Source organism: Lonchura striata, chromosome 27 (assembly GCF_050655825.1).
Source record: "Lonchura striata isolate lonStrDom1 chromosome 27, ASM5065582v1, whole genome shotgun sequence".
In the NCBI taxonomy this organism is placed as follows: domain Eukaryota; kingdom Metazoa; phylum Chordata; class Aves; order Passeriformes; family Estrildidae; genus Lonchura; species Lonchura striata.
In genome coordinates, this window is record NC_140729.1 from 1,651,110 (window position 1) to 1,931,713 (window position 280,604).

At 54.5% G+C, this 280,604-nt stretch overlaps 7 protein-coding genes and 1 long non-coding RNA gene across 27 annotated transcripts in view; 4 read left to right on the forward strand and 4 right to left on the reverse strand.

The window, feature by feature from the left end:
- Nucleotides 1–1,716: 1,716 nt before the first annotated feature.
- NPEPPS (aminopeptidase puromycin sensitive) lies at nucleotides 1,717–49,895 on the reverse strand. Its single transcript, XM_085561773.1, has 23 exons — nucleotides 49,699–49,895; nucleotides 36,994–37,078; nucleotides 32,426–32,503; nucleotides 31,182–31,303; nucleotides 29,184–29,291; nucleotides 27,803–28,003; nucleotides 25,294–25,390; nucleotides 25,143–25,176; nucleotides 23,817–23,931; nucleotides 23,089–23,253; nucleotides 21,507–21,611; nucleotides 21,181–21,241; nucleotides 20,384–20,493; nucleotides 19,761–19,824; nucleotides 18,618–18,757; nucleotides 16,967–17,101; nucleotides 15,303–15,522; nucleotides 13,654–13,796; nucleotides 13,299–13,355; nucleotides 12,924–13,031; nucleotides 10,758–10,913; nucleotides 6,820–6,867; nucleotides 1,717–3,823 (listed from the first exon to the last, which is right to left on the reverse strand). Exons 1-23 carry the CDS (start codon nucleotides 49,819–49,821, stop codon nucleotides 3,677–3,679), a joined length of 2,622 nt encoding a protein of 873 aa, XP_085417899.1. The 5' UTR covers nucleotides 49,822–49,895; the 3' UTR covers nucleotides 1,717–3,676.
- A 5,795-nt stretch (nucleotides 49,896–55,690) lies between these two features.
- On the forward strand, nucleotides 55,691–66,777 carry MRPL45 (mitochondrial ribosomal protein L45). Its single transcript, XM_077788323.2, has 8 exons — nucleotides 55,691–55,745; nucleotides 55,869–56,061; nucleotides 57,745–57,862; nucleotides 59,069–59,167; nucleotides 60,568–60,616; nucleotides 62,072–62,221; nucleotides 65,415–65,588; nucleotides 66,425–66,777. The coding sequence occupies exons 1-8, from the start codon at nucleotides 55,710–55,712 to the stop codon at nucleotides 66,476–66,478; spliced, it is 873 nt and encodes a 290-aa protein (XP_077644449.1). The 5' UTR covers nucleotides 55,691–55,709; the 3' UTR covers nucleotides 66,479–66,777.
- Nucleotides 66,778–68,029: 1,252 nt separating this feature from the next.
- On the reverse strand, nucleotides 68,030–85,240 carry GPR179 (G protein-coupled receptor 179). Of its 2 annotated transcripts, none has more exons than XM_085561774.1 (11): nucleotides 83,308–85,240; nucleotides 82,524–82,632; nucleotides 80,367–80,469; nucleotides 79,591–79,787; nucleotides 79,417–79,485; nucleotides 79,032–79,120; nucleotides 77,629–77,867; nucleotides 76,402–76,540; nucleotides 75,053–75,158; nucleotides 74,454–74,600; nucleotides 68,030–74,164 (listed from the first exon to the last, which is right to left on the reverse strand). In XM_085561774.1, the coding sequence occupies exons 1-11, from the start codon at nucleotides 84,150–84,152 to the stop codon at nucleotides 69,200–69,202; spliced, it is 7,008 nt and encodes a 2,335-aa protein (XP_085417900.1). In that variant the 5' UTR covers nucleotides 84,153–85,240; the 3' UTR covers nucleotides 68,030–69,199. The 2 variants fall into 2 exon arrangements, with proteins under 2 accessions (XP_085417900.1, XP_077644514.2); XM_077788388.2 differs by having other exon boundaries at nucleotides 79,032–79,141.
- A 219-nt stretch (nucleotides 85,241–85,459) lies between these two features.
- On the forward strand, nucleotides 85,460–106,119 carry SOCS7 (suppressor of cytokine signaling 7). Of its 2 annotated transcripts, XM_031507054.3 has the most exons (10): nucleotides 85,460–86,283; nucleotides 89,348–89,412; nucleotides 91,786–91,890; nucleotides 93,385–93,480; nucleotides 95,467–95,579; nucleotides 96,723–96,891; nucleotides 98,860–98,988; nucleotides 100,070–100,205; nucleotides 102,291–102,433; nucleotides 103,544–106,119. In XM_031507054.3, exons 1-9 carry the CDS (start codon nucleotides 85,475–85,477, stop codon nucleotides 102,409–102,411), a joined length of 1,743 nt encoding a protein of 580 aa, XP_031362914.2. In that variant the 5' UTR covers nucleotides 85,460–85,474; the 3' UTR covers nucleotides 102,412–102,433; nucleotides 103,544–106,119. The 2 variants fall into 2 exon arrangements, with proteins under 2 accessions (XP_031362914.2, XP_085417901.1); XM_085561775.1 differs by lacking the exon at nucleotides 85,460–86,283 and having other exon boundaries at nucleotides 88,198–89,412.
- Nucleotides 106,120–109,570: 3,451 nt separating this feature from the next.
- ARHGAP23 (Rho GTPase activating protein 23) lies at nucleotides 109,571–161,069 on the forward strand. Of its 5 annotated transcripts, XM_085561797.1 has the most exons (25): nucleotides 112,156–112,303; nucleotides 137,152–137,331; nucleotides 142,533–142,557; nucleotides 144,721–144,810; nucleotides 146,171–146,249; nucleotides 146,531–146,585; nucleotides 148,260–149,673; nucleotides 150,719–150,874; nucleotides 150,974–151,085; nucleotides 151,166–151,223; nucleotides 152,021–152,158; nucleotides 152,254–152,553; nucleotides 154,776–154,837; nucleotides 155,143–155,270; nucleotides 155,411–155,529; nucleotides 155,610–155,765; nucleotides 157,011–157,089; nucleotides 157,371–157,444; nucleotides 157,897–157,986; nucleotides 158,090–158,215; nucleotides 158,317–158,358; nucleotides 158,474–158,567; nucleotides 158,935–158,959; nucleotides 159,861–159,892; nucleotides 160,009–160,114. In XM_085561797.1, the coding sequence occupies exons 1-23, from the start codon at nucleotides 112,262–112,264 to the stop codon at nucleotides 158,952–158,954; spliced, it is 3,639 nt and encodes a 1,212-aa protein (XP_085417923.1). In that variant the 5' UTR covers nucleotides 112,156–112,261; the 3' UTR covers nucleotides 158,955–158,959; nucleotides 159,861–159,892; nucleotides 160,009–160,114. The 5 variants fall into 5 exon arrangements, with proteins under 5 accessions (XP_085417922.1, XP_077644451.2, XP_085417923.1 ...); XM_085561796.1 differs by lacking the exons at nucleotides 112,156–112,303; nucleotides 158,935–158,959 and adding an exon at nucleotides 109,571–109,690 and having other exon boundaries at nucleotides 160,009–161,069; XM_077788325.2 differs by lacking the exon at nucleotides 158,935–158,959 and having other exon boundaries at nucleotides 112,152–112,303; nucleotides 160,009–161,069.
- LOC144247476 (uncharacterized) lies at nucleotides 160,524–168,636 on the reverse strand. Of its 2 annotated transcripts, XR_014950211.1 has the most exons (3): nucleotides 168,173–168,635; nucleotides 161,621–168,119; nucleotides 160,524–161,578 (listed from the first exon to the last, which is right to left on the reverse strand). It is a non-coding gene; the product is annotated as an uncharacterized LOC144247476 (long non-coding RNA). The 2 variants fall into 2 exon arrangements; XR_014950210.1 differs by lacking the exon at nucleotides 160,524–161,578 and having other exon boundaries at nucleotides 164,057–168,119; nucleotides 168,173–168,636.
- On the reverse strand, nucleotides 168,637–242,617 carry SRCIN1 (SRC kinase signaling inhibitor 1). 11 transcript variants are annotated; one of them, XM_085561787.1, is made up of 22 exons: nucleotides 242,407–242,617; nucleotides 228,969–229,252; nucleotides 214,753–214,776; nucleotides 205,553–205,745; nucleotides 204,043–204,241; nucleotides 201,043–201,136; nucleotides 198,092–198,900; nucleotides 196,686–196,778; nucleotides 196,523–196,566; nucleotides 194,937–195,115; nucleotides 192,601–192,776; nucleotides 190,949–191,079; nucleotides 189,168–189,315; nucleotides 187,299–187,602; nucleotides 185,474–185,723; nucleotides 185,197–185,351; nucleotides 183,770–183,922; nucleotides 180,814–180,936; nucleotides 177,414–178,520; nucleotides 175,399–175,536; nucleotides 168,746–169,275; nucleotides 168,637–168,704 (listed from the first exon to the last, which is right to left on the reverse strand). In XM_085561787.1, exons 1-21 carry the CDS (start codon nucleotides 242,522–242,524, stop codon nucleotides 168,943–168,945), a joined length of 5,055 nt encoding a protein of 1,684 aa, XP_085417913.1. In that variant the 5' UTR covers nucleotides 242,525–242,617; the 3' UTR covers nucleotides 168,637–168,704; nucleotides 168,746–168,942. The 11 variants fall into 11 exon arrangements, with proteins under 11 accessions (XP_085417913.1, XP_085417909.1, XP_085417917.1 ...); XM_085561783.1 differs by lacking the exons at nucleotides 228,969–229,252; nucleotides 242,407–242,617 and adding an exon at nucleotides 225,925–227,536; XM_085561791.1 differs by lacking the exons at nucleotides 228,969–229,252; nucleotides 242,407–242,617 and adding an exon at nucleotides 222,140–222,295.
- Nucleotides 242,618–279,223: 36,606 nt separating this feature from the next.
- The window catches only part of EPOP (elongin BC and polycomb repressive complex 2 associated protein), a 9,167-nt gene continuing 7,786 nt past the window's right edge, over nucleotides 279,224–280,604 (forward strand). For 2 of the 3 annotated variants that reach the window (XM_085561780.1, XM_085561781.1), the window contains exon 1: nucleotides 279,224–280,604. This exon is cut by the window's right edge and continues 1,055 nt beyond it. The gene's annotated coding sequence lies outside the window, so the exon portion shown is untranslated. The other variant, XM_085561782.1, reaches the window with a different exon arrangement.

Here is a 280,604-nt window from a genome sequence, read left to right on the forward strand (position 1 = left end):
ATTAATACGTATTTATTGATACATATTTATTAATACATATTTATTTATACTGCCTGTATTTATTTATACAGATAAAGATTTCTTAGGAAAGGCCAAATCCCAAAATTCATTTAATTGGGAATTTAATTCCTCTCAGAGCCTGCATGAAACTCCTCACCCCAAAAAAATCCTGTTTTTGTTCTGCCACTATTCCCAACATCGTTCAGTCTCCAGTGATAAAAATAAAGATTTCCAACGGGAAAACCAAATCCCAAAATTCATTTAATTGGGAATTTAATTCCTCCCAGAGTCTGCATGAGTTTCCAGGCTCAGCCTTTTCCCCACCCCAAAAAATTCCTGTTTTTGTCCTGCCCCTCTCACCAACAGCGATAAAAATCAAGATTTCCATGGAAAAGCCAAATCCCCAAATCCCTTCCACGGGGATTGAGCCTGGCTGTGTTTGCTGCTGTTGTTTTGTGCCTCTCCCAGCCCAATCCCATTTCCATTATTTCCATTATTTCCATTATTTTCATTTTGTCCCTGTGCAGGGAGCAGAAGGAAAAGCAGCTTAGCTGGTGCTGACACAGAAATTCCCAAACCAGCCTCGGGAATGCAACAGCTCACAGCCCCAAAATTCCCATTTTTGGGATGTTTTCCCAGGCCGGGAGTGCCCCCACGATGTTATTCCATCAAGTTTGTGCTGTTTAATGCAAATTGTTTTGATTCATAATTTGGTTTTTTTCTTCCTTTCGCTGCTAAATGCATTTCTGGAGTGCCTGAGGGTGGTTTTTATTCAGATTAAACAAGATCTGGTCTGGGTTTGTCAGCTAAAATTCCAACCCTGGTGGCACAGGAGGGGTCCTGTAAGTGACACTTTAAAACTGAGTTTTGGGTCCTTTCAGGCTAAAAATTAAACCAAATTTTGGGTCCTTTCAGGCTCCTAATTAAATTGAGCTTTGGGTCCTTTCAGGCTAAAAATTTAACTGAATTTTGGGTCCTTTCAGGCTCTAAGTTAAACTGAGTTTTATGTTCTTTCAGGCTCTAAATAAACCCAGTTTTGGGACCTTTCAGGCTAAAAATTAAAGTGAGTTTTGGGTCCTTTCAGGCTCTAAATTAAACCCAATTTTGGGTCCTTTCAGGCTCCAAATTAAATTGAGCTTTGGGTCCTTTCAGGCTAAAAATTAAACTGAATTTTGTGTCCTTTCAGGCTCTATATTAAATTGAGCTTTGGGTCCTTTCAGGCTAAAACTTAAACTCAGCTTTGGGTCCTTTCAGGCTCTAAATAAACGTAGTTTTGTGTCTTTTCAGGCTCCAAATTAAACCAATTTTGGGTCCTTTCAGGCTCTAAATAAATCCAGTTTTGGGTCCTTTCAGGCTCTAAATAAACCCAGTTTTGGGTCCTTTCAGGCTCCAAATTAAATTGAGTTTTGGGTCCTTTCAGGCTCCAAATTAAACCCAGTTTTGGGTCCTTTCAGGCTCCAAATTAAACAATTTTGGGTCCTTTCAGGCTCCAAATAAACCCAATTTTGGGTCCTTTCAGGCTCCAAATTAAACTGAGCTTTGGGTCCTTTCAGCCTTCAAACAGAACACAAGGTGAGGACTTGAATTTCACATTGACATTTTTATTAACGCCAACTGTTTTTAAATCTTTTTTTGTTGTTTATTTTGTACTATTTTTTGTTGGTTTTTTTGATTTTTTTGTGGGTTTTTTTTTTTCATAATTTTTTTTTTAAACAATAGCACAAAAATGTCTCGAGGGGGAAGCAGTCTGACAAGTGAAATCTGATGGCCTTCCGAAAAAAAAATTAACAGTTAAGCCACACCAAATACCAATTCCTGTTCGAGAAAATAAGGAAAAAAAAGAACAAAAAAAAAGGGAGGAAAAAACCAAAAAAAATAAAAATCTGGAACTCCAACCTTTGTGTGTTAGAGGGTGGTTGAGTGGGACCACGCTGCTTTGGGAGGGGATGATGGCACAGCTTCTTCATCATCATCATCATCATCATCACTGATTTAAGGCTTCTGAATCCGAATTTCCAGCGGAATTTTGGAGAGGAAGGAGCAGCTGGATCCTCTGGAGGAGGAGGAAGGGCAGCCAGGAGGAAATGGGAAAGAAAATCAGATTTTTCTGCACAATTTTTCTGTTTGGATGTGGCTGGCACAGGACAATCCCCACCTGTGCACCCCCAACAGCAGGAGCAGAACGGGGAGATTTGGGGCTTTTTTTGGGTTTTTTTGGGGGTTTTTAACACAAAAAGGGAAAAGGGAACCCTACTGTGCTTGGGGGTTCAGGGATCTCCCCAAAATTTTGCACGGATCCGGCCACACCTGCCTGGCCCCACTCTGCCTCAGACTCTCCCTGACCTAAAATCCCCCAATTTTCTCTTTTTTTTTTGGGGAGGGAGGGTGTAAAAACCAGAATTTGTCCATAAGAGTCAGGAAAAGGGAGAGGGGGGTGTTAAATATTTTAACCACTGACAAGGCTTGAGGAAGTTTCACAGTTTTGTTATGCTCTATTTTATTACTATCATATTTACAGATTTTTTCTCTCTCTTTTTTTTTTTTATTTTTGTATTTTTTTTTCTCTCTCTCTCTCTTTTTCTGCAGAATCGCTGATAGATTTTGTTGGTGGTGGTGGTGGTTTTTTTTTCCCAAATTCTTGGAGTGTGTGAGCAGGAACCGATTTAAATTCTACATTCACGGTCCAATCCCCACGGGCTTGAGGAGGAGGAAATAAACAAATTGAAAAATGAACTAAAAGGAAAAAAAGGAAATAGAGAAAAAAAAGAAAACAAGGAAACAAAAGAAAAAAAAGGAAAAAAGAGAAAAGGAAAAAAAAATAAAAAAAGAAAAAAAGGAAAACAAGAAAGGAAATAGAAATAAGGGGGAAAAAGAAAAAATAAAAATGAAAAAAGAAAAGAAAAAAAAATGAAAAAAAAAGGAAAAAAGAGGGAAGAAAAGAGAAAAGAAACGTAAATAAAAGAAAGGAAAAAAGATATAAAAAGAAACAAGGGAAAAAAGGAGAAAAAAAGGAGAAAATAGAATAAGGGGGAAAAAGAAGAAAAAAAAATAGAGAAAAAAAGGAAAAAAATGAAAAAAAATTTAAAATTAAAGGAAAAAAGGAAATAAAAATAAAAAAGGGGAAAAAGGAGAAAAAAGGAAAAAAGTGAAAAAAGGAAAAAAAGGAGAAAAAAGGGAAAATAAGAAAAAAAGGAAAAAAAAAGAAAAAAGGAAAAATAAAATAAAGGGGAAAAAAAGGAAAAAGAGGAGAAAAAAAGGGAAAACAAAAAAAAAAGGAAAAAATAAAAAAAGGAGAAAAAAAGGAAAAAAAGTGAAAAAAGGAAGAAAAGTGAAAAAAGGAAGAAAAGTGAAAGAAGGAGAAAAGGAAAAAGATGAGAAAAAAGGGAAAAAAGTGAAAAACAGGAAAAAAGGAAAATGACAAAAAAGGAAATAAAAAGAAAAAAAAGGAAAAAATAAAAGGAGAAAAAAGGAAAAAAAAGGAATAAAGGAGGATAAAAAGGAAAAAAAATTTAAAAAAAAATTAAAAATAAAATAAAAAAAATGAACAGAAAAGAGAAGAAGGGGAAAGAAACCAAAAGCAGAACTCCCAAATTCTCGGCAGGTGGGGCGGCGCCGGGGCTCCTCCGCGCCGGTGCCGGTGCCGGTGCCGGTGCCGGTGGCGGCGGCGGGGCCGGGCTCACACGGGCGCGGCGCGGCGCTGCTGCAGGAAGTGCTGCAGGCTGTCGGCGTCGCGGCGCAGCCAGGCCGCGTTCAGCAGGATGTTCTCGCAGCACTGCTGCACCGTGCGCTCCGCCGACGGCGCCGGGTGGCTCTCGAAGAACGCCTGGAGGGACAGCGACAGCGCGGTGGGGGACAGCGGCGGTTGGGGTGGGCTGCTTGGGTTGGGTTCGGTGGGTTGGGGTTGGGTTGGTTGGTTTGGGTTGGGTTGGTTGGTTTGGGCTGGGTTGGGTTGGGTTAGGTTGAGGTGGGTTGGTTAGGGTGGGGTTGGTTGGGTTGGGGCTGGGTTGGGGTTGGGTTGGGGTTGGGTTGGTTGGGTTGGGTTGGGTTCAGTGGGGTTGGATTGGGGTTGGGTTGGTTGGGTTGGGTTCGGTGGGGTTGGGTTGGGTTGGTTGGTTTGGGTTGGGGTTGGGCTGGGTTGGGGTGGGTTGGTTAGGGTGGGGTTGGGTTGGTTGGGGTTGGGTTGGGGTTGGGTTGGGTTCAGTGGGGTTGGGTTAAGTGGGGTTGGATTGGGGTTGGGTTGGGGTGGGTTGGTTGGGTTGGGTTAGGTTGGGGTTGGGTTGGTTGGATTGGGGTTGGATTGGGTTGGTTGGATTGGTTGGATTGGGATTGGATTGGGTGGGGTATTGGTTGGTTGGATTGGGGTTGGATTGGGTGGGATTGGGTTGGTTGGGTGGGGTTGGGTTGGTTGGATTGGGGTTGGGTTGGTTGGGTTGGGTTGGTTGGGTTGGGGTTGGGTTGGGTGGGGTTGGGTTGGTTGGGTTGGGGTTGGGTTGGGTTGGTTGGGTTGGTTGGGTTGGGGTTGGGTTGGGTGGGGTTGGGTTGGTTGGGTTGGGTTGGGGTTGGGTTGGTTGGGTTGGGGTTGGGTTGGGGTTGGGTTGGGTTGGTTGGGTTGGGGTTGGTTGGGTTGGGGTTGGGTTGGGTTGGTTGGTTTGGGTTGGGGTTGGGTTGGTTGGGTGGGTTGGGTTGGGAAATATCTGCAGGGATGGGGAAACATTTCCAGGGATGGGGAAAGACTTCCTCTGTCACTCTGATGTCCTGGGACAGGAACTGTCCCTGCTGTCACTGTTTATCCCAGGACAGGAACTGTCCCTGCTGTCACTGTTTATCCCAGGACAGATGTCCCTGCTGTCACTGTTTATCCCGGGTCAGGAACTGTCCCTGCTGTCACTGTTTATCCCAGGACAGGAACTGTCCCTGCTGTCACTGTTTATCCCAGGACAGGAACTGTCCCTGCTGTCACTGTTTATCCCAGGACAGGAGATGTCCCTGCTGTCACTGTTTATCCCAGGACAGGAACTGTCCCTGCTGTCACTGTTTATCCCAGGACAGGAACTGTCCCTGCTGTCACTGTTTATCCCAGGACAGGAACTGTCCCTGCTGTCACTGTTTATCCCAGGACAGGAACTGTCCCTGCTGTCACTGTTTATCCCAGGACAGGAGATGTCCCTGCTGTCACTGTTTATCCCAGGACAGGAACTGTCCCTGCTGTCACTGTTTATCCCAGGACAGGAACTGTCCCTGCTGTCACTGTTTATCCCAGGACAGGAACTGTCCCTGCTGTCACTGTTTATCCCGGGTCAGGAACTGTCCCTGCTGTCACTGTTTATCCCAGGACAGGAACTGTCCCTGCTGTCACTGTTTATCCCAGGACAGGAGATGTCCCTGCTGTCACTGTTTATCCCGGGTCAGGATCTGGCCCTGCTGTCACTGTTTATCCCAGGACAGGAACTGTCCCTGCTGTCACTGTTTATCCCGGGTCAGGAACTGTCCCTGCTGTCACTGTTTATCCCAGGACAGGAGATGTCCCTGCTGTCACTGTTTATCCCGGGTCAGGATCTGGCCCTGCTGTCACTGTTTATCCCGGGTCAGGAACTGTCCCTGCTGTCACTGTTTATCCCGGGTCAGGATCTGGCCCTGCTGTCACTGTTTATCCCGGGTCAGGATCTGGCCCTGCTGTCACTGTTTATCCCAGGACAGGAGATGTCCCTGCTGTCACTGTTTATCCCAGGACAGCTGTCCCTGCTGTCACTGTTTATCCCAGGACAGGAGATGTCCCTGCTGTCACTGTTTATCCCGGGTCAGGAACTGTCCCTGCTGTCACTGTTTATCCCAGGACAGGAACTGTCCCTGCTGTCACTGTTTATCCCAGGACAGGAACTGTCCCTGCTGTCACTGTTTATCCCAGGACAGCTGTCCCTGCTGTCACTGTTTATCCCGGGTCAGGAACTGTCCCTGCTGTCACTGTTTATCCCGGGTCAGGATCTGGCCCTGCCTCCCTCCAAGCCGCTTTTCCCAGGATTTTTCCCGGATCTGCCAAAATTTTGGGATAAACTCTCGGTGTCACTTTGCAACCCCGTGACCAATTCCCACCCAAAAATCAGGAATTCTCCTGGATTTAATTAAAGGTGATTTATCCAGCCAACTATTTTTCAAAAATAAAATCAAATAAAATCGATTCTAATGCAAAATTTCCCTCTAAAATCATTTTTGCTGGTAAATATTTACTAAGAAAAGGCATTAAATGATAAAAGGGCTCGGCTGATTTTTGGGATAATAATTCCCCCTGAGTGTTGTCCCAATTAGGGAAGTGCTAATTAAGCAATTAACAGCCCTGGTTTAAAGTTTATCCTTACAAGATGTTCTTGGAAAAATGGGGGAAAAGAATAAAAATGAAATCCAGAGCCAATCTCAGAGCTGTGTCTGTAATAAAAATTGGGAATATTCTGAATATTTTACATCCAAAGCCACCCTCAGAGCTGTGCCAAAGATAAAAATTGGGAATATTCTGAATATTTTAAATCCAAAGCCACCCTCAGAGCTGTGCCAAAGATAAAAATTGGGAATATTCTGAATATTTTAAAATTTGGGTTTCAGGGAAGGCCCAAAATTTGCTGGGTTTTATCACAGCTGAAATCAGTGAGGAATAAATCAGGGAAATCCCAGGTTTTGCCCAAAATTTTGATTAAATATTTCAATTCTATTTTATGCAGCCCAAAGAGGGGCAGCAAAACAAAATCCAGCAGGGTTGGACTCCTCCACCCAGAGCACCCCAAGTTTATCAGGGACTAATTAAGAAATTTGTTAATTAAAGACTCTTACCTTCACTTCTGCAGCCATTTTATCATTTGCAAATCCATCCACTGTGAGCTGCAAGGGAAAAAATAAACCCAAATTTAAATTATGAATGAATTATTAAATTAAAGTTAAATAAACAAACAAATAATTGTTTAGTAAATATATACTAAATTAATATTTTGTATATTTATTTTAAGAAATATATTTATTTATTAAATATATTGATAATACGATATATAAAAAGATGCTAATAAAAATATTAAATTTATTTATTAAATAGATAAATAAACATATTTAATATTTACACATTTTTATTACATATACTTATGTATTAAAATTATATATTTATTAAATATATTTATTAAATTCATAATATATATTAAATATACATTAAATGTAAATAATATAAAATATATATTTTTATTTATATTGATAAATAAAAACATTAAATAAATAAATGTTACTGATTTATTAAAAATATATAATATATAATATATTTATTAATTTTAAAAATTACTTTGTTAATTTTATTCTTTTAGTTCATTATTTTATTTAATTTTTTCATTATTTATTTTATTAATTAAGGAAAACTAATTTGTTTATTTGCTGTAGTATTAAATGTATATTAAATGTATTTATTATATATAAATAAAACATATTCATATTTTATACAACAATATGTCAGTGTATAGATATAAATATAGATATTAAATATAAATGCAATTAAATAGATTTATAAACTATATTATTTATTAGAAATAAATAAAAATTTAAATTATTACATTTATAATTCAATTTATAAAAGTAATTATGAATTTATTAAATTATTAAACAAAAATTATTACATTGAATTGAATTAAATTGAATTGAATTAAATTGAATTAAATTGAATTGAATTAAATTGAATTAAATTGAACTGAATTAAATTGAATTGAACTGAATTAAATGGAATTAAATTGAACATTTCCAGTCCCAGATGGGCTGAAGTTTCCCCCAGGGCTCCTGTACCTTTATCAATCTGGAGATTAAGAATCCACCTTGGTATTAATTATATAAAATTGAACTGAATTGAATTAAATTAAATTGAATTAAATTGAATTGAATTAAATTGAATTGAATCAAATTAAATTAAATCAAATTAAATTGAACATTTCCAGTCTCAGATGGGCAGGAAGTTTCCCCCAGGGCTCCTGTACCTTTATCAGTCTGGAGATTAAGAATCCACCTTGGTATTGATTATATTAAGTTAAATTGAATTAAATCGAATTAAATTGAATTAAATAAAATTAAATTGAATTAAATTGAAATCAATCGAATTCAATGGAATTCAATGGAACATTTCCTGTCCCAGATGGAGGCTCCTGTACCTTTTTCAATCTGGAGATCAGGAATTCATCCTGGTATCGATTATATTAAATTAAATTGAATTGAATTAAATGGAATTAAATTTAATTAAATTGAATTCAATGGAACATTTCCAGCTCCTGCACCTTTATCAACCTGGAAATCAGGAATCCACCCTGGTATCAATTATATTAAATAAAATTAAATTGAAATAAATGGAACTGCACACCTTTATTAATCTGGAGATCAGGAACCCCCCCCGATAGCAGTTGTATAAAATAGAATTAAATGGAATTAAATTGAATTACTCCATACCTTTATCAACCTGGAGATGAGGAAGCCGCCCTGGTAGTGGTTGTATAAAATTAAATTAAATTTAATTTAATTTAATTAATACCTTTATTAATCTGGAGATGAGGAAGCCGCCCTGGTAGCGGTTGTATAAAACTGAATTAAATTAAATTTAATTAAATTAATTGAACCAATACCTTTATCAACCTGGAGATGAGGAAGCCACCCTGGTAGCGGTTGTATTAAATGGAATTCAATGGAATTAAATGGAATTCAGTGGAGCCCCCATACCTTTATCAACCTGGAAATCAGGAATCCACCCTGGTATCGATTGTATTAAATGGAATTAATTTGAATTAAATGGAATTATTCCATACCTTTATCAACCTGGAGATGAGGAAGCCACCCTGGTAGCAGTTGTATAAAATTAAATTAAATCTAATTAAATTGAATTAATACCTTTATTAATCTGGAGATGAGGAAGCCGCCCTGGTAGCAATTGTATAAAATTGAATGGAATTCAGTGGAATTCAGTGGAATTAAATTTAATTACTCCATACCTTTATCAACCTGGAGATGAGGAAGCCGCTCTGGTGGCGGTAGTAAAAAATGGAATTAAATTAAATTAAATGGAATTAAATGGAATTCCATACCTTTATCAACCTGAAGACGAGGAAGCCGCCCTGGTGGCGGTTGTATAAAATTGAATTAAATTTAATTTATTGAACTAATACCTTTATTAATCTGGAGATGAGGAAGCCGCCCTGGTGGCGATGGTATAAAATTGAATTAAATTAAATTAAATTAAATTAATTGCAGTAATACCTTTATTAATCTGGAGATGAGGAAGCCGCCCTGGTAGCGATGGTATAAAATTGAATTAAATAAAATTAAATTAAATTAATTGCAGTAATACCTTTATTAATCTGGAGATGAGGAAGCCGCCCTGGTAGCGATGGTATAAAATTGAATTAAATTAAATTAATTGCACTAATACCTTTATTAATCTGGAGATGAGGAAGCCGCCCTGGTAGCGATGGTATAAAATTGAATTAAATTAAATTAATTGCAGTAATACCTTTATTAATCTGGAGATGAGGAAGCCGCCCTGGTAGCGATGGTATAAAATTGAATTAAATTAAATTAAATTAATTGCAGTAATACCTTTATTAATCTGGAGATGAGGAAGCCGCCCTGGTGGCGGTTGTATAAAATTGAATTAAATTGAATTAAATTTAATTAATTGAACTAATACCTTTATTAATCTGGAGATGAGGAAGCCGCCCTGGTGGTGATGGTATAAAATTGAATTAAATTGAATTAAATTAAATGAACGAATACTTTTATTAATCTGGAGATGAGGAAGCTGCCCTGGTGGTGATGGTATAAAATTGAATTAAATTAAATTAAATTAAATTAAATTAAATTAATTGCAGTAATACCTTTATTAATCTGGAGATGAGGAAGCCGCCCTGGTAGCGATGGTATAAAATTGAATTAAATAAAATTAAATTAAATTAATTGCAGTAATACCTTTATTAATCTGGAGATGAGGAAGCCGCCCTGGTGGCGGTGGTATAAAATTGAATTAAATTGAATTAAATTAAATTAAATGAACGAATACCTTTATTAATCTGGAGATGAGGAAGCCGCCCTGGTAGCGATGGTATAAAATTAAATTGAATTAAATTAAATTAATTGCAGTAATACCTTTATTAATCTGGAGATGAGGAAGCCGCCCTGGTAGCGATGGTATAAAATTGAATTAAATTAAATTAATTGCACTAATACCTTTATTAATCTGGAGATGAGGAAGCCGCCCTGGTGGCGGTGGTATAAAATTGAACTAAATTAAATTAAATTAAATTAAATTAATTGCAGTAATACCTTTATTAATCTGGAGATGAGGAAGCCACCCTGGTGGCGGTGGTATAAAATTGAATTAAATTAAATTAAATTAAATTAATTGCAGTAATACCTTTATTAATCTGGAGATGAGGAAGCCGCCCTGGTGGCGGTGGTATAAAATTGAATTAAATTGAATTAAATTAAATTAAATGAACGAATACCTTTATTAATCTGGAGATGAGGAAGCCGCCCTGGTAGCGATGGTATAAAATTAAATTGAATTAAATTAAATTAATTGCAGTAATACCTTTATTAATCTGGAGATGAGGAAGCCGCCCTGGTAGCGATGGTATAAAATTGAATTAAATTAAATTAATTGCACTAATACCTTTATTAATCTGGAGATGAGGAAGCCACCCTGGTAGCGATGATATAAAATTAAATTAAATTAAATTAAATTAAATTAATTGCAGTAATACCTTTATTAATCTGGAGATGAGGAAGCCGCCCTGGTAGCGGTTGTAGAGCTCCTCCCAGTTGTCCCGCAGGAATTTCCAGGCCGCTTTCCTGCCCTGCCTGCTGCCCCCAGCCACGCCCCCGATCACCGACACCGTGTCCTGGGGCCGCACCTCCTCCTGGAGAACCAAAAATTCCACTTTTCCCAACAATTCCACAGCCCTGCCATCAGGGGTTAGCTGTTCCTACACGCAATCCGTCAATTAAAGCTGATTTTTTTGTCCAGAAATTGAATGTATAACTCAAAGGTTGAAGGAGAAGCAAATCTCTCAGGTTTTTGTTACTCTGGAAGAAATTGCTTTAAATTTTTGTTGCTCTGGAACCAAGTCTCCCAGGGTTTTCTTAACTTGGAACCAGTTCACTCAGATTTTTCTGATTTTGGACCCAACTCAGCCAAATTCTTCTTAATTTGGACCCAATTCAGACAACTTTTTGTTAATTTGGACCCAATTCAGTCAAATTTTGGGCCCAACTCAGCCAAATTTTGGACTCGACTCGGCCAAATTTTGTACCCAACTCAGCCAAATTCTTCCTAATTTGGACCCAACTCAGCCAAATTTTGGACCCAACTCAGCCAAATCTTGGACCCAACTCAGCCAAATTCTTCCTAATTTGGACCAATCTCAGCCAAATTTTGGACCCAACTCAGTCAAATTTTGGACCCAAATCAGCCAAATTTTGGACCCAAATCAGCCAAATTTTGGACCCAAATCAGCCAAATTTTGGACCCAAATCAGCCAAATTCTTCCTAATTTGGACCCAACTCAGCCAAATTTTTCTTAATCTGGACCCAATTCAGCCAAATTTTGGACCCAACTCAGCCAAATTTTGGACTCGACTCGGCCAAATTTTGTACCCAACTCAGCCAAATTCTTCTTAATTTGGACCAAACTCAGCCAAATTTTGGACCCAACTCAGTCAAATTTTGGGCCCAACTCAGCCAAATTTTGGACTCGACTCGGCCAAATTTTGTACCCAACTCAGCCAAATTCTTCCTAATTTGGACCCAACTCAGCCAAATCTTGGACCCAACTCAGCCAAATTTTTCTTAATTTGGACCAAACTCAGCCAAATTTTGGACCCAACTCAGCCAAATTTTGGACCCAACTCAGCCAAATTCTTCCTAATTTGGACCCAACTCAGCCAAATCTTGGACCCAACTCAGCCAAATTTTTCTTAATTTGGACCCAATTCAGCCAAATTTTGGACCCAACTCAGCCAAATTTTGGACTCGACTCGGCCAAATTTTGTACCCAACTCAGCCAAATTCTTCTTCATTTTGGACCAAACTCAGCCAAATTTTGGACCCAACTCAGTCAAATTTTGGACCCAACTCAGCCAAATTCTTCTTCATTTTGGACCAAACTCAGCCAAATTTTGGACCCAACTCAGTCAAATTTTGGACCCAACTCAGCCAAATTCTTCCTAATTTGGACCCAACTCAGCAAAATCTTGGACCCAACTCAGCCAAATTTTTCTTAATTTGGACCCAATTCAGCCAAATTTTTCCTAATTTGGACCCAACTCAGCCAAATCTTGGACCCAACTCAGCCAAATTTTTCTTAATTTGGACCCAATTCAGCCAAATTTTGGACCCAACTCAGCCAAATTTTGGACTCGACTCGGCCAAATTTTGTACCCAACTCAGCCAAATTTTGGACCCAACTCAGTCAAATTTTGGACCCAACTCAGCCAAATTCTTCTTAATTTGGACCAAACTCAGCCAAATTTTGGGCCCAACTCAGCCAAATTTTGGACTTCCCCAGGGAATGTCCCAAAAGAAGGGAACTCACTGAAAGTGCAAAGGTGAGAAATTTTGGATCCAGGGAATGCAGAGGGAAATTCCCCAGGGAATATCCCAAAAGAAGGGAACTCACTCAAAGTGCAAAGGTGAGAAATTTTGGATCCAGGGAATACAGAGGGAAATTCCCCAGGGAATATCCCAAAAGAAGGGAACTCACTGAAAGTGCAAAGGTGAGAACTTTTGGATCCAGGGAATGCAGAGGGAAATTCCCCAGGGAATATCCCAAAAGAAGGGAACTCACTGAAAGTGCAAAGGTGAGAACTTTTGGATCCAGGGAATGCAGAGGGAAATTCCCCAGGGAATATCCCAAAAGAAGGGAACTCACTGAAAGTGCAAAGGTGAGAACTTTTTGGATCAGCTCTGGCTGGGAGATGGCTCCGAGGACGCGCTCGATCCGGTTCTTCTCCTCCTGCATGTCGGCCTGCTTGTGCAGCTGAAGGGGGTGAAAACACATCCAAATATTAATTAATCATTAATTCCACCCCTAATTAGCCCCTCTGTGGCCGCCAGAGCTGCTAATTACTCGTCAAATCTAATCAGGGATAAATCGGCCTGGCTGGTGGTGCTGTTAATTCCAAGGAATAAAGCGATTTTCACAAGGGGAAGATTCCCGAGGGAATTTCACAGCACCAAGGATTGTGGATAAATCCCAGGGATTTTTTTTAGGGGGAAATGTGGGATTTTGGAGTGAGCACCCAACCTTTAGCATGGTGTCCAGGGTGGAGCTGTCCCCGTGTTTCAGCACAGTCACGTAGACCTGGGAGCAAACCAGAAACAAACAAAAAACCATCAAACTTTCGGAAATTTTGATGGAATTGGGTTGGAATTCCAACATCTGGAAGCACCAACACTGCATTCCCTCCTGGGTTTTAACTCTGCATTGAAGAGATGCTTCAACTCTTCGATGTTTTCCTCCATTCCAGGGGAATTTTGGCAATTCCAGCAGGATGCCAAAAAAGAGGGATGCTCCCCTCTCATTCCCTACCCTTTGGAATGCACCTGCCCAGGGGGTGGGGACACATTTTGGGGATCCCAAAACCTCCCCAAGGACTTACAGGACTCCTCAGGTCAGCAGAGAGGATGTGCTTCCCTTCCACGTGCTCCTTGAACCGGCGCCGGGCCTCCTCCAGCGTCGCCTTGTGCCCGGCTTTGCCCAATTTTCCCAAAACCAGACCCCTCAAAAGGGCATCTAGGTGGCCTAGGAGAGGGAAAAAATGGAAAAATGGGATTATTTGGGAGCTTTGCCCAGTTTTCCCAAAACCAGACCCCTCAAAATGGCATCTAGGTGGCCTAGGAGAGGGAAAAAATGGAAAAATGGGATTATTTGGGAGCTTTGCCCAGTTTTCCCAAAACCAGACCCCTCAAAAGGGCATCTAGGTGGCTAGGAAAGGGAAAAAATTGAAAAATGGGATTATTTGGGAGCTTTTCCCAATTTTCCCAAAACCAGACCCCTCCGGAGAGTTGAGGAGTGAGAAAAAATCATTGATAATTTATTGTTCCTCAAGATTCCCAAATCCATAATTGGATTCCCCAGAAGTCTCCCTCACAATCCCCAATAATTTGTTGACACTCAAGATTCCCAAACCCCAAACTGAATTTTCCAGAAGAAATTTCTCCCCAAACCCCTGATGATTTTTACCCACCCAAAACTGAATTTCCCAGTAGATTTCCCCCAAACCCCTCTTTGACTTTTACCCATCCCAAGCTGAATTTCTCCCCAAACCCCTGATGATTTTTACTCAATTTCCCCCCAAACCCCTGATGATTTTTACTCAATTTCCCCCCAAACCCCTGACGATTTTTACTCAATTTCCCCCCAAACCCCTGTTGATTTTTACTCAATTTCCCCCCAAACCCCTGACGATTTTTACTCAATTTCCCCCCAAACCCCTGACGATTTTTACTCAATTTCCCCCCAAACCCCTGTTGATTTTTACCCACCCCAAACTGAATTTCCCCCCAAACCCCTGATGATTTTTACTCAATTTCCCCCCAAACCCCTGATGATTTTTACCCACCCCAAACTGAATTTTCCCCCAAACCCCTGATGATTTTTACTCAATTTCCCCCAAAACCCCTGATGATTTTTATTCAATTTCCCCCCAAACCCCTGATGATTTTTACTCAATTTCTCCCCAAACCCCTGATGATTTTTACTCAATTTTCCCCCCAAACCCCTGATGATTTTTATTCAATTTCCCCCCAAACCCCTGTTGATTTTTACTCAATTTCCCCGCAAACCCCTGATGATTTTTACCCACCCCAAACTGAATTTCCCCCCAAACCCCTGATGATTTTTACTCAATTTCCCCCCAAACCCCTGATGATTTTTACTCAATTTCCCCCCAAACCCCTGATGATTTTTACCCACCCCAAACTGAATTTTCCCCCAAACCCCTGATGATTTTTACTCAATTTCCCCCCAAACCCCTGATGATTTTTACCCACCCCAAACTGAATTTTCCCCCAAACCCCTGATGATTTTTACTCAATTTTCCCCCAAACCCCTGATGATTTTTATTCAATTTCCCCAAAAACCCCTGACAATTTTTACTCAATTTCCCCCCAAACCCCTGTTGATTTTTACTCAATTTCCCCGCAAACCCCTGATGATTTTTACCCACCCCAAACTGAATTTCCCCCCAAACCCCTGTTGATTTTTACCCACCCCAGCAGATTTCCAGCCCCAGCAGAACTTTCCTACCCTCTCCAGGTTTGGGGTCCCAGCCCAGCCTCTCCCCGATGGGGGAGAAGACGTCTCTGACGAACACCTGGATGTCCTCGTAGAAATCCGTGTGGGACAGGAGGGTGCCCAGGATGCCCAGGTTGCAGCTCAGGTCGCTCCACACCGTGTAGTTGGGCTCGTTCACAAAAGCTTCCATCACTTTCAGCACCTCCACGGTGCTGATGATTCCAGCTCGGGCCTGAGGAAAAGGAAAAAAAAAAAAAAAGAGATTAATCTCATTATTCAATAGCTCGGCATGTTATTTTATTGGTTATTAGGAAAATACAGGGATTGATCCCATTTTTAATAGCTCATCACTTTATTTTCTTTATCCCAGAGGATTTTCCCCCATTGCCAGATGATTTTCCCCTGTTCCCAGACCAATCCCAGATGATTTTCCCCATTCTCAGATGAATTTCCCCCATTCCCATTGGATTTCCCCCATTCCCAGATGACTTTACCCCACTTCTAGATGACTCTGCCCCATTCCCAGGTGAGTTTCCCCCATTCCAAGATGACTTTGCGCTGCTCCCAGATAATTTTCCCCCATTCCCATTGGATTTTCCCCCATTCCCATTGGATTTTTCCCCATTCCCATTGGATTTTTCCCCATTCCCAGATGATTTTTCCCCATTCCCAGATGACTTTCCCCCATTCTCATTGGATTTTCCCCATTCCCATTGGCTTTTCCCCCGTTCCCATTGGATTTCCCCCATTCCCAGGTGTCTTTCCCCCATTCCCATTGGATTTTCCCCATTCCCATTGGCTTTTCCCCCGTTCCCATTGGATTTCCCCCATTCCCAGGTGTCTTTCCCCCATTCCCATTGGATTTTCCCCCATTCCCATTGGATTTTCCCCCAATCCCAGATGGATTTCCCCCATTCCCATTGGATTTTCCCCCAATCCCAGATGGATTTCCCCCATTCCCATTGACTTTTCCCCCATTCCCATTGGATTTTCCCCATTCCCAGATGACTTTCCCCCATTCCCATTGGATTTTCCCCCCTTCTCATTGGCTTTTCCCCCATTCCCATTGGCTTTTCCCCCGTTCCCATTGGATTTCCCCCATTCCCAGGTGTCTTTCCCCCATTCCCATTGGATTTTCCCCCATTCCCATTGGATTTTCCCCCAATCCCAGATGGATTTCCCCCATTCCCATTGGATTTTCCCCCAATCCCAGATGGATTTCCCCCATTCCCATTGACTTTTCCCCCATTCCCATTGGATTTCCCCCATTCCCAGATGACTTTCCCCCATTCTCATTGGCTTTTCCCCTGTTCCCACTGGATTTCCCCCATTCCCATTGACTTTTCCCCCATTCCCATTGGATTTCCCCCATTCCCATTGGCTTTTCCCCCGTTCCCATTGACTTTTCCCCCATTCCCATTGGATTTTCCCCATTCCCAGATGACTTTCCCCCATTCCCATTGGATTTTCCCCCCTTCTCATTGGCTGTTCCCCCATTCCCATTGGCTTTTCCCCCGTTCCCACTGGATTTCCCCCATTCCCAGATGACTTTGCCCCATTTCTAGATGACTTTGCCCCGTTCCCATTGGCTTTTTCTCCGTTCCCATTGCCTCTTCCCCCATTCCCGCTGGAATTCCCCCGTTCCCAGTGGATTTTCCGCCGTTCCAGGGCCTCACCAGGGAGAAGAGGTCGTTCTGCAGCCCCAGCCTGTCCACGGGGGGCAGGGACAGGTCCTTGATGGCCGGGATGAGGCTCTCGAGCATGGCCGGGCTGTACTGGGTGCGGTAAAACCCCACCGTGCCCAGGTTCAGCTGCAAAAAATTCCACATTTTATCATTATTTCTGTCTAAAATACGGGCTGCGATTGCGTAGATGTCAATAGAATTCGGTTTATGTTTGTATATTTAAATAAAATGTTATTTATTGTTATATGTAATTAGAGAAAATGTGATTTATATTAATATATAGTTGTGTATATGTGTCCAAAATATGGCTTTCTACTTATATATATTTTTGTGTATATATGTCCAAAATATGGCTTTCTACTTATATATATTTATACAAAAAGGATATTTTTATTTATACTCACCTATCTAAACTTTATATTTATAGGCATTTATCTAAAATATCTTTGTATCTATAGATATTTATCTAAAATATCTCTATATTGTTACATATACAAAGAATCCAACATTTTATATGTATTAGTATCTAAAATATGGTCTGTGTGTATATGTAAATAAAACTTGGTTTATATTTGTATATTTAAATAAAATGTTATTTATTGTTATACGTAATTAGAGAAAATGTGATTTATATTAATATATAGTTGTGTATATGTGTCCAAAATATGGCTTTCTATTTATATATACTTAAACAAAAAGTATATTTTTATTTATAATTATCTATCTAGACTTTATATTTATTGGCATTTATCCAAAATATCTTTGGATTTAAAATGTTGTTTATTCTTAAACGTAATTGTAGAAAATGTGATTTATATAAATATATAGCTGCATATGTGTCTAAAATATGGCTTTGTGTTTATATATTGATATAAAATATATTTTTATTTATACTTATCTATCTAAACTTTCTATTTATTGGCATTTATCTAAAATATCTTTGTGTCTATATATATTTATCTAAAATATATCCTTATGTTGTTATATATTTAAAATATATATTTAAAATATATTTATATATATTTATTAATGCATATTTATCTAAAATAAATCTTCATATTTATCTAAAATATATCTTTCTATATATGTATTTTATATAGAAAAAGCATATGTAGGAAAACTATATATAGAAAAACAATATATTAAACTATGTATTAATATATTATAGAAATAGATACATAATTTTAAATTAATAATACTATTATATATTTGTATTAGAATTATATAATGTATAGATTTATAATATATTCATGTGGTTAAGAATTTAAATATAAATAAAGAGAATATATTTAATACACAGTATAAAGTATGTAATGATTGTAATAATTACAATTGTTATAATGGTAATGAGACAATAATAACAATAATTGCAATAATAATGATAACAATGACTAAAGAAGCCACATCTCAACTCAAATCCTGCCTTTAATTTCAGAATTTTTTCCAGGCTTTAATTCCCAAAAAATCCAATTGACACGGCAGGAAAATGGGAAAGAAAAGAGGAGGAATAGAAACCAAAACTCCAGAGCAGCACAGGGAAGAAAAGAAGTTTTTCCAGAGGTAAACCAAAATTCCGAGGGAAAGAGAAATAAAAAGAGGGAAGAGGAAAACGAAAGGAAAAATGGAATTTTTCGGGTTTCACCTTGACCCACTGCTCTGGTTTGGTGTCCTTCAACACCACGGTGAGCTCGGGTTTGTCCATCAAAATCTGCATTTTGGCACTGCCGGGGTCCTCGCTCGTGCAAATACTGATGGGCACCATCCACATGGGGAAATCCTCCCCTGGAAAAGAGGGAAAACCGGGAAAAATTGGGTGGAAAACACTGGAAAACAGCACAAAAAGGTCCCAGATCAGAGCTGAAAATTAAACTGCAAAATAAAGGTCCAAATCTAAAGGTCCGAATCTGAAACGTCAGTTTTTAGAGGTAAAAGTCGGAGGGAAAATCACTTTTAGGGTTAAAAATCTGAGGAAAAATGTCAATTTTCAAGTCAAAATCAGAGGGAAAATGTCCATTTTCAAGTCAAAAATATGAGGGAAAATGTCAGGTTTTGAGTCAAAATCTAAGGGAAAATGTCAGGTTTCGAGTCAAAATCTAAGGGAAAATGCCAGTTTTCAAGGTAAAAATCTGAGGGAAAATTACATTTTTAATCTGAAGGAAAATGTCTGTTTTAGAGGTAAAAAAAAATTGAGGGGAAAATGACAGTCTAAACCTGAAGTAAAATGTCAGTCTTATTGAAAATTGAAGGAAAAAATTGAAAATCTGAAGGAAAATGTCCATCTTAGAGGTAAAATATCTTTTAGAGTTAAAAATCTGAAGGGAAATGACAGTTTTAGAGTTAAAACCCCCAAGATCTTTAAATCAACTTTCAAGGCAAACATTTTAATTTAGATAAGCATGGGAAGTGAGTGGAATCAGCGCTGGAATCAGCAGTTTTGCAAACCTGGGGTGTTTTTATTCCATTTATTTCAGCACCACCACAAACCAGCTGTTCCCCAGCCTCTCAGAGGGCCCCAAAATTGACATTTTTGAAGGAATTTTGAGACAAGGAATGTTGTTTTCCACGCCAGGATATGGAAACTACAAATGGAAAAGACCCAAACTTGAATTTCCTCAGATTTTCCCACCTGGATGCAGGCAGAGCACGGGGCTGAGGATGTTTCAGCTCCCAAAACTGCTGCTTTTGGATGAAAAACAACAAAAAAACCCCAACAATATCCCTCTAAAATTGGGAAATTTTGGTGGTTTTGTGCCCACCCCTTTCCTGCTCCCAGTTCTCCTCTTACCAGTATATGGTCCACTGGCACAGAATTTCTTCTGGACCAACTTCAACACTTTGTCATCTTCTTGCTGAAGGAAAAAAAATTTAAAAATTAAAAAAAGCAAGAAAATGAGAAAAGGGGATGATTAGCATGTTTCATTTCAGTCCTTTCGTGTTTCATGGAATAATTGGGGTTTTTCCCCTCAGAAAAAGGCTCTGCCTCAGAGCACAAATCCATTTTTACCACCCCTGATCCAAGGCAGTGCCCAAAATCAGAGAATATTGTTCAATTTGATCCAAAATTAAGACATAATTCCATTTTTACCACCCCTGATCCAAGGGAATGTTAAAAATCAGGAAATATTGCTCAATCTTATCTGAAATTAAGGCACAATTCCATTTTTACCCCTGATCCAAGGGAATGATTGAAATTAGGGAATATTGTTCAATTTTGATCCAAAATTAGCCATAATTCCATTTTTACCACCCCTTATCCAAGGGAATGCCCCAAAATCAGGGAATATTGCTCAATTTTATCCAAAATTTAGGCACAATTCCATTTTTACCACCCCTGATCCAAGGCAGTGCCCAAAATCAGAGAATATTGCTCAATTTTGACCCAAAATTAAGGCCCAATTCCGTTTTTACCTGTTCAGCCTCCACATAAATGAGTGGAAATCCCATTTGTTTGGTCCACGTGTTCATCACAGCAGCAATGGGTTTGCCACTGGCTTTTTCCAGGCTTTCCCAGAGATCCTCTGCAGGAGAAAAGAATTTGAATCCAATTTTAATAGGGACAACATAAGGAAAGTTAGATTCTTACCCCACCTTTTACACTTTTGTGTTTTGTTGAAATTTAACAGATGACAGGCAGAAAAAAATGGAAATAATTTAAACCTCCTCAGGAAGGAGAGAGGGGAAAAGCAGTTCCTTTACTGCTAAAAAACCCCAATCAATACACATTGTGATACAAAAATTAACATTAAATATTCAAAGAGAACAACATTTCCCCTCAGGTTTTTTTTATGTATTATGTCAAAAAATCGCTGATCAAACACCACGGATTGGATTTGGCTGATTGAACTTTGATGTCCTCACTTCCAGATTTGTGCCTGAGACACAGAAATAGAGGTTTAAAAGCAAAAATATCAGACTTTGACCTGTTTAATCACAGGATCAATACTGCACAAGGCTCTTTTGGCAAACCAAAGAATATTTGTAAAATATTTTTTTCAGTGGTATCTCGGCCTTTAGAGATCACCTCAGCCACACACTCCAGGGACAGAAAATCCCCAGGACAAGAAATTGGGAACAAGCCAGGAATTTCCTGGAATTTCAATTCTTTCAGATGCAAAACCAGCAGGTTTGAGGCAAAAAATAACTTCAAAACCAGCATTTTTTGAGTCCAAAAATAACTTTTGTGCCCATGTCAGTGACCTGGTTACCTGTGGCAGCATTCCTCTGCTGGAACTTGGTCAGGTAGAGGTTCATTCCTTTCCGGAAATCCTGGGAAAACACAAGTGGAGATGTCACAAGGATTTCTTTATCCCCAAGGAATCAGGCAAGGAATCTTTAAAATCAGGAATTCCTTATTTACCATTATCTCATTTTTTCCATATAAGTTCAAACAGAAGTGGAGAAATTTTCAAAATAGAGGACAACTTGATTTAAAAAAAAAAAAGCCAGTAATTTTAGCTGTTAAAAAAAAAAAAAGCCCTGAAAATCTCTGCCCGAGTTATTTTAGCTGTAAAAAATACTAATTTTCCTTTACCTCGTCCCCAATGTAGTCGTGCAGCATCCGGATGACAGAGGCTCCCTTGCTGTAGGAAATGGCATCAAAAATTTCATCCACCTCGGAGGGATGGCCCACGCTGACCTGCGGGAAGCACCACAAGAAGGATTTAGGAAGCCAAAAAAATCACATTTTGCTGGTGGCAGCGGTTCAGAGGTGAAAAGGTGAGGGGAAATTAGTTTAGAGGTGAAAATGTGAGGGGAAAATTGGGTTTAGAGGTGAAAATGTGAAGGAAATTGTCAGCTTTAGAGCTGAAAATCTGAGGGAAAATGAGTTTAGAGGTGAAAATGTGAGGGGAAAATCAGTTTTAGAGGTGAAAATCTGAGGGGAAAATTTGGTTTAGAGGTGAAAATGTGAGGGGAAAATCAGTTTTAGAGGTGAAAATCTGAGGGGAAAATTTGGTTTAGAGGTGAAAATGTGAGGGGGAAATTGGTTTTAGAGGTGAAAATGTGAGGGGAAATTTGGTTTAGAGGTGAAAATGTGAGGGGAAAATCAGTTTTAGAGGTGAAAATCTGAGGGGAAAATTTGGTTTAGAGGTGAAAATGTGAGGGGAAGTTTTGGTTTTAGACGTGAAAATGTGAGGGAAAATTTGGTTTAGAGGTGAAAATGTGAGGGGGAAATTGGTTTAGATGTGAAAATGTGAGGGGAAAATTGGTTTTAGACGTGAAAATGTGAGGGGAAATTTTGGTTTAGAGGTGAAAATCAGCTTAGAGGTGAAAATATGAGGGGAAAATCTGAGGGAAATTGTCAGTTTTAGAGGAGAAAATTGGAGGGAAAATCAGTTTAGATGTGAAAATGTGAAGGGAAAGTCAGTTTTAGAGGTGAAAATCTGAGGGAAATTGTCAGATTCAGAATCGAAAATCTGAGGGGGAATCAGTGTTAGAATGAAAATGTGAGGGAAAATCAGTTTTAGAAGTGAAAAAGTGAGGGAAAATCAGTTTTAGAAGCGAAAATATGAGGGAAAATCAGTTTTAGTGGTGAAAATGTGAAGGATTTTCTTTCTCTCCTCTCCCACTGCTGCATTGTCTGAGAGTAATCTCTGTCCCCACACAACAGAAATTCCCCAGATATGGTTGGGCCAGGGCTGCTTTGGGAGTTAAACACGGTTTAAGTTCTGTTTTGGTGCTGGAAAAGATAAATTTGGGGATCTTCCTTCAATCTTTGGCTTCCCAAAAGCAGCAAAACTGTTGTTAAATTCAGATTGTTAAAATTGTTAAATCCAGGGATAGTGAGGTAGGCACGCTCAGGGAGTGAATCGCTCTGAAGTGCCCTGCTGGACAAGGTCATTTCCCAAAATCTATTTCATCCAAGATTTCATAAAACATTAGAATCCCCAGAAATTTGAATCCTGAGGAATTAGATCTCTAGGAATTAGATCTCTGGGAATTAGATCTCTGGGAATTAGATCCATAGGAATTCCAAAGTTGTTTTGGGGGTCACAGCCCCTCTGGGAGAGCAGCCCCAACTCCGGATTTCGCTTCTCCCAGCGACCACCACAAAATTCCCTTTTTAATTACAGGGAAAAAGGGGAAAAAAAACAATCTGGAAAATGAGGATTCACCTCGATGGGGTGGCTGTTGTCTAAGGCATCGAGCTCCTGGGCTCGGGTGTAGTCTGCAGACACAAACTGGGTCCAGATGTCGTACTCGGGGAAGCAGTGATCCACGCACAGGTACTCGATCCACGAGGCAAAGCCCTCGTTCAGCCACAGGTGAGTCCACCATTCCTGCAGGACACACAAAAAAACAGGGATAAAGGACAAAATCCCCTGGGAATATTCAATTAATTATTTTAACACAGTGCGCTGCTGTTTAAGGGCATCCAAACAACAGGTTTTGGGCAGGATGTAAAGAAAATTTGAATTTTCAAAAGGGATTTTGGAGGGTCTAGGTACCATAAACCACCATTTAAATAGTAAATTAATTATTTTATCACAGTGTGCTGCTGTACAGGGGCATGCAAACCCAGATTTTGGGCAGGATAGGAGGCAGATTGAAAGAAAAAATGGGATTTTGAAGGGTCAGCTACCATAATCCACCAATTAAATATTAAATTCATTATTTTATCACAGTGTGCTGCTGTTTAGGGGCATACAAACCCAGATTTTGGGCAAAATAGGAGGCAGATTGAAAAAGAAAATGAGATTTTGGATGGTTTAGGTACCATAAACCACCATTTAAATATTAAATTAATTATTTTATCACTATGTGCTGCTGCTTAGGGGCATGCAAACCCAGATTTTGGGCAGGATAGGAGGCAGATTGAAATAAAATTGGGATTTTGAGGTACCATGGTGACGAGGTTTCCGAACCACTGGTGAGCCAGTTCGTGTCCCACCACCAGAGCCACCCACTGGCGGGACGAGGAGCAGGAATTTTTGGGGTCAATCAGCAAAGCAGTCTCCCTGTGGTGGAGAGAAAACCAAAATTCAGCAAGGATGGGGACAACCCCAGGGGGATTAAAAAAAAAAACACAACCCAAAGGAGGTGAAATTACCTACGAGAGGAAAAAAAAAACAACAAAAAACCCAAAAAAACAACCCAAAATCTATTTCAGAGTAGCCTTGAAATTCTCAGGGTGAGTTCCGCAGCTGCTGGAATGCTTTGGAGCAGGAATTATTTTATGGTATGCAAGAAGTGGAAGAAAAAGAACCCAAGAAGAAGAAGGAAAAATTTGGTTTTTTTATTTATCAAAATGCTCCCCTTGGTCATTTTTTTGGAAGCTCAGCTTCCAAATCCTGCCCACCTCAGTGTTCCCAAAGGAATTCTGGCTTTTCCAAAAAGTGCCAGCAGCAATTTTTCCTCTGTGGCACCTCCCAGCCCTCTGGAATGCTGAAATTCCATGGAAAAACCTCCCCAAGGATGGTGCCTGCAGGTCCCCAAACGGGGCAGAGCAAACTCAGCACAAAAGAGCAAAAATTCACAGCTCCATCCCAAAAATTCTCCTCATCCAGGAGAAATATATTTCTATTTTTTTTTTTTCCCCACAAGGAATAAAATATCAAATTTCATCAGAATTGCAATGAGCAGGGAAACATTTAAAACCTAGACTCAAATTTGTTTTTGTTTTTGTTTTTTTTTTAAGGCTAAATTCAAAGCTGAGCAGAAGAAATCCCAAATTATTTCAGGATTTAAAGTCCAAAGCTTATAAGTTGTTCAAAATTCAGGGAAATCCTCCTGACCACCAGCACAGAAAATGAATTAATATCAAGCAAAATGCAAAAGTTTGATCAGAAAAAGGAAAAAAAAAATCAAACTGTAAAGGAAGGCAAGTTAATATTTTTGATTTTCCCATCTCCACACCTTTACTCTGTGGCTGCCAAATTTACCTACGAGGTAAAAGAAACTCTCCCAGCTGTGTCAGGAGATTTTTTGGGGGAAAAAAGGGGCCAAGAAGGTTTTTTCAATTTAAAACCCTCATCCAGTGGCTGATTTTTGCCTTCCTGAGGTGCAACACCACCACCAAAATCATCCAAAACCAAAGTAAAAATTGCAAAGATTGGCTCTGTCAGATTTGGGATGACACCCAGCAATTAGAGCTGCCTCGAATTAATCCAATTAACTCCAAGAATTAATGAACAAAGAGGGGGGAAAAGACAGTATTTTAACATCATACCTATAAGTAACAAGGCCCCAGTTCTCCATGGCACCTTTATAAAATAAATACAAAGGTTTATTGATATTGATCCACGCCTCTTCCTAAAGGTTTTTTTAAATAAAAAAATTCAAATAAAATACAATTTCAGCAATAAAGCGAGTTACTTTACCAGCAGCAAAGTCTGCAATAGCTATGAGATCAATTTTAGGAAGAGGGTAAGGAACATTGAAGTAGTCCTTATAAAAAGGCAGAGTTTTAGCAGCAACCTGTAAAAAACGAGAGGAGAAATATTCTGTTAACCTGGCACTGGGAAACACTTGGGAAATAGTCACTGAAATGAAGAAATTATGACTGGAACTAGAAAATTACGAGTGAAACTAAGAAATTGTGACTGCAATTAAGAAATTAGGATTGAAACTAAGGAATTATGACTGAAACTAAGAAATCGTGGCTGAAGTTAGGGAATTTATGACTGAAAATAGGAAATTACAATTGAAATAATAAATTTATGACTGAAACGAAGGAATTATGACTGGAACTAGAAAATTATGAGTGAAACTAAGAAATTGTTACTACAATTAAGAAACTAGGATTGAAACTAAGGAATTATGACTGAAATAAAGAAATCGTGGCTGAAATTAATGAATTTATGACTGAAAATAGGAAACTATAAATTTATAACTATAAATTTATGACTGAAACGAAGAAATTATGACTGGAATTAGAAAATTATGAGTAAAACTAAGAAATTGTGACTGCAATTAAGAAATTAGGATTGAAACTAAGGAATTATGACTGAAATGAAGAAATCGTGGCTGAAGTTAGGGAATTTATGATTGAAACTAAGAATTTTTGACTGAAACTAGGAAAAAAAAAACAAAACTCCCAGATTTCTGTGGTTGACCAGACCCCAAACCCTCAAACCTGGCTCAGATTTACCTCCAGAGCGAACTTGCCCTGCTCGGCCTTGCCCACGGGCGTGTAGACGCGCACCAGGACCAAGAGCGCGTCTACAACCCAACAAACACCAAGAAAAAACCCAACAAAAACCCAAAAAAACCAAGAAAAATGTCAAAAAACCCAAAACTCCCAGATTTCTGTGGCTGACCAGACCCCAAACCCTCAAACCTGGCTCAGATTTACCTCCAGGGCGAACTTGCCCTGCTCGGCCTTGCCCACGGGCGTGTAGATGCGCACCAGGACACCATGCACATCTACAACCCAACAAAAACCAAGAAAAATCCCAAAAAAAAACCCAAAAAACCCCAAAAGTCCCAGATTTCTGTGGCTGACCAGACCCCAAACCCCTCAAACCTGTCTCAGATTTACCTCCAGGTCGAACTTGCCCTGCGCAGCCTTGCCCACAGGTGTGTAGACACACACCACGACGTTGCGCGTGTCTACAACCCAACAAAAACCAAGAAAAATCCCAAAAAAAACCCCAAAAAACCCGAATCTCAGAGATTTCTGTGGCTGACCAGATCCCAAACCCTCAAACCTGACTCAGATTTACCTCCAGGGCGAACTTGCCCTTCTCGGCCTTGCCCACGAGCGTGTAGATGTGCACCAGGACACCATGCACATCAACAACCCAACAAAAACCAAGAAAAAACCCAACAAAAACCCAAAAAAAGCAAGAAAAATGTCAAAAAACCCAAAACTCCCAGATTTCTGTGGCTGACCAGACCCCAAACCCTCAAACCTGACTCAGATTTACCTCCAGGGCGAACTTGCCCTGCTCGGCCTTGCCCACGGGCGTGTAGATGTGCACCAGGACACCATGCACGTCTACAACCCAACAAAAACCAAGAAAAAACCCAACAAAAACCCAAAAAAAGCAAGAAAAATGTCAAAAACCCCAAAACTCCCAGATTTCTGTGGCTGACCAGACCCCAAACCCCTCAAACCTGGCTCAGATTTACCTCCAGAGCGAACTTGCCCTGCTCAGCCTTGCCCACGGGCGTGTAGACGCGCACCAGGACCAAGAGCGCGTCTACAACCCAACAAACACCAAGAAAAAACCCAACAAAAACCCAAAAAAACCAAGAAAAATGTCAAAAAACCCAAAACTCCCAGATTTCTGTGGCTGACCAGACCCCAAACCCTCAAACCTGGCTCAGATTTACCTCCAGGGCAAACTTGCCCTGCTCGGCCTTGCCCACGGGCGTGTAGACGCGCACCAGGACCAAGAGCGCGTCTACAACCCAACAAAAACCCAAAAAACCCCAAGAAAAATGTCAAAAACCCCAAATTCCCAGATTTCTGTGGCTGACCAGACCCCAAACCCCTCAAACCTGTCTCAAATTTACCTGCAGGGCGAACTTGCTCTGCTCAGCCTTGGCCACGGGCGTATAGACGCGCACCAGGACCAAGAGCGCATCTACAACCCAACAAAAACCAAGAAAAAACCAAAAAAAAACCCCAAAAAACCCCAAAACTCCCAGATTTCTGTGGCTGACCAGACCCCAAACCCTCAAACCTGGCTCAGATTTACCTCCAGGTCGAACTTGCCCTGAGCAGCCTTGCCCACAGGTGTGTAGACACACACCACGACGTTGCGCGTGTCTACAACCCAACAAAAACCAAGAAAAATCCCAAAAAAACCCCCAAAAAACCCGAATCTCAGAGATTTCTGTGGCTGACCAGACCCCAAACCCTCAAACCTGTCTCAAATTTACCTCCAGGGCGAACTTGCCCTGCTCGGCCTTGCCCACGGGCGTGTAGACGCGCACCAGGACGCCGTCCTGCGACCGCGCCTCCACGAAGTCGTACTCGCCCACCACGAAGGCCACCAGGTACGTGGACATCACCGGCGACCGCGCGAACTTCACCTCCACCAGGCTCTCGTCGTCGGGGTACGGCCGCCGCTCCACCACGTTCTGCCCAAAGAGGGTTTGGGGAGGGAAATTTGGGGGTTGACACGTAGAGCATTGAGGGTTTGGAGGCTCCAAAAATGGAATTTTTTATCTAAATGTTGGGGTTTTTATGGCACAAAGAGTTTCAGAAAGAGTGTCTTGGAAATAAGAGGAAAAAAATGCCAAAAATGGAATTTCTGAATGGAATTTCTAAATGGATTTCATTCCTGCTGCCTCACACGTGTGAGCTTCAATTCCAAACCAAAATTCTTCTTCAACTTCCAATCAGAACTCCAGAGGAACTTCAAATCTCAATTTGAAATCAAAACTTTCGATCAGAACTCCAGAGGAACTTCAAAACTCAATTTTTAATCAAAACTTTCAATCAGAACTCCAGAGGAACTTCAAATCTAAATTTTTAATCAAAACTTCCAATCAGAATTCCAGAGGAACTTCAAATCTCAATTTTTAATCAAAACTTCCAATCAAAATTCCAGAGGAACTTCAGAACTCATTTTTTAATCAAAATTTCCATTCAGAATTCCAGAGGAACTTCAAAACTCAATTTTTAATCACAACTTACAATCAGAATTCCAGAGGAACTTCAAAATTCAATTTTAAATCAAAATTTCCAATCAGAATTCCAGAAGAACTTCAAATCTCAATTTCAAATCCCAATGTTGTGGGATGTTTGGATTTGAGCAGCTCTTTCATTCAGGAGAAGAAAGGCCAGGTATAATTCGCAGAGAAAGAAGAAATAATTTGGTACCAGAAGCTCTGAAAATCCAGGTTTTTAGCACTAAAATCCCAAAAGGGAAACCCACAAAATCCACGGAAAATTTAAAAAAAAAAAAGAAAAGCAAAAAAAAAAAAAAATCAAGGAAAAACCCCCCAAGCAACAAGGGAAAAAAACCCCAAAAACAATGGGGAAAACCCTCAAAAAATTGAATTTCTTTATGACACAAAAACCTCAGGTCAGGGCCAGGCCAGGCTTTATTTATTTATAATATATTTATTTATAATTTATTTATTTATAGTTTATTTATAAGCACATGAAATTAATTTTATTTTTTTTAAAACGACCACGTTTGTCCTGACATCAAATTTTGTGTTTTCTCTCCTCATTTATAACAGATTTTATTCTCAGCTGTTGCAAAATTTTAATTATCAAAGGTATATTTAATGAAAATATTTCCAAACTTACCATATTTGACAAAGCTACTCTGTCTTTGGGAACCACCAAAGAAATATCAAATGTTGCTTTAATTGCAGGCTCATCCCAGCAAGGGAAAGCTCTGCGAGCATCAGTGGCCTGGAATAAAGAGAATTAAGCAAATAAATCACAGCAGATTGTGGTAAAAAAACCAACAGAAATTCAATTTATTTCCAGCAAAAAAAAAAAAGGGAGAATTGTGGTTTGGTCTCCTCACTGCACTCCTGACCTCTGAATTAGCTTTTTATTCTTCTTTCCCTCCTGATTTTCAATCAGAATTTGTTCAAATTTAGCAGAATCTGAATTAGCTTTTTCTTCTTTCACTCCTGATTTTCAATCAAAATTTGTCCAAATTTAGCAGAATCTGAATTAGCTTTTTCTTCTTCTTTCACTCCTGATTTTCAATCAAAATTTCTCCAAATTTAGCAGAATCTGAATTAGTTTTTTCTTCTTCTTTCACTCCTAAATTTGTCCAAATTTAGCAGAATCTGAATTCACTTTTTCTTCTTCTTTTTGTTATTGGCTGGAGAACATCTCCCCTGTGGCCGGTCTAAGGGAGTGACCTGGCTGAGGAACATCTCCCCTGTGACCAGTCATGGGGAGTGAGGTGGCTGGAGAACATCTCCCCAGTGGCCGATCTTGGGGACTGAGCTGGGTAAGGAACATCTCCCCAGTGACCGATCTTGGGGACTGAGCTGGGTAAGGAACATCTCCCCAGTGACTGATCTTGGGGACTGAGGTGGCTGGAGAACATCTCCCCAGTGACCGATCTTGGGGACTGAGGTGGCTGGAGAACATCTTCCCTGTGACTGGTTTAAGGGAGTGATCTGGCTGGAGAACATCGCCCTTGTGACTGGTTTAAGGGAGTGATCTGGCTGGAGAACATCGCCCTTGTGACCAGTCTAAGGGAATGACCTGGCTGGAGAACATCTCCCCTGTGACCAGTCTAAGGGAATGACCTGGGTGAAGAACATCTTCTCCTGTGGCCAGTTCCAATCCCTTTCCATTCCTTTGCCTTGGTTCTTGGTATTGACATTGGCTGGAGATCATCTTCCCTGTGACCGGTCTAAGTAAGTAAGGAAGTCATCTCGCTGAGGAACATCTCCCCTGTGACCGGTCTAGGGACTGAGCTGGGTGGGCAACATCTCCCCAGTGACCGATCTTGGGGACTGAGCTGGGTAAGGAACATCTCCCCAGTGACCGATCTTGGGGACTGAGCTGGGTAAGGAACATCTCCCCAGTGACCGATCTTGGGGACTGAGCTGGGTAAGGAACATCTCCCCAGTGACCGATCTTGGGGACTGAGCTGGCTGGAGAACATCTCCCCTGTGACCAGTCATGGGGACTGAGGTGGCTGGAGAACATCTCCCCTGTGACTGGTTTAAGGGAGTGATCTGGCTGGAGAACATCGCCCTTGTGACCAGTCTAAGGGAATGACCTGGCTGGAGAACATCTTCTCCTGTGGCCAGTTCCAATCCCTTTCCATTCCTTTGCCTTGGTTCGTGGTATTGGCTGGAGAACATCTCCCCTGTGACCAGTCATGGGGAGTGAGCTGGGTGAGGAACATCTCCCCTGTGACTGGTCATGGGGAGTGACCTGGCTGAGGAACATCTTCCCTGTGTCTGATCTTGGGGACTGAGCTGGCTGGAGAACATCTTCCTAGTGGCCAGTCTAAGGGAATGATCTGACTGAGGAACATCTCCCCAGTGTCTGGTCTCAGGGACTGAACTGGCTGGAGAACATCTCCCCTGTGACTCATCTCAGGGACCGAGCTGGCTGAGGAACATCTCCCCTGTGGCTGGTTCCAACCCCTCTCCACTCCTTTGCCTTGGTCCTTGGTGTTGGTATTGGCTGGAGAACATCTCCCCAGTGACCGATCTTGGGGACTGAGGTGGCTGGAGAACATCTCCCCAGTGACCGATCTTAATAAAAAATTCAAAAGAAAATTTAAAAAACGAAGCAGAAGAAACTAAACTAAGATCAGCTTACCTCGAACTGGGTGACGGCGGCGTAGCGCGTGTCCCCGCTGGCCGTGCTGTACTTGCTGCGGTAAAACCCTTTCATTTTGTCGTTCAGCTCCCCCACAAAGTCGATTTTCAGCGTCCCCGTCCCTGCAGGAAACACCGACACCGACCGGGCTGCAGCCACCGACCTGCTGGCCTTCATCACACCAAAAACCAACAGTTCTGGCACCTTCCCATTTCATCAAACCAAAAACCAACAATTCTGACAGCTTCCTGCTGCATCCCAAACCAAAAACCAACAGCTCTGGCACCTTCCTGCTTCATCAAACCAAAAACCAACGGTTCTGGCACCTTCCCATTTCATCCCAAACCAAAAACCAACAGTTCTGGCACCTTCCTGCTTCATCAAACCAAAAACCAACGGTTCTGGCACCTTCCCATTTCATCCCAAACCAAAAACCAACAGTTCTGACAGCTTCCCATTTCATCAAACCAAAAACCAACAGTTCTGGCACCTTCCCATTTCATCCCAAACCAAAAACCAACAGTTCTGGCACCTTCCCATTTCATCCCAAACCAAAAACCAACAGTTCTGACAGCTTCCATTTCATCCCAAACCAAAAACCAACATCTCCAGCACCTTCCCGCTGCATCCCAAACCAAACAAACTGTGGAGTTCCAGAACCATTTTCCAGAGCCAAAACCTGCAATTCCAGATGCTCCAGAGCAGAGAGGACACACTGCCAGAGCCAAAATCTGCCATTCCAGAGCCAAAATCTGCAATTCCAGAGGCTCCAAAAGGAAGGCCACACTGCCAGAGCCAAAATCTGAATTCCAGAGCCAAAATCTGCCATTCCAGAGCCAAAATCTGCCACTCCAGAGCCAAAATCTGCAATTCCAGACGCTCCAAAAGGAAGGCCACACTGCCAGAGCCAAAACCTGCAGTTCCAGAGCCAAAACCTGCCATTCCAGAGCCAAAATCTGCCATTCCAGAGCCAAAATCTGCCATTCCAGAGCCAAAACCTGCCATTCCAGAGCTAAAATCTGCCATTCCAGAGGCTCCAAAAGGAAGGACCCACTGCCAGAGTCAAAATCTGCAATTCCAGAGCCAAAATCTTCCACTCCAGAGCCAAAATCTGAATTCCAGAGCCAAAATCTGCCATTCCAGAGGCTCCAAAAGGAAGGCCACACTGCCAGGGGCACACTGGGGAATTCCAGGGCAGGAATTCCTGGCCAAGGGCACAGCCAGCAGGGAGGGGTGGCTCTTACCTTTCTGCAGGGTGCTGGGGAAGGACAAAGTGACTTTTTCATCTTCATTTTGATAGTTGAACCCTGTGGCATGAACTTCTGCAATGGGAAAAGCAGAACTGGGATCAGAACTGGGATCATGGAAAAGGGTTTGGGCTCAAAACTCTGCAAATTCACCCAAAGCTGCTGAGCTGGACAAATTGGAATTAATTCCGAGTGATTCTGTGTGAGGAAGTACAGGAGCAGGAATTGGTCTTCATGGTGGGAATTCCAGGAGTGAAAATTGGGCTGAAAAACCCCAAATCTGCAGGAAAAATGGGATTTGTGTGTCCTGGGAATGTCGTAGTGGGAATTCCACAGCAGGGAAAGCTTCCAGGAGTGAAAGTTGAGATGAAAAACCCCAAATCTGCAGGAAAAATGGGATTTGTGTGTCCTGGGAATGTTGTGGTGGGAATTCCAGGAGTGAAAGTTGGGCTGAAAAACCCCAAAGCTGCAGGAAAAATGGGATTTGTGAGTCCTGGGAATGTTGTGGTGGGAATTCCAGGAGTGAAAATTGGGCTGAAAAACTCTAAATCTCCAAGAAAAATGGTATTTGTGTGTCCTGGGGATATCATGGTGGGAATTCCAGGAGTGAAACTGTGCTGAAAAACCCCGAATCTCTAGGAAAAATGGTATTTGTGTGTCCTGGGAATGTTGTGGTGGGAATTCCAGGAGTGAAAATTGGGCTGAAAAACCCCAAACCTGCAGGAAAAATGGGATTTGTGAGCCCCAGGAATGGTGAAATACAGCCCCAAACTTCCCCCCTTGCTGCTTAAACATCCCCATCAGTGCAGCAGGATTCATATTAATTATCCCAAACAAGATGCTTAGGATTTATTTACCTAATTTATGGCTTTCTTTGAAAATCCCATTAATCTCCAGGGCAATGGGGGGGCTGTGCTTGGATTGAACCACAGAATAAATGTTGATTTTATTTCAGAAATGCCTTCAGAAGCGGGGCCCTGCTTTGGGGTTCCCGCCCTGCTCAGGGAGAAGATGCCAAAGGCACCCCAAAAATGAGGCAGTTGGGGATTAAATAGCACAGGAACTGTTTGTGGATGGAAAAATCCAAATTGTGAGGCCAGGCTGGGGATCTGAAACTGTCCTGGAGCTTTGGCACAGCCAGGAGGGAGCACCTGGTGCTGCTTCTCCCTTCCTAATTTATCAAATTCTCCAAGGGGATGTGGATCTGTTCTCCTAAAAAAAGAAAAAAAATCTGGAATAACCCCACAGAACCTCACTCTGCACGTTCTGCTCCCTCCAAACTCAACCACTGCTGCAACCTGTAAGAAATTAGCATTTAAGACCTTGAAATTAGCATTTAAGAACTTGAAATTAGCATTTAAGACCTTGAAATTACCATTTAAGACCTTGAAATTACCATTTAAGAACTTGAAATTTAAGAACTTGAAATCTTAGCAATTAAGAACTTGAAACATTGAAGAATTTTAAACTTTTAAGGATAAAGTTCTTAAATTAGCATTTAAGAACTTGAAATTTGGCATCTTCAGCTGCCAAAATCGGCAAGCCTGGACACAGCCAGGCAGGGAACAAAAAGCTGCCACTCAAGCAAAGCCTCGAATGACAAAAGCTGGGCTGAAATGACAATTTTAGTCACAAAAGGACTCGTTTTCCCTGCTCAGGTATCACTGGGAGTGTTTGGTTTCAGCCCCAGGATGCTCCACCCGGGACTAAGGTGTGAAAAAAACAGGAAATTTCACCTTCTGCCCTTTATTTCCATTTTCTCCAGGACAAACTCTGGAATTCCTGGGTGCTTTTCCATTTATTTCCATTTTCTCAGTCACCAACTCTGGAGTTCCTGGGTGCTTTTCCCCTTTATTTCCATTTTCTCAGTCACAAATTCTGGATTTCTTGGGTGCTTCTCCATTTATTTCCATTTTCTCCAGGACAAATTCTGGAATTTCTGGGTGCTTTTTCCCATTATTTCCACTTTCTCCAGGGCAAATTCTGGAATTCCTGGGTGCTTTTCCATTTATTTCCATTTTCTCAGTCACCAACTCTGGAATTCCTGGGTGCTTTTCCATTTATTTCCATTTTCTCAGTCACCAACTCTGGAATTCCTGGGTGCTTTTCCCCTTTATTTCCATTTTCTCAGTCATAAATTCTGGAATTCCTGGGTGCTTTTTCCCATTATTTCCACTTTCTCCAGGGCAAATTCTGGAATTCCTGGGTGCTTTTCCCCATTATTTTCTCAGTCACCAACTCTGGAGTTCCTGGGTGCTTTTCCCCTTTATTTCCATTTTCTCAGTCATAAATTCTGGAATTCCTGGGTGCTTTATCCCTTTATTTCCATTTTCTCCAGACCAAAGTCTGGAATTCCTGGGTGTTTTTTCCCTTTATTTCCATTTTCTCAGTCACAAATTCTGGAATTCCTGGGTGCTTTTCCATTTATTTCCATTTTCTCAGTCACCAACTCTGGAATTCCTGGGTGCTTTTCTATTTATTTCCATTTTCTCCATGACAAATTCTGGAACTCCTGGGTGCTTTTCCCCTTTATTTCCATTTTCTCAGTCATAAATTCTGGAATTCCTGGGTGCTTTTTCCCATTATTTCCACTTTCTCCAGGGCAAATTCTGGAATTCCTGGGTGTTTTTCCCCATTATTTTCTCAGTCACCAACTCTGGAGTTCCTGGGTGCTTTGCCATTTATTTCCATTTTCTCCGTCATAAATTCTGGAATTCCTGGGTGCTTTTTCCCATTATTTTCATTTTCTCCAGGGCAAATTCTGGAATTCCTGAGTGCTTTTTCGCATTATTTTCTCAGTCACCAACTCTGGAGTTCCTGGGTGTTTTTTCCCCTTTATTTCCATTTTCTCAGTCACAAATTCTGGAATTCCTGGGTGTTTTTTCCCCTTTATTTTCTCCAGGACAAATTCTGGAATTCCTGGGTGCTTTTTCCCTTTTGCTCCACCTTTATCCATCCTTTTCCTCCACATTTATCCAGCCGCTGCCCAAATAACAAAGTTTAAATCTACCCAAGGAACCCCTTCCTCCCATCCATCACCAAGATCATCCCAAATCCCCAAATACAGATTTACCAAAGTGTTTTGTGTTATTTTCCTTATGGAAAAGGGCATTTCCCTCGGGGAAAGGGGAGCCCTGCATCTTTTTTTGTTCTCTGCAAGGCTCTAGAAGCAGTTGGACGGAGCCCCAGGAAGGCTGTGCCCTCTGTGAGACCCTGGAGTTTGTTTTCCACACCTCCTCCTTTCACACTTCAGCTGCTAAAGCCCTTTTGGCGTTTGCTAATCCCCTCCAAATAGAATGGAGGAAGTCAACAACTGCAGCTGAGTGTTACAAATATCTCCAGAACTTCCATTCCTGCAGCAGCTTCCAGAGTTCCCCGAGCTGGATCCCAGGCTGGTCTCCCCTTTTTCCACGTTGTCCAACAGTCAGAAAATCCTGCTGAATGCCAATTAAGTGTTTTTTTGTGCTCTCCAAACCCTTTCCTGGCACTATTTCCTGCTGCAGGACGTTGTTGATGCATTCCCTGACAGGGATTTTGTCAATATTCCCAAATCCATAGGTACAGGTGATGTTCTTAGAAGTTTCCACAATATCCAGATATGAAGGAATTTTTTACCAGAACACAAATGAAGGAATTTTTTACCAGAACACAACTGAAGGAATTCTTTACCAGAATACAAATAAAAGAATTCTTTACCATAACACAAATGAAGTAATTCTTTACCATAACACAAAGGAAATAATTTTTTCCCAGAACACAAATGAAGGAATTTCTTTCCCAGAACACAAATTAATTCTTTCCCATAACACAAATGAAGGAATTCCTTCACTATAATGCAAATGAAGGAATTCTTTCCCATAACACAAATTAAGGAATTTTTTACCAGAACACAACTGAAGGAATTCCTTCACCAGAACACAAATGAGGGAATTTTTTTATCATAACAAAACAAGGAATTTTTTACCAGAACACAACTGAAGGAATTCCTTCACCAGAACACAAATGAAGGAATTTTTTTATCATAACAAAACAAGGAATTTTTTACCAGAACACAACTGAAGGAATTCTTCACCATAACACAACTGAGGGAATTTTTTACCATAACGCAAATTAAGGAATTCTTTACCATAACACAAATGAAGGAGTTCCCTCACCATAACAAAACCGAAAGAATTCCTTTCCCAGAACACAACTGAGGGAATCCTTCACCATAACACAAATTAAGGAATTCTTCACCATAACACAACTGAGGAAATTCTTTCCCATAACACAAATTAAGGAATTCTTCACCAAAACACAACTGAGGAAATTTTTTACCATAACACAAATTAAGGAATTCTTCACCATAACACAAATTAAGGAATCCTTCACCATAACACAACTGAGGAAATTCTTTCCCATAACACACCTGAGGGAATTCCTTCCCCATAACACAACTGGATCCAGATAAGGAATTCTGTGCTTCCAGGGGCGGGGCTGAGCTTATCAAACCATGACATCACTTTGTTATCAGAGCTGCTGGCAGCAGCTCCAGAGGCAGAAATGAAAGCCAGCAGGGCTCCTACCTTCGTCTCCTTCCGGGGCGTAGGACGCGGTGATGATGTCGATGTCGGCGCAGTTCATCACGATTTGGTTGGTTGCATTTTTCACCTGGAAGAGAAACTCCATCAGCATCAGGAAGAAATGGGAATTCTCACCTCTCAGCCATCTCCAAAGCAGCTCCAGCAGCAGCCGGTTGGAGGAGAGTTGGGTGTTTGGGTGGTGAAGGAGAAGGAGGCATTGCAGAGCGCTCAGCCGCTCGTCCCCATTGGGAATGATTTCATGCTGGGTAAAAAACAAGGCTGAAAACTTCATCCAAACCCAACCAAAACAGATCCTGAGCCCATCAGCCTCTTTTGGGGAGAGCAGAGCAAAAATCTCCTTTGGAGATATCACCAACACAACCTCTGTGCGTGCTCCAGGCTGTCAGAACTCCTCAGCCTAAAAACATCTGCCGGGAGATTCTCCTTCTCCTCAGCCTAAAAACATCCACCAGGAGATTCTCCTTCTCCTCAGCTTCCAAACATCTGCCAGGAGATTCTCCTTCTCCTCAGCTTCAAAACATCTGCCAGGAGATTCTCCTTCTCCTCAGTTTCCAAACATCTGCCAGGAGATTCTCCTTCTCCTCAGCCTAAAAACATCCACCAGGAGATTCTCCTTCTCCTCAGCCTAAAAACATCTGCCAGGAGATTCTCCTTCTCAGCTTCAAAACATCCACCAGGAGATTCTCCTTCTCCTCAGTTTCAAAACATCTGCCAGGAGATTCTCCTTCTCCTCAGCTTCAAAACATCTGCCAGGAGATTCTCCTTCTCCTCAGCTTCCAAACATCTGCCAGGAGATTCTCCTTCTCCTCAGCCTAAAAACATCCACCAGGAGATTCTCCTTCTCCTCAGCTTCAAAACATCCACCAGGAGATTCTCCTTCTCCTCAGCCTAAAAACATCTGCCAGGAGATTCTCCTTCTCAGCTTCAAAACATCCACCAGGAGATTCTCCTTCTCCTCAGCTTCAAAACATCTGCCAGGAGATTCTCCTTCTCCTCAGCTTCAAAACATCTGCCAGGAGATTCTCCTTCTCCTCAGCTTCCAAACATCCACCAGGAGATTCTCCTTCTCCTCAGCTTCAAAACATCCGCCAGGAGATTCTCCTTCTCCTCAGCTTCCAAACATCCACCAGGAGATTCTCCTTCTCCTCAGCTTCCAAACATCCACCAGGAGATTCTCCTTCTCCTCAGCTTCCAAACATCTGCCAGGAGATTCTCCTTCTCCTCGGCTTCCAAACATCTGCCAGGAGATTCTCCTTCTCCTCAGCCTAAAAACATCCACCAGGATATTCTCCTTCTCCTCAGCTTCCAAACATCCACCAGGAGATTCTCCTTCTCCTCAGCTTCAAAACATCTGCCAGGAGATTCTCCTTCTCAGCTTCAAAACATCCACCAGGAGATTCTCCTTCTCCTCAGTTTCAAAACATCTGCCAGGAGATTCTCCTTCTCCTCAGCTTCAAAACATCTGCCAGGAGATTCTCCTTCTCCTCAGCTTCCAAACATCTGCCAGGAGATTCTCCTTCTCCTCAGCCTAAAAACATCCACCAGGAGATTCTCCTTCTCCTCAGCCTAAAAACATCCACCAGGATATTCTCCTTCTCCTCAGCTTCAAAACATCCACCAGGAGATTCTCCTTCTCCTCAGCCTAAAAACATCTGCCAGGAGATTCTCCTTCTCAGCTTCAAAACATCCACCAGGAGATTCTCCTTCTCCTCAGCTTCAAAACATCTGCCAGGAGATTCTCCTTCTCCTCAGCTTCAAAACATCTGCCAGGAGATTCTCCTTCTCCTCAGCTTCAAAACATCCGCCAGGAGATTCTCCTTCTCCTCAGCTTCCAAACATCCACCAGGAGATTCTCCTTCTCCTCAGCTTCCAAACATCCACCAGGAGATTCTCCTTCTCCTCAGCTTCCAAACATCTGCCAGGAGATTCTCCTTCTCCTCGGCTTCCAAACATCTGCCAGGAGATTCTCCTTCTCCTCAGCCTAAAAACATCCACCAGGATATTCTCCTTCTCCTCAGCTTCCAAACATCCACCAGGAGATTCTCCTTCTCCTCAGCTTCAAAACATCTGCCAGGAGATTCTCCTTCTCAGCTTCAAAACATCCACCAGGAGATTCTCCTTCTCCTCAGCTTCAAAACATCTGCCAGGAGATTCTCCTTCTCCTCAGCTTCAAAACATCTGCCGGGAGATTCTCCTTCTCCTCGGCTTCCAAACATCTGCCAGGAGATTCTCCTTCTCCTCGGCTTCCAAACATCTGCCAGGAGATTCTCCTTCTCCTCAGTTTCAAAACATCTGCCAGGAGATTCTCCTTCTCCTCAGCTTCAAAACATCTGCCAGGAGATTCTCCTCCTCGGCTTCCAAACATCTGCCAGGAGATTCTCCTTCTCCCCAGCTTCCAAACATCTGCCAGGAGATTCTCCTTCTCCTCAGCTTCAAAACATCTGCCAGGAGATTCTCCTTCTCCTCAGTTTCAAAACATCTGCCAGGAGATTCTCCTTCTCCTCAGCTTCAAAACATCCACCAGGAGATTCTCCTTCTCCTCGGCTTCCAAACATCTGCCAGGAGATTCTCCTTCTCAGCTTCAAAACATCCACCAGGAGATTCTCCTTCTCCTCGGCTTCCCAACATCTGCCAGGAGATTCTCCTTCTCCTCAGCTTCAAAACATCCACCAGGAGATTCTCCTTCTCCTCGGCTTCCCAACATCTGCCAGGAGATTCTCCTTCTCCTCGGCTTCCAAACATCTGCCAGGAGATTCTCCTTCTCCTCAGCCTAAAAACATCCACCAGGAGATTCTCCTTCTCCTCAGCTTCAAAACATCTGCCAGGAGATTCTCCTTCTCCTCAGCTTCAAAACATCTGCCAGGAGATTCTCCTTCTCCTCGGCTTCCAAACATCTGCCAGGAGATTCTCCTTCTCCCCAGCTTCCAAACATCTGCCAGGAGATTCTCCTTCTCCTCAGCCTAAAAACATCCACCAGGAGATTCTCCTTCTCCTCAGCTTCAAAACATCTGCCAGGAGATTCTCCTTCTCCTCAGTTTCAAAACATCTGCCAGGAGATTCTCCTTCTCCTCAGCTTCCAAACATCTGCCAGGAGATTCTCCTTCTCCTCAGCTTCCAAACATCTGCCAGGAGATTCTCCTTGCCCTTTTCCTGGGAGCTTCCCTTCTGCCAGCTCTTGGCTCCACACATTTTGCTTTATTTACCAAGTGCCAGCTCCCAGCGTAGGAATAAACCGTGGGGCTGTGCCAGTTCTCTGTTTGAATGCGAGAGCCTGAATAACAGACAGAGGAATTCAAATTAAATAAAAATTAATTACAAAGGGGTAAAATATTTGGGAGTTAAACCAGAGAGTTATTCAGAAATTTATGGCTGGAACCACCAGAATGATCAGGCTGGAACAAGCTGGGAATCCTGCTTGTCCAGGATAGGATTTCTAGCAGGAAGCAGCAGCAGTTTCTTAAAGAAAGGAATAAAAATTTCTGGAACAACCAACCAGATTTAACACGGGCACGAAGAAACTGCTTCCTACCCCAGAATCAGGTCATTAGAGCCTAAGAAACTCCATCCTTTTTTTTTGTTTTCCCTCATGATTATAACCACAAAATGCCCTGTGAACACCTGGACCAGGTCTGAGGTGGGAACCAGGAACCCACTGGAGCTGCCTCCAGCTCTGGGATCTGGGCAAGGAGAGTCCAGGGATGGAGCAGCTCTGCTGGGGGAAAAACTGGGAAAAGTTGGGAAAAGCTGGGAAAAGTGGGATTGCTCAGCCTGCAGAAGAGCAGGCTGAGGGATGAGCTGGGTTTAGGCTCCCTGAAAGGAGCCAGGAAGGAAAATGGAATGAATTTCCAAGGGTCTGGAATGCCAGGAAAAGGAGGAATGGGTTTAAACTGCCAGAGGAAGGAGCTGGATGGGATATTGAGAAGGAATCCTGCCCTGGGATATTCAGAAGGAATCCTTCCCTGGGATATTAAGAAGGAATCTTTCCCTGGGATATTCAGAAGGAATCTTTCCCTGGGATATTCAGAAGGAATCTTTCCCTGGGATATTCAGAAGGAATCCTTCCCTGGGATATTCAGAAGGAATCTTTCCCTGGGATATTCAGAAGGAATCTTTCCCTGGGATATTCAGAAGGAATTCTTCCCTGGGATATTAAGAAGGAATCCTTCCCTGGGAGGTGGCACTTAATGGGATTTAAGGTCCTTTCCCACCCCAATTCCACAATTCCAAGCCCCTGTTCGTGCTCCCCTCGGAGGCAGCACAGAAATTCTTATTTTATTTTGTTTGTAAAGCCACAAGAAAAGGCTCAGGTGTTTTCCCTGTGCCACCAGGACGTGGGAGATGAGTAGAAACCAGGAATGTTCCTCAATCATCCTGGACAGGAAACCCAAATTTGAGTAATTTCATGGAGAAGGGAGGGTTAAGAATTGAAATTTGTGATTTAACAGGTGTAGGATGATCCATCCACGAGCCACCACACAGCCCAACCCAGTTTCTCCTGGACCTCTCCGACCTAGCAAATATCCCTGGCTTATCCCCAATTAGGGAATTGTTTAATTAATAAATATTAGCTAAAGAAATATATGATGTATTTACACTTTTTGAGCAGTGAATGTTGGTGCCTCCTCCCAGCTCCTGCTCCCCTGCAGCGCTGTCACACCGAGAGGTGCAGCACGGTTGTTTTCACCTCTTGGTGGAATTAAAATCAAATTAATTTTAATTAATAAACCCAACCTGACTGTGAAAACAACGTTTTGGCAAAGCACCGAGAGCGAGTCTAACGGCTGAGGTAAATTTGATTTTTCCAGGATAGACTTACAACCTGAAATCCACTTTTTTTTTGTTGTTTTTTTTTGGTTAAATTCTGAGTGCACAAAACTGAAAAATTCTCCCCACACCCAAAAAAACTCAACAGATTTTACCACAATACTGGAGCTTGGGTTTTTTTTCCAAGGTTTTTCTAAAACACAAAAAAATCAGGATGAGAAAAGCTTTTTATAAGGGTCTGGAGACATTTATTCAATCTAGAAATCCAAATCTCTCTGGATTTGGAGCTGTCCAAATTGCAGACAATGTGAATTTAACAATGGGCTTGATCTTTAAAAAATAACTTTTTTTCCAGGACAAAACTTTCAGTGGAGCACTGAGCCTGCAAAATAAAAAGTTTAGGTTGAAGTAGAGAAAATCCAGAGGCTCCTTAAACAAGAAATTATCTATTTTTAGATATTTTTTTCCTCGCTTCCTACCAATATCAACCAGTTTTATGAGAGGGCAGCATAGGAGAAAATATCTAAAATTGGGACAGGACGGTAAAAAGTTTATTTTTCTAACTATCCCAAAAAAAGGGTGAAATTCATTGTAAAGGCAGGAATTCTGGCTGGAAATTTCTCCCCCAAAAAAGGGTGAAATTCACTGTACAGGCAGGAATTCTGGCTGGAAATTTCTCCCCCAAAAAAGGGTGAAATTCACTGTACAGGCAGGAATTCTGGCTGGAAATTTCTCCCCCAAAATAAGGGTGAAATTCACTGTACAGGCAGGAATTCTGGCTGGAAATTTCTCCCAAAATAAGGGTGAAATTCACTGTACAGGCAGGAATTCTGCCTGTAGAGCTCAGCACCTTCTGGGACTCTGAGAATTGAATTCCGAGGGGAAAATGAATTTTTCCTGTTGCCAGTGGAGCCTCCTCCCTGCCCCACTGAGGTGCAGCCACACCTGTGAGAACAAAAACAAACCAGGAGCAGGTCAAAAATGAATTTATGGCTTTTATCCCTCCAAAATGCCACGTTCTGGGAGGAAAATATTCTGTCAATGCAGTGGTTTTTGTGTATTAAAGGGCAAAAAGTGGAAATTTCTGTGTAAGGTATAAGGAGTCAGCAAGGGGGTGTGTGGGGTTGTCACCCTGCTTTACCTTGCTCTGGGTTATAAGAAATAAATAAGAAATATAGAAGAAATAATATATGATAAATATGTAAGAGATAATGTATAAGAAATATAATAAATATATAAGATATAATATGTAAGAAATATATGAGATACTGTATAAGAAATATATAAGAAATACATAAGAAATAATATATAAGAAAGAATCTATAAGAAAGAATATATGATATGAGTTAATACATAAGAAATAATATATAAGAAATATATGGGATAATGTATAAGAAATATATAAGAAATACATAAGAAATAATATATAAGAAAGAATCTATAAAAATCTATAAGAGGAAATCTATAAGAAAGAAATCTGTAAGAAAGAAATCTATAAGAAATAGATGATAAATACATAAGAAATAAATAAGAAATCTACTTTTCAGCAACGAAAATGAATTAATTTAATTAATTCAATTAATTGAGAGAAGAGCAGTTCTGCACAGCTCAGAAATCAGGGGAGCAAAGAGAAATTTCTGGAGGGAAGGAACGGCTCAGGACTGGAAACTCCTGGTTTTTGATGAATTCAATTAAATTCTGAATTAATCAGAATTCAAACACTTATTTTGAGGCACCACAAGCAGGGAAAACTCATCCAGCAGGAGAAAACAGCTGAAATGCCCCTCAAAAATTCAATGTTTGGTGGAAGAAGAGTTAAAAATGTCAATTATTTAGCTCTGCCAAAAAAGACCTAAAAGTGCTTTTTTTTTTTTTTTTTGGTGGTCAAAGCAGGAAAGGATTTGATGTGAAATATTTTTGGAATTTTGAATTTTTTAGGATATTTGAACTCCAGCCTACCTGAAATACAGGATGAGGAGCATCCAAAGGGATCTCCTGGAGCCAAAATTAATTCCAGATAATTCCAATCTTGGCACGTGGTTCCAGAGCCCTTTTCTAAAAGCAGCACTACCAACAACTGCATGTGTTTTTAGCAATTTTCTCTCTAAAAATAGACACCTAAATTTACTCTGGATTTGTATTCCAGGGCGTGTCTTTTGTAAGAATTCAAACCTTCAATGAGGAGAGCAATAAAGAGATTTATTAACCTGTATCCCCAGCAAATTCCAGTGGCCAAGGAGTAAAATTAACAAGTCCAGGATTAATTGACCCACTGGAAAAATTCCCTTTGTTCCAAAGCACATCCAGCTCCGGAGGTGTGGGATTCTCAGGGATGAGTAAATCCCTTTTGTGAATTTTTAAATTTTGCTGCAAATCCATAATCTTAGGAATTATTGGGCTCAAGGAGTATTTTTGTGGGGAGGAAAGGTAAAAAAAAAAGAATTTTTGAGCTGATGACAGCAGGAGAGCCCTGAGGTGCTGCCAGGCCCTTGAACCCTCCACTCCAGGTTTAATTTCATGTGCTGGAAATGCAAATTCCAAGGTTGGACAGCAGAGGATTTATCCTGGATGAGTTCCCCTCGCTCCCCAGGAGCACAAATACTACACCCAGCGAGCTCCATTTGCCCAGGATTCCACAGCAGAGTGTCACAATTAATCTTTAACCAGCTCTATACATTCCTTAGGCCAGCAGATATTGCATAATTAACCTGGAAAAAGCAGCAGACAAGCAGTTAAACATTGCTAAATCTGCCAGAGATGCATTAAACCAGCTGCAGAAGGGATTTGAAAGAGCCCAGGTTGTAAATTTTTTTTCCCAAGATAAGTCGTTCTACAATCAAGGAACGCCTCGGTGGAGTTTCCAGGCAGGGGAGTGAATCAACTCCAAGGAAGGGAATTTATGGGCAGGGAAACACCAGGAAGTTGGGAGGCAGCCCTGCCCCTCACAGGTGATCAAAAAAATAAATTTCAATTAAAGAAATAATTCAATTTAAAAAAAAAATTCAATTTAAAAGCCTAAAAGCTGGAGGCAGCTTTGTTTCTGCTGCTGGACAACACCAGAGCCACACATCCCTTCTTTGTTCCAACCCTCCCAAGAGCCAAAAAAGTGAGGAAAAATAAAAAAAAAGAAAAGTTTGACCCAGCCACTGAGTAATGCGAGTGCCCTGTGCTGATAACCAAACCCTGAGAGCCAGGGCTGGCGTAATTAAAGCCCCAACTAACAGAGGAATAATAAAAATGAACCATTTCCACCCCACAATCTTAATTGTGCTGGTGGAGAGGCATCCCCACGCCCTCAACAAATCAAGTTTCAATGCTGGGAGATGACATAAGTGGCAGAACAATCACAGGAGTGTGAGCAGGAGACTCTGTTCCAGCTCTGCCTCTCCCACGGCCACACTTTGTCCCAGCTGGGACCAGGCTTCCTTGTGAAACAGTTCATTTAAGGATTTTTTTTTTTAATGTTTTGTTTTGTTTTTTTGGGGGGGGGTGGTTTGCAGCTGTGATAAATGAGAATTATGTACTGTCGGTTTATGTAATTGTTACACAACTGCACAGACTTCAAAAGTATTCATGTGGCCGCAAATTATATTCTTTAAAACAAAATCTGGAATAACCGGTCAAAATTTTAATAGTTGGGTTACCGGAGGCTTCAGAAGCACAGCTCCAAAAAGGAGCTGTGAAATTCAACTTGTCAAGATTTCAGGATCATTCCTTTATCCAAGGGGGAACAAACCACAAACAGGTCCCACTCCTTTTTCCAGGCTTTGAAATCTGCTGCCACCTCTTATCTTTTGCATCACCAGAGGTTTTATCCTCCGAAGATTATCTGGAGGTGCCATGCAAGTGGCAACATTTATTATTGTGGCACAAAGAGTTTCAAACTGGTTATTTATAGGTTCTAAAGCAAATACAAGTGTCCTGCCCCAAAGCTAAGGCTGGGGTAGTTTTTTGATTTTTTTTTTTAGGGTTTGAAAGCCCCAAATTGTCCACAGAGACAAATCCTATTACTGGAGTGAGTAAGAATAATCAAGTGTTTACTTGTAATACCTTGACTAAACACCACAGCCTGCACTAATTCCACTCTGCTCTTAAAGATGCCAAAAAAACAAAGCAAAGAAAGCACTTTGGAGGCCCTGGAAACTTTTTTTCTTGGTTTTTGGGGGGTTTTTATTTGTGATGTCGAAGCCTCAGGACTCACCCCGTGGGTCAGAAAGCATCACTGGTGTGGATTATTGTCATTATCCAGCTGGGATGCAGCAGAGGAGCTGGTAATTATTGTTGATTGGTATTAAAGAAACAACTGGATCTTCAAGAGGGTATTTTCCCCACCCAAAAATCAAAAATTCTGTGCTTTAACATAAACCCACTTTTGCCTCGATGAGTTTACAGAGATTCCAAAGCTCTCAGGTGGTGCTGGAAACAGAACATCTCTGCTGAGCTCAGATAGAAAAGGTCCTTAATTGAAGTAATTTGACCCCAAAAGCACCCAAATGTCTTTTTTTCTAGACCAGCTCAATAAAAATATACTGATAATTATTAATTTTTGTTCATCAAGCCTTGTACAGAAAGCATCCTGTGGGTGAGCTGGTTGGTCCTCTCCCCATCAAGGTGCAGAGCAGTTCCCTTGTAATTTTTTTTTTTGGCATTTCCCTGTGCTTTGGGCACTTGGCAGCCCCAGGAAACTTCTCCAGACTCCCAGCCCGGCTCAGGCAGGTGAACTCACCCCTGATCCACTTCCAGCAGCTGGGAGGGAGGTGGCTCCTGCTGGGTTCACGGTGTTAAAAGTTATCCAAAATAAAGATACATTCTTTAGATCTGTTTCAAAAACCTCGCCCTCTGGGGTTTGTTGGGTTGTTGTTTTTTTTTTTCCCCTCCTCTCCTGTGGGAACAGCAGAGCGGCTCTCCAGGATGTGAAAAGGGATTTTTTCACAACCTGGAATTTTCACCAGTGGGAATACCAGCAGCTCTCCAGGATGTGAAAAGGGATTTTTTCACAACCTGGAATTTTCACCTGTGGGAATAGCAGAGCAGCTCTCCAGGATGTGAAAAGGGATTTTTTCACAACCTGGAATATTCACCTGTGGGAATACCAGCAGCTCTCCAGGATGTGAAAAGGGATTTTTTCACAACCTGGAATTTTCACCTGTGGGAACAGCAGAGCAGCTCTCCAAGATGTGAAAATGGATTTTTTTACAGCCTGGAACCTGTGGAGTCACTCCTTTTCCCTCAGCACACACCCTCGGTGCTGGTGGGGAAGTGCAGGATTCCACATCTCCAGGTGGAATCCACCTATGGACACACAGCAGAATATTCCAAACAACCTCTCCAGAAATAAAAGCTGCAAACCAACCAGGAGGAACCTCCAGGCAATTCCTTCATCCCAGTGAAGTTCCCGAGGCTGCTGCTCATTGCTCTTCTCCTCAGCAGTGGCTTAAAAAGCCACTGCTCCCCTCCCCCCGAGTGTTATTTTTAACCTGGATGATTTCAGTGATCCCATTTACAGCCCCACAGCTGTAACAGGGCCGGGGTGTGAGGACAGGAATAGGTGGCTGGGATTAAAGAGGAAGAAAATGGGAATTTCTCAAAATACCCCAAAAGGCAGCAGCGGTCCCCGAGGTTTGAAACAAACCCCTGAGCCAGGATCAAATCCGCGAGGAGATTTAGGTTTTCAATATTTCTGTCACATGACACGAAGTTACTCATGTCTGGTTGGGCTCCTGCAGGTCCCCAAAGTCACAAGATTCCCCATCATCCCCAGCCCTGGGCTTTCCCCAGGGAAGAATTTGCCTTCTTCTCTACCTGTGCTTCACATCCTGCAGGTTTTATTGCCTCCTTGCATTTATTACCTATTCAAAACCAGGTTTAACCACCCCTTCAGCAAAGCAAGGCTTAGATCCGCTCACATCTTAAGACTTAAAACCTCCCTCAAATATTTTTTCTAAAGCTCTCTGTGCGACCATCTAATTTTCAGGGGAAAAAAAAAAGAAAAAAAAAATACAGTTATGCCATTTTAATTCTGTACCTCTGTTAAATTGCAATGGGAGAGAGAGAGAGAGAGAAAAAAAAAAAAAAAAAAAAAAAAGACGTGAAAGCAAATTCGGGAAATCTTGGCAGAGCAGCCAATGAGAATGACTGGGAGAGACTTGAAGGATTTCACAGAACTGGTTCCGGCTCTGAAGCACACGAGCACAGCGAGGAGGATTTTTCCCCTCGCCTCGCAGAAAAACGCGGCGTAAACCTTTTTTCCCCGGCTCTTATCCCCAGCCTCTCCATGACACCGAGGCCTACCCTCACCCGAGAGCCACACCGGGATGTGTGTGTGGGGGGGGGGTTGACTTCTCCTTTAATTTGGCTTTTCCAACATAATCCCCATCCATCCATCCATCCCCACGGAGCGCAGCACGGGGGGGTCCCCGAGGGGCTGGGGGGCACCGGGGATCGCGGGCGGGGCTGCGGGGCTCTCCCGCATCCCGGCCCGGGCCAGCCCGGCCCCGGGAGGAGCCGCCCGGGGCGACCCGCGGGGACCGCAGCGGGGCCGGGCTGGGCGGGGCCCCCTCCCCGAGCCCCGCCGGGCTTGGGGGGGTCCCGGAGGGGGTTTTTGTGGGGGGGGGTTCGGAGGAGGTTTGTGAATGGAAACACGGAGGAGACGCGCGGGGAGCCCTGAGGGGCCTCGCTGCACCTGCCCGGCCGGGCCCTGAGGGGGAATGGGGGGATCGGAGCCAGCGGGGGCCTCAGGGCTCGGCTGGGGAGGGGGCGAGGGGGCTCTGAGGGGACAGCGGGGCTCTGAGGGGACAGCGGGGGCTCTGAGGGGACAGCGGGGGCTCTGAGGGGACAGCGGGGGCTCTGAGGGGACAGCGGGGGCTCTGAGGGGACAGCGGGGGCTCTGAGGGGAGAGCGGGGACCCTGAGGGGAGAGCGGGGACCCTGAGGGGAGAGCGGGGGCTCTGAGGGGAGAGCGGGGTCCCTGAGGGGAGAGCGGGGGCTCTGAGGGGACAGCGGGGGCTCTGAGGGGACAGCGGGGGCTCTGAGGGGACAGCGGGGCTCTGAGGGGAGAGCGGGGGCTCTGAGGGGAGAGCGGGGGCTCTGAGGGGAGAGCGGGGGCTCTGAGGGGAGAGCGGGGTCCCTGAGGGGACAGCGGGGTCCCTGAGGGGAGAGCGGGGATCCTGAGGGGAGAGCGGGGGCTCTGAGGGGAGAGCGGGGACCCTGAGGGGAGAGCGGGGACCCTGAGGGGAGAGCGGGGGCTCTGAGGGGAGAGCGGGGGCTCTGAGGGGAGAGCAGGGTCACTGTGGGAAGAGCGGGGCTCTGAGGGGACAGCGGGGCTCTGAGGGGAGAGCGGGGGCTCTGAGGGGAGAGCGGGGGCTCTGAGGGGAGAGCGGGGGCTCTGAGGGGAGAGCGGGGTCCCTGAGGGGACAGCGGGGTCCCTGAGGGGAGAGCGGGGATCCTGAGGGGAGAGCGGGGGCTCTGAGGGGAGAGCGGGGACCCTGAGGGGAGAGCGGGGACCCTGAGGGGAGAGCGGGGGCTCTGAGGGGAGAGCGGGGGCTCTGAGGGGAGAGCAGGGTCACTGTGGGAAGAGCGGGGCTCTGAGGGGAGAGCGGGGACCCTGAGGGGAGAGCGGGGTCCCTGTGGGAAGAGCGGGGGCTCTGATGGGAGAGCGGGGATCCTGAGGGGAGAGCGGGGCTCTGAGGGGAGAGCGGGGTCCCTGTGGGGAGAACGGGGTCCCTGAGGGGAGAGCGGGGGGAAACACCCCCGGGGGCTGAGGAGGGCACTGAGGGGTCCCCCGGGGGCACTGAGGGGTCCCCTCAGGGGGGCGCGGGCTGGCGGGACCCCTCAGGGGCGGGGCGGGAGGAGGGGGATGAGGAAGAGGAGGAGGAGGAGGAGGAGGAAGAAGGGGGTGTGGGGGGGGTGTGGGGGAAGCCCCTACCTGCACGGCGGCCTCCAGCTTTCCCTCGAAGGTGAAGTCGATGAGGTCCGGCTTGAGGCAGAGCCCATAGTTGAGGGGGGACACGTCGGCGGGCAGCCGCTCGAACGGCCGCTTCTCCGGCATGGCGGGAGCGCGGGGGGTGCGGGGCTGCGCCCCCCCCGGCGGGGCGGCGGCGGCGGCGGAGGGGAGGGGGGGGCGGGGAGGGGGAGGGGGGGGCGCGGGAAGGGCGACGAGGCGGCTCCGCGCACGGACACACCGAGAGGGAGCAGCGGCGGGAGCGGAGGATGAGGAGGAGGAAGATGAGGAGGAGGAGGAGGAGGAGGAGGAGGGAGGGGCGGGGGCGCGCGCGCGCTCCCGGCTCGAGGCGGCCCCGGTGGGGGAGAGCGGAGAGGGAGGGAGGGAGGGGGGGAGGGAAGGAGGGAGGGAGAGAGGGAGGGAGGCACGCGGACGGCGCGTGCGCGTGCGCGCGGCGGCGCCACGCGGCCGCGCACGTAGCGCGCGCGGGGGGCGGGAAGGGTTTATTGGGCGGGGGGGGGGGGGAAAGGCGGCGGGAGGAGTTGCGTAAGCGCTGGCGGGGAGTGCGCCTGCGCAGAGCCACGCCCCGCTCGGACACGCCCCTTTCTCTAGGCCACGCCCCTTCCATGATGCTGCGGGACGGGGCAGCCCCGGTAAATGGGGATCCCGGTGATGGGGATCCCGGTGATGGGGATCCCGGTAAATGGGGATCCCGATGATGGGGATCCCGGTGATGGGGATCCCGGTGAGCCTCGGAAATGGGGATCCCGGTAAATGGGGATCCCGGTAAATGGGGCTCCCGATAATGGGGACCACTGTTAGCCCCAGTAAATGGGGATCCTGGTAAATGGGGATCCTGGTGATGGGGATCCCGGTAAATGGGGATCCCGGTGATGGGGATCCTGGTGATGGGGATCCCGGTAAATGGGGATCCCGGTGAGCCTCGGTAATGGGGATCCCGGTAAATGGGGATCCCGGTAATGGGGATCCCGGTAAATGGGGATCCCGGTAAATGGGGATCCCGGTGAGCCTCGGTAATGGGGATCCCGGTAATGGGGATCCTGGTGATGGGGATCCCGGTCAATGGGGATCCCGGTAAATGGGGACCCCAGTGATGGGGATTCCGGTGAGCCTCGGTAATGGGGACCCTGGTAATGGAGTTCCCGGTAATGGGGACCCCTGTGAGCCCCAGTAAATGGGGATCCTGGTAAATGGGGATCCCGGTGAGCCTCGATAATGGGGATCCTGATAATGGGGAATCCCGGCAATGGGGCTCCCGATAATGGGGACCCCTGTTAGGCCCAGTAAATGGGGATCCCGGTAAATGGGGATCCCGGTAATGGGGACCCCGGTGTGCCCTGGTAATGGGGATCCCAATGTGCCCCATAAAGGGGATCCCAGTGTGTCTGTAATGGGGATCCCGGTAATGGGGATCCCAGCGTGTCCGTTCCAAGTGGGCCTGGCACAGTGCACCCCATTAACCGAGGCTCCCAGTGCTCCCAGTTTGGACGGATGCTGGCACCCCATTAACTGGGGGCTCTCGGGTCACCTGGCCTGGGTGGGGATTGGCACAGTGCACCCAGGGGCTCCTGGTTTTGGGGTGACACTGGCACGGGCACCCCGTGAGTGGGGCCTCCCAGTCCTCCCAGTTCAGGGGGATGACAGCTCCCAAACCTCCCAGTGCACTCAGACTGGCGGGCAGAGCTGGAATGGTGCCCCCATATTGGGACAGCCAGGTTTCCCTCTTTGCTCTCTGTATTTCATAGTTTATTTCTCACTATTCCTTCCCCGACGAGATTTATTTTTGTTAAAATTGGCACTTTGCTGTTTAAAAAAGATAAGTTAGTGTTGAGCCGGGGAGAGAGCGAGCAGGGGGAGTGGAGAAAGTGAGCAAAAATTTGGGGAGTTGGATTCGAGGTAGGGAGCAGGGATTCGAGGAGGGAATGGGGATTTGGGAAGGAAAAGGGATTTGAGAAGTGAAAAGGGATTTGGGGACTCGAGTAGAGATTCAAGGCAGGGGGAACAGCGAGTTGAGGGAAGAAGGAGCAAGAGAGGGAGATGGGATTTGAGGAGGAGAATAGGATTCGAGGTAGAGAGAAGGGGTTCGAGGAAGGGAACAGGGATTTCAGGGAGGGAGCAGAGATTCCCTGAGACCTGGAGGAGCCGGCGGCACGAACTGGGGCAGGGAGAAAGTACAGCCAAGCTCTCAGCACATGGTTACAAAAACCCAGCGCTGCCGAGCGAGCCCGGGTTCAACCGGGGCTGCCGCGGGGCCGCATTGTGCTGAGGAGCCCCGGGGAAGGAAAGAGAGACAAGGGAACAGCTGGAAACAGCTGGAAACAGCTGGAGCCGAGCGGGGGGGTTCGGGCAGCTGCCGCCCTGCTCCATCCTGCCAGGATGCGGGACGCGGGGACACGGGCGGGCTGCGGGATGGGGGGACATCAGCGCTGGCAGCTGCTCCAGGGAACGTTGTAGGATTTTATGGAATGCTGGCGGGGTGCTTGGGCGGAAAGTCCCGTCTGCCCTGCAGCGAGGGAAGGGCTGGGGCCGCCCGGTTTGGCGAGGAGGCTCCGTGTGGGATTTGCAGGCGGGATGGATGGAATTGGACTCGGCGCGGCAGTGCCACGCTGGGGACACCCCGAGGCCACCGCGGCAGGAGAAGCCACAGCCGTGCTTGGGGGACTTTGCCAGGGCAACAATCCCGTCCCCTCCCGCCTTGCCTCGGTGCTGGCACCGCGGGTGACTGTCCCTGGCAGAGCCACGGGAAGGTCAGGGGCGGGATAAAACTATTCCTGGAGCAGAGCTGCTGGGCTCCGCGGGAGGGGATTGTCTCCTCTGAGCTTTAATTCCCATCCCGGATGGCCGCGGGGTCACTGGGTGCCCTCCTGGCCCTCCAAGGGGGGGTCTCGGTAGCCGCGGTGGCCACCGCGGGGGTTGTGCTTGGCAAAGGGCTCCGGGTGCTGCTCCGCACGGGAGATGCTGCGAGGTGACAGATGCTGCTGTCAGCAAGAATCCAGAAAAAAAAATATATATATATATTAAAAAAGGAAGGAAGAAAGAGAGAAAGAGCGAGGAGAAAGCCAAGGGGAAGCCGCCTCCTCCGCCGTGTCCCGACCAAACCGGGTTCTCCTGTAGTGCCAGACTGCTGCGGGCCCCGGGACAAACGGGTGGAAGCCAGGAGCTGTAATTAGCCCAGAGCCTCTGCAGCCACCAACCGCTGTCAGTGCTCCTTTCTAATTAGGAAAAACAAGGAAAAAAAAAAATAAAATTCCCAAAAGAGGCTTTTCTTTTTCTCTCTTTTGCCGGAGTTTTTGCCGGTGCTGCCGGGAGCAGCCGGAGGGCACCGGCTAATCCTGCCTCGCAGGTCTGGGCTGCCGGCTTAGGGGTGGAATCTCTGGTATTCGGGAGCACGGGGACAACAGCGCTCGTAGCTCTGGGGCCTCTTGCTCCGCGGGTCATTCTCGGGGGGTTGGGAGGCGTTTTTCCTTGGATTTTCCCCTCTCCGTGTGTGCGTGCGGCTCTGCCCGTCCCTCCCCGCTCACCGCCGGGCACCTGAGACGAGTTCAACAAGGATGGAGGCAACGCGGCCCAGCCCCTGCCTGGAGCTGGCGGGGACAATTTGGGGCGGGTGCCGAGCCCCGATCCCAGCCCTGATCCCACTCTCCCAAATCCCCACGTGGTGGTTTTGCAGGGAGAAGGGCACAGGTGGGCTGGGAACATCTCCACGGCCTCATCCCAAATTTCTTCAGCGATGCTCCCAGGTGGAACCCCCCCCCACGAACAAGGAGGTGGCTCCAGAGCGGTTCCAGAGCCCCCCAGCGCTGCCCACGGAGGTGAAACCGGTCGGGATTGCATCCCGGGAGAGCCGGCCGGGCTGGGAAAATCCAGCCCCACGAGTCCAGAGCCGTGGGAAAGCGCCGGGGCCGTGGGGCACCGGGGCCGGTGACTCAGCCCCGGCTGCTCCAGGATTGACTCCACAGCTCCAGGGCTTCATCCCGGTTTTCCAGCGGGCTCCACTTTTCCCACCGCGGGTGCTGCGGGCCTCTGCTATTTTTTTCCCCCCATCCCAGTGAGCATCACGCCGAATTTTGGGAGGTGCTGGCGGGCTGCAGATGCCATCCCCCCCCAGCCCAGCCCCGCACGGCCGCTCCCGGCTCGTCCCCGCTCAGATAAGAGCGAGCACGGGGCCGGGGATCAACGGTCTCGGGCACAGCGGAGCCGTCACTACACATTAACCAGCTGTCCGATGGAGCAACGCGTCCTCGGAGCCAAGATCAACAGTCCCCAAAGCAAACTGGGAGCGGGGCCAGGCGCAGCGAGCGCGGCCGGAGCCTCCCAGCGAGCCCCCTGTTCCCGAGGGGCTCCCCCCGGGCTTCGCACCCCCGGGCTGGGCTCGCCTTTGGCTCTGCGAGCCGGGCTGGAGCCTCGCCCTGCGGGCGTGGGCGGGTGATGAGCATCCCCAGGGTGTCCCGGCGGCTCCCAGGGATGGGGTTTCAAGGGAAGAGGGTTTGGGATGAGCTGCTGGGTGTTTTAGGGTGTCCCAAGGACACCCGGAGGGACCCTCGGTATCTCCCCCCACCTCTCGCCAGCAGGATGCCGCTTCCCGGTGTGCCAACCTGTCCTGGGGGCACCCGCAGGGACCCCTGCCCCCGACCCCCCTCCAAAACCAGCGCCGGGGGCTGCTGCGATGGGGAATGCCAAAAAGCATCGCACGAACCCCACGGAGCTGCTGGTGGGGTGTGCAGGAACCTGGGGGGGGGTTCTGCGGGTCCGGGGGGGGCTCTGGAAATTCGGGGAGGGGGTCCTGAGTGTCCGGGGGGTGGGGGGGGGGGGCTGTGCAGATCTGGGAGGGGCTCTGAGGGTCTGGGGGGACAAATCTGGGGGTCCGGGGGGTGTTCTGCAGATCGGGGGGGCTATGCAGATGTGAGGTTCTGGGGAGACACATCTGGGGGTCCGGGGGTCCGGCGGGGCTCTGAAGATCCGGGGTGGGGGCTTTGCGTATCCAGGAGGGGGCTATGCAGATCTGGAAAGGGCTCTGCGTGGCTGGAGGGGTCCTGGGGGTCTGGGGGGACAAATCTGGGGGTCCGAGGGGAAGGGGGGGGCTCTGCAGGTCCGGGGGGGATCGTCACTACAGATCCGGGAGGATCTCTGCTTCTGGGGGCTCTACATATCCAGGAGAGGGCTGTGCAGACCTGGGAGGGGCATTGCGTGGCTGGAGGGGTCCTGGGGGTCTGGGAGGACAAATTTGGGGGTCCGGGGGGGCTCTGAAGATCCGGGGGGGGGGTCGTCACTACAGATCCGGCGGGCATCTCTGCCTCTGCAGGTCCGGGATGGGGGCTCTACGTATCCAGGAGGGGGCTGTGCAGATCTGGGAGGGGCTCTGCGTGGCTGGAAGGGTCCTGGGGGTCTGGGAGGACAAATTTGGGGGTCCGGGGGGGCTCTGAAGATCCGGGGGGGGTCGTCACTACAGATCCGGCGGGCATCTCTGCCTCTGCAGGTCCGGGATGGGGGCTCTACGTATCCAGGAGGGGGCTGTGCAGATCTGGGAGGGGCTCTGCGTGGCTGGAAGGGTCCTGGGGGTCTGGGGGACAAATTTGGGGGTCCGGGGGGCTCTGAAGATCCGGGGGGGGGGGGTCACTGTAGATCCGAGGGGGGGTGGCTCCGACACCCGCACGGGGCAGGATGGAGGGTGGGGGTCCACCCTATGACCCGTGTGGGGGATGGAGGCGGTGACGCCCCCCACCCCCTCCCCAATTCCCGGGGGTCCTCCCCCCCCCCCCCCCCCGCATTGCACCACGCACGGAGTGTGGGGGGGGGCGTTGTGGGGGAGTGGGCGGAGCCTCCCGCGCTGGCCACGCCCCCCCTCCGCAGCCGATGGAATTTTCCACTCGCGGGCGCGGCGCGGGCTCGCGCTGGCCACGCCCCCCCTCCGCGCGCGCGCGCGCGCCGCGAGGCCCCGCCCACCCCCCCCCCACCCCCCCCGCGGCGGGGCAAAGATGGCGGCCGCCATGGCGGCGCGGCTCTGCCTGAAGGTGGGAGCGGCAGGAACGCCGTGAGGGGCGCCGGGGAGCGGCTGTGGATCAGCGGTGTGGGCGCTGAGGGGAAATGAAGGTGAAGCGGAGCTCACTCCGCGCTCTGCCGTTGTTTCTCCTCAGGGTGCCGAGTCGCTGCTGCGCGCCAAGGCCCTGCCCTGTGTGGCGGTGCCGGTGAGGGGCCGGAGGAAATGGCCGCGGGTGCCCGAGTGGGCTCGGGAGCTGAGCGCTGAGGAGAAGGAGCGGCGGCTGCGATCCGCGGCTCCCGTGTTCCCGGACGAGCGCATGGAGCGCACTTTCTTCCTGGCTTGCACGGGTACGGCAAAACGGGTGATGGATGGGAGAGACAGAATGAGAATCAGGATTCCTTCCCCAGCGGCTTCCCTGCCTCGTCTCCAAAGCTCTCGGTGCCTTTTCCTCGGATCGTGGAATTCCAGAGGGGTTTGGGATGGGAAAGCCCCTCCAGTGCTGCCCCTGCTCAATTCCAGGCGCTCCAAGCCCTGTCCAGGGACATTTCTGGGAAGTGGCACCATGGAATGGTTTGTGTGGCAAGGGACATTAAATCCATCCAGTGCCACCCCCTGCCAAGGGACATTAAATCCATCCAGTGCCAGCCCAATCCCAAGTGCTCCAAGCCCCGTCCAGGACAATTCCAGGGATGCTGGGGCAGCCACAGCCACACCTGTGCCAGGATCTGAGCACCCTCACAAGGAGGAATTTCTTCCCAAAATCCCCTCCCGAGTCCATTTCTCCACCTGTAAAGGTGGAGCAAGGCTGCAAGGATCTGGGAAGTGGCATCATGGAATGATTTGGGTGGCAAAATCCCATCCAGTGCCACGGGCAGAGGCAGCTTCCCCAATCCCAGCTGCTCCAAGCCCCATCCAGGACAATTCCAGGGATCCTGGGGCAGCCACAGCTGCTCTGGGCACCCTCGGAGGGAGGAATTTCTTCCCAACATTCCCTCCCGAGTCCATTTCTCCACCTGTAAAGGTGGAGCAAGGCTGCAAGGATCTGGGAAGTGGCATCATGGAATGATTTGGGTGGCAAAATCCCATCCAGTGCCACGGGCAGAGGCAGCTTCCCCAATCCCAGCTGCTCCAAGCCCCATCCAGGACAATTCCAGGGATCCTGGGGCAGCCACAGCTGCTCTGGGCACCCTCGGAGGGAGGAATTTCTTCCCAACATTCCCTCCCGAGTCCATTTCTCTACCTGTAAAGGTGAAGCAAGGCTGCAAGGATCTGGGAAGTGGCATCATGGAATGGTTTGGGTGGCAAAATCCCATCCAGTGCCACCCGTGCCATGGGCAGGAGCAGCTTCCCCAATCCCAGCTGCTCCGAGTCCTGTCCAGGGACAAATCCAGGGATCCAGGGGCAGCCACAGCTGCTCTGGACATCTCAGATTTCTTCCCAAAATCCCCTCCCGAGTCCATTTCTCCACGAGGAAAAATTGGAGGAATGCTACAAGGATCTGGAAAGTGGCATCGTGGAATGGTTTGTGTGGCAAAGGACCTTAAATCCCATCCAGTGCCACCCCTGCCATGGCTGGAGAGGAAGGAAAGGAGAATGGAAAGGCCATGCTCCCAAAAAAAGCCACATTCCACCCAAAAATCCCCTTTTCCATTCCGAGCCAGGGCTGGGGAACCCCACAGAACCCCAGATTTGGAGGGAAGGAGCTTTAAATTCCATCCAGGGACACTTCCCACTGTCCCAGGCTGCTCCAACCTGGCTGTGGACACTTCCAGGGATCCAGGGGCAGCCTCAGCTTCTCTGGGAATTCCATCCCAGCCCCTCAGGGAGGAATTCCTTCCCAAAATTCCCTCTAAACTTCATTTTGATGCCATTTTGATGCCTTCCCTGGGCTGTGAGGGAGCAGCACCTGTGGGCGAGCTTATCCCAGGAATTCTCTACTTGGAATTCCCAGGAATTCTCTCTCTGGAATTCCCCCCCTCTCCATTCCCTGCGTTCTGAGCCTCCTCCTGAGCTGCTTTTCCCACCCCCAGCTGAAATCATGGATCCCTACGTCCCCCCCGAGGGCGATGCCCGCCTGACCTCGCTGTCCAAGGACGGGGTGAAGCAGCAGATGCAGAAGCTGAGGCAAACAGCGGCCTCTCAGCTGGCGTACGTACCCCTCGTTAGCTAATTAGCTTAATTAACCGCCTGCAGCAGCTCTGCTCTGCCTGTCCTGGGGCTGTTCCTTAGGTATTTCTACCTCCAGGTCACCTGGGAACCCCAAATCCCCTCCAAGACCCTCCTGTGTCTCTCCAGGTCACCCCAAATTCCCTGCAGGATCCCCCTGTGTCCCTCCAGGTCACCCAGGATACCCCAAATCCCCTCCAGGACCCTCCTGTGTCTCTCCAAGCCACTCAGGTCACCCCAAATCCCTCCAGGATCCCCCTGTGTCCCTCCAGGTCACCCAGGATACCCCAAATTCCCTCCAGGACCCTCCTGTGTCTCTCCAGGTCACCCCAAATTCCCTGCAGGATCCCCCTGTGTCCCTCCAGGTCACCCAGGATACCCCAAATTCCCTCCAGGACCCTCCTGTGTCTCTCCAGGTCACCCCAAATTCCCTGCAGGATCCCCCTGTGTCCCTCCAGGTCACCCAGGATACTCCAAATTCCCTCCAGGACCCTCCTGTGTCTCTCCAGGTCACCCCAAATTCCCTGCAGGATCCCCCTGTGTCCCTCCAGGTCACCCAGGATACCCCAAATTCCCTCCAGGACCCTCCTGTGTCTCTCCAGGTCACCCCAAATCCCTTCAGGATCCCCCTGTCTCCCTCCAGGACACCTCCAGCCCACCCAGGACCCCCAAATCCCCTCAAAACTCCCCCAGATTCTCCCCCAGGACCCCCCTGTGTTCCCCCAGGTCACCTCCAGCCCACCCAGGACCCCCAAATCCCCTCAAAACTCCCCCAAATCCTCCCCGCTGTGTCCCCCCAGGTCACCCAGGACCCCAAATTTCCCCCCAGGACCCCCCTGTGTCCCCCCAGACCTCCCCCCAGGACCCCCCAAACCCCCTCTGTGAGGGGGCTGAGGGATTTCTGGATGATTTTTAGAATTTTAGGTTGTTTCCTCCCTTTTTTCCCCATTTTTGTTGTTGTTCCCCTTCCCCTGGAATTCCCACCTCTCTTGTTGGGAACGGCCACACTGTGCACTCCCAATTTTTTAGGATTTTTTGGATTTTGCTGTTTTATAACCACCTGAAGGTTTTGTCTCAGTGGGGGATCTCCAATTCTCAGCTGGTAAAAACTGGGATTGAATCCTATAGGATCCAAACCTCCAGGACAGCTCCGATTTTGTTCTTTCCTTCATTTTTTTTCTTTCCCAGCCTGCGGAAGATCAAGGATCACGACCCGGATTTCAGCACCAAAACCTTCCCTGAGAAAGCCCAGGAGATATTTATTGAGGCCCACAATTCCCTGGCAAAGTACGGCCCTTCCCCGACCCACGAGGAGCTGGAATTTGTGGGGGAAATGTGGAATTTTTGTGGGGGGAAAGGTGGAATTTATGGGGAAAGAGGGAATTTAAGTGAGGAAATTCTGTGGGGGGAAAAGGGGGAATTTGTATGGGGGAAAACGGGAATTTTGTGGGGGGAAAGGATGAATTTGTTGGGAAAAGGTGGAATTTGTGTGGGGGAAAAAGGGGAGAATTTATGGGGAAAGAGGGAATTTAAGCAAGGAATTTGTGTGGGGGGGAATTTGTGGGGGGGAAAAAGTGGAATTTGTGGGGAAAGAGGGAATTTAAGTGAGGAAATTCTGTGGGAGGAAAAGGGGAGTTTGTGGGGGAAATTGCAGGAATTTATGGGGAAAATAGCAGGAATTTGTGGGAGGAAAAGGGGAATTTGTGGGGGAAATGACAGGAATTTGTGGGGGAAATGGCGGGAATATGTGGGGGAAATTGCAGGAATTTGTGGGAGGAAAAGGGAATTTGTGGGGAAAATTGCAGGAATTTGTGGGAGGAAATGGCGGGAATTTGTGGGGGAAATGGCAGGAATTTGTGGGAGGAAAAGGGGAATTTGTGGGGCAAATGCAAGAATTTGTGGGAGGAAAAGGGAATTTGTGGGAGGAAATGGCGGGAATTTGTGGGGAAATGGCGGGAATTTGTGGGGGAAATGGCGGGAATTTGTGGGGGAAATTGCAGGAATTTGTGGGGGAAATGGCGGGAATTTGTGGGGGAAATTGCAGGAATTTGTGGGAGGAAAAGGGAATTTGTGGGGAAAATTGCAGGAATTTGTGGGAGGAAATGGTGGGAATTTGTGGAGGAAATGGTGGGAATTTGTGGGGGAAATGGCAGGAATTTGTGGGAGGAAATGGCAGGAATTTGTGGAGGAAATGGCGGGAATTTGTGGGGGAAATGGCAGGAATTTGTGGGAGGAAAAGGGGAATTTGTGGGGAAAATGCAAGAGTTTGTGGGAGGAAAAGGGAATTTGTGAGGAAATGGCGGGAATTTGTGGGAGGAAATGGCGGGAATTTGTGGGGAAATGGCAGGAATTTGTGGGAGGAAAAGGGGAATTTGTGGGGGAAAATTGCAAGAATTTGTGGTAGGAAAAGGGAATTTGTGGGGAAATGGCGGGAATTTGTGGGAGGAAATGGCGGGAATTTGTGGGGGAAATTGCAGGAATTTGTGGGGAAAATTGCAGGAATTTTTGGGGGAAATGGCAGCAATTTGTGGGGGAAATGCAAGAATTTGTGGGAGGAAAAGGGGAATTTGTGGGGGAGGAAAGGGGGAATTTGTGGGGAAAATTACAGGAATTTGTGGGGGAAAGCAGGAATTTTTTTGGGAACCTCTTTCCCTGTGCTGGGGTGACCGGGGGTGTTTTCTCTGCAGCTTTAACAAGCAGAAGCTTCACTCCCTGGTGACCGAGCGCTGCTACCCCGTAAGTGCCTGGAATTTTTGGGATTTCTCAGCTGGAAGGGACCCCCAGGGATCATCAACCCAACCACGGCATTTCAAACTTTATAAATTTCATCCTCTGCCTCGTTTTTTATGGAATTTTTCCTTTTTTTTTTAAATTTTTTTTAATTTTTTTTTTTTTTTAAGGTTTTCTAAACCTGGTGATATTTATTTTCTGGATTCAGCAAAGAGCTGGGAGGGAAAAACCCAAAAACTCATCAACAACCAATTAAAATGCTTGCGGTGTTCTCTAATTGTTCCCATTAACATCCAAATTGAGTTGGGTTAAAATCCCAGTTGCTGAAAATTTTGAATTTTCTGTGCTGAAGAGCGCAGACCCACAAGAAAAGACAATATTTGACCAAAGACCATAAAAAAACCTTCCAAAATTGATTAATAACACTAAGATTACAAATGTGTAGTTTGATTAGAAGTAATATCTCTAAGTAAAAAACTTAAAATTTTAAAATGTAACAATGTATATAAGGCAAAATAGAAGTTTTAAAACAGTAACTAATTGTTTTTCACAAGATTAGGTATTATTTTATAATTGAACAGAAAAATCCGTGTTATGGACTTTGAGTGGTTATTAAGTCAAAAATAAAAATAGAATTAATATAATTAAACATAATTTCTTAGTTAAATAATTTAACCTTCAAAGATTTTGTATAGAGAGAGTTGACTGTTTCGTAACTTATTAGTAAAATGCTGTAAAAATTACAATTTATAATATAAATATAACACAAAGATTATAATATCAATGAAAATAATAAACACCTAAATCTAAAGTCTATCTTATAAATATAAATATAACACAAAGATTATAATATCAATAAAAATAATAAACACCTAAATCTAAATGTAGTAAATGCGTAAATGTAAATAATCTATTATATAATAATATAATATAATATAATATAATATAATATAATATAATATAATATAATATACATATATATTATATTATATTATATTATATTATATTATATTATATTATATTATATTATATTTACATTACAATTACATTATATTACATTATATTACATTACATTACATTATATTATATTATATTATATTATATTATATTATATTATATTATATTATATTATATTATATTACATTACATTACTTTACATTATATTACATTATATTACATTATATTACATTACATTATTATTTATAATTAATAATAAATAATAATAAGAATATATAAGAATATATAATAATAAATAAATAATAATAAAACCTAAACATCTAAACCTAAATTCCATCTCAAATACCTTCAATCCCAACCTTAACAAGAAACAAACAAACAAAAAACCCCCAAAAAACCCCCAAAAAAACCACAAGAAGCGACTGAATCGGAGCTGATTTTCACCGCCAGGGGGTGAAACAGTGATTAATAATCAAATTAATTGCAAGCTGATTTCTCTGGCAGGACATGGTGCGGGGGAACAGGTACAGAACCATCCGGTGGAGGTTTGTGGAGTCCCTGGAGCCGCCCAGGGTGGTGCACGTGCGCTGCGAGGGCGTCCTGAACCGGGGCAACCTCTACGGGCAGGTGACGGTGAGGATGCACAGCCGCCAGGTGAGCCCTGCCCGCGGCCGCCTGCGGCGTGCAAATTCCCAATTTCCACAGGTTTTCATGGAAAGTCACGTTTAGGTCATCCACGAGCCTTCTCCAGCATGAAAAATCCCAATTTCCACAGTTTTTCATGGAAAGTCACGTTTACGTCATCCACGAGTCTTCTCGAGCATGAAAAAATCCCAATTTCCACAGGTTTTCTTGGAAAGTCACGTTTAGGTCATCCACGAGCCATCTCGAGCATGAAAAAATCCCAATTTCCCCAGTTTTTCATGGAAAGTCATGTTTAGGTCATCCAGGAGTCTTCTCGAGCATGAAAAAATCCCAATTTCCCCAGTTTTTCATGGAAAGTCATGTTTAGGTCATCCAGGAGTCTTCTTGAGCATGGAAAATCCCAATTTCCACAGGTTTTCTTGGAAAGTCACATTTAGGTCATCCAGGAGTCTTCTCGAGCATGAAAAAATCCCAATTTCCATAGTTTTTAATGGAAAGTCACATTTAGGTCATCCAGGAGCCTCCTCCAGGATGAACAATCCCAACTTCTCCAGTTTTTAATGGAAAGTCACGTTTAGGTCATCCATGAGCCTTCTCGAGCATGAAAAATCCCAATTTCCACAGTTTTTCGTGGAAAGTCACGTTTAGGTCATCCATGAGCCTTCTCGAGCATGAAAAAATCCCAATTTCCACAGTTTTTCGTGGAAAGTCACAATTAGGTCATCCACGAGCCATCTCGAGCATGAAAAAATCCCAATTTCCCCAGTTTTTAATGGAAAGTCACGTTTAGGTCATCCAGGAGCCTCCTCGAGGATGAACAATCCCAACTTCTCCAGTTTTTAATGGAAAGTCACGTTTAGGTCATCCACGAGCCTTCTCCAGCATGAAAAAATCCCAATTTCCACAGTTTTTAATGGAAAGTCACGTTTAGGTCATCCACGAGCCTTCTCCAGCATGAAAAAATCCCAATTTCCACAGTTTTTAATGGAAAGTCATGTTTACGTCATCCACGAGCCATCTCGAGCATGAAAAATCCCAATTTCCCCAGTTTTTAATGGAAAGTCACGTTTACGTCATCCAGGAGTCTTCTCGAGCATGAAAAAATCCCAATTTCCCCAGTTTTTAATGGAAAGTCACGTTTACGTCATCCAGGAGTCTTCTCGAGCATGAAAAAATCCCAATTTCCACAGTTTATCTTGGAAAGTCACGTTTAGGTCATCCACGAGCCTTCTCCAGCATGAAAAAATCCCAATTTCCACAGTTTTTAATGGAAAGTCACGTTTAGGTCATCCAGGAGTCTTCTCGAGCATGAAAAAATCCCAATTTCCACAGTTTTTCATGGAAAGTCACGTTTAGGTCATCCAGGAGTCTTCTCGAGCATGAAAAAATCCCAATTTCCCCAGTTTTTCATGGAAAGTCATGTTTAGGTCATCCAGGAGTCTTCTTGAGCATGGAAAATCCCAATTTCCACAGGTTTTCTTGGAAAGTCACGTTTAGGTCATCCAGGAGTCTTCTCCAGCATGAAAAATCCCAATTTCCACAGTTTTTCATGGAAAGTCACGTTTAGGTCATCCAGGAGCCTCCTCGAGGATGAACAATCCCAACTTCTCCAGTTTTTAATGGAAAGTCACGTTTAGGTCATCCACGAGCCTTCTCCAGCATGAAAAATCCCAATTTCCATAGTTTTTAATGGAAAGTCACATTTAGGTCATCCAGGAGCCTCCTCCAGGATGAACAATCCCAACTTCTCCAGTTTTTAATGGAAAGTCACGTTTAGGTCATCCACGAGCCTTCTCCAGCATGAAAAATCCCAATTTCCACAGTTTTTCGTGGAAAGTCATGTTTAAGTCATCCAGGAGCCTTCTCGAGCATGAAAAAATCCCAATTTCCACAGTTTTTCTTGGAAAGTCACGTTTACGTCATCCATGAGCCATCTCCAGCATGAAAAATCCCAATTTCCCCAGTTTTTAATGGAAAGTCACGTTTAGGTCATCCACGAGCCTTCTCCAGCATGAAAAATCCCAATTTCCCCAGTTTTTAATGGAATGTCACATTTAGGTCATCCAGGAGCCTCCTCCAGGATGAACAATCCCAATTTCCCCAGTTTTTAATGGAAAGTCATGTTTAGGTCATCCAGGAGTCTTCTTGAGCATGGAAAATCCCAATTTCCACAGGTTTTCTTGGAAAGTCACGTTTAGGTCATCCAGGAGCCTCCTCCAGGATGAACAATCCCAACTTCTCCAGTTTTTAATGGAAAGTCACGTTTAGGTCATCCACGAGCCATCTCGAGCATGAAAAAATCCCAATTTCCCCAGTTTTTCATGGAAAGTCACGTTTAGGTCATCCACGAGTCTTCTCCAGCATGAAAAATCCCAATTTCCCCAGTTTTTAATGGAAAGTCACGTTTAGGTCATCCACGAGTCTTCTCCAGCATGAAAAATCCCAATTTCCCCAGTTTTTAATGGAAAGTCACGTTTAGGTCATCCAGGAGACTTCTCGAGCATGAAAAAATCCCAATTTCCACAGTTTTTAATGGAAAGTCACGTTTACGTCATCCAGGAGTCTTCTCGAGCATGAAAAAATCCCAATTTCCACAGTTTTTAATGGAAAGTCACGTTTAGGTCATCCAGGAGACTTCTCGAGCATGAAAAAATCACAATTTCCACAGTTTTTCTTGGAAAGTCACGTTTAGGTCATCCACAAGCCATCTCGAGCATGAAAAAATCCCAATTTCCACAGTTTTTAATGGAAAGTCACGTTTAGGTCATCCAGGAGTCTTCTTCAGGATGAAAAATCCCAATTTTCCCAGTTTTTCCTGGAAATTTACATTTAGGTCATCCACGAGCCTTCTCCAGCATGAAAAAAATCCCAATTTCCCCAGTTTTTAATGGAAAGTCACGTTTAGGTCCTCCAGGAGACTTCTCCAGGATGAACAATCCAAATTTCCCCAGCTTTTCCTGGAATGTCACATTCAGGTCATCCAGGATGAACAATCCCAAATTTTCCCAGCCTTTCCTCCCTAGGAAAATCCATCCCTCCATCTTCCCTCACCATTCCCAACCTGCTGCCAGAGATCCCAAACTTTTTTGGGTTGGAAATCCCTTAAATCCCATCCCATGGGCAGGGACACCTCCCACTACCCCAGGTCACTCCAAACCCCATCCATCCGGGTTTTTTTGGGTTTTTTTGGATATTTTGACAGATTTTGGCCATCTACGACCGCTTCGGGCGCCTCATGTACGGCGGGGAGGAAATTCCCAAGGATGTTCTGGAATATGTCGTGTTTGAGAGGTACCTGGTGAACCCCTATGGAACGTGGAGGATGCACGGGAAGATCATCCCAGAGTGGGCCCCACCCAAGGATCCCATCATAAAGGTGGGGAAAAAGCTGGAAAATGGGATTGTGGGGGGGAAAAATGGGATTGTGAGGGGGAAAAATGGGATCAAGAAGGGGAAAATGGGATCAAGAAGGGGAAAATGGGATCGTGAAGGGGAAAAATGGTATTGTGAGGGGGAAAAATGGGATTGTGAGGGGGAAAATGGGATTGTGAAGGGGAAAATGGGATCGTGAAGGGGAAAAATGGGATTGTGAGGGGGAAAAATGGGATTGTGAGGGGGAAAAATGGGATTGTGAAGGGGAAAATGGGATTGTGAGGGGGAAAAATGGGATTGTGAGGGGGAAAATGGGATTGTGAGGGGGAAAAATGGGATCAAGAAGGGGAAAATGGGATCAAGAAGGGGAAAATGGGATCGTGAAGGGGAAAAATGGTATTGTGAGGGGGAAAAATGGTATTGTGAGGGGGAAAATGGGATTGTGAAGGGGGAAAATGGGATCACGAAGGGGAAAGACTGGAAAAATGCAGCTCCCAGAGGGGAAAATGCAGATCCCTGGGGATCATTCTGGACAAAGCAGAGCTGTTTGGAATTTCCATGGAATTGCTCCCTGGAACACCTGGGAGCTGGAATGGGAGGCTGAGGGCCTGGAATGGCTGAGGGCAGGTGTGGGGTAATTTTGGGAATTATTTCCCCCTTTTGCCTGACCTTCCTGACTAAAAATAGATGTTGGAGAAGGAGGAGGGGAGAATTCCAGTGCAATTCAAGGCTTCCCGTCCCATTCCCTTCTCCTGCCTCCATTTGATCCCATTTTTTTCCCCTTTCCAGAACCCTCTGCTCCCCTTTTTTCCTGCTGATTTTTGTCCCTTGCTTTTGCAGACCGTGATGATTCCAGCCCCGGATGCCTCACAGGAGCACGAAACAGTGAAGTAGAAAATTCTGGAATGTGGACAGGGACATCAGACAGGCCAGGAGGGAGGATTGGGAATTGTGCCTTTGGGAATGGGCTCCAGCCACTCCAAAATTTGTACAAATCCTTCAAAACGAGCGAGCCTCGCCCTCGCTGGGTTTCCATGAGGATGAGGAGCTTCGGGAGCATCCAGAGGCCACCCTCTGTCCTGGAATTCCATGGGAGAGCCCTTGGAGTGTTTGTCACCTCCATGGGGAGTGTCACAGACCTGCAGCTCAGTCATTAAAACTTCACCAGTGGCTGTTGGCACTGTTTTTTTCCCCATCTCTTTCTCAAACTCCTATTTTTTAAACAGAAACCAGGAGAACTTTAAGTTCTGTGGTTGCCAGAGGAGCTGATAATTTGATTTAATTTCAGTTTTGATTCCTGACGAGGGGCTGGGGTTGGTGTTGTCACTGAGGGGCTGGCACCATCCTGTGGGCACGGTGACATTTGCTGCTGTCCCTGCTTTTCCTGGGCTGGAAAAACAACTTTTTGGTTTTTTTCCCTCTGTGAGGTTCCTTCTTTATTCCTGCTCTGCTCAGCCAGTTCTCCTCACAGAGAAAACCCTCCCTGCTCCCCCAAGAACAAACCCTTTTCTCCTTCTCGTCCTGCTTTTTAACTCAGCCACTTCCAGAGCGTGGGAGAGTTCAGGGAATTTTTATTTTTTCCTTGAGAGGGATTTTGCAGAGCTGTAAAAAACAAAACAAAACAAAACAAAAACCCAAAAAAAACAAAAAAAGAGGAGCTGTGACTCCTTTTTGCTTCTCCGTGTTTCATTTTGGGAGGGCAGGAGCTCCTCTTTGTGCCGTGCTGGGAGAGGAGCCAGCAGTGGAATCCCTGCCATGTCCCTTGGGATGTCACAGGGGTGTCCTAAAAAATTGTTTTTATTTGTTTATTATTTTATTATTTAAAAATTGTCGCAATCTGTTCCTAAAAAAAAAAAACAAAAACCAAAAAAAACCAATTTCCACGGAGTGTGGGAGCTCAGATCTCTCTGTGGATCCCAGGGCAGGAGGGGATGGAATTCCTGCACCTGGAGGGAGGGGAGGATTGGGATTGTTCAGGCTGGAAAAGGGGAATTTTGGGGTGACCCCATGGAGGATTCCCTGAAGGAACTATGGGGAAAGATGGGAGAGAGGGATGAAGGGCACAGGGAATGGGTTCCTTCTGCCAGAGGCCAGGGAGAGGTGGAATTTTGGGAATATTCCTCCCTGAGGGGCTGGGATGGAATTCCCAGAGAAGCTGAGGCTGCCCCTGGATCCCTGGAAGTGTCCAGGGCCAGGTTGGAGCAGCCTGGGACAGTGGGAAGTGTCCCTGGATGGAATTTAAAGCTCCTTCCCTCCAAACCTGGGGTTCTGTGGGGTTCCCCGGAATGGAAAGGGGATTTTGGGGTGGAATGTGGCTTTTTTTGGGAGCATGGCCTTTCCTTCCAGCCACTCAACCCCTCCAGTGCTGGATTTCCTCTCCAGCGCCTTCCCTGGGGGTATCCCAGCTGGGCCCCACCTCGCCGTGAGCCTCTCCGAGCGCACTCCGTAGAGAATTCCGTTTATTTTCCTGTATTTACACAAAATTACACAGCCAGGACCTTCAGGCTCACAGCCCCAGACCCCTCCCCACAGTCCAAATCCAGGGCTGGGCAGGGGCAGCAGGATGGATCCATGGAGGGATGGGATCCATGGATGGATGGATGGATGGAATCCATGGATGGATGGATGGATGGATGGATGGATGGATGGATGGATGGATGGATGGAATCTATGGATGGATGGATGATGGATGGAGGATGGAATCCATGGATGGATGGATTGAATCCATGGAGGGATGGATGGAGGATGGATGGATGGATGGATGGAATTCATGGAGGGACAGAAGGAATCCATGGAGGGATGGGATGGAATCCATAGAGAGATGGAGGGATGGATAGAAGGAATCCATGGATGGATGGATGGAATCCAGGGATGGAGGGATCCATGGAGGAATGGATGGAATCCATGGATGGATAGATGGATGGAGGGAAGGAAGGACAGAGGGATGGATCCAGGATGAGTGGAGGGATGGATGGATGATGGATGGATGGAATCCATGGAGGGATGGATGGAATCCAGGGATGGAATCCATGGAGGGAGGGGTGATGGATGGATGGATGGAATCCATGGATGGATGGATTGAATCCATGGAGGATGGATGGATGATGGAATCCATGGAGGGATGAATGGAGGATGGATGGAGGGATTGATGGATGGAGGGATGGATCCGTGGATGGATGGATGGATGGATGGATGGATGGATGGATGGATGGATGGAATCCATGGATGGAGGGAAGGAAGGACAGAGGGATGGATCCATGGATGAGTGGAGGGATGGATGGATGATGGATGGATGGAATCCATGGATGGATGGATTGAATCCATGGAGGGATGGATGGGTGATGGATGGATGATGGAATCCATGGAGGGATGGGTGATGGATGGATGGAATCCATGGATGGATGGATTGAATCCATGGAGGGATGGATGGAGGATGGATGGATGATGGAATCCATGGAGGGATGGGTGATGGATGGATGGAATCCATGGATGGATGGATTGAATCCATGGAGGGATGGATGGAGGATGGATGGATGATGGAATCCATGGAGGGATGGGTGATGGATGGATGGAATCCATGGATTCATGGATGGAGCCACTGGTGCTGGGATCCACTCACACCCCACCCCCATCCCGGGCTCTGCCGTGCCCGGGGCAGGTCCGGGAGGGATCCGTGCTCTCCTCCTCCCACGGACACACCTCCGAGCTGTTCCTCATGTCCAAACTGGGCTTGGCCGGTCCTGCTGGAGCCTCTCCAGCTTCCCAAGGACAAACCTCGGCCAGGCCAGCGCCAGGGCCGGGGCTGCTGCCCACCCCTGGGCGCTGGGCGCCGGGCAGGAGTCGGCACAGGGGTTTGTGCTCGTGGGATTTTTCCAGAGGTGTTGGAGACCCGGTGCTGGCACCCGGTTGTCCCATCCCTGCAGAGGAAGCTTTTTGGGCTGCCTGTGCCTGCACATCTGGCTGGGACATTTCCTCCTCCAACCCAACGGGCGCCGCTGCTTCCCAGGGGCAGATTGCAGATTTCCTGCTCTCCGTGCTGTGGGATTTGTGGGATGGCTCCTTCCCCACGGCAGATTTCGGGGACAGCTCCTCCCTGTCCAGGCTCTCCCATGGACAGATGGACTCCCGGTCTCTGCTCCCCTTCTCCTCAGCTTTGGAGGCTTCTGGTGGGAGTTTCTCCTTTCCTGGGGCTGTTCCTTTCTCCAGCTGAGGCTCAGCCACCTCCCAGGGACAGATTTCAGCTTTGTCACTGGATTTAGAGCCCTGAGACTCCCAGGGACAGATGGATTCCCTCTCTCTGCTGCCCTTCTCCAGAGCTTTGGTTGTGTCTTTTCCTGGGAGTTTCTCCTTTCCTGGGGCTGTTCCTTTCTCCAGCTGAGGTTCAGCCACCTCCCAGGGACAGATTTCAGCTTTGTCACTGGATTTAGAGCCCTGAGACTCCCAGGGACAGATCTCTGCCTTCTCCGAGCTCTGGGATTTCCCTGGAGCTCCTTTGGTCAGTGCTGAGCTCCCAGTTTGGGATTTGGCCAGGGTCAGCTCTGTGTCTGGGCTCTCCCAAGGACAGATGGATTCCCTCTCTCTGCTCCCCTTCTCTGCTTTTCCCGGGAGTTTCTCCTTTCCTGGGGCTGTTCCTTTCTCCAGCTCAGGCTCAGCCACCTCCCATGGACAGATTTCAGCTTTGCTGCTGGATTCAACATCCTGAGTATCCCAGGGACAGATCTCTGCCTTCTCCGAGCTCTGGGGTCTCCCTGAAGGAGCTTTGGGCAGTGCTGAGCTCCCAGTTTGGGATTTGACCAGGGGTTGCTCCGTGTCTGGGCTCTCCCAAGGACAGATTTCAGCTTTGCTGCTGGATTCGAGTTCCCAGGGACAGATCTCTGCCTTCTCCGAGCTCTGGGATCTCCCTGGAGCTCCTTTGGGCAGTGCTGAGCTCCCAGTTGGGGGTTTGGCTGGGGTCAGCTCTGTGTCCTGGCTCTCCCAAGGACAGACGGATGCTCGGTCTCTGTTTCCCTTCTCCGGAATTTTAGAGGCTTCTCTTGATGGGAGTCTCTCCTTAATTGGGGCTGTTCCTTTCTCCAGCTGAGGTTCAGCCACCTCCCAGGGACAGATTTCAGATTTGCTGCTGGATTCAACCTCCCAAGGACAGATCTCTGCCCTCTCTGAGCTCTGGAATTTCCCTGGAGCTCCTTTGGGCAGTGCTGAGCTCCCAGTTTGGGGTTTGGCCGGGGTCAGCTCCGTGTCTGGGCTCTCCCAAGGACAGATGGATTCCCTCTCTCTGCTCCCCTTCTCTGCTTTTCCCAGGAGTTTCTCCTTTCCTGGGGCTGTTCCTTTCTCCAGCTGAGGTTCAGCCACTTCCCAGGGACAGATTTCAGCTTTGCTGCTGGATTCAACATCCTGACTCTCCCAGGGACAGATCTCTGCCTTCTCCAAGCTCTGGGATGTCCCTGAAGGAGCTTTGGGCAGTGCTGAGCTCCCAGTTTGGGATTTGACCAGGGGTTGCTCCGTGTCTGGGCTCTCCCAAGGACAGATTTCAGATTTGCTGCTGGATTCGAGTTCCCAGGGACAGATCTCTGCCTTCTCCGAGCTCTGGGATGTCCCTGAAGGAGCTTTGGGCAGTGCTGAGCTCCCAGTTTGGGGTCTGGCCGGGGTCAGCTCCCTGTCCTGGCTCTCCCAAGGACAGACGGACGCTCGGTCTCTGCTGCCCAGGGATCTCTCCGGGCTGCCCAGCGCTGCCTGGCGCGTGATGCGCTTGTCCCCCTTGGTGCCACCAGCAGGGACCTGCTTTGCCTTTGGCTGCTGGCAGGGAGGTTCAGCCACTTCCCAGGGACAGATCTTGGCTTTGCTGCTGGATTCGACCTCCCAAGGACAGATCTCTGCCTTCTCTGAGCTCTGGGATGTCCCTGAAGGAGCTTTGGGCAGTGCTGAGCTCCCAGTTTGGGGTTTGGTCGGGGGCTGCTCTGTTTCTGGGCTCTCCCAAGGACAGATGGATTCCCTCTCTCTGCTGCCCTTCTCCAGAGCTTTGGTTGTGTCTTTTCCTGGGAGTTTCTCCTTTCCTGGGGCTGTTCCTTTCTCCAGCTGAGGTTCAGCCACCTCCCAGGGACAGATTTCAGCTTTGTCACTGGATTTAAGGTCCTGACTCTCCCAGGGACAGATCTCTGCCTTCTCCGAGCTCTGGGATCTCCCTGGAGGAGATTTGGGCAGGGATTTGGCTGGGTGCTGCTTTCCTTTTTCCGGTGCTCTGGCTCCCACTTTTTCTTCCCCTTTGGAAGTGCCACGCGTGTCCTCCCTCGATCTCTCCTTCCCCGACGGAGCTGCAGCCTCTTCCCAGGGGCAGATCTCCGTTTTTGGGCGCGGCTCACCCTCCACCTCCCAGGGACAGATGCTGGCCTTTTTAATCTCCTCAGCCCGCTGGGATGAGGCTCTGGGCAGAGCTGGGGGTTTTCCCATCCCAGGCTGCTCCACACCTCCAGATTTGGGGGATCCCTGCTCTGGCAGAGCCCCTTCTGTGTCCCAGGGGCAGATTTCTGCTCGGACACTCCCTCCCTGTTCCCGGCTCTCCCACGGGCACACCTCAACCCTCCTGCCCTCCGCTTCCTCCGGGGCCAATTTGGGCAGCTCTGGTGGCTTTTCCATGCCCGGAGAGCGCTGAGAATCCGCCTCACTGCCGCCCATCCCCGGGCAGATTCCTGCTTCGGGGCTGGAATCTCCCCGCGTTCCTGGGGGCTGCGCTCTCCCAGCCCCGCTCCTTCCAGGGACCCGCTCGGAGTCGGGCCGGCTGCTCGGCTCTCCCAGCGCCTTGTCCAGGCTCTCTGCCTCCTCCCGGGGAGCGATCGCCTGCTGGCGCAGCAGGGCTCCCCTTCCTGCCGGGGCTCCGAGCGAGCCGGGCGGACCGAGCCCAGCCCGCGGCTTCGGCCCCGCCGCGCCCCGCACGCTGCTCGGGGCGAGCTTCGCAGGCGGCTGCTCCTCCTCCTCCGGCTGGTCCCGGGGCTGGAAGGATCCGCTGGTCCCCTCGAGCTCGTCAAGTGTCCCTTCCTCCGCTGTGACCCCAGGAATGCCCTCCCCCAGATCCGGAGCCTCGTCCCTTTCCTGCGCCCGTGCCACCTCCGGGGGACGTTCAGCTCCTTGGTGGCCCGAGCTGGGTGGCTCCAGACGCCCACCAGTGCCCGCCTTCCCCCGGGCAGCGCTGGGCTCCTCTGCCGCTGTGTCCCCATCGCCTGTCCCCGCGGCCAGCCTGGCCCCCTGTCCTCCTGTCCCGCTGTCCCCCCAGCCCGCCGCTTCCCCGGGGGTGGCGGCGTTGTTGTTGTGCTGCAGGGCGGGGGTCTCCGGGCTCTGCCCGCTCCCCTCGGGGGTTTTGGCAGCGGGGTTTGGGCTGAGCCCCCCGAGGGACACGGCCGAGGCCTCTGCCAGGCCGGGCTTCTCCCTCCTGCTGCTGCTCCCCCTCTTCCTGAGGCTCCCCTCGCTTTTCCCTTTCAGGATGCTCTTCCCCCTGGAGCGGTTGAGGGCTTTGATGGCGAGTCCCAGGCTGCGGAAACTTTTCGCGGCGGGCGGCTTGGGCCCGGGGCTGGTGGCCGCTGTGTCACCGGGGCTCCCGGACTCTGCTGCCTCGGCCGCTTTTTGCTTCCTACTCAGAATCTCGTCCTGGATCAGCTCCCAGGGACAGACGTGTGCTGACCTCGGGGTCAGCATCCTGCCCTTCCCCGCCGGGGGGGACCCGCGCTCCGGGTCGTGCCCTGCCGTCCCCTCCGCCTGTCCCGCCGGTCCCGGGGGGCCCGGCGCTGGCTCCGGGCTGTCCCCGAGCGTCCCGGAGCGCTGCAGGCTCTGGTAGCGGACGGGGGGCGGAGGTGGCGTTTTCTTCACGGTCACCCGCACCTTCCTGGCCGGGCGGGCGCTGTCCACGCTGACGCTTTTTTTGACGGGCGCGTAGGTGACACGTTCGTGTCCCTCGGCATCTCCCGGCGGCGCCGCGTCCTCCTGCGAGCCTCGGGGGCTCTGGGGGGTGGCGGTGTCGCTGGGGACCCCCGGGGCCGGCGCGGAGAGGTGGCGGGCAGCCAGCAGCGCCACTTCCCTCGCCCCGGTGACAACGCTGTGCGACTTCTGCAAAGGCGGGGGGCGGCCCGGGGGTCGCTGCCAGTGCCCCGCCAGGTTTTGGGCGCTGGCCGATTTGCACAGGAGCGGGGCGGCGTCCAGCGAGTCGCTGTCCGATTGCTCCACGTCCCTCGCGGCCGCCGGCGGAGGCTCCTCGGGCGGGCTGCGGGTGGGCGACCCTCGGCGGGGCTCCCGCGGGGGTCCCTCGGAGCTGCGGGACTTGCGCAGGGCTGAGGAGCGGCGCCGGGAGCTTTCGTCCCGCATCCTCAGGCCGGTCCCGGAGGCATCGGCGAGCCGCTTGGCCGAGGAGCTGCGGCGGGACAGGGTCCCCGGCCGGTCCCCGGCGCCGCTCTCGGCCAGCCCGGCATCGCTGCGGCGCAGGATGGAGCGGGCGAGGCTGCGGCGGGAGCTGCGCTTCTTGGCCAGGTGCGGGTTGTTGGTGGCCATCCTCCACGTCTTGTGCACCTCCAGCTGTCGGTAGAGCTTCTTCAGCTCCTCCTGCGCCGCGGGCGGTGGTGGTGGGGGGGAACGCGGCAGAGAAAAGGGAGAGAGGAGAGCTCCTACATCGGGGGCTGCGGCCGGGACCGCCCCGCCGAGCCCCGCGTTGTCCCCGTGTCCCCAGAGCCGCCCGCGCTGCCCAGGGGACGCAGCGGGTTTGCCCACCCGGGTGGGGTCACCCTGCACCCCCTCGTCCCCTCCCTCTGCTTTGCATCAGGAAAAGATTGCGAAAGGCACCTCTTACTCTGCACAGCTAGCGTCAAAAGAAGGTCCTGAGTGTGCCACCCACCCGAATGTCATCGGGGTCGAGACTGCGCTCGCTCCAGGCGGACGCGATGCTGCTGTTCATGCAGGAGCCCGAGCGCCGCATGTCCAGCTCGTCCTCGTACACCTCGGCCGTGATCTCCTCCCGCAGCGGCGAGCCCGTGTGCAGGAACTGCGCGGGGACACGGGGAGTCACGCCGGGGGTCCCCTCCCAGCTCCCCGAATCTCCGGGATGAGTGTGAGCGATGGAATCGTGGAATTGTGGAGGCTGGAAAAACTCTCCGGGGTCGGCGAGTCCAGCTGCTCCCCCAGTGCTGACACAGCCACATCCACAGGTTCTCGAGCACTTCCAGGGGTGGGGATTCCACTTGTTCCAACCCCTGATCACCCTCTCCATGAGAAATTTCCCCAATATTCAACCCAAACCTTCCCTGGCAAACCCTGAGGCTGTTCCCTCTGCTCCTATCCCCATTCCCTGGCAGCAAAGCCTGACCCTCCGCAGGTCCTGTCAGGGACTTGTGGAGAGCCAGAAGGTCCCTCTTAGCTTCCTCTTCTCCCCCCAGCTCCCTGATCATCTCCTGGTGCTCCAGCGCCTTCCCCAGCTCCGTTCCTCCCCCGGAATACCTTGGGAATGAAGAGCAGGGCCAGGGTCATGGTGGTGGTGCCGTGGGTGTGAGCGAAGAAGAGCAGCAGAGTCCAGTCCGGGTGCAGCGAGGGGACGATCAGGAACCTGGCAGGGACCAGGGGGGCAGTGCCAGCTCCCACCACAGCCCCTCCCCACCTCCAGACTCCACAATCCCCTCTGGGCTGCTTGGCCACCCAAATCCTTCCCACTCTGAGGATCCTGAGCACCAAAACCCCTTTTATCTGCAGATCCTGAGCACCCAAATCCCCTTTTCTCCAAAGATCCAGAGCACCAAAACCCCCTTTTCTCCGAAGATCCAGAGCACCCAAATCCCCTTTTCTCTGCAGATCCAGTGCACCCAAATTCCCTTTGCTCTGCAGATCCTGAGCACCCAAACCTGCTTTTCTCTGAAGATCCAGAGCACCAAAACCCTTCCCACTGTGGGGGTCCCGAGCACCCAAATCCCATTTCCTCTGGATATCATGATCACCCAAATCCCCTTTTCTCCAAAGATCCTGAGCACCCAAACCCTTCCCACTGTGGGAGTCCCAAGCACCCAAACCCGCTTTCCTCTGGAGATCCAGAGCACCCAAATCCCCTTTTCTCTGCAGATCTTGAGCACCCAAACCCTTCCCATACTGAGGATCCAGAGCACCCAAACCCCCTTTTCTCCGAAGATCCGGAGCACCCAAACCTGCTTTTCTCTGCAGATCCAGAGCACTCAAATCCCCTTTTCTCTGAAGATCCAGAGCACCCAAACCTGCTTTTCTCTGCAGATCCAGAGCACCCAAACCTGCTTTTCTCTGAAGATCCAGAGCATCCCAAACTCTTCCCATGCTGAGGATCCTGATCACCCAAACCCCCTTTTCTCCGAAGATCCAGAGCACCCAAATTCCCTTTTCTCTGCAGATCCAGAGCACCCAAACCCTTCCCACTGTGGGGATCCTAAGCACCCAAACCCCCTTTCCCCTGCAGATCCAGAGCACCCAAACCTTTCCCACTCTGAGGATCCTGAGCACCCAAATCCCATTTCCTCTGGAGATCCAGAGCACTCAAATCCCCTTTCCCCTGCAGATCCAGAGCACCCAAACCTTTCCCACTCTGAGGATCCTGAGCACCCAAATCCCATTTCCTCTGGAGATCCAGAGCACTCAAATCCCCTTTCCCCTGCAGATCCAGAGCACCCAAACCTTTCCCACTCTGAGGATCCTGAGCACCCAAATCCCATTTCCTCTGGAGATCCTGAGCACCCAAACCCCCTTTCCCCTGCAGATCCAGAGCACCCAAACCCCACCTTGGAAGCCTCCTGAGCATCCCCGGGGGTGGCAGCCGTGGCTCGTGGCCCTACCTGAGCGTGTGGAAGGCGGCAGAGAGCACGAGCTCGTTGTGCAGGGCGATGCCCAGGTAGCGGGGCTCGTGGAAGGCCGAGGGCACGGCGCGCGTGGCGTGGCACAGGAAGCTGCCCCACAGCAGGAACAGCACCTCGGCTGTGGGGCACAGCAGGACCCGCCCTGAGCGGCCGCACCCCCCGCCCCCGGGCAGCTTTTTGGGGTGCTGCCCACCACCCTCACCCCGGAACGTGTTAGAGCTGGGTTTGGAGCATCCTACAGCGTGGCATTGCCGAAGTTTGGGACTCGACACCAGGGGATGCTCAGAGGGGAGGGTGGGAGGCAGCTGGGGGACCCCAACCCTCCTTGAAACCTTGAAACCTTTAATCCTCCTTCAGGTGGATTAAAGGGACAAGGGAATGAAAGGCCCAGATTGTGGGATGGGGTCCTGGGGCTGTGGGGATCCCAGATTTTGCAGCTTCCGTAAGGATTAAAGAGACAAGGGAATGAAAACCCCAAATTGTGAGATGGAGTCCTGGGGTTGTGGGGATCCCAGGTCCCTGTAGCCTCCAGGAGGATTAAACAGACAAAGGAATATGGGATGGAGTCCTGGGACCATAGGGACCCCCAGATCTTTGTAGCTTCCAGGAGGATTAAACACGCAAAGGAATGAAAGCCCCACAATGATGGGATGGAGTCCTGGGATCATAGGGACCCCCAGATCCTTTTAGCTTCCATAAGGATTAAACAGACAAGGGAATTTAAGCCCCACAATTATGGGGTGGGGTCCGTGGGGACCCCCAGATCCTTTTAGCTTCCATAAGGATTAAACAGACAAGGGAATTTAAGCCCCACAATTATGGGGTGGGGTCTGTGGGGACCCCCAGATCCTTTTAGCTTCCATAAGGATTAAACAGACAAGGGAATTTAAGCCCCACAATTATGGGGTGGGGTCCGTGGGCACCCCCAGATCCTTGCAGCTTCCAGGAGGATTAAACAGGTGAAGGAATTTAAACCCCACAATTATGGGGTGGGGTCTGTGGGGACTCCCGGATCCTCACAACTTCCAGGAAGGTTCAATGAATAACATAACTAAAGCCCCACAATTATGGGGTGGGGTCCGTGGGCACCCCCAGATCCTCGCAGCCTCCAGGAAGGTTCATCATAAGACAAGGAGAGCCCCACAGTTCTGGGCTGGGGTCCGGGGGCCCTGGGGACCCCCAGGGCGCGCCGGGGGCCGGTCTCACCGATGACCATCATGTAGTCCCAGCAGTCGTGGCGGCAGAGGGAGAAGCGGAGGCCGCGGGCGGTCTGGGCGCGGGTGACCAGCGGGACGTTCCTGCGGGCGTCCTGCAGCGCGCCCGCGGTCCAGGCGGCCAGGAACCAGAGCACGGGCAGCAGGATGGGCGCCAGCAGCCGCAGCGCGCGCCCGCTCGGCGCGGAGGGAGCGCGCCGCGCCGCCCGCGCCAGGAACGCCCTCAGCACCCTGCCGGGGGGCGCGGGGTGAGACCCCCGCCCGTCCACTGGGACCCCCGCCCGGCCCAGTGACACCCAGCCCATCCCAGTGAGACCCCAAACCCATCCCACTGAGACCCCCACCCATCCCAGTGACACCCAGCCCATCCCACTGAGACCCCAAACCCATCCCACTGGGACCCCAGCCCGGCCCAGTGACACCCAGCCCATCCCAGTGACACCCAGCCCATCCCACTGAGACCCCCACCCATCCCAGTGACACCCAGCCCATCCCAGTGACACCCAGCCCATCCCACTGAGACCCCCACCCATCCCAGTGACACCCAGCCCATCCCAGTGAGACCCCAAACCCATCCCAGTGACACCCAGCCCATCCCAGTGACACCCAGCCCATCCCAGTGAGACCCCAAACCCATCCCAGTGACACCCAGCCCATCCCAGTGACACCCAGCCCATCCCACTGAGACCCCCACCCATCCCAGTGACACCCAGCCCATCCCAGTGACACCCAGCCCATCCCAGTGAGACCCCAAACCCATCCCACTGGGACCCCCACCCATTCCAGTGACACCCCCACCCATCCCAGTGAGACCCCAAACCATCCCACTGGGACCTCAATCCATCCCAGTGAGACCCCAAACCCATCCCACTGAAACCCCTCCCTATTCCAGTGAGACCCCAAACCCATTCCAGTGAGACCCCAAACCCATCCCAGTGGGACCCAAACCCATCCCATTTTGGGAGCCCCACGCTCTCCCCACTTTGGGGGTCCTAAGTACCCAAACTCTTCCCACTGTGGGGGTCCTGAGCCCCAAACCCTTCCCATTGTCCTGAGCCCCAAACCCTTCCCATTGTCCTGAGCCCCAAACCCTTCCCATTGTCCTGAGACCCAAACCCTTCCCATTGTCCTGAGCCCCAAACCCTTCCCATTGTCCTGAGACCCAAACCCTTCCCATTGTGGGAATCCTGAGACCCAAACCCTTCCCATTGTCCTGAGCCCCAAATCCCTCCTGCTGTGGGGTCCTGAGCCCCAAACCCTTCCTGTTCTGGGGGTCCTGAGCCCCAAACCCTTCCCATTGTCCTGAGCCCCAAAATCCCTCCTGCTGTGGGGTCCTGAGCCCCAAACCCTTCCCGCTGTGGGGGTCTCCAGCCCCCAGCCCCCCGTCCCAGCTACCTGTAGAGCTTGAGGGTGATGGTGCCGTAGACGATGGCGAAGCCGAGCATCCGCACCCAGCGCAGGACGATGCAGCGGAAGACGCTGGGCTGGAAGTACAGGATGAACACCTGGAGCAGCAGGAGAGAGGAATTCGGGCTGGGTCCCACCTGGCTTCCCTGTGCCACCCTCCCCCGTGACCCCGCAGCACCCACTGCACTCCTGCGGGAGGGCGGAGGGGATTTGGGCAGGGATTAATTCCCGCAGCCAGCGGGAGAAAAGGGATTTGGTTTTCTGAGAAGGTTTATAGCACAGCCCCCAGGGACCGTGCCAGCAAAAATTAACAATGAGGTGGAGCCGTGCCCGAAAACCCCATCCTGGAGCTTGGGGACAGCTGGATACTCACAGGGAAGTAGAGGAGGAGGGACCCGAAGAGGATGGTCTCCAGCAGGACGATTCCTGATGTCCGGATCCTCTGCAGGGATCGAGGCGTGAGGGGACGGGGTGTGGGCAGGGGGGATCCCTGTCCCCGCAGGGTTTGGGGTGACAGTGGAGCAAGGGGGGCGCGGGGACGCCTTGCCTTGCTGCGTCGGAAGTGGTAGGACAGGAGCATGCTGAGGAACACGGCCAGCATGCAGCAGGCCTGGCACGACAGCACCGCTGCCCGCAGCGCCCGGTCCTCCTGCACCAGGCAGGGCGAGTCGTCCTCGCAGGTGGCACAGCCCGGGGGGCACGGCCGGCACCCCAGCCGGGACCCCCCGTCTGCCCCTGCCACACCTGGGGACAGAGCCACGGCCAGGTGGGATCACTGGGGTGGGGTCAGCACGACCCGGGTGGGATCAGCACGACCCGGGTGGAATTCCCACATCCTGGGTGGGATCAGCACGACCCGGGTGGGATCCCCACATCCCAGGTGGGATCCCCACATCCCGGGTGGGATCAGCACGACCCGGGTGGGATCAGCACGACCCGGGTGGAATTCCCACATCCTGGGTGGGATCAGCACGTCCCAGCTGGAATTGCCACATCCCGGGTGGGATCCCCACATCCCAGGTGGGATCCCCACATCCTGGGTGGGATCCCCACATCCCGGGTTCCATCCCCACATCCCGGGTGGGATCCCCACATCCCGAGTGGGATCCCCACATCCCGGGTGGGATCCCCACATCCCGGGTGGGATCCCCACATCCTGGGTTCCATCCCCACATCCCAGGTGCCATCCCCACATCCCAGGGCCTGGTGGCACCCCCCACACCCCCCACGTGTTCTGTGTCCCCAAACCCCCAGCCCTGTCCCCCCGTGCTGTATCCGTGTGCCACGGGGGACAGCGGGGACCCCGGCCCTGGTGTCTCTCACCTGCCCAGGCACCGCTGGCCGCTCCGCCGGCCCTGTAAAAACCCGGCTTGCACCTGCACAGGTACCTCCCGAGGACGAAGCCATGGCTCTCCTGGGGGACACACTGAAGGGGACATCCTGAGACACGTTCCCCACCCCCCCGTGTCCCCTCTGTCCCCAAATCCCTCCCCCCCAGGGCTTCCAGCAGCCCCCACCTCACGGATACCTGACCCCACGCCGTCCTCCCCCCACAGCCGCGAGGAATCAGTGGTTAAACATTTCAGAATTAAAACCCCGAAGCTTGGCCCCCAAATCCCTCCCTAAAACCTAAATGGACACCTAATGCACCCTAATCCTGCCCAGCCGTGACGGCAGCCTCGGCCCGGGCCCCGCTCCCTAATCCCCCCCGGCCGCATCCCGCTCCGCTGGGCATTGTTGTTTCCTGGAGGGATGCCCGGGCCCCTGGAGGGCACCGCCGGTAGGAAACAGGAGCTGGCGACGCCTTGGAGCTCTGGATGGCACCCCAAAACTGGAGGGCTGCGGGGTTCGCCCCGCCCGGGGGTGCTGCTGGTTGTGCCAAGCCCCGAAACGCCCGGGCAGCGCTGTCCCGCCGGGGTGGGCACCGCTGGAGGGGCCGGGGTGATGCTGCCAGACCCCGTCCCCACCGTCCCCGCGGTGCCCGGGCAGGGAGGAGCAGCCGGGCTGGCGGTGGGGAGGGAAGATTTGCACAATAAACCTCTCGCCGCGGTGCGAGAGCAGCTGAGCGAAGCAGATGGATCGGCCGGGAGAGGATAAAGCTCAGGCCGGAGGGAGGGACGCGGCCCACGGGCAGCACGGCCGGGGCTACGGGGGTGGTTGTGGGTGCGGGGTGCCCCGGTCCTGGCAGGGAATGGAGTTTGGGGTGCCCCGGTCCTGGCAGGGGATGGAGTGCGGGGTGCCCCGGTCCTGGCAGGGGATGGAGTGCGGGGTACCCCGGTCCTGGCAGGGGATTGAGTTTGGGGTGCCCAGGTCCTGGCAGGATATGGAGTGCGGGGTGCCCCGGTCCTGACAGGGGATGGAGTTTGGGGTACCCCGGTCCTGGCAGGGGAGAGGATGGGATGTGGGTACCCTGGTCCTGGCAGGGGATGGAGTGCGGGGTACCCCGGTCCTGGCAGGGAATAGAGTGCGGGGTGCCCCGGTCCTGGCAGGGAATGGGATGGAGTTTGGGGTACCCCGGTTCTGGCAGGGGATGGGATGAAGTGCGGGCACCCCGGTCCTGGCAGGGGATGGAGTTTGGGGTACCCAGGTCCTGGCAGGGGATGGAGTTTGGGGTACCCAGGTCCTGGCAGGGGATGGAGTTTGGATACCCCGGTCCTGGCAGGGGATGGAGTTTGGGGTACCCCGGTCCTGGCAGGGGATGGGATGGAGTGCGGGCACCCTGGTCCTGGCAGGGGATGCGGTGCAGGGTGCCCAGGTCCTGGCAGGGGAGGGGATGCGGTACGGGGTGCCCAGGTCCTGGCAGGGGAGGGGATGCGGTGCGGGGTGCCCAGGTCCTGGCAGGGGAGAGGATGGGATGTGGGTACCCTGGTCCTGGCAGGAAATGGAGTGCGGGGTGCCCAGGTCCTGGCAGGGGATGGGATGGAGTGCGGGCACCCCGGTCCTGGCAGGGAATGGAGTTTGGGGTACCCTGGTCCCGGCAGGGGATGGAGTTTGGGGTACCCTGGTCCCGGCAGGAGAGGGATGCGGTGCAGGGTGCCCAGGTCCTGGCAGGGGATGGAGTTTGGGGTACCCTGGTCCTGGCAGGGGATGGGATGGAGTGCAGGGTGCCCAGGTCCTGGCAGGGGATGCGGTGCAGGGTGCCCAGGTCCTGGCAGGGGATGCGGTGCAGGGTGCCCAGGTCCTGGCAGGGGAGGGGATGTGGTGCGGGGTACCCTGGTCCTGGCAGGGGATGTGGTGCAGGGTGCCCAGGTCCTGGCAGGGGAGGGGATGCGGTGCGGGGTACCCTGGTCCTGGCAGGGGATGTGGTGCAGGGTGCCCAGGTCCTGGCAGGGGAGGGGATGCGGTGCGGGGTACCCTGGTCCTGGCAGGGGAGGGGATGCGGTGCGGGGTGCCCAGGTCCTGGCAGGGGAGGGGATGCGGTGCGGGGTGCCCAGGTCCTGGCAGGGGAGGGGATGCGGTGCGGGGTGCCAGGGCCGGTACCTGGGTGCTGTTGAGGTCACAGCGGTGCGTGTCCGAGAACCAGCCCGGCCCGCTGGAGCACTGGTCGATGGCCACGTCCCGCAGCTCCACGTCCACCCGCACGACCCCCCTGTGACCAGGGACGGGGTCAGCCCGGGGGGTGGCGTGGGGCGACCCCGTGCCCACCCACCCACCCCGTGCCACCCACCCGGAGTGGCCGAGCCCCGGTGGGGCTGGGGCTCGGAGCAGGGGGACGGTGACCGCGGGCAGCGATGGCCCCAGACCCCCGGACAGGGCTGTTGTCCCTCGGGGGCTGGAGCTGGGCCAGGGGCAGAGGCAGCAGCTCCTGGGTGTGAATTCTGCCCCTCCAGAGGGATTTTAATGCAAAAGATGGGGAAATTGGGGCCGCTCTTGCCCGGGTTCTCCAAAGGGGACGCGGATTTCCCCTTGGAAATGGGGCCGTGTCCCGGCTCTGGGACTGATCCCAGCTGACCCTTCCCTCCCCACCGCCTCCCTCTGCGGCTCCCCGCGCAGTGGGGTGCAGCAGGCACCCCCCAATCGCGGGGTCACCCGCCCCCAACGCAGCAGCGACAAGGGGCTGGCAGCGCAAGGTGGGGCAGCACAGGGGACACCGGGAGGGGACCGAGGGTCACCTGCGTGCTTGGGGATGTGTAAAAACACCCACCGGCACCCGCAGAGGGACACGGGGTGGGTGACACATCCAGCCGCACCCCCAGCACACACACGGGGACACCCCCCACCCCTTTTTACACCCACCCCCAAACCCCTCCGGGGCTCCACTCACTTGAACTCGGGGCTGAGGTCGGGCTTGAGCCCGTAGAAGGCGGAGGAGAGCGTGACGGCCCAGGTGGGCACGAAGCGACCCTCGCGGCACTCCAGGAAGGGCGGCGACCACCGCACGTGGCCCGGGTCGCCCAGGTAGCTGTCCCCCCGCTGCCACTTGGGGGTCTCCAGGCTGCGCAGGTCGTTGCTGAGCAGCCGCTTGCGGAGCGCCGGGAGCCGCTGCGACTTGAGGCCGTTGAACCACTCGCTGTCCCAGCTGAGGTTGCCCAGGTCGGGAGCGGCGTTGGACACGTCCTGCAGCAGGATCTGCCCGTCGCCCTTGGTGGCCTGCAGCATCAGCCGCGGCTTGGGGGCCAGCGGGTGCGCGTCGAGGGCCAGCACCGCCCTGCGCACCCACGGGTGCCCCTCGGCCAGGCTGCGGACCAGCGCCTGGTACCACTCCACGTCCTCGGCCACGCTGGCCTCGCGGATGTCGTTGGTCTGGAAGAGCATGTTGAGGAAGTTGGCGGCGTGGGCCAGCGCCTCGGGGGCGGCTCGCAGGGCTGCCCGCAGCCCCGGGGGTGGCCCGGACCCGGGGGCACCGGCCGCGACAGCCCCGCTGCTGCAGTTGGCCCGGGCCAGGCGCTCGGCATCGCCCGTGCGCAGGAACGCCAGCGCCGCCGCCGCGCCCTCGCTGTCCCCCGGCGCTCCCGGCTCCGCCGTGGGCGCCCACGAGGGTGAGGGGGCCGGCGACCACCCCTCCGGCCGCGGGGGTCTCCCCTGCGGGCGCTGCCCCGCCGCCAGCACGGCGACCTGCAGCAGCGCCGCGCCGAAGCCCCAGAGCGGCGCCCACCGGCACGGCCCCATGGCTGGGGGGGCTCAGCGGAGCCCCCCGGTCCCCGGCGGCTCCCGCGGCCGGCCCGGGGGGCGCATGGCGGGCAGCGGGACCCCGAGCTGCCCGGAGCCGGCCCCGCGCTCTGCCGCCCGTTCTTCTCCGCCGGCGATGCCGGAGCAGACGTCAGCGGCTCCAAACCGCGCTCAGCGGCTGGCGCTGCCCGGAGCTCCCCCCGCCGTGCCCGCCCCCGCGCTCCCGTTCGGGCGGCAGCGCTGCCCGGAGCCCCCCGGTGTGAGCCCCGAGGGGACCCCGCGGCCCGGCCCCGATGCAAGCGCATCCCGATGGGAAGCCATGGCAACGGCAACCGGAATGTTCCCTGCCCGCGTCCCCCTCCCCGCGGCGGCCGGGGGGAGCGGGGTCCCGCGGGGTCGCGGCCGCTGCCCCCCACCCGCAGGCCGTGGCGTGGGAGTGGGGGGTGGCCCAACCCACGCGGGGTGTCCCTGTGGGGCTGGGGGTGCTGGGTGAGGACACGAGCGGGATCTGAAGCCCACCCGCCCACCCCCACCCAGGTGGGATGTCCCCCGCAGCACACCGGGGGTGCAACGGGGAAACTGAGGCACGGGAGGGTGCTCAGTTTCCTCGCTCCAGCATCAAGAAACGATGAGCTTCCCCAGCCCCAGCCCGTGGGGAGAGCCGGTCCCCGTCCCCTCTGCTCCGGTTGGGACGCGCCGCCCGCCAGAACCGGGCAAGAGCCGCGCAGGGCTCGCGGTGCCAAGCGCCGCGTGCCCGTGCCTCAGTTTCCCCCACCGCATTCGCCGGTCCCGGAGCGGGGGATGAGTCCGAGGGGTCACGGCGGGAGCTGCGTGTCCGGGAGCCCTTCCCTACGCCCCGGCCCCACCGTCCGTGACCCTCCCGTCCCCGCGGGTGCGGGACCGCGGTGGCGCCGGGGTTCGGAACCGGTCCCGCCCGCGGGTACTGGGGACCCGGAGCGGCTCCCGGGGCTCGGAGCGGCTCCCGCCCGTGGACGCCGGAGCCACCCGTGCTGCCGGTGCCGCCGGTGGGCGCGGGGCTCGGAGCGGCTCCCGGTGGTCCCGCCGCCCTCAGGGTGCCCTCCACGCGCGTCCGGGGGGCTCGGGGGGCGCGGCCTCCACACCGGGGAGGGACCACAACCACCGGGAGAGGCGGGACCGGCACCGGGGGGGCGCGGCCAGCGGCGGAAGCGCGGGGGCGGGGCGGCGGCGGCGGCGGCCAGGCGGGGTGGGGGGGGGGACGCCGCGGCCGTGCGAGGGCGGCGGCGGCGGCCGCCGGTGCCGGTGCGGTCCCGGTGCCCGCGGGCCATGCGGCGGCCGTAGCCATGCAGCGCGACGGGGATGCTGCGGCGGCCGCCGCGGCCTCGTACCGGGTGCTCAGCCGGCTGCTGGGCTATGGCACCGGGCCGGAGGCGGGCGCGGCGGGCGGTGCCGGTGCCGGTACCGGTGCCGGCGCGGCGGGCGGCGGGCGGCTGCCGCCGGGGGCCGGGCCGGCGCTGCGCAGCCCGCGGCCGCAGCTGATGGTTTTCCGCAACGCGGCGGCCGAGAGCCGGCCCGGCGAGGACTGCGGCCCGGCGGCGGCGGCGGCGGCGGGCGGGGGCGTCCCGGGGGGCGGCGGGGCCGAGCTGTGCCCGCGGCACCGCTGCGCGCTGGAGCCCAAAGCGGCGGCGGGCTGGGGAGCGGCGGCGCGGAGCGGGCTGGAGCTGCAGCTGGCGGCGCTGGGGCTGCGCCCGCCGGGGCTGGCGGCGAAGGCGGCGGCGGGAGCGGCGGGCGCCCCGTGCCCGTGCCTCGGGCCGCCCGCCGGCGAGGAAACCAGCGATGCGCTGCTGGTGCTCGAGGCGCTGGAGCCCGACGAGGGCGGCAGCGGCTCCGAGGACGAGCCGGGGTCGCCGGGGCGCGGGGCCGCCCGCGCCGCCGGCAGGACGGCGGGGACCGGCCCCGCGCCGCCGCCCGCGGGCACCGGCACCGGCCCCGGCGGCAGGAAGGGCTCGCTCCGCATCCGCCTCAGCCGCCTCTTCCGCACCAAGAGCTGCAGCGGCGGCTCGGCCACCGGGGACGCCGCCAGCGCCGCCGCCTCGGCCGGGAGCCTCACGGATGTGTGCGGGGCCCGCGGCCGGGAGCAGGAGCCGGGCAGGTACGGGGGTACCGGGGGTGGCACGGGGAGGATGCGGCCGGGGCTGTCCCGGGGGTGTCCCGGGGGCGGTGTCCCCGTGGCCAGGGAGGTCCCGGGGGCCGTGTCCCCGTGGTCGGAGATGTCCCTGGGGCCGGGGGTGTCCCGGGGGGCTCCCCGTGCCCGGAGATGTCCCGGGGTCCGTGTCCCCGGGGTGTCCCGGGGGTGTCCCCGTGGCCGTGGATGTCCCCGTGGCCGTGGGTGTCCCCGTGGCCGGGGATGTCCCGGGGTCCGTGTCCCGGGGCCCGGGGGTGTTCCGGGGGTGTCCCCGTGACCGTGGATGTCCCCGTGGCCGTGGGTGTCCTGGGTCCCGCGGGTGTCCCGGGGGTGTCCCCGTGACCGTGGGTGTCCTGGGTCCCGGGGGTGTCCCCGTGGCCGTGGGTGTCCCCGTGGCCGGGGATGTCCCGGGGTCCGTGTCCCGGGTCCCGGGGGTGTCCCGGGGGTGTCCCGGGTCCCGCGGGTGTCCCGGGGGCCGTGCCGTGATGCTGTCCCGGAGGTGCTGCGATGCTCCGGGGCCGTTCCTCCTGGCGGGGCCCGGTTGGCATCCGGCTCCCGGCGGGGCCCGGGAGGAGCCGTGGAGCCGATTCAGGCCTTCATCCCCGCTGGGGATGGTGGAAACACCTCTGGGAGAGGCGCTCGGAGCATCCGCCTGGGGAAGAGGAGGCTCGGGGGGATCTTCTTGCTCCACAAATTCCCACCAGGAAGGTGCAGCAGCTCGGGCTCTCCAGGGAACGAGAATTGGGGCGACTCCAGCTGTGCCCGAGGGAGGTTTGGGATGGATTTTGGGGAAGATCTGGCGAGGCACTGGTGGAATCTCCGTGCCCCGGAGTTGCTCAGCGGAGGTGGCACCGTGGGGACGCGGGCTGGTGGCCGCGGGTGGGTTCCGTGGGAGGTTGGACTCGCTGCTCTCCGGGGGCTCCTCCGGATTCTGGGATTCCGTGAGGGGCCGGGGGGCTCGGGCGCTGTCCCCGCTGGTGGCTCGGTTGTCCCCACGGCTGTCCCCACTCTGCGGCACCTCAGGGGGATTCAGCTCTGCTGCTCCGGGGGCTCCGCTTGCCCTCCCTCCATGCCGGAGGAATCATTGCTGGGGGACACAAATCCTGGGAATTTTTGGTGTGGGACCCATTCTGTCCCACAAATCCTGGGATTTTTGGTGCGGGACCCATTCTGTCCCACAAATCCCGGGATTTTTGGTGTGGGACCCATTCTGTCCCACAAATCCTGGGATTTTTGGTGCGGGACCCATTCTGTCCCACAAATCCCGGGATTTTTGGTGTGGGACCCATTCTGTCCCACAAATCCTGGGATTTTTGGTGTGGGACCCATTCTGTCCCACAAATCCCGGGATTTTTGGTGTGGGACCTGACCCTGTCCCACAAATCCCGGGATTTTTGGTGTGGGACCTGGTCCTGCCCCACAGATCCTGGGATTTCTTGGTGTGGAATCCCATCGTGTCCAACAAATCCTGGGATTTGTTGGTGTGGGAGCCCATCGTGTCCGACAAATCCTGGAATTTTTGGTGTGGGAGCCCATCCTGCCTCACAAATCCCGGGATTTTTGGTGTGGGACCTGGTCCTGCCCCACAGATCCTGGGATTTCTTGGTGTGGGAGCCCATCGTGTCCCACAAATCTTGGGATTTTTGGTGTGGGATCCCATCCTGCCTCACAAATCCTGGGATAAGAAATCCTGGGATTTTTGGTGTGGGACCTGATCCTGTCCCACAAATCCCGGGATTTTTGGTGTGGGACCTGGTCCTGCCCCACAGATCCTGGGATTTCTTGGTGTGGAATCCCATCGTGTCCAACAAATCCTGGGATTTGTTGGTGTGGGAGCCCATCGTGTCCGACAAATCCCGGGATTTTTGGTGTGGGACCTGATCCTGTCCCACAAATCCTGGGATTTTTGGTGTGGGACCCATTCTGTCCCACAAATCCCGGGATTTTTCATCACTCGGATGGTCACCTTGGTGGTCATGATGATGGTGATGACGATGGTGGTGATGATGATGATGGCGATGATGATGATGATGATGGTGATGATGACGATGATGATGACAATGATGATGGTGATGATGATGATGGTGATGTTGGTGATGATGATGATGATGATGATGGTGATGATGAAGAACCAGGACCTTCCCTTGGTCCTGCTGGGAGCTGGAAGCTGTTTCCTCCTGACCTGTGGCCCCCGTGGGTGTGGGATGGATCTGGTGGGAATTTTGGTGCTCCTGGGAATTCTGCTGTTCCTGGGAATTGTGCTGTTCCCGGGAATTCTGCCATTCCTGGGAATTTTGCCATTCTTGGGAATTTTGGTGCTCCTGGGAATTTTGCTGTTTCCAGGAATTCTGCTGTTTCCAGGAATTCTGCTGTTCTGGGAATTGTGCCGTTCCCGGGAATTGTGCCGTTCCCGGGAATTTTGCTGTTCTGGGAATTTTGCCATTCCCGGGAATTTTGCCATTCCTGGGAATTCTGCTGTCCCTGGGAATTTTGCCATTCCTGGGAATTTTGCCATTCCTGGGAATTCTGCTGTTCCCGGGAATTCTGCCATTCCTGGGAATTTTGCCATTCTTGGGAATTTTGGTGCTCCTGGGAATTTTGCTGTTTCCAGGAATTCTGCTGTTTCCAGGAATTCTGCTGTTCTGGGAATTGTGCCGTTCCCGGGAATTGTGCCGTTCCCGGGAATTTTGCTGTTCTGGGAATTTTGCCATTCCCGGGAATTTTGCCATTCCTGGGAATTCTGCTGTCCCTGGGAATTTTGCCATTCCTGGGAATTTTGCCATTCCTGGGAATTCTGCCGTTCCCGGGAATTCTGCCATTCTCAGGAATTTTTCCGTTCCCGGGAATTCCGCCGCTCCCGGGAATTCCGCCGCTCCCGGGAATTCCGCCGCTCCCGGGAATTCTGCCGTTCCCGGGAATTCCGCCGCTCCCGGGAATTCCGCCGTTCCCGGGAATTCCGCCGTTCCTGGGAATTCCGCCGCTCCCGGGAATTCCGCCGTTCCCGACGCCGTTTCCCGGTTTTTCCCCGCAGGAAGCCCCGACTGACGAGAACCCAAAGTGCCTTTTCCCCGGTCGTGTTCAGCCCCCTCTTCACAGGTGAGGATTTGGGGGCAATTTCTGCGACTTTGGGGTTTTCTCTTTGTTTTGCTGTGGGAGTTTCGCTTCGCGCGGTCCCAGCCCGGGATCTCTGAGGTGTCCCTGGGTCCTGCGGGCCTCGACCCAAAAAGGAGAACCCAGAGAGAGGATCTGAGCCCAGGAACGGGGCCTAAAATCCAGAACGGGGTTTAAACCACAGGAACAGGGTTTAAACTCCAAGAACAGGGTCTAAACCAGCAGGAAATGGTTTAAATCCAAGGACAGGGTCTGAGACCCCCAAGGAAGGGTTTAAACCCAAGGACAGAGCCTAAGACTCCCAGGAAGGAGTTTAAGCTCAAGGACAGGCTCTGAGACCTCCCAGGAAAGGGTTTAAACCCAAGGAGAGGTTCTAAGACCCCCAGGAATGAGTTTAAGCCCAAGGATAGAGTCTAAGACCCCCAGAAAAGGGTTTAAACCCAAGGACTGGTCTAAGACCCCCAGGAAAGGGTTTAAATCCAAAGAGAGAGTCTGAGACCCCCAGGAAATGGTTTAAGCTCAAGGACTGGTCTAAGACCCCCAGAAAAGGGTTTAAACAGGGCCTAAGATGGTTTAGGCCCAAAGACAGGGTCTGAGACCCCCAAGAAAGGGTTTAAACCCAAGGACAGGTTCTAAGACCCCCAGGAAGGGGTTTAAACAGGGCCTAAGATGGTTTAGGCCCAAAGACAGGGTCTGAGACCCCCAGGAAAGGGTTTAAACCCAAGGACAGGTTCTAAGACCCCCAGGAAGGGGTTTAAGCCCAAAGACAGGGTCTAAGACCCCCACGGAAGGGTTTAGGCCCTAGGACCAGGCCTAAGACCCCCAAGAAGGAGTTTAAACCCAAGGATAGGGCCTAAGATCCCCATGAAAGGGTTTAAAACCAAGGACAGAGTCTGAGACCCCCAAAAAAGGGTTTAAACCCAAGGACAGGTTCTAAGACCCCCACGGAAGGGGTTTAAGCCCAAAGACCTGGTCTAAGACCCCCAAAAAAGGATTTAAACCCAAGGACAGAGTCTGAAACCCCCAGGAAAGAGTTTAAGCCCTAGGACCTGGTCTAAGACCCCCAGGAAATGGTTTAAATCCAAAGACAGGGTCTGAGACCCCCAAGGAAGGGTTTAAGCCCAAGGACAGGTTCTAAGACCCCCAGGAAAGGGTTTAAATCCAGAGTCTGACCCCCAAGGAAGGGTTTAAATCCAGAGTTTACCCCCAGGAAATGGTTTAAATCCAGAGTCTGACCCCCAGGAAAGGGTTTAAATCCAGAGTTTACCCCCAAGGAAGGGTTTAAATCCAGAGTTTACCCCCAGGAAAGGGTTTAAATCCAGAGTCTGACCCCCAGGAAATGGTTTAAATCCAGAGTTTACCCCCAGGAAAGGGTTTAAATCCAGAGTTTACCCCCAGGAAAGGGTTTAAATCCAGAGTTTGACCCCCTGGAAAGGGTTTAAATCCAGAGTTTACCCCCAGGAAAGGGTTTAAATCCAGAGTTTACCCCCAGGAAATGGTTTAAATCCAGAGTTTACCCCAAGGAAGGGTTTAAATCCAGAGTTTACCCCCAGGAAAGGGTTTAAATCCAGAGTCTGACCCCCTGGAAAGGGTTTAAATCCAGAGTTTGACCCCCAGGAAATGGTTTAAATCCAGAGTCTGACCCCCAGGAAAGGGTTTAAATCCAGAGTCTGACCCCCAGGAAAGGGTTTAAATCCAGAGTTTACCCCCAAGGAAGGGTTTAAATCCAGAGTTTACCCCCAGGAAAGGGTTTAAATCCAGAGTCTGACCCCCTGGAAAGGGTTTAAATCCAGTCTAAGACCCCAAGGAAGGGTTTAAATCCAGAGTCTGACCCCCAGGAAAGGGTTTAAATCCAGAGTTTACCCCCAGGAAAGGGTTTAAATCCAAAGTCTGACCCCCAGGAAAGGGTTTAAATCCAGTCTAAGACCCCCAAGGAAGGGTTTAAGCCCAAGGAGAGGCTCTAAGATCTCCAGGGGAGGAGCTGCTTTTCCGCAGAGGAAAGCCTGGAGGTGCCAAAGCTTTGCTTTAATCTCGATTTCCTTGATTTTTTTACTTTATCTGGCTTTTTTTAAAACGACTTTTTGTAAAAATCGAAACATTTTCGAAATGCCCCCGGTGCCACACGTGGATCAGCTCTGCTCCATGTGGGAATTCCAAGCTGGGATAAAAAAATAAAAATAAAAAAACCAATCCCTTGGATCCTCCTCATCCCATCCAGCTGCTGGGCTTGGGGAGGGGAGGAAAAAATTCCCTCCAGGCCTCTCCAAGGATGCAAAAAATTAATTTTGGGAGCGGCAAACGGGGATAAAAACCTGGGAAGATGCCGGGCCCAGCTGGGTTTTCCATCTGCTTTTCCAGGCGAGACGGTGTCGCTGGTGGACGTGGACATTTCCCAGCGAGGGCTCGGCTCCCCGCAGCCGCCGACGCCGCCGCCGCCGCCCCGCCGGAGCCTCAGCCTGCTGGGTACGGCCCGGAACGGGGCTGGGAGACTGGGAACGGGGCTGGGAGACTGGGAACGGGGCTGGGAGACTGGGAATGGGAGACTGGGAATGGGGCTGGGAGACTGGGAACGGGAGACTGGGAATGGGAGACTGGGAATGGGGCTGGGAGACTGGGAATGGGGCTGGGAGACTGGGAACGGGAGATTGGGAATGGGAGACTGGGAATGGGGCTGGGAGACTGGGAATGGGGCTGGGAGACTGGGAATGGGAGACTGGGAATGGGGCTGGGAGACTGGGAATGGGGCTGGGAGACTGGGAATGGGAGACTGGGAATGGGGATGGGAACGGGGCTGGGAGACTGGGAATGGGGCTGGGAGACTGGGAACGGGGCTGGGAGACTGGGAATGGGGCTGGGAGACTGGGAATGGGGCTTGGGAATGGAACTTGGGGACTGGGAATGGTCCTTGGGAACTGGGAATGGGGCTGGGAGACTGGGAATGGGGCTGGGAGACTGGGAATGGAGTTTGGGAATGGAACTTGGGAACTGGGAATGGTGCTTGGGAACTGGGAATGGGGCTTGGGAACTGGGAATGGGGCTTGGGGACTGGGAATGGAACTTGAGAACTGGGAATGGAATTTGAGAACTGGGAATGGAACTTGAGAACTGGGAATGGTCCTTGGGAACTGGAAATGGTCCTTGGGAACTGGGAATGGAACTTGGGAACTGGGAATGGAACTTGAGAACTGGGAATGGAACTTGGGAACTGGGAATGGAACTTGGGAACCTGGGAATGGTCCTTGGAGCCTTGGGAATTGCCAGTGGAAACCTGGGAATGATCCCTGGAGCCCTGGGAATTCCAGTGCTGGAAAAGGAATCCCTGTCCTCCAGCAGTGCCCAAACCAGAGAGGAGCTGTCACTGGGAATCCCCAGATCCCGTTTTCCGGCGGTTTCCCGGTGTCTGTTGGGAATTCCCAGATCCCTTTCCCGGCAGTTTCCCGGTCTCTGTTGGAATTCCCAGATCCCTTTTCCGGCGGTTTCCCGGCTCCGGGGCTGTGCTGGGAGTTCCCAAATCCCGTTTTCCAGCGGTTTCCCAGTCTCTGTTGGAATTCCCAGACCCATTTTCCGGCGGTTTCCCGGCTCCGGGGCTGGGCTGGGAATTCCCAGATCCCGTTTTCCGGCGGTTTCCCGGTCTCTGTTGGAATTCCCAGATCCCTTTTCCGGCGGTTTCCCAGCTCCGGGGCTGGGCTGGGAATTCCCAGATCCCTTTTCCGGCGGTTTCCCGGTCTCTGTTGGAATTCCCGGATCCCGTTTTCCGGCGGTTTCCCGGTCTCTGTTGGAATTCCCGGATCCCGTTTTCCGGCGGTTTCCCAGCTCCGGGGCTGTGCTGGGAATTCCCGGATCCCGTTTTCCGGCGGTTTCCCGGTCTCTGTTGGAATTCCCGGATCCCGTTTTCCGGCGGTTTCCCGGCTCCGGGGCTGTCGGTTCCCGCTCTCCTGAGCCGTTTCTCTGTCCCAGATGATTTTGGCGGATCGCTGCTGCCTCCGGTGCTCCTGGGGCCCGCCGGCTCCTCGCTGCAAAGCTTCCGGCCGCCGCCGCCGCCGCACGCCGCAGGTCAGCCCCGGAGCCGGGAATTCCGCCCTTCCCGCCGGGAATTCCGCCTCTTCCCTCCGGGAATTCTGCTTTTTTTTTTCCTTGGTATTCCACTTTTCTCTCCTGGAATTCCATCATTCCCCTCCTGGAATTCCGCCCTTCCCTCCTGGAATTCCGCCCTTCCCTCCTGGAATTCTGCCTTTTCCCTCCAGGAATTCCGCCTTTTCCCATCCTGGAATTCTGCCTTTTCCCTCCAGGAATTCTGCTTTTTTTTCCCTTGGTATTCCGTCCTTCCCTCCTGGAATTCCGCCTTTTCCCTCCTGGAATTCCGCCCTTCCCTCCTGGAATTCTGCCTTTTCCTTCCTGGAATTCCGCCTTTTCCCTCCTGGAATTCCACCTTTTCCCTCCTGGAATTCCATCATTCCCCTCCTGGAATTCCGCCCTTTCCCTCCTGGAATTCCCACTTTTTCCCTCCTACAATCTCCAGGTGTCTCTGGGTGACAGTGACAGTGACCCTGGCTGTCTCGGTGTGACAACAGTGGTGACAATGACAATGACCTGTCTGTGTCTGGGTGACAGTGACAGTGACCCTGGGCTGTCTCTGGGTCACAATGACAACGACCCGGCTGTCTGTGTGTGACAGTGACAATGACAACGACCCGGCTGTCTGTGTGTGACAGTGACAATGACAACGATCCGGCTGTCTGTGTGTGACAGTGACAATGACAACGACCCGGCTGTCTGTGTGTAATGGTGACAATGACAATGACCCGGCTGTCTGTGTGTAATGGTGACAATGACAACGACCCGGCTGTCTCTGTGTGACAGTGACAATGACAACGACCCGGCTGTCTGTGTGTGACAGTGACAATGACAATGACCCGGCTGTCTGTGTGTGACAGTGACAATGACAACGATCCGGCTGTCTGTGTGTGACAGTGACAATGACAATGACCCGGCTGTCTGTGTGTAATGGTGACAATGACAACGACCCGGCTGTCTGTGTGTGACAGTGACAATAACAACGATCCGGCTGTCTGTGTGTAATGGTGACAATGACAACGACCCGGCTGTCTGTGTGTGACAGTGACAATAACAACGATCCGGCTGTCTCTGTGTAATGGTGACAATGACAACGACCCGGCTGTCTGTGTGTGACAGTGACAATGACAACGATCCGGCTGTCTCTGTGTAATGGTGACAATGACCCTGAATGATGGGGACAATGACCTGTCTTTCTCTGTGTGACAATGACAATGACAGTGACAGTGACAGTGACCATGATCCCGCTGTCTCCGTGTGACGGTGACGGTGATAGGGACCTCGCTGTCTCCATCTGATGGTGATGGTGACAATGATCCTGCTGTCTCCGTGTGACGGTGACAGTGACACTGACCATGGCCGCTCTGTGTGATGGTGACGGTGTTGGTGACGCTGACCATGGCCGCTCCGGGTGACAGTGACGGTGACACTGACCGTGGCCTGCTCCGTGTTACAGTGACAATGACGGTGACCATGGCTGCTCGGTGTAACGGTGATGGTGACCGTGGCCGCTCCGTGTGACGGTGACACTGACTGTGGCCGCTCCGTGTGACAGTGACAGTGACGGTGACCATGGCTGCTCGGTGTGACGGTGACACTGACCGTGGCCGCTCCGTGTGACGGTGACACTGACTGTGGCCGCTCCGTGTGATGGTGACAGTGACACTGACACTGACTGTGGCCGCTCCGGATTATGGTGACGGTGACACTGACCATGGCTGCTCCGTGTGATGGTGACGGTGGTGGTGACGCTGACCATGGCTGCTCCGGGTGACGGTGATGGTGACACTGACACTGACCGTGGCCGCTCCGGGTGATGGTGACACTGACACTGACTGTGGCTGCTCCGGGTGACGGTGACGGTGACGGTGACCGTGGCCGCTCCGGGTGATGGTGACGGTGACACTGACCGTGGCCGCTCCGGGTGACGGTGACGGTGACGGTGACGTCTCGGTGTCCCTGCAGACGCCCCTGCCCGGCCGGCGCCGCTGCGGCCGCCCGAGGCCCCGGGGCAGCCGAGTGTCCCGGCCCGGCCCGACCCCGGCAGCTTCGCCGCCAGCCTCCGGGAGCTGGAGAAGGTGCGGGAACGCCGGGAATGGGATTGGGAATGGGAATGGGGATTGGGAATGGGATTGGGAATGGGAATTGGGAATGGGAATGGGGATTGGGAATGGGTTGGGAATGGGGATTGGGAATGGGATTGGGAATGAGAATGGCATTGGGAATGGGATTGGGAATGGGATTGGGAATGGGATTGGGAATGGGATTGGGAATGGGATTGGGAATGGGAGCCTCGGGAATGGGATTGGGAATGGGATTGGGAATGGGATTGGGAATGGGAATGGGGATTGGGAATGGGATTGGGAATGGAATTGGGAATGGGAATTGGGAATGGGAATGGGAATGGGATTGGGAATGGGATTGGGAATGGGATTGGGAATGGGGATTGGGAATGGGGAATGGGAATGGGAATGGGATTGGGAATGGGATTGGGAATGGGATTGGGAATGGGAATTGGGAATGGGAATGGGGATTGGGAATGGGTTGGGAATGGGATTGGGAATGGGGATTGGGAATGGGGAATGGGAATGGGAATGGGATTGGGAATGGAGCCTCGGGAATGGGATTGGGAATGGGATTGGGAATGGGAGCCTCGGGAATGGGGATTGGGAATGTGAGCCTCAGGGACTGGGATTTGGGATTCCAACCCCTCAGTGATTAGGATTTGGAAAATCGACCCTTTAGGGATTGGGATTTGGGAATCTGAGCCCTCAGGGACTGGGATTTTCCCTTGGGAATTGTGGGGAGCGCCCTGCTGGACTTTTCCCTTGGGAATCACCCTGCTGGGATTTTTCCCTCGGGAATCACCCTGCTGGGATTTTTTTCCCTTGGGAATCACCCTGCTGGGAGTTTTTTCCCTCGGGAATCGCCCTGCTGGGAGTTTTTTCCCTCGGGAATCGCCCTGCTGGGAGTTTTTTCCCTTTGGAATCGCCCTGCTGGGGGAGTTTTCCTTTGGGAATCGCCCTGCTGGGATTTTCCCTTGGGAATCGCCCTGCTGGGCTTTTCCCTTGGGAATCGCCCTGCTGGGATTTTTTTCCCTCGGGAATCGCCCTGCTGGGAGTTTTTTCCCTCGGGAATCGCCCTGCTGGGATTTTTTTCCCTCGGGAATCGCCCTGCTGGGATTTTTTTCCCTCGGGAATCCTGACTCTGCCCGTTCCCAGTGCGGGTGGTACTGGGGCCCCATGAACTGGGAGGACGCCGAGATGAAGCTGAAGGGAAAAGCCGACGGATCCTTCCTGGTGCGGGACAGCTCCGACCCCCGCTACATCCTGAGCCTGAGCTTCCGCTCGCAGGGCGTCACGCACCACACCCGCATGGAGCACTACCGGGGTGAGACATTCCCGGGATCCCAAAATATTTGGGATGCCATTCCCAGCTCCATTAGATACACACCCGCATGGAGCACTACCGGGGTGAGACATTCCCAGAATTTGGGATTCCTTGGGATGCCATTCCCAGCTCCTGTAAATACACACCTGCATGGAGCACTACCGGGGTGAGACATTCCCAGAATTTGGGATTTTTTGGGATGCCATTCCCAGCTCCATTACATACACACCCGCATGGAGCACTACCGGGGTGAGACATTCCCGGGATCCGGGATTCCTTGGGATGCCATTCCCAGGCATGGAGCACTACCAGGGTGAGACATTCCCAGAATTTGGGATTCCTTGGGATGCCATTCCCAGCTCCATTAGATACACACCCGCATGGAGCACTACCGGGGTGAGACATTCCCGGGATCCGGGATTCCTTGGGATGCCATTCCCAGCTCCTGTAAATACACACCCGCATGGAGCACTACCGGGGTGAGACATTCCCGGGATCCCAAAATATTTGGGATGCCATTCCCAGCTCCGTTAGATACACACCCGCATGGAGCACTACCGGGGTGAGACATTCCCAGAATTTGGGATTTTTTGGGATGCCATTCCCAGCTCCATTACATACACACCCGCATGGAGCACTACCGAGGTGAGACTTATTCAATTGACTAAATAGAAAAATATTTAATTTACTAAATACAAGAATATTCAATTCACTAAATAGAAAAATATTTAATTTACTAAATATAAGAATATTAAATTCACTAAATAGAAAAATACTTAATTTACTAAATACAAGAATATTTAATGTCTTCAATAGACGAATATTTAATTTATTAAATAGGTGACTGTTGGTAAGTTGGGCTGTTCCCAAATCCGTAAAAAAGCCCATTCCAGGGGATTTTGGGAATGCCAGGTTTGTCACTGATTCCCATGTTGCTTCCGTGATGGTGCTGGGGAAGCTGCTTTCCCAAAAATTCCTTGGAAAAATGGGAATAATTCCCTTGTGCCTTCCCAAAAATCCCCCGGGATAACGGGAATGATTTCCCTGTGCTTTCCCAAAAATTCCTTGGAATAAAGAGAATTATTCACCTATCCTTTATCAAGAATGCCCCGGGATAACGGGAATGATTTCCCTGTGCTTTCCCAAAAATCCCCCGGGATAACGGGAATGATTTCCCTGTGCTTTCCCAAAAATTCCTTGGAATAAAGACAATTATTCCCCTGTCCTTTACCAAAAATCCCCATGGATAACAGGAATAATTCCTCTGTGCTTTCCCAAAAATCCCCAGGAATAACAGGAATAATTCCCCTATGATTTCCCAAAATCCCCTGGGATAACGGGAATGATTCCCCTGTGCCTTCCCAAAAATCCCCCGGGATAACGGGAATAATTCCCCTGTGCCTTCCCAAAAATCCCCTGGATAACAGGAGTGATTCCCCTGTGCTTTCCCAAAAATCCCCATGGATAATGGGAATAATTCCCCTATGATTTCCCAAAATCCCCTGGGATAACGGGAATGATTCCCCTGTGCCTTCCCAAAAATCCCCCGGGATAACGGGAATAATTCCCCTGTGCCTTCCCAAAAATCCCCTGGATAACAGGAGTGATTCCCCTGTGCTTTCCCAAAAATCCCCATGGATAATGGGAATAATTCCCCTATGATTTCCCAAAATCCCCTGGGATAACGGGAATGATTCCCCTGTGCCTTCCCAAAAATCCCCCGGGATAACGGGAATAATTCCCCTGTGCCTTCCCAAAAATCCCCTGGATAACAGGAGTGATTCCCCTGTGCTTTCCCAAAAATCCCCATGGATAATGGGAATAATTCCCCTATGATTTCCCAAAATCCCCTGGGATAACGGGAATGATTCCCCTGTGCCTTCCCAAAAATCCCCCGGGATAACGGGAATAATTCCCCTGTGCTTTCCCAAAAATCCCCGGGATAACGGGAATTCTTTCTCTCCGAAGGGACCTTCAGCCTGTGGTGCCACCCCAAGTTCGAGGACCGCTGCCAGTCCGTGGTGGAGTTCATCAGGAGGGCCACGATGCACTCCAAGAACGGGAAATTCCTCTACTTCCTGCGCTCCCGCGTGCCAGGTGAGCCCGGGAATGCCAGGGAGCTGGGAATGGGAATGCCAAGGAGCTGGGAATGGGATTGTCCAGGTGAGCCCGGGAATGCCAGGGAGCTGGGAATGGGAATGCCAGGGAGCTGGGAATGGGAATGCCAAGGAGCTGGGAATGGGAATGCCAAGGAGCTGGGAATGGGAATGCCAGGGAGCTGGGAATGGGATTGTCCAGGTGAGCCCGGGAATGCCAGGGAGCTGGGAATGGGATTGCCAGGGATCCAGGGAATGGGATTGCCAGGGAGCTGGGAATGGGATTGTCCAGGTGAATCTGGGAATGGGATTGTCCAGGGAGCTGGGAATGGGATTGTCCAGGGAACTGGGAATGGGATTGTCCAGGGATCCTGGGAATGGGATTGTCCAGGTGAATCTGGGAATGGGATTGTCCAGGGAGCTGGGAATGGGATTGTCCAGGGAACTGGGAATGGGATTGTCCAGGGATCCTGGGAATGGGATTGTCCAGGGAGCTGGGAATGGGATTGTCCAGGTGAATCTGGGAATGGGATTGTCCAGGAATCCAGGGAATGGGATTGTCCAGGAATCCAGGGAATGGGATTGTCCAGGGAGCTGGGAATGGGATTGCCAGGGAACTGGGAATGGGATTGCCAGGGAGCTGGGAATGGGATTGTCCAGGGATCCAGGGAATGGGATTGTCCAGGGAGCTGGGAATGGGATTGTCCAGGTGAATCTGGGAATGGGATTGTCCAGGGATCCAGGGAATGGGATTGTCCAGGGAGCTGGGAATGGGATTGTCCAGGTGAATCTGGGAATGGGATTGTCCAGGTGAATCTGGGAATGGGATTGTCCAGGGATCCTGGGAATGGGATTGTCCAGGGAGCTGGGAATGGGAATGCCAGGGAGCTGGGAATGGGATTGTCCAGGGATCCTGGGAATGGGATTGTCCAGGGATCCAGGGAATGGGATTGTCCAGGGATCCAGACGAGCCTGGGAATGGGATTATCCAGGGAACTGGGAACGGGATTTTCCAGGTGAGCCCGGGAATCTACTCCTGCCTAACCCTGGTGCCCAAAATCTCCTTTTTTTGCCCCGGAAAGGTCTCCCTCCGACGCCCGTCCAGCTCCTGTATCCCGTCTCCAGGTTCAGCAACGTCAAATCCCTGCAGCACCTTTGCCGCTTCCGCATCCGGCAGCTGGTCCGGATCGACCACATTCCCGAGCTCCCGCTGCCCAAGTGAGTCCCGGAATCCCCCGGGATCAAATCCTGGGATTCCCTGCCCCGGGATCAAATCCTGGAATTCCCTCCCCTGCATCAAAACATGGAATTCCCCCTGCATCAAATCCTGGGATCCCCCCTGCATCAAAACCTGGAATTCCCTCCCCTGGATCAAAATCTGGGATCCCCCCTGGATCAAATCCTGGGATTCCCTGCCCCGGGATCAAATCCTGGGATTCCCTGCCCCGGGATCAAATCCTGGGATTCCCTGCCCTGGGATCAAATCCTGGAATTCCCTCCTCTGCATCAAAACCTGGGATCCCCCCTGCATCAAAACCTGGAATTCCCTGCCCCGGGATCTAAAACCTGGAATTCCCTCCCCTGGATCAAAACCTGGAATTCCCTGCCCCGGGATCTAAAACCTGGAATTCCCTCCCCTGGATCAAATCCTGGAATTCCCTCCTCTGCATCAAAATCTGGGATCCCCCTGCATCAAAACCTGGAATTCCTTCCCCTGGATCAAAATCTAGAATTCCCTCCCCTGGATCAAAACCTGGAATTCCCTCCCCTGGATCAAAATCTAGAATTCCCTCCCCTGGATCAAAACCTGGAATTCCCTCCCCTGGATCAAAATCTGGGATCCCCCCTGGATCAAAACCTGGAATTCCCTGCCCCAGGATCTAAAACCTGGAATTCCCTCCCCCCGCATCAAAACCTGGAATTCTCTCCCCCCGGATCAAATCCTGGGATCCCCCCTGCATCAAAACCTGGAATTCCCTCCCCGGGATCTAAAACCTGGAATTCCCTGCCCCAGGATCTAAAACCTGGAATTCCCTCCCCTGCATCAAAACCTGGAATTCCTTCCCCTGGATCAAAACCTGGAATTCCCTCCCCCTGCATCAAAACCTGGAATTCCCTCCCAGGCTCCCTGACCACAGATCCGGGTGGGAATCCTTGGCTTTTCCAGCTTTGGGATCGCTTTGGGATCGATGTCCTGTGGGGTTTAGGGATGCCGTGGGAATTCTGAGCGCCTTGGGAATGAGGAATTCCCTGCTGTGCCAGAGGTTTGGGAAGCGGTGATTTTCCAGGGAAGAGCCTCTGGATGTGTTTTAGGGATTTCAGTGGGGCTGTGTCTCAGGAATCCGGCTGTTCCCAATGTTTTTCCAGGGAAGAAGCTCTGGTTGTGTTTTGGGAATTTTGGAGGGGTTGTGTCTCAAGGATCCAGCTCTTCCCCATGTTTCTCCGGGATGTATTTTGGGAATTTTGGAGGGGCTGTGTCTCAGGAATCCGGTTGTTCCCCATGTTTCTTTGGGATGTATTTTGGGAATTTTGGAGGAGTTGTGTCTCGGGGCTCTGGCTGTTCCCAGTGGTTCTTTGGGATGTATTTTGGGAATTTTGGAGGGGCTGTGTCTCAGGAATCCGGTTGTTCCCCATGTTTCTTTGGGATGTATTTTGGGAATTTTGGAGGGGCTGTGGCTCAGGAATCCGGCTATTCCTGATGTTTCTCTGGGATGTATTTTGGGAATTTTGGAGGGGCTGTGTCTCAAGGATCCAGCTCTTCCCCATGTTTCTCCAGGATGTATTTTGGGAGTTTTGGAGGGGCTGTGGCTCAGGGATCCAGCTATTCCTGATGTTTCTCTGGGATGTATTTTAGGAATTTCAGTGGGGCTGTGTCTCAGGAATCCGGCTATTCCTGATGTTTCTCCGGGATGTATTTTGGGAATTTTGGAGGGGCTGTGTCTCAAGGATCCAGCTCTTCCCCATGTTTCTCTGGGATGTATTTTGGGAATTTTGGAGGGGCTGTGTCTCAAGGATCCAGCTCTTCCCCATGTTTCTCTGGGATGTATTTTGGGAATTTTGGAGGGGCTGTGTCTCAAGGATCCAGCTCTTCCCCATGTTTCTCCAGGATGTATTTTGGGAGTTTTGGAGGGGCTGTGGCTCAGGGATCCAGCTATTCCTGATGTTTCTCTGGGATGTATTTTAGGAATTTCAGTGGGGCTGTGTCTCAGGAATCCAGCTATTCCTGATGTTTCTCCGGGATGTGTTTTGGGAATTTTGGAGGGGCTGTGGCTCAGGGATCCGGCTCTTCCCGCTGTTTTCCAGGCCCCTGATCTCCTACATCCGCAAGTTCTACTACTACGACCCGCAGGAGGAGCAGTACCTGGCCCTCAGGGAGGCCCAGCTCCTCTCCCGACAGAGGCAGGAGCCGGAATCCTCCACGTAGCGGAGCCGGAGCGGCACCCACGGTGCGGGAACGGCTGGGAATGGGTGGGAATGGGGTGGGAATGGGGTGGGATGGGTGGGAATGGGATGGGAATGGGGTGGGATGATTGGGAATGGGGTGGGAATGGGGTGGGAATGGGGTGGGATGGTTGGGATGATTGGGAATGGGGTGGGAATGATGTGGGAATGGGCTGGGATTGTTGGGAATGGGCTGGGATGGTTGGGAATGGGGTGGGATGGGTGGGAATGGGGTGGGATTGTTGGGAATGGGGTGGGAATGGGTGGGAATGGGGTGGGAATGGGGTGGGAATGGGGTGGGATGGTTGGGAATGGGTGGGAATGGGTGGGAATGGGGTGGGATTGTTGGGAATAGGCTGGGAATGGTTGGAAATGGGCTGGGAATGGTCCAGGAATGGGCTGGGAAAGGCTGGGAATGGGGTGGGAATGGCTGGGAATGGGCTGGGAATGGGGTGGGAATGGGCTGGGAATGGGCTGGGATAGGTCAGGAATGGTTCAGGGATGGTCTGGGATTGGTTGGGAATGGTCAGGAATGATCTGGGAATTGTCTGGAATGGTTCAGAGGTGGTCTGGGAATGGCCAAGAATGGTGTAGGAATGGTCTGGGATGGTTGGGAATGGTCCAGGAATGGGCTGGGATGGTTGGGAATGGGTTGGGATGGTTGGGATGATTGGGAATGGGCTGGGAAGGATGTGGGAATGGGCTGGGATTGTTGGGAATGGGCTGGGAATGGGCTGGGAATGGTTGGAAATGGGCTGGGAATGGTTGGGAATGGGCTGGGATTGTTTGGAATAGGCTGGGAATGGTTGGGAATAGGCTGGGAATGGTTGGGAATGGGCTGGGAAAGGCTGGGAATGGGCTGGGATTGTTGGGAATAGGCTGGGAATGGGGTGGGAATGATGTGGGAATGGGCTGGGATTGTTGGGAACGGGCTGGGAATGGTTGGGAACGGGCTGGGAATGGTTGGGAACGGGCTGGGAATGGGTTGGGAATGGGCTGGAAATGGGCTGGGAATGGTGTGGGAATGGGCTGGGATTGTTGGGAATAGGCTGGGAATGGTGTGGGAATGGGCTCGATCCCATCTGATCCCAATTCCCGATGTTTTTTCCCGGCAGGAATTTGGTTGTCGCCCTCGTGCCGTGGTGGGAAGCCGAGCTCCTGCTGCTGCTGCTGCTGCTCTTTTCCCTGGAGGAGAGGGCCCAGCATTCCCAGGAATCCCAGGAATCCCAGCATTCCCGGGAAAGCCAGCAGAGCAGGATTCCTCCTGGGAAAAGGAATCCCGGCCCCGCGGGATCCCCGCGGGACGAAGAATGTCACGGCACTATTCCCAACTTTTCCTGGAAGTTTTCGGTTTGGATGTCTCTGGATTTTTTTTATTTTTTGTATTTTTTTATTTTTTAATTTGATTTTTCAGCATGAGGAAAAAAAAAAAAAACAAACAAAAAAACCCTGGATTTTCTGATCCCACCTTGGGGAATTTTCTGGGAAGATCCCTCTGTTCCAAGGTTTTGATCCTCGCTGGAGAGCTGCAAACGGAGCCAGGGGGGTTGGAATAACCCCTGGGAATAACCCCGGGAAGAAATAAAATATGGAATTCTCAGCAGCTCCACAGCTTCCCAAGATTTTGGGAAAAAACCAGATCCAAACCCTTCCAGGATTGGCAGGAACATCCTGGGAAAAGCTTGAAGAAGAAGAGGAAGGAGGAGCGTGGGATGTGATGGATCCAAAGGGAAAATTCCTGGAAGATTCCCCTGGGAGGTGGAAAAGCTGCTGGAATTTCCGGAGCTCTCCAGGGATCCCAAAATTTGGGATGGGCTTTTCCCAGCCTGGTGGATTCCAGAGGCTGGGAATGAAGATTTCCTCTGCTGGAGCAGCTCCCTCGTGTCCCTGGGATATTTTGGGAACAGCAAATCCAGGAGAATTGTGGATTTTTCCCGATTTTTTGGGCACAAATTCCCTCCTTCACCCCTTTGGGATTCCCGAGCTCCATGCCCTGAGCAGGAATTCCAGCTGGGAATTCTGGAGGAATTCTTCTTTCCCTGCTGTGTTTTCAAGGAGCAGCTCTGAATCCAAGGAATTTTCCTGCTGGATCTGAGGATTCCCTGCGAGCTGCCAGGACCTGTGAGGGAAGTGGGGGGGGGATGATGCCAAATCCTGGAATTTTTGTGGATTTTCATGGAAAAAAAAAAAAATTCCAAGCTGCTTTTGCCACGGAAGGTGCTACAAATCCTGCAAATCCTGCCTGCTCCAGCTGGGATTTGGAGAGGGAAAAAAAAAACCAAAAAACAAACAAAGAAAAAAGCCAAAATCCTTAAAAAAAAATTCCAGGTTTTTGGATGAAACCGAGCTTGAAAAATCCGTGGAAATGCCTCGTGGGATTTTGTGAGGGAAAAAGCTTCCTAAAAACCAGCCTGGTCCAGTTTTTCTTCCCAAAAAAACCAAAATGAGACTCTGGGAAAAAAAAAAAAAAAAGGAAAATGGATCAGGGATGGATAATGGGATGCAGGGAATTTGGGAATTTGGGAAGGAATCCAGGGGAAATCCTGGTTTTTTTGCCATGGGGTGGTGGTGGCAGCATTCCCACTTTTCTTTGGGAATGGGGGGTGCTGGGGTTTTTTTTGGGGGGGTTTTTTTGCCACCCTTGGGTGCTCCCAATTCCCCAAAAACTCATCCTGGGGTGTTCCAGTGTCCCGAAATCCACCTTGGGGTGCTCCCAATTCCCAAAATCCCATCCTGGGGTTCCCCAAGTGCTCCCAGTGTCCCAAAATCCCACCCTAGGGTGCTCCCAGTGCCACCCTGGGGTGCTCCCAGTGCCCCAAAATCCATCTTGGATCATTCCCAGTGTTCCCAGTGCCACCCCAGGGTGCTCCCAGTCCCTAAAAATCCATCCTTGGGGTGCTCCCAGTGTCACCCTAGGGTGCTCCCAGTGCCCCCAAATCCATCTTGGGTCATTCCCAGTGCTCCCAGTGCCACCCCAGGGTGCTCCCAGTCCCTAAAAATCCATCCTTGGGGTGCTCCCAGTGCTCCCAGTGTCACCCTAGGGTGCTCCCAGTCCCTAAAAATCCATCCTTGGGGTGCTCCCAGTGCTCCCAGTGTCACCCTAGGGTGCTCCCAGACCCTAAAAATCCATCCTTGGGGTTTTTCCAGTCCCTAAAAATCCACCCCAGGGTGCTCCCAGTCCCTAAAAATCCATCCTTGGGGTGCTCCCAGTGTTCCCAGTGGCACCCTAGGGTGCTCCCAGTCCCTAAAAATCCACCTTGGGGTGCTCCCAGTGCTCCAAAATCCCACCCTGGGGTGCTCCCAGTCCCTAAAAATCCACCTTGGGGTGCTCCCAGTGCCACCCCGGGGTGCTCCCAGTGCCCCAAAATCCATCTTGGGTCATTCCCAGTGCTCCCAGTGGCACCCTAGGGTGCTCCCAGTCCCTAAAAATCCACCTTGGGGTGCTCCCAGTGCCACCCCGGGGTGCTCCCAGTGCTCCCAGTCCAGGGCTTCCCCCCAGTCCCCAGGAATTTCAGGGGATCCAGCCTCAGCTTTGGAGGAGGAAGGAGCAAATTCCAGCAGCTCCCAGGGCAGGAGATTCCCAGGATTTTGGGAATCACCCTTTGGAATTAACGAAAAAACAACAAAAAAAAATTGCAGCTTTTGCTTCATTTTATTTTGATTTTTTTATTTTTATCCCCCCCTTTTTTTTTTAATTTTTAATTTTAATTTTAATTTTAATTTTTTTTTTTGGTGTGTGTGTGCTTAATTTATTCAAATAGTGGCTGTATAATTTATTTTCGTAAATATATGAGAAAAGTTACTAAATGGTTAAAAAAAAAATAATAATAAAAAAAAAACCAAACGGACTTTGCAGGCCAATCTTTCAGATTTAATGAAAAAAAAAATTAATTAATAATAATAATAATAATATTAATAATAATGGGTTTTGATATGAACCACAAATGCACTTTTGGGTGTGTTTGGTTATTTTTTGGGGTGGGGAGCTGTGGGGTTGGTGTGTAAATATTGTATTTATAGGCATGTTTGGCCTCTTGTGGGGGATTTTAGGAACTGCTGGCGTGGAATTCCTGAATTTTGGGGGTTTTGGGGGTTTTTTTGGGGTGTTTTTTTTTGCCCTACGGGGTCAGCCAGGAAGAGCTGACTTGGTGTTTGTAAAACTCATTTTTATCGTCGATTTTTGGGGGTTTTTTTTTAGGTCGTTTGGGATTTTTTTTTTGATTTTTTGCCGTGGGAAGGGAAGGGGGAAAGGGTTTGAAATAAAAATCTTGGAAATTGTTGGAGTTTTTTGTGGTGGATTCCAAGTGCTTGGCCCCCTCCAGGTCCTTTTTGTCCCTTTTTTTTTGGGGGGGCGTCCTGGTACCCCAAAATCCAAAATATTTGGGGTTCTGCTCTGGGTGGCCCAAAATTCCATCGGGGAGTTCTCAGTGCCCCCCCCCAAAATTGAGGGAGAACCCAAAAATCCCAAAAATTGAGAGAGAACCCAAAATTCCCAAAAATTGACAGAGAACCCAAAAATCCATCGGGGAATTCTCAGTGCCCCCCAAAAATTGAGAGAGAACCCAAAAATCCCAAAAATTGAGGGAGAACCCAAAAATCCCAAAAATTGACAGAGAACCCAAAAATCCATCGGGGAATTCTCAGTGCCCCCCAAAAATTGAGAGAGAACCCAAAAATCCCAAAAATTGACAGAGAACCCAAAAATCCATCGGGGAATTCTCAGTGCCCCCCAAAATTTGAGGGAGAACCCAAAAATCCCTCGGGGAGTTCTCAGTGCCCCCCAAAAATTCAGGGAGAACCCAAAAATCCCAAAAATTGAGGGAGAACCCAAAATTCCATCGGGGAGTTCTCAGTGGCCCCCCCAAAATTTATGGGGAGTTCTGGGTGCCCCCTCAGGGTGCCCCAAAATCCATCAGGGATCATCCGGCGCCCCCCAAATTATTTGGGGTGCAGCTGTGAGCGCCCCAAAAATCCATCAGGGGAATGGGGCAGACCTGGGGTCCCTGGGGTGGGGAGCAAGGGAAATTTGGGATCCCTGGGATGGGGAAAAGGCGGATTTGGGGTCCCTGGGGCTGATTTGGGGTCCCCAGAGGTGGATTTGGGGGGTCCCTGAGGTGGATTTGGGGTCCCAGATGTGGATTTGGGGTCCCAGAGGTGGATTTGGGGGTCCCAAGGATGGGGCAGATTTGGGAATGGGGAATGGGGCAGATTTGGGATCCCTGGGATGGTGGAAAGGTGGATTTGGGGTCTCCAAGGCTGATTTGGGGTCCCAGAGGTGGATTTGGGGTCCCAGAGGTGGATTTGGGGTCCCTGAGGTGGATTTGGGGTCCCGAGGATGGGGCAGATTTGGGGATAGGGAATAGGGCAGATTTGGGATCCCTGGAGTGGGGAAAAGAAGGCTTTGGGGTCCCTGGGGCTGATTTGGGGTCCCCAGAGATGGATTTGGGGTCCCAGACGTGGATTTGGGGGTCCCCAAGGATGGGGCAGATTTGGGATCCTGAACCTGAAACCGATCCCGATCCTGATCCCAATCCCGATCCTGATCCCAAACTTGATCCCAATCTCAACCCCGATCCAGAACCTGATCCTGATCCCGATCTAGATCCCGATCCCGATCCCGAACCCAATCCCGATCCCAAACCCGATCCCCATCCCCATCCCAATCCTGATCCTGACCCCAATCCCGATCCCGATCCCAACTTCAATCCTGATCCCGATCCCGACCCCCATCCTGATCCTGACCCCGATCCTGATCCCAATCCCGATCCTGATCCCAACTCCAATTCTGATCCTGATCCCAACCCTGATCCCAATCCCAACCCTGACTCCGATCCCAACCCTGACTTTGATCCCAATCCCGATCCCGATCCCAATCCCGATCCCGATCCCGATCCCGATCCCGATCCCGATCCCGATCCCGCGAGTGGGGTCCCACCTCGGGCCCCCCGGGACCCCCCAGTGCAGCCCCGGCCACCGCGGGGTCGGGGAGGGGCAGAATCCCCCTGGGGGGCCGGGCGGTGCCCCCGTCCCAAAATCCCAACCCTAAATCCCGACCCTAAATCCCGACCCTAAATCCCATCCCAAAATCCCGTCCCAAAATCCTGACCCTAAATCCCGTCCCTCAATCCCATCCCAAAATTCCATCCCTGAGCCTGGGATCAGTCCAAGGGAAACTGAGGCATGGCAGGGGATCAATCCAAGGAACACTGAGGCACGGCCTGGAACCAAGCAGGGAAACTGAGGCACAGCATGGGATTAATCCAAGGGAAACTGAGGCAGAGCAGAGGATCAATCCAAAGGAAACTGAGGCATGGCCTGGAATCAAGCATGATGGATGATGGATGATGGATGGATGATGGATGGAATCCATGGATGGATGGATGGATGGATGGATGGATGGATGGATGATGGATGGATGGATGGATGGATGGATGATGGATGATGGATGGATGGATGGATGGATGGATGGATGGATGGAATCCATGGATGGATGGATGGATGGATGATGGATGATGGATGGATGGATGATGGATGGATGGATGGATGATGGATGGATGGATGGATGGATGGATGGATGATGGATGGTTGGATGGATGGATGGATGGATGGATGGAGGATGGATGATGGATGGATGGATGGATGGATGGATGGATGGATGGATGGATGGAGGATGGATGATGGATGGATGGATGATGGATGATGAATGGATGGATGGATGGATGGATGGATGGATGGATGGATGGATGGATGGATGGAGGATGGATGATGGATGGATGGATGATGGATGATGAATGGATGGATGGATGGATGATGGATGATGGATGGATGATGGAATCCATGGATGGATGGAGGAGGATGATGGATGATGGATGGATGGATGGATGGATGGATGGATGGAATCCATGGATGGAATCCATGGATGGATGGATGGATGATGGAATCCATGGATAGATGGAGGAGGAGGAGGTCAGCAGCGGGATGGGACCGGCGTGGTCCCGGTGGGGCCGGGCGGAGCGGAGGGAGGGGATGGCGGCGGCGGGGTCGGGCGGGGCGGGCGGGGTCCGGCGGGCGGGGCCCCTCCCGCCGCCGCCGCCGCTCACATGACGCCGCTCCCGGGATGCGCCGGGCGGCGCCGGGCGTGGGCGGCGGCGGCGGCGGCAGCGGGGCCGGCTCCGCCACCGGCACCGGGACACCGGCCGTGGGCAGCGGGCCCGGCCCATGGCCCGCGGCCGGCCCGGCCCCTGAGCGTCCCCATGGAGCAGGTAGGACCGGGATAAGGAGCGGGACCCGGACAGGGAGCAGCGGGACCGCGGCCGGCCGATAACCGGACGGGTCCGTCACCCACGGGCGCGGCGCCGTTCCGGGGCTCCGCCACCCCCGGGGACCCCACCTGCCCCCGCCGCGCTTCCCACCTGCTGCTGGCTGCCCCACCCACCTTCCCCCGGCCCTCGGCCTCCCCCCGCGCCCCTCACCCGCTGCCCCGGTACCACCGGAGCCCCTCCGCAGCTTCGCCCACCGGGGACCCTCGGCAGCACCCCCGGAACCCGCCCAGCGCCGCCGGCGTGCCTCGCCCAGCCCGGGTGTGCCGCGGGACCCTGTCCCTGCCACAGCCCGGGCTGGGTCCCGCCCGCGATTTGGGGAGGGGGCTTCTTGTTTCTGCTCGGGGAACGGGCTGGAGCCGCCGCGGGGTGTGAGAAAACCTCGGGTTTTTAATTTTTTTTTTTTTTTGTTGCTCCGGTTCCCCATCCCGTTATTCACCGGCCAACGCCTCCAGCCCCCGTCCCGCTCCGGCCGGGCTCTGCTGCCCCTCCTCGCCGCCCACCCGCGGCTCGGGGTCTCTCGGACCCCCCGTGCCGTGGCTCTGCGTGGACAGGAGAGCCCCTGGAGTGGGGATCAACCCCTCCCGACCATTCCCCACGCAATTTTGGGGCTCCAGCTGCCTCCCCGCAGCCCCTGGAGTGGGGATCAACCCCTCCCGACCATTCCCCACGCAATTTTGGGCTCCAGCTGCCTCCCCGCAGCCCCTGGAGTGGGGATCAACCCCTCCCGACCATTCCCCACGCAATTTTGGGCTCCAGCTGCCTCCCCGCAGCCCCTGGAGTGGGGATCAACCCCTCCCGACCATTCCCCACGCAATTTTGGGGCTCCAGCTGCCTCCCCGCAGCCCCTGGAGCGGGGATCAACCCCTCCCGACCATTCCCCACGCAATTTTGGGGCTCCAGCTGCCTCCCCGCAGCCCCTGGAGTGGGGATCAACCCCTCCCGACCATTCCCCACGCAATTTTGGGGCTCCAGCTGCCTCCCCGCAGCCCCTGGAGTGGGGATCAACCCCTCCCGACCATTCCCCACGCAATTTTGGGGCTCCAGCTGCCTCCCCGCAGCCCCCGGGGCTCTGCCGCGTGTTTCCCCCTCCTTCCCCCGCATCGCTCGGGCTCAGCCCAGATCGCAGCGCAGGATTTGATCCCTCGTGGGTGCCCCGCACCCCCCGACCCCCCGAAGGGCTGGAGGGGGCTGGGGTGACTTTGGGGACCCTCGCCGAGCCACCGCTGCGGGCACGGCACGCAGCGAGCCCTGGCCGCACGTTGGGGGCCGCGTGCTGCCAAATCCACCCACCCACCCACCCGCCCTTTCCCCCGAGCCGCGGCACGGGGGGAGCACCGGGGGTGTCACAGCGTGGCCGTGTCACCCAGCTGGGTGGGCACCATCCACCGCCAGCCCCGCGCCCCTCGTGGCCCGCGGGGACATCCCGGGGTGCAGCATCACCCCGGGGTGCAGCATCCTCCTGGGGATGCAGCATCCCTCCGGGGTGCAGCATCCCCTTAGGGTGCAGCATCCCCCCAGGGTGCAGCATCCCTTCGGGGTGCAGCATCCCCTCAGGGTGCAGCATCCCCTCAGGGTGCAGCATCCCCCCGGGGTGCAGCATCCCCCCGGGGTGCAGCATCCCCTCAGGGTGCAGCATCCCCCCGGGGTGCAGCATCCCCCCGGGGTGCAGCATCCCCTCAGGGTGCAGCATCCCCTCAGGGTGCAGCATCCCCCCGGGGTGCAGCATCCCCTCAGGGTGCAGCATCCCCCCGGGGTGCAGCATCCCCTCAGGGTGCAGCATCCCCCCGGGGGTGCAGCATCCCCCCGGGGTGCAGCATCCCCCCGGCGTGCAGCATCCCCTCAGGGTGCAGCATCCCCCCGGCGTGCAGCATCCCCTCAGGGTGCAGCATCCCTCCGGCGTGCAGCATCCCTCCGGGGTGCAGCATCTCCCGGGGTGCAGCATCCCCTCAGGGTGCAGCATCCCTCCGGGGTGCAGCATCCCCCCGGGGTGCAGCATCCCCCCGGGGTGCAGCATCCCCCCGGGGTGCAGCATCCCCTCAGGGTGCAGCATCCCCCCGGGGTGCAGCATCCCCTCGGGGTGCAGCATCTCCCCGGCGTGCAGCATCCCCTCAGGGTGCAGCATCCCCCCGGGGTGCAGCATCCCCTCAGGGTGCAGCATCCCCTCAGGGTGCAGCATCCCCCCGGGGTGCAGCATCCCCCCGGGGTGCAGCATCCCCCCGGGGTGCAGCATCCCCCCGGCTGCGTTTCCCCCCGCGCTGTTTAAAAAATCCCCCCTCTCTTCCCACATCCAGCTGCAATGCAGAGGAGCTCCCGAGCCTTCCCCTGCCGCCCTGATTGGCGGCGACGCCTCTGGAAAAAGGGGCCGTGGTAATTTTAGGCCGTCAGCGGCAGCAGGTTGGCATGTGCCCGCCGGCACCGGGCACGGCCGGGAGGCTCGGCCAGCGCTGCCCGGCCGCTCTCCCTCTCCTCCTCCCGGGAGCAGCGGCACCCACAGCCCACGGCAGCCGGGGGATGCTGCGCAGCGCCCGGGGCGCCCCAAATCCCGGCAGGATCGTAAGTCCTCGGCGGTCCCCCCCGGGATTCCCGGCCGCTGCCCCGCTGCTGTTGATCCCGGCGGGATCCCGGCGGGCAGGGAAGGAGGGCTTGGGGCCGTAACCCTCCCGTCTCGCCGCCCGCTCGCTCAAAATGGCTTCGTGCTTGCTGCCGCCGCCGCCGGGGAACGGGAGCTGCCAGCTGGAAGCGCCCGGTGGAGCCGGGAGGGCGCTGGGAAAGGAGAGGGGGGGGACACCCGGCGAGACCCCACCCCAGCGGGGCACCCACGCCACCCCCGGGTCACCCTCCGCGCCCCGCCCCGATTCCGCGTACCCCCCACCCCATCCCCAACCTCCTCCCCGCTCCCCGCTTTTGCTTTTCTTGGTTTGAATTCCCGGGATTAGGTTAAAACCCGTTTTTTTCCCACCCAGGCTGGATTCGCCTCTCGCTGCCTTTGTCTGCGGCGAGGCAGCGGCTCCCGTGGGGAGCGGCGGGCGGGGGGCTCCTGCTGCCCCCCAAAACCGCTCCGGCGGCCGCCGGGATTTGGGGTGGGGGGCTCCGGGAGCGGCGGATCGGCCCCACCGAGGGCGGCGGGGTGGGCAGCGAGCGGGGGCGGCTGCCGCGGGCAGCGGGAGGGTGGCAGGCGGTGATTTTTCGGGTGGATGGTCACGGAATGGGGCGTGGGGAGCCCTGGCAGGTGCGTGGGGACACGGGTGGGGCTCGGCAGACAAAGGGTGGGAATTCTTTGGGGTGGGGAGAGACATCTGGGGGGGGGGCATGGTGGCACCCCAGCCTTGGGGAGAGTGCCCGGGGGTGGGGATGAGATTTGGGGGGTCTCTTGGAGCCTCTGCACCCCAGGACGGGGCTCAGCCCTCGCCGTGTCCTTGTCGCTGACCTCGTGCGAGGTCAGTCCCTGTCCCCGCAGGGTGAGTGGCCGCACGGCCAGGGCAGCTTGTGTCACCTCCTGGGTGGCACTGGGGACAGCAGCGTCCTGCCGGGGGTGTCACAGGAGATCTGGGGGCCCTGGAGTGGGGAGCGAGGCAAATTTGGGATCCCTGGAATGGGGGAAAAGGCGGATTTGGGGTGTCAAGGATGGGGAGCGAGGTCAGTCCCGTTCCCGCAGGGCGAGTGGCCACGAGGCCAGCGCAGCTTTTGTCACCTCCTGGGTGGCACTGGGGACACCGAGAGGGGACTCAGGGTGCCGGGAGCCACAGCAGCGTCCTGCCGGGGGTGTCACAGGAGATCTGGGGGCCCTGGAGTGGCGAGCGAGGCAAATTTGGGATCCCTGGGATGCGGGAAAAGGCGGATTTGGGGTGTCAAGGATGGGGAGCGAGGTCAGTCCCTGTCCCCGCAGGGTGAGTGGCCACACGGCCAGGGCAGTTTGTGTCACCTCCTGGGTGGCACTGGGGACAGCAACATCCTGCTGGGGGTGTCACAAAAATGGGGCTGATCTGGAGTCCCTGGAGTGGGGAGCGAGGCAAATTTGGGATCCCTGGGATGGGGGAAAGGCGGATTTGGGGTGTCAAGGATGGGGAGCGAGGTCAGTCCCTGTCCCCACAGGGTGAGTGGCCGCACGGCCAGGGCAGCTTGTGTCACCTCCTAGGTGGCACTGGGGACAGCAGCGTCCTGCCGGGGGTGTCACAGGAGATCTGGGGGCCCTGGAGTGGCGAGCGAGGCAAATTTGGGATCCCTGGGATGGGGGAAAAGGCGGATTTGGGGTGTCAAGGATGGGGAGCGAGGTCAGTCCCTGTCCCCGCAGGGTGAGTGGCCGCAGGCCAGGGCAGCTTGTGTCACCTCCTGGGTGGCACTGGGGACTCAGCGTCCTGCCGGGGGTGTCACAAAAATGGGGCTGATCTGGAGTCCCTGGAGTGGGGAGCGAGGCAAATTTGGGATCCCTGGGATGAGGGAAAAGGCGGATTTGGGGTGTCAAGGATGGGGAGCGAGGTCAGTCCCGTTCCCGCAGGGCGAGTGGCCACGAGGCCAGCGCAGCTTTTGTCACCTCCTGGGTGGCACTGGGGACACCGAGAGGGGACTCAGGGTGCCGGGAGCCACAGCAGCGTCCTGCCGGGGGTGTCACAGGAGATCTGGGGGCCCTGGAGTGGCGAGCAAGGCAAATTTGGGATCCCTGGGATGGGGGAAAGGCGGATTTGGGGTGTCAAGGATGGGGAGCGAGGTCAGTCCCTGTCCCCGCAGGGTGAGTGGCCGCACGGCCAGGGCAGATTGTGTCACCTCCTGGGTGGCACTGGGGACACCAAGAGGGGACTCAGGGTGCCGGGAGCCACAGCAGCGTCCTGCCGGGGGTGTCACAGGCCGGACGTGGCCGTGTGTCCCCTCGTGGGGGACACAAATTTGGGGCCCCGAGGAGTGGCACTGCCAGGAGGGGCCGGGAGCGGGTGGCACAGCTGGACGAGTGGCACTGCCCCTCCTCCGGGGAGGGGACGGACGTGGGTCAGGTTGTCCCTCGGTGCCACAAACAGCGGGAGGGGACATTTCCTGGGAAAGTCCCTCTGGAGAGCGGCCAGCGGAGCCAGCCGGGGTGGCCAGAGCCGCGTGGCAGAGGGCAGCCGTGGGCACATCCCGCCTGGCACGTCCCAGGGAGGTGTCCCACGGATGGGACAGCAGGCAGGGACGTGTCCCCCGTATCTGGTGACATTTCCCCCCCCCCACCCCGTGTGTCCCGCAGTTTTGGGGTGGGGGTGCCCAGCTCTGGGGAGCAAATCCCGTCGCTCCCATCCCGCTGTTTGTCGGGCCAGCAGTGGTGGCAGTGTCGCCGCTGTGTCCCCTCAGCGCTGGCACCCACATTTCCACAGGGAAAACCCTCCCGTGCCACCCCTGCACGCGGTGGGTGGCACCGGGGTGGCACCGCCGCTGTCCACCCTCGCGGGGTTGTGGGTTGGCACTCCCGGGAATGCGGGTTGGCACGGGCTGGCATTCCTGGGAATGTGGATTGGCACGGGCTGGCGTTCCCGGGAATGTGGGGTGACACAGGCTGGCATTCCCGGGAATGCGGGTTGGCATGGGCTGGCATTCCCGGGAATGCGGGTTGGCATGGGCTGGCATTCCCGGGTTTGTGGATTGGCACGGGCTGGCATTCCTGGGATTGCAGGGTGACACGGGCTGGCATTCCCGGGAATGCGGGTTGGCATGGGCTGGCGTTCCCGGGAATATGGGGTGACACAGGCTGGCATTCCTGGGATTGCAGGGTGACACGGGCTGGCATTCCCGGGAATGCGGGGTGACACGGGCTGGCATTCCTGGAATTGCAGGGTGACACGGGCTGGCATCCCCAGGAATGTGGGTGGCACGGGCTGGCACTCCCGGGAATGTGGATTGGCACGGGCTGGCATTCCCGGAATGCGGGGTGACACAGGCTGGCATTCCTGGAATTGCAGGGTGACACGGGCTGGCATTCCCGGGAATACTGCATGGCATGGGCTGACATTCCCGGGATTGTGGATTGGCACGGACTGGCATTCCCGGGAATGTGGATTGGCACGGACTGGCATTCCTGAAATTGGCACGAGCTGGCATTCCCGGGAATGCAGAGTGGCACGGGCTGGCATTCCTGGGATTGCAGGGTGGCACGGGCTGGCATCCCCGGGATTGTGGATTGGCACGGGCTGGCATTCCCGGGATTGTGGATTGGCACGGGCTGGCACTCCCGGGATTGCGGATTGGCACGGGCTGGCATTCCTGGAATTGGCACGAGCTGGCATTCCCGGGAATGCAGAGTGGCACGGGCTGGCATTCCTGGGATTGCAGGGTGGCACGGGCTGGCATCCCCGGGATTGTGGATTGGCACGGGCTGGCATTCCCGGGATTGTGGATTGGCACAAGCTGGCATTCCTGGGATTGCAGGGTGGCACGGGCTGGCATTCCCGGGATTGTGGATTGGCACGGGCTGGCACTCCCGGGGGCACGCCTGGCATGCCGGCAGGGCCGCGCCTGCTCGGGAGGGACACGGGAGTGGCGCGGGGCTGGCGGCGACACCGCGACACGGGGACACGGGACACGCTGGGGGTGCCGCGTCCCCCTGGAATTTTGGGGTGCTCTGAGGGTTTATTCCAACCCCGCGCGTGCGGCTCTGTCCCTTTTGGGGACAGAGAGGGGACAGAGAGGGGACAGAGAGGGGACAGAGAGGGGACAGTGCCACCCGCCAGCAGCGGGGGAGGCATCTCGGTGCTCTGTGGGGCGATGATCTCGCTGTGCCCTGCCCTGGGCACGTGTGCCACCAGCCTGGGCCCTGCTGGCTCCTGCCCTGTCGCTGTGGTGGCTCTGTCCCCTCCCTGCCGTGTCCCTGTGTCCCCAAGGGTTGTGGTGGCCGTCGCTCCTCCCGGCTTTCTTCACCCCCTCCCTCTTTCCTGTCACACGTGCCTCAGTTTCTCTCCCGAAATCGCCCCCCACGCCACCCCAGGGCCGGCGCTGGCTCCTGGCTGTGCCAGCTGGTGGCACAGGGCTCGTGTCGCGACATCGATGTCACCTCCTGCCACCGCAGGGTGTCGTTTGCACCCCGAAATCCGGCGGTGGGACTCGTTTCCTCGGCAGCTTCTCCCCGCTGGTTTTGGGGTGCTTTGATGTGCCCAAGCAGCCTGAGCCGGGCCAGGCCCTGCTGGCTGTCCCCATCCCTCTGTCCCCATCTCTCTGTCCCCATCCCACTGTCCCCATCCCTCTGTCCCCATCCCACTGTCCCCATCCCTCTGTCCCATCCCTCTGTCCCCATCCCTCTGTCCCATCCCACTGTTCCCATCCCTCTGTCCCATCCCTCTGTCCCATCCCTCTGTCCCATCCCTCTGTCCCATCCCTCTGTCCCCACCCCTTTGGCTGCCAGGCCAGGCTCTGTCTGTCTGTCTGTCTGTCCAGCTGTTTCCCGTCCTCGCTGTTTCCTTTCCCCGCGGCTCCATGTCAGCCTTCGTCCGTCTGTCGGTCCTGACCCGGCTGTTTCCGTCCCTGCATCTGCCTGTGCCAGTCCCTCCTGTCCCTCCTGTCCCTCTGTCCCTCCTGTCCCTCCTGTCCCTCTGTCCTGGCCTTTCCTGTCCGTGTGTCCTTCCGTGCCCGGCTTTCCCTGTCCTGCTTCTCCCGGTGTCCCTGTGCCTGTCCTGCTCAGATCATGGTCCCTGTCCCTCTGTCCTGGCTGTCCCCTTGGTGACACATCCCTGTCCCCATCCCCATCCCGAGTGTCCCCTGCCCATCCCGGGTGTCCCCTGCCCATCCCGGGTGTCCCCTGCCCATCTCTGGGATTGTCCCCTGCCCATCGCTGGGTGACACAGCCCTGTCCCCATCCCCATCCTGGATGTCCCAAGTCCCTGTCTGGCCTGGTCCCTTGCCTGGTCCTGGTCTCTGGGATTGTCCCCTGCCCATCCCTGGGTGTCCCCTGTCCATCCTGGGTGTCCCACTCCTGTCCTTGTCCCAGTGTCTGCGTCCCTTGCCTGGTCCTGTTTCTGGGTGTCCCCTGCCCATCCCGGTTGTCCCCATCCCGGTTGTCCCCTGCCCATCCTGAATGTCCCCTGCCCATCCCAGTTGTCCCCATCCCCATCCCGGGTGTCCCCTGCCCATCCCGGGTGTCCCCATCCCCATCCCGGTTGTCCCCTGCCCATCCCGGGTGTCCCCTGCCCATCCCGGGTGTCCCCATCCCCATCCCGGGTGTCCCCTGCCCATCCCGGTTGTCCCCATCCCCATTCCGGTTGTCCCCATCCCCATCCCGGTTGTCCCCATCCCCATCCCGGTTGTCCCCTGCCCATCCCGGGTGTCCCCTGCCCATCCCGGGTGTCCCACTCCTGTCCCGGTCCCCGTGTGCCCTGTCCTGGTCCCCTGGATGTCCCTCCCCGTTCCTGGGAGTCCCTTGCCCATCCCGGTCCCTGCTCGGTACCGGTTCCCGCTGTCCCGGTGCCGGTTCCCGTTCCCACCCCGCCATCCCGGTTCCGGTGCCTGTTCAGCTGTCCCGGTGCCGGTTCCGTTGTCCCAGTGCGGTTCCGCCGTCCCGGTGCCGGTTCCGGTTCCCACCCCGCCATCCCGGTGCCGGTTCCGTTGTCCCAGTGCGGTTCCGCTGTCCCGGTGCCGGTTCCCGTTCCCACCCGCCATCCCGGTGCCGGTGCCGGTTCCACTGTCCCGGTGCCAGTTCCCGTTGTCCCCCGGCCATCCCGGTGCCGGTTCCGCTGTCCCGGTGCCGGTTCCGCTGTCCCGGTGCCGGTTCCCGTTCCCCCCCCGCTGTCCCGGTGCCGGTTCCGCTGTCCCGGTGCCGGTCCCGCTGTCCCGGTGCCGGTTCCCGTTCCCACCCCGCTGTCCCGGTGCCGGTTCAGCTGTCCCGGTGCCGGTTCCCGTTCCCACCCCGCTGTCCCGGTGCCGATTCAGCTGTCCCGGTGCCGGTTCCCGTTCCCCCCCCGCTGTCCCGGTGCCGGTCCCGCTGTCCCGGTGCCGGTCCCGCTGTCCCGGTGCCGGTTCCCGTTCCCCCCCCCCGCTGTCCCGGTGCCGGTTCCCGTTCCCCCCCGCCGTCCCGGTGCCGGTGCCGTGCCGGTCCCTCCCGCCGGGCGGGCCGTACCGAGCCGCCCCGCGCCCCGCCCGCCGCCGCGGGCGCCCGGAGGAGGCGGAGCCGCGACCGGGGCCGGGGCCGCCGCCGGCCCAGCCCGAGCCGAGCCGTGCGGAGCCGAGCCGGACCGCACCGGGCCGAACCCACCGGGAGCGCGCCGTGCGGGGCCGCACCGGGCAGCGGCGTGCGGGGCCGTGCCGAACCGAGCCGTGCGGAGCCGGGCCGGGCCGAACCGAGCCCGCCGCGCCCCGATGAATGGGATCGCCTTCTGCCTGGTCGGGATCCCGCCGTCCGCCCCCGCGGTGAGCGAACCGGGGACACCGGCGACACCGGCGACACCGGAGCTGGGACTGGGAGCGGCGCTGGGGGATACTGGGCGGACTGGGGCGGGTGTGGGCTCGGGGGGATAGGGGCCGGGAGGAACTGGGGGATACTGGGCGGACTGGGGCGGGTGTGGGCTCGGGGGGATAGGGGCCGGGAGGAACCGGAGCTCCTGGCTGAGCTGGAGGTTTGGGGGAATCAGGCGAACTGGGAGCCGGGACTGGGAGCGCTGGGATGGCACCGAGGGATAGCACGGGATGTTGGGCGATGCCCCTCGGGGACGGCGGCGGGACCGAGCCGGTTCCCGGGGCTGGGCCGTGGGTCCGGCCGGTCACCCTCGCCACGCCACGGGCGTTGGTGGCCTGTCCCCCACTGTCCCCAGCCACGGCGGCGTCGTGGCAGGGCGGACGGGGTTGCGGCGCTTGGATCCGCTCCCGGAGCCGAGCGGGGAGAGCCCGGGAAGGAGCTGCCCCTTTCCCGTTTCGAAGCCCCACGGGCACCCACGCACTTCCTCCGAAACTCGCGGCCGGGCTTGGCTCCGTGCGGCTCCGGCCGATCCATCCCCGGAACCCCCGGAGATCAAATCCATCCCCCCGCAACCCCGAGCAGCCCCCCGGGATTCGCACCGGCATCGCCCGGCGCCGCTGCCCCGGAGGGCGATTCCCGAATCCCGGTGCTGCCAAGGAAAGCCAGCCCAGCCCTGGCTGAATCCTCATTTCCTGCCCGTTCCATGCCAAATCCCGGAGAAACTTTGGCGTGGGGATGAGGACAGAGCTGGGGGGGACGTGGGTCGGGGGTCTGGTGGCCTTGGGGACACCGCGGTGTTGGGACTGGCACGTCCTGGTCCCAGAGATGTCCCAAAAAAAACCCCCCAAAACTCATCCTGGCAGAGAAAACCCTTCAAAAATCCCTTTAAGCCGAGTTTTGGTGCCGAAAATCTCAGTTTCATTTTCGGGTCCCATCGCCCATCCCAACCCCAAAACTTGGCAGTAGAAGAGGAGAAAATGCCCCCAAACCCCCCCAAATTCATCCTGGCAGAGCAAACCCTTCAAAAACCCCTTTAAACCAAATTTTGGTGGAAAAATCTCAGTTTCAATTTCAGGCCCAGTCGCCCACCCCAACCCCAAAACTCGGCGGCAGAAGAGGAGAAAACGCCCCAAAAAACCCCAAAATTCATCCTGGCAGAGCAAACCCTTCAAAAATCCCTTTAAGCCGAGTTTTGGTGCCGAAAATCTCGGTTTCATTTTAGGGTCCCGTCGCCCACCGCAACCCCACAACTCGGAGGCAAAAAAGGAGAAAACGCCCCCCAAAAAACCCCAAAAACCCCCAAAATTCATCCTGGCAGAGCAAACCTTCTTTTTTTGGAACTTGGCTGTCTCGGCCCCGGCCATGGGGGTAATTAAGCGGCCTGAAAGGATTAATTGGGGATGAGGAGCAGCTGAGCATTAATCATGGTTCCTCCTCGGACCCGTCCCTGCTCGCAATTTTGGGATGGGGGTGGGGGTGTGCGAGTCTTGAAATCGGCTTTGCTGCTGCGTTTTGGGGTGAAATGTGCCCTCCTGGGGGGCAGCACCCGGGGCGAGGCTCAGGCGGCCGATTTGGGGGGATTTGGGGGGGATCTGGGGGGATTTGGGGCGCTGGGGGATTTGGAGGGACTTTGGAGGGGTTCCTTACCCAGCACGTGTGGGGATGAAGGCTTTTTGCCATCCTCCCGCGAGGATTTCGTGCTGTGCCAGCAGAAATCCTGCCTGGCAGCCACCCCCAGAGCGTGGCAGGGACGGTGCCCCACTGTCCCCACTGTCCCCAAAGCCCCAACCCCTTCACGCCTCCTCCCCCGAACCCCTTTTTTTGCCGTCTCCGCTTTACAAATTGGATTTCTTAACGCCTTTTTAATTTTATTTTATTTTTTCCTTCCCCCCCCCCCGCACCTCCTCCTTTCTCTCCGAACCCTGAACTTGAAAGACAGGAAAAGCCTGTGCTCGGGGCTGCTGCCGCAATCCCGCCTCGCCAGCGCGAAACCTGGCACGGGCACCGGGCTGGGCCGCGCCGTGCCACCCCGGGGTCCCGCTGTGCCACCCTGGGGTCCCTCTGGTCACCCCGGGGTCCCGCCGTGCCACCCTGGGGTCCCTCTGGTCACCCCGGGGTCCCGCCGTGCCACCCTGGGGTCCCTCTGGTCACCCCGGGGTCCCGCCGTGCCACCCTGGGGTCCCTCTGGTCACCCTGAGGTCCTGCTGGTCACCCCGGGGTTCCACTGTGCCACCCCGGGGTCCCGCTGTGCCACCGCGGGGTCCCTCTGGTCACCCTGAGGTCCCTCTGGTCACCCCGGGGTCCCTCTGGTCACCCCGAGGTCCTGCTGGTCACCCCGGGGTCCTGCTGTGACACCCCAGGGTCCCTCTGGTCACCCAGGGTCCCGCTGTGCCACCCTGAGGTCACACTGTGCCACCCCGGGGTCCCGCTGTGCCACCCTGAGGTCCCTCTGGTCACCCCGGGGTCCCTCTGGTCACCCCGAGGTCCTGCTGGTCACCCCGGGGTCCTGCTGTGACACCCCAGGGTCCCTCTGGTCACCCAGGGTCCCGCTGTGCCACCCTGAGGTCACACTGTGCCACCCCGGGGTCCCGCTGTGCCACCCTGAGGTCCCTCTGGTCACCCTGAGGTCCTGCTGTCACCCCGGGGTTCCACTGTGCCACCCCAGGGTCCCTCTGGTCACCCTGAGGTCCCTCTGGTCACCCCGGGGTCCCTCTGGTCACCCCGAGGTCCTGCTGGTCACCCCGAGGTCCTGCTGTGCCACCTCGGTATCCCACTGGTCACCCCGGGGTCCTGTTGGCCACCCCAGGGTCCCACTGTGCACTCTGGGTCCCTTTGGTCATCCAGGCGTCCGGCTGTGCCACCCTGGGGTCCCTCTGGTCACCCTGGGGTCCCTCTGGTCACCCCGGGGTCTGGGGATTGTGGGTTTGGGGACTTTGAATTTGGGGACTTTGAGTCTGGGGACTTTGAGCTTTGGGAACTTTGGCATGGGGACTTTGGGTTTGGAGACTGGATTTGGGGACTTTGGGAATTTTAGGTTTGGGGATTTTGGGTTTAGGGACTTTGGATTTGGGGACTTTCGGTCTGGGGACTGTGGGTTTGGGGACTTTGAGTTTGGGGACTTTGAGTCTGGGGATTTTAGGTTTGGAGGACTTTGGATTTGGGGACTTTGGATTTGGGGATATTTGGTTTAGGGACTTTGGGTTTGGGGATTTTGGGTTTAGGAACTTTGACATGCGGACTTGGGATTTGGAGACTTTGGGTTTAGGGACTTTGGGTCTGGGGACTTTGAGTTTAGGGGCTTTGAGTTTGGGAATTTTAGGTTTGGGGGACTTTGAGTTTGGGGATTTTGGGTTTAGGGACTTTGACATGCGGACTTTGGATTTGGGGACTTTGGGTTTAGGGACTTTGAGTTTGGGAATTTTAGGTTTGGGGGACTTTGGATTTGGGGACTTTGGGTTTAGGGACTTTGAGTTTGGGAATTTTAGGTTTGGGGGACTTTGGGTTTGGGGACTTTGGGTTTAGGGGCTTTGAGTTTGGGAATTTTAGGTTTGGGGGACTTTGAGTTTGAGGATTTTGGGTTTAGGGACTTTGAGTTTGGGAATTTTAGGTTTGGGGGACTTTGAGTTTGGGGATTTTGGGTTAAGGGACTTTGAGTTTGGGAATTTTACGTTTGGGGGACTTTGAGTTTGAGGATTTTGGGTTTAGGGACTTTGAGTTTGGGAATTTTACGTTTGGGGGACTTTTTGGGGATTTTGGGTTTGGGGACTTTTTGGGGATTTTGGGTTTGGGGACTTTTTGGGGATTTTGGGTTTAGGGACTTTGGCATGGAGGGCAGCTCGGGTTGTGGGGGATGCCGAGTGCGGGCCCAGCTCCAAACTGGAATTTGGAGCCTCTCCCCAGTTCCCTGGGAGAAAACGCCGGGGATGAGGGGCGGCTGTCCTGGGAAGCCGCCGAGCCCCGGCGCGGCCTTTTCTTCTCATTAAAAGGGGAAAAAGCGGGGTTGGGTTTCACCTCGGTGCCGTCCCATGAATAAACCACGTCTGGCTGCGGCGAGGCAGCGCGGCCCGATTGAAGAGGAATGGAGATATGTGACCTATTTTAGGCTCCCGAGTTGGAAAATATCGACCTGGCTGCCTCCGGCCTGCCAGCGGCGGGGCCGGCTGTGCCAGCTGGGCCGCAGCGCGCTCCCAAAACGCTCCCGGATATCCCCAAACGCTCCCTGATATCCCAAAATGCTCCTGGTTATCCCAAAACCCTCCTGGATATCCCAAAACACTCCCGGATATCCCAAAACCCTCCCGGTTATCCCAAAACCCTCCCTGATATCCCAAAATGCTCCTGGTTATCCCAAAACCCTCCCTGATATCCCAAAACGCTCCTGGATATCCCAAAACCCTCCCTGATATCCCCAAATGCTCCTGGTTATCCCAAAACCCTCCTGGATATCCCAAAACTCTCCTGGATATCCCAAAACCCTCCCTGATATCCCAAAATGCTCCTGGTTATCCCAAAACCCTCCTGGATATCCCAAAACCCATCTGGTTATCCCAAAATGCTCCCGGATATCCCAAAACGCTCCCTGATATCCCAAAATGCTCCTGATTATCCCAAAACCCACCTGATTATCCCAAAACCCATCTGGTTTTCCCAAAACACTCCCGGATATCCCAAAACCCTCCCAGTGCTCCCAAAACCCTCACGGATATCCCAAAACCCACCTGATTGTCCCAAAACCCATCTGGTTATCCCAAACACTCCCGGATATCCCAAAACCCTCCCAGATATCCCAAAACCCACCTGGCTATTCCAAAACCTGCCTGGCTCTCCAAAACCTGTCTAGTTATCCCAAAACCTGGCTTGGTTATCCCAGAACCCTCCCGGACATCCCAAAACCTACCTGCTTATCCCAAAACCTGCCTGGTTATCCCAAAACCCTCCCAGGTATCCCAAAACCTGCCTGGTTATTCCAAAACCTGCCTGGTAATCCCAAAACCCACCTGGCGATCCCAAAACCTTCCCGGTTCTCCCAAAACCCTCCCAGCTCTCCCAAAACTTGCTCAGCTCTCCCAGAACCCATCTGGTTATCCCAAAACCCACCTGGTTATCCCAAAACCTGTCTAGTTATCCCAAAACCCACCCAGCTCTCCCAAAACCCACCTGACTCTCCCAAAACCTGCTCAGCTTTGCCAGAACCCTCTTGGCTCCCCGAAAACCTGCTTCGTTATCCCAAAACCCACCTGGTTATCCCAAAACCTGTCTAGTTCTCCCAAAACCCACCTGACTCTCCCAGAACCTGTCTAGTTCTCCCAAAACCCGCCCGGCTCTCCCAGAACCCGCCCGGCTCAGGATGCCCCAGGTGGCTCCTTGAAAGGCGCCGCCGAGCTCCTGCCCGGAGCTCCTGGCGCGGTCGCCTCCTTTCTCCGCGGCGACTTCTCCCCAGGAGTTCATTAACTCCTCGCTAATTGCCAGCCCTGCACACCTCGGCGTGGCGCAAGAGCCGCGGCGGCGCGGGCCGGCAGCTCGGTGCCACCGCGGCCGCGCCGGGCATCGGTCACGTTCCCCACGGGTTCGGTGTCGCCAGGGTTGGGGGAGAGGTTTTTGAGGTGGTTTTTGGGGTGGTTTTAGGGTGTTGGGGTGTGGTTGGACCCAGATTTTGGGGGTGGAGCTGGAGCTGGGCTGGCTTTGGGGAAGAGGGGGTGGGTTGTCCCAAAGTGACAAAAATGAGGCAGTGGTGGATGTGGGGGTGGGACCTGGTGGCCATGGTGGGAATAGTCTTGTTGGCCATGGGGATGGGACCTGGTGGCCATGGGGATGGCTCTGGTGGCCGTGGGGTGGCCCTGGTGTCCATGGGGATGGCCCTGGTGTCCATGGGGTGGCCCTAGTGACCATGGGGATGGAGCCTGGTGACCATGGGGATGGAGCCTGGTGGCCATGGGGTGGTCCTGGTGACCATGGGGTGGCCCTGGTGGCCATGGGGTGGTCCTGGTGACCATGGGGTGGCCCTGGTGACCATGGGGATGGCTCTGGTGGCCATGGGGATGGGACCTGGTGGCCGTGGGGATGGGACCTGGTGGCCATGGGGATGGGACCTGGTGGCCGTGGGGATGGGACCTGGTGGCCATGGGGATGGGACCTGGTGGCCATGGGGATGGCTCTGGTGGCCGTGGGGTGGCCCTGGTGTCCATGGGGATGGCTCTGGTGTCCATGGGGTGGCCCTGGTGTCCATGGGGTGGCCCTAGTGACCATGGGGATGGAGCCTGGTGACAATGGGGATAGATCCTGGTGACCATGGGGATGGCCCTGGTGACCATGGGGATGGCTCTGGTGACCATGGGGATGGCTCTGGTGGCCGTGGGGACAGCCCTGGTGCCAGTGGGGACAGACCCTGCCCTCACCTTCGGCGGAATCCCTTTTCCAACAGCAGCAGGACGGATTTGGGATCCCAGGCGCCATCCCAGGGTAGGGAACCGGCTCCTGCCACAGCCCCGAGCCCCAGACTCGCGTCCCCTTCAGCGACCAGCCAGGTCCCCATCGCCCCTCTGACCACCCACCAGCCCGGTGACACCCCCGCGGTGACCGTGTCCCCCCCTGCCATCCCCGAGGGCCACAGAGGGTCCCTTGACGGGGCCGAGCGCGTGGGGCAGCGCCGGGGGCGGGTGGGACAGAGCGCGGTGGCTCCGGGGGGACAATCGGGCCATTGTGGCACATAGTGGCTCTTTTCTGTGCCACGCCGGGCGGGGGCCGGGCCGCGGTGCCAGCGCTTTTCAGGGCCCAGCGTGGTCCCCAGCGGGGCTGGCGGTGACTGGTGTGGCAGCAGGGCCTGGACATCGATGTCCCCAAGCCGGGGAGGGGACGCGGGCTGGGCCGATGGACGCGTGTGGGCTGAGGAAAAATGTCGGGCTGCTCCTAATCCCAGGAAAACGCTGCTGGAGCTCGGTGTCCCCAAAGTTGTGTCCCCAAAGCCACCTCCTGTCCGTGCTGAGGCCGGGGGGGGAAGCTCAGCACCCCTTTTTGGCTCCTTATTTCCACCATCCCTCAGTGGGATTTGTGCCTCTCAAACCCTCAGGTATCACCCCAAAAATTGTCCCTCACATTCTCCCCACTTCAGGCTCCCCATTTTTGAGCGGGGCAGGGGCTGGAGGGAGCTGCAGCCTCCCCCTGCCCTCCGTGGCTCGGATTTTCCGGCGCGGAGGAGCGGGAGCGGAGCGCAAGGTGCCTCTCGGAGCCGCCCGGAGAGGAAATGGCTCATTGTTAGCCCGGCTGAAAAAAACAAAAAAAACCCACAAAAATAAAAAAAAACCAAGAGACCCAAAAAACGGCCCTAATGAGGCCAGCTTCTATTTGAGGGTTTCCATGGGAAAAACAGGAAACGGGATCCTGTTACTTTTCTAGGGCCCGCTGCTGATAACGGCGTTTTTAGGATGGGGAAGAGGAGGAGGAGGAGCTGGCGATGAAGGCAGCCCCAGCATGGCCTTGGTTGGGAGGTGAAAAAATTCCTCCCTGGGCTGGGAGGTGAAAATTCCTCCTTGAGCGGCTCTGGCTCCGTGGTTCCCGTTTTTTGTGCTGTGTCCCCAAATTGTCCCTGCTCGGCGCTGCTGGCGCCGGGTGTTGGGGACAATCCGGGTCCCTGAGTGCAGGGTCCTGTCCCCACCGTCACCAGGGCTGTCCCCATTCCCAGCGGGATCCAGCTGTGTGGGATTGGGCTGGGGGGGGGAATTCCTGGAGCATTCGAGCCCCCTCCCCTCTTTAAAATCCCCGCTGAGCTGCAAAGCTCCTCAGGCAGCGCCGGGTTGAGTTTAAAGAGAATTAAATCGCTTTCTCCCGCCGATCCCTAATCCCGGAGCACCACGGCCGGGGGCGGATGCCGGGATGCTCCCGGCCTTGTCCCCTGTCCCCACCACCCCCGTTCTGCTGTCACCTCACCCCCCTTCCCCCGGCAGCTCCTGCCTGCAGAAAAACATCGATTTCGGCTCTTTTTGGGGGTACAGGCCCCTCCTCAAACGCTGCCTGCGCCCCACCGAGGGCGTGTGGCACCCCGGAGCCCTTTCCCCATCACTGTTTTGCCATAAAAGGCCTGGAACTGGGTTATTGTCTCAGCAGGGCTTTCTTCTCCTCCCAAATCCTATTAAAAACTCATTTTTCTGACCCTAATCTCAGCTGGCCCTTCTGGGGGGGGTCTGAGGGGGGATTAGCGGCTGTGTCCCTCCCCAGGCCCCGGCCCCGCTGGGTCTGTGCGGGAGAAGCGCGGCCGGAGGAGGACGGCTGTGTGGCCATGGTGGTGGCAGTGTCCCTGTCCCTGTCCCTGTCCCTGTCCCCATCCCTGTTCCTGTCCCTATCCCTGTCCCAAGGGTGACGTTATCCCCACCGCGTGCCAGGGCGATGGCGCGGCTGGCAGGGACCCGTGTCACCGCAGCTGGTGACACGTCTGTCCCCAGCTGGGACCGGTGGCCGCAGCCCGGTGATGTCACCGCGCTCAGGGCAGGGGTGGGACACGGAGTGGGGGGACGTGGTGACATCGGGGTCAAATGTGGAGATCCCTCAATGCAGGGAGCAGGGCCGTGTGTCCCCCTGGTTGTGTGTCCCTGCTGTCCGTGTGTCCCCATGTCCATGTGTCCCCATGGCCTTGTGTCCCCCTGGCTGTGTGTCCCTGCTGTCCATGTGTCGCCATGGCCTTGTGTCCCCATGTCCATGTGTCCCTGCTGTCCGTGTGTCCCCATGTCCATGTGTCCCCATGTCCGTGTGTCCCCATGGCCTTGTGTCCCCCTGGCCATGTGTTCCCCTGGCTGTGTGTCCCTGCTGTCCGTGTGTCCCCATGGCTGTGTGTCCCCTTGTCCTTGTGCCCCTGTCCATCTCCCCCTGTCCATGTCCATGTGTCCCTCTGTCCATGTGTCTTCCTGTCAATGTCCCTGTCCGTGTCCCCTGTCCATGTGTCTATCTGTCCCTCTGTCCCTGTGTCCCTCTGTCCATGTCCCCCATCCGTGTCCCCCACCCGTGTCCCCTTTTCTGTGTCCCCCTGTCCATTTGTCCATCTGACCGTGTGTCCCCCCGTCCGTGTGTCCCCCTGTCCGTGTCTCTGTTTCCCCCTGTCCGTGTCTCTGTTCCCCCCTGTCCGTTTCCCTGGATCCCGCCTCCAGCTCCTCTGGCCGCGTATTTAGGACACTCCAGTGCCACGGAAGGTTCTGGAAGCCGTCCAGGCGCTCGCATTCCTCGGCTGGAATCTGCCCCTGCCAGCGCCGCCTGACCTTTCCTGCTCTGGGCTGCGGGAACGATCCCAGGGCTCGTCCCCTCCCTGTCCCCCCGCCAGGGCTTGGGGACCCCTCCCCGGGCACCTCGGGGCTGCTGGGGCAGCTCCTCCGGCCGCAGGGACCGGGTGACAGTGGGGTGACAGCGGGGCGACAGCAGGGTGGCACCAGGGTGGCCCCAGGGTGGTGCTGGTGGCTGGGGTTTTCTCCCACCTTTCTCCATCCCAGTTTCTTGTGGCTGTGCCCGGTGTGGAGGCGCAGGGTGACACTAGGGTGACACCGGGGTGGCCTCAGGGTGGCCCACAGTGACACCAGGGTGACACCAGGGCAGTGCTGGTGGCCAGGGTTTTCTCCCACCTTTCCCCATCCTGGTTTCCTGTGGTTGTGCCTGGTGTGGAGGCGCAGGGTGACACCAGGGTGACACCAAGGTGACACCAGGGTGACACCAGGGTGGCACCGGGGTGGCCCCAGGGTGGTGCTGGTGGCCAGGGTTTGGCTCCCACCTTTCTCCATCCCAGTTTCTTGTGGCTGTGCCCGGTGTGGAGGCGCAGGGTAACACCAGGGTGACACCAAGGTGACACCAGGGTGGCACTGGGGTGGCCCCAGGGTGGTGCTGGTGGCCGGGCTTTGGCTCCCACCTTTCTCCATTCCAGTTTCTTGTGGTTGTGCCCAGTGTGGAGGCGCAGGGTGACACCAGGGTGGTCCATGGTGACACCAGGGTGGCCCATGGTGACACCAGGGTGACACCAGGGTGGCACCGGGGTGGCCCCAGGGTGGTGCTGGTGGCCAGGGTTTGGCTCCCACCTTTCTCCATCCCAGTTTCTTGTGGCTGTGCCCGGTGTGGAGGCGCAGGGTGACACCAGGGTGGCCCATGGTGGCTCCAGGGTGGTGCTGGTGGCTGGGGTTTTCTCCCACCTTTCTCCATCCCAGTTTCTTGTGGCTGTGCCCGGTGTGGAGGCGCAGGGTGACACCAGGGTGGTCCATGGTGACACCAGGATGACACCGGGGTGGCTCCAGGGCTGTGCTGGTGCCCGGGGTTTGGCTCCCACCTTTCTCCATCCCAGTTTCTTGTGGCTGTGCCCAGTGTGGAGGCGCAGGGTGACACCAGGGTGGTCCATGGTGACACCAGGGTGGCCCATGGTGACACCAGGATGACACCAGGGTGGCACCGGGGTGGCCCCAGGGTGGTGCTGGTGGCCAGGGTTTGGCTCCCACCTTTCTCCATTCCAGTTTCTTGTGGCTGTGCCCGGTGTGGAGGCACCGGGTGACACCGGGGTGTGCAGAGGGGGCACTTGGGGACCTTTGGCGACACGGCTGCCACCGGCTGGGTGGGTGCTGGAGCTGTTTTGGGGCAGATCCGTGTCACCTGAGGCTGGGGGGACATTCCGGATGCCGTGGCATCAGCCTGGCGGGGTGGGGGACAGCAGGGGGGTCACCCGCGGGGCCTGGGGGTGCCAGGCCCGGGGCAGCGGGGCAGCAACGGTGGCAATGGTGCCAATGGCAGCAACGGTGGCAATGGCGGCAATGGTGGCAATTCAGCAATGCAGCAATGGCGGCAATGGCGGCAATGGCGGGAATGGCGGCCATGGCGGCCATGGCGGCAATGGCGGCAATGCAGCAATGGCGGCAATGCAGCAATGGCGGCCATGGCGGCAATGGCGGCAATGCAGCAATGGCGGCAATGGCGGCAATGGCGGCAATGGCGGCCATGGCGGCAATGGCGGCAATGCTGCAATGGCGGCAATGGCGGCAATGGCGGCAATGCTGCAATGGCGGGAATGGCGGGAATGGCGGCAATGGCGGCAATGCAGCAATGGCGGCAATGGCGGCAATGGCGGCAATGGCGGCCATGGCGGCAATGGCGGCAATGCTGCAATGGCGGCAATGGCGGCAATGGCGGCAATGCTGCAATGGCGGGAATGGCGGGAATGGCGGCAATGGCGGCAATGCAGCAATGGCGGCAATGGCGGCAATGCAGCAATGGCGGCAATGCAGCAATGGCGGCAATGGCGGCAATGCTGCAATGGCGGCAATGGCGGCAATGGCGGCAATGCTGCAATGGCGGCCATGGCGGCAATGGCGGCCATGGAGGCAATGCAGCAATGGCGGCAATGGCGGCAATGGCGGCAATGCGGCAATGGCGGCAATGGCGGCAATGGCGGGAATGCAGCAATGGCGGCAATGCAGCAATGGCGGCCATGGCGGCCATGGCGGGAATGGCGGCAATGGCGGCAATGCGGCAATGGCGGCAATGGCGGCAATGCGGCAATGGCGGCAATGCGGCAATGGCGCCCATGGCGGCAATGGCGGCAATGGCGGCAATGCAGCAATGGCGGCAATGGCGCCCATGGCGGCAATGGCGGCCATGGAGGCAATGCAGCAATGGCGGCAATGGCGGCAATGGCGGGAATGCAGCAATGGCGGCAATGCAGCAATGGCGGCAATGGCGGGAATGCAGCAATGGCGGCAATGGCGGGAATGCAGCAATGGCGGCCATGGCGGCCATGGCGGGAATGGCGGCAATGGCGGCAATGGCGGCAATGGCGGCAATGGCGGCAATGGCGGCAATGGCGGCAATGGCGGCAATGCGGCAATGGCGGCAATGCGGCAATGGCGGCCATGGCGGCAATGGCGGCAATGGCGGCCATGGCGGCAATGGCGGCCATGGAGGCAATGCAGCAATGGCGGCAATGGCGGCAATGGCGGGAATGCAGCAATGGCGGCAATGCAGCAATGGCGGCAATGGCGGGAATGCAGCAATGGCGGCAATGGCGGGAATGCAGCAATGGCGGCCATGGCGGCCATGGCGGGAATGGCGGCAATGGCGGCAATGGCGGGAATGCAGCAATGGCGGCAATGGCGGCAATGGCGGCAATGGCGGCAATGCGGCAATGGCGGCCATGGCGGCAATGGCGGCAATGGCGGCAATGGCGGCAATGCGGCAATGGCGGCAATGGCGGCCATGGCGGCAATGGCGGCAATGGCGGCAATGGCGGCAATGGCGGGAATGCAGCAATGGCGGCAATGGCGGCAATGGCGGCAATGGCGGCAATGCGGCAATGGCGGCCATGGCGGCAATGGCGGCAATGGCGGCAATGGCGGCAATGGCGGCAATGCGGCAATGGCGGCAATGGCGGCAATGGCGGGAATGCAGCAATGGCGGCAATGGCGGCAATGGCGGCAATGGCGGCAATGCGGCAATGGCGGCCATGGCGGCAATGGCGGCAATGGCGGCAATGGCGGCAATGGCGGCAATGCGGCAATGGCGGCAATGGCGGCAATGGCGGGAATGCAGCAATGGCGGCAATGGCGGCAATGGCGGCAATGGCGGCAATGCGGCAATGGCGGCCATGGCGGCAATGGCGGCAATGCGGCAATGGCGGCAATGGCGGCAATGGCGGCCATGGCGGCCATGGCGGCAATGGCGGCCATGGCGGCAATGGCGGCCATGGCGGGAATGGCGGCAATGGCGGCAATGGCGGCAATGCAGCAATGGCGGCAATGGCGGCCATGCCCAGAATTTCTCTGGCATTTCCCTGGAATTTCCCCAGCATTTCTCTGGCATTTTCCAGTCATTTCCCTGGAATTTCTCAGGCATTTCCCCCGGCGGGGCCTCCAGCACGTCAGGAATGCAGAGCACGACCCCCTCGAGTGGGACAGGGACAGGGATGGGACAGAGACGGGGACAGGGATGGGACAGGGACAGGGACAAGGACAGGAGAGGGACGGGGACAGGGATGGGGACAGGGACAGGGACAGGGACAGGGACAGGGACAGGGACAGGGACAGGGATGGGGACAGGGACAGGGACAGGGACAGGGATGGGACCGGGACAGGGACAGGGACAGGGACAGGGACAGGGACAGGGATGGGACAGGGACAGGGACAAGGACAGGAGAGGGACGGGGACAGGGATGGGGACAGGGACAGGGACAGGGACAGGGACAGGGACAGGGACAGGAACAGGGACAGGGACATGGACGGGGACAGGGACAGGGACAGGGACGGGGACAGGGACAGGGACAGGGACAAGGACAGGGGGACGCTGCCACCCCCCATCCCCAGCCCCGAGCTGAGCTCCTCCAGGTGCCGCTCATTTTTCCGAATTTCTCCCAAATTTTGGCTGCCGGGGCTTTGGGGGGAGGGCAGGGCAGGGGAAGGGGATTTGTCCCCCGGGGCTTCTTGTCCCTCGTGTCCCCAACTCTGCCAGGGGACAACAAGGGGACAACAGGGGACCCGCCAGGCCTGGGTGTCCCCCAGAATGAGAGGTGGGGTTGGGAGGGGGCTCTTGGTTTAATTCCACCTGGGAATTGTCCTTGGAGCGATTTTAAACTTTTTTTTTAATTTTTAAATTTTTAATTTTTAATTTTTTAAATTTATTTTTTATTTTTTATTTTTTTTAAATTTTTAATTTTTAAATTTTTTTAATTTAAAATTTTTTCTCTTTTTTCTTTTTTCTTTTTAAAATTTTAAAATTTTAAATTTTTTATTTTTAAAATTTTTAGATTTTTAATTTTTATTTTTAGTTTTTAATTTTTAATTTTAATTTTAATTTTAATTTTAATTTTAATTTTAATTTTTATTTTTATTTTTATTTTTATTTTTATTTTTATTTTTTAGTTTTTTATATTTATTTTTATTTCTAATACCATAATTTTTAATTTTTAATGCATTTTGTACTATTTAATTACTTACTTTTAACGTCTTTCCATTTTAAATTTCTAAATCGATTTTGTATTTTAAATAATTATTTACTTTTTAACTTTTTTTTCCCAATTTTTAATTTTTAAAATACCTTAAATTTTTTCCCCCTTATTTTACATTTTTACTCCCTTTTTACCACAGGCCCTGAGAGCGCCGTGTCTCTGCGTGGGGGGAAATATTTTTATTTTTTGGCCTCCGCGGGGCTGTTTTGGTCCTCGGGGTGCAGGATGAGCGTCCCCCCGACCCCTCCCCAGGGTGGGGACAAATGTGGGGACACGGAGGGAGCTGGGGTGGCCCCGCTGGTGGCAGAGGTGACAAAGTGGCTCCGTGTCCCGGTGCCCTGCGGGAAAGGAAGGAAGGAAGAGGCCGGCAGGAGGGAGAGGAGGAAGCGGGGAGGGTGGGATGCTGCCCGCGGTGATGGAGGAACAAAAAAAAAAAATAAAATAAAAGAAAAAAATAAGAAAAAAGAAGGGAAAAAAATGGAAGGGAAAAAAAATGGGAAAAATGAAAGGGGGAAAATGAAAGGGGAAAAATGAAAGGGGAAAAATTAAAAGGGGAGAAATTGAAAGGGAAAAAAATAAAAGAGGAATAAATGAAGAGGAAAAAATAAAAGGGGAAAAAATAAAAGGGGAAAAAATGAATGGGGGGAAAAATGCAAGGGAAAAATGTAGGGGAAAAATGAAGGGGGAAAAAATGAAAGGGGAAAAATGAAAAGGGAAAAATGAAAAGGGGAAATGAAAGGTGGAAAAATAAAAGGGGAAAAATAAAAAGAGAAGAAATGAAAAGGGAAAAAAATAAAAAGGGAAAAAATGAGTGGGAAAAAATGAAAGGGGAAAAAATGAAGAGGAAAAATAAAAGGGGAAAAAAATGAAGGTAAAAAATAAAAGGGGAAAAATGAAAGGGGGAAAAATGCAAGGGAAAAAATGCAAGGGAAAAAATGAAAACGGAAAAATGAAAGGTGGAAAAATAAAAGGGGAAAATAAAAAGAGAAAAAATGTCAAAGGAAAAAATAAAAAGGGAAAAAGTGAGTAGGAAAAAATAAAAGGGAAAAAATGCGAGGGGAAAAAATGCAAGGGGAAAAATGAAAGGTGAAAAAATGAAAAGGGAAAAAATGAGTAGGAAAAAATAAAAGGGAAAAAATGCGAGGGGAAAAAATGCAAGGGGAAAAATGAAAGGTGAAAAAATGAAAAGGGAAAAATATGAAAGGGGAAAAAATGAAAGGGGAAAAAATGAAAGGGGAAAAACGAAAGGGGAAAAATTAAAAGGGGAAAAATGAAAGGGGAAAAATGGAAGGGGTAAAAAATAGAAGGAAAAAAAAAAATAAAATAAGAAAAAAAGGGAAAGTGCTGTCAGAGTGACACGGGGGGGGCTGGGGGCGGTGGGCTGGGCGCTGATCCCTGCCGGCAGCTGGAGCCCTGTGGCCGCCCGCCCTCCCTCCGTCCGTCTGTCCATCCTTCCATCCCTCCCTCCCTCTTTCCATCCCTCCCTCCCTCTTTCCATCCCTCCCTCCCCTGGGTGGGCGCTCCGCGGCTCGGGGGTCGCTGCAGCGAGCGTCAGGCAGCTCCGAGCTCCCGGCAGAGGAGGGGGCTACGACCCCCAATGGGGATCCCGACCCCGAGCTGAGACCCCCGGAGCAGCGGCGGGATGGTGGAGGAGGAGGAGGAGGAGGAGGAGGAGGAGGAGGAGGAGGAGGAGGAGGCGGCCGGGGGGTCGCGGGGTCGCTGCCGACCCCCGGCAGCCCCCAGCCCCAAAAGGCTGTGGAGCGTGGGGGGCTGCGGGCGGCGCTGGCGGCTGGAGAGGCCGGTCGGGGTGGATTGCAGCTCCCCCGAGCCCCGCTGCATTTGGCTGAGCAGCCTCCGCCGCCTCGCCGCCGCCCGCGACCCCCGGGAGACCCCCGAGCCCCGGGAGACCCCCGAGCCCCGGCCCGGCCGCGGGCTGAGCAGGGAGCGGCGCCGCCGGGTGAGAGCAGCGAACCGGGGCGCGCCCGCGAGGGGAGCGGGGAGGATTTGGGAGGGTGGGAGAGGGGTCTCGGGAGAAGGGGTGGGGTGTTTGTCACAGCGCCCCGGTGCTGGCGTGTCCCCCCCTTTGTCGCCTCCCGGATCCTGAGCCGACAAATCCCGGGGACAAATCCCGGGACAGCGGGGACAGCGCTGCTTTGTTCGGCAGGAGGGGGACACTGGCGGGAGGTGCCTGTCCCCCAGTGTGTCCCCACGGGGGTGGCTCGGTGACGTGGGGGACGAGGGCTTGGTGACACCGGAGTTCGCAGGAGTTGGGGTGACCCAGCTCGGGGGGGCTCTGGATGATCAAAGGGCTGCCCCCATCCCTGCGGCGCTCCCGGGATGGGGATTTGGGACTGCTGGGGGCGAGGTTAAAATCCAGGAATTTGGGAGGAGGGACAGGACAAACAACCGAGGTGACAAACTGTCTGCAGGAGCTCAGCCAGCCCTGGGCCACAAGCTTCAAAACCCAAAAAAAAAACCCCAAAAACACCCTCCAAATCCGTGTGGCGGCGAGGGAAACTGAGGCACAGCCGCCTGGCAGGATGCTCCTCCCCGGGTCACCTCACACCTGGGGTGTGACACGTCCTGCCTTCACGGCAGTGACACGGGGACGCGTCCCCGTCCCCTCGGGCCCGCTGCTGCCCATGTCTGCAGCCATCCGAGCCCTCTCCGCGGGGCCTGTCCGCGCCGGTTAAAATCAGCGGGGCACATTCAGCTGTCAGCTTAAAAATAATCCGGCCAGCCGGCGGCCGACACAATGGAGGGCACAGATGGGGCCGGGCGCCCCGGGGATGCTCCCGAGCCCCGGGGTTGAGGGATGGGGGTCCCCCGGCAGCGGGGACGGGGGTGGGGGGCTCCTCTTGGGCTTATCTTGGGGTTTTTGGAGGGGTTGCGGCGTTGGCAGTGGGGGTTTTGTGGCTTTCCCGGGCTGGTTTTTGGGGTTCTGTGTGGTTTTGGGGTGGGGCAGCTGATTTTTGGAAGGGGTCAGCGCAGGGACCCTGTTCTCAGGGGGGAAAGACCCCCGTGGGCACCTCGGGGTCCGTGTGGGACGTGCTGGACGGAGGGCACGGCCCGGCCCTGCCGAAAAGGCCCACTCAGCACAGGCACACACACAAAGGCTTTTTGTGCCTTGTCCCTTTGTGTCCCTTGTCCCCGTCGCCTCCCATCCACCGCTTCCACCCAGACAGCCCCTGAATTTTAACACCCTCATCCCAGCACGGCCTGGAAGGAGCCAAAACTGGGCCCAGGGTCCCTGTGGATCCCTGCCCGGCTCCCTGCCTCCTTCTCCCGCTCCCACATTCCCGATTCCCCCGGTTTATGGCACAGCTGGGTGATGCCAGGACACATCAGGCAGCGCCCTCTGCTCCCCTCGGCCCTGGAGCTGCTCCCAGCCCGGCCAGATGTGCTGCCAGATGTGAGCTGAGCCCTCCCAAACTCATCCCACCCTGAGCTCCAAGCTCCTGGAATTCAGAAGCTGGGAGTCCATCCCAGGTGTTGGCACTCGGGCGGTTTCTCCAAGCTCCTCGGTGCCAGGGGAGGTGCCCGCGGCTGCCCCGGCTGTGCCACGGCCCCGTTCCCTCTCCTGGCACCGGCACTGGGAGCTGTGGGATGAAGCCACATCCCCTTGGCCCTATTTGCTGCTCTGGGCAGTGTCCCCTGCCAGATCCTGCCAGGTCCTGCCCCGTTTTGGGAAGCCTCGCTGGTCCCACCACCTCCCTTTCCGGCTTTGCCCGAGGTTCTTGCTGTGCCATCAGGGACCTTTTGTCCCCAAGTGCCACATCCCGTCCCCTCACCTCCCCTCCTGGGTCCCATCCAGACCCTGGGGCACAGCTCCTTTATTTTAATTTCCTTTCCATTCATCTCCTTCCCAAAGGCCCCACAGGGCTGGAATTTTTTTTTTTTGGGGGGGGGATGGATTAGGGATGGAGTGGAGGAGGGGGTTTAGGAACGGGGCAGCTTTTTGGGCAGAGCTCAGCCCCCATCACGGGCTTCAGCATGGCCACATGGGGTGCCACCTTCCCCAGCAGTGACAGCTTGTCCTTGTCCCCGCAGCCGACGCCGGGACGGAGAGATGGGGCGTCCCCAAACGCCAACGCACCCCCGGAGGGGGGATCCTTCCCCTGGGTGGGCCCCAAGACGGTGGTGCTGCGGAAAAGCCCCCGGGGCGGCTTCGGCTTCACCCTCCGCCACTTCATCGTGTACCCCCCGGAATCGGCCGTGCACTCGGCCAAGGTAGGAGCCGCGGGAATTTTGGGAATGCTGCCGGGATGCGGGATGCTCCTGGGCAGGGGGATGAGCAGTGACACGTCCATCCTCTGCTTAGGAGCCGCGGGAATTTTGGGAATGCTGCCGGGATGCGGGATGCTCCCGTGGGGGCTGGGGGCATCCAGGGGGATGAGCAGTGACGAATTTTGGGAATGCTGCAGGGATGCGGGATGCTCCTGGGCAGGGGGATGAGCAGCGACATGTCCATCCCTTGCTTAGGAGCCGCGGGAATTTTGGGAATGCTGCCGGGATGCGGGATGCTCCTGTTGGGGCTGGGGGCATCCAGGGGGATGAGCAGTGATGAATTTTGGGAATACTACCAGGATGCAGGATGCTCCTGGGCAGGGGGATGAGCAGCGACATGTCCATCCCTTGCTCAGGAGCCGCGGGAATTTCGGGAATTCTGCCGGGATGCGGGATGCTCCTGTCGGGGCTGGTGGCGGGCAGGGGGATGAGTCCATCCCCTGCTTTGTTGGTGTCCTAGTTTAGGGTAAATTTGGGAGAAAAACCTCTGGAAGGAGCCCCCAGCAAACAAACCCCCACGGCGCCTCCCCACCCACCCGGTTCGGGAAGAATTTTCTCGGAGAGAAGTGGAAAAGAACCTGTTTATTTAACAAACAAAACACTCCCCAGCACAAAACACAAAAAAAAGAACAACACCAGATGAGAACAAAACTCTTTCACCACTCTGAAGAGATGAACAAATCCAGAAAGTTTCTCCCGAGAGTGGGTGCTGGGGGTTGCTCTGGGCACTGGGGATGGCTGCTGCAGATCACAGAGCGCAGGCTCTGGGTGCTCCTTGGTGTTTCCCAGCTCCCACTCCGGAGCAGGTTGGGATGATATTCAGGAAAGGAAAAGGAAAAAAAACCAGTCCAGGGAAAGAATTGGACTGGTTAACTAAACTAACTAAAAAGCAAAGGGAAAAGCAGAAGCAAGGAAACAAAGCAAGCCAGCCAGCACGAGCCTCTTCTAGACAACAAACCATGGCGGGAGGTTCTCGGAATCTGAGGTATTGATGATTCCCAGATTGTAGAAATTCTCTTTTTGCCTCTTTGCCAAAGGAGAAGCCATAATTGGTCTGTGCTGGTTTCCAGGTTGTTTATTCTGTTTATCTCTCACATGTTCTGCTGCCCTGCCCAGCTCTGTCCTGCAGGGCAGTGTGTGGGGCTCTGCCCTCAGTGGGATGTGACAAACATTAAATACCAGAAACTCCCTGGGCTGGATTTACAATAAAAATGGTAAATTTATTTTAAATTGTAACATCCCTCAGTGGGGTGTTACAAACATTAAATACCACAAACTACCTGGGCTGGATTTACAATAACATGCCAATATTGCTGGGAACAGCAGGAAAAGGCACCTCGGAGCCCCCAGGGCTGGTGGATTTTTGGTTCCCTCTCTCCTGACTTTTTTTCCAACTGGATCTGCCCTGGGATTTGCATTTTTGTTGCCGCTCTGGTTGATGCCTTTTGGGCACCTCTGAGCCCCGATCTGGGCAGCGCCTTTGCCCTGAAGGATGGAGAGATCCCGTGGAGCCACCCAGCAGCATTTTCCAGCGTGGATTTTCCCCTCCACACCCCGAGGCACGAACCAGCTCCAACCTCCTGGAATAATTCTGGAATTCGGAACACCTTCCTCTGCCCATTTTCCACGGGAGGAGAGTCTGAGAGCCACACATCCCTTTCCCTGCTCCGGGCTGGGCAGATCCTTGGATCATCCCATCACCCTTGGAGCTCCACGGCTGCCCCACGGCTCCGGCTGCCCCACGGCTGCGGGCGCTGGCGGACGGGGAAATGAGTCACAGGGTGGGGAGAACCGACTCGCCGGAATCCATCCTCCGGCACCTCCGGCTTTTCCCAGGCTCCTCGTTCTGCCTCTCCATCCCCTTCCTGCCCCGTCCCCGCCAGCGTGGCTCTGCCGGGGAGATTTTGTCATCAGAACGGCCTGAAGCGCCTCCAAACCCGCTCCCACCTCTCCACTGCCTTCCAAAAAAATTGCTCCTGCCCCGCTGGGCACCGGGGCGTGGCGGGGGATGGAGCTGGATCCGCGCCGGGAGCTGGAGATGCTCTTGGGAAGAGGCTGGGAATGGCTCGGGAGCTGGGATTGCTCCTGGAAAGAGGCTGGGAATGGCTCGGGAGCTGGGATTGCTCCTGGAAAAAGGCTGGGAATAGGTGGGGAGCTGAAGATGCTCCTGGAAAGAGGCTGGGAATGGCTCGGGAGCTGGGATTGCTCCTGGGAATGGCTCGGGAGCTGGGATTGCTCCTGGAAAGAGGCTGGGAATGGCTCGGGAGCTGGGATTGCTCCTGGAAAGAGGCTGGAAATGGCTCGGGAGCTGGGATTGCTGTTGGAAAGAGGCCTGGAATGGCTCGGGAGCGGGGATTGCTCCTGGAAATGGCTCGGGAGCTGGAGATGCTCCTGGAAATGGCTCGGGAGCTGGAGATGCTCCTGGAAAGAGGCTGGGAACGGCTCGGGAGCTGGGATTGCTCCTGGAAAGAGGCTGAGAATGGCTCGGGAGCTGGGATTGCTCCTGGAAATGGCTCGGAAGCTGGGATTGCTCCTGGAAAGAGGCTGGGAAGGGCTCGGGAGCTGGGATTGCTCCTGGAAAGAGGCTGGAATGGCTCGGGAGCTGGGATTGCTCCTGGAAATGGCTCGGGAGCTGGGATTGCTCCTGGGAATGGCTCGGGAGCTGAAGATGCTCCTGGAAAGAGGCTGGGAATGGCTCGGGAGCTGGGATTGCTCCTGGAAAGAGGCTGGAAATGGCTCGGGAGCTGGGATTGCTCCTGGAAATGGCTCGGAAGCTGGGATTGCTCCTGGAAAGAGGCTGGGAAGGGCTCGGGAGCTGGGATTGCTCCTGGAAATGGCTCGGGAGCTGGGATTGCTCCTGGAAAGAGGCTGGGAAGGGCTCGGGAGCTGGGATTGCTCCTGGAAATGGCTCGGGAGCTGGGATTGCTCCTGGAAAGAGTCTGGGAATGGCTCGGGAGCTGGGATTGCTCCTGGAAATGGCTCGGGAGCTGGGATTGCTCCTGGAAAGAGGCCGGGAAGGGCTCCCGGCCCCGTGCCAGCCGGAGCCGGCGGAGCTGCAGCCGCCGCGGGGCCCGGCTCCCCGCCAGCTCCGGGGCTGAGTTTCGGTGGGTTGACTCAGCAGGGAGGGGCAGCGGTGCCACCGGGGCGGCCCCGGGGCTGGGAAGGGCTCCGGGGCGCCGCGGGCCGAGGATGGGCAGGGACGGGCTGAGTCCGTGCCCGCAGGGCGGCCCCACGGTCCGGCCGCGGCTTTTCCGTGGGCACCTGCAGCGGTGCCCCGGCTGTCCGCTCCTTGTGGCTGCCGATGTCTCCCTCCTGGCACCCTGGCACCTTGGGGACACCGGGGTTGTGTCCCCACCGGCTGGGGGCTGTGGCCTGCCCTGTGCTCCCAGCCAGGCGTGGAAAAATCTGGCGCTGCTGGAGGGAAAATTCCCCTTCCAGGTGCCCAAATCCTTCCTTGGGGGGACGTGAGACCCACCCCGTGCCCCACTCCACCCTGGCACCCCCAGTGTGGCTCTGCTGGGGCTCCCCATGGCGGGTTTGGGTTAAAAGTGCAGGGATTTGGCACAATTGCCATGCCATGGCACAGATCAGTACCCACCTCAGCCTGGCATCCCCAGCCAGGCAGTGCAGCTCAGGCAGAGCTCCCTGTGGTGGATTTGGGTTAAAAGGGCAGGGATTTGGCACAATTCCCATGCCATGGCACAGATCAGTGCCCACCCCACCCTGGCATCCCCAGCCAGGCAGTGCAGCTCAGGCAGAGCTCCCCGTGGCGGGTTTGGGTTAAAAGGGCAAGGATTTGGCACAATTCCCATGCCATGGCACAGATCAGTGCCCACCTCAGCCCTGACACCCCAACCCGGGCAGCGCGGCTCTGCTGGGGCTCCCCATGGTGGGTTTGGGTTAAAAGGGCAGGGATTTGGCACAATTCCCATGCCATGGCACAGATCCTCAGCCCTGGCACCCCAACCCGGGCAGTGAGGCTCTGGCAGAGCTCCCCATGGTGGGTTTGGGTTAAAAGGGCAGGGATTCGGTACAATTGCCATGCCATGGCACAGATCAGTGCCCACCTCAGCCTGGCATCCCCAGCCAGGCAGTGCAGCTCAGGCAGAGCTCCCTGTGGTGGGTTTGGGTTAAAAGGGCAGGGATTTGGCACAATTGCCATGCCATGGCACAGATCCTCAGCCCTGGCACCCCAAAACGGGCAGCGCGGCTCTGCTGGGGCTCCCCATGGCGGGTTTGGGTTAAAAGGGCAGGGATTTGGCACAATTGCCATGCCATGGCACAGATCAGTGCCCACCCCACCCTGGCACCCCAACCCGGGCAGTGAGGCTCTGGCAGAGCTCCCTGTGGTGGGTTTGGGTTAAAAGGGCAGGGATTTGGCACAATTGCCATGCCATGGCACAGATCCTCAGCCCTGGCACCCCAACCCGGGCAGCGCGGCTCTGCTGGGGCTCCCCATGGCGGGTTTGGGTTAAAAGGGCAGGGATTTGGCACAATTGCCATGCCATGGCACAGATCAATGCCCACCTCAGCCCTGGCAGCCCGCGCCGTGCACCGGGAGGCTGCAGGGATGAGGATTTATCCAAGTTGGGATGGATCCTTCCCCTGGAGCCCCGCGGGTGGGTTTGGGATCTCCCCAGCCCGGTGGGAAGGGTGAGATGCCACCCTGAAGCTGGCATGGCCCCTTCCTGTCCCCTGCCCCAAATCCAGCCCCAAACCGGCAGCCGGGTGCGGGTCCGGTGCCAGGAGGGAATTTTAGCCGGGGGCAGAGGAGGGCAGAGGGACACGCGGGTCCCGTGGGGGCTTCGTGGGGATGCCACCCCCCTCGGTCCCCTCCCGGTCCCCCCTCGGTCCCCTCCCGGTCCCCTCCCGGTCCCCCCTCGGTCCCCTCCCGGTCCCCTCCCGATCCCCTCCCGGTCCCCTCCCGGTCCCCCCTCGGTCCCCTCCCGGTTCCCCCGGTCCCCTCCCGGTCCCCTCCCGATCCCCTCCCGATCCCCTCCCGGTCCCCTCCCGGTCCCCTCCCGGTCCCCCCTCGGTCCCCTCCCGATCCCCTCCCGGTCCCCTCCCGGTCCCCTCCCGGTCCCCTCGTCACGACCCCGCCGCCGAACCAACGCTTTTCTCTTCTTTTCCTTTTCTTTTGGCAGGAGGAGGAGAATGGGAACAGGGCAGGTGAGCACCGGCACGGGGACCCTGGGGACAGCGGCACTGGGTGGCACAGGGTGGCACAGGGTGGCACAGGGTGACATGGGGTGGCATAGAGTGGCAAAGGGTGGCACAGGGTGACACAGGGGTGGTACTGGGATGGTACTGGGGTGGTACAGGGTGGCACAGGGTGGCACAGAGTGACACAGGGGTGGCACAGAGTGACACAGGGGTACACAGGGTGGCACAGAGTGACACAGGGGTGGCACAGAGTGGCACAGGGATGACACAGGGGTGGCACAGAGTGACACAGGGGTGGCAGAGGGATGGCAGAGGGGTGGCAGAGAGTGGCACGGGGTGACACAGGGGTGGCACAGAGTGGCACAGGGGTGACACAGAGTGACACAGGGTGGCACAGGGGTGACACGGGATGGCACAGGGGTGGCACAGATTGGCACAGAGTGGCACAGGGGTGGCACAGGGGTGGCACAGAGTGACACAGGGGTACACAGGGTGGCACAGAGTGACACAGGGGTGACACAGAGTGACACAGGGTGGCACAGGGGTGGCACAGAGTGGCACAGGGGTGGCACAGACTGGCACAGAGTGACACAGGGATGACACAGGGGTGACACAGGGATGACACAGGGGTGGCACAGGGTGACACAGGGATGACACAGGGGTGACACAGGGTGGCACAGGGTGGCACAGGGTGGCAGCTCGGTGGCACCGGTGCCGGGCTCGGTGTCCCCAAACCCCGCCGGAGCTTTGCGGGCTGTGCCAGCCGGGCCGTTCGGGGACAGGGACGCGGCCCGCTGTCCCCTCGCCGTGGCTCCGGGTGACATGAGCGAATGTGACGGTGTCAGGAGGGATCGGCGCTGGCGCGGTGACACGGCGCCGGGTGGTGCCAGAGCTGCGAAAAATTCAATTTTAGAATCGGAATAAAGATTTGTAGGCAACGGGCGCCTTTCTTCCCAGCGCCGCGGACGCATGGCACATGCGTGCCTCGGAGAAATTTCAATCCTTTTTTATTATCCAAATTAATTTTTATATCCATAGAATTTCATAATAGGTGAATGCATATTCATTTTGCTGATTTCACATTATACGTAATTTTTATACTTCATATATACTTAATTTTTGTTAGAAAGTACAGAAAGAACTCTCGGGTCACTTTGCCCTGTCTGTTTTAATTTTTAACGTTAATTAATTTTTTAAATGGTTTTAATTTTTTATCTTTCAGTGTGGAAATTTGCATTTTTTTTTTTTTTTAGGGGTAGATTTTCTAGGGCTGCCACCACTAGACTAAAGAGCAAATTTAGCAAGCTCCAAGTGGCACATTTTACTTAAATCTAAATGGATTTTCACTCTGTTAAATTTTCACTCTGAGTCACCTGGCACCGGGCACCTGGCGGGGTTGGGGGACACCGACCTCGCTCCGGGTGGGATTTGGGATCCCCGGTGGGATTTGGGATCTCTGGTAGGATTTGGGATCTTCAGTGGGATTTCGGATCTCCAGTGGGATTTAGGATATCTGGTGGGATTTGGGATCTCTGGTGGGATTTGGGATCCCCAGTGGGATTTGGGATCTCTGGTAGGATCTGGGATCTCTGGTGGGATTTGGGATCTCTGGTAGGATTTGGAATCCCTGGTGAGATTTGGGATCTCCAGTGGGATTTGGGATCCCCAGTGGGATCTGGGATCTCCGATGGGATTTGGGATCTTCAGTGGGATTTGGGATCCCTGGTGGGATTTGGGATCTTCAGTGGGATTTGAGATCCCCAGTGGGATTTTGGATCTCCAGTAGGATTTGGGATCCCCGGTGGGATTTGGGATCCCCGGTGGGATTTGGGATCTCCAGTGGGATTTGGGATCCCCGCTCGGATTTGGGATCCCCAGTGGGATTTGTGATCCCCAGTGAGATTTGGAATCCCCGATGGGATTTGGGATCCCCGGTGGGATCTGGGATCTCCGGTGGTATTTGGGATCCCCGGTGGGATCTGGGATCCCCGATGGGATTTAGGATCCCCGATGGGATTTGGGATCCCTGGTGGGATCTGGGATCCCCGGTGGGATCTGGGATCTCCAGTGGGATCTGGGATCTTCGGTGGGATCTGGGATCTTCGGTGGGATTTGGGATCTCCGGTGGGATTTTTTGGGATCCCCTGACCCGCTGTCCCCACCGAGCAGGGCCCCGGAGCCGCCTGGAGCCCATGGACACGATCTTCGTCAAGAGCGTGCGGGAGGACGGGCCGGCGCACCAGGCGGGGCTGCGCACGGGTGAGCGCGGCCGGGAATGCTCCTCGTCCTCCTCCTCATCCTCCTCCTCCTCCTCATCCTCCTCTTCCTCCTCATCCTCCTCTTCCTCCTCATCATCCTCATCCTCATCCTCCTCATCCTCCTCTTCCTCCTCATCCTCCTTGTCCTCCTCATCCTTGTCATCCTTCTCCTTCTCCTTCTCCTTCTCCTTCTCCTTCTCCTTCTCCTTCTCCTTCTCCTTCTCCTTCTCCTTCTCCTTCTCCTTCTCCTTCTCCTTCTCCTTCTCCTTCTCCTTCTTTCTCCTTCTCCTTCTCCTTCTCCTTCTCCTTCTCCTTCTCCTTCTCCTTCTCCTTCTCCTTCTCCTTCTCCTTCTCCTTCTCCTTCTCCTTCTCCTTCTCCTTCTCCTTCTCCTTCTCCTTCTCCTTCTCCTTCTCCTTCTCCTTCTCCTTCTCCTTCTCCTTCTTTCTCCTTCTCCTTCTCCTTCTCCTTCTCCTTCTCCTTCTCCTTCTCCTTCTCCTTCTCCTTCTCCTTCTCCTTCTCCTTCTCCTTCTCCTTCTCCTTCTCCTTCTCCTCCTCCTCCTCCTCCTCCTCCTCCTCCTCCTCCTCCTCCTTGGAATTTCTTGCTGATTCTGCTCTTTTTTAAATTATTATCATTTATTTTTCTGGCGTTCCTGCTCTTTCCTGCCCCTTCTCTCTGCTTCTGGGAGCGCTCTGCTCTCTCTGCTGCATCCTCGGGGTCCCCGGGGCTTCTCCTGGCTTTGGGGTCCCCCTTTGCTCCCCTTGTCACACGGGGGCTGGCAGGGATCTGCCCTGGGTGACCCTGGGGGCATCCAGGTGCCACCACTGTCCCCCTGCCCTGGGTGACCGTGGGGATGTCCTGATGCCACCACTCCCTCCTGGTGACCCTGTCCCCTGTCCTGGGTGACCCTGGGGGACATCCAGGTGCCACCACTCCCTCCTGGTGACCATGTCCCCTGTCCTGGGTGACCGAGGGGACATCCAGATGCCACCAGTCCCCCTTCCCTGGGGACCTCCAGGTGCCACCACTGTCCCCCTGTCCTGTGTGACCCTGGGGACATCCAAGTGCCACCACTCCCTCCTGGTGACCCTGTCCCCTTCACTGGGTGACCCTGGGGGACATCCAAGTGCCACCACTCCCTCCTGGTGACCCTGTCCCCTTCACTGGGTGACCCTGGGGGACATCCAGGTGCCACCACACCCTCCTGGTGACCCTGTCCCCCTATCCTGGGTGACCGTGGGGGACATCCAGGTGCCACCACTCCCTCCTGGTGACCCTGTCCCCTGCCCTGGGTGACCGTGGGGGACATCCAGGTGCCACCACTCCCTCCTGGTGACCCTGTCCCCTTCCCGGGCTCTGCAGGTGACCGTCTGGTCAAGGTGAACGGGGAGAGCATCATCGGGAAAACCTACTCGCAGGTGATCGCCCTGATCCAGAACAGGTGAGTGCCCTTCCCGGGGTGGCAGGTGACAGCTTGGGGACAGGGACAGGTGACAGCTTGGGGACACGCCACAGCCGGCTCTGTCCCTCTGGGATGTCACTGGGGTGTCACTCTGTCCCTCTGGGATCCCTCTGTCACTGCCGTGGCGGCGGCCCTGAGGCGTTTGGGTGGCCAGGGACAGGCAGCAAGGTGCTGTCACCCTCACCTGGGGACAGGGACAATCCAGCCAGGTGTGGGCTTGGGGACAGTGGGGACTGACCCTTCTGTCCCCTGTCCCGCAGTGACGATGTGCTGGAGCTCTCCATCATGCCCAAGGACGAGGACATCCTCCAGCTGGTGAGTTTGCTGGGCAGGTGCCTTGGGGACACTTGGGGACACTTGGAGACACTTTTGGGGACACTTGGGGACACTTGGGAACACCTGGGGACACTTGGGGACACTTTTGGGGACACTTGGGGACACCTGGGGACACTTGGGAACACTTTTAGGGACACTTGGGGACACTTGGAGACACCTGGGGACACTTGGGGACACTTTTAGGGACACTTGGGGACACTTGGAGACACCTGAGGACACTTGGGGACACTTTTGGGGACACTTGGGGACACCTGGGGACACTTGGGAACACTTTTAGGGACACTTGGGGACACTTGGAGACACCTGAGGACACTTGGGGACACCTGAGGACACTTGGGGACACTTTTGGGGACACTTGGGGACACCTGGGGACACTTGGGAACACTTTTAGGGACACTTGGGGACACTTGGAGACACCTGAGGACACTTGGGGACACCTGAGGACACTTGGGGACACTTTTGGGGACACTTGGGAACACCTGGGGACACTTGGGAACACTTTTAGGGACACTTGGGGACACTTGGAGACACCTGAGGACACTTGGGGACACCTGAGGACACTTGGGGACACTTTTAGGGACACTTGGGGACACTTTTGGGGACACTTGGGGACACTTGGGGACACCTGAGGACACTTGGAGACACTTTTGGGGACACTTGGGGACACCTGGGAACACCTGAGGACACTTGGGGACACCTGGGGACACTTGGGGACACTTGGGAACACCTGGGGACACTTGGGGACACTTTTAGGGACACTTGGGGACACTTGGAGACACCTGAGGACACTTGGGGACACCTGAGGACACTTGGGGACACTTTTAGGGACACTTGGGGACACTTTTGGGGACACCTGGGGACAGGGCTCCACCAGCATCCCTGGAGGAGCAATGGCTGCAGAACTGGGGATACTGAGGCAGGAACAGGGGGGTGGTGGGCCCCTGGGATTTTGGGAGGATGAACTGTCCCAGGTTTTGGGGTCTGGCTTTCCCTTAGACCCCCCAAAAGTGGCTCTGCCGTGGCTGTGCCAAGATCTGGGGGTGACAGTGGCCCTGGCAGCGTGGCCTGAGTTTGGGGCTCCTCCTGATGTCCTTTCCATCCCAACTCGGTGGCTTTTGGGGCCCACCTCTGCTTGTCCCCAGCCTGGGGGACCCCTTTTCTTGAGGCTTGGGGGGGTTTTACAGGGGGTCCCCATCTGTGCCTGCTCCGGGCTCTGGGAATCCCCCGGTGCGGGGTCAGGGACACGTTAAAAGTGACCCGGGCCAGCCAGGGTGGCCGAGCCGGGATATTTTTTGGGAAGGAGGAGAGGGGACAGCAGAAGAATTTTGGCTGCTGCCGGCGCTGCTCGGAGCCGGGGGGATCCCCGTGGGAAAGCGGGATGGGTGTGGGGGGGCTGCATCCAGCCCACCCGACCCCACGGGAGGTTTGTTCAGGGTTTGGGGGATGCAGAGAGCATCCCCGCGGTGGGGATGTGTGTTGGAACTCAAAATGTCTTTTAGACATTTTTGGAGGTTTTAGGCTTTGCTCAGAAGCGTTCGAGACTTTGGTAGGCAGCTGGAAGCAGCTGTGATTTTGAGTTTGGGCTATGGAATGACTGCCCAACTTTGCAGGTAGATGTGGAGGATTGTGACCTTGTCCCCCCCAATTCCCCAGGCCTATTCCCAGGACGCCTACCTGAAGGGCAACGAGCCGTACTCCGGGGGGGCTCAGAGCATCCCCGAGCCCCCTCCCATCTGCTACCCACGGAAAACGTACCCGTTCCAGGCCCGGGCTGCCGAGCCCGCCCTGGGCCAGCCGCCGGACCCCCGCGCCCCCCGCTCGGCTACCGCCGGTCCCTCGTCCCCGCTCGGCGACACCGGCGGCAGCCCCGCGCACCGCCCCGAGGAGCCGCAGCCCGGGGGTCCCCAACCGCGCCCCGCCGCACCCCACGGGCACCCCGGCTCCTTCTCCCGCCCCGCCTGCCCCGCCAGCATCGCACCCTACGGGATGTCCCCCGCCACCGCCGCCGCCTCCTACGGAGCCCCCAAACACCTCCCGGAGCACCGGACTCACTGCGGCTTCAAGGAGGGCATCGGGGGGCTCTCGGGAGCCGGGCGGACCCCGCGGGACGTGCCGGGTGGGCAGCGTGTGCCCGGTCGGCAGGAATGCCAGCAGGCGCTGTCGCGCTGGTTCTGCAGCCAGGAGCCGCGGCGCAGCGCCTCGGAGGAGCGGCGGCGCGCCGTGCCCCGCTACCGGAGCGTGTCCCACGACCGCCTCGGGGGCTCCGGGCCCACGGCCCCGCGGGGCTGGCCCCACAGCGCCTCGCAGGACACGCTGCTGCAGCCCAGCCGGGAAGGGTGGGCCCGCCGCGCCCGCTCCGAGCATTACCTGGGCAGGTACGGGCGCTCCATGGAGGCGCTGGAGCCCGGCGCGCTGCTCTCCTCGCACCTCGACCGCTCCGCTTGGCCGCCCGAGAGGCTCTGCCGAGCCGCTGCCGCTGTCACCGCCACCTCCGGACAGCCCATCCCACCCGGTTCCTTCGCTGCTTCCTCCTCCTCCTCCTCCTCGTCCTCCTCGCAGAAGCACCCGTCGCAGCCCAACCTGCAGAGCGCGGATGATTCGGGCTACATCGGCTACCGCAGCTACAGCCCGTCCTTCCAGCGCCGCACCGGGCTGCTGCACGCCCTGGCCTGCCGCGACCCGGCTTTCGGGGGGCTGCCCACCTTCAGCATCGCCCAGCGAGCCGTGGCCCCGCTCAGGGACAGCGTGGCCGGCGCTGCCACCCCCGCTGTGGTCACCTCGGCGGTGCCCGGTGCGCCCCGCGAAGCTCGGCCGCCCTCCGTGTCCGAGCGGCCGGAGGAGCGCAGGGACGAGGTGGTGCTGCGGCAGAAGCCGCCCACGGGCCGCAAGATGCCCGCGCCGCTGCGGCAGATGAATTTTGTGTTCCCCGAGGGGGTGAAGGACGCCGACATCGGTGACCCCGCCGGGGCCGCGGGCAGAGGGGACAGGCCGGGCAGCGAGCGGCCGGGCCGGCGAGTGGCTCCCTTGGCGGCCCCCGAGGACTCGCTGGCGTCCATCCCCTTCATCGGTGAGCGCGGGGGAGTCGCTGGTCCCTAAATGCTAAATCCTAAATTCCTAAATCACCGGGAAGGGATTAAGGAATTCCCGTGCCAGAGAGGGCATGTTTGGCGGGGCAGAAGTCCAGAGCATCCATCTGTGCCAGCGTGGAGAGGGGAAGGGCTGGCAGTGCCTTCAATGCCTGGCACCCCACATTGTCCTGCACCCCACATCGTCCTACACTCCACAATATCCTGCACCCCACATTGTCCTGCACCCCACATTGTCCTGCACCCCACAATATCCCACTCCCCACAATATCCTGCACCCCACATTGTCCTGAACCTCACAATATCCCACTCCCCACAGTGTCCCGCACCCCACAATGTCCTGCACCCCTGTGGATTTTCTGTCCCCAGGCAGGCCCAGGGTGGTGACGGGGTGCCAGAGTTGGGGTTTCAGCACCCTCACCCCTCCCTCTTGCCCTGCACCCCCTGCCCAGCTGCTGGTGCCCTTTACTGGTGTGAGCTGGAGCCCTGCACGCTCCTGCTCTGCTCTGAGGTGGGGACAGGGCTGTCCCTGTCCCTGTCCCTGTCCCTGTCCCGGTCCCTGTCCCCATCCCTGTCCCCTTCCCTGTCCCCGTCCCTGTCCCTGTCCCTGTCCCTGTCCCTGTCCCTGTCCCTGTCCCTGTCCCGTCCCTGTCCACGTCCCCGTCCCTGTCCCTGTCCCTGTCCCTTTCCCTGTCCCCGTCCCTCTCCCCGTCCCTGTCCCCGTCCCCGTCCCCGTCTCACCTGGGAGGACCCAGCTGGGTTTGGGAAGCCACAGCTCTGCCCGGTTGCCGCTCCCAGGGTAGGAACTGGGTGGGATGGGGCAGGAGGGGATGCACTGGGGGTCTCAGTGTTGCTGTGGGCGAGGGTCCGGGTGCCCCATCACCTCCTGGGGGTGGCTGCGTGTCCCCAGCCCGACCCCGACACCAAACCCACCATGCTCAGAAACTCTGGGGCAGGGTGGGGAGGTCCCAGCAGGGACTTGCCCTGCCCCAAACCCCCCTCCAACACTGCCCACCCCCCTCACAGACGAACCCACCAGCCCCAGCATCGACCTGAAGGCCAAGCACGTCCCGGCCTCCTCGGTGGTGTCCAGCGCCATGAACTCGGCGCCCGCCGTGGCCACCAGCCCCGCATCGCCCACCTTCGCCTTCGCCCTGTCCCGGCACTACTCCCAGGACTGCAGTGAGTGCTGGGGAGGGGGAAACACCCTGGGAGGCTCAGAGGGGAGCAGCCCCCCACCCCAGGGCTGAGCAGGGCGGGTTTTTCCCCTTCCCACCGCAGGCAGCATCAAAGCCGGCCGCCGCTCCTCCTACCTGCTGGCCATCACCACCGAGCGCTCCAAGTCCTGCGACGACGGTCTGAATGCATTTCGGGATGACGGGAAGATCCTAAGGTAGGGCTGGAGACCCTTCCCTGCTCCCACCGCCCCCCAGCTCCCACCCCATCCCACTGACGGGGCTGCTCTCCCCGCAGGAGGATGCCCAGCCGGGTCCCCAGCCTCCGCATGCTGAGGAGCTTCTTCACCGATGGGGTGAGTGGGGATGCTCTAAAATGTTGGAATCTGCAGTATTGATGATTCTGAGATAGTCAAAATTCTCTGTCTTTCTGCCCCGTTACCAAAGAAGTCTTAATTGGTCTGTGCTGGTTTCCAGGTTGTTTATTCTGTTTATCTCTCACATGTTCTGCTGCCCTGCCCAGCTCTGTCCTGCAGGGCAGCGTGTGGGGCTCTGCCCTCAGTGGGATGTGACAAACATTCAATACCAGAAACTCCCTGGGCTGGATTTACAATATAAATTGTAAATTTATTTTAAATTGTAACATCCCTCAGTGGGATGTGACAAACATTCAATACCAGAAACTCCCTGGGCTGGATTAACAAGAACGTGCCAATATCTGTCACCTACGTTGGACAGTGTGTCCCCAGCCTGAACCAACAGAAAAATGCCAACACCACAGTGAGACATGGAGGGCATGAAGAAGGAGAGAAAGGACAAGGCACACCCCATTTCCTCCATCTTGTCCCCTTTGAACCCCTAATCTAGAAACTTAAAATTTTACTTTTGCACCCGTGCCACACTTAATTATTATTTATATCAAAGACTCAGAGCCTGTAATTCATGCTGTAAGATTGAAAACTCTTTTCCATGGGCAGAGATCACAGCCAGTGTCTCTGGGGGCTCTGTCCAGGGGGTTCCTGAGCCCTGCCAGGGTCCCAGGGCAGCCAGAGGGAATCCCTGGATTCCCACACTAAAGGGGCAGGGAGGGTTCCCTGGTGGGGCAGGGGGTGCCGATGGCCTCACCCCAACCCCTCCCTCCGGCCCCTCGCAGTCTCTGGACAGCCTGGGCACGTCGGAAGACGCCTGCTCCAAAAGACACTCAACCTCCGACCTCTCGGACGTGCCGTTCAGCGCCGTGAGGAAGGAGGGCTGGCTCCACTGCAAGCAGATCCTCACCAAAAAGGGGAAGGTAGGAGTGGGTGGGGGGTCTTCCCCCCAACCCGGAGCCCCCTCGGCGGTGGGGATCGCTCCCTGAGGCCGGCGCTCCGTCCCTTGTCCCCGCAGAAGGTCGGTGGAGGCATCCGGCAGTGGAAGCGCGTCTTCGCCGTGCTGCGCGCCCACTCGCTGTACCTGTGCAAGGACAGGCGGGAGGCGGTGACCTGCGCCCCGGCCCCAGGTGAGGAGGAGCCGCCGATCAGCATCCAAGCGTGCCTGGTGGACATCTCCTACAGCGAGACCAAGAGGAAGCACGTCTTCCGCCTGACGACCGCTGACTTCTGTGAATATCTCTTTCAGGCAGAGGATCGGGAAGACATGCTGGCCTGGATCAAAGTCATCAGGGAGAACAGCAAGGCTGAGGGCGAGGTGAGAGCCACATGGGGCTCCCGGCTGCCTCTGGCTCTCCCGGCACTAACCGCCTCGGCTCTCTCCGGCTCTTTGCCTTGTGCTGCTTCCCCAGGCCACGGCCAGACCCGTGCCGTGCTCCCAGGGGCGCGTGGGGGCTCGTGGCTCCCGAGAAGAGTGTGGCCCCGCGGCCTCGGCCGGGGCAGGGCGTGCGGGGCGCTCGGCGGAGGGGCCGTGGCTCTGCAGGCGGGGCTGGCACCGGATCCGCCGCGCCGGTGTTGGGTTGTGCGGTGGCAGAAGAGCCTGTGTGGCTCTGCCGAGGTCTGGTGTGGCTGTGCCAGGCTGTGTCCTGGCTTTGGTGAGGTGCGGCGCGGCTGTGCTGTGGTGTGACATGGCTGTGCCACGGTGTGACATGGCTGTGCCATGGTGTGACTTGTCTCTGCCGTCGTTTGACGTGGCTCTGCCTGGTTTAATGTGTCTCTGCCCGGTTTGACACGGCTCTGCCCGGTTTGACGTGGCTCTGCCCGGTTTGGCACGGCTCTGCCCGGTTTGACATGGCTCTGCCCGGTTTAATGTGTCTCTGCCCAGTTTGACACGGCTCTGCCAGTTTAACGTGGCTCTGCCCGGTTTGACATGGCTCTGCCTGGTTTGACACGGCTCTGCCCGGTTTGACGTGGCTCTGCCTGGTTTAATGTGTCTCTGCCGGGTTTGACACGGCTCTACCCGGCTTGACATGGCTGTGCCCAGTTTAATGTGTCTCTGCCCGGTTTGACACGGCTCTGTCCGATTTAATGTGTCTCTGCCCAGTTTGACACGGCTCTGTCCAGTTTAATGTGTCTCTGCCCGGTTTGACATGGCTCTGCCAGTTTAACGTGGCTCTGCCTGGTTTGACATGGCTCTGCCCGGTTTAATGCGGCTCTGCCCGGTTTGGCACGGCTCTGTCTGGTTTAATGTGTCTCTGCCCAGTTTGGCACAGCTCTGCCTGGTTTGACATGGCTCTGCCCGGTTTAATGTGTCTCTGCCCGGTTTGACACGGCTCTGTCCGATTTAATGTGTCTCTGCCCGGTTTGGCACGGCTCTGCCTGGTTTGGCACGGCTCTGTCTGGTTTAATGTGGCTCTGCCCGGTTTGGTTTGGTGGCCATGGTCACTCTGGGCTTGCGGCTGGCTCCAGCCCTGGAGGGCGCGGTGAGCTCGGAGCGGTCTCTGGCTGGATGTGGCACGGACGGTGCGGGGGGCTTGGTGGGGACGGTGCTGCTGGGTCAGAACTGGATGGCTCTGCTGGGTCGGAACTGGATGGCACTGCTGGGTCGGAACCAGATGGTGCTTCTGGACCAGAACCAGATGACACTGCCCGGTTGGAACCGGATGGTACTGCTGGGTCAGAACTGGGTGGTGCTGCCGGGTCAGAATAGGATGGTGCTGCTGGGTCAGAGCCGGATGGCACTGCTGGGTCGGAACCAGATGGTGCTTCTGGACCAGAACCAGATGACACTGCCAGGTTGGAACTGAATGGTGCTGCCGGGTCAGAATAGGATGGTGCTGCCAGGTTGGAGCCAGATGGTGCTCCAAGGTCAGAACCGGATGGTGCTGCTGATTTGGAGCTGGGCAGTGCTGGTGTTCAGAACCAGACAGTGCTGCCGGGTTGGAGTCAGATGGTGCTCCAAGGTCAGAACCAGGCAGTGCTGCTGGCTTGGAACTGGACGGTGTTTTTGGGTCAGAACCAGACACTGCTGCTGGCTTGGAACTGGACGGTGTTTTTGGGTCAGAACCAGACACTGCGGCTGGCTTGGAACTGGACGGTGTTGTTGGGTCAGAACCAGACAGTGCTGCTGGCTTGGAACTGGACGCTGCTGCCAGGTTGGAACTGGACAGTGCAGATGTTCAGAACTGGATGGTGCTGTTGGGTCAGAACCGGTGCTCCGAGGCTGGAACGCGCAGAGCTGTGTGGTCAAACCCCGGCGCCGCGGTGCCGTCGGGAGCATCCTGCAGGGATGGCTCCGTGTCCGTGGCGGCCGCGCGGCGCGGCGGCGCGGGTCGGTGCAGGTGTGATTGCCACGGAAGGACACAGCTGCGTCCGGCTCGGACCCCGCTCTGTGGCCTGGAGCGATGGACAGCAGTGGGGCTGTCCCGGGGCAGCGGGGACCTGGTGCTGCCCGGCCCCGCAGAGCGTGGACTTGCCCGGGGGTGTCCGGTGGACGCGCTGCTCAAGCTCTCCCTTCCCCTCTTCTCTCTGCCTCCCCAGGACCCCGGTTTTGCCAGCCAAGCCCTTATCAGCAAGAAGTTAAACGACTACAGGAAAGTGAGGTACGGACCGGGGTGGTGGGCACCGAGACCCCCGGGGCGTTGGTCACCCTGGCGTGACGGTGACGGAGCAAAGCCGGCGGCTGCCTGGATGGGGCAGCGATGGAAGAGCCGCCCGCAGCCGGCGTGGCCTGGGGTCAGCCAGGGCAGCACCTGGCACTTGTAACGGGGCTCTGGAGCAGCCCGGTGCTCCCCTGGCTCTCTCTAGGAAGCCTGGGGGTGATGCCGGCAGTGTTTACCGGGAGGTTTTGTGCCGGGCTGGTGCCCCTGGCCGTGCCCCACATGAGCCCTCCCCGCTCTCCCTGCAGCCCTGCGGGCACCAAGCCCGACTCGTCACCCAAGGGCCCTCGCGGGCTGGGGATCCGAGCCGAGTTCCTGAAGCAGACGGGAACCAGCGCGCCCCGGTCCCCCAGGCAGGACTCAGCTGTCACAAAAGGTACGTGGGACACCCCAGGACGGCAAACCCGGGGTGCTTTGTGTCCCCCAGCGCTGCTGTGGTGCTTATCCTTATAAGACTGCTCTTCCCATTTATCCCAAATGATCCTGTGGGTTGTTTTTTTTTTCCCCTCGCTCCAGATGAAAGCAGCTCCCAAAAAGCCCCGTGGGGCATCAACATCATGAAGAAGAACAAGAAATCTGCCCCGCGTGCCTTCGGCGTGAGGCTGGAGGATTGTCAGCCTGCCCAGGACAACAAGGTACGGCCATGCCACCACCGCCAGCCCTCGGGGACTTTGCACAGGCCTGGCACCTCCTGAGCCCGTCCCTGTCCCTGCAGAACGTGCCCCTGATTGTGGAAGCGTGCTGCAAGGTGGTGGAGGACCGGGGCTTGGAGTACATGGGCATCTACCGCGTGCCCGGCAACAACGCGGTGGTGTCCAGCCTGCAGGAGCAGCTCAACAAGGGAGCCACCGAGATCAACCTGCAGGACGAGGTGAGGGCAGGGCGGGTGACTGTCCCCATGGCTGGCCCCATCACGCTCCTCATGCCTGTCATGCCTCTGGAATGTTCTCCTGGTTTGTGTCATCGTCCCTGTCCCCATCATCATCCCTGTCCTTGTTATCATCCGTGTTCCTGTCATCGTCCCTGTCCCCGTCATCATTCCCTGTCCCCATCAACATCCTCGTCCTCACCATCCCTGTCCTCATCATCCCTGTCTTCATCATCATCCCAGCCCTTGTTATCATCCATGTTCCTGTCATCATCCTGTCCCACCATCCCTGCCCTCATCATCCCTGTCTTCATCATCATCCCTGAACTTGTTATCATCCCTGAACTTGTTATCATCCCTGTCCTTGCTGTCATTCATGTTCCTGTCATCATCCTGTCCCATCATCCCTGTCCCCATCATCCCTGTCCTCATTATCCCTGTCCCATCATCCTTGTTCCCATCATTCCCATCCCCATTGTCCCTGTCCCATCATCCCTTTCCCTTCATCCCTGTCCCCATCAACATCCTTGTTCCCATCATCATCCCTGTCCTTATCATCCCTGTCCCCATTATCTCTGTCCCCTCCTTGTCCCCATCATGGTCCCTGTTCCTGTTATCCCTGTCCCATCTTCCCTGTCCCCATCATCCTTGTGCCATCAATCGTCCCTGTCCCATCTCTGTCCCACCATTCCTATCCCCATCATCTTCCCTGTCCCACCATCCCTGTCCCATCACCTCTGTCCCATTGTCCCTGTCCCATCATCCCTGTTCTCATCATTCCCATCCCCATTGTCCCTGTCCCACCGTCCCTGTCCCATCATCCATGTCCCACCATCCCTGTCCCATTGTCCCTGTCCCATTGTCCCTATCCCATTGTCCCTGTCCCACCATCCCTGTCCCACCATCCCTGTCCCATTGTCCTATCCCCATTGTCCCTGTCCCACCATCCCTGTCCCACCATCCCTGTCCCATTGTCCTATCCCCATTGTCCCTGTCCCACCATCCCTGTCCCACCATCCCTGTCCCCTCCAGCCCCGTTTCCATCCCCTGTGGTGGCAGGGCCACCAGGCGATCGCTGCCAGCACTTGAGGTGACACCCTGGGGACACTTCTGTCCCCTTGCGTCTCGCCACGCCGCTGGGGTGGCTCAGGACTTTCCCTGGAGCTGTCCCTGGTTTGGAGACCTCATCCCGCTGTCCCCTGGGTGTCCCTGCTTGTCCCTCTGAGCAGCCTCTTCTGTCCCCCGCAGCGGTGGCAGGACCTCAACGTCATCAGCAGCCTCCTGAAATCCTTCTTCCGAAAGCTGCCCGAGCCCCTGTTCACCGACGGTGAGTCCCTGTCCCCAGGGCCACCAGAGCCCCAAAATCTCGTCTCTTGTGTTGGGGACAACCCCCAGCCCCAGTGACACACCCACCCGTGGTGGGGGACAACGCTGACCCCCTGCCACCAAGGCCACTTGTCCTTGTCCCTCCTTGCCCTGCGGTGGGACCAGCACTGAGACCCTTCCCCGGTATCTCCAGCGGGTTCATCCGGGGGCCCCTGACTCTGTGGGGAGGGTGGTGGCCTGTCCCCTCCACCCCGCGGTGACACCCGGATGTGCCACTTCCAGATAAATACAACGACTTCATCGAAGCCAACCGGATCGAAGATGCCAGCGAGAGGATGAGGACGCTGCGGAAGCTGGTAGGGATGTGGGACAGGGGTGGGGACATCACCCTGGAGCCCCTTTTGGGTGGGGACATCACCCTGGAGCTCCCATTGAGTGGGGACATCACCCTGGGGCCCCTTTTGGGTGGGGACATCACCCTGGAGCTCCCATTGAGTGGGGACATCACCCTGGAGCCCCTCTTGGGTGGGGACATCACCCTGGACCCTCTTTTGGGTGGGACATTGCCCTGGAGATCCCCTTGGGTGGGGACATCACCCTGGACCCTCTTTTGGTTGGGGACATCACCCTGGAGCTCCCATTGAGTGGGGACATCACCCTGGAGCCCCCCTTGGGTGGGGACATCACCCTGGACCCTCTTTTGGGTGGGGACATCACCCTGGAGCCCCCCTTGGGTGGGGGCATCACCCTGGAGCGCCCCTTGGGTGGGGACATTGAGCAGAGGGGTTGACCCGACACGTCCCCACAGATCCGGGACCTGCCAGGCCACTACTACGAGACCCTCAAATTCCTGGTGGGTCACCTGAAGACCATCGCCGACCACTCGGAGAAGAACAAGGTACCGACCCCCCACCCCAGCCCACCCCCCCACCTTGGGAATCTCCTGCCCCACCTGGAGCCCCCCAAGCTGGGCCGCAGCTCTGAGCGGGCTCTGGGCGCAGATGGAGCCCCGGAACCTGGCGCTGGTGTTCGGCCCCACGCTGGTGAGGACCTCCGAGGACAACATGACCGACATGGTGACGCACATGCCCGACCGCTACAAGATCGTGGAGACCCTCATCCAGCACGTGAGTGGCACCCCTGGGTGGGGTGGGCAAGAGGGGGGAACGGGATCTGCACCCCAAAAATGGGGATGGAGGTGCTGAGCCCTCTCCTGTCTCCCCCACAGTCAGACTGGTTCTTCAGTGACAAGGAGGACAAGGGTGAGAAGGTGAGGCCTGTCCCCACTTAGGGGGTCTCGCTGTGGCTCAGGGGGGTGCAGACCCCCCAGCTGGGATTTGGGGGGCTCTCGGCAGTGCCCTGACCCCCTTTTTTTCCCCTCGCAGACCCCCGTGGATGAGAAGGAAGCTCAGTCCGTGCCCAACATCGAGTACCTGCTGCCCAACATCGGCAGGACCGCGGCGCCCGGCGATGCCGCAGGTGAGGGGTGGCACCCGTGGCGTCGTCCCCTCCGCTCCTGGCACCCCGGAGCGCCCCTCCCGACTCTCTGTCCCACCCCTGCCCACACCTGTGGGCACGGCCACGGCCAACCTGTGTGTGCCGGAGCGTTCCCAAAACTGGGAACACCCCCTGGGGATGCCCGAGGAGACCCCTGCCCGCCCTGCCCCGTCCCCCTTCTCTCCGCTGGCCACTCCTTGTCCCTCAGGGCGGTGCCCACCCCCCGCGACCCCCGCGCTGCCACACCCGGAGACGGGGGAGCCTTTGACGTTGGACTGATTTCTTACGTTCTTTCCTTGAACTTCTCTGTGCTGTCCTCCTCTTCCTCCTCCTCCTCTTCCTCCTGCAGCGGATCTCCTCGAGAGCTAGAGCGGGTACAGTCCGATCCCGGGTGCATTGCTCACGCACTAACCCTCGGGGCGACCACGAGAGAGGGGGAGCAGGGGGGCACAGCGGGAGGGGAGGGGACCCTGCCCTGCCTGGCACTGTCCCCAAGGTCCCCAACACCAGCAGGGGAGAGCCCCAAATCCTTCTCACTCTTGCCCCTCGTCGTCCAGCGCCTGCGGTGCCACCCCGCCGCAGGGATGGCTGCGGGATGTCCCGGAACCCGCAGATTCTGGGGTGTGGGGTTCCCAAAGCCCCGGGGAGGGTCGGCACCCCCTTTTGTGCCTCCCCCTCTCTCGTTGTCAGCGCTGCTAACCCCGTCCCGGGCATGCGGGGCGGGAGAGGGGTCTGTGTGCTGTCCTTGTCCTTCACACGGCCGCAGCAGGGCCAGGGATGCCTGTGCTCTCTGTGTCCCCTCTGTGTCCCCTCTGTGTCCCCTCTTTACCCCGAAACCCCCCGGCCTGTCCCAGTCCCCTCCGGCACAGTCCCCGCTCCGAGGCTGGCTGTGGCACGGAGCCACCTCCCCTCCCGGTGACACGGCAGCAGCAGCGCCCTGTCCCTGTCCCCTCCGTGCCCCGTGGCCGCGGGAGGGTTGGGGTCCCACCGCGGGGGTCCCGGCTGCGTGTCCCGTCTGGTTGTGCCCGCGTGTGTCCCCCTTGTCCCCACTCCTCACCGTGGGTGAGGCGAGCAATGCCAGGGACCCCCACCCACCACCACCCACTGCGACCACCGGAGCCCCTCCTGGCACGTCCCGCTGCTGTGACACCCCCGGCATGTCCCCGTCCTGGTTTGGGGGAACGGAGCAGCACCCCCAAAGAGACCCCAGACCCCTCCCCAGCACATTCTCCCCCGCCGGGACCCCTCTAACCCCCTTCTCCCCTCTGTTTCCAGGCTCGGCCCGCAGCGGCTCCGCCAAACCGAAGGTGAGCGGGGTCCCGGGCCGGGGCTGGCGGGGCGGGCACGAGGGGATGGGGACACACTCCGCCCGTCCCTGTCGGTGTCGCCGCCACCCCTGACCCCGCTGTCCCCTCGCTCGCAGGGCACGTGGCCGTCGCGCAAAGCTCCGCCGCACCGGGAGCTCCTCGCCATCCCCTTCGTCTCGGCCGCCGCCCGCAAGAGGAAGAAGAGGAGAGAGGCCGAAGGCGTTGGGAGCAGCACCGACGACGACGCGGAGCGCAGGGACAGCCCCGGCCGGCAGCTGGAACGGGAGATCCCCGCGGTGACACCGGGCAAAGCTCCCCGCGGCACCGGCACCGAGCCGGCAGCTCTGGGCCCGGCCGGGATGGAACGGGAACGCTGCGGCGATCCCGAGCCGGCACCGGACGCCCGCTCCATCGTGTCCGGCTACTCCACGCTGTCCACCATGGACCGCAGCCTGTGCTCCGAGGTGCACTCGGTGGCCGGGAGCCGCGGGGAGGAGGCGGATGACGAGCGCAGCGAGCTCAGCCACATGGAGACGGACACGGAGAGCCGCGAGGGAGCGCGACCGGGACAGCCCGGGGGACAGGACGGGACAGGCGACGAGGACAAGTCCCCCCTGGGCCGGCCGTCCTTCAACTCGCACCGCCTGATCCAGTGCGACACGCTGGCCCGCAGGAAGCTGGGGCGACCGCGGCCGGCCGGGGACACGGCGGGGGCGGCCAGCGGCGACGAGCAGAGCTGGGCGGCCACCGGGCGAGCGTCGCTGCGGGAGCAGCTCCGGCAGCACCTGCGGGGCTCCGCCGATGACTTCGGGGTCCGCCTGCGCCGGGCCAGCTCCCCCGAGAGCCGCCGCAAGAAGAGCAGCTGGCGCCGGCACACGGTGGTGGTGCCCGGTGGCCTCAAGGACCTCAACTTCAACGAGTGGAAGGAACCGCGGGGACACGAGGGGACAGCGGGACCCTGTCGCGACAAGGACTCGGGGCTCAGCAGCCTGGAGTCCACCAAAGCCCGGCCCGCGGTTTCCTCGCCCGCCCCGCCTGGCGCTGCTGGCACGGGCGCGGCCACCGAGAGCCCGGCCGCCGGTAGCCCCGGTCCCGCGGCGCCCCGGCGCTGTGACCCCCCCGGGCCGTGTTTAATTTAAGGATTGTCCCTTGTCGCCGTATTTAATTGTGCTCCGGACGAGCTGTTGGTGTTATTTAACAGGTCCCGGTGGCCACGGAGGGGACGAAGCCACCGCGTCCCCCAGGCTTTGGGGACCGGCGGTGGTGCCACCGCACGGTGCCCCAGCCCCCGGGCAGTGCCAGGAGGGGCGTGGGGGGCTCACGGGGACTGTCCCCAGGGGTGGCACTGCTGTCCCCAGCCGCGGCGGAGCGGAGTGCGGGCACTTCCCTGGGCGCTGCGGGACCTGGCCCGGGCTGGGGACCCTGGGGACCCTGGGGACACCAGGGACCTCGGTGTGACAGGCCCTTGGGGACCCTGGGGACACCGGGGACCTCGGTGTGACAGGCCCTTGGGGACACCGGGGACCTCGGTGTGACAGCCCTTGGGGACACTGGGGACACCGGGGACCTCGGTGTGACAGCCCTTGGGGACACCGGGGACACCGGGGACCTCGGTGTGACAGGCCCTTGGAGACCCTGGGGACACCGGGGACCTCGGTGTGACAGGCCCTTGGGGACACCGGGGACCTCGGTGTGACAGCCCTTGGGGACACTGGGGACACCGGGGACCTCGGTGTGACAGGCCCTGGGGGAGCCTGGGGACAGCAGGGTGACAGACCCTGTGCTGGGGACCCTGGGGAGCTCGGTGTCACAGACCCTTGCTTTGGGGAACCCTGGGGACCCTGTGAGAGACCCCTACCCTGGGGGACCTTGGGGACATCAGGGTCACAGTCCCCTACCCTGGGGACCTTGGGGACATCAGGGTCACAGACCCCTGCCCTGGGGACCTTGGGGACATCAGGGTCAGAGACCCCTGCCCTGGGGACTCTGGTGTCAGATTCCCTGCCTCGGGGGACCTTGGGGACATCAGGGTCACAGACACCTGCCTTGGGGACCTCGGTGTCACAGACTCTTGCTCTGGGGGGCCTTGGGGACATCAGGATTAGAGACCCCTACCCCGGGGGACCTTGGGGACATCAAGGTCACAGACACCTGCCCTGGTGACCTTGATGACAGACCCTGGGGACATCAGAGACCCTGGGGACATCAGTGACCCCGGTGACCTCGATGACAGACCCTGGGGACATCGGGGACCCTGGGGACATTAGGGACCCTGGGGACATCAGTGACCCCGGTGACCTCGATGACAGACCCTGGGGACCCGGGGGACATCAGGGACCCCGGTGACCTCGATGACAGACCCTGGGGACATCGGGGACCCTGGTGACATTAGGGACCCTGGTGACCTCGATGACAGACCCTGGGGACATCAGGGACCCTGGTGACATTAGGGACCCTGGGGACATCAGTGACCCTGGGGACATCAGAGACCCTGGGGACATCAGTGACCCCGGTGACCTCGATGACAGACCCTGGGGACATCGGGGACCCTGGGGACATTAGGGACCCTGGGGACATCAGGGACCCTGGTGACCTCAATGCCAGACCCTGCAAACCCTGGGGACATCAGGGACCCTGGGGACATCGGTGACCCTGGGGACATCAGAGGCCCTGGGGACATCAGGGACCCCGGTGACCTCGGTGACAGACCCTGGGGACCCTGGGGACATCAAGGACCTGGTGACCTCAATGCCAGACCCTGGGGACCCTGGGGACTCTCCATGCCCTGAGAACCTTTCGGGGTCCCACCTCAGAGACCCCCCCCGTGTGCCGGCGTCCCTTGGGGACCTCAGCGCTGTCACCCTCACCTGGGGGGGCTCCGCAGAGGACAGGGGACACCCTGTGAAGGGGAGGGGACACCGCCACCCTTCACCCTCCACGGGTGGCACCTCCTGGAATGTCCCCGTCCCCTCCCATCGCTGTCCCCTTCCTGTCCCCACCCCCAAGGCCAGAAGCACTTTAGGAAGGGAATTTGGGGACACCGGGCGTGGCCACAAGTGCCACCACCTGGTGTCACACCCTGTCACCGGTCTCTCCGTGTCCTTCTCGTACCTTATGCAAATATTTGCTGTAAAGTCGTTGGGTTTTTCTTTTTTTTTCGTTATTTTTTGGGGGTTTTTTTGGGTTTTTTGTTATTTTCTTCCTTTCCTCCCCCCTGTAAATATCATCCCCGCCCCTGTAACATACCCCAAAGGATTTCTAAAGATTTTTTAAGAAGTTTTGCTCAGCCAACCCCGAGCAGGGGACGTGCTGGACCAGTGGTGACTTTTTAAAACCCTCCTGCATGTCCCCCGCCTCCCAAAAAAAAAAAAAAAAACCCAACAAAAAATCCCTTCCCACCCCAATTCCCCGATCTGCAAAACTGCAAAAAAATCCCCAAACCAACCCAAAAAATCCCCCTTGCTTTGCCCCCTCCCAGCTCCAGGCTATATATTGGAAATAAACTGGTTATTCAAGGTTTTGTTGGTATTAATTTCCCTTTTTTTGTTGTTTTTCTGGTGGGCTGGGACATTGCCTAAATTCCTGCTGTTAGGAATTTTTATTCCTGGATTTCTCCGCGGGAGGATAAATCTCATTTTTCTCTGAGCCTGTGGGGAGGAAATACCAGAATTGGGGATGCCCCATCCCCGTCAAAATTCTCAATTTTTGATTTCTCAAATTCCTCAAATTTCTCGAAGTTTTTAGACTCCTCAAATGTCTCGAATTTCTCAATTCTCAAATGTCTCAAATTCCTCAGATTCCTCAAATTTCTCAATTTTATCAAATTCCTCAGATTCATCAAATTTCTCAGATTCCTCAGATTCCTCAAATTTCTCAATTTTATCAAATTCCTCAGATTCATCAAATTTCTCAGATTCCTCAGATTCCTCAAATTTCTCAATTTTATCAAATTCCTCAGATTCCTCAAATTTCTCAGATTTTTCAGATTCCTCAAATTTCTCAATTCTCAAATGCCTCAGATTCCTCAAATTTCTCAATTCTCAAATGCCTCAAATTCCTCAGATTCCTCAAACTTCTCAATTCTCAAATGTCTCAAAATTCGAGGAAGCGAGAGAGGGGAAAAAAAATCGCCGGAAAAAGACAGAAAAAGAGGCCAAAAAAAAAAAAAAAAAAAAAAGGTAATTTTATTAAAGCCGGACACTCTGATAGAAAAGAAAAATTAGAAAGGGAAAAAAGGAAAAGAATAAAAAGCAACCCTTTTGTCACGGGAATAATTACAACGGTCACACACAACTACCCATGGCATCCACGGTGACACGGGGGGGACACGGCGTGGGGAGGGGGTGACACAGGCTGGGGGAGGGGGTCCCCTCCCTCCCCTCCCCCTCTTTTCCCCCGCGCGAGGCTTTTTTTTTTTTTAATTTTTTTTTTTTTACATTTTTCTTCATTTTTTTCCCTTTTTTTTTTTTTTTTTGTTGTTGTTGTTCCTTTTATTTCCTTTTTTAAAACAGTTCACGAGAAAATTCATGCGGAAAAGAGAGAGAGACACGACGGCGTAGAAACCCCAAAACAGCCTCTAAGGAGAGCCAGAAATTCGCTTTTTTTCCCTTTTTTTTTTGCTTTTTCTTCTCAGTTCTTCTTTTTTTTTTTTTTTTTTTGTCCTTTTCAGAGTCGTAGCCTTTTATTTTTTATTTTTTTGTTGGTTCTGAAACAACATCCAGACGAGTAAAGCGGGGAGCGCATGCAGCGGGCGCCTCCGACACATGCACGATGCAGGCAGCGCTTGGATTTGGGCTTTTTTTTGTGCTTTTTACACATTTTCCTCTTTTTTTTTGGTCGTTTTTAAAAACATTTTTTTTTTTCCGGTCTGAACCGGATTCGAGTTGTTTCGTTTTGAATTTTGGTGGGTTTTTTTTTGGTTTTTTTTTTGTCGTTTTTGCTTCAGCGAGGGATTTGCGCGATGCCATGAAGGGGACGGACGCACACGCACACGCGGGGACATCACGCTCACGGGGACACCAGCCGGGACAAGGGGACATCACGGGGGGGTTTGGGGACAGTTTGGGACCTGCCACCCCCTCAGCTGGCCTTGTCACCCCCCTCACCTGGCGCTGTCACCCCCTGGTTTGGCACTGTCACCTCCCGGCTCGGCATCGGTGACGCCGAGCGGGGAGACGTGGCTTGGGGACAAGCCCCAGAATTGGTGACAGCTTGGGGACACCACGGTGGGGACACTGAGATGGGGACACCAAAATTTGGGACACCAAATTGGGGACACCAAACTGGGGACACCAAATTTGGGACACCAAATTGGGGACACCAAACTGGGGACACCAAATTTGGGACACCAAATTTGGGACACCAAGATGGGGACAATGAGATGGGGACACCAAATTAGGGACACCAAATTTGGAACACCAAGATGGGGACATCAAATTTGGGACACCAAGATGGGGACACCAAATTAGGGATACCAAATTTGGGACACCAAGATGGGGACATCAAATTTGGGACACCAAGATAGGGACAATGAGATGGGGACACCAAATTTGGGACACCAAGATGGGGACATCAAATTTGGGACACCAAGATAGGGACAATGAGATGGGGACACCAAATTGGGGACACCAAATTTGGGACACCAAGATGGGGACACCAAATTGGGGAGACCAAGATAGGGACACTGAGATGGGGACACCAAATTGGGGACATCAATGTGGGGACATCAAATTTGGGACACCAAGATAAGGACAATGAGATGGGGACACCAAGATGGGGACACCAAGATAGGGACACCAAATTAGGGACACCAAACTGGGGACACCAAATTTGGGACACCAAGATAGGGACAATGAGATGGGGACACCAAGATGGGGACACTGAGATGGGGACACCAAATTAGGGACACCAAGGTAGGGACAACATGGTGGGGACACCAAAGTGTGGACACCAAGATGGGGACACCAAATTTGGGACACCAAAGTGGGGACACCGTGCTGGGGACGCTAAAGTGGGGACATTGAGGTGGGGACACTGAGGACAGCTCCCTCCAGTGTCATTTTTGGTGGTGTCCCCTAGTGGGTGGCATTGTCACCTCCATCTGAGTGTCCCCAAGGGGGTGGCATTGCCACCTCCATCTGGATATCCCCAAGGGGATGGCACTGGAGTGTCCCCATGGAGGATGGCACTGTCACCTCCATGCGGGTGTCCCCACAGGGGTGGCATTGTCACCTCCATGCAGATGTCCCCAAGGTGATGGCACCATCACCCATGGAGGAGGGCATTGTCACCTCCATACAGGTGTCTCCAAGGGGGTGACATTGTCACCTCCATACGAGTGTCCCCACAGGGTTGACATTGTCACCTCCATATGAGTGTTCCCACAGGGGTGGCATTGTCACCTCCATATGAGTGTCCCCAAGGGGGTGACATTGTCACCTCCATGTGGGTGTCCCCAAGGGGGTGATATTGTCACCTCCATACAAATGTCCCCACAGGGTTGACATTGTCACCTCCATATGAGTGTTCCCACAGGGGTGGCATTGTCACTTCCATGTGGGTGTCCCCAAGGGGGTGACATTGTCACCTCCATATAAGTGTCCCCAAGGGGGTGACATTGTCACCTCCATATGAGTGTTCCCACAGGGTTGACATTGTCACCTCCATACGAGTGTCCCCAAGGGGGTGACATTGTCACCTCCATACGAGTGTCCCCAAGGGGGTGACATTGTCACATCCATGTGGATGTCCCCACAGGGGTGGCATTGTCACCTCCATACAAATGTCCCCACAGGGTTGACATTGTCACCTCCATACGAGTGTCCCCAAGGGGGTGACATTGTCACATCTATGTGGATGTCCCCACAGGGTTGACATTGTCACCTCCATACGAGTGTCCCCAAGGGGGTGGCATTGTCACCTCCATACAAGTGTCCCCACAGGGTTGACATTGTCACCTCCATACGAGTGTCCCCAAGGGGGTGACATTGTCACCTCCATGTGGGTGTCCCCAAGGGGGTGACATTGTCACCTCCATGTGGGTGTCTCCAAGGGGGTGGCATTGTCACCTCCATACGAGTGTCCCCAAGGGAGTGACATTGTCACATCCATGTGGATGTCCCCACAGGGGTGGCATTGTCACCTCCATACAAGTGTCCCCACAGGGGTGGCATTGTCACCTCCAGCCAGCAGCTGCCGCCGCGCCCCCTCCTCGGGCGCCACGAGGTGACAGAAGGTGACAGAAGGTGACAGGGCGGGGCAGGGGAGGGGACAGCGCCAGGTGCCACCACCACCCCCTGGCAGCTGCGGCTTTGCTACAGCGAATCCACTTTGGTAGCCAGAAAAAAAAAAAATTAATTAAAAATCAAATTAATTGCGAACGCATCCGCGACTGCTATTGCTGCTGGCACTGGGGCGCGGGACGGCGTCCCCAAGGCCACCAGGGGACACCTGGTGACACCTGGGGACACCTGGGGACAAGGAGAGAGGGCGGGGACTCAGCGCGACACGAGGAGCTCTAAACCTAAGCGGGGATTTGGAATCCAGCCCCTAAATAATTCCGGACGTGATTTATTTATTTATTTCTCTTCTTTTTCCTCTTCTCTTTTTTTTTTTTTTTTTTTTTTTAGATTATTTTCCCCTCTTTAAATATTTATATATAGATTTATATTACGTATATTATATATATATAATATGTAAATATATTTTTTAAAACAATATAAAATGTTAAGACACTTCACTTAAATGTAAAGAGTTGCTTTTTTTGCAATCCAAAGAAATTGCATCATGATTTTTTTTTTCCTTTTTTTTTTTTTTTAACCTTCCTTCCTTTTTATTTTTTTGGTCTTTTTTTTCTTTTTTTTTTTTGTTTTTTGTCCTTTTTTTGCGTGTGTTTTCTCTTTGTTATTCAAAAAAAAGGCTCTCGTTTCTTCTGTACAAAAATGACCGAGATACAAAAAAAAAAAAATAAAAAACAAAACCACAAAATCAGAGGAAAGGGGGGAAAGGACGAAAAAGGAATTGAAATTCAAATAAAACCCAAAAATAATCAAATAATCAACCCAAGGACGAAATGGAGAACGGAAGGAGTGATCGGATCTCGTGCTGCACACACAGAGCACATGAACACGCACAGCTGGGCACACCTGGGCACACCTGGGCACACCTGGCGTACACCCAGAACACATATGGGTACACCTGGGCACACCTGGAGTGCACCTGGGCACACCTGGAGTACACCCAGAGCACAGCTGGGCACAGCTGGGCACACCTAGAGTACACCTGGGCACACATAGGTACACCTAGAGTATGCTCAGAGTACACCTGGGCACACCTGGGCACACCTGGAGTACACCCAGAGCACACCTGGTGCACACCTGGGCACAGCCAGGTGAGCCTGGCACACCTGAGGAGCACCTGGGCACTGCTGGGGCACAGCTGGGCACACCTGAGATGTACCTGGATACACCCGGGCACAGCTGGGGTGTCCCTGGGCACAGCTGGGACACGCCTGAGATGCACCTGGGCACACCTGGGGTCTACCTGGGCATACCTGGGGTGTCCCTGGGCACACCTGTGCACACCTGGAGCCCACCTGTGGCACACCTGGGGTCTACCTGGGCACACCTGGGGTGTCCCTGGGCACACCTGGGCATGCCTGGCGTCTACCTGGGTACACTCGTGCACACCTGAAGCCCACCTGGGCACACCTGGGGTCTACCTGGGCACACCTGGGGTGTCCCTGGGCACACCTGGGCACACCTGGGGTCTACCTGGGCACACCTGGGGTGTCCCTGGGCACACCTGTGCACACCTGTGCACACCTGGGCACACCTGGGGTGTCCCTGTGCACACCTGGGCACACCTGGGCTGTACCTGTGCACACCTGGACCCGCCCGGTGCCCCCCACCCCAGGCTGGGCAGAACCGCGGCTGCTCCCCCGGGGGGGTGCTCCGGGACGCCGGTCCCCAACCGGGAGGTGACAAAACCGCACCGGGTCACCCCCCCCGCCGGGACCCCAATTCCCAATTCCCAATTCCCCAATTCCCAAATCACACCCGCGCCCTGCGGCCCCTCCGGCACTCGCGGGGACCCCCCGGCGCCACTCGCGGGGACCCGGGCGCGGTGGTGGCGCTGGTGGCGGAGGTGACGAGGAGCCGGGATGTCCCCGAGCCTTCGGCCTCGCCGGGCACCCACCGGGGAGCCCCGGCCGGGGCTGTCCGCTCCTCCCGCGGGGACAGCGCCGCGGCGCCCGGGGCGCTCGGGGGTCGCTCCGGGGGTCGCTCCGAGCGTGTCTTGGGGCGCCGCTGCTTCCCGGTTTTCCGCGAGGTGGGAGCTGGGAGCTGCTCCTGGCTGGAGGCTGGTGGGGGGAAGCTCGGAGAGCTCTTAAATAAATAGAATAAAATAAAAAAAAAACAAAAAAAAAAACAAAAACAAAAAAAAAAGCGGGGGGGAGGGGAAAAGGGGGGAGAAAAAGAGAGGGGAGGGGAACAAACCAACAGCGATCCAAAGGGGAGGGGGAAAAGAGGAAAGGAGGGAAAAAAAGAGGGGAAAAAGGAGGGGAAAAAGGGGGGGGAAGGAGGGGGAAAAGGAGGAAAAAAGGAGGGAAAAAAGAGAAAAAAAGGAGGAAAAAAGGGGGAAAAAAGAGAAAAAAAGGAGGAAAAAAGGGGAAAAAAGAGAAAAAAGGAGGAAAAAAGGGGGAAAAAAGAGAAAAAAGGAGGAAAAAAGGAGGAAAGGAGGAAAAAAGGAAAAAAGGAGGAAAGGAGGAAAAAGGAAAAAAGGAGGAAAGGAGGAAAAAAGGAGAAAAAAATGAGGGGAAAAAAGGGGGGAAAGGAGGAAAAAAAGGAGGAAAAAAGGAGGAAAAAAGAGAAAAAAGGAGGAAAAAAGGAGGAAAGGAGGAAAAACAGGAAGAAAAAAAAGAGAAAAGGAGGAAAAAAGGAGGAAAGGAGGAAAAAAGGAGAAAAGGAGGAAAAAAGAAGGAAAGGAGGGAAAAAAGGAGGAAAAAAGGAGGAAAAGAGGAAAAATGGAGGAAAAAAGGAGGAAAAAAGGAGGAATAACAGGAGGAAAAAAGGAGGAAAAAAGGAGGAAAGAAGGAAAAACAGGAAGAAAAAAAGAGAAAAGGAGGAAAAAAAGAAGGAAAGGAGGAAAAAAGAAGGAAAGGAGGGTAAAAAGGAGGAAAGGAGGAAAAAAGGAGGAAAAAAGGAGGGAAAAAAAGGAGGAAGAAAGGAGGGAAAAAAAGGAGGAGGAAAGGAGGAAAAAAGGATGAAAAACAGGAGGGAAAAAGGACGAAAAAAGGAGAAAAGGAGGAAAAAAAGGAGGGGAAAAAAGGAGAGAAAAAAAAAAACCCAAAAAGAGAGAGAGAGAAACAGAAAGTGGCTGGTTGGCCATGGCGGAGCGGGAGGGGACACAGATTCGGGCCGAGGCGCGGCACAGGCGAGACACAAAAGTTCTTTTTTTTTTTGGCGGAGCGGAAGGCGACAAAAAGCACGGATGAAAAACAGAAAGAGCAGGGGACACAGGTGGCGGATTCCCCTGCGGAGAGCGCCTCAAGGAGAAGCCAAGTCCCAGGGAGGAGGAGGAGGAGCCCGAGGAAGAGAGGAGGAAGGCCCCGGGAGCAGGAGAGCGGCCGGGCGGAGCTGGCAGGGAGCTCAGAATGAGATGGAGGAGTTCCTGGCCCCAAAGGAAGTCAATACGGGGATGGATGTTCTGCCAGCTGCGGGTTTTTCTGAGACCGTGGGGGAGGTCTCACTGGCCTCTTTAGATGGTCTAGTGGCCTGGAAAGAAAAGCAAGATTCAAGGAGGACGAGGAGGAGGAGGAGGAGGAAGGAAGGGGTGGAAAGTTTGAAGAGAAAGAAAAGGGAAAGCTTGGAAAATAAACCAACAACAACAAAAAAAATAAAAGGCGAAAGAAAGGAAAGGAAAATAAATGAAATTAAAAAAAATACCAAAAAAAGGACAGAAAAGAACCCCAAAAACAACGGAGAAGCGAAAGGAGCTCGTCGAGAAAGCAGCACTGAGTCAGGCCTGAGGTCAAGCAGCTGGAAAAGGGCCACCACCACAAAGAGCAGCCACAAGAGCGGGTCCCACGCGTCACTGACACGGGCAGGGGACGTCCCCGAGGCGTGAGGACGGACGGACGGACGGACGGACACACAGCCACGCACAGCCGGGGGTGGGGGAGGACACGGGGTGGGGGGGAAAGGCAGAGGGGGGACAAGAAGTGGCAGCGTTAGAGCGGGCACGGCCCCCGGCAGCACCCAAGGGTGCCCGCCGTGTCCCCGTCCCCCAGATAAATCCCACACGGGGGACAAAAGTGACACGGAAAAGTCGCTGCTGCGGCCCAGGGGAGGGGACTTGGTGGCCTGATGGGGTCATGGGGATGCTTCCTGCTCCCTCAGGTTTGTCCGGTCCAGGGGGAATCCAGAGGGAATTCCCTGCCTCTTCCCGGTTCTATGGGGTGGGACAACGTCACAGCCTAGAGGGACACCTTGAAAAACCTCAAAAATCCCTCAAAAAACCTCAACAAACCACAAAAAACCCTCAACAAACCTCAAAAAACCTCAAAAAAACCAGAGGGATGCTCCAACCTTGAAAAACCTCAACAAACCCTCAAAAAACTGTCAAAAAACCCTCAAAAACCTCAAAAACCCCCCCAAAAACCCCAACAAACCTCAAAAAAACCTCAAAAAAACCAGAGGGATGCTCCAACCTTGAAAAACCTCAAAAAACCCTCAGAAAACCTCAACAAACCTCAGCAAACCTTCAACAAACCTCAAAAAACCTCAAAAAAAAACCAAGAGGGACACTCCAAACTTGAAAAACTCAAAAAACCCTCAAAAAACCCCAACAAACCTCAAAAAACCTCAAAAAAACCAGAGGGATGCTCCAAACTTGAAAAACTCAAAAAACCCTCAAAAAAACCTCAACAAACCTCAAAAAACCCTCAACAAACCTCAAAAAAACCTCAACAAACCTCAATAAAAAACCTCAAAAACCTCAAAAAAATCCCTCAAAAAAACCCCAAAACCCTCAAAAAAACCCTCAAAAAACCCTCAACAAACCTCAAAAAAACCCCAAAGAACCCCAACAAACCTCAAAAAACCCCACAAAAAACCCCAAAAAACCTCCAAAAACCCTCAAAAAAAACCCCTCAAAAAACCCTCAACAAACCCTCAAAAAAACCCCAAAGAACCTCAAGAAGCCTCAAAAAAAAAATCCCACAAAAAACCCCTCAAAAAACCCTCAACAAACCTCAATATAAAACCTCAAAAAAACCCTCAAAAAACCCTCAAACAACCCCCAAAGAACCTCAACAAAACTCAAAAAACCCACAAAAAAACCCTCAAAAACCCCTCAACAAACCTCAATAAAATCCCTCAAAAAAACCTCAAAAAAACCCTCAAAAAACCCTCAAAAAAACCCTCAACAAACCTGAAAAAATCTCAAAAGAACACCTCAAAAAACTTCAAGAAACCTCAAAAAAACTTCAAAAACACCTTCAACAAATCTCAAAACACCGCCTCCCTGGGGAGGTTTTTTCACCGAGTGGGGGTTTGACCCTTTTTGCCCATTTTGCTCCTTCCACACTTTTTCCCCTCGGAACCGCGCCGCGAGGAGCTGGGAAAATGAGCGGAATTGGGTTTATTTCCCGTTTTTTTGGGGGTCGGGGAAGGGATGGAGGCGCAGCGCGGGGGCAGAGGAGGGGTGGGGGCGAACCCACCCAGCGAGGGGGAAAAATGGGGTGCAGGGACGTGGGGGGACGGGGACAGCAGGGAGGGACAAAAGCCACCCCAAGTGTCCGTGATCCCCAGGCCAGCTGGGAATGCGCGGGCAGCGCTGGGGTGACAGCAGGGACAGAGTGGGGGGAACCCCGAAATTGCCCCCCGAGGTGGGGAGGGGGTCAGTGCTGGCTGCTGGGGGGGTTTGGGGTGCTCCATGCCACCCCCAAAACGCTTCTCTTCCAGCTGCTGTGGCCCGCTGGCGTTGTCACCGCAGTGTCACCGCAGTGTCACCACAGTGTCACCACGGTGTCACCACCCCGCCTGGGACACCCACGAGCACACCCACACCCACTGTGGGTGCACAGAGTGGGAGGGGAGGGGGTCTGGGCTCCCCAAAACCTCCCCCAGCAGGGAATTCTCATCCCGCGGCTTCAACAGCACGGCCAAGGAGGTGGCATTGTCCCCCTGGGGTGACACGGCCACCCGCTCAGGGTGGCACCCAGCGTTTGGCGACCAACGTGGAGTTTGTGACTTTGTGACTTTGTGACTTTGTGACTCTGCCCTGTCTGTGCCCCTGTCGCCAGCCCCCGGGGCGGGCACAGAGAGTGACAAGAGCCACCCCCGCAGTGCCACCACCGCGTCCCTCTGTCCCCAACCCCAAAGCCGAGAAGGTCCCAAAAATAAAAAGAGAGAGAACGCGATCCCAAAACTCATCACCCCGCGGGTGTCCCCGGCTCGGGCTGTGCCCAGGGTGATGCCAGGGCGGTGGGCAGCTCTGGTGGGGCGGTGGGCAGCGCTGGGGGTAGTGGGCAGTGCTGGTGGGGTGGTGGGCAGCCTTGGGGAGGGGTGGGCAGCCTTGGTGGGGCGGTGGGCAGATTTGGGGGTGGTGGGCAGCACTAGGGGCAGTGGACAGCCTTGGGGGCAGTGGGCAGTGCTGGGGGTGGTGGGCAGCCCTGGGGGGGTGGTGGGCAGCCCTGGAGGGGCCGTGGGCAGCCCTGGGGGCAGTGGGCAGCCCTGGAGGGGTGGTGGGCAAACCTGGTGGGGTGGTGGACAGCCCTGGAGGGGCGGTGGGCAGCCCTGGAGGGGTGGTGGGCAGTGCTGGAGGGGTGGTGGGCAGCCTTGGGGGTGGTGGGCAGCCCTGGAGGGGTGGTGGGCAGTGCTGGAGGGGTGGTGGGCAGCCTTGGGGGCGGTGGGCTGCCCTGGGGGTGGTGGGCAGTGCTGGAGGGGTGGTGGGCAGTTCTGCGGGTGGTGGGCAGCCCTGGAGGGGTGGTGGGCAGTGCTGGAGGGGTGGTGGGCAGTTCTGCGGGTGGTGGGCAGCCCTGGAGGGGTGGTGGGCAAACCTGGTGGGGTGGTGGGCAGCCTTGGGGGCAGTGGGCAGCCTTGGAGGTTTTGGACAGCCCTGGTGGGGCAGTGGGCTGCCCTGGGGGTGGTGGGCAGCCCTGGAGGTTTTGGACAGCCCTGGGGGCAGTGGGCAGTGCTGGGGGCGGTGGGCAGCCCTGGGAGGATCGTGGGCAGCCTTGGGGGTAGTGGGCAGTGCTGGTGGGGTGGTGGGCAGCCTTGGTGGGGCGGTGGGCAGCCCTGAGGGCGGTGGGCAGCCCTGGGGGTTTTGGACAGCCCTGGTGGCAGTGGGCAGTTCTGGGGGTGGTGGGCAGCGCTGGGGGCGGTGGGCAGCCTTGGGGGGGGGGGTGGGCAGATTTGGGGGTGGTGGGCAGCACTGGGGGCAGTGGGCTGCCCTGGAGGTTTTGGACAGCCCTGGTGGGGCAGTGGGCTGCCCTGGGGGTGGTGGGCAGCGCTGGAGGGGTAGTGGGCAGCCCTGGGAGCGGTGGGCAGCCCTGGAAGGGTGGTGGGCAAACCTGGTGGGGTGGTGGGCAGCCTTGGGGGCGGTGGGCAGCCCTGGAGGTTTTGGACAGCCCTGGAGGGGTGGTGGGCAGCCCTGGGGGCGGTGGGCAGCCCTGGAGGGGTGGTGGGCAGCCCTGGGGGCAGTGGGCAGTGCTGGTGGGGTGGTGGGCAGCCTTGGTGGGGCGGTGGGCAGCCCTGGGGGTTTTGGACAGCCCTGGTGGCAGTGGGCAGTTCTGGGGGTGGTGGGCAGCCCTGGAGGGGTGGTGGGCAAACCTGGTGGGGCGGTGGGCAGTGCTGGTGGGGTAGTGGGCAGCCCTCGGGATTTTGGACAGCCCTGGTGGGGCAGTGGGCTGCCCTGGGGGTGGTGGGCAGTGCTGGTGGGGTGGTGGGCAGTGCTGGGGATTTTGGACAGCCCTGGTGGGGCAGTGGGCTGCCCTGTGGGTGGTGGGCAGCCCTGGAGGGGTGGTGGGCAAACCTGGTGGGGTGGTGGGCAGCACTGGGGGCGGTGGGCAGCCCTGGAGGGGTGGTGGGCAGCGCTGGAGGGGTGGTGGGCAGCCCTGGAGGGGCCGTGGGCAGCCCTGGGGGCAGTGGGCAGCCCTGGAGGGGTGGTGGGCAAACCTGGTGGGGTGGTGGGCAAACCTGATGGGGTGGTGGGCAGCCCTGGAGGGGTGGTGGGCAGTGCTGGAGGGGTGGTGGGCAGTTCTGCGGGTGGTGGGCAGCCCTGGAGGGGTGGTGGGCAAACCTGGTGGGGTGGTGGGCAGCCTTGGGGACGGTGGGCAGCCTTGGAGGTTTTGGACAGCCCTGGTAGCAGTGGGCAGTTCTGGGGGTGGTGGGCAGCCCTGGAGGGGTGGTGGGCAAACCTGGTGGGGTGGTGGGCAGCGCTGCGGGCGGTGGGCAGCCCTGGAGGGGCGGTGGGCAGCACTCGGGGGGTCTCCGGGGGTGCAGTACCTGCTGCTGGCCCTGGATCCGCATGTATTCCATGCGCTGCTTGATGTGCTTGCCCTTGTCGGGGCTGCCCTGCTGGCCCTGCTTCAGCCGCGACGCCGGATTCACCACCTTCATCGCCGGGATGGAGACGCCGCCGCTCTGCCGGGACAAAACCCAGACGGGGGGAAAGGGTTAGAATTGGTTGGCGGAGCCCTGGATGGATGGAGATGTGCCACCACCCTTTGCCGGGCACAGCCCGTGGGGACGATGCCAGGTCAGGAGCGAGGTCACCGGCTCGGCCGTGAAGCTCCGAACCCCACCGGGACTTACCGGGAGGCAACCGGGAGGGATTTTAGGGCGCGCACGGCACACACCGGGACACCGAGGGACAGCCAAGAGAGAGGGGAAAGAGGCGGCGGCAGGCGGAAGCAGAATTCCAGGTGGGAACGGCGGCAGTGGGAATACAGAGGAGTTTATTCACTGTGCACAGGATCCACAGGCGGCAGCGCCACACACACACACACACCCCGTGCATCCCCTCCCGTGCCCAGGTCCCCTCCCGGTGTCCTCCTGCCCTGTCCTGTCGCAGCCCAAATTTGGGATGGCTCAGGTGAAGCCCTGGGATCCTCAGTGGTCCCCACAGGTGGGACACGGGGGATTCCCGCACCCCGCAGCGCGAGGGAATCATCAAAGGATGGAAAATCCTCAGCTGGGAGGGAGCCGCGAGCATCAGCCGAGCCCAAATCCCAGCCCTGGAGAACCCCACAAGTGTCTGTGCCGCACCATCCGCAGCATTCCCAGCCTTGGGAATCTTCCCAAGCAGCTCAAAATCCTTGGAATGCGACACCAGCCCCGCCCTGCCCTGCTCTGCTTTAGGATTGACCCATCACAGCTCCTCCCGCCTAACCCTGAGCCTGGCTTCGCTCAGCCCCGGCCATAAATCCATCCCGCAGCTCCACTTCCCCTTTCCCGGGGGAAAAAAAACGGGAAAAATTGCAGCCACACCCCCGTTCACCCAGCGAGAGCCCGCAGAGGACGGCTCCAAGTGGAAAAAGAGATTTTTTTTTTTTCCCCAGCGCTGACTGTTAATAAAGGAGCAGGTTGTCATCGCGGCAGAGCTCAGGGCATTTTTTCCCTCCCTCCCTGTTTTTTTTCCCCAGATATTCAGCTGGATTCCAGCAGAAAGCAATTTGGGATGGCTTCAGGGAGCTCGTGCTGTGGTTTAATGAGGAGAAACATCTGCCAGGCTCCGGCTGCCGCTCCTTAGGAGAGGGATTTTATGGGAAATGGTGAAACCGGGAGCGGTGCTTCGGCACCCAGCCCTGCCTGACCCAGGGGGATGCTCGAGGATCCCGTGGGATGCTCCTGGATCCCGTGGGATGCTCCTGGATCCCGTGGGATGCTCCTGGACGCCCTGGGATGCTCTTGGACCCCATGAGGTGTTCCTGGACCCTGTGGGATGCTCTTGGATCCTGTGGGATGTTCCTGGACTATGTGGGATGATCCTGGACCACCTGGGATGCTCTTGGATCCCATGGGATGCTCCTGGAACCTGTGGGATATTCGTGGATCCCATGGGCTGCTCTTGGACTTCATGGGATGCTTTTGGACCCCATGGGATGCTCCTGGAACCTGTGGGATTTTTGTGGACCCCATGGGATGCTCCTGGATCCTGTGGGCTGCTCTTGGACCCCATAGGATGTTTGCTGACCCTGTGGGATGCTTTTGGATCCCGTGGGATGCCCATCCTGGACCTGGTCCTTCAAAATCCTGCCAGGGCAGAAGAATCCCCCTCATCCAGGGTGTAACTCCAGGATGGGATCATCCAGCACCACCCGGCACCTTCTCCCTTCCAGCTCATCCCTCGCTCACTCCTGCCCTTCCCAGAACCCTCCAAGAGTCAGGAGGAAGAGGAAGATTCGCTCTCCACCCCAGCTCTGCCTGGAGGAGGAGTCACAGAGAGGGAGCAGGCGGAGGAAGAGACACCAGAGTGAATCCAGGGCAGAGCAGGGCACGGGGGAGAAGAGAAAATGAACCTGGCGAGTGCCGGGGGGCAGCTGCGGCTTGGGGAGCAGCGCTGGCTTGGTCCTGCTCGCAAAGGGACTCTTGGCAGCACCATCCTTGGCCCGGCTGAGGTCCAGCGCGGTGTCACCGTCGCAGCCTCCGTGCCCAAGGTCCCTCGGGTTCTTCCCGGCCTCCTCGGATCCCAGCGCGCCCTTGGGGAACGCCAATTCCACGGCGGGGTGGCTGCTGATCTCGCTGATGGTCATTTCCAGCTCGCGGATGGTTTCCTCCAGGCTGTCCAGTCTCTGGTAGGTGTCCTCACAAATCTCCGTTTTGCCCGCGGTCGTGGGGGACAAGCGGCCTCTGCAGAGCCCCTCCGCCGTTCCGGGGTCACCCCCAGCATCTGGAGCTCCTCCATCCCATCCTGGAGCTGCCGTGGCTTGGCTGGAGCGGGCAGGGATCTGCTCTAGCGGCTGCTGTTCCACCCGGGAATGTCCCGCTGCCCACGGGGCTGCGTCTCTGCCCGCGGAACCCCCAGAATGTGCCCCAGGGTGGGTTGGTGGCTCTCGACCCGGGGCTGGTGGGTTCTCCTCCCTCCACGCGGCTTTGGGAACCCCAGACGAGCATCTAGAACCGAGCCTGGCTCCTCTTTGGGAGTCCCCATCGCCGTCGGGAATGTGAGGGATGATCCCGGCACGGATGGAAGGGAGCGCGGCCTCTGCGGCTCCGGCACCTTCCCCGCGGCTCCGAGGAGGCCACGCAGCCGCGGGAATTTGGGGACAAATCTTTGGGGACAAATCGCTGCCTCCTGGCCTGCTGGCAGCGTCCAGACCCGCGTCCCCTCCTCGTCCCCCCGTTTTATCCCCCGGGGATGCCGAAGGGAACGCCCGGGATGTGCTGCCGGGGGAGCGCGGCGCTGGAGGGGGTTCCTGTGCCAGCGGGGATTTTGGGGAGCTGCCAGGAGCCCCCACACAGCCTCTCCTTGTCCCCTCGGGTGGCAGCTGCCCTCCTGCTGCTGCGCTGCCCGGTGCCACCCACAGCTCCGGCTCGGCTTCGGGGGACGGCGGCTCCGACCCGCACTCGGTGAGCACGATCTGGGGCAGGGAGAAGGCCCGGCTGGCCGGGGCTGCCAGCGGCTCCTAGGCAGAGAATTCAGACAGATTAGGGGCCAGCAGGCAGCGGGGTTTGCCCGGGAGGCGCCACGGGGCACCAGAAATTATTGGGGTCCCCCCACGCCGGTGCTTGTGGGCACGGCAGAGTTCCAGGCGGGAGTTTGGGAAGGGAAGGGGGCTCAGATCCATCCTGCCCGTCCCATACAGCCCAGCGGGATTCATGGCGTGGGCAGGGGATGGAGAGGGTGGATCAGCTCCCTCCTCCAGCCCTGACATCCCACAGGGATCCAGAGCATGGACAGGGACTGGACAGGGATGTTCAATTCCCTCTTTTCCAGCTCTGACATTCCACAGGAATCCAGAGCATGGACAGGGACTGGATAGGGATGTTCAATTCCCTCTTTTCCAGCTCTGACATTCCACAGGGATCCAGAGCATGGGCAGGGAATGGACAGGGAAGTTCAATTCCCACTGGGATCCAGAGCAGGGACAGGGACTGGACAGGGAAGTTCAATTCCCAGTGGGATCCAGAGCATGGACAGGGAATGGATAGGGATGTTCAATTCCCTCTTGTCCAGCCCTGACATCCCACAGGGATCCAGATCATGGACAGGGACTGGACAGGGATGTTCAATTCCCACAGGGATCCAGAGCATGGACAGGGAATGGACAGGGATGTTCAATTCCCTCCTGTCCAGCCCTGACATCCCACAGGGATCCAGAGCATGGACAGGGAATGGACAGGGATGTTCAATTCCCACTGGGATCCAGAGCATGGACAGGGAATGGACAGGGATGTTCAATTCCCACAGGGATCCAGAGAATGGACAGGGAATGGAAAGGGAGGTTCAATTCTCACAGGGATCCAAAGCAGGGACAGGGACTGGACAGGGATGTTTAATTCCCTCCTCTCCAGCTCTGACATCCTGGAGATCCAGAGCACGGACAGGAGATGGAAGAGGATGTTCAATTCCCTCCTGTCCACGGACTGGGAATGGACAGGGATGTTCAATTCCCTCTTTTCCAGCCCTGACATCCCACAGGGATCCAGAGCGTGGACAGGGACTGGACAGGGATGTTTAATTCCTTCCTCTCCAGTTCTGACATTCCACAGGGATCCAGAGCAGGGACAGGGAATGGAAGGGGATGTTCAATTCCCTCTTGTCCAGCCCTGACATTCCACAGGGATATCCCATCTGGACATTCCCTGCTCTGTCCTGGCGTTCTCTGCTCCATCCCAGTCCCTCCTCCAGTCGTTTTCCTCCTGCCCTTCCCATCCTGGACATTCCCTACTCCATCCTGGCATTCCCTGCTCCATCCTGGCATTCCCTACTCCATCCAGGACATTCCCTACTCCATCCTGGCATTCCCTACTCCATCCTGACGTTCCCTGCTCCATCCTGCCAATCCCTGCTCCATCCTGACGTTCCCTGCTCCATCCTGACGTTCCCTACTCCATCCTGGCATTCCCTGCTCCACCCTGGACATGCCCTGCACCATTCCATCTGCTCTCTAGGTATTTTCCTCCTGCTCTTTGTACCCTGGACATTCCCTGCTCCACCCTGGACATGCCCTGCTCCATCCCAGCCGCTCTCCAGACTCTCTCCAGCCCAGAGCCCAGCTCGGATCTCAGGAGGGGCAGGACGGGGCCAGACCCAACTCCGGGATGATCCCAAACCACCGGATCCTGCTCCAACCCTTCCCTTTCCATGCACGGAGCGGAGTCTCCCATGCAGTGCCCACCCCCGGGGCGTGCCGTGAGAGCGGCGGGCGCTGCCCGGTGCTGGGGTGGCTCTGGTGCATCCCGGGACCCACGGCCGTGGGTCAGTGCCAGTTAGAGAACCACGGCCGTGGGTCAGTGCCAGCTCGGGAGCCACAGCCGTGGGTCAGTGCCAGTTAGAGAACCACAGCCGTGGGTCAGTGCCGGCTCGGGAGCCGTGGCTGTGGGTTAACACCAGCTCCGGTGCCAGCCAGGAGCCATGGCCATGGGTTAGTGCCGGCTCCGGTGTTGTTTCAGTGCGAGGAGCCACGGCCATGGGTCAGCACCGGCCCCGGTGCCTCCCGTGACCCACAGCCGTGGGTCAGCACCAGCCCCGGTGCCTCCCGTGACCCACAGCCGTGGGTCAGCACCGGCCCCGGTGCCTCCCGTGACCCACAGCCGTGGGTCAGCACCGGCCCCGGTGCCGTGTCAGTGCCGAGAGTGAGGCAGTGAGGAGACAAGGCGGTGATTAGTCGGTTAAATCAGAGAAAAGCAGCGCAAGTGAGCGGAGAAGAGGAAGAGGAGGAAGGCGGTGAGAGCGCGGCCCCGTGGAGCCGTTACCTTCCATCCTTTCCATCCTTGGGCTCCGTCGGGCCACGGCTCGGAGCGGCCCGGGGACGCGGCCTCGAGGGGGTCCCAGCGGGGCGTGGGGAGGGGAGGGGAGGCAGAGCTCCGCTGAAACACCTGGGGAGTCAAACACGGCCACTGCAGGCACGGAGGGGCAACCGGGGCCTGGCCACTGCGCGGGTGGAAAGGCAACCCGGGCCTGAAGCGGGCTCGTGGTGGCCACGGCCTGAGCAGATGGGATGGTGGAGGTTGGCAGGGGCAGAAGCAGCATTGTGTCCTGTGCTGGTGGCAGTGTCACCTGTCCCTGTGCTGGTGACACTGTCACTCATCCCCCTGTCTGGTCCCCCGGCCAGGAGAGTCACTGGTCCCTTGGCCAGCAGTGTCACTCGTCCCCTGGCCACCAGCATCACCTGTCCACCGGCCAGCAGAGTCACTGGTCCCTTGGCCAGCAGTGTCTCTGGTCCCCTGGCCACCAGCATCACCTGTCCCCTGGCCAGCAGAGTCACTGGTCCCTTGGCCAGCAGTGTCACCTGTCCCCTGGCCACCAGCATCACCTGTCCCCCGGCCAGCAGTGTCACTGGTCCCTTGGCCAGCAGTGTCACCTGTCCCCTGGCCAGCAGTGTCTCTGGTCCCCTGGCCACCAGCATCACCTGTCCCCCGGCCAGCAGAGTCACTGGTCCCTTGGCCAGCAGTGTCACTCGTCCCCTGGCCACCAGCATCACCTGTCCCCCGGCCAGCAGTGTCACCTGTCCCCTGGCCAGCAGTGTCACTGGTCCCTTGGCCACCAGCATCACCTGTCCCCCGGCCAGCAGAGTCACTGGTCCCTTGGCCAGCAGAGTCACTGGTCCCTTGGCCACCAGCATCACCTGTCCCCCGGCCAGCAGTGTCACTGGTCCCTTGGCCAGCAGTGTCTCTGGTCCCCTGGCAGCAATGTCACCTGTCCCCCGGCCAGCAGTGTCACTGGTCCCTTGGCCACCAGCATCACCTGTCCCCCGGCCAGCAGAGTCACTGGTCCCTTGGCCAGCAGTGTCACCTGTCCCCCGGCCAGCAGAGTCACTGGTCCCTTGGCCAGCAGTGTCTCTGGTCCCCTGGCAGCAATGTCACCTGTCCCCCGGCCAGCAGTGTCACTGGTCCCTTGGCCAACAGTGTCACCTGTCCCCCGGCCAGCAGTGTCACTGGTCCCTTGGCCAGCAGTGTCACCTGTCCCCCGGCCATCAGAGTCACTGGTCCCTTGGCCAGCAGTGTCTCTGGTCCCTTGGCCAGCAGTGTCACCTGTCCCCCGGCCAGCAGTGTCACTGGTCCCTCAGCCAGGAGAGTCGCTGGTCCCCTGGCCAGCAGTGTCACCCATGCCCTGGCCAGCAGGGTCACCTTTCTCCTGGCCATCACCATCACTGGTCCCCTGGCCAGCAGTCACTGGTCCAGTCTGGGGCATCACTGGTCCAGTTCTTCTGCCTGCAGCACCATCACCTGTGCCCTGTGTCACCACCTGTGCCCTGTGTCACCACCTGTGCCCCGTGTCACCACCTGTGCCCTGCACCGTCACCTGTCCCACACCTGCGCTGTGCCCCGTTCTCCTCCCTCCTGGAGGAAAACCATCCAAGGAAAAACCATCCAAGGAAAAACCATCTGTGCAGCATCCAGGTGTGCCACACCCACCTGTGTCACACCTGTCCCTGGCAGTGCCACCTCTCTGTCCCCACAGCCCCGGGTGGAGCCAGTGCCGGGGATGTCACCACCAAAAACCCCCCCGAGCTGTGCCCTGAGCAGAAGGACGGGGTAGTGTCACCTGCGGGCAGGTGCCACCTGTGTGCCGGTGTCACCTGTGGGGCGGCATCACCTGCAGGGCAGTGTCACCTATAGGGTGGTGTCACCCGTGGGCTGATGTCACCTGCGGACCGGTGTCACCCGTGGGACAGTGTCACCCATGGGGCAGTGCCACCCGCGGGCTGGTGTCACCTGTGGGGTGGTGCCACCTGTGTGCCAGTGTCACCTGCGGGGCAGTGCCACCTGTGGGGCAGGTGTCACCCGCTAGCCAGTGTCACCCATGGGCCAGTGCCACCTGAGGGGCAGTGTCACCTGCGGGTCAGTGCCACCCATGGGCTGGTGCCACCTGCGTGCCAGTGTCACCTGCGGGGTGGTGTCACCTGTGTGTTGATGTCACCTGCGTACCCGTGTCACCTACGGGGCAGTGTCACCTACTGGCCAGTGCCACCCATGGGCTGGTGTCACCTGCGGGCTGGTGTCACCTGCATGTCAGTGCCACCAGTGGGCCGGTGTCACCTGTGGGCTGGTGCCACCTGTGGGTCAGTGCCACCTGTGGACCAGTGTCACCTGTGGGCTGGTGTCACCTCCGTGTCGGTGCCACCTGTGGACCAGTGTCACCTGTGGGCTGGTGCCACCTGCGTGTCGGTGTCCCCTGCGTGTCGGTGCCACCAGCATGCCGGTGCCACCCGTGGGCCGGTGCCACCCGTGGGCCGGTGTCCCCTGCGTGCCGGTGTCCCCTGCATGCCGGTGCCACCCGTGGGCCGGTGCCACCCGTGGGCCGGTGTCCCCTGCGTGCCGGTGACCCCTGCATGCCGGTGCCACCCGTGGGCCGGTGACCCCTGCATGCCGGTGTCCCCTGCGTGCCGGTGTCCCCTGCGTGTCGGTGTCCCCTGCGTGTCGGTGTCCCCTGCGTGCCGGTGTCCCCTGCGTGCCGGTGTCCCCTGCGTGCCGGTGTCCCCTGCGTGTCGGTGCCACCTGCGTGCCGGTGTCCCCTGCGTGCCGGTGTCCCCTGCATGCCGGTGTCCCCTGCATGCCGGTGTCCCCTGCGTGCCGGTGTCCCCTGCATGCCGGTGTCCCCTGCATGCCGGTGTCCCCTGCGTGTCGGTGCCACCTGCGTGCCGGTGTCCCCTGCGTGCCGGTGTCCCCTGCGTGCCGGTGTCCCCTGCGTGCCGGTGCCCGCGCTCACCTCCAGCTCGGCGAGGATCCGCTCCTCGTCGTCGTCGTCCTTGGCGGCCGAGGCGATGGCGGGCGGGGTGGAGGCCGGCCGGGCCACCTCGGACACCGCCCGCCGCAGCTTCACCGGCGGCCGCGGCGTCTCCAGCTCCTCCGACTCCGCCTTCTGCCGGGGCAGCGGCCGTGAGCGGCGGGGGGATGCCGGGGGTACCGGGGATACCGGGGAGAACCGGGGAGAACCGGGGAGAACCGGGGAGAACCGGGGAGAACCGGGGGGATACCGGGGAGAGCCGGGGAGAACCGGGGAGAACCGGGGGGATACCGGGGAGAGCCGGGGAGAACCGGGGGGAGCGGGTCGTGAGCGCCGGGTGGATACCGGGGGCATCGGGGGGATACCGGGGAGAACCGGGGGGATACTGGGGAGAACCGGGGAGAACCGGGGAGAACCGGGGGGAGCGGCCATGAGCGACGGGGGGATACCGGGGGCACCGGGGGGATACCGGGGAGAACCGGGTGGATACCGGGGGCACCGGGGGGATACCGGGGAGAACCGGGGGGGAGCGGCCGTGAGCGCCAGAGGGATACTGGGGGCACCGGGGGGATACCGGGGGGATACCGGGGGGATACTGGGGAGAACCGGGGAGAACCGGGGAGAACCGGGGGGAGCGGGCCGTGAGCGCCGGGGGCACTGGGGGCACCGGGGGGAACCGGGGAGATAGCGGGGCCAACCGGGGGCAACGGGCCGTGAGTGCCGGGGGCACCGGAGGGAGCGGGGGGATCCTGGAGGGATACCGGGGGTAACCGGGGGGCATCGGGGGGCACCGGGGGCAGGGGGCTGTGAGCGCCAGAGGCACCGGGGGCACCGGGGACATACCGGGGGGCACAGGGGGGTGCGGGCTGTGAGCGCCGGGGACACCGGGGACACCGGGGGCACCGGGGGGAGTGGGTCGTGAGTGCCGGGGACACCGGGGGCACCGGGGGGAGTGGGTCGTGAGTGCCGGGGGCACCGGGGGGCAGTGGGGGGTACCGGGGGGTACCAGGGGGATACCGGGGGGACACTGGAGAGCACTGAGGGGAACGGGAGGGAACCGGGGGGGTACCGGGGGGCACCAGGGGCAGTGGGTCGTGAGCGCCGGGGGCACCGGGGACACCGGGGGGCAGGGGGTTATCGGTGCTGAGGTCACAGGGGCACCGAGGGGTACCGGGGGGACACTGAGAGGACACCGGGGGGCACCAGGAGACATCGGGGGACACTGAGGGACACCGAAAGGCAGCGAGGGGACACTGAGGAACACCGGGGGATACCGGGAGGCATCAGGGGACACTGAGAGGCACCGGGGAGCACCGTGGAGCACCGAGAGGACCCGGGGGGCACCGGGGGCCACGGAGGGACACCGGGAGGGGTGGCGCTGACCAGCCCAGCCCAGCCCTCATCCTCACCTTCATAAAGCCGGGCTCCTTCTTGCTGGTGACGATGACCTCGCCGCTGCGGGTCGTGGTCAGCCCGTGCGACGAGGGGAAGCTCCGGCGGGGCGGGGGAGGCGGCGGCGACTTGGAGGGTTTCTCGGTGCGGTACCGCGGCACCGTCAGCTCGTCTGGGCACAAACGGGGGGCTCTGAGGGCACCGCCCGTCCCTGCCCACCTCATCCAACCCCCTCCCCACCTCGGGCACCCGCAGCCCCACCTCTGGAGGCCGCCCCATGCTCCCCACCCGTACCTGAGCCCCGGCGGCCGTTGGGGTCCCCTTTGCCCCCCGATTTGGGGGCGTGCTGCGGCTTGGAGGGTTTGTGCTCGGGCGTGGAGGCGGCGCTGCCGCTGCCCGGGGTTTGTTTGTGCTTGGCGGCGAATTCCAGGTCGGGGATGGCCTTCATGAGCTCGGCCTGGGTCTCCTCCAGGAGCCGGTTGATGTCCTTGGCGCTGTACTGGGTGAGCGCTGCTCGTTTCTCCTCCCAGTCCCGCTCCGCCGCCTGCGGACGCAGAACCCGCTCCAGCCCCGGCCCTGGTGGGCACGGCGTGACCCCGCAGCCCCCGACACCCCCAGAGCCGCTGCGAGGAGCTGCGGGGGCGGGTTTTTGCCCCCATCCCCAAATTTCATGGAATTTATGGAAACACTGGGTTGGAAGAGATCGTTGAGATCATCGAGTCCAACCCAGACTCAACAGCTCAACCAAGCCCTGGCACCCAGTGCCAGCCCCAGGGGTGGTTGAACACCTCCAGGGGTGGTGACTCCACCACCTCCCCAGTCCTTGGGAATTCCCAAAATTCACCGGAATTCACAGAATTCCCAGAATCACAGAATTACCAGGTTGGAAGAGGCCTCCAAGGTCACCGAGTCCAACCCAGCCTCAACAGCTCAACCAAACCCTGGCACCCAGTGCCACCTCCAGCCTTGGTTAAACACCTCCAGGGGTGGTGACTCCACCACCTCCTGGTCCCTGGGAATTCCCAAAATTCTCTCAAATTCCCAAAATTCACAGAATCACTAGGCTGGAAGAGATCTTTAAGATCATTGAGCTCAACCAAGCCCTGGCACCCAGTGCCAGCTCCAGCCTTGGTTGAACACCTCCAGGGGTGGTGACTCCACCACCTCCCCGGTCCTTGGGAATTCCCAAAATTCTCCCAAATTCCCAAAATTCACAGTCACAGAATGACTGGCTTGGAGGAGACCTTCAGGATCATCGAATCAAAGCCAGCCCCAACAGTTCAACCAAACCCTGGCACCCAGTGCCACCTCCAGCCTTGGTTAAACACCTGCAGAGTTGGTGACTCCAACACCTCCCCGGTCCTTGGAAATTCCCAAAATTTCCCCAAATTCACAGAATTCAGTCACGGAATGACCAGGTTGGAAGAGACCTTCAAGGTCATTGAGTCCAACCCAACCCTGACACCCAGTGCCACCTCCAGCCTTGGTTAAACACCTCCAGAGTTGGTGACTCCATCACCTCCCCAGTCCTTGGGAATTCCCAAAATTCCCCCAAATTCCCAAAATTCACAGTCACAGAATGACTGGGTTGGAAGAGACCTTCAGGATCATCGAATCGAAGCCAGCCCCAACATCTGAACCAAACCTTGGCACCCAGTGCCACCTCCAGCTTTAGTTAAACACCTCCAGGGGTGGCAGAAGCCTGAGAAAGTGCTAAGAAGAATGTAAATAATTTCTTTATCTTGCTGTTCACATTTATAGTGAATTTCTACCACCGTGCGTCATGCACTGTACTCCAACAGGGCGAGATGTTTTCACTTCAGGACCAATAGAGTCGGTCTGCGCGAAGCTCTGCATAAAAGAGCGACGCGTTTTGAAATAAATCACCGTTCTATTCTCTCAGATGCATTTTGAAATCCATCAGAGCCCCATTCCCTCCTGAACAGAACCACTTCATTCCCATCCTGCCTCAACAACACCACCCAACTCTCATCCAGCCCCGTTTCCACTGCCAGGACTCCTCCACCGAGGAGCAGCACCTCGGGCACCGCTCCCCTTCCCATTTTCACCTTCCCAGACCTTCTGGAGGAGCTGAACCCCCCCGGGGCCGGGCTCTCACCTCCACGGACACGGCTTTGTCCACGCTCTTCTTGCCGGCGGTCTCCGGCGCCGTCTGCGTCTTGGCGGGCACCATCTCGGGGGCTCGGGAGGGGTTATTGCTCTTGCCCGCGTGGCTCTGGGGCTGGGCGACGAAGCCGGGCACACCCAGGGGCTCGGCGGTGCCCGTCAGGTGGTGCAGGCTGACGGGAGGGCTGGTGGGCATCTCCAGCTCCAGCGCTTTGCCGAAATCCGTCTCCGGGGCCGCCTTCTTGGGCGACTGGCTCAGGCTGCTGGGAGAGCTCCACACGCCCTCGTCCACTTGTCTAGGGCAGAGCGGAGGCGCTGAGGGGCCGCGGGCACGGGGGTGGCACAGAATCCTCAATTTGGGCACAAAATCCTCACTTCGGGCACAAAATCCTCAATTTGGGCACAAAATCCTCACTTCGGGCATGAAATCCTCATTTTGGGTATGGGGGTGGACACAAAATCCTAATTTTGGGCATGGAGGTGGGCACAAAATCCTCATTTTGGGCACAGGGGTGGCACAAAATCCTCATTTTGGGTGGGCACAAAATCCTCATTTTGGGTATGGGGGGTGGCACAAAATCCTCATTTTGGGCACAAAATCCTCACTTCGGGCACAAAATCCTCATTTTGGGTATGGGGGGTGGCACAAAATCCTCATTTTGGGCACAAAATCCTCACTTTGGGCACAAAATCCTCATTTCGGGTATGGGGGTGGGCACAAAATCCTCATTTGGGGCACAGGGGGTGGCACAAAATTCTCAATTTGGGCACAAAATCCTCACTTCGGGCACAAAATCCTCATTTTGGGTACAGGGGGTGGCACAAAATTCTCACTTCGGGCACAAAATCCTCTATTTGGGCATGGGGGTGGGCACAAAATCCTCATTTCGGGTATGGGGGTGGGCACAAAATCCTCATTTCGGGTATGGGGGTGGGCACAAAATCCTAATTTTGGGCATGCGGGGTGGCACAAAATCCTCATTTTGGGTGGGCACAAGATCCTCATTTTGGGCACGGGGGGTGGCACAAAATCGTCATTTTGGGCACAAAATCCTCATTTTGGGTGGGCACAAAATCCTCATTTCAGGCACAGGGGGTGGCACAAAATCCTCATTTTGGTTGGGCACAAAATCCTCACTTTGGGCACAGGGGGTGGGAACAGAATCCTAATTTCAGGCACGGGTGGTGGCACAAAATCCTAATTTCTGGTGGGCACAAAATCCTCATTTTGGGTGGGCACAAAATCCTCATTTTGGGCAGAGGGGGTGGGAACAGAATCCCAATTTCAGGCACAGGGGGTGGCACAAAATCCTCATTTCTGGTGGGCACAAAATCCTCACTTTGGGCACAGGGGGTGGGGACAGAATCCTATTTTCAGGCACAAATCATGGCACAAAATCCTTATTTCAGGCACAAAATCCTCATTTTGGGCACGGGGTTGGCACAAAATCCTCATTTCTGGTGGGCACGAAATCCTTATTTCAGGCACAAAATCCTCATTTTGGGCACAGGGGGTGGCACAAAATCCTCATTTTGGGCACGGGGTTGGCACAAAATCCTCATTTCTGGTGGGCACAAAATCCTCATTTCTGGTGGGCACAAAATCCTCATTTTGGGCATGGGGGGTGGGCACAAAATACTGATTTTGCCCACGGTGGGGGTGGCACAAAAATGAGTTTTGTATAAAAAGACGGATCCCACCCACACCTTGAAAGGACGGAGGGTATTTCCGGGGTCCTTTTTTTGGGGTCTTTCAACCGAAAACCCATCATTTTCTGCACTCGCCTCGGATGCCCTCCCTGGAGACGAGGCGTGGGGACAAAAGGGACAGCGAGGGGGTGGCCGTGCCCTCGGGGCTCACCTGCGGATCTGGGCCAGGGTGTCGGTGACGGTTCTGCAGCGCTTGAGGAGCCCGTCCAGGCGGTTGGGTTCCTCCTTGAGGAACTTGACGGCCTCCACCTCCACCCGCAGCACCACGCGCATCTTGCTCTGCAGGCCGGGGAACTGGGCTGCCGGGGGAGTGGTGCAAAGATAAATCTGGGATGTCCTGGAGAATCCCAGGGGAAACACAAATCCAGGAGAACCTGGAGCATCCCAGGTGCAAAGATAAATCTGGGAAGTCCTGGAGAATCCCAGGGGAAAACACAAATCTGGGAAATCCTGGAACATCCCAGGTGCAAAAACAAATCTGGGAAGTCCTGGGGAATCCCAGGGGAAAACACAAATCTGGGAAATCCTGGAACATCCCAGGTGCAAAAATAAATCTGGGAAGTCCTGGAGAATCCCAGGTGAAAACACAAATCCAGGAGATCCCAGAACATCCCAGGTGCAAAAATAAATCTGAGAAGTCCTGGGGAATCCCAGGGGAAACACAAATCCAGGAGATCCCGGAACATCCCAGGTGCAAAAATAAATCTGGGATGTCCTGGAGAATCCCAGGGGAAAACACAAATCCGGGAAATCCTGGAACATCCCAGGTGCAAAGATAAATCTGGGATGTCCTGGAGAATCCCAGGGGAAAACACAAATCCAGGAGAACCTGGAGCATCCCAGGTGCAAAAATAAATCTGGGAAGTCCTGGGGAATCCCAGGGGAAAACACAAATCCAGGAGAACCTGGAGCATCCCAGGTGAAAACACAAATCCAGGAGAACCTGGAGCATCCCAGGTGAAAACACAAATCCAGGAGAACCTGGAGCATCCCAGGTGAAAACACAAATCCAGGAGATCCCGGAACATCCCAGGTGCAAAAATAAATCTGGGAAGTCCTGGAGAATCCCAGGGGAAAACATAGATTCAGGAAATCCTGGAACATCCCAGGTGCAAAAATAAATCTGGGAAATCCTGGAACATCCCAGGTACAAAAATAAATCTGGGAAGTCCTGGGGAATCCCAGGGGAAACACAAATCCAGGAGATCCCGGAACATCCCAGGTGCAAAGATAAATCTGGAATGTCCTGGGGAATCCCAGGGGAAACACAAATCCAGGAGATCCCAGAACATCCCAGGTGCAAAAGCAAATCTGGGAAGTCCTGGGGAATCCCAGGGGAAAACACAAATCCGGGAAATCCTGGAACATCCCAGGTGCAAAAATAAATCTGGGAAATCCTGGAACATCCCAGGTGCAAAAATAAATCTGGGAAGTCCTGGAGAATCCCAGGGGAAAACACAAATCCAGGAGAACCTGGAGCATCCCAGGTGTAAAAACAAGTCCGGGAAGTCCTGGAGAATCCCAGGGGAAAACACAGATTCAGGAAATCCTGGAACATCCCAGGTGCAAAAACAAATCCGGGAAGTCCTGGAGAATCCCAGGTGCAAAACCACAAATCCAGGAGATCCTAGAACATCGCAGGTGCAAAAATAAATCTGGGAAATCCTGGAGAATCCCAGGTGAAAACACAAATCCAGGAGAACCTGGAGCATCCCAGGTGAAAACACAAATCCAGGAGAACCTGGAGCATCCCAGGTGCCAACACAAATCCAGGAGAACCTAGAGAAGCCCAGATGAAAACACAAATCCAGGAGGACCTGGAGCATCCCAAGGGAAAACACACAGTTCCAGGAGATCCTGGAGCATCCCCAGGCAGAGACGGAGCAGGGAAATTCCGGAAGGTTCCGTTTGCCCCCCCAGCCCCCTCCTCACCCTTGAGGTCCGTCAGGGTCTCCCCCAGCTGCTTGAGCACCGCGGCCTTTTCCTCCAGCTCCTGCGCCGGGATCAGCCGGGGGCCGTGCGCCAGATCCCGCTGGAACTTCTCCATGGCCTTCTCCAGGTCGCTGCCAGGGCAGGGGAGGGCAGGGGGTCACTGAGGGGGTCCCTGGGGGTCACTGGGGGTCAGTGAGGGTCATTGAGGGGTCACTGGGGGTCACTGAGGGGTCCCTGGGGGTCAGTGAGGGTCATTGAGGGGTCACTGGGGGTCCCTGGGGGTCACTGGGGGTCAGTGAGGGTCATTGAGGGGGTCACTGGGGGTCCCTGGGGGTCACTGGGGGTCAGTGAGGGTCATTGAGGGGGTCACTGGGGGTCCCTGGGGGTCACTGGGGGTCAGTGAGGGTCATTGAGGGGGTCACTGGGGGTCCCTGAGGGGTCCCTGGGGGTCACTGGGGGTCAGTGAGGGTCATTGAGGGGTCACTGGGGGTCCCTGGGGGTCCCTGGGGGTCAGTGAGGGTCATTGAGGGGTCCCTGGGGGTCACTGAGGGGACCCTGGGGGTCAGTGAGGGTCATTGAGGGGTCACTGGGGGTCAGTGAGGGTCACTGCTGTGTCAGGAGGGTGGAGAGCACCAAGGGTGGCAGCAGGAGAGGGGACATTGGGATGGGGACCCCTCCTCACTCAGGGATGTGGTCACTGAGTGGGGAACCCCTGATTTGGGGACATGGTCACTGTGTGGGAACCCCAAATTCCCTAATTTGGGGACATGGTCACTGTGTGGGGAGCCCCAAATCTGGGGACATGGTCACTGTGTGAGACCTCCTAATTCCCTAATTTGGGGACATGGTCACTGCATGGGAACCCCCTAATTTGAGGACATGGTCACTGCATGGAGACCCCTCCTTATGTAGGGATATGGTCACTGCATAGGGACCCCCTGATTTGGGGACATGGTCACTGTGTGGGACCTCCTAATTCCCTAATTTGGGGACATGGTCACTGTGTGGGAACCCCAAATTCCCTAATTTGGGGACATGGTCACTGCATGGAGACCCCTCCTCATGTAGGGATATGGTCACTGCATAGGGACCCCCAAATCTGGGGACATGGTCACTGTGTGGGACCTCCTAATTCCCTAATTTGGGGACATGCTCACTGCATGGGAACCCCAAATTCCCTAATTTGGGGACATGCTCACTGCATGGGGACCCCCTAATTTGAGGACATGGTCACTGTGTGGGGACCCCTCCTCATGTAGGGATATGGTCACTGCATAGGGACCCCCAAATCTGGGGACATGGTCACTGTGTGGGACCTCCTAATTCCCTAATTTGGGGACATGGTCCCTGTGTGGGAACCCCAAATTCCCTAATTTGGGGACATGCTCACTGCATGGGAACCCCAAATTCCCTATTTTGGGGACAGTGTCACCGCATGGGAATCCCTAATTCCCTAATTTGGGGACAGTGTCACCGCATGGGAACCCCAAATTCCCTAATTTGGGGACATGCTCACTGCATGGGAACCCCAAATTCCCTAATTTGGGGACAGTGTCACCGCACGGGTACCCCCCACTTCGGGGCCAGCCCCGGGCAGTGCGGAGCTGCTCTCTGGCCCTGTCCCTGTCCCAGGGCCCCCCGGCCGGGCTCACTTGAGCTGCTGGGTGATGAGCTCCTCCTCGTTGAGGTAGCGCAGCCGCTCCTCCTCCACCAAGCTGCGCTGGCGCTGCAGAGGGTCCTCGTGCTTGCGCATGGTGTCCGTCACCCGCACGCTGATCTCCGTCTCCGTCCGCCGCAGCAGCGACTTCACCGTCTCCTGGTTCTGCAGCTGCACGGGGAGGAGGAGGAGGAGGAGGAGGAGGAGGAAGGGTCAGCCTGAGAGAGACCCCCTCAAGATGGGAAATGGGTCCTGATGAGGGAGCAGCGCTGAGCTGGGCAGGGGGAGGGATCCCTGAGCCTGAATTGGGGAAAGATCCCTGAGCTGGGCATGGGGAGGGATCCCTGAGCCTGAATTTGGGAAAGATCCCTGAGCTGGGCATGGGGAGGGATCCCTGAGCAGAATTTGGGAAAGATCCCTGAGCTGGGCATGGGGAGGGATCCCTGAGCCTGAATTAGGGAAAGATCCCTGAGCTGGGCATGGGGAGGGATCCCTGAGCCTGAATTGGGGAAAGATCCCTGAGCTGGGCATGGGGAGGGATCCCTGAGCCTGAATTTGGGAAAGATCCCTGAGCTGGGCATGGGGAAGGATCCCTGAGCCTGAATTGGGGAAAGATCCCTGAGCTGGGCATGGGGAGGGATCCCTGAGCCTGAATTGGGGAAAGATCCCTGAGCTGGGCATGGGGAGGGATCTCTGAGCCTGAATTTGGGAAAGATCCCTGAGCTGGGCATGGGAAGGATCCCTGAGCCTGAATTGGGGAAAGATCCCTGAGCTGGGCATGGGGAAGGATCCCTGAGCCTGAATTTGGGAAAAGATCCCTGAGCTGGGCATGGGGAGGGATCCCCTGAGCAGAATTTGGGAAAAGATCCCTGAGCTGGGCATGGGGAGGGATCCCCTGAGCAGAATTTGGGAAAAGATCCCTGAGCTGGGCATGGGGAAGGATCCCTGAGCCTGAATTTGGGAAAGATCCCTGAGCTGGGCATGGGGAGGGATCCCTGAGCCTGAATTTGGGAAAAGATCCCTGAGCTGGGCATGGGGAGGGATCCCCTGAGCCTGAATTGGGGAAAGATCCCTGAGCTGGGCATGGGGAGGGATCCCTGAGCCTGAATTTGGGAAAGATCCCTGAGCTGGGCATGGGGAAGGATCCCTGAGCCTGAATTTGGGAAAGATCCCTGAGCTGGGCATGGGGAAGGATCCCTGAGCCTGAATTTGGGAAAGATCCCTGAGCTGGGCATGGGGAGGGATCCCTGAGCAGAATTTGGGAAAGATCCCTGAGCTGGGCATGGGGAGGGATCCCTGAGCCTGAATTGGGGAAAGATCCCTGAGCTGGGCATGGGGAGGGATCCCTGAGCCTGAATTGGGGAAAGATCCCTGAGCTGGGCATGGGGAAGGATCCCTGAGCCTGAATTTGGGAAAGATCACTGAGCTGGGCATGGGAAGGATCCCTGAGCTCGGACTTGGGAGGGATCTCTGAGCTCACAATGGTGAAGGATCCCCTGAGCAGAATTTGGGAAAAGATTCCTGAACTTGGATTTGAGAAGGATCTCTGGGTTTGGGTTCAGGAAGGATCCCTGAGCTTGGATTTGGGAAGGATCCCTGAGCTTGGATTTGGGAAGGATCCCCGAGCTTGGATTTGGGAAGGATCCCTGATCTTGGATTTGGGAAGGATCCCTGAGCTTGGCTTTGGGAAGGATCCCTAAGCTTGGATTCAGGAAGGATCCCTGAGCATAATTTGGGAAAAGATCCCTGATCTTGGATTCAGGAAGGATCCCTGAGCTTGGATTTGAAAAGGATCCCTGAGCTTGGATTTGGGAAGGATCCCTGATCTTGGATTTGGGAAGGATCCCTGAGCCTGGGTTCAGGAAGGATCCCCAAGTTCGGATTCAGGAAGGATCCCTGAGTTTGGATTCAGGAGGGATCCTCGATCTTGCCTGTGGGAAGGATCCCCGAGCTTGGCTTTGGGAAGGATCCCTAATCTTGGATTCAGGAGGGATCCCAAGCTTGCCTGTGGGAAGGATCCCTAATCTTGGATTCAGGAGGGATCCCCAAGCTTGGTTTTGGGAAGGATCCCCGAGCTTGGCTTTGGGATGGATCCCTAATCTTGGATTCAGGAGGGATCCCCGAGCTCAGATTCAGGATGGATCCCTAATCTTGGATTCAGGAGGGATCCCAAGCTTGGCTTTGGGAAGGACCCCCGAGCTTGCCTGTGGGAAGGATCCCCGAGCTCATCTCCAGAACAGATCCCTGATCTCCCCCGGTGCACCAAGGGGATCTCCCCATCCTAACCCGGCAGGAGCTCCGATTCGGGGTCCCCCCTCGCCGGGCGCCCACCTGCAGCTTCCTGAGCTGCTGCAGCTGGTTGCGGAGGTCGCCGGCGTTCTGCTGCAGGTCGTGCAGGTGCAGCTGCATGTGCAGGCGGGTGATGGCCGTGGGCTGCCCCGCCGGCGTGCTGGTGGCCGAGGGCGGCGGCGGCGCGGGCACCGGGGTGCCCATGCCGCTGCGGCTGGTGGCTGAGGGGGGCAAGAAGAGTTTGCTGAGCGGTTTTGTTTTTCCTCTCCCTGTGAGAATTTTTGGCTTCGTTTGGGGTTTTGCGCGGCGTTAAAGATTTTTTTTTTAATTTATGTTTTTAAAGAAAAACTCCGTAGCGTTTTGTTGTTTAGTTTTAAGGTAGTTTGTTGTGAGTTCTTTAAAAGATTGTCTTTTTGGGTTGTGGCTGTTTGGTTAGTGGTTTAGGTAGAGATACATATATATTTTGACTTTTGTTTGTTGTTTGTTTTTTTTTCCCCCGCCTATTGTTGTTGTTATTTTTTATATGATATGTATTATATATTTCTAGTTTTTTCAAAATATTTACTATTTATATTACAAAGTGTTTTTTTACTTTAAACTAATTTCTGAGTATTAATATTATTAAGACTATGGAGGTAAGGAAGAAGAAGGAGGAAGAATAGGATTAGTCTATTTTTTTCTATTTTAGAACTTTTGACTCTCATGTACAAAATAAAAAATTTCTTGTATAGGTGCTAAAACTCTTTCGACCCTCATGTACAAAATAAAAACTTTCTTGTACAGGTGCTAAAACTCTCTTGTATAATATTAATTTTTTTGTTTGTTTTGTAACTACTTTTACTATATTATCTAACTTTTTGTGACTGTTTGTTTTGCTTTTAAAGTTGCTAACTTATTTTATGGCTTAAACTCAAAATTATAGTTGTTTTTAGTTGTTTGCTGGGATTTAAAATGTTTCTGACTAAGGCTTGGAATTTCTAAAAATGTCTGAGAGACATTGTGAGTTTTAACATTTCCCCACCCAATCCTTCAGCTCTGGTGGTCCCCAAAATTTCTCTGTCCGTGCTAAGCCCACCCCAGGGTGGCGTGGGGGGGATCCCGCTGGAGCTGTAGGATTTTAGCTTTTATATTTTTCAAATTCTCTGTCGCTTCAGGGAATAATTCTAAAACTCCGTGGCCTGTCAGCTGCTGCTCTCCTGTTTTATTCAGACAAAACAATTCTTCTCCAGGCCTGTAACTGAAGGACGCCTCACTACCTCAAAAAAATATTAAAAAAAGTGAATTGGAGCAGGTGGAACCAAACTGGGAGTAAATTACTTCATTACCTGAAGCTGTAATTGGAGGATTAACCCCAAATTACATAAATTAACATCAATTAATTGATACGTAAATGGACCAAACTTATAATTGTCCGAAAACCTCGTGGCCATCATCCATTATGGGTGCAGCCCCTTGGGGAATCTTCACGCGCACCCTGAGGCCCTTAAATTAAATAGATCCGTTTTTATTCTCTTAATTCTGGTTTTAGGCAAGCCCAAAAAAGGCACCACCAGCGCATGGGGTGGGTGGGGGCTGCAGAGCCCACCCTGGACACCCACGGGCGTCCTGCAGGACCAGGGGTCACTCACACGCTGACGGGGGGGTCCCGCCGTTGGTGGCTTCGTTCTTCTCGCTGAAACCAAAGAGAGGAGGGGGCTGAGCGAGGGCCAGGCACGGTTGGTGTCCCCTGGGAGGGGGACAAACCGCCCAGGAGGGACATCCCGGCCCCCGGGGTCCCAGAGCTGTCCTCACCTGGGGGTCTCGGCCTCGGAGCCGCGGAGCAGCGCGCTCTGCACCAGCCCCGTCAGGCTGGCGATCTGCTTCTCCATGGCCTCCATCCGCTCCCTGCGCCGGGAAAGGGACGGGCACGGGTCACCGGCCGCGTCTGCCACCACGGCCCCGCTCACGGCCCGTCCCTGCCGCCCGCAGAGCCGGGGACACGGCTGTCACCCTGCTCCTCGTTCCCCCGCTACTCGCACCCAGCCCCATTCCCCACCGCGGTGCCTTCCTCTGCTGCTCCTCCTCATCCTCCTCCTCCCTGTCTGCTCCAATTCCTCCTCCAGCTGACACAAAACCCCAAACTCACCGGCGATCCCAGGAGCAAACACGCAAATCCAAAGGAAACGGAAAACCTGGAGCATCCCAGGTGCAAACGCAACCTGGAGCATCCAAGGTGCAAACACAACCTGGATCATCCCAGGTACAAACATAATTCCAGGAGAACCTGGAGCATCCCAGGTGCAAACACAACCTGGAGCATCCCAGGTGCAAACACAAATCCAGGACAACCTGGAGCATCCCAGGTGCAAACACAAATCCAGGACAACCTGGAGCATCCCAGGTGCAAACATAATTCCAGGAGAACCTGGAGCATCCCAGGTGAAAACACAAATCCAGGACAACCTGGAGCATCCCAGGTGAAAATACAATTATAGAAAAACCTGGCGCATCCCAGGTGAAAATACAACCTGGAGCATCCCAGGTGCAAAAACAAATCCAGGACAACCTGGAGAATCCCAGGTCCAAACACTGAAACTCAGAACAACCTGGAGCATCCCAGGTGCAAACATAAATCCAGGAGAACCTGGGTCATCCCCAGTGCAAACACAATTCCAGGAGAACCTGGTGCATCCCAGGTGAAAATACAACCTGGAGCATCCCAGGTGCAAAACACCAATCCACAAAATCCTAGATCATCCCAGGTGCAAGCACAAATCCAGGAAAACCTGGTGCATCCCAGGTGCAAACACACCTAGGAGAATCCCAGGTGTAAACACAAATCCAGAAGAACCTGGGTCATCCCAGGTGAAAATACAACCAGGAGCATCCCAGGTGCAAACAAAACCTGGATCATCCCAGGTGCAAACACTAATCCAGAAGAACCTGGATCATCCCAGGTGCAAAACACCAATCCACAAAATCCTAGATCATCCCAGGTGAAAATACAACCAGGAGCATCCCAGGTGCAAAATACCAATCCACAAAATCCTGGATCATCCCAGGTGCAAACACCAATCCAGAAGGACCTGGATCATCCCAGGTGCAAACACAACCTGGATCATCCCAGGTGCAAACACAATTCCAGGAGAACCTGGGTCATCCCAGGTGCAAACACAACCTGGAGCACCCCTGGACGAACACACCACCCCTCCTCTCACCTGGTCTCCGTGTCCTTGGCCGGTCCGGGCGATCCGAATCCCGAGAGCGGCCGCTCTCCGGGGCCGGGGAACATCTCGGGAGGCCCTGACGAGCTGGGGTTGCGCGTTTTGCCCACGGGGCCGTCCATGAAGACGGAGGAGCAGGAATCCTTGCGGAAGGACTGCCGGACAGGCGAGGAGCGGCTCGGCGGGCCCGAGTAGGGGCTGTGCGGGCTCTGCCCGGGCTCCACCATCTTCTGCGGGGACGAGGGCGGCATGCGGAAGCCCAGCCCGGGGCCGTACGTGTCGCTGTAGATGGGCGCGTTGGGCTTGTACAAACTGTCCTCCAGCTCCGTCTGCAGCGCGGCCGCCGAGTAGGTGCTGAGTGACCGCACTGAGCCCCGCTTGTAGAGCCCCCCCGAGTAGCCAAAGGGGTCCCCCATGCCCGCCAGCGACTGCGTGGAGGTGATGCTGAGCCGCCCCTCGTGCACCATCCCGTAGGGATCGGCGTAGAGCCCCTCGTTCTTCACCAGCACCACATTCTTGCCCGCCAGGTCCTCGTCCGGCTTGACGTCGCGGCGCTCCAGGATGGCGCTGGGGCTGGGGGACACCCCCTGGGCCGGGGGCAGGCTGGACAGGCGCTCGCCGTGGTGGACGGGGCTGCCGGCGTACGAGGGCGGGCGGCCGCCGCTGTAGGACATGCGGGAGCGGGACGGCGACGAGGACTGGAGCACGGGCGGAGGGGAGCCGGAGGCCAGGTGGGAAGCCGGGGAGATGTTGTTGAGCCGGCGGGTGGGAGAGGATTCCCGGGATGTGTAGACCATGTCTCGCTGTGGGGATGGGGTGGGAGGGTCGGCACGGAGTGAGCCTCGCCCTGCCGGGCCCTCCGCCCCGCCAAGGACCAAACCCTTGGCGAAACCTCGGCAAATCCTTGGTAAAACCTTCCCTCGGAGCACAAACCCTGTGAGGAACGGCTGAGGGAGCTGGGGGTGCTCAGGCTGGAGAAAAGGAGGCTCAGGGGTGACCTCAGCGCTCCCCACAGCTCCTGAAGGGTGGCTGTGGCCAGCTGGGCTTGGGCTCTTTCTCCGGGCAGCGCTGCAGAACCAGAGGTCACAGCCTCGAGCTGCACCCAGGGAAATTTCGGTTGGATGTCAGGAAAAAGGTTTTTACAGAACGGTGATAAAGTTCTGGAATGGGCTGCCCAGGGAGGTGGTGGAGTCACCACCCCTGGAGGTGTTAACCAAGGCTGGAGGTGGCACTGGGTGCCAGGGTTTGGTTGAGCTCAATGATCTTAAACATCTCTTCCAGCCCAGTGATTCTGTGAATTTTGGGTATTTGGGGCAATTTTGGGCATTCCCATGGACCAGGAGGTGGTGGAGTCACCACCCCTGGAGGTGTTAACCAAGGCTGGAGGTGGCACTGGGTGCCAGGGTTTGGTTGAGCTCAATGATCTTAAAGATCTCTTCCAGCCCAGTGATTCTGTGAATTTGGGGTATTTGGGGCAATTTTGGGCATTCCCATGGACCAGGAGGTGGTGGAGTCACCACCCCTGGAGGTGTTAACCAAGGCTGGAGGTGGCACTGGGTGCCAGGGTTTGGTTGAACTGTTGGGGCTGGGTTGGACTTGATGATCCTGAAGGTCTCTTCCAACCCAGTGGTTGTATTTTGGGAATTTGAGGGAATTTGGGACAATTTTGGGAATTCCTGGGGCTTGGGAGGTGGTGGATTCATCATACCTGGAGGTGTTTAACCAAGGCTGGAGGTGGCACTGGGTGCCAGGGTTTGGTTGAGGTGATGGGGCTGGGTTGGACTTGATGACCTTGAAGGTCTCTTCCAACCCTGTGATTCTGTAATTCTGTGGTTGTGATTCTGTGATTCTGTGGTTGTGATTCTGTGATTCCGTGATTCTGTGGTTGTAATTCTGTGATTCTGTGAATTCTGTGCTTGTGATTCTATGACTGTAATTCAGTGATTCTGTGATTCAGTAATTCAGTGATTCCATAATTCTGTGATTCTGTGAATTCTGATTCAGTAATTCAGTGATTCAATGATTCTGTGATTCCATGATTCTGTAATTCTGTAATTCAATGATTCTGTGATTGTGATTCTATGGTTCTGTAATTCAGTGATTCCATGAGTCAGTAATTCAGTGATTTTGTGATTCTGTGATTCTGTGATTTTGCGATTCAGTAATTCAGTGATTTTGTGATTCTGTGATTCTGTAATTCTGTGATTGTGATTCTGTGATTCTTTAATTCCGTGATTCTATGATTCTGTAGTTGAGTGATTCCATGATTCTGTAATTCTGTGATTCTATAATTCAGTGATTCCGTGATTCAGTAATTCAGTGATTTTGTGATTCCGTGATTCTGTGATTGTGATTCTGTGATTCAGTAATTCAGTGATTTTGTGATTCTGAGATTATGTAATTCCGTGATTCTATGATTCTGTGATTCAGTAGTTGAGTGATTCCATGATTCTGTAATTCTGTGATTCTATAATTCAGTGATTCCGTGATTCAGTAATTCAGTGATTTTGTGATTCTGAGATTATGTAATTCCGTGATTCTATGATTCTGTGATTCAGTAGTTGAGTGATTCCATGATTCCGTAATTAATTCTGTGATTCCCAGCCAGCAGCAGGGCGACTCATCCTAATGAATTACCTTGACGATTTAATTCCCTGAAACCACATTTACAACCCCGCCGCCAGCCCCCACCCAACGCTGCCGGCAGGCAGGATGAATCCCACCCACCCACGATTCCCAATTCCCAACTTCTGCCACTGCTCCCGCCCCACCAGGCCCCGCCACCCCCCCGGGCTGTCCCCGTGTCCCGTGTCCCGTGTCCCGTGTCCCGTGTCCCGTGTCCCGTGTCCCGTGTCCCCGTGTCCCGTGTCCCGTGTCCCCGTGTCCCGTGTCCCGTGTCCCCTGTCCCCGTGTCCCGTGTCCCGTGTCCCCGTGTCCCCCCTCACCCTCAGGTCGCCGTTGGTGATGTGTGAGGCCGGGAACGAGGCGTAGAGCGGCTCTTTCCGGTAGATTTTAATGATGCTTCTGTCCTGGATGTCTCTGGAAGCGGAGGCAGAGCCTGAACACCCGGGAGAGACCCCCAAAACCCCAAAGCCGCACCCACCACCCCCTTTTGTCCTTCGTTCGTGTCCTGGGTTGTCGGGTACATGTATTCAATTAATCTGTTAGAGGTGAGACCGTTATCTTCTGTTAATTGGGCAATTATCTTCTGTTAATTGGGCAGTTCTCTTCATTGGGCAGGTTTTTTTTTAATCTCTTCCACAACCAATCCTCCCTCCAGGAGACATCTTCTGTTCATGGGCTATTAATGATTAATTATCTTCTGTTCATGGGCCATTAATTATTAATTAACTTCTGTCCCTGCACGGCTGATAAAATTCCATCAACCCATTGGGAGAAGCCAAGAATTCCTACCTGGATACAATCTGGCATTTGGAATACCACAGAAACATTTTTCCAGAAAAAGCCCTGGCCCGTCTCCAGGAGCCCTGGAGCTCCAGAGGAAAATTCCCTCCTTGTGCAGATCCTGCTCCAGCAGGAGCACAGCGGGCACTGCAGGAGGGCTGAGACCCCTGGGATGGCACCAGGAGAAATTTTAATTTTCCTAGTAAAGAGCTGTTATTCCTACTCCCATATCTTTGGCCTGAAAACTTTTTAATTTTAAAATTATAATAATTTCGATGGAGGAGAATTATATTTTCCATTTCAAGGGAACTTCTTGATTTCCTTAGCGGACACCTGAATTTTCAAACCAAGAGAAATTTTAATTTTCTTAGCAAAGAACTGCTATTCCTACTTCCTACTTTATCTGAGAGCCTTTTAATTTTAAAATGATAATAATTTGTAGGGAAGGGATTTACATTTTCCATTTCAAGGGAAACTCCTGCCTTCCTTAGCGGACATCTTAATTTTCAAACCAAAACAAATTTTAACTTTTGTATTAAAGAACTGTTTTGCCTACTCCCATATCTTTGCCTGAGAACCTTTTACTTCTAAAATTTTAACAATATGGAGGGAGGGGATTGCCATTTTCCATTTCTAGGGAGGCTCCTGCTCTCCTTAGAGTACACCTGATTTTTTAAACCAAAACAATTTTTAATTTTTGCATTCCTACTCCATATCTTTGCCTGAGAACCTTTTAATCTTAAAATTATAATAATTTGGAGGGAAGGGATTTACATTTTCATTTCAAGGGAAACTTCTGCCTTCCTTAGCGGACATCTTAATTTTCAAACCAAAACAAATTTTAAGTTTCGTATTCCTACTCCCATATCTTTTCCTGAGAACCTTTTACTTTTAAAATTTTAACAATTTGGATGGAGGAGATTTATATTTTCCATTTTAAGGGAAACTCCTGCCTTCCTTAGCGGACACCTGAATTTTCAAACCAAGAGAAATTTTAATTTTCTTAGCAAAGAACTGTTATTCCTACTTCCATAACTTTGTCCGAGAGCCTTTTAATTTTAAAATTATAATAATTTGGAGGGAGGGGTTTACATTTTCCATTTTAAGGGAACCTCCTGATTTCCTTAGCGGCCACCTGCCTGTCCAAACCAAGCCAATTCTTAATTCTTGTATTAAAGACCTCTTATTCCTACTCCCATATCTTTGCCTGAGAACCTTTTAATTTTAAAATTATAATAATTTGGATGGAGGAGATTTATATTTTCCATTTTAAGGGAAACTCCTGCCTTCCTTAGCAGCCACCTGCCTGTCCAAACCAAGCCAATTCTTAATTCTTGTATTAAAGACCTCTTATTCCTACTCCCATATCTTTGCCTGAGAGCCTTTTACTTTTAAAATTTTAACAATTTGGATGGAGGAGATTTATATTTTCCATTTTAAGGGAAACTCCTGCCTTCCTTAGCAGACATCTTAATTTTCAAACCAAAACAAATTTTAAGTTTTGTATTCCTACTCCCATATCTTTGCCTGAGAACCTTTTACTTTTAAAATTTTAACAATTTGGATGGAGGAGATTTATATTTTCCATTTCAAGGGAACCTCCTGATTTCCTTAGCGGCCACCTGCCTGTCCAAACCAAGCCAATTCTTAATTCTTGTATTAAAGACCTGTTATTCCTACTCCCATATCTTTGCCTGAGAGCCTTTTACTTTTAAAATTTTAACAATTTGGATGGAGGAGATTTATATTTTCCATTTTAAGGGAAACTCCTGCCTTCCTTAGCGGACACCTGAATTTTCAAACCAAGAGAAATTTTAATTTTGTTAGCAAAGAACTGTTATTCCTACTTCCATAACTTTGTCCGAGAGCCTTTTAATTTTAAAATTATAATAATTTGGAGGGAGGGGTTTACATTTTCCATTTTAAGGGAACCTCCTGATTTCCTTAGCGGCCACCTGCCTGTCCAAACCAAGCCAATTCTTAATTCTTGTATTAAAGACCTCTTATTCCTACTCCCATATCTTTGCCTGAGAGCCTTTTACTTTTAAAATTTTAACAATTTGGATGGAGGAGATTTATATTTTCCATTTCAAGGGAAACTTCTGCCTTCCTTAGCAGACATCTTAATTTTCAAACCAAAACAAATTTTAACTTTTGTATTCCTATTCCCATATCTTTGCCTGAGAACCTTTTAATTTTAAAATTATAACAATTTGGATGGAGGAGATTTATATTTTCCATTTTAAGGGAAACTCCTGATTTCCTTAGCGGCCACCTGCCTGTCCAAACCAAGCCAATTCTTAATTCTTGTATTAAAGACCTCTTATTCCCACTCCCATATCTTTGCCTGAGAACCTTTTAATTTTAAAATTATAACAATTTGGAGGAGATTTATATTTTCCATTTCAAGGAAAGCTCCTGATTTCCTTAGCGGCCACCTGCCTGTCCACCCCACGCCGACCCCACGGATTTCCCGTCCCGTGAGGGATTTAAAGGACGGAAAACCGGCGTGGGGTGGGATTCGACGGCTCCCCGCTCACCGGACGTCCTCCAGCTCGTAGAAGACGTTCCGCGCCTCGTCCTTGATGAGGATGGCCGTGTTGGGGGACTTGAGCATGCCCATGGTGAGCTTCTGCGGGAACATGTGCACGACGAGGGCGTGCAGGGTGTCCATGCTGCTGATCTCGTGCGTGATGTGCACCCGCCGCGTCTCGTCCCCGAACTGCAGGAACAGCACCCCTGGGAGCACAGGGGGGCGTGGGCGGTCAGCCGGGACCGGGCCCCTTCCCCAAGGACCTGACCGGGTCTTCCCAGCCAGAAAAAAAAGGGTTTTGGGGGAAGATCTGGCCACCCAAAAGGTCCTGGTGGGGTTTTGGAGCACCCATAAAAAGGTTTTGGGGAGATCTGGCCACCCAAAAGGTCCTGGTGGGGTTTTGGAGCACCCAAAAAAAGGGTTTTGTGAAGCTCTGGCCACTCAGTCTCACCTTGATGAAGGTGGAAGTATTTGGGGCACCCATAAAAAGGTTTTGGGGAGATCTGGCCACCCAAAAGGTCCTGATGGGGTTTTGGAGCACCCAAAAAAAGGGTTTTGGGGAGCTCTGGCCACCCAATCTCACCCTGCTGAAGGTGGAAGGGTTTGGTGCACCCAAAAAAGGGTTTTGGGGGGAGATCTGGCCACCCAAAAGATCCTGGTGGGGTTTTGGAGCACCCATAAAAAGGTTTTGGGGAGATCTGGCCACCCAATCTCACCCTGCTGAAGGTGGAAGGGTTTGGGGCACCCAAAAAAGGGTTTTGGGGGGAGATCTGGCCACCCAAAAGGTCCTGGTGGGGTTTTGGGGCAGTCAAAAAAAGGTTTTGGGGAGATCTGGCCACCCAAAAGGTCCTGGTGGCGTTTTGGAGCACCCAAACAAAGGGTTTTGTGAAGCTCTGGCCACTCAGTCTCACCTTGATGAAGGTGGAAGTGTTTGGGGCACCCAAAAAAAGGTTTTGAGGAGATCTGGGCAGCAAACAGGGCCCTGGTGGGGTTTTGGGGCAGTCAAAAAAAGGTTTTGGGGCTCTGGCCACCCAAAAGGCCCTGGTGAGGTTTTGGAGCGCCCAAAAAAAGGTTTTGGGGAGATCTGGCCACCCAATCTCACCCTGCTGAAGGTGGAAGGGTTTGGGGCGCCCAAAAAACAGTTTTAGGGAGCTCTGGTCACTCAATCTCACCCTGCTGAAGGTAGGTGGATTTTTGGGGCACCCATAAAAAGGTTTTGGGGCTCTGGTCACCCAACAGTGCCCTGGTGAAAGTGGAAGGTTTTGGGGCACCCAAAAAAAGGGTTTTTTGGGGAGTTCCACCCCAACATTCACCGTGGAGGTTTTGGGACCTCCAGGGGTACTTGGGGAGCACAGCTGGGTCTGGAACTTTGGGTGGATGGAGACCAACCCCACCATCCACCACGGAGATTTTGTGATCTTTGAGGGTTCCTAGGGATTGCAGCTTGGTCTGGAATTTTGGGTGGATGGAGCCCAACCCCACCATCCACTGTGAGATTTTGGGACCTCTGGAGGTACCTGGGGATCGAAGCTTGGTCTGGCTGGCCGAGCGGGACAGGGGCAGGCTCTGCCGGAACCGGTTCATCCTGTTGAAGGCCAGCGGCAGCTCCGCCTCCGACATGGTCTCCAGGGATTCGGCCGAGGCGAAGGAGAGCTTGGCTTGGTCGGCCAGGCCAGGCTGGGAGCCCTGGGAGTGCCGGGAGCTCCTGGTCTGCAACGGGACAGGGGACAGGGACAGGTCAGGGGGGGACAGGGAGGGGTGGTGAGGTTGTTCCCTGTTTCCCTCGGGATTCGGGGCCGGGATGGAGAGGTTGGTGTGGGTGGTGGGATCGTGGAATGTCCCGGGATGGGAGGGAGACACGGAGGACATCGAGTGTGGAACTCCTGGGAGAGCCCCAAAAATTCCTCCCTGTGACTGAAGGTGGGGATGGGCCCCTTCTGGGGGGCTCCAGCCCAAATCCAGGGGCTCCATCCCAATTCCGAGCATCCTCCACCCCAATTCCAGGGGCTCCATCCCAATTCCAGGGGCTCCATCCCAATTCCAAGCATCCTCCACCCCAATTCCAAGAGTGCTCCACCCCAAATCCAGGATGCTCCACCCCAGTTCCAAGGATGCTCCACAAATATCCACAAATATCCACAAATATCTGACAAATATTCACAAATATCTGCAAATATAAAAAAAATCCACAAATATCCACAAATATCTGCAAATATCCAACAAATATCCAACAAATATCTCCAAATATCTGCAAATATCCAAAAATATCCACAAATATCCACAAATATCCACAAATATTTGCAAATATCCAAAAATATCCAAAAATATCCACAAATATCCCCAAATATCTGACAAATATCCACAAATATCCACAAATATCCACAAATATCTGACAAATATCTGACAAATATCCACAAATATCTGAAAATATAAAAAAAATCCACAAATATCAGCAAATATCCACAAATATCCACAAATATCTGCAAATATCTGACAAATATCCACAAATATCTGCAAATATCCACAAATATCCACAAATATCCACAAATATCTGCAAATATCTGACAAATATCCACAAATATCTGCAAATATCTACAAATATCCAACATATATCCAACAAGTATCCCAAATATCTGCAAATATCTGCAAATACCCACAAATATTTGCAAATATCCAAAAATATCCACAAATATCCACAAATATCCAAAAATATCCACAGATATCCAACAAATATCTCCAGATACCCCCAAATATCCACAAATATCTACAAATATCTGCAAATATCTGCAAATATCTGACAAATATCCACAAATTTTTCCAGATATCTGCAAATAACCACAAATGTCCCCAAATATCCAACAAATATCCCCAAATACCCACAAATAACCACAAATATCCCCTAATATCTCCAGATATCCCCAATATTCACAAATATCTGCAAATATCCAAAAATATCCGTCAAATACCTGCAAATATCCCCAAATATCTACAAATATACCCAAATATCCACAAATAACCACAAATATCCCCGAATATTCACAAATAACCCCAGACATCCACAAATATTTGCAGATATCCCCAAATATCTACAACAATCCACAAATATCCCCAGATATCCACCAATATTCCCAAATATCCAACTAATATCCACAAATGCCTCCAGACACCAGCAAATAATCACAAATATCTACAAATATCCACAAACATCTCCAGATACCCGCAAATAATCAGAAATATCCACAAATATCCCCAAATTTGTGGCCACCCCCAGAATTGCTGATCAATAAAAACCCCAAAAATCCAAGCCTGGATTTTCCAGGCACTTGTTGAAGGTTGGCAAATCCAGCAGAGGGAACCAACACCTCCCTGGGTGTGCAAAAGGGACAACAAAAACTATTTAAAGACGAGGGGAAAAAAGGGGAAAAAAATAAAGCAATCAATATGAAAGGATAACAGCCATCATCGCCATTTAAACGAGACATTAATTGGGAGATTTAATTAATCCTGAACTGTTTAATTGCTGGGGAATTGCTGGGTTGTTGTTGTTGGAGCACAAAGAGCCCTGGCAGAGCCTCCCGGGCATGGAGTAAAACATTTCCCGCTGCCATCCCTCGGCACGCAGCTCTGAGCCCGCGTGGGGGTGGTTTTGGGGTGAGGAAAGGGGATTTTGGGGCTCCCCACCCTCAAGGTTGTGGGTTTTGGGGACCTTGATATGGGTTTGGGGTGATGCCAGCTCGGGGTGGATCCATAGGGGAGGGCAGGGATGTGGGGCCCAGGGTTGTTCCCATTCTCTGGGATCTTATCCTGCCCTAAATCCATCCCTAAATCCAACCCTAAATCCAACCCTAAATCCATCCCTGCCCTATCCCAACACCCCGTCCCTGTCCCTTTCCCATTCCCTGCCCTAAATCCATCCCTAAATCCATCCCTAAATCCATCCCTTCCCTCCCCACCCCAAATCCTCCCGGTCCCTGGTGTCCCTGGTGTCCCCAACACCCCGGGGGTGACAGTGACACTTTTCCTGTCCCAACACCCCCTGTCCTGTCCCATTCCTGTTCTCTGGGATCTCATCCTGTCCTAAATCCATCCCTAAATCCATCCCTTCCCTCCCCACCCCAAATCCCCCAGATTCCAGTGCCCCGGTGTCCCCAACACCCCGGGGGTGACCCTGCCCTGTCCCAACACCCCTGTCCCTGTCCCTTTCCCATTCCCTGCCCTAAATCCATCCCTAAATCCATCCCTAAATCCATCCCTTCCCTCCCCACCCCAAATCCTCCCGGTCCCTGGTGTCCCCGGTGTCCCCAACACCCCGGGGGTGACAGTGACACTTTTCCTGTCCCAGCCGAGCCCATCCCCCTGCCGCAGCTGCCCCCGGGCCACCGGCGCTTCCCCGCTGCGGATAATTTATGGAACCAGCCAAAGAGCAAAACAAAAAACCCCAAACAAAGGCAGGCGAGATGGGATTAATGGCATTTTAGCCCGGAAGGGACCGTTCTGCCCCGGTGCCCTGCGCCATGCGCTGTCCCCAGCCCCCAAAAATGTCACCGCTGTCCCCAACCCCCAAAAATGTCACCGCTGTCCCCAGCCCCCAAGAATGTCACCGCTGTCCCCAACCCCCAAAAGTGTCACCGCTGCCCCCAGCCCCCAAAAATGTCACCGCTGTCCCCAGCCCCCAAGAATGTCACCGCTGTCCCCAACCCTCAAAAGTGTCACCGCTGCCCCCAGCCCCCAAAAGTGTCACCGTTGTCCCCAACCCCCAAAAATGTCGCTGCTGCCCCCAACCCCCAAAAATGTCGCTGCTGTCCCCAACCCCCAAAAGTGTCACCGTTGTCCCCAACCCCCAAAAATGTCGCTGCTGTCCCCAACCCCCAAAAGTGTCACCGTTGTCCCCAACCCCCAAAAATGTCGCTGCTGCCCCCAACCCTCAAAAGTGTCACTGGCAGCGGGGCAGAGCCACCCCAGCCCCCCTTCCCTGAACTCCGGGCACCCCTGTGGGCACGGGACCATTCCAGATGGGCACAGAGCCCCAAAGATGGGCACAGAGCCCCAAAGATGGGTACAGAACCCCTCCAGATGGGCAAAGAGCCCCCCAGATGGGCACAGAGCCCCCCCAGATGGGCACAGAGCCCCCCAAGATGGGCACAGAGCCCCTCCAGATGGGCACAGAGACCGCCAAGATGGGCACGGAGCCCCAAAGATGGGCACAGAGCCCCAAAGATGGGCAAAGAGCCCCCAAAGATGGGCACAGAGCCCCCCAAGATGGGAACAGAGCCCCAAAGATGGGTACAGAACCCCAAAGATGGGCACAGAGCCCCAAAGATGGGCACAGAGCCCCCCAAGATGGGAACAGAGCCCCAAAGATGGGTACAGAACCCCTCCAGATGGGCACAGAGCCCCAAAGATGGGTACAGAACCCCTCCAGATGGGCACAGAGCCCCAAAGATGGGTACAGAGCCCCAAAGATGGGCAAAGAGCCCTCAAGATGGGCACAGAGCCCCAAAGATGGGCACTGAACCCCCCAAGATGGGCACGGAGCCCCCAAGATGGGTGCAGAACCCCCAAAATGGGCACAGAACCCCAAAGATGGGCAAAGAGCCCCCCAGGATGGGCACAGAGCCCCCAAGATGGGCACAAAACAGTCCCAGATGGGCACAGAATCCCCAAGATGGGCACAGAACCCCAAAAATGGGCACAGAGCCCCAAAGATGGGCACAGAGCCCCCCAAGATGGGCACGGAGCCCCAAAGATGGGCAAAGAGCCTCCCCAGATGGGCACAAAGCCCCCCAATTCTAGCAGGGTCCCCCTAGACCAGCCTTAAAACTGCCGAGACCAGCCCCAAACCCCCAAGACCAGCCCCAAACCCCAAGACCAGCCCCAAAATCACCAAGACCAGCCCCAAAATCACCAAGACCAGCCCCAAAAGACCCTGGGCAAACCCCCAGACCTGAGACAAGCCTCAAAACCACCGACACCAGCCCCAAAATCACCGAGACCTGCCCCAAAACTGCCGAGACCACCCCGAAAACTGCCAAAACCAGACCCAAAAGATCCTAGACAAGCTCCCAACCCGAGACAAGCCTCAAAACCCAAGACCAGCCCCAAAATCACCGAGACCTGCCCCAAAACTGCCAAGACCACCCCCAAAAGACCCTAGGCAAATCCCTAAACCCGAGATCAGCCTCAAAACCGCCGAGACCAGCCCCAAAATCACCAAGACCTGCCCTAAAACCACCAAGACAAGCCCCAAACCCCCTGAGAGCCGCCCCAAAACCCCCAAAACCAGCCCCAAATCAGACCTGGGATGGACAAGTCCTCGCTGTCCCCGAGCTCGGCCTCCCGTCCCCTCCGGTCACCGGGAGGAACCTCCCGGGCCGGGCTGGGCAGCTCCAGGGTGGGGGTCACGCCCTCCAGGAGCCCCCAGACCCCCCAGAATCGCTCCCCATGGGCACCCAGGGTGCTCCGGAGCGCGGCCAGGCATGGCCCTGGCGGGGCCTGGCAGGTCCTGGGTGGTCTTGGAGGGTCCTGGCAGGTCCTGGAAGGTCCTGTCAGGTCCTGGAGGGTCTTGGCAGGACCTGGTGGGTACTGGAGGGTCCTGGCAGGACCTGGTGTGTCCTGGCAGGTCCTGGAAGGTCCTGTCAGGTCCTGGAGGGTCTTGGCAGGACCTGGTGGGTCCTGGCAGGTCCTGGAAGGTCCTGTCAGGTCCTGGAGGGTCTTGGCAGGACCTGGTGGGTCCTGGCAGGTCCCGTCAGGTCCTGGCAGGTCCTGGAGGGTCCTGGCAGGACCTGGTGGGTCCTGGCAGGTCCTGGCAGGTCCTGGTGTGTCCTGGCAGGTCCTGGTGTGTCCTGGCAGGACCTGGTGTGTCCTGGCAGGTCCTGGCAGGACCTGGTGTGTCCTGGCAGGTCCTGGCAGGACCCGGCAGGTCCTGTCAGGTCCTGGATGCTCCTGGCAGGACCTGGCAGCACCTTGCCCTCTGCTGCCCGTCTGCAGCTCCTGGGCAGGATGGGGATAAAGGCGAGGGAGGGATGCGAGGTCTGAAATCCCTGGCAAACAGCTGGCACGGCTGGCACGGCCGGCCGCGGGCGCCGTTATTTACCGAGGCTCCGGCCCCTGGTTGGACACGGATCGGGATTAATCCCGGCTGATCCCCCTCTCACCGTTAATCCCGGTGTCCCGCCCGGATCCCATCTGGTGCTGAGCCCTGCGGTGGGATGGGATCTGTGGGGTGGGATTCGTGGGGTGGGATCCATGGGAAGGAATCCATGGGGTGGGATCCACGGGATGAGATGGGATGGGATGCATGGGATCCATAGGATTGGATCCATGGGATGGGATCCATTGGGTGGGATGGGATCCATGGGGTGGGGTGGGATGCATGGGAAGGAATCCATGGGGTGGGATCCATGGGATGAGATGGGATGGGATGCATGGGATCCATCGGGTGGGATGGGATCTATGGGGTGGGATTGATGGGATGGGATCCGTGGGGTGGGATGGGATCCGTGGGGTGGGATGGGATCTGTGGGGTGGGATGGGATGGGATCCATGGGAAAGAATCCATGGGGTGGGGTGGGATCCATGGGGTGGGATGGGATCCATGGGAAGGAATCCAGGGCATGGGATGGGATCTATGAGGTGGGATGGGATCCATAGGGTGGAATCCATGGGGTGGGATCCATGGGGTGGGATCTGTGGGGTGGAATCCATGAGGTGAGATCCATGATGGGATCCATGGGTTGGGATCAATGCGATGGGATCCATGGGAAGGAATCCATGGGGCGGGATCCATGGGGTGGGATGAGATCCATGGGCTGGGATCAATGGGCTGAGATCCATGGAAGGAATCCAGGGGATGGGATGGGATGGGATCCATGGGGTGAGATGGGATCCATGGGGTGGGGTGGGATGGGATGCATGGGATCCATAGGATCAGATCCATGGGATGGGATCCATGGGGTGGGATGGGATCCATGGTGTAGGATCCATGTTAAACCAGCATTCCCGACTGGAATAGAACATTTCTGACCAAAATCCAGAATTCCCAACTGGAATGGAACATCACTGGACCAAAAATCAAAATTCCCAACTGGAATAGAACATCCCTGACCAGAATCCAGAATTCCCAGCAGGAATAGAACATTCCTGAGCAGAAACCAGCATTCCTGATGAGAAACTATAATTCCCAATTTGAATAGAGCATTCCTGAGCTGAATCCAGCATTCCCAACTGGAATAGAACATTCCCAATCAATAACCAGCACCCCTGACGAGAATTCCCAACTGGAATAGAACATTCCTGAGCAGAACCCATAATTCCCAATGGAAATGGAACATCCCTGACCAGAATCCAGAATTCCCAATGGGAATAGAACATTCCTGACCAACAACCAGAATTCCCGACTGGAATGGAACATCCTTGACCAATACCCAGAATTCCCAATGGGAATAGACCACCCCTGACCAGAATCCATCATCCCTGACCAAAAACCAGCATTCCCAACTGGAATAGAAAATTCCTGAGCAGAATCCAGAATTCCCAGCTGGAATAGAACATCCCTGAGGAGAATCCAGAATTCCCAATGGGAATACACCATCCCTGACCAGAATCCAGCATCCCTGACCATAAACCAGCATTCCCAACTGGAATAGAAAATTCCTGAGCAGAATCCAGCTGGAATAGAACATCCCTGAGGAAAACCCGGAATTCCCAATGGGAATACACCATCCCTGACCAGAATCCAGAATTCCCAACTGGAATAGAACATCCCTGACCAATAACCAGAATTTCCACCTGGAATGGAATATCCCTGACCAGAATCCAGCATCCCTGACCAAAAATTAGCATTCCCAACTGGAATAGAAGATTCCTGACCAGAATCCAGAATTTCCAACTGGAATAGAACATCCCTGACCAGAATCCAGAATTCCCAAGTGGAATTCAGCCTCCCAAATCTGGGGCATCCTCCCCCAGGTTCCAGTGGAATCCCAGTGCCCGACATTCCCGGCTGGAACCCAACCCCTCTGCTCCACCTTTTCCCTCAGCGATGGATTCCAGCGGGAAGGAATTCCAACAGCCAGGAGATGCCCAGCTGGGAAGAAAAGGAGGGAAAATCGAGGGAATTTGGGGTAAAAGTGGAAGAAATGAGAGGTTTGGGGTGATCTGAGCAAAATCCAAAAGGTTTTGGGAGGGAAAACCAGAGGGAATTTGGGTAGAAATAGAAGAAACGAGAAGGCTGGGATGGTCTGAGCACCATCCAAAGGGTTTTGGGGAGAAAAAGAGAGAATCAGAGGGAATTTGGGTAGAAATGGAAGAAATGAGAAGCCTGGGTTGTTCTGAGCACCACTCAGAAGGGATTTGGGAAGAAAAGGAGGGAAAATCAGAGGAAATTTGGGGTAGAAACGGATGAAATGAGAAGCCCGGGGTGTTCCAAGCACCACCCAAAGGGTTTTTCCCAGAGTTTTCCCCATCCAAGGGGTCGGGGCCTCTCCAGCCCCCTCCCCTCTCCCCCCGCCCCAAATTAAAATCGTTCCCGGCCGGCAGCAATAACTCATCCCGCCTCTAACGCCGAGCACTTTGTCAGGATTATCCCGATTAAACCGGGATTAATCCCGATTAAACCGGGATTAATCCCGACCTCAACGTTAACAGGATTAGTTCAAATCGGATCAGGGATTTTAAAACCCCAGACTCAAGGAAGGGGCCGGCCCCTCCCGGTGTGAGCGGGAATCCCGATCCCAGAAATTCCGGGATGGGCGTTCCCAAATCTCGATCTCGATCCCAGAAATTCTGGGATGGGCATTCCCAAACCTCGATCTCAGAAACTCTGTGATGGGGCATTCCCAAACCCCGATCCTGATCCGAGAAATTCCGGGATGGGCATTCCCAAAGCCCGATCCAAGAAATTCCGGGATGGGCATTTCCAAATCCCAATCCCAGAAACTCCTGGGAGGGACATTCCCCAAACCCTGATCTCAGAAATTCCAGGATGGGCATTCCCAAATCCCAATCTTGATCCCAGAAATTCTGGGATGGGGCATTCCCAAACTCTGATCCCAATCCCAGAAACTCTGGGACGGGGCATTTCCTATCCTTTTCTATCCTCTTCCATCCTTTTTCCATCATTTTCCCATGATTTTCCCATCCTTTTCCAAACTTTTCCCATCCTTTTCCATACTTTTCCATCATTTCCCCCTCCTTTTTCCATCATTTTCCCATGATTTTCCCATTCTTTTCCATCCTTTTCCTTTTTCCATCCTCTCCCATCCTTCCCCTTTTCCCATCATTTTCCCATGATTTTCCCATCCTTTTCCAAACTTTTCCCATCCTTTCCTTTTTCCATCCTTTCCCATCCTTTTCCCCATCATTTTTCCATATTTTTCCTTTTTCCATCCTTTCCCATATTTTTCCCATTCTTTTCCAATCCTTTCCCATCCTTTTCCCATAGCTTCCCATTCTTTTCCCATCATTTCCCATACTTTTCCATCCTTTTTCCATATTTTTCCTTCCTTTTCCCACCCTTTTCCTTTTCCCATCCTTTTCCACCCAAAAATCCCCTCTCACCACCTCCAGCTTCAGCTGAGCCGAGACCAAACAACTTCAGCTCGGGAATTCTCATCCCAAAAAATAAAATTTTAAAAATCCCACCCTTTTCCCACCCCCTTTCCAGAGCCACATCCACATGCACTTCCAAGAGAAAGCCGGAAAAATCCAAAATACTGACCTTAAAGCTCCAGTAGTTGGGTTGCTAACGACAACAAAAAAAGAGAAAAAACGGAAAAATAAAATAAAATAAAACAGAAGAAAACACAGACACAAAAAAAAACAAAAAATAAAAATACCATTAAGATTCTTGGTTTGATTTTTGGCGGTTTTTTTCCCCTTTTCCCTTTGTTTTTTTCTCACTTTTAGAAGCTCCAAGCTCGGATTTAAACCCCGCCCCTCCCAAAGTGCCGCTGGAATTTTGGGGAGCGAGGGAAGGGGCGAGGATGGAAAGAAATTGGGGTGAAAAAGGACGGAAAAGGGGGCGGCACTGGGAGTCACAATAATGTTAATTTTTTCCCAGGGGATTTTCCAAGAATTCCCGCCCCGCTGCCACCGCCATCACGGCCACCGGCTCCCAAAATTCCCAATCCCGGGGTGACACCGGAACCTTCTCCCGAGGCCGAGGCTGTGGAAAGTTCTGGAAGAGCTCGGCTGGGAAGGGAGATGGGAATTCTTTGAGTTCCAGTGGGATCCCAAAATTCCAGCCCCAGCCAAGCCCCAGCAGGAGGGAAAGCGGATCCGGGGATGAGGAGTGGGATTGAGGGACAAAGAGTGGGATTTAGGGATGAGGAGTGGGATTTAGGGATGAGGAGTGGGATTTAGGGACAAAGAGTGGGATTGAGGGATGAGGAGTGGGATTGAGGGACAAAGAGTGGGATTTAGGGATGAGGAGTGGGATTTAGGGACAAAGAGTGGGATTTAGGGATGAGGAGTGGGATTTAGGGACAAAGAGTGGGATTTAGGGATGAGGAGTGGGATCAAAGGATGAGGAGTAGGATTTAGGGACAAGGAACAAGGAATGGGATACAAGGGTGGATCCAGGGATGAGGAATGGGATTTAGGGATGAGGAGTGGGATTGAGGGACGAAGAGTGGGATTTAGGGATGAGGAGCGGGATTTAGGGACAAGGAGCAGGATTTAGGGATGAAAAGTGGGATTTAGGGACAAGGAGCAGAATTTAGGGATGAAAAGTGGGATTTAGGGACAAGGAGCAGGATTTAGGGATGAAAAGTGGGATTTAGGGACAAGGAGCAGGATTTAGGGATGAGGAGTGGGATTTAGGGACAAGGAACAAGGAATGGGATCCAGGGCTGGGATCCAGGGACAAGGAGTAGATCCAAGGGTGGAATCAGGGATGAGAAGTGGGATTTGGGGACAAAGAATGGGATTTAGGGACAAGGAGTGGGATTTAGGGATGAGGAGTGGGATTTAGGGATGAGGAGTCGATCCAAGGGTGGAACCTTAAAATATTTTTAATACTTCAAAATATTTAAAATATTTCTTAAAACCATTAAATATTTTAAAATATTTCTTAAATCTTTAAATATTTTTAATACTTTAAAATACTTTAAATATTTTTAAACCTTTTAACAGTTTTAATGCCTTAAAATATTTAAATATTTTTAAAATCCTTTAAATATTTTTAATATTTTCAAATATTTAAAATATGTTTTTAACTTTTAAATATTTGTAACACTTTCAAATACTTCAAATATTTTTTAAAACCTTTACATATTTTTAATATTTTAAAATATTTAAAATAATTTTTAAAAAACCTTTAAATATTTTTTAACGCTTTAAATATTTGCCCATTTGTGGCCAGCGCCAGGCGGGTCTTGGCCACCAGCCCCTGGCACTTGGTGAGCTCCATCTGTCCCTGCTGCCACCTCCAATGTCCCCAAATTCAGGGTGGGTTGGGCACGGCCAGGTCCCTCAGGGTTTAATTTTTATATTTTTGCCAATTTTGTGCCGATTTAGGGTGTGGGGTTTGCATATTATGGGATGGCGAGCTCTGTGCACAGAGCAAAGACGAAACAATTCCTGCTCCAGCTGGGGCCAAGGAGAAATGATCCAAATCTCTGCCCAGGAGCACCAACAGCGCGGGCTGGAGAGAGGAAAACCAGCAGGGTGGGACTGCACAGGCTAAAGCTGGGACTGGGCAATTAACTCCAATATGCAAATGAAGGAGAAATTAGCAAATGGACAGACCCTGTGACCTCGTCCATTTTTGTGACCATTTTGTGGCTATTTGGGTCCATTTTGTGATCATTTGGGTCCATTTTTGTCACCATTTGGGCCCATTTTGGGTTCATTTTGTGACCATTTGGGTTCATTTTGGGTCCATTTTGTGACCACTTTGGGTCCATTTTGTGATCATTTGGGTCCATTTTGTGATCATTTGGGCACATTTTGTGACCATTTTGGGTTCATTTTGGGTCCAGTTTGGGTCCAGTTTGGCTCCATTTTGTGATCCTTTGTGTCCATTTTTTGACCATTTTGTGACCCTTTGGGTCCAGTTTGGCTCCATTTTGTGACCATTTGGGTTCATCTTGGCTCCATTTTGTGACCATTTTGGCTCAATTTTGGCTCCATTTTGTGACCATTTGGTTCCATTTTGTGACCACTTTGTGACCATTTTGGGTCTATCTTCGGTTCATTTTGTGACCATTTGGGTCCATTTTGGTTCTATTTTGTGACCATTTTGTGATCATTTGGGTTCATTTTGGGTCAATTTTGTGACCAACTGGGTCCATTTTGAACCATTTTGGTTCATTTCAGGTGCAGTCCTGGCTGGGCTCTGGCGCTGCCCAAGGTGGATCCACTGAGGAGATCTTTTAATGAATCCCTGCTTGGTTCTGGAACTGCCTGGACAATCTCTCCATGGAGATAATTTTAATTAAAAAAAAAAAAAAAAAAAAAAAAAAAAAAAAAAGCAGGGATTTGTGAAAAGGATCTCCTCAATGAGAGATTGGCCAGGCAGAGTTAGAGAATAAATTTATTTAAAGAATCTCCTCCATGGAGAAAGTGGCCAGGAAGATTCAGAGAATAAATTTATTTAAAGATCTCCTCAGTGAGAGATTGGCCAGGCAGAGTTAGAGAATAAATTTATTGAAAGATCTCCTCCATGAGAGATTGGCCAGGCAGTTCCAGAACCAAGCAGGGATTCATTAAAAGATCTCCTCAGTGGATCCACCTTGGGCAGCGCCAGAGCCCAGCCAGGGCTGCACCCGAAATGAACCAAAATGGTTCAAAATGGACCCAAAATGGACCCAAAATGGTCCCAAAATGGACCCAAAATGGTCACAAAATGGACCTAAATGGACCCAAAATGGTCACAAAATGAAGCAAAATGGTCACAAAATGGTCACAAAATGAACCCAAAATGGACTCAAATGGACCTGAAATGGACCCAAAATGAACTCAAACTGGACCCAAATGATCACAAAATGGACCCAAAATGAACCAAAATGGTCACAAAAATGGACGAGGTCACGGGGTCTGTCACTTTGCTAATTTCTCCTTCATTTGCATATTGGAGTTAATTGCCCAGTCCCAGCTTTAGCCCGTGCAGTCCCACCCTGCTGGTTTTCCTCTCTCCAGCCCGCGCTGTTGGTGCTCCTGGGGCAGAGATTTGGATCATTTCTCCTTGGCCCCAGCTGGAGCAGGAATTGTTTCGTCTCTGCTCTGTGCACAGAGCTCACCATCCCCTGCTACGAAGCTCAGCCCCACACCCTAAATCATCACAATATAAGAAAAAACCACAAAAACTAAAACCCAAGCATCACCTGCCAGCCCTTTCCAGGCTGGATTTGCCCGAAGAGGAGAGGGCCGAGCTGGAATTAACATTTCCAGCTGGAATTAACATTTCGCTGCCTCTTCAAAAGCATCAAAGGGAGATAAAGGGCCGGGAGAGGATTGGAAGCGACAGCCTCCTTCCGAGCCATAGAGCAGGCGGCTCCTCGCAGCAGCAACTCTGCAAAAGGTGCGGGGAATTACAGAGGCCGGGATTTGTAATTACAATGAGAGTCATGTCCGTGCTGCTGCCAAAAGAGGGAAGAACCAGGAGCTCAGGGTCCCCGAAGAGCGGGGAGGAGGGGGAGATGCTGCCCTGAGCCCTCCGAGGGATGGGCACGCACACACGGGCAAAAAAAGCGGGGCTGGAGTGGTGGAATTGGGAATATTTGGGGAGTTAAGGAAAGAAATGAAATGGTTGTGGTTGTTTGTCCCAGGAGGAAATGGGAGGTAAATGAAATCCAAGTGAGTCGGGGTCACCAAAAATAAGAGAAATGTTAAATTCAAGTCAGTCGGGGTCACCAAAAGTAAAAGAAATGAAATCAAGTGAATCAGGGTCCTCAAAGGTAAATAAAATTAAATCCAAGTGAGTCAGGGTCCTCAATGATAAGAGAAATGAAATCCAAGTGAGTTGGGGTCCTCAGATGTAAATAAAATGAAATCCAAGTGAGTCGGGGTCCCCAAAAGTAAAAGAAATGAAATCCAAGAGAGTTGGGGTCCTCAAAGTTAAATAAAATGAAATCCAAGTGAGATGTGTTTCTCAAAAGTAAGAGAAATTAAATCCAAGAGAGTTGGGGTCCTCAAAGTTAAATAAAATGAAATCCAAGTGAGATGTGTTTCTCAAAAGTAAGAGAAATTAAATCCAAGAGAGTCAGGGTCTTCAAAGATAAGAAAAATGAAATCCAAGTGAGTCGGGGTCCTCAAAGGAAAATAAAATGAAGTCCAAGTGATTTGGTGTCCTCAAAGATAAATAAAATGAAATCCAGGTGAGCTCAGGGTCCCCGAAGAGCGGGGAGGAGGGGGGAGATGCTGCCCTGAGCCCTCCGAGGGATGGGCACGCACACACGGGCAAAAAAAGCGGGGTTGGAGTGGTGGAATTGGGAATATTTGGGGAGTTAAGGAAAGAAATGAAATGGTTGTGGTTGTTTGTCCCAGGAGGAAATGGGAGGTAAATGAAATCCAAGTGAGTCGGGGTCACCAAAAATAAGAGAAATGTTAAATTCAAGTCAGTCGGGGTCACCAAAAGTAAAAGAAATGAAATCAAGTGAATCAGGGTCCTCAAAGGTAAATAAAATTAAATCCAAGTGAGTCAGGGTCCTCAATGATAAGAGAAATGAAATCCAAGTGAGTTTGGGTCCTCAAGTGTAAATAAAATAAAATCCAAGTGAGTCGGGGTCCCCAAAAGTAAAAGAAATGAAATCCAAGAGAGTTGGGGTCCTCAAAGTTAAATAAAATGAAATCCAAGTGAGATGTGTTTCTCAAAAGTAGGAGAAATTAAATCCAAGAGAGTCAGGGTCCTCAAAGTTAAATAAAATGAAATCCAAGTGAGATGTGTTTCTCAAAAGTAAGAGAAATTAAATCCAAGAGAGTCAGGGTCTTCAAAGATAAGAAAAATGAAATCCAAGTGAGTCGGGGTCCTCAAAGGAAAATAAAATGAAGTCCAAGTGATTTGGTGTCCTCAAAGATAAATAAAATGAAATCCAGGTGAGCTCAGGGTCCCCGAAGAGCGGGGAGGAGGGGGGAGATGCTGCCCTGAGCCCTCCGAGGGATGGGCACGCACACACGAGCAAAAAAAAGCGGGGTTGGAGTGGTGGAATTGGGAATATTTGGGGAGTTAAGGAAAGAAATGAAATGGTTGTGGTTGTTTGTCCCAGGAGGAAATGGGAGGTAAATGAAATCCAAGTGAGTCGGGGTCACCAAAAATAAGAGAAATGAAATCCAGGTGAGATCAGGGTCTTCAAAGGTAAAAGAAATGAAATCCAAGTGAGTCGAGGTCCCCCAAGGCAAAAGAAATTAAATCCAAGTGAGTCAGGGTCCCCAAAGGTAAGAGAAATTAAATCCGAGTGAGATCAGGGTCTTCAAATGTAAGAGAAATGAAATCCAAGAGAGATCAGGGTCCTCAAAGATAAGAAAAATGAAATCCAAGTGAGTCGGGGTCCTCAAAGGTAAAAGGAATTAAATCCAAGTGAGTCAGGGTCCTCAAAGATAAGAAAAATGAAATCCAAGTGAGTTGCGGCCCTCAAAGGAAAATAAAATGGAATCCAAGTGATTTGGGGTCCTCAAAGGTAAATAAAATGAAATCCAGGTGAGCTCAGGGTCCCCGAAGAGCGGGGAGGAGGGGGAGATGCTGCCCTGAGCCCTCCAAGGGATGGGCACGCACACACGGGCAAAAAAAGCAGGGCTGGAGTGAAGTAATTGGGAATATTTTGGGAGTTAAGTTTGGGAAGAAAAAAAAATGTTTTGGGAGTTAAGTTTGAAAAAAAAAAAAAAGAAAAAGAAAAAAAAAAGAAAATAATGAAATGGTTGTGGCTGTCCCAGGAGCCGACGGGAGGTAAATGAAATGAAATCCAAGTGAGTCAGCGCCGTGACCAAGGGGACTTCCCCTGAATGGCAATTAAATCCCAAATTTGTGGCTGATTAACGAGGCACCAGCGTGTCCCCCTCGGAAGGGCCGCAGCAGCAGCCGCCGCCCCGGCCCGCTGCGCTCCGAGGGAGGAAGGACAGAGGCAACTTCATTAATTAACTCATTTCTAGGAGTTCCAGCTCCCGATCGAGTCCCCCACCCTCGGGCAGCGCGTCTTGACAAGCAAAAATCTCCTTGAAAAATAACAGCGAAGTGAATTTAATCTGGTTCTGCTTATTAAAGTTTTTTTGGTGGTTTTTTTTTTTTTTTGCTTTGTTTGGGTTTTGTGATTTTTTTTTTTTTTCCTTAAATGCTTTTCAGCGCCAGTGAAATGAATTAAAGTGGAAATAACCTGACAAGACAGGGAGAAAAATGCAAAGAGCGACCAGACAGAGCGAGGGCTGCAGATTTTGTCACCTGAGGTCTCGAGGTTGCTGCAGGCACCTCTCAAAGGCCACCAGGGGAGGGGACATTGGGGACAGGATGGGATGCAGGAGGGTTTGGGCTCATTCTTGTCACACCCGGGCTCCTCGGGAGGCTCCCAAAAAAACCTCCGTGAGGTTTTGCCGCTCCTCTTTCAGGTGCCCCTCCACCCACAGAGCGCTCCGGTGGCCATCGAGGTGACATCGGAGATGCCACCACCGCCTGTCGCCGCGACGGAACGTCAGGATTTCCCCCACAAACCCCCCAGCACAGCCACGCAGCTCCAAATTTCCCCTCCAGCTCCCCCCTCACCTCCTCCTCCCCAAACCCATCCCAGCCCTGACCTCCCCTCCGCCCTTGGGGACAGCGCGGGTGACACCAGAGCCCCGACCCCGCTGGCCTTGGGTGGCTTTTCCCCCTGGCTCCAGCTTCCTCCTCCTCCTCCTCCTCCTCTCCCGCTGCGAGGAAGCGAATCCGCAGCGCCTGCCCGGAGCAATGCATCAGGACGTGCTCTGCCGAGGAGCAGCCATGCTGGGGCTCCCAAAATTTCCAAAAATTCCCCTCGGGCAGCAGCCGCGGCCAAGGTCAGCCCCTCTCTCCCCCCACGCCGCAGGTGCCCTGGGGGTCCGCGTTTCGCTCCGGGCACCCCGAGGGGTTCGGATCTATCGCTGCCCGATGAGGGAGCGCCCCAAAAAAAACCCCGCAGCGGGGATCAAAGTGTTCCCACCTTGAGGGGCCACCGCGGAGGTTTGGGGGTTATTTGGGGCAGGGCAGGGCAGGGGGAAGCTGGCAGGAGTCGGGCAGATCAGATGGCACGGTGGCCATGGCGACGGCACGGCGGAGGTGGACCGAGCACAATGGGCACGGGCAAGGTGAAGGGAGGCAGCGCTCCGCTCCCCGGCAGCTCCGGGGTGAACCCCCCGAGCCATCCCGCACCCCCCGAGTCATCCCGCACCCCCCTATTCATCCTGACCCCCCCTGATCTATCCTGACACCCCTGATCCATTCCTGCACCCCCGATCCATCCTGACACCCCCGATCCACCCTGACCCCCCCCAATCCATCCCTGCACCCCCAATCCATCCCTGCACCCCCAATCCATCCTGACCCCCGATCCATCCCTGCACCCCCTGATCCATCCCTCACCCCCTGATCCATCCTGACCCCCGATCCATCTTGCACCCCCCGATCCATCCCTCACCCCATGATCCATCCCTCACCCCACGATCCATTCTGACCCCCCAATCCATCCTTGCACCCCCTGATCCATCCCTCAGCCCGTGATCCATCCTGACCCCCGAGCCATCCCGCACCCCCTGATCCATCCTGACCCCTGATCCATCCCGCACCCCGCTATCCATCCCACACCCCCTGATCCATCCCTGCACCCCTCGATCCATCCTGACACCCCTAATCCATCATGACACCCATGATCCATCCCGCACCCCCCTGATCCATCCTGACACCCCCGAGCCATCCTGACACCCCCGAGCCATCCTGACACCCCTGATCCATCCTGACCCCCCCGATCCATCCTGACACCCCTGATCCATCCCGCACCCTCCGATCCATCCTGACCCCCCCAATCCATCCCTGCACCCCCAATCCATCCCTGCACCCCTTGATCCATCCTGACACCCATGATCCATCCCGCACCACGCGATCCATCCTGACCCCCCGATCCATCCTGACCCCCGATCCATCCCTTCACCCCTTGACCCATCCTGACCCCCCCAATCCATCCCTGCACCCCTCGATCCATCCCGCACACACTGATCCATCCCGCGCCCCCCGATCCATCCTGACCCCCTGATCCATCCTGATCCCCGTGATCCATCCTGACCCCCGATCCATCCCTGCACCCCCCGATCCTTCCTGCACCCCCCGATCCATCCTGCACCCCCTGATCCTTCCTGCACCCCCCGATCCATCCTGCACCCCCTGATCCATCCTGCACCCCCTGATTCATCCTGACCCCCCGATCCATTCCTGCACCCCTTGATCCATCCTGACACCCCTGATCCATCCCACACCCCTTGATCCATCCTGACCCCCGATCCATCTTGCACCCCCTGATCCATCCCTGCACCCCTCGATCCATCTCGCACCCCTCAATCCATCCTGACCCCCAATCCATCCCTGCACCCCCCAATCCATCCCTGGCCCCCCGATCCATCCCTGTACCCCTTGACCCATCCTGATCCCCGATCCATCCCGCACCCCTTGATCCATCCCGCACCCACTGATCCATCCCTGCACCCCCAAAAAGCAGCGAGGATGGAGAAATCTGTGAGAAACGCAGGGTCCACCGCAGGGTCCCCGGGGGGACTGGGCTGAGCACCCCCGTTGGAGGAAGAGCTGGGGGTGAGGAAGACTCCGAAATGGAGCCCGGCCTGCCCTTCCTCGGTCCCCTCGGAGCGGCTGCAGGGACTGGGGGGTCCTCTCCCCAAAAAGCCACAGCAGGGAGCGGGTGGCCACCAGCCCCGAGGTCACCGGGAGGAGGAAATTTGGGTTGGGAGAGAGGGAAAGTTCAGGGCAGGGAGGGAGAGAGGGATGGAATCCATGGAGGGATGGATGGATGGATGGATGGATGGATGGATGGATGGATGGATGGAATCCATGAATGGATGGATGGAATCCATGAATGGATGGATGGATGGATGGATGGATGGATGGATGGATGGATCCATGAATGGATGGAATCCATGAATGGATGGATGGATGGACGGAGGGAGGGATGGATGGAGTCCATGGATGGACGATGGATGGATGGATGGATGGATGGATGGATGGATGGATGGACGGATGGATGGATGGATGGATGGAATCCATGATGGAGGGAATTCATGGATGCATGATGGATGGAGTGATGGAATCCATGGATGGATGGATGGACGGACACACAGAGGAATGGATGGAATTAATGGATGGATGGGTGGATGGATGGATGGAATCCATGGATAGATGGATGCATGGATGATGGATGGATCCATGGATGGATGGATGGACAGACGGACAGAGGGAGGGATGGATGGAATTCATGGATGGATGGATGGGTGATGGATGGATGGATGGATGGATGGAATTCATAGATGGATGGATGGAAGGACAGACAGACGGACTGATGGATGGACAGACGGATGGATGGATGATGGATGGAAGGACAGACAGACGGACTGATGGATGGATGATGGATGGATGGACAGACGGATGGATGGATGGATGGAAGGACAGACAGACAGACAGATGGATGCAGGGAGGCATGGACACACTCACCCTGCCCGTATGTGCCAGAATGCTCACAGCCCTTCCAGGGGCAGCGCCGCGAGCCCGGCCGTGCCAAGGGGAGCATCCCACCTCCAATTCCTGGTGGGCACCACCTGGGCATCTCCCTGCCCGACTCCCACGAACTCATTCCACCCCCTCGGGGCTGTCCCTAGCCTGTTTTTTACCCACTCCCTGAGGACTTCAAGACCCTCTTCCACAAAAATCCCCAAACAAGGAGAAGTGGGGGGTGCCCCGCGGAGTTCCGCCTGACTCCAGAGCCCCCATTCCCAGCCAGCTGTGGGAATGGGGAACGGAGAATTCCCAGAACGAGCCGGGAATCGCTGGCGAGGCTGGGGGAGGGAAATGAGGGAATCGATAGGGCCGGCTGCAGTCCCAGGGACGCGCACACAGCGCTCGTGTTACTCCCGGCAGCCGCGCTCCACCATTTCAGCGCTTCCCAGCGCCTCCCGTCACTCTCCACCTCTGGAGACCAAGATGACACCGCGGCGACAGCCCCGAGGGACCCCTCGTCGCCTCTGCCACCACCCCCGCGTCGCTGTCCCCACGGTGCCCCATCCTCTACCCCCAAACCCGCCCGTGCCGGGCACCCCGGCGGTGCCACGGCCGTGTGCCGCCTCTCGGAGGGGTTTGGAGGTGAGGCCAAACCTTTCCTGCCACCGCAGGGCTCCTTTCGGAGGGGACAGAAGCTGCGTGCCAGGGCCACCATCTGTCCCTCTCCTCTGCCCGAGGCGGGCACAGCGAATCGGTGTCCCCTGCAGGGACACGGGTGACAGCGCGGCCCGGGGACAGCGGGGCGATGGCACGGGTGGCACGGGTGGCACGGGCCAGGGTTTTTCACGCTCCCGCCGGGGGGACAAGGTGAACCCCCCCGGCTGCTGCACCCAAGGGCAGCCACCAAGTGCCACCCCCTCCCCGCCGCGACACCGGGGACGGACGGGGACCCCCGGGGAGGCTGAGGGGAGATGGGGGGGCTAAAGGAAAGGGGACGCTGGAGGGGCTGCGTGTCCGGTAAGGACACCGAGAACCGGGAGGTCAGGGTGGGAATTTTGGGCAGGGGGATAGCGGGGTGGGTAGGAGCGACAGCAGGGCAGCTGGGGCAGGGGGGGATCGGCGGGGGAAATGCAGCAGCGGGTGGCGGACACCGGCCCCGTTACCACCGGGAGGGATGCGCCCCGCGCCATCCCGCGCCATTCCCGCGCCACGCCGCGCGTTCCCGCCCGGTACCTGCGGCAGGTGAGCGCTGCGGCTCGGGATCTGCAGCGCCGCTCGGCTCGGCTCGGCCCGGCCCGGCTCGGCCCGGCTCGGCCCGGCTCGGCTCGGCTCGGCTCGGCTCGGCTCGGCTCGGCCCCGCCCCGCCCCGCCCCGCCCGCGGCGCCGTCGCCATGGCAACCGCGGCTCGGCCACGCCCACCCGCGCGGCCGGCAGGGGGCGCTGAGAGCGGGGGCGGGGCCTGCGGGGGGCGGGAATAACGGGGAAATAGCGGGATAAGGAGCGGGAAATACCGGGATAAGGAGCGGGAAATAGCGGGAGAGGGACCGGGAAATAGCGGGATAAGGAGCGGGAAATAGCGGGAGAGGGACCGGGAAATAGCGGGATAAGGAGCGGGAAATACCGGGATAAGGAGCGGGAAATAGTGGGATAAGGAGAGGGAAATAGCGGGATAAGGAGCGGGAAATAGCGGGAGAGGGACCGGGAAATAGTGGGATAGGGACCGGGAAATAGCAGGATAAAGACCGGGAAATTGCGGGAGAGGGACCGGGAAATAGAGGGATAAGGACCGGGAAATAGCGGGAGAGGGACTGGGAAATAGCAGGAGAGGGACTGGGATATAGCGGGATAAGGACCGGGAAATAGCGGGATAAGGAGCGGGAAATAGAGGGATAGAGACTGGGAAATAGCGGGATAGGGACCGGGAAATAGCGGGATAAGGACTGGGAAATAGCGGGATAGGGACCGGGAAATAGCGGGATAAGGAGAGGGAAATAGCGGGATAAGGACCAGGAAATAGCGGGAGAGGGACTGGGAAATAGCGGGAGAGGGACTGGGATATAGCGGGATAAGGAGCGGGAAATAGCGGGATAAGGAGCGGGAAATAGAGGGATAGAGACTGGGAAATAGCGGGATAGGGACCGGGAAATAGCGGGATAAGGAGAGGGAAATAGCGGGATAAGGACTGGGAAATAGCAGGAGAGGGACTGGGAAATAGCGGGATAAGGACCGGGAAATAGCGGGATAAGGAGCAGGAAATAGCGGGATAAGGACTGGGAAATAGCGGGATAAGGACTGGGAAATAGCGGGAGAGGGACTGGGAAATAGCGGGATAAGGACCGGGAAATAGCGGGATAAGGAGCAGGAAATAGCGGGATAAGGACTGGGAAATAGCGGGATAAGGACTGGGAAATAGCGGGATAAGGACCGGGAAATAGCGGGATAAGGAGCAGGAAATAGCGGGATAAGGACCGGGAAATAGCGGGATAAGGACTGGGAAATAGCGGGGTTTGGGGTCACCAGTGCACCCCAAAACAGGATGGCAACCCCCCCAAAGGTCGCCAGATGCCACCTGCCCCGACGACTGACAGAGGAACACACGCCAAAGGACATCATGGTGGGCATGTCACCAACCTTAAGTATTTGGGGTCACCAGTGCACCCCAAAACAAATAGGAACCTCCCAAACATTTCATCCTTGAGGCTCTGCTTGTCTCAAGTGCCACCAGAGGTGTCACCTGCCCCAAGTAGCAGCAGGTCCCTGGGGACACAGCCAAAGGAGATTGTGATAGGCATGTCACCAACCTCAAGGGTTTGGGGTCACCAGCGCACCCCAAAACAGGATGGGAACCCCCCAGAAAGTTCATCCCTGAGGCTCTGGTGGTCTCAAGTGTCACCAGAGGTGTCACCTGCTCCAAGGACAAACAGGGGACACACAGCCAGAGGACATCGTGGTGGACATGTCACCGACCCCAAGTGGTTTGGGGTCACCAGCACACCCCAAAACAAGAGAGGGACCCCCCCAAAGGTCTCCAGATGTCACCTGCTCCAAGGACAAGCAGGGGACACACAGCCAGAGGACATTGTGGTGGACACATCACCAACCTTAAGTATTTGGGGTCACCAGCGCACCCCAAAACAAATAGGAACCTCCAAAAAGCTCATCCCTGAGGCTCTGCTGGTCTCAAGAAGTGTCACCAGAGGTGTCACCTGCCCCAAGGACCAGCAGGTCCCTGGGGACACAGCCAAAGGACATTCTGCTGGACATGGCACCGACCACCCTGGTTGGGGTTTGCTGCCCACCCCACACCTGCCAGGACCTGGACTGGGGTCACCCCTCTGTGGGGCCAGCTGTCCCTCAAGGCTGTCCCACCCCTGCCACCTCTGCAGGGACAAATGTCCCAGTCCTGTCCCGGCCAGCGGGACTGAATCCATCGGTGGGACAGGGAAACCCACCTGGGGGCTTGGCAGGGCGGGGGGCTCCCCCGTGGGGCTGGAGGGGGCTCCCCCACACCTGGGGATGGTCTCCTGACACCTGGGGGGCTCTGCTCCTCACAGCTGCGGGATTCTCCTCACATCTGGAGATTCTCCTCACACCTGGGGGGCTCTGCTCCTCACACCTGGAGTTTCTCCTCACATCTGGAGATTCTCCTCACACCTGGGGGGCTCTGCTCCTCACACCTGGAGTTTCTCCTCACATCTGGAGATTCTCCTCACATCTGGGGGGTTCTGCTCCTCACACCTGGAGATTCTCCTCACACCTAGAGATTCTCCTCACATCTGGAGGATTCTGCTCCTCACACCTGGAGATTTCTGCTCCTCACACCTGGAGATTTCTGCTCCTCACATCTGGGGGGTTCTGCTCCTCACACTTGGATTTTCTCCTCACATCTGGAGATTCTCCTCGCATCTGGGGGGTTCTGCTCCTCACACCTGGAGATTTCTGCTCCTCACTCGTGGTGGATTCTGCTCCTCACACCTGGGCGATTCTCCTCCTCACACCTGGGAGATTCTCCTCCTCACACCTGGGCGATTCTGCTCATCACACCTGGGCGATTCTGCGCCTCACACCTGGAGATTCTCCTCCTCACACCTGGGCGATTCTGCCCCTCACCCCTGCAATATTCCCTCCCTCACCCCCGGAGGACGCTCCCCCATCACTGCCGCACCCGCCCCCCGTTTTCACGCACCCCCACCACCCCCTCGCTCCTCTCCCCCTCCAGCCAACCCCACCCGCGCAGAACCGCTCCCCACGCCCCGCAATGCCGGGAATTCCCTCACCTGGTCCCGCAGGCGCTCCTGCTGCCCGCGCAGCGCCAGGGCGTGCTGCGGGTACTTGCTCTTCAGGTGGTCCATGAAGGCGTCCCTCTTGCGCTCCATCTCCGTCTTCTGGAGGCCGGTGAGCGCCTCCAGGCTCTGGGCGGCGATCACGGTGTGCCGGCGCTCCGAGGTGTGCACCAGCCCCACGTTGGAGAAGCGCCGGGTGCCGTTGCCCAGGGTGCGGTACTCCCGCGGGTACTCGGCATCGTCCGCGGAGATCATGTGCGAGCTCGTCCTGTCGGGATCTGCGCGGGCAGCGGGAGAGCAGCGGGGTCAGGGGAGGGTCCCCGGGCCGTGGGGCAAAGTGGGGACCATCCCCGGCCGTGGGGCAAAGAGGGGGGACAGTTCCCTGCCGTGGGGCAGAGGTGGGGACCCGTCCTGTCAGAATTTGTGTGGGCACCACGAGAGAACAGCGGGGTCAGGGGAGGGTCCCCGGGCCGTGGGGCAAAGTGGGGACCATCCCCGGCCGTGGGGAAAGTGGGGGGACAGTTCCCTGCCATGGGGCAAAGCGGGGGGACAGTTCCCTGCCGTGGGGCAGAGATGGGGACTGGTCCTGTCGGGATCTGCGTGGGCACCACGAGAGAACAATGGGGTCAGGGGAAGGTGCCCCGGCCGTGGGGCAGAGGTGGGGGACAGTCCCCTGATGTGGGGCAGAGGTGGGGGACAGTCCCCAGATGTGGGGCAGAGGTGGGGAACGGTCCCTGGCCATGGGGCAGAGGTGGGGGACTGTCCGCAGATGTGGGGCAGAGGTGGAGGACAGTCCCCTGGTGTGGGGCAGAGGTGGGGGACAGTCCCCTGATGTGGGGCAGAGGTGGGGGACAGTCCCCAGATGTGGGGCAGAGGTGGGGGACGGTCCCTGGCCATGGTGCAGAGGTGGGGGACAGTCCCCTGGTGTGGGGCAGAGGTTTAGGGTTGGGATTTGGGGCCGGGGAGGGGAATTTCGGCACGGAGCGATGGCAGAGCCTTGCTGCGAGTGGGATCCCCCCTCAGTGGGGCGCACAGCGGGATCCCCCCTCGGTGGGGTGTGGGAAGGGGGTGGGTGCCCCGTCCGTCCCCCCGCGGTGGCAGCGCTGTCCCCGCTCCGGGACACGCGGCAGGACACGAGGGGACAGCGGGGCTGGGATCCCCCCAAAACCGCGATGATCGGAGCGAAACGGGAATGAAAGAGCGGCTGGGTGACCGAAAACTGCACGGACGGGACACGGGACAGGGACACGGACACGGGACAGGGACACGGACACGGGACACGGACACGGACACGGGACAGGCACACGGACACGGGACACGGACACGGGACACGGACACGGGACAGGGACACGGACACGGGACAGGGACACGGGACAGGGACAGGCACACGGACACGGGACAGGCACATGGACACGGGACAGGCACACGGACACGGGACAGGCACACGGACACGGGACAGGGACACGGACACGGGACAGGGACACGGACACGGGACACGGACACGGACACGGACACGGGACACGGACACGGGACAGGGACAGAGCGAAAAGAAAAATGAAATCAGGCAGGGTCGGGGGAGGGAGGTGTGTGCGGGCGCTGTGATGGGGGACAGGCCCCCCATGTCCCCCCAGAGATCCCAGTGCCCCAAAGACCCCAGTGCCCATCCCGCAGCCATTGCTCAGCCCGGCCCGCGGGCACCAAACCCGGGATCCCCGGGATGCTCGGCCCCGTGCCAGCCCTTCCCGGTGCCCGAGGGCACCAAACTCGGGATTCCCGGGATGCTCTGCCCCGTGCCAGCCCTTCCCGGTGCCCGAGGGCACCAAACTCGGGATTCCCGGGATGCTCGGCCCCGTGCCAGCCCTTCCCGGTGCCCGAGGGTACCAAACCCGGGATCTCCGGGATGCTCTGCCCCGTGCCAGCACTACCCCATGCCCGGGGGCACCAAACCCGGGATCTCCGGGATGCTCTGCCCTATTCCAGCCGTATTCCGGTGTCCGCGGGCACCAAATCCAGGATCTCCGGGATGTTCTCCCTTATCCCAGCCCTTGTGGCTCCCGGGGGCACCAAATCTGCTCCATGCCAGTTCCTCCAGTCCCTCCCGGTGCCCACGGGCACCGAATCTGGGATCCCCGGGATGCTCTGCCCCGTGCCAGCCCTTCCCGGTGCCCGGGGGCACCAAACTCGGGATCCCCGGGATGCTCTGCCCTATTCCAGCCCCGTTCCGGTGCCCGGGGGCACCAAACCCGGGATCTCCGGGATGCTCTGCCCCATCCCTGCACTACCCCATGCCCGGGGGCACCGAATCTGGGATCCCCGGGATGCTCTGCCCTCTTCCAACCCTTCCCGGTGCCCGCGGGCACCGAATCTGGGATCCCCGGGATGCTCTGCCCCGTGCCAGCACTACCCCATGCCCGGGGGCACCAAACCCGGGATCTCCGGGATACTTTGCCCTATTCCAGCCGCGTTCCAGTGCCCGCGGGCACCAAACCCGGGATCCCCGGGATGCTCTGCCCCGTGCCAGCCCTTCCCGGTGCCCGGGGGCACCAAACCCGGGATCCCCGGGATGCTCTGCCCCGTGCCAGCCCTTCCCGGGGCTCAGCCCAGCCCGGGCAGGCAGGGGAGGGCACAGGGGGACTGGCAGCGGGTCCCGAGGTGACAGGGACCCGTCCTTTCGCTCAGCACCCGCCGGGATCTGCCTGCCAGGGCCGATGGATGCCCGGAATCCGCGCACGCTGCCCGTGCCTGGCACCGCCTCGGTGCCCAGAGGGGCTCCAGGACCCCGAGAAAGCCACTTTGGAGGGTCTCACATCATCTGGGAGCTGCTGTCCCCAGGCCTCGGAGCGGTGCCAGCCAGGGAGGTCAGGGTGGCACCAGGGGGGTCAAGGAGGCACCGAGGTGGTCATGCTGGCACTGGGAAGGTCGTGGTGGTACCAGGAAGGTCACGGCGGCACTGGGGGGTCAAGGAGGCACCAGGGAGGTCACGGTGGCACCAGAGTGGTTACGGTGACACTGGAAAGGTCACGGTGGCACCGAGGAGGTCATGGTGGCACCAGAGTGGTTACGGTGACACTGGAAAGGTCACGGTGGCACTGAGGAGGTCTTGGTGGCACCAGGGAGGTCATGCTGGCACTGGAAAGGTCAAGGTGGCACCGAGGAGGTCACAGCACCACCGGGGAGATCTTGGCGGCACCAGGGAGGGCACGGTGGCACTGGGGAGGTCACGGTGGCACCAGGGATTTCTCAGTGGCATCAGGGAGGTCACTGTGGCACTGAGGAGGTCACAGTGGCACCAGGGAGGTCAAGGTGGCACTGAGGAGGTTTCAGTGGCACCAAGAAGGTCATGGTGGCACCAAGGAGATCACAGTGGCACCGGGGTGGTCATGGTGGCACCGAGGAGATCACAGTGGCACTGGAGCGATCATGGTGGCACCAAGAAGGTCATGGTGGCACCAAGGAGATCACAGTGGCACCGGGGTGGTCACGGTGGCACCAAGGAGATCACAGTGGCACCAGGATTGTCATGGTGGCACCGAGGAGATCACAGTGGCACCGGGGTGGTCACGGTGGCACCAGGGAGGTCACGGTGACACCGAGATCACAGTGGCACCACGGTGGTCACTGTGGCACCAGGGAGGTCACAGTGACACCAAGGAGATCACAGGGGCACGGTGGTCAAAGTGGCACCAAGAAGGTTGTGGTGACACCGAGGAGATCACAAGAGCACCGGGGTGGTCATGGTGACACCAGGGAGGTCGTGGTGCCACCAGGGAAGTCCCTGTGGTACCGCGGTGGTCATGGCGGCACCAGGGATGTCATGGTGGCACCAAGAAGGTCGTGGTGGCACCGAGGAGATCACAGGAGCACCGGTGTGGTCATGGTGGCACCAGTGATGTCATGGTGGCACCAAGAAGGTCGTGGTGACACCCAGGAGATCACAGGGGCACTGGGGTGGTCATGGTGACACCAGGGAGGTCACGGTGGCAACGGGGTGGTCACGGTGGCACCGGGGATGTCATGGTGGCACCAAGAAGGTCGTGGTGGCTCCAAGGAGATCACAGGGGCACTGGGGTGGTCATGGTGACACCAGAGAGGTCATGGTGGCATCGACGAGGTCACGGCAGCACCTCCACCACACCAAACACCCCAAAACTCCCCCGGGGGGAGCGGCCACCCCCAGAGATGCCACCCGCAGCGGGCAGGGATGGTCCCGCAAGGAAACAGCCAGGAAAAGGGACCTGGAAACCCTCCGAGGCCGAAGGAAAGGCTGCCGGTTCTTCCCTCCCGGCGATAATTCCACCTCAAACCCCGCACAAAGTTTTTATTCCTCCTCCCGCAGCAGCTGAGGGACGCAGCGCTGCCCGCACGGCCGCAGCGCATCCCTGGAAAGCTCTTCCAAGCAGGTCACCGGGGTGGCAAAGCCAAAATCTGCCTCACCCAACCCAACCGGACCGTGTCCCCCCAGCTGGGCACCGTGCCCTGGCTTACCCGCGGGCACGGCGCGGCTCCCACGGCGCTCCGCGGGCGCGGAGGCGGCAGCGCTCCGCTCGGCCGGGGCTGCGGGCGGCTCCTTGGGCGGGCGCAGCGCCGCCACCACGGCCAGGATGCCGCGGTAGATCCTGGCCAGCCCCTCTCCGAGCAGGGGGAGGTTGAGGGAACGAGGTTCTCTTTGCCGATTCATCCGCCCATCGTCCCCGCTTGGCAGCAGAGGTGGCACCCGTGCCAGGGCCGGAGCCCCGGGCTGCTCAGCAGGGCACGGACATCGCGTCCTTCCCGGGAAAATACCGGAGGCGCCGCTTTGGGTGGAAAATCTTCGCGAACGGTGTCGGCAGGAGATGCTGAGGAAAAGCCCCCCCCTCCAAAAAGAAACCGGCTGGGATCCCCCCTTTAGCAGCGGCTCGCCGGGGTTTTATCCCCCTCGGGGGATGTCTCAAACACAATTTATTGCTGCAGTCCCATCAATCTTCAGCAGGCAGCGAAAACCTCGCGCGGGTCGCGGGCGAGCGAGCAGCGGAGCGTGGAAAATCGCCCGTGAAAGCGCTCGCACAAAAAGGGGGCGAGGGGAAGGGAGGAGGGGGATGCATTTAGGGAAAAAAGCAGCCGGGAGGGTGAAAACCCCTCGGAGGGGATGCGGATCCCCCGCGGCCGGCCATCAGCGCGGGGATGCTCCCGCTGCCTCCCGGAGGCTGCGCTGCCGCACTGCCCCGGAGCCCGGCGAGCCTGCCCGGCTCCCGGAGCCCTGCCCGCCGCTAACCCCTTCCCTGCCGAGCCGCCGAGGGTGGGAGGAGGTGTGGGGAGAGCGGGGGGAGCTGCCGAGCCGCGCGGGTTTAACTCGTGCGGTGCTGCAGAGATGAGCGCCCCGCCGGAGTCGGGCCCCAGGGAAATCGGGGGGGGATTCTGGGGTGGTTTGAGGTGGAAACATCAGTCGGATTCCATCGCCTGCAATGGGCAGGGAGGTTCCACCACGCAGGGAGGCTCAGAGTCGGCGGCCGAGACGTTGCTGTCCTTCTCCTTGGCTCGGCCACCTCCGTGTCAGCTCATTTTGGGATGGTCAAGCGCCTTCCAGGACCCGCCCTCACACCCAAAAAGTGCTGGGAGCTGCCCAAATTCTCCAAGCAATCCGCGCCCAGGAGCAGGGACAAGGCAGGTGACACCGGGGGACAGCGGTGTCGCCCACACCCGCCACCACCATGTCCCCGATGGGGACAACCCTGGTCGGGTCCGGCCGCTTAGAGGCAATTCCCGGAGAATTCCAGCTTTGGGAATGCCGGGAGTGGGGCAGAGCAGGATGGGAATGTGGAAGTGAGGGGATTTTGGGGTGTCCTTGTCCCTGTCACGGCGACACAGGCGCGAAAGCTGGCGGAGACCAGGGTGAAAATCCCGCAGCTTCTCCTGGCTGCCGGGCCACCAAATCCCCTGGGAAAAGCCAAGTGACGCCAAGGCCACCCGCAGGGGACAGTGAACACCCAGCAGGGGACAAACCTCCCCGGGATGTCCCCCGGGATGTCCCCCGGGATATCCCTCGGGATGCGGGAATTGTTCTCCCGCTTCATCCTTCCCTTCCCAAGGATCCCCGGCGGGGCTCAGCGGGGCTCCCCGCCGCGCCTTTCACTCCCAAATTCCAGCGGAACGGCGGAAAAATAAAACCCTCCACAAATTAAACCCTCCACGAACACACACAGCTCCGCTGGGAACTTCCCAGGCGGGACCCCACAGATCCCACTTGGCTTTGGGCAGCGGCACCGTGCCCGCTCACGGCGCCAGGCCGGATTCTCCGCGTGAAATCCTGGGATCCTGCCCGTTCCCAGCCCGGGGCAACGCTTTCTCCATGCCCACATCCCACAAATTCCCATGCCGGAGTTTCGCCGGGACACGGAGCTCGCCCCAAAAGCTGCAGCTCGGAGGATGCCCAGCTGGCATCGCGCCGTGGCACTGCCCTGCCAGGTGGCTCCTTCCCTGTCGGAACTCAAAATGTCCCTCAGACATTTTTGGATGTTCTGGGCCCAGGTCAGAAGCATTTGAGACCCTGGCACAGCTGGAAACAGCTGGGATTTTAGATTTAAACCACAGAATTATTTACCAACCTCGCAGGAAGGACAAGAACTCACAAAAGTTTAGATATTAGAGTAGAAGCAGTCACAAAGGGAAGGGAAGAATTTTTGAGTGCTGTACAGGGGGTTTTGGTTTTGTACATGGGGGTCAGAAGTTTTAAGATGGAAAGATTTGAGCCTATTCTGTCCTTCCTCTCTTCTTCCTCACCTCCCTGTTCTTGGTGATGTTGGCACTCACAGATTGGTTTAGAGTAGAAAATCACCATTTAATATAGGTAATAGGCATTGGGAAAAAACTGTAAAAATTTAACACGTAATGTACCATTGTTGGAACTCAAAATGTCTCTCAGACACTTTCAGATGTTCCAGGTCAGAAGCATTTGAGACCCTGGCAGGCAGCTGCAAACAGCTGGGATTTTAGATTTAAACCACAGAATGATTTACCAACCTCGCAGGAAGAACAAGAACTCACAAAAGTTTAGATATTAGAGTAGAAGCAGTCACAAAGTAGAGGAAGAATTTTTGAGTGCTGTACAGGGGGTTTTGGTTTTGTACATGGGGGGTCAGAGGTTTTAAGATGGATTTGGGATTTGGGCCTGCCCTGTCCTCCCTCTTTCTCCTTCCTCACCTCCATGTTCTTGGTGATGCTGGCACTCACAGATCGGTTTAGAGTAGAAAAGCACCATTTCATATAGGTAATAGGCATTGGGGAAAAAATATAAACATTTAATATGTAATGGCATTGGGGAAAAACTGTAAACATTTAATATGTGATGGCATTGGGGAAAATCTGTAAACTTTTAATATGTAATATACCTTATAAAAGATAGAAAAGCACCATTTAATATAGGTAATAGGCATTGGGGAAAATCTGTACACATTTAATATGTAATATACCATATAAAAGATAGAAAAGCACCATTTAATATAGGTAATGGGCATTGGGGAAAAAATATAAACATTTAACACGTAATGTACCATATAAAAGAGAGCACCAGCCCTAGGCAAAGAGGGAGAAAGAGAAAACAAGAGTCAAAAAAGATGTCAAAGGTGTGTGTGTGCCTCTGCCTGAGCTCTGAGCAAACCGCAGCAGCCCGAGAAGAAAATCTTTTAGATAACTTGCAAAAAACTGCCTTGAGACCGAACACCAGAAGACTTCTGAGCCTTTCTTTAAAGCACGGGTTGGAGGAGAGATTTTTCCAGCGCACGGAGCCACCCCCGACCCAGGGTGAGCAGCGGATAAACGCCGCGTGTCGCTTGTCAGAGCCCAGAGCAGGAGGGAGAAATCCCATCTGGAAAAAGCAGCCGCCACTTTTTCCCACCTCGCCGCCGGGTGTGATGGCGCCCACGCGCCCACATGGAGACGGGAGACGAGTTCAACCTCCCAAAATCCCCAAAAAATCCCGGGGATCCAGTGCCAAAGGAAGGGCCGGCACACCTGGAGCCATGCAGGAAGGAGCAAGCCAAGGGAAAAATGAGGGGCAGAGCTGGGGAAAGGCAAATTCCAGCTGGGAAAATCGGGAAAATCTTCTCGCTGCTCTCGGCAAGCCGAGGAAAAATGAGGAGAAGAGGGAAGGGAAAATTTCAGCTGGGAAAATTGGGAAAATCTTCCCGCTGCCCTCAGAAAAGCAAGGAGAGATGAGGAGCAAAAGCTGGGAAGGGGAAAATTCCAGCTGGGAGAACTGGGAAAATCTTCCCGTTGCCCTCGGAAAGTCAAGGAAAAATGAGGAGAAGAGGGAAGAGAAAATTCCAGCTGGGACAGCTGGGAAAATCTTCCCATTGTCCTCGGAAAGTCAAGGAAAAATGAAGGGCAGAGGGAATGAAGGAAGGAGAAATTCCAGCTGGAAAATCTTCCTGCTGCTCTTGGAAAGCCAAAGCAAGATGAGGAGCAGAGGGTGGCAAATTCCAGCTGGGAAAATTGGGAAAATCTTCCCACTGCTCTCGGCAAACAAAGGAAAAATGAGGAGAAGAGGGAAGGGAAAATTCCAGCTGGGAAAACAGGGAAAATCTTCCCACTGCCCTCAGAAAGTCAAGGAAAAATGAGGAGAAGAGGGAATGAGGGAAGGAGAAATTCCAGCTGGAAAATCTTCCCTCTGCCCTTGGAAAGTCAAGGAAAAATGAGGAGAAGAGGGAATGAGGGAAGGAGAAATTCCAGCTGGAAAATCTTCCCTCTGCCCTTGGAAAGTCAAGGAAAAATGAGGAGAAGAGGGAATGAGGGAAGGAGAAATTCCAGCTGGGAAAATCTTCCTGTTGCCCTCAGAAAGTCAAGGAAAAATGAGGAGAAGAGGGAATGAGGGAAGGAGAAATTCCAGCTGAGAAAATCTTCCCGTTGCCCTCAGAAAGTCAAGGAAAAATGAGGAGAAGAGGGAATGAGGGAAGGAGAAATTCCAGCTGGAAAATCTTCCTGCTGCCCTTGGAAAGTCAAGGAAAAATGAGGAGAAGAGGAAATGAGGGAAGGAGAAATTCCAGCTGGAAAATCTTCCTGCTGCCCTCGGCTCGGTGTCCATGACCAGAGGCTGAGCCGGGGCATTCCTGGCACATGGAAAACATTCCCTGCCCGGGGCAGAGCCGGGAGGAGGAAGAGGAGGAGGAGGAGGAAGACGCAGCCCTGCGTGCCCTGGCATGGGTGACATCCTCGGCTGGCAGGGTTGGGGACGTGCCAGCAGCTTGGGGACACGGGATAAAAATAAAGGCGAGGCGAGGCTGGCCACAGAAGGAGCTTTGTGGTCTCGTCCCCACCCCACAGCGCAGCCAGAGCCTGGCAGCTGGCGTGGGAATGGCCCTTGGCACAGGGAAACTGAGGCACGGAAGGGAGAGACGCGGCTCCGGCTGCTGGGAGGGGAGGAGGTCAAAGAGGGGTGGGAGCAGGGGGGAAACACGGTCGGGATTGAAAGGATTCCTGGAGGATTTTGGGGTCCTGGCAGGCTCCGTGTGGGGCTGTGAGTCAGTTGTGGGGCCGTGACTCAGCCGCTCCCCTGCCAGCCCCATCCCTGCCCCATCCTCATCCTTCCAGGAGAAATTTTTGGGATGAACCCAAAATTTCGGTTTCCCGCAGCCCCCGTCACCCCCTCAGCTGCGGCTCCATTCCCGTTTCACTGGGAAATTGTGGGAATTCGGGTCCGGTGGGCACAGGGAGGGCACAGAGCGGGATTGGGATCGGGATGGGAAAGGGAAACGGCCCCAAAGCAGAGCGGGGTGCGGCGGAGGGAAGTTGGAATCCATGGATGGAGGGATGGAATCCGTGGAAAGATGGAATTTAATGGATGGAATCCATGGAGGGATGGAATCCATGGATGGAATTAATGGATGGATGGATGGATGCAAGGATGGATGGATGGATGGATGGATGGATGGATGGATGGATGGAATCCATGGATGGATGGAATTAATGGATGGAATCCATGGGAAGATGGACTCCATGGGTGGAATCCATGGAGAGATGGATGGATGGAATTCATGGATGGATGGATGGAAAGATGGAATTCATGGATGGAATCCATGGAAAGATGGAATCCATGGGTGGAATCCATGGAGAGATGGATGAATGGAATTCATGGATGGATGGAATGGATGGAATGGATGGAGGAATGGAATTCATGGGTGGAATCCATGGATGGATGGATGGAATCCATGGAGGGATGGATGGAAAGATGGAATTCATGGATGAAATCCATGGATGGATGGATGGACAGATGGATGGATGGAATCCATGGGTAGAATCCATGGAGAGATGGATGAATGGAATCCATGGACGGATGGATGGAATCCACAGATGGATGGACAGATGGATGGACAGGCAGAAAGGGAAAAATCTGGCTCCAGCCTTTCCCAGCTCCCAGGGTTTGCTGGGATGAGCCAGGACCCCATCCCAGGGTTTGGGATTTGGTTCTGATCCCAGCTCTGGCCGGGGCTGGAGAGGCCACGGAGCCAGGCAGGGCTGAGGAGGAGGAGGAGGAGGAGGAGGAGGAGGAAGGGGACACACATCAAAACAGAATATCAATCTCCTTAATAAGACACCGAGGAAATTCCTAAACCCATCCAAACCTCCACAACCACAGAGCCCTGGAATGGTTTGGGTGGGAAGGACCTTAAATCCCACCCGGTGCCACCTCCCACTGTCCCCGAGTGTCCCCCAAACCCCTTCCAGCCTGGCCTGGGACACTTCCAGGGATCCAGGGCTTCTCTGGGAATTCCATCCCAGCTCCTCAGGGAGGAATTCCTTCCCAAAATCCCATCCAAACCCCGTCACTTCCGTGGCAGGAGGAACAGGAAGGAGCAGCTGTGACCTTCCAGCCGGGCCTGTGGCCACCAGCAGGTGCCAGGGCAAAGCCCAGGGCCGGGCACGGAGCCCTTGGCATCCCAAATCCCTCTCCACGAGAGATAAAACCTCGCAGGGAAGCCACGAGAGGAGGATCCAAGCCAAGCCCACGGCGTTTCCAAAGGGTTCAATCCCACCCGGGAGCACTCGGGGAAGGGATTTGTCCTGGCTCAGAAGGTTTGGGACCACCAAAATCCCACAGCCACTCTCAGCCCAGCCCCATCCTTGGCACAGGAGACCAAACTCACCCAAATCTCAGCTCTGCCACCCCCAAGATGGGCACGGAGCCCATCTGCAGCACCGAGGCACGATCCTGGCAGGATTTGGGTGGCACTGCCCCTTTGGGTGACTCCTGCTGGCCCCTGGGTGGTGGCAGAAGCTGGGAGAAGCTGGGTGGGTGTCCTGGGGGGCTGGGAATGCTCCTGGTGAGACCCAACTCACCCAAATCTCAGCTCTGCCACCCCCAAGATGGGCACGGAGCCCATCTGCAGCACCGAGCCACGATCCTGGCAGGATTTGGGTGGCACTGCCCCTTTGGGTGACTCCTGCTGGCCCTTGGACATTTCCAGGCCTGGGAGAAGCTGGGAGAAGCTGGGAAAACTGGGTGGGAGTCCAAGAATGCTCCTGGTGAGACCCAACTTGCCCAAATCTCAGCTCTGCCACCCCCAAGATGGGCACAGAGCCCATCTGCAGCACCAAGCCACAATCCTGGCAGGATTTGGGTGGCACTGCCCCTTTGGGTGACTCCTGCTGGCACCTGGGTGCTGCCAGGCCTGGGAGAAGCTGGGAGAAGCTGGGTGGGTGTCCCACCCACCCCCACGGTGGGCACAGAGCCCATCCTGGAGCTCAGGGTCTCCATCCACAGCACCGAGCCACGATCCTGCATCCTCCAGGCAGGATTTGGGTGGCACTGCACCTTTGGGTGACTCCTGCTGGCACCTGGGTGCTGCCAGGCCTGGGAGAAGGTGGGAGAAGCTGGGTGGGTGTCCCGGGGGCCCCGGGAATGCTCCTGGCGGGGGTGTGGAGAGCAGCCCCCGTTTTTTTAGCACACAGGTAGCACGTCGGTGGTTGGTCACCGCCTGCCGTGCCAGCCCGGTTAGTCACAGCTCGTTAAAAATCAGAAAAGCTTGGGAAGGGAAAAAAAATAAAAAACAACCAAAAAAAAAACCCAACTCGGAGGCCTCCGAGATGCAGGGAAAACGTGCTCGGGGATGGCAAACACGGGCTGAAATCCTGCAGGGATTCGCTGTCAGCCCGAGCAGCCACGGGACGGGGACGCTGCGGGGACATGCGACACATCCCGGTGGCCGCGGGGCGTGGGGACACCGAGCCGGGCTGGCAGCGCGTCCCCACCTCGAGACGCTGCGGGTGACACGAGGACAAGGCCAGCGCGCTGTGCCACCCCTCGGGCCGCTGAGCAAAGCCGGCTGTCCCCTGCTGTCCCCTCCTGCCCACATGGGGGGCACAGGCGTGTCCCCCCCTTCTCCCGCTGCCTCCCACCAGCGGCAGGCAGAAGCTGTCCAGGCAGAGGGGTTTAGTCAAGCAAAAGGAGGGCAGCAGCAGCTGCCTGCAGCCCTGAGCCTCCTCCTCCTCCTCCTCCTCCTCCTCCTCCTCCTCCTCCTTCTCCTCGTCCTCCTCTTCCCTTCCGAGCCGGCCATGGCACAGCCCACGCCATCTGTGCCCACCTGCGAGGGGCTGGGACCACCCCAAGGCCACTCCAGAACCCCTGTGAGGATCTGGGACCACCCCAGACACCCCTGTGAGGCTCTGAGACCACCTCCAGGCCACCCTAGAGGTCACCTATGAGGGTTTGGGACCATCCCCAGGCCATCCCCAGCGAGGGGCTGGGATCCTCAGGCCACTCCACAGCTCCATGTGAGGCTCTGGCACCACCCCAAAGCCCCCCCAGAACCCCCTGTGAGGCTCTGAGACCACCCCAAATCCACTCCAGAATGCCCTGTGATGCTCTGGGACCACCCCAAGGCCACTCCAGAACCCCTGTGATGCTCTGGGACCACCCCAAGACCACCCCAGAGGTCACCGGTGAGGGGCTGGGATCCTAAGGCCACTCCAGAGCCCCCTGTGATGCTCTGGGACCACCCAAAAGCCCCCCCAGAACCCCTGTGATGCTCTGGAGCCACCCCAAATCCACTCCAGAACCCCCTGTGAGGGGCTGGGACCACCCCAAAGCCCCCCCAGAACCCCCTGTGATGCTCTGGAACCACCCCAAATCCACTCCAGATCCCCCTGTGATGCTCTGGGACCACCCCAAAGCTCATCCAGAACCCCCTGTGAGGGGCTGGCACCACCCCAAAGCCCCCCCAGAACCCCCTGTGATGCTCTGGGACCACCCCAAATCCACTCCAGAACCCCCTGTGATGCTCTGGGACCACCCCAAATCCACTCCAAGAACCCCTTGTGATGCTCTGGGACCACCCAAGAGCCCCCCCAGATCCCCCTGTGATGCTCTGGGACCACCCCCCACCCTTCCCAGCTCTCAGCTCCCCCCGGGACCCCGCAGCCCCTGCGCCGCCCCATCCCCGCGTGCCCCCCGCCGGCTCCGTACCCCCGAGCAGCGCTGGCAGCCGGTGGTCCCGGGGCTCGCTGGCTCTGCCCGGCTCCCGCAGCCTCGGCCCGGCTCGGGGGGCAGCTCCGGGGCGCTGCTGTGCCCAGCGGGGCAGCATCGCGGCGGGAGCGGCACGGAGCGCGGCTGGCGGATCTGCGCGGCGAACGCATCGCAGCCGCTCAAACCGGGCCGGGCACGGTCTCACCGGGCATTGTCGGCGTTTCAAGCCGCGCTCCCGGCCCGGTGGCTCGGCTCCGAGCGGCCGGAGCGGGCGGCGCCGGCTGCCGCTGCCGGTGGAGCGCGGGGCGGGCTCGTCACGGAGCCAGCGGAGGGAGGCACCGAGCGGAGCGCGCAGCTCGGGCCCAAAACCAGCGAGGCCGCTGTCACCCCAAAAACAGCGATGTCGCTGTCACCCCAAAAAAAGCCATGCCACTGTCACCCCAAAAACAGCGATGCCGCTGTCACCCCAAAAAAAGCCATGCCACTGTCACCCCAAAAACAGCGATGTCGCTGTCACCCCAAAAACAGCGATGTCGCTGTCACCCCAAAAACAGCGATGTCAACATCACCCCAAAAACAGCGATGCCGCTGTCACCCCAAAAACAGCGATGTCGCTGTCACCCCAAAAACAGCGATGTCAACATCACCCCAAAAACAGCGATGTCGCTGTCACCCCAAAAACAGCGAGGCCGCTGTCACCCCAAAAACAGCGATGCCACTGTCACCCCAAAAACAGCGATGTCAACATCACCCCAAAACCAGTGATGTCAACATCACCCCAAAAACAGCGATGCCGCTGTCACCCCAAAAACAGCGATGCCGCTGTCACCCCAAAAACAGCGATGTCAACGTCACCCCAAAAACAGCGATGCCGCTGTCACCCCAAAAACAGCGAGGCCGCTGTCACCCCAAAAACAGCGATGCCACTGTCACCCCAAAAACAGCGATGTCAACATCACCCCAAAACCAGTGATGTCAACATCACCCCAAAAACAGCGATGCCGCTGTCACCCCAAAAACAGCGATGCCGCTGTCACCCCAAAAACAGCGATGCCACCGTCACCCCAAAAAAAGCGATGCCGCTGTCACCCCAAAAACAGCGATGCCGCTGTCACCCCAAAAACAGCGATGCCACCGTCACCCCAAAAAAAGCGATGCCGCTGTCACCCCAAAAACAGCGATGTCACCGTCACCCCAAAAACAGCGATGTCAACGTCACCCCAAAAACAGCGATGTCGCTGTCACCCCAAAAACAGCGATGCCGCTGTCATCCCAAAAACAGCGATGTCGCTGTCACCCCAAAAAAAGCGATGCCGCTGTCATCCCAAAAACAGCAATGCCGCTGTCACCCCAAAACCAGTGATGCCACTGTCATCCCAAAAACAGCGATGCCGCTGTCATCCCAAAAACAGCGATGCCATCGTCACCCCAAAAACAGCGATGTCAACGTCACCCCAAAAACAGCGATGTCAACATCACCCCAAAAACAGCGATGCCACCGTCACCCCAAAAACAGTGATGCCGCTGTCACCCCAAAAATAGCAATGCCACTATCACCTCAAAGCCACCAATGCCACTGTCCCCCCAAAATCAGCGTTGCCACTGTCACCCCAAAACCAGCAATGCCACTGTCACTTCAAAACCAGTGCCACCACTGTCACCTCAAAGCCATCAATGCCACTGTCCCCCCAAAATCAGCGTTGCCACTGTCACCTCATCACTGTCACCTCAAAACCAGTGCCACCACTGTCACCTCACCACTGTCACCTCAAAGCCAGCTCCGCCACTGCCACCCAGCCCAAGGGACCCCAAACCCAGTTTCAGCGCACCCCACAGGGCTGTGACCCCCCCGGGGTTATCTCGATCCAAACGCTGACACCACGGCATGAAAAATCCGGGAATTTTGGGATCCATGAGGCTGGAAAAACCCTCCGAGCATTCCCCCAGCGCTGAAGTGTCACCTCTCACCCGTGTCCCCAAGTGCCACCTCCACCTTTAACCCCGTGCAGGGACGGTGACTCCTCCCCTCCCTGGGCAGCTCTTCCAACCTTTTCCCTGAAGAAATCGTCCCTAAAATCCAATTTAAACTTCCCCTGGCGCTTTTCCTGCCATCCTAAACCCTCCAGGACACTCACACCGCGCTGTCCTGTCCCTCTGGAAGGCCTCACCCACCTCGGCACTTCCAACTTTTCCCAATTTCCCTCTTTTTATTTATTTTATTTTTTTCCCAGCCCTGGGAAGAAGCTTGGAAAATTTCAATCTTATTTCTGCCTCCCCCATCCCCGACGTTTCTCTCTTCTGGCGTCCCAAAGGTTCTCACTCAGGTGGCTTTAGGTGAGAAGAGTTGGGAATTCAGGAACGCTCACACCCCTTTGGATTTTCCCGATTTTTCACGCTGGGGAAACTGAGGCACGGAAGGAACAGCGACAGGAGCGCTCGCAATTCCCAGACGAGGAGTGGAGAAATTCCAGAGCCTTGAGCTCCTGTTTGGAACCTCTCCAGGCTCCCCAGCAGCCGCTGCCGTGAGTCACAGCTGGCACAGGCGGCTCTCACGACACCAGGAACATTCCCAAAAAATTCCTTCTCCTCGCAGCTGAGCGCTCTGGGCCGGTTCCCGCATCCCACAAAAACCGCGGGGGATTTTTTTCTTTTTTTCCTCCCTTCTCTCCCTCTCTTTTTTGGGGCCGGGGGAATTTTTCCCCCGCTCGTTTGGGAGCTGTTAATGTCCAGGGATATCCACGCGAGGTGGATCCTGCCCGTGGGAGAGGCGGGAATTGGTCCGGGAAAAAAATGGGGGAAAAAAAAGCTTGGACAGGGACAGGGACAGGGACAGGGACAGGGACAGGGACAGGGACAGGGACAGGGACAGGGACAGGGACAGGGACAGGGACAGGGACAGGGATGGGACAGGGACAGGGATGGGACAGGGACAGGGACAGGGACGGGACAGGGACAGGGACAGGGACAGGGACAGGGATGGGACAGGGACAGGGACAGGGACAGGGACAGGGACAGCGACAGGGACAGGGACAGGGACAGGGACAGGGACAGGGACAGGGACAGGGATGGGACAGGGACAGGGACAGGGACAGGACAGGGACAGGGACAGGGACAGGGACGGGACAGGGACAGGGACGGGACAGGGACAGGGATGGGACAGGGACGGCGACAGGGACAGGGACAGGGACCGGGACAGGGACAGGGACAGGGACAGGGACAGGGACAGGGACAGGGACAGGGACAGGGATGGGACAGGGACGGCGACAGGGACAGGGACAGGGACAGGGACAGGGACAGGGACAGGGACAGGGACAGGGACAGGGACGGGACAGGGACAGGGATGGGACAGGGACAGGGACAGGGACAGGGACCGGGACAGGGACAGGGACAGGGACAGGGACCGGGACAGGGATGGGACAGGGATGGGACAGGGACGGGACAGGGCCAGGGACATTTCCCAGGACCCGCAGCTCCAGGGAAGCCTCTCCCTACCCCTGAAATAACTTGGGAATAGCGGAGATTTTCCCGGGAAAATGCTGCAGGACAAACGCGACTCGCATTTATTGTCCTTCCCGTGACCTTTTAATTGTCATCGCGCTGCTGATGAGGGGTTAATGAGCTGCCACCTCCCTGTCACCCACTGTCCCCGCGGTCCCCCATTGCACAGGGACCGGAGCTGCCGCGCTCCACTGAAAACAAGATCACAAAACAAGGCTGCGATTCATTTTCTTTTATTAACACGTGGACAGAAATATAAAAAATGGTCAAAGAGTCTATTATAGAAATGCCATTTTGTGTAATGCCGCGGGATGGGGGAAGGAGCCCAGGGCAGCTCCAGCACCCGGGTTTATCCCGGGATAAATCCCAGCCAGCATCACCCACGCCTGGTGGGGACAGTCCCAGCAGGGTCCAGTTGTCCCCAGGGAAGTGTCACCATTCCCTGCACCCTGAAGACAGAAATGCCTGGATTTCAACCAAAAACCCATTTTTTCCCCCCACTTTGGGCTTTCCCAAGGTGGTAACTTTCCAACGGCACAACCCTGCGCTGGTGGGGTGGTGGCAAAGGTGTCACCTCACTGCTGGTGACACCGCTGGAGCCTGTCCATGAGGCAATTCCCAGGAAAAAGCTGCTAAAAGCGGCTCCGACAGGTCGGGGTGAGACATCCGCGTTCACACCTGCGCTCCCGGACACGATTTTGCTCTCAGCAGCTCCCGGGGAGCCGCTGGATGCTCCATTTGTTCCCTGCTCCATCCCTGCTCCATTGCTGATCCATCCCTGATCTATCCCTGCTCCATCCATGGTCCATCCCTGCTCCATCTCTGCTCCATCCCTGCTCCATCTCTGCTCCATCCCTGCTCCATTCCCGTTCTGTTCCTGATCCATTTGGGATGGGAGCAGTCATGGATCAGGGTTTGGGATGGGAACAGTCACAGACTGGGGTTGGGACAGGAACAGTGGGACAGTGACGGATTTTTGTTTGGGATGGGAACCGTCATGGATTGGGGTTTGGGGCAGAAGCAGTGGGACAGTCACGGATCAGGGTTGGGATGGGAACAGTCATGGAACAGGGTTGGGACAGGAACAGTGGGAACAGTCACGGATTTTGGTTTGGGATGGGAACAGTGGCACAGTCACAGAATGGGACTGGGACAAGAACAGTGGGACAGGCACGGATCAGGGTTGGGATGGGAACAGTCATGGAACGGGATTGGGAAAGAACAGTGGGACAGGCATGGATGGGATTGGGGTGGGAACGGTTGGACCGGGGTTGGAACAGCAACAGTCACAGATCAGGGCTGGGACAGGAACAGTGGGACAGGCACAGAATGGGATTGGGACAAGAACAGTGGCACAGTCATGGATCGGGATTAGGGTGGGAACAGTCACGGATTGGGGTTTGGGACAGGAACAGTGGGACAATCACAGAATGGCATTGGGACAAGAACAGTGGGACAGTCACAGATTGAGGTTTGGGGTGGGAACAGTGGCACAGTCACGGATGGGACAGGGGTGGGAACAGTCACGGATTGGGATTTGGGCTGGGAACAGTGGCACAGTCACAGATTGGGCTTTGGGGTGGGAACAGTGGCACAGTCACGGATGGGATTGGGGTGGGAACAGTGGCACAGTCACGGATGGGGAATGCGGGCACCCTCCCGGCGCTGGCACGGACAGCGGCGCTTTGTGCCCTCGCCCAGTCCATCGAGCAATATTCGCACAGGCGGTGCCCTCACAGCGGCACAGAGGGGCCTTTGTGTCACCAGAGACGGGCACAAACAGAGGGGGAGGATCGGGGATGTGCCACGCCAGGGATGGCACAGAGGGGTTACCCAGGAGGGCACGGGCACTGGGAGGCCAAAACCAGCTCGGCTGTGCCGGCCCTGGTTGGGTCAGCCCGTGCCCAGCACGCCTTAGGGCGGGGTGGGGGTGCCAGGTGGGGATGGCTGTGCCCATTCCCTGTGGGATGGCAGTGCCAGGTGGGGATGGCTGTGCCCATTCCTTTGGATAGTGCCAAGTAGGGATGGCTGTGCCTCATTCCCTGTGGGATACCGGTGCCAGGTGGGGCTGGCTGTGCCCCATTCCCTTGGGCAGTGTCATGTCAGAGCCTGGTCAGGAAGCGCTTCCCCAAATCCCCAGTTTCCCAAATCCCCAAATCCCGAATCCTCAAATCCCCAAATTCCTGAATCCCCAAATCCCTAAACCCCCAAATCCCCAAACCCCCAAACTCCCAAATCCCCAAACCCCCAAATTCCTTAACCCCCAAATTCCTTAATCCCCAAATCCCCAAACCCCCAAACCCCCAAACTCCCAAATCCCCAAACCCCCAAATCCCCAAACCAATTCCCAAATCCCCAAATTCCTTAATCCCCAAATTCCTTAATCCCCAAATCCCCAAACCCCCAAATCCCCAAACCCCTAATTTCCCAAATCAATTCCCAAATCCCTAAATTCCTGAATCCCCAAACCCCCAAACCCCCAAATCCCCAAACCCCCAAACCCCTAATTTCCCAAATCAATTTCCCAAATCCCCAAGTTCCCGAATCTCCAAATCCCCAAACCCCCAAACCCCCAAATCCCCAAACCCCCAAACCCCCAAATCAGTTCCCAAACCCCCAAATCCCCCAAACCCCCAAACCCCCAAATTCCCAAATCAATTCCCAAATCCCCAAACCCCCAAATCCCCCAAACCCCCAAACCCCTAATTTCCCAAATCAACTCCCAAAATCCCCAAGTTCCCGAATCTCCAAATCCCCAAACCCCCAAATCCCCAAACCCCCAAACCCCCAAATTCCCAAATCAGTTCCCAAATCCCCAAATCCCCCAAATTCTCGCTCCTCCCGCCACCACCCCAACCCCAGCTCGGGGAAAAGCCGGGCCCCGAGCTGGGGACAGCGGCGACAGCGCCAGCGGCACAGGCCGGACACAGCAGACCCAACCCCGACCCTGGAGGCTCCCGAATGGGCACAAATCCCTCTCCGGGCGGACAGAAAAATCTTTTCCCCTCGGAGGCGGCGAGTGCCGGTGAATTTCGGCTCGGGAGGAACGGAACCCGAGCTAAGCAGTGACAAAAAAATTAAATTAAATTAAAAAAACCCTTTAAAGACCTTTTGGCACCGCGCGGCTCCGAGCCTGTCACAGCTGAAGGGCCCGGAAATTCTGCTCCTGATCAAACGCAGCCAAGTTCTCAAATCTCACCCCAAAAAAAAAATCCAAAAAAAACCCCTCAAAGCCCCAGCAAAAGCAGCCGGAGGTGTCGCGGCAGCTCCCGGCGATGGCTCAGCCTGCTCGGATCCGCGGGCAACATCTGCCGAGCCTGGCATCGCCCTCGGCGCTTCCAGACGGGAGCTGCCAAGCGGTGCCAGGTGGAGCCGAGGGGATTTTGGCACCCGCGGGTCCCCTCCAGCCTCCCACGGCCCCGCTCTCATCCCGAGCTGTTCCCGCGGCCGCCCCGGCACCCTCTGGATCAGATTTGGGGTTTTTGCTCCCCAGCTGGTGCCGGAGCCCAGCCCCTGCTGGAGAAGCGAGAATTTGTTCCCCCGGGAGCCGAGCGGAGCCTGGCACATCCTCCCGGGGCTGCGGCGACACCTCCGGGGCCCGGCTGGCACCCGGTGCCCACCGCCAGCACCCGGCGCCCTGGCGCGGCCCCAAATCCCAAATTCTGGCTGCTCCTGAACCTTTTTTCCCGTTTCTTTTGCTCACTTCGCTCAGATGGGGCCGCAGCGTCGGGAGGTGTGCCCGGTTCTGCCTGAAAATAGCCCAAAAATCCACCCGCGGCAGGGAAGGGGAAGGGAGAAGCGCCAGGAGCAGGGTCCGGGCCAGGAGAGTCCAAATTTGGGGAGAGGAGAGAGGGGAAAGCCTCGGCAAGGGCAGCGCTGAGGTTTGGGGACACAAATCTTCCCCTCGCGGAGCTTTGGGATGCTTGGAAGGATCCCAGGAGGGTTTGGGATGGAGTGAACCCCAAAATTCACCTCCTGCCATGGTTGGGGACACCTCCCGCTGTCCCAGGATGCTCCAACCTGGCCTTGGACGCTTTCAGGGATGAGATTTTCTCCCTGTTTCCTGCAGGAAAATCCTAAAATGCCACAGGAGAGGTCTCGAACCTCCTGGCTGTGTCACTGCCAGGCTGTCCCTGCTTCCAGGGGACAATTTACAGACCGGGATAAATCCAGGAGGTCACTCCGACCCCTGAGAGCTGCTCCCGCCGGGACCGTCCCGCTCCAGGGATGCTGCTGGAGAGAGCCAAACCTCACCTGGGCTTGGAAAAATTCCATTGATTTCCTCCGGATTGAACCATTCCCAAAGCCCCAACCAATCCCGGGGGCTTTTTCCAGGTGTTTTGGCAGCTCTCAGCTCCATCCCCTGGGGACCCCCAAGCAGCTCCCACCTCACCTGGGGACCTCTGCTCTTCCTCCAGCGGATTTCCATCAAATCCGGAGCTGCTGCCGGTGCCAAAATCAGCGTTTAAATGGCATTTCCCGACCTCTCCGTTTATATCCCCGCGCTCTTTACCCGCTCGGAAACTGCAGGAGGGAGCGATTTGAAAGGCATCCGAGAGCAATTCTTAAATTAACGATTTGCAAATGGCTTAATTGAGGTCCTGCTCTGGCTCTTTCGCAGCGGAGAGGTTCTGAATCACGGCTGGTTGTTGGGGTTTTATTGTGAATTTCAGGCCCTGGGCTCCCATTAAAGCTTTAAAACCTCGCCTAGGGCTGGGACTTGTGCCTTAAACTGGACTGGGAGTCGTGGTTTAACTGGGCTGGGAGTCGTGGCTTAAACTGGGCTGGGAGTCGTGGTTTAAACTGGGCTGGGAGTTGGAGTTGTGGCTTAAACTGGGATGGGAGTCGCGGTTTAAACTGGGCTGAGAGTTGTGGTTTAAACTGGGCTGGGAGTTGGAGTCGCCGTTTAAACTGGGCTGGGAGTCGTGGCTTAAACTGGGCTGGGAGTCGTGGTTTAACTGGGCTGGGACTTGTGGCTTAAACTGGGCTGGGAGTCGTGGTTTAAACTGGGCTGGGAGTTGTGGTTTAAACTGGGCTGGGAGTTGGAGTTGTGGCTTAAACTGGGCTGGGAGTCGTGGCTTAAACTGGGCTGGGAGTTGGAGTCGTGGCTTAAACTGGGCTGGGAGTCGTGGTTTAAACTGGGCACGGGCCGGATTGGGGTGAGGAAAAGGGAATTGGGGGAAAAACAGGAGAGGGGAGCAGGAAATGAGGGAGTTGGGGGGTGCTCACAGCCCTCCCGGGGAATTTTGGGGGTTTTGTGTAAGGATTTGGCACAGATAAAAATAAAATTTGGGGTGGTCGGAGGGAGGGGAGGCTCAGCCCTGGGGTTCGGGGTGAGGGATCCTCGCTGAGGGTGGGGATTTGGGGTTTTAGGGATGAAATGGGAGTTGGGACAGGGCTTGGAACAAGCTGGGATGGTGGGAGGGGGTGGGAATGGTGGGGTTGGAGGTCCCTTCCCACCCAAATCCATCTGGGATTCCAGAACTTCACGGATCCAGGGATTGTGGATGGAGAAATGGTCTCGGGAGGGGATTTTGGGTGGGAAGGGGGTGGGGTGGAATTCCCAGAGCAGCTGTGGCTGCCCCGGATCCCTGGAATTGTCCCTGGCCAGGCTGGACGGGGCTTGGAGCAGCCTGGGGTGGTGGGAGGTGTCCATGCCTGGTGGGATTTAAGGTTGTTCCATCCCAAACTATTCCCTGATCCCATCGAGATCCGATAAAGAAAGATCCCAGAAAGATCCCAGAAAGAAAGATCCCATAAAGATCCCATAAAGAAAGATCCCAGAAAGATCCCATGAAGATCCCAGAAAAAAAGATCCCATGAAGATCCCATAAAGAAAGATCCCAGAAAGATCCCATGAAGATCCCATAAAGAAAGATCCCAGAAAGATCCCATGAAGATCCCAGAAAAAAAAGATCCCACGAAGATCCGATAAAGAAAGATCCCAGAAAGATCCCAGAAAGAAAGATCTCATGAAGATCCCAGAAAGAAAGATCCCATGAAGATCCCATGAAGATCCCATAAAGAAAGATCCCATGAAGATCCCATGAAAATCCCATGAAGATCCCAGAAAAAAAGATCCCATGAAGATCCCATAAAGATCCCATGAAGATCCCAGAAAAAAAAGATCCCATCAAGATCTCAGAAAGAAAGATCCCATTAAGATCCCAGAAAGAAAGATCCCAGAAAGATCCCTGAAAGAAAGATCCCAGAAAGAAAGATCTCATGAAGATCCCATAGAGAAAGATCCCATCAAGATCCCTGAAAGAAAGATCCCAGAAAGAAAGATCTCATGAAGATCCCATAAAGATCCCATGAAGATCCCAGAAAGAAAGATCCAATAAAGAAAGATCCCATAAAGAAAGATCCCATCAAGATCCAATAAAGAAAGATCCCATCAAGATCCCATCAAGATCCCATCAAGATCCCATCAAGATCCCATGAAGATCCCATTCCCCACCAACAGTGCAGATCCCAGGTGTGGGGTGGGGCTGAGCCCGTTGGTCTCGCACCTTTCCCAAAATCCATCTCCCAGCAGGGCAGGAGGGGTGGAAGGGATTGGGATGGGATGGGATGGGATGGGATGGGATGGGATGGGATGGGATGGGATGGGATGGGATGGGATGGAAGGAACCAGGAGAGGACGGAAGAGATTGGGAAGGGCTGGAAGGAACAGGGAGGGAATGGAAGGAACTGGGAATGATTGGAACGCTCTGGGAAGGGATGGAAGGCCCCAGGAAGGGCTGGAAGGCTCCAGAAGGGGCTGGAAGGAACTGAGAATAGCTGGAAGGCTCTGGGGGGAGATGGAAGGAGCTGGGAATTGCTGGAAGGCTCCAGGAAGGGATGGAAGGCTCCAGAAGAGGATGGAAGGAGCTGGGAATGGCTGGAAGAGACTGGGAATGGCTGGAAGGCTCCGGGAGGGGATGGAAGGAACCAGGAATGGCTGGAAGGATCTGGGAATGGCTGGAGGGCTCCAGGAGGGGATGGAAGGAACTGGGAATGGCTGGAAGGGTCCAGGAGAGGATGGAAGGAACTGGGAATGGCTGGAAGGGTCCAGGATGGGATGGAAGGAGCTGGGAATGATTGGAAGGCTCTGGGAAGGGATGGAAGGCTCCAGGAGGGGCTGGAAGGCTCCGGGAGGGGATGGAAGGAATCAGGAATGGCTGGAAAGTTCTGGGAGGGGCTGGAGGGCTCCAGGAGGGGATGGAAGGAACTGGGAATTGCTGGAAAGCTCCAGCAAGGGCTGGAAGGAACTGGGAAGGGATGGAAATCTCCAGGAAGGGATGGAAAGCTCCAGGAGAAGACAGAAGGAACTGGGAATATCTGGAAGGCTCTGGGAGGAGATGGAAGGAGCTGGGAATGGCTGGAAGGTTCTGGGAAGGGCTGGAGGGCTCCAGGAGATGATGGAAGGAGCTGGGAATGGCTGGAAGGATCTGGGAAGGGCTGGAAGGCTCCAGGAGATGATGGAAGGAGCTGGGAATGGCTGGAAGGATCTGGGAAGGGCTGGAACGCTCCAGGAGATGATGGAAGGAACTGGGAATGGCTGGAAAGCTCCAGCAAGGGCTGGAAGCCCTCGCAGGCAGCCGAGGCCGCTCCCGTCTGCTCCAACTCCTCTGCCGGCGCTCTAATTGCGGCACATCAGACGGTAATTATAGGTGCAGTAATTATAGGTACAGCTCTGACGAGGCTGCAGCCGTCAGGCGGCTCCGGCAGGAGCGGCCGCGGGGAGCCGGGGCCGCATCCTCCCCCTGCTCCCGGCTCTATTTTGGGGAGCTGTCCCCGGCCCCCGGCCACCTGCTCGTGGCTCCATCCCGCTCTCCGCGATGGAAAAGCGGCTCCAGGCCGCGGGCGGTGGGGATTTTCCACCGGGGAATTGTTTCCACCGGGGGATTTTTACCGAGGAATTCTTACCGGGGAATTGTTTCCACCGGGGGATTTTTACCGAGGAATTTTTACCAGGGAATTGTTTCCACTGTGGAATTTTTACCAGGGAATTAATTTCGCTGCACCCGGAGCTTCTCCTGGCCATGCGGCCCGGAATTCCCGGGGGGAAAGGGTTGGGAACGTGGCTGGGTTTGGGGAAAGCCGGGGGCAAGGATGAGGAGAAGGAGGGTGAAGATGATGATGATGAGGAGGAGGAGAATGAGGAGGAAGAGGATGAGGATGAGGAGGAGGATGAGCGGGATGAGAGGATGAGGAGGATAAGGTGGATAAGGAGGATGAGGAGAAGCAGGATGAGCAGGATGAAGATGATGAAGATGATGATGATGATGACAATGATGAGGCGGATGATGAGGAGGATGAGGAGGGTAAGGAGAAGGAGGATGATGAGGAGGAGGATGAGGAAGATGAAGAGGGTGAGGAAGATAAGAATGAGGAGGATGAGGACAAGGTGAATGAGGAGGATGAAGATGAGAATGACGAGGAGGATGAGAATGAGGAGGATGAGGAGAAGCAGGATGAGCAGGATGAAGATGATGATGAGGAGGATGAGGATGAGGAGAAGGAGGATGAAGAAGATGAGGAGGAGGAGCATGAGGATGAGCAAGATGAGCAGGATGAAGATGATGATGATGAAAATGATAAGATGATGAAAAGAAGGAGGAGGAGAATTATGAGGAGAATGAGGAAGATGAGGAGAAGGAGGATGAGGAAGATGAGGAGGATGAGAAGCAGGATGAGCAGGATGAAGATGATGATGAGAATGATGAGGAGAAGGAGGAGCACGGGAGGGGGCAGTAGGGACCAGGGGATGGGGACATTTCCCTGTCCCTGTGAGATGGGGACAATCCCTTCCTCTGTCCCATGGGGTTGGGGACAATCCCTTCCTCTGTTCCAGGATGTTTGGGGACAAACTTTCCCTTGTCCCACAGGATTGGGGACAACCCTTCTGTGTCCTACGGGGCTGGGGACAATTTTCCTTGTCCCACAGGGATGGGGACAACCCTTCCCCTGTCCCAGGAGACACCGTGGCACCTGGGACACGCTGTCCCTTGCTCTGGGACATCTGTGGCCACCACCCCATTTCCATGGGAAGCCACGAGCATTCCCACCATCCCCACACGGAATTCCCGGCTCGTCCCATCCCAGCCGCCTCCTGTCACCTTCAGCAGGACTTTGGTGACAAAACCCGAGGACTTTTGGTGACAAAAGCCACCTCCACCCCCTCCCTGGCTGCCTCCAGGGTTTTTCCGGGCCGGAACGCCGGGATGAAAGCGGCACCGGTTTCCTCCAGGTGTTCACAACCCTCGGGAAGGGTCAGGAGACGCCCGGAGACAAAACTCATTAACGTCCCAATTAGCGGTGGCCTCGCCGGCGCTGTCACCTCCGCGGCGCTTTCATCCCCCCAGACAGAGGCAGAAAAGCAGACGGGAGTCAGGGCAAATGTTCCAAAGGGTCGGGAAAAGGTTTTTTTTCCCATCGTTGTCGCTCCTGATCCCACATAAACATCCTTCGGGATGTCACCCTGGCGCTCGTGACTCAGGAGATGCCACCGAGGGTTTGTGGGACTTGGTTCATGGCTGGGGTGGGGAAGAGGGGTCAGAAGGGGATTTTCTGGTTGGAAAAGGTTCCCTAAATCCCAAAAATCCTATAAATCCTACAAATCCTACACCAGGTCTCTGCTGTGCTAACTGTGCTGGGTTTGACACCTCCAGGAGCTGCCTGAGCTGTTCAACCACTGGGTCCCGAAGGATCATCACCGCTGAATCCCAAAAAAACATCACCACGGAATCCCCAAAACTGAAGGATCATCACCACTGGATTCCAAAGAGTCACCACTGAATCCCAAAAAAGTCACCACTGAATCCCAAAAACGCATCACCACCAAATGTCAAAATGCTGTCACCATTGAATCCCCCCCAAAAAATCACCAATTAATTCCAAAACTCCATTGAATCCCAAAAACCCATCACCACTGAATCCCAAAAAGTTGTCACCATTGAATCCCAAAAAACCATCATCATTGAATCCCAAAAAGTCATCACCATTGAATTCCAAAGCAAACATCACCACAGAATCCCAGAAAAGTCACCACTGAATCCCAAAGAAACGCCATTGAATCCCAAAAAGTTGTCACCGTTGAATTCTAAAGAATCCAATCATCACCACAGAATCCCAGAAAAGTCACCACTGAATCCCAAAGAACCATCACTGCTGAATCCCCCCACAAATCACCATTGAATCCCAAAAATCCATCACCACTGAATCCCAGGGAACCATCAGCGCTGAATTCCAGGAAAACGTCACAATTGAATTCCCAAAAACCCATCACCACTGAATCCCAAAGAACCATCACCACAGAATCCCAAAGAATCACCACTGAGTCCCAGAATAGTCACAACTGAATCCCAAAATATTGTCACCTTTGAATCCCAGAAAGTTGTCACCATTGAACCCCAAAAAACCATCACTGAATCCCAAAAAGTCATCACCATTGAATTCCAAAGAATCCAATCATTACCACAGAATCCCAAAGAAGTCATCACTGAATCCCAAAGGAGCACCACCATTGAATCCCAAAAGTCCATCGCACTGAATCCCAAAAAGTTGCCACTGAATCCCAAAGAACCATCGGCGCTGAATTCCAGGAAAATATCACCACTGAATTCCCAAAGCCCATCGTCACTGAGTCCCAAAACATTGCTGAATCCCAAAACCATTGCCACCAAATCCCAAAAAACCCCATCACTACTGAATCCCAAAGAACCATCACCACAGAATCCCAAAGAATCACCACAGAATCCCAGAAAAGTCACCACTGAATCCCAAAATATTTTCACCTTTGAATCCCAAAATATTGTCACCGTTGAATCCCAAAAAAACATCATCATTGAATCCCAAAAAGTCGTCACCATTGAATTCCAAAGAAAACATCACCACTGAATCCCGAAAAAGTCACCACTGAATCCCAAAAAGTCGTCACCACTAATTCCAAAGAACCATCACTGCTGAATCCCCACCAAAAATCACCTTGAATCCCAAAACATCACTACTGAATCCCTAAAAACCATCACCACTGAATCCCAAAAATAATCAAAACTCAATCTTGGAAAAAGGCGGAGCACCAAAGATCCTTTTAGGGAAACCCAAAATCTCTTCAGGATCACCAGGGATCCTTTTAGGAGAATTGGGCGGGACCCTCTAAAACATCCCAAAAATCATGTGGGAACCCTCTAAAACATCCCAAAAAACTGGTTGTGACCATTTAAAACATCCCAAAAATTGGGCAGGACCCTCTAAAACATCCCAAAACCAGGACAAGAACCTCCTAAAAACATCCTAAAAAATGGATGGAACCATCTAAAACATCCCAAAAATTGGGCAGGACCCTCTAAAACATCCCAAAACCAGGACAAGATCCTCCTAAAAACATCCTAAAAAATGGATGGAACCGTCTAAAACATCCCAAAAAAATGGGTGGGACCCTCTTGAACATCTCAAAAATCATGTGGGAACCTCCTAAAATCATCCCAAAAATTGGGCAGGACCTTCTAAACCATCCCAAAAAAATGGGTGGGACCCTCTTGAACATCTCAAAAATCATGTGGGAACCTCCTAAAATCATCCCAAAAAATGGGTGTGGCCCTCTAAAACATCCCAAAAATCATGTGGGACCCTCTAAAACATCCCAAAATTGGGGCTTCAGGTGCTGCCCTCACCCACCACGGGCCCAGCTCCCGGGAGAGGGGCGGGGAAAGAGTGGAAATCATGGAATTGTGGAAAATCCAGGGAAAAGGGGAGGACGCTGTCGGCCCCCGGTACTGACCTGGAGACTTTAAACAAAGGGAACACAGTCCTGGCTTCTTCCCGCCCGCAATTCCATGGAGCCCTGGGTAGGGACAGGAAAGGAGGAGATTCATGAATGTTCCTGGGAAATTCCAGCTGGGAATTTTTGGGTTTTTTTGGGTTTGTTGGGGTTTTTTTGGACGGGAATTTGGATGAAGGGAAAAGAAAGAAATGAATCGGAGCAAGCGAAACACAGAGAAAAAACCCGAAATCAAAGAGCGGCGGGAAAGGGGTGGAAGGTGGAGAGGGATGGGGGAAAAGAGGGAAAATCCCGCTGGATCCCACGGATTCCGTGGGTGTAGGGCTGGGAATGGTGTCCCTACAAGTGGGAATTTGTTCCTGCTTGTGGGGAGAGGAATATCCCAAACCAGGGGGAGGAATATCCCGAAATAAAGAGAAAAATCCCAAAAGAGGGAGGGGAATATCCCAAAATAAGGAGGGGACTATCCCAAAATAGGGAGAGGAATATCCCAGAACAAGGATAGGAATATCCCAAATTAAGGAGAGGAATTTCCCGAAATAGGGAGGGGAATATCCCAAAATAGGGAGGGGAATATCCCAGAACAAGGAGAGGAATATCCCAAATTAAGGAGAGGAATTTCCTGAAATAGGGAGTGGAATATCCCAAAATAAGGAGAGAAAAATCCCAAAATAGGGAGGGGAATATCCCAGAACGAGGAGAGGAATATCCCAAATTAAGGAGAGGAATTTCCCGAAATAGGGAGGAGAACATCCCAAAATAGGGAGAGGAAAATCCCAAAATTAGGAGGGGAATATCCCAGGAAAAGGTGACGAACATCCCAAAAGAAGGAGAGAAATATCCCAAAACAGGGATCTGAATATCCCAAAACAGGGATCTGAATGTCCTAAAACCGGGAAGAGAATATCCCAAAAGAGGGAGAGGAATATCCTAAAACCAGGAGAGGATTATCCCAAAAGAAGGGGAGGAAAATCCCATAAGAGGGAAGGGAAATAACCCAAACCAGGCTGCAAACCAACCCCCAAAAAATCCCATTCCACACCTTTGGGGTCCTGGGTTTTTTTGGGAAGATTTAGGGTGTGGAAGGATAAAAATCCTGGATTTTTTTTTTTTTTTTTTTTTTTCTGGGGAATTCACAGAAATTATCTTTTTACCCCAAAATCCCATTCCCACACCCAATTTTGGGGCAATTTTTTGGGGAAAAGGGGGATGCTTAAAGGATAAAAACCCCAGACAACCCCTTTTATCCTCATTTTCCCTGGATTTTTGGGGTGGTTTGGAGGGATTTTGGTGGGATCCGAAATCTGGGAAGGAATTTCACGGCCGCTGCGAGTGAATCGTCTCCGAGGCGTAAGAAAAACAGGGAAACATCAACAACAACAAAAAGCCAATAAAACCCATGGAATGCGCGTGGAAAAATCCTTCGGAAATTCGCTTTATTCCTTTGTTTTGATAATTGAGGAGGGGATGAATTATTTACGCCGCGTTTTGCAACCTGCCAGGAAAACCTGCGGGAATCTCCTTCCTCTCCCTGGTGACACCTGAGAGGTGAAAATTTGGGAATTTTAAGGGGGAAAAAAGAGAAAGGAGGAGGCCAAATTTGGCTCCTTCGGTTTTCCAGGGAGAACGGAGCTCTCCAATCCTCTCCTCAGGATTTTGGAGGGAAGGGGAAGGTCGGGGGGGTTCCCAGCTGGGATCATGAATTCCCAGCTGGAATAATGAATTCCAAACTGGGACCGTGAATTCCAACCTGGGACCATGAATTCCCAACTGGAATCATGAATTTCATACCAAGATCATGAATTCCCAACTGGAATAATGAATTCCCAACTGGAATAATGAATTTCCATCTGGAATTGTGAATTCCCAACTGGAATTATGTATTCCCAACTGGAATCATCAATTCCATAATGGGATCAAGAATTCCCAACTGAATTAAGAATTCCCAACTGAATTAAGAATTCCCAACTGGAATCGTGAATTCCCAACTGGGATCATGAATTCCCAACTGGAATTGTGAATTCCCTACTGGAATAATGAATTCCCAACTGGAACCATGAATTCCCAGGCTTTGAGCTCGGCCTCACCTGCACGTCCTCGGGGCTGGGACCAGCCCTGGGAATTCCCGCTTTTCCCAAAATTTGGATGGAAGGGAGACAAAAACTGGGAAAATCTCCCAATTTTCACTCTCCGGAGTTATTTTGGTTGGGATGGGGCAGCCAAAAATTCCCTCAAATTCTGGGAATGCGACCCTGACAGGACCTGGGGACGCTGCCACACCCTGACAGGACCAGTTTGGAGCTTCATCCCCCACAATTCCCAGTTTGGAACTGGGATTCATCCCCCACAATTCCCAGTTTGGAGCTGGGATTCATCCCCCACATTTCCCAGTTTGGAACTGGGATTCATCCCCCACATTTCCCAGCTTGGAACTGGGATTCTGCTCCCACAATTCCCAGTTTGGAGCTGGGATTCAGCTCCCACATTTCCCAGTTTGGAGCTAGGATTCATCCCCCACATTTCCCAGTTTGGAACTGGGATTCTGCTCCCACAATTCCCAGTTTGGAACTGGGATTCTGCTCCCACAATTCTCAGTTTGGAAATGGGATTCATCCCCCACATTTCCCAGTTTGGAACTGGGATTCTGCTCCCACAATTCCCAGTTTGGAACTGGGATTCATCCCCCACAATTCCCAGTTTGGAACTGGGATTCATCCCCCACAATTCCCAGTTTGGAACTGGGATTCATCCCCCACATTTCCCAGCTTGGAACTGGGATTCTGCTCCCACAGTTCCCAGTTTGGAGCTGGGATTCATCCCCCACAATTCCCAGTTTGGAACTGGGATTCATCCCCCACATTTCCCAGTTCGGAGCTGGGATTCATCCCCCACATTTCCCAGTATGGAACTGGGATTCATCCCCCACAATTCCCAGTATGGAACTGGGATTCTGCTCCCACAGTTCCCAGTTTGGAACTGGGATTCATCCCCCACAATTCCCAGTTTGGAACTGGGATTCATCCCCCACAATTCCCAGTTTGGAACTGGGATTCATCTCCCACAGTTCCCAGTGTGGAACTGGGATTCTGCTCCCACAGTTCCCAGTTTGGAACTGGGATTCATCCCCCACAATTCCCAGTTCGGAACTGGGATTCATCCCCCACATTTCCCAGTTCGGAGCTGGGATTCATCCCCCACATTTCCCAGTATGGACTGGGATTCATCCCCCACAATTCCCAGTTTGGAACTGGGATTCTGCTCCCACAATTCCCAGTTTGGAGCTGGGATTCATCCCCCACAATTCCCACTTTGGAACTGGGATTCATCCCCCACAATTCCCAGCTTGGAACTGGGATTCTGCTCCCACAATTCCCAGTTTGGAACTGGGATTCATCCCCCACATTTCCCAGCTTGGAACTGGGATTCATCTCCCCAAATTCCCAGTTTGGAACTGGGATTCTGCTCCCACAATTCCCAGTTTGGAACTGGGATTCTGCTCCCACAGTTCCCAGTTTGGAACTGGGATTCATCCCCCACATTTCCCAGCTTGGAACTGGGATTCATCTCCCCAAATTCCCAGTTTGGAACTGGGATTCTGCTCCCACAATTCCCAGTGTGGAACTGGGATTCTGCTCCCACAGTTCCCAGTTTGGAACTGGGATTCATCCCCCACATTTCCCAGCTTGGAACTGGGATTCATCTCCCCAAATTCCCAGTTTGGAACTGGGATTCATCCGCCACAATTCCCAGTTTGGAACTGGGATTCATCCCCCACATTTCCCAGCTTGGAACTGGGATTCATCCCCCACAATTCCCAGCTTTTCGCTGTTCCCAGATCACCGAGCTCCTCCTGTGCCTCCGCAATCGGAACATTTCAGCGGCGAGAGAACAACACAAACAACCCCGAAGTGTTTTTGTCCCCCTCCTTTCCCTTTCCCTTCCCTTCCCTCCCACCCTCTCCATCATCTGCTGGAGATGCATCTCAAAAAATAAAAAGAGAGGAAAAAAAAAAAAAAAATCTTTACAAAACGGCGAAAAAAAACCCAAACCCCGTCATCTGCGCGGATTCTGAAAGCGGAAAAGCAGCGAGGGGAAGGGCGGGGGGAGGGATGAAATGGAAATGAAAATAAAAATAAAAATAAAATCAAAAGCGGCTGACGGCGAAGTTTCATTGTCCCCGAGCTGCCGTCGAGGAGGGCTCAGCCTGAAGAGCCCTCGAGTCCCGCAGCACCTGCAGCCGAGGGAGGGAGGGTGGGGAGGGGACGGGAGGGTGGGGAAGGGCCTCGGAGCGCTGAGGATCCTCGTGAGGACGGATTTGGGATGTCCCCAAAATCTGGCAGAGATGGGGGTGTCACAGCCACCATTACTGGGGGGTTTGGGATGAGAGGATCCTCCATGGTTGGGATGGGAGGATCCTCCATGGTTGGGATGAGAGGATCCTCCATGGTTGGGATGAGAAGATCCTCCATGGTTGGGATGAGAGGATCCTCCATGGTTGGGATGAGAGGATCCTCCATGGTTGGGATGAGAGGATCCTCCATGGTTGGGATGGGAGGATCCTCCATGGTTGGGATGAGAGGATCCTCCATGGTTGGGATGAGAGGATCCTCCATGGTTGGGATGAGAGGATCCTCCATGGTTGGGATGAGAGGATCCTCCATGGTTGGGATGGGAGGATCCTCCATGGTTGGGATGAGAGGATCCTCCATGGTTGGGATGAGAAGATCCTCCATGGTTGGGATGGGAGGATCCTCCATGGTTGGGATGGGAGGATCCTCCAAGGTTGGGATGGGAGGATCCTCCATGGTTGGGATGGGAGGATCCTCCATGGTTGGGATGGGAGGATCCTCCATGGTTGGGATGGGAGGATCCTCCATGGTTGGGATGGGAGGATCCTCCATGGTTGGGATGGGAGGATCCTCCATGGTTGGGATGAGAAGATCCTCCATGGTTGGGATGAGAGGATCCTCCAGGTCCTCGCAGCCCAAATCATTCCGGGACCCCACGAAATTCCCCAACCCCAAGAAATTCCACAATCCCATGAAATTCCACCACGCCATGAAATTCTGCGAGGCCATGAAATTCCCACTCCCTCAGCAGCTCCAAACCTTTCCCTGACCCTCATGGAGATCCAGAAGGTCCCTCCTGATCCCTCTTTTCTCCAGGATCAACATTCCCACTCCTTCAGCACCTCCAGGAGCTCCAAACCCTTCCTTGTCCTTCATGGTGACCCAGAAGGTCCCTCCTGGTCCCACTTTTCTCCAGGATGACCATTCCCACTCCCCCAGCAGCTCCAGACCCTTCCCTGTCCCTCACGGAGATCCAGAAGGTCCATCCCGATCCCACTTTTCTCCAGGATCAACATTCCCAACACCTCAGTATCCAAACCTTTCCCTGTCCCTCACGGAGATCCAGAAGGTCCCTCCCGATCCCGCTTTTCTCCAGGATCAACATTCCCAACACCTCAGTATCCAAACCCTTCCCTGTCCCTCACAGAGATCCAGAAGGTCCCTCCTGGTCCCGCTTTTCTCCAGGATGAACATTCCCACTGCTCCAGCAGCTCCAAACCCTTCCTTGTCCCTCACGGAGATCCAGAAGGTCCCTCCCGATCCCGCTTTTCTCCAGGACCGACATTCCCAGTCCCCCACGCCGTGGCGGGGACAGGGACGTGCCACGTGTCCCCGGTGTCGCCGGCGTCCCCCGGGCGCGGAGGACACCGAGGATCGATGGTGACCATCGATGGCTCCGATGGAACCTGGTCCTGGTGGCCCAAGGGCGGGAATGGGGGATCTGGGGGATCTGGGGGGATTTTTGGAGACATTCGGGGGAATTTGGGGAGAAATTGGGGGGATTTGGGGAAATTTTGGAGGAATTTGGGGGAATTTAGGGGAAATTTTGGGGAATTTGGAAGAATTTTAGAGGAATTTTGGGGACTTCTGGGGGAATTTTGGAGCAATTTGGGGGAATTTTGTGGGGATTTTTTTGGGGGAATTTTGGGAGAAAATGGGGGAATTTGGAGGAATTTGAGGGAAATTGGGAGAAATTGGGGGAAGTTGGGGAAATTTTGGAGGAATTTGGGGGAATTTAGGGGAACTTTTGGGGACTTCTGGGGGAATTTTGGAGGAATTTGGGGGAATTTTTGTGGGGAATTTTTGGGGAGAATTTTGGGAGAAAATGGGGGAATTTGGAGGAATTTGAGGGAAATTGGGAGAAATTGGGGGAAGTTGGGGAAATTTTGGAGGAATTCGGGGGAATTTAGGGGAAATTTTGGGGACTTCTGGGGGAATTTTGGAGGAATTTGGGGGAATTTTTGTGGGGAATTTTTGGGGAGAATTTTGGGAGAAAATGGGGGAATTTGGAGGAATTTGGGGGAAATTTGGAGAAATTGGGGGAAATCGGGAGAAATTGGGGGAGGTAGGGAGAAACTGGGGGAAGTTGGAGGAATTTGAGGGAATTTTGGGGGAATTTTGGGAGGAATTTGGGGGAATTTTTGGGGAATTTTGGAGGAATTTGGCGGGAATTTTTGGGGAAATTCTGGGAGAATCTGGTAGAATTTGGGGGGAATTCCTGGGGAAATTGGGAGAATTTCAGGAGGAATTTGGGGGAAATTTGGAGGAATTTTTGGGGAATTTTTTGGGGGGAATTTCAGGGAATTTTTTGGGGGGAATTTTGGGAGAAAGGAAAGGAAAGGAAGTGCCTTTATCCCCTTTTTCCTAACAGGAAAAACACGTTTTTTTGGGAAATCCATGGTTTTTCTGAGTTCTGGCAGTGCCACCCACGCCCTGCCAGTGCCCCACAACTGCCAGGCAGTGCCAGGCCCCAACCAGACCTGTTGCCAATAAAATAAATAAAAACCAACAATTCAAAAAAACCAACAATTCCATCAAAACCAACAATTCCATCAAAACCAAAAATTCAAGAAAACCCAACAATTCCAAAAAAAAAAAAAATAAAATCAAGGGTGGGCACCCCTCCCTGCCCATGCCACCGGGAGGGCACAAAACCCTCAGGAAATTCTACACAAAATCACCCCAAAAATCCACCAGGACCTAATTAACGCCTTGGAAATTAATTCCTCATTAACGCCAGGCTGGAACAGCCCCGGGGCTGCACCGGCCCCAAGCCTGCCTGGGTTTGGGGGGGACAGGAGGGGCTTTGGGGGGGACAGGAGGGACTTTGGGGGGTCCCCAGGGACAGGAGCAATTTTGGGGGGGTCCCCCGGGGACAGGAGGGGTTTTGGGGGGGACAGGAGGGGTTTTGGGGGGGGTTTTGGGGGGTCCCCCCGTCCCTTTTCACAGCGCTGGGAGAGCCCTGGGCAGCCAGGGGGGTGTGGAGCAGCTGCACCCCAAATTTGGGGGTACCCCAAAGATGTGGGGCTGGGGAGCACCTGCACCCCAAAGATGGGGAGTTGGGGAGCAGCTGCACCCCAAATTTGGGGAGCTGGGCAACACTTGCACCCCAAAGATGTGGGGCTGGGGAGCGCCTGCACCCCAAAGATGGGGAAATGAGGAGCAGCTGCACCCCAAATTTGGTGGGCTGGGAAGTACCTGCACCCCAGAGATGAGGGGCTTGGGTTTGGGAACCACCTGCACCCCAAAGATGGGGGGCTGGCAAACACCTGCACCCCCAAAACCGTGACGTTTGAGCTTTGGGGACCCCAGGATGCCACTTTTGAGGACACCAGGATGCCACTTTTGGGGAGACCAGAATGACACTTTGGGGGACACCAGGATGCCACATTTGGTGACCCCAGGATGCCACTTTTGGGGATCCCAGGACGCCACTTTTGGGGAGCCCAGGACGCCACTTTTGGGGATCCCAGGACGCCACTTTTGGGGAGCCCAGGACGCCACTTTTGGGGACACCAGGGTGTCACTTTTGGGGACACCAGGGTGTCACTTTTGGTCACCCCAGAATGCCACTTTTGGGGACACCAGGATGCCACTTTGGGGACCCCAGAATGCCACTTTTGGGGAGACCAGGATGCCACTTTTAGGGGCTCCAGGACGCCACTTTTGGGGACACCAGAATGCCACTTTGGGGGACACCAGAATGCCACTTTGGGGACACCAAGATGCCAATTTGGGGACCCCAGAATGCCACTTTTGGGGACCCCAGGATGCCACTTTGGGGGACCCCAGAATGCCACTTTTGGAGACCCCACGATGCCACTTTGGGGGACACCAGGATGCCACTTTTGAGGATCCCAGGACGCCACTTTGGGGGACACCAGGATGCCATTTTTGGGGACACCAGAATGCCACTTTGGGGACCCCACGATGTCACTTTTGGGTACCCCAGGATGCCACTTTTGGGGACACCAGGGTGTCACTTTTGGTCACCCCAGAATGCCACTTTTGGGGACCCCAGAATGCCACTTTTGGGGACACCAGCATGCCACTTTTGGGGAGACCAGGATGCCACTTTTAGGGGCTCCAGGACGCCACTTTTGGGGACACCAGGATGCCACTTTTGGGGACACCACGATGCCACTTTGGGGGACCCCAGAATGCCACTTTTGAGGATCCCAGGACGCCACTTTTGGGGACCCCAGGATGCCACTTTGGGGGTCCCCGGTGCCGGGCAGGGCTGAGCCCCTCCCGGTGCCCGGACCCCTCCCCCGGGCCGTGACCCCCACCTCACCCTTGGGTCCGGGGGCGGGGCCGCCGCTCCCGGGGGTCCCGGTGGGTCCCGGTGGGTGCCGGTGGGTGCCCGTGGGTCCCGGTGGGTCCCGGTGGGTCCCGGTGGGTCCCGGTGGGTCCCGGTGGGTGCCCGTGGGTCCCGGTGGGTGCCGGTGGGTGCCGGTGGGTGGGCACAGCTCGCCATCCCCCGCTGCCAGGACGAGAACAAAGAGCTCGGGGCGAGCTCGGAGCCGCCCGTGCCACCTCACACAAAGGGGTTGCCAAGGTGGGCAAGGGTGGCACCCCCAAAAAAGCGTTGCGGAGGTTCGGCGACCTCCGGAGTTATTTTAAGTTTCCCTCCGCGCTTCCTCCCCCTCCACGCCCCACGCCCCAACCCGGGCTGGGATGCGCCAGATCGATTTAATTATCTATATTTTGATTTTTTTTAGATTTTTTTTTGGCTGCCAGGTGGCCACCTCGGTGGCTCGTGGTGGCCCTTTGTGTCTCGGCACTGTGAGGATGAGGAGGAGGAGGAGGAGGAGGAAAAGCGAAAACGCAGCAGGTGAGGAAGAGGAAGAAAAAGAGAGGAAAAAAATAATAAAACCCCCACGCCAACAAATCCCGAGCCTGGCCTCTCCCAACACGCCTGGGCTACCAAAAAATCCCGCTGGAACGACCACGGACACAAGACCCCCACCCAAAAAAAATCCTTGCGGTGCCCCCCCAAAAATCATTCCCCACCCCAGCACAAGGGAGGAAGGCCGGGGTGTCCCCCACCCCTCTCCGGAGCGGCCACCAAAACTCCGCCAAGGTTTTTTTCATTTTTATTTTTAATTTTTTTTTCATTTTTTTACCCCCCCCCCCCTCACCCCACCCCGGCCATCAGAAAGAAAATAAAAAATAAATAAAGGGGGATGGGGGAGGGTGGGGAGGGGGAGAGAGAGACAGAGAGAGAAAAGAGAGGAGAGGAAAAAAAAAAACAGCAAAAAAACCACACGAATAAAATAAAAAATACCTGCTACTTAAGAATGGATGCACATAGTGAGAGTGACATGCCTTGAGAGGGTGAATTCCCCATTCCTGCTCGCCGAGGTTTTGCTGCGATTTTCCGCCTTTTATTTTTATTTTTTGTTTTTTTGGGGGGGTGGATTTTCTTCGATTAAAAAAAAAAATTAAATTAAAAATTTTTTGGGGGTTTTTTTTGTTGGTTTTTCTGGGGGGATTTGTTGTCGGTTTTTAATTCCAGAGGGTCGGAGGCCGGGCCGAGCACCGGGAGGAGCGGCGGCGGCGGCGGCGATGGAGGGGAGTGGGCGCGGGGAGCGCGCGCGGGGGCGCGCACGGGAGCGCGCGCGGCGAGAACGCGCGGCCCCGGCGGCGGCGGCACGGAGCGAACGGGAGGGGAAACAAAAAACCCCAAAAAAACCCCCCCAAAAAAACCCAAAAAACCCCAAAAAACCCAAATGAGCTCATGGTGATGATGACGGGGAATTTTCCCTTTAAATTCCTCGCCTAAAGGGTTTTTTGGGGGTTTTTTTGGGGGTTTTTTTCTGCTGTATTTTGGGGTTTTTTTGCTGGGTTTTGTGGGGTTTTTTGCTATTTTTTTCTGATTTTGTTTTTGGTTTTTGTGGGGTTTTTTGTGGGTTTTTTGGGGTTTTTTGGGGTTTTTTGGGGGTTATTTTTCTGATTTTTTGTGGGTTTTTTTTTGTTTTGGGGTTTTTTTGTGGGTTTTTTGGCGGGGTTATTGTGGGTTTTTTGCTATTTTTGGGGGGCTTTTTGTGGGTTTTTTTTGCTGTATTTTGGGGGGTTTTGCTGTTTTCTGTGGGGTTTTTTGTGGGTTTGTTTGCTATTTTTTGTGATTTTTTTGGTTTTTGGGGTTTTTGTGGGGTTTTTTTGGGCTTTTTGCTATTTTTGGGAGGGGGGGATTTTTGTGGGTTTTTTGTGGGTTTGTTGGAATTTTTTTGCGGTTTTTTGGGGGGTTTTTTTGGCTGTTTTTTTGTGGGATTTTTGCTGGGTTTTGTGGGGGTTTTTTGCTGGTTTTTGTGGGGGTTTTGATGGTTTTCTGTGGGTTTTTTTACTGGTTTTTGTGGGTGAAAATGTCCTGATGTTGCCCTGACGGTGGCAGTGCCCTGATGGTGACCCGGTGGTGGCAATGCCCCGGTGGTGACCTGATGGTGGCATTGCCCTGAAGGTGACAATGCCGTGATGGTGGCATTGCCCTGATGGTGACCTGGTGGTGACAGCTCACTGGTGGTGGCAATGCCGTGATGGTGGTACTGCCCTGATGGTGACATTGCCCTGATGGTGACCTGGTGGTGACAGCTCACTGGTGGTGGCAATGCCGTGATGGTGGCACTGCCCTGATGGTGACATTGCCCTGATGGTGGCACTGCCCCGGTGGTGACCTGATGGTGGCAGTGGGCCTGAAGGTGACAATGCCGTGATGGTGGCAGTGCCCTGATGGTGACAATGCCGTGATGGTGGCATTGCCCTGATGGTGAACTGGTGGAGACAGCTCACTGGTGGTGACAGCGCACTGGTGGTGGCAATGCTGTGATGGTGGCACTGCCCCGGTGGTGACCTGATGGTGGCATTGCCCGGATGGTGGCACTGTCCTGATGGTGGCACTGTCCTGATGGTGACAATGCCATGATGGTGACCTGGTGGTGACAGCTCACTGGTGGTGGCAGTGCCCTGCTGGTGGCAATGCTCTGATGGTGACAATGCCGTGATGATGGCACTGCCGTGATGGTGACAATGCCCTGATGGTGACCTGGTGGTGACAGCTCACTGATGGTGACAATGCCGTGATGGTGGCACTGCCCCGGTGGTGACCTGATGGTGGCACTGCCCTGATGGTGACAATGCCGTGATGGTGGCACTGCCCTGGTGGTGGCAATGCTCTGATGTTGACAATGCCATGATGGTGACCTGGTGGTGACAACTTACTGGTGGTGGCAGTGCCCTGATGGTGGCAACGCCCCAGTGGTGACAATGCCCTGCTGGTGGCAATGCCCCGGTGGTGACAATGCCCCGGTGGTGACAATGCCCTGCTGGTGGCACTGCTCTGATGGTGGCACTGCCGTGATGGTGACAATGCCCTGATGGTGACAGCGCCCCGGCGGTGCCCTTGTGATGGCAGCGCTCCGCGGTGTCCCCTCCCTCTCCCCTCCCTGTCCCCTCCCTGTCCCCTCCCTGTCCCCTCCCTGTCCCCTCTCTGTCCCCTCCCTGTCCCCTCCCTGTCCCCTCCCTCTCCCCTCCCTGTCCCCTCCCTGTCCCCTCTCTGTCCCCTCCCTGTCCCCTTCCTGTCCCCTCCCTGTCCCCTCTCTGTCCCCTCCCTCTCCCCTCCCTGTCCCCTCCCTGTCCCCGCCGCTTCCCTGCGGGCATCGCGAAGAGGGAAAATCTCCATGGCAACGGGGACAACGGGGACAACGGGGACAGAGGGGACAGAGGGGGCAGAGGGGACAACGGGGACAGGGACCGGCCACCGGAGCCCAGCTTTGGCTCCCCCGAGCCTGGCACTGCCACCGCTCGGGGTGACCTTGGCCTAGAATTCCCAAATTTCCTGGGAAAATTGGGAATTCTCATCTCTTTTGAGGAGGATGGGATGGGAGCGGTCCCAAATTTCCAGGGCTGGGGTTAAGGAAATTTTCCTGACTTCCTGAGGAATTCCTCGATTCCTGAGGATTTGTCCCTCATCAGCCAAAATCCGGGATTTTTCATCCCAAAATGTGGTGTGGGAAAGGAATTGTGGGAGCGGGATGAAGAGGAAGAGGATGGACAGGAAAGGTGGGGAAAAAGGGAACAGGAAAGGGCTGGGGAGGGACAAATGTCCCTTTCCAGCCCGGATTTGTCACCTCTCTGTGCTCCGGGGGACACTTGGATCCCTAAATCCGCCCAGAATTCCATGATTTCCTCAGAGCTGCCTCTGGGGTTTTGGTCACTTCAGGGGTGACCCCCAGAACCTGGGAATTAATGGGGACAAAATCTGGCCATAAATGGGGACAAAATCTGACTATAAATGGGGACAGATCTTGGACATTAATGGAGATAAAATCTGGCCATAAATGGGGACAAAGCAGGACATTAATGGGGACAGAGCTGGGCAATAATGGGGACAAAATCTGGCCCTAAATGGGGACAAAATCTGGCCCTAAATGGGGACAAATTCTGGCCCTAAATGGGGACAAAATCTGGCCATAAATGGGGACAAATTCTGGCCATAAATGGGGACAGAACTGGACATTAATGGGGACAGAGCTGGGCAATAATGGGGACAAAATCTGGCCCTAAATGGGGACAAATCCTGGCCCTAAATGGGGACAAATTCTGACTATAAATGGGGACAGATCTTGGACATTAATGGGGACAAAATCTGACCATTAATAGGGACAGAGCAGGACATTAATGGGGACAAATCCTGGCCCAAAATGGGGACAAATCTTGGCCCTAAATGGGGATAAGTCCTGGTCATGACTGGGAACAAATCTTGGCCCTAAATGGGGATAAATCCTGGTCATGACTGGGAACAAATTCTGGCCCTAGATAGGGATAGATCCTGAGCATTAATAGGGACAAAACCTCGCCATAAATGGGGACAGAGCTGGACATTAACGGGGACAAAACCAGGCCATAAATGGGGATAGATCCTGGATATTAATGGGGACAAATCCTGGCCCAAAATGGGGATAGAGCTGGGCATTAATGGGGACAAAATCTGGCCATAAATGGGGACATAAAATGGGGACATAAAATAAATCCTGGTCATGACTGGGAACAAATCCTGGCTCTAAATGGGGACAGATCGTGGCCATAAATGGGGACAAATCCCGGCAATAAATGGGGACAAAATCTGGCCATAAATGGGGACAAATCCCGGCCATAAATAGGGACAAATCCTGGCCATGAATGGGGAGAAATCCCGGCCATAAATGGGGACAAATCCCGGCCATAAATGGGGACAAAAATCTGGCCATAAATGGGGACAAATCCCGGCCATAAATAGGGACAAATCCTGGCCATGAATGGGGACAAATCCCGGCCATAAATGGGGACAAATCCTGGCCATAAATGGGGACAAATCCCGGCCATTAATGGGGACAAATCCCGGCCATAAATGGGGACAAATCCCGGCCATAAATGGGGACAAATTCTGGCCCTAAATGGGGACAAATCCCGGCCATAAATGGGGACAAATCCCGGCCATAAATGGGGACAAAATCTGGCCATAAATGGGGACAAATCCCGGCCATAAATGGGGACAAATCCCGGCCATAAATGGGGACAAATCCCGGCCATAAATGGGGACAAATCCCGGCCATAAATGGGGACAGCCCCAGCTGCTTCCCAAGGCTTTGGGATTCCTCCCGGCGGCCCTAAGAGGATTTTCCAGGGGGAAGGAGAAGCTTTGGGGGGGTGACCGAGATTTCCACGATCCCACAGAAAATCCTGCGCTGACCCCAAAATGGGGCTGGGAACGTTGGGCTCCATCTTTCCTCTCCTCTCCTTCCCAAGATTCCCCCAGGAATTTTGGGAACAGATCCCCCCCAAAACCCCAAAAGCCCTGGGATGGCCTGGGAATTTTATGGGATTTTATGGGAATTTATGGGAAATTTATGGGAATTTATGGGAATTTATGGGAATTTATGGGAAATTTATGGGAATTTTATGGGAATTTATGGGGATTTTATGGGGATTTTATGGGATATTTATGGGCATTTTAGGGGAATTTATGGGGATTTTATAGGAAATTTGTGGGAACTTTAGGTGAATTTATGGGAATTTTATGGGAAATTTATGGGATTTTGTGGGAATTTTAGGGGAATTTATGGGAATTTTATGGGAACTTTATGGGCATTTTAGGGGAATTTATAGGAAATTTATGGGAAATTTATGGGAGTTTTAGGGGAAATTTATGGGAATTTTATGGGAAATTTGTGGGAATTTTAGGGGAATTTAGGGGAATTTTAGGGGAATTTAGGGGAATTTATGGGAATTTTATGGGAATTTGTGGGAATTTTATGGGAATTTGTGGGAATTTTATGGGAATTTATGGGGATTTTATGGGAAAAGGGAGAGAGACAGACACAGGTACAGGGACGGGGACAATGGCAGGTACAGAGTCAGGGACAGGGACAGGGATGGGACAGGGATGGGACAGGGACAGGGACAGGGACAGGGACAGGGACAGGACAGGGACAGGGACAGGACAGGGACAGGGACAGGGATGGGACAGGGACAGGGACAGGGATGGGACAGGGACAGGGACAGGGACAGGGATGGGACAGGGACAGGGACAGGGACAGGGACAGGGACAGGGACAGGGACAGGGACAGGGACAGGGACAGGGACAGCTCCGGCAGAGCGGGAGGCGGGAGCTGCGCGGGGAAGGGAAAAGGCTCCGGGGGATTTTCCGTGCCCAGCCCGGGCGGGGATGTGCAGCTCGAGCCGCGCCGGGAGGAGCGAGCTGAGTCACGGCTCACACCTCGCTGCCGGAAAAAAAAGGGGGAAAAAGGGAAAAAAGGACAAAAAAAGGAAAAAAAGAGGAGGATGGAGAGCTCGGGCGGGGATGAAACGTTCGTCACCACGGCTGAGGGCCCGGGCTGACAGCGGGACACGGCGCCGAGGACACCCAGGGTCACCCCGGGGACAGCGACAGAGCGGGACCAGGTCCTGGGATCCTGATCCCGATCCTGGGATCCCTCCTGGCTTCGGGATCCCTCCAGGTCCTGGGATCCTGATCCCGATCCTGGGATCCTTCCAATCCTTGGATCCCTTCTTGCCCTGGGATCCCTCCTGGCTTTGGGATCCCTTACGGACCTTGGGTCCCTCCTGGCCCTGGGATCCCTCCCAATCCTGGGATCCCACCCAGTCCTAGGACCCCTCCCAGTCCTTGGATTCCTCCCGATGCTGAGATCCCTCCTGGCTTTGGGATCCCTCCCGATCCTGGGATCCCTCCCGATCCTCGAAGCCCTCTCGGCCCTGGGATCTCTCCCAGATCTCAGATTTCCTTCCAATCCTTGGATCCCTCCCGATCCTCGGATCCCTCCTGGCTTTGGGATCCCTCCCGATCCTGGGATCCCTCCCAATCCTGGAATCCCTCCCAGTCTTGGGATCCCTCCTGGCTTTGGGATCCCTCCCAATCATGGGATCCCTCCCAGTCCTTGGATCCTGATCCTGATTCTGGGATCCCTCCCAATCCTTGGATCCTGATCCTGATCCTGGGATCCCTCCTGGCTCTGGGATCCTTCCTGGTCCTTGGATCCCTCCTGATCCTCAGATCCCTCCTGGCTCTGGGATCCCTCCCGATCATGGGATCCCCCCCAGTCCTTGGATCCTGATCCTGATCCTGGGATCCCTCCTGATCCTGGGATCCCTCCTGGCTCTGGGATCTCTCCTGGTCCTCAGATCCCTCCCGATCCTCAAATCCCTCCTGGCTCTGGGATCCTTTCAGATCCTGGGATCCCTCCTGACCCTCGGGATCCCTCCCAGTTCTGGGATTCCTCCTGGCTCTGGGATCCTTCCTGGTCCTTGGATCCCTCCTGATCCTCAGATCCCTCCTGGCTCTGGGATCCCTCTTGATCCTGGGATCCCTCCTGGCCCTCAGATCCCTCCTGATCCTGGGATCCCCCCTGAATTTTGGGGCTTTTTAAAGCCACATTCGTGTTCCAGCTCCTTCCTGGATCTCCCCAAAATCCCGTCCTGGGAAGGAAACATCTCCGGGCAGGAACCGGGCGAGCGCTGAGGACAAAGCGAGGGCGCTGATCCCTCTGCCCGCGCTGGGTCACCACGGCAAATTCCAAAAGGGATGAAAAAGCGGCGGAAAAAAGGATGGAAAAGGCGAGATGAAGGCGGGAAGAGCCGGGCCCAGCCCCAGGACAGCGCCGGAGCCGCGGCATCGCCGGCGTTGCCAAGGAGACACAATTTGGAGCTCCGGAGCTCTTTGCGGTCCTCGCTCCCCGCTCTCGGCTGAATTCCCGAGTTTTATTCCTGGTTTTTATTCCTGGTTTTCATTCCTGGATTTGATTCCAAATTTTATTCCTCGTTTTTATTCCGTGTTCGCAGCCCAAGGGGCTGATGCAGGTTTGGGGTGGGGAGGGGGCCGTGGAGAGTTTTGGGGAGTGGGGGGAAAAGGGATCAGGATCCTCCTCTGGATCCTCCAGCCTGGAGGGGCAGCGTGGGGTGGGGCAGGGAATTCCAGGGGGTCTCCAGCCCCGAAATCCACTCCTGAGATTGGGAAATGGCCCAGGATCCCAAATTTCCTGGATGCCATCATATTCCATGTGCTCATCACATCCAGCCATCCGTGAATTCCATCATCCATCCATCATCCATTATCCATCCATTATCCATGGATTCCATCATCCATCCATCCATCATCCATCGATCCATCCATGGATTCCATCCATCCATCCATCCATCCATCCATCCATCCATCCATCCATCCATCATCCATCCATCCATCCATGGATTCCATCCATCCATCCATCCATCATCCATCCATTATCCATGGATTCCATCATCCATCCATCCATCCATCCATCCATCCATCCATCCATCATCCATCCATCCATCATCCATCCATCCATCCATCCATCCATCCATCCATCCATCATCCATCCATCCATCATCCATCCATCCATCCATCATCCATCCATCCATCCATCATCCATCCATCCATCCATCCATCCATCCATCATCCATCATCCATCCATCCATCCATCATCCATCATCCATCCATCCATCCATCCATGGATTCCATCCATCCATCCATGGATTCCATCCATCCATCCATCCATCATCCATCCATCCATCATCCATCCATCCATCCATCCATCATCCATCCATCCATCCATCCATCCATCCATGGATTCCATCCATCATCCATCCATCCATCCATCCATCCATCATCCATCCATCCATCCATCCATCCATCCATCCATCCATCCATCCATCATCCATCCATCCATCCATCCATCCATCATCCATCCATCCATCCATCCATCCATCCATCCATCATCCATCCATCATCCATCCATCCATCCATCCATCCATCCATCCATCCATCCATCCATCATCCATCATCCATCCATCCATCCATCATCCATCCATCCATCCATCATCCATCCATCATCCATCCATCCATCCATCCATCCATCATCCATCCCAAAATATCCCAAATCCAGGATCCCCCCTGTCCCTTCCATCCCCACGATTACGTCTCTGTGGAATCCCAAAATCCTGGAATTACCCCTTGGAGATGCCCTCAAACGCCACACCCTGAACATTCCCAGGAATTCTCCCTCCTCCGCTGCCCTTCCAGGAATTATCCCTAAAATCCAACCTCAACTTCCTCCAAGGAAAAAATTCCCAAATATTTTTGGGAACTCCTGAAGCAGCCGGGCTGACATTGCCACCGTGTGGGGACAGCGCGGCAGCGCCGGTGACAGGAAAAAAAATTCCCAAATTCGGATTATTTTAGGGAAAAAAACCCCGGGATGGGATTTTATAGGTTTTTATCTCCCTTTGGACGAGAACAGACGGGTTTTGCCAAAGGATTCCCACATTTTTCTCCCAAAAAAAGAGATTTTTCCACAGGATTCTCCCCAGTGGAGGGGTCTTTCCACATGATTCCCAGGTTTTTCCCAAAAAAGGAAGGGAATTTCCACAAATTTCCCTGATTTCCCCCAAAAAGAGGGAGTTTTCCACAATATTCCCGTATTTTTTCCTCCAAAAGAGAGACATTTCCACAGGATTCCTGTATTTTTCCCACAAAATATTGACTTCTTCACAGCATTCCCATATTTTTCCCAAAAAAGAGGAACTTTTCCACAGCATTCCCATACTTTTCCCCCAAAATATTGACTTTTCCACAATATTTCCATATTTTTCCCCCAAAAGAGAGGCTTTTCCACAGCATTCCCTTTTTTTTCCCCAAAAAAGAGGAACTTTCCCACAGGATTCCCATATTTTTCCCCCAAAATCGAGGCTTTTCCACAATATTCCCATATTTTTCCCCAAAAAAGAGGAATTTTCCACGACATTCCCATATTTTTCCCCCAAAAAGAGGAATTTTCCACAATATTCCCTTATTTTTCCCCAAAAAAGAGGGACATTTCTATAAGATTTCCAAGTTTTTTTTTCCCAAAAGGAAAATGGGGATTTTGGACAAATCCAGGAATTTTGGGATGAATCTCCTCTCCCTGAGCATCCCCTGATATTTTTTGTCCCTAATTCATCATTTTTTGGGATCAAAACCTTTCCAACGTTTCCCATCCCAAGGGAAGCCACGATCCTTTTAGGGCCAAATCCCTCCAAATTTGATTTTCCCTTTTTTTTTTTATCCCAAAAAACCCCAAGTTTTGGACAATAAAACCCCTCCCCCTCCTTTCCTGCTCTTCCCAAATTCCCAAAAATTCCAATTTTGCGTTTCGGAGCGCTCCGGGGTCGCTCCGGGGTCGCTCTGGGGTCACCGCGGGTCACCGAGCTGCTCCGGCTCTCAATCCTCTGGAAAATCCCCAAAATCCCAGGAATTCGGGATTCAAGTAAATTAAAAGAATTGAATAGACAAATACATAAACTTATAATATATAAATGCATAAACAAATATGCAAATGAAGAAATGCAGAAATACCCGGATGCACACATCAATAAATACCCAATTAAATACCCAATTAATAAACGCAAATATTCCAGCATTCCGATATTCAGATATTTTGATATTCAGATATTCCAATATTCAAATATTCAAACCTTTGGATATTTGGATAGTTCAATATTCAGATATTCCAATAATCAGGTATTCCAAAATTCAGTTATTCCAATATTCCATTATTCCAATATTCAGATATTCCAATATTCAAATATTTCAATAATCAGATATTCCAATATTTAGATAGTCAAACATTTGGATATTTGGATATTCCGATATTCAAATATTTGGATATTCCGATATTCCAATATTCATGCATTTGAATATTTGGGTATTCCAGTAATTTGATATTCCAATATTCCAATATTCAGACATTCAAATATTTCTATATTTCGATATTCAGATATTCCAATATTCATACATTTGAATATTTGGATATTCAGATATTCACATATTCCCATGTTCAGATATTGGGATATTGGTATATTTGGATAATCCAATATTCCAATATTCAGATATTTGGATATTCAGATATTCCCATATTTGCATATTCCAATATTGAGATATTGGAATATTGAGATATTCAGATAATCAAATATTCCAATATTCAGATATTTGGATATTCATATATTCAGATATTGGGATATACCAATATTCAAATATTCCCATATTCAGATATTGGGATATTTAGATATTCTGATATTCCCACAGTCAGATTTTTTGATATTTAGATATTCAGATATTACCATATTCAGATATTGTGATATTTGCATATTCAGATATTTAAATATTTGGATATTCTGATATTCAGATATTGGGATATTTGCATATTCAGATATTGAGATAGTGGGATATTCTGATATTCAGATATTTGGATATTCTGATATTTAGATATTGGGATATTTGTATATTCTGATATTTTTATACCCCAAGATTAAAATATTTCCATATTCAGATATTTGGATATTCTAATATTCCAATATTCAACTATTTCGACATTCCCATATTCAGATATTTGGATATTTGGAAATTCAGATGTTGGCATATTTGGATATTCAGATATTGAGAAATTTGGATATTCTAATATTCAGATATTGGGATATTCTGATATTCCGATATTCCAATATTTAGATATTTCCATATTCAGATATTTAGATATTTGGAAATGCAGATATTGGGATATTGGGATATTCAGATATTTGGGTATTCTGATATTGAGAAATTTGGATAGTCTGATATTGGGATATTTGGATATTCAGATATTTTGAAATTCAGATATTGGCATATTTAGATAATCAGATATTGAGAAATTTCGATATTCTAATATTGAGATATTGGGATATTCTGATATTTTGATATTCCGATATTGCAATATTTAGATATTTCCATATTCAGATATTTAGATATTTGGAAATTCAGATATTGGCATATTTGAATATTCAGATATTTGGGTATTCTGATATTGAAAAATTTGGATATTCTAATATTCAGATATTGGGATATTCTGATATTCCGATATTCCAATATTTAGATATTTCCATATTCAGATATTTAGATATTTGGAAGTTCAGATATTGGGATATTTGGGTATTCTGATATTTTTATATCCCAATATTAAAATATTTCCATATTCAGATATTTGGATATTCTAATATTTCAATATTCAACTATTTCGACATTCCCATATTCAGATATTTGGATATTTGGAAATTCAGATGTTGGCATATTTGGATATTCAGATATTGAGAAATTTGGATATTCGAATAATGAGAAATTTGGATATTCTAATATTCAGATATTGGGATATTCTGATATTCCAATATTTAGATATTGCCATATTCAGATATTTAGATATTTGGAAATTCAGATATTTGGGTATTCTGATATTGAGAAATTTGGATATTGAGAAATTTGGATATTCAAATATTTGGATATTCCAATACTGAGAAATTTGGTATTCTAATATTGAGGTATTGGCATATTCTGATATTCCAATATTTAGATATTTCCATATTCAGATATTTAGATATTTAGAAATTCAGATATTGGGGTATTCAGATAATGGGATATTTGGATATTCGGATATTTGGAAATTCAGATATTGGCATATTTGGATAATCAGATATTGAGAAATTTGGATATTATAATATTGAGATATTGGGATATTCTGATATTCTGATATCCCAATATTTAGATATTTCCATATTCAGATATTGGGATATTTGGATATTCAGATATTGGGATATGTGGATATTCATATATTTCGATATTCTGATATTCAGATATTCAGATATTGGGATATTTTAATATTCAGACATTCCGAAATTTCCATTTTTGGCCGAGCTCTTTCCCCAAAAAATCCTCCCCAGGGTTCCCTGGGTTGGACCCTGGAACATCCCAATCCTTCACTCTTCCCGGCCTAAAAAAAACCTAAAAAAGTAAAAATAAACCTAAAATAGCAAAAAACCCTAAAATAATAATAATTAAAAAAAATCTAAGAATGAGCCGGGAGGTGAAGGGGACACGGAGCCGGGAATTTGAGACAAAATGAGTTTATTTGATATTAAAATTAGTTTATTTGGGAGAAAACCGCGTTTATTTGGAATTAAAACGCGTTTATTTGGGATAAAAACGAGTTTATTTGGGAGGAAAACGGGTTTATTTGGGAGAAAACCGGGTTTATTTGGGAGAAAAATGAATTTATTCGCGCAGCACCTCCCGCCTGTGCCCTGCCCACCGCTGTATCAATAGAAGATATAAATTTAAAATAAATCTATTTATAAATAGAACTCGTTTCTATGTCCTTACAGCGAAATCCCGAGTGGAATTTCACCTTTTTCCCCCAAAAAATTCCCAAAATTTGCCCTCCCAGATTTCCTGGGAAATGACGTCTCCACTCCTCCCCACCCCCCTTCCGCTCGGGGCTGCTCCCCCAAATTCCCCCCCTGGGGATTTTTATTTTTTGGGGCGAATTCTTGAAGATTTGGGACTTTTTTTTTTTTTTGGCGGGGGGGGATCTCTTGGAAAAAGGCCCAAAAAAACCAAAAATCCCCAAAAAATTCCGAATTTTCCTCCTCGCTCCGCTCCTCCCTCGCGGCCGGGCTCAACCCAAAGGTAAAATAAAATGGCTCTGGCGTGGAAAAGCGAATTTAACCCCAACATTCCCAGGAAATCTTCAGCGCCGCTGGAAAAAAAATCGGATTTTTTTAATCATTTTGCCCGTTCCCAAACCCCTTTTTTTGGGAACAAAGAAGTTGGGATTTTTTTCCTTGATTTTTGGATAAATTCCCTTGAGGAAATTCTGCGCGATTGGGTTGGAAAATTTGGATTTTTTTTTAATTTTTTTTTTTTGGTGCTGAATAAAAAGGGGAAATCCCACAGGGATTCTTTTGGGATCAGCGGGGAAAGAATTTTTTGAATTATTTTTTTTAATTTTTTTTTAATTATTTTTTTAAATTTTTCTTTTATTTTTTTTTCTCCCCTCCACGCTCGCTCAGGAATTCGCTTCCTCCTCCTCCTCCTCTTCCCCTCCTCCTTTTTTCCTCCTCCTCCTCCTCCGGGCTCGTTGCTAATTTGGGATCTCTCAACAAATCGGCAAAATACAGATTAAATTTTTTTTTTAAAAAAACCCATACCAAAAACACCAAAAAAAAACACCCAAAAA

Bases quoted from the DNA above. Each gene is read 5' to 3' on its own strand.
- NPEPPS (XM_085561773.1), bottom strand. From the start codon at position 49,821: ATGCCGGAGAAGCGGCCGTTCGAGCGGCTGCCCGCCGACGTGTCCCCC. The intron at 20,494-21,180 runs GTAACCAGGTCA...TTTCTCCTGCAG, and splicing joins GCAGAGGAATGCTGCCACAG to AGGATCTCTGGGAAAGCCTG. The intron at 13,356-13,653 runs GTAAGTCCTTGG...GTTTGCTCCCAG, and splicing joins CTGCTGACCTGAGGAGTCCT to GTCTACGTGACTGTGCTGAA.
- MRPL45 (XM_077788323.2), top strand. From the start codon at position 55,710: ATGGCGGCCGCCATGGCGGCGCGGCTCTGCCTGAAG. The intron at 59,168-60,567 runs GTACGGCCCTTC...TTTTCTCTGCAG, and splicing joins GCCCACAATTCCCTGGCAAA to CTTTAACAAGCAGAAGCTTC. The intron at 65,589-66,424 runs GTGGGGAAAAAG...TTGCTTTTGCAG, and splicing joins CCAAGGATCCCATCATAAAG to ACCGTGATGATTCCAGCCCC.
- GPR179 (XM_077788388.2), bottom strand. From the start codon at position 84,152: ATGGGGCCGTGCCGGTGGGCGCCGCTCTGGGGCTTCGGCGCGGCGCTG. The intron at 79,486-79,590 runs GCAAGGCGTCCC...CGATCCCTGCAG, and splicing joins ACCACTTCCGACGCAGCAAG to AGGATCCGGACATCAGGAAT. The intron at 79,142-79,416 runs GTGAGTATCCAG...CTGCTGCTCCAG, and splicing joins CCCTCCTCCTCTACTTCCCT to GTGTTCATCCTGTACTTCCA.
- SOCS7 (XM_085561775.1), top strand. From the start codon at position 88,275: ATGGTCACCTTGGTGGTCATGATGATGGTGATGACGATGGTGGTGATG. The intron at 91,891-93,384 runs GTACGGCCCGGA...TCTCTGTCCCAG, and splicing joins CCGGAGCCTCAGCCTGCTGG to ATGATTTTGGCGGATCGCTG. The intron at 96,892-98,859 runs GTGAGACATTCC...TTCTCTCCGAAG, and splicing joins CCGCATGGAGCACTACCGGG to GGACCTTCAGCCTGTGGTGC.
- ARHGAP23 (XM_085561795.1), top strand. From the start codon at position 119,057: ATGAATGGGATCGCCTTCTGCCTGGTCGGGATCCCGCCGTCCGCCCCC. The intron at 144,811-146,170 runs GTGAGCGCGGCC...CGGGCTCTGCAG, and splicing joins CCAGGCGGGGCTGCGCACGG to GTGACCGTCTGGTCAAGGTG. The intron at 149,674-150,718 runs GTGAGCGCGGGG...CCCCCCTCACAG, and splicing joins GGCGTCCATCCCCTTCATCG to ACGAACCCACCAGCCCCAGC.
- SRCIN1 (XM_085561783.1), bottom strand. From the start codon at position 227,313: ATGCCCACCATGATGTCCTTTGGCGTGTGTTCCTCTGTCAGTCGTCGG. The intron at 198,901-201,042 runs GTGAGGGGGGAC...CCATCCCCACAG, and splicing joins TCACCAACGGCGACCTGAGG to CGAGACATGGTCTACACATC. The intron at 191,080-192,600 runs GTGAGCCCGGCC...CTGCCCTGGCAG, and splicing joins CTCATCACCCAGCAGCTCAA to CGACCTGGAGAAGGCCATGG.